Below are 288,358 nucleotides of genomic sequence, written 5' to 3'. Positions count from 1 at the left end.
ATTTGCTGAAAGAGGACTTTGGCCAAAAGTACAAAATTAAAGGTGGCTTTCTGAAAACCTGGCTTTAAATTCACATTACTACATTTCTTAGGGTTTCCACAAGGCTCAGTAAGTTGTTTATAAATGAATACTTCAAAAAATTATAATTGGACGGCATATTATAAAACAACATGCGAATATGTATTTTTTCCTAATTTTTAGGACAGTTTTACACTATCAGTTCAAAATTTCCAGTTTAATTGCTTAATGTGCCGAAGACTAATATTTCTCCGAACAAGACAAACACTAACAGACGTCCTGTACTTAGAGTGCTTTCTGTTATTCCCCTATTCCAGGGGATGACTGGAATTCATGTTCTCAAATCTAGGAAAAAGTATCTTTGAGACCATAATGGATTTTATGTAGGTTTTCCCTTTTGGCGCTCCTTTTAAAAGGCACTGCGCTTCATCTTCAAAATTTAAAGGCCACTGACATGCAGAATGATAAAATAGATGTCTCATTGTTAGTGTGGAAAGTTTTACAGCTGGGTTTTAATTAAGTTATTTTAAATGGATATTTCAAAACCTGAGTGGGTGTTTTAATAATGTGTTAATGTATGCAGCTGATAATGTCTTTTCTCCCATTGGATTATCAGTGAATTTAGACTTTTATAGGGATTTGTCACTGTCATTTCTTCCTCGACACCCTCTTTTTGTTCCCTGGATAGACATTCTGGTGGCAACCTTGAAAATATGAATAACCAGGAAACAAGACTGCGAAGCCATATTATATGGCCTCACCTCAAATCCACTGTACGTCTGTACCTCTTGTGTCCGCGTGGCTGAAGACGCCAAACAACGTTTCTGGTTCATAAAGAAGTATGTCATCTGAAGATCAAGCACAAGGGAAATTGTTCCGAACCCGGATCCTGTTGTTTAAGATACACTGGGGCCTGCTTGACATATTGGAGGAGAATGAGCGGGTGGACCCAGAGCAGTCTGTGGTCTAGCAACAAGTCCAGTCTCTCAATCATTTCATTTTTTATTACCCGGAACTCTGAGTTCTAACTGGTGCTGGAATCCACTCGAGATCTCTGAAGATGAGATTTAGACTGACAAGACTCCCTGGGCCCTGCTGCAAGCCCAGAGCTGGTAACACCACTCTCTCCTGAGAGTATCCCACAGCTGGCCCACCGACCAGAACTTCTGACTCCAGACTATGTTTGCAGTTCGTGTGATAGGCACAACAGACTTCCATTCGAAGAGTTGCCTTCTTACAATCTCTGGTAGCTAAAGCAAGCTTCCACCCAGATGTCTACTATGACCCTGGGCTTCTCGTTCTTGGTGTACATCTCACATACATGTCTGCTTTCCCACACTTCCAGCCCTCTCCTAATGGTGGCCCAGTAGCGTCATTTTGCTTATATGCATTCTAGCCAATGTTGAGGCATTAAAGAGTCTTCAAGAAAAGTTAAGACAATCTGTGAGTTGGACCTATGCCAACACTGACATCATCTTATACCATAAAGTACTGTGCTAGAGTGTCAAAAGAGAAAGGAGAGGGGCACCTGGGTGGCTCAGTCAATTAAGTGTCCGACTCTTGATTTCAGCTCAGGTCATGATCTCACCATGCATGAGATCGAGCCCCATGTTGGGCTCTGCCCTGACAGTGTGAAACCTACTTGGGATTCTCTCTCTACTTCTCTCTCTGCTCCTCCCCACCCTCATTCTCTGTCAAATAAATAAATATTTTAAAAAAAGAAAAGAAAAGAAAAAGGCGAAATAGCTGTACTACTGTTCTACTCACTAGCCAAATTTGAGTGGTTCAAGGTAGTACATTCAGTTTTCATGCCTCGATGCTGCAATGACATTATTTATTGTAGGAACGCACTGATGTATAGAAATGATTAGATGGCTAAAAATTCAGAATATAAGAAAAAATAAATGTGGCATCCTGAATGGAAGTTGCAAATTCTAGGATACCCTGCACAGTTTCAATGGGCAATGCTAGTTGTTTTGATAAAGTAGCGAAGAGGAAGCAATCTGGACTTGGGCTATCCACATTCACATCCTGGTTCTACTACTCTTACTACTTGTGTCTGACGTTGGGCAAGTTCCTTAACTTCTCCAAGCTTCAGTGTCCCTGACTGTGAAACAGTAATGCAGACCTTCTGTGATTATTGTAAGGATTTCAGGAATTAGTATACAATTAGAAAAGCACTCAAGCAATCCTACGTATTAACCGTTACTGGATCCAACAGTAAAAACCGAGTGGATCAGTTTGAATCAGTGCTAGAAAAATAACTCAGTTAAAGGCAAGTAAAAATGCATGCTTGAAGAAAAGCACGTTCACTCTACAGCAGATAAGAATCTGGCAAATATTTTCAGTATACAAATCACAAATAGATGCAAATTGAGTCATCCCAAATCAATTTTTTCAGTAAGTTGTGTTCTACTCAGTTTCTAGGGGCAGAATGTTTTAAACATTCCCTTTTAAGCTCTTTGATTGCTAACATCCCGAAGGTAGTTTTACAAATTTGTTCATTTGTCCCTTATTCTCAAACTTCTCACATGCCCCAAGTCTACGATGCCTACCAGCCCTTCTATCATTCACCTGGGCTGTCCCCATTTTCCTCCTATGTCTTTACTAAGAGGGAGCTTTAGATATGAATACCTCCAGATTTTAATTCAAAACAAATATTTCACTCTTCTCCGAAAAGTGCCTATCTGTATTAACATGACGCTTGTTTGGCCCCAGCATAGAACCCAGGATGGAAAAAGGAATTGAAAGATGTATTATGTAAGGCGGCCCCAGAATTCAGTGGGAGGAAACTACCAATAAACAATTACCACAAAATTAGATTGAGTTTCTGATATATTTAGCCGAAGATGTAGACACAGTCCACAGCAGGTAGAGTCTTGTAGACCGGAGCACGTCAGTTTCTCCCTGTTTGACAGTCTTGCATATTCATTCAGGAAAAAGGAGTATGCTAAAAATTGATACATGGATGGGCAGACACGGTGCCCCTCTTGATTCCTGATGGGAACCAGCGACCAGCAAGACTCCATGTGCATCTAGAAGGAGGATGAAGGGCTGTCAGCCTGGTGCTCCTGATTTCTATCTCTAATTTCACAGTGTTCCCATTTCCCAAGCTCCAGCCTCTACTCATCTCTTACTCTGCCATGGTACGGGCAGTTTGGCTCTGACCTTTGATCAAAAATCCAATTATCCACAAAATACTATACTCGTCCAAAAAGAAAATTATAGTAGGTGATATCTTTACTGCAAATAGAAGCATTTGGTCAGGGTAATTTCATAGCCTAAAGAAAAATTAGGTAAACTTATATGTATGTGCAGTCATGATTATGGCTATATGTATCGGTCTTCTTGGGCTGGTATAACAAAATGCCATAGACTGGGTGGCTTAACCAACAGAAATTTACTTTCCCATAGTTGTAGAAGTTGAGAAGTTCCAGATCAAGGTCTTGCAGGGTTGGTGTCTGGTGGAACCCGTCTTCCTGGCTTACAAATAGCTGTGTCCTTATATGGCCTTTCTTCTGTGCATGCACATGGAAATGTCTCTCTTCTTATAAAGCCACCAATCTGCTGAGATTAGAGCTCCACCCTTATGACCTCATTTCATCTTCATTACTTCCTAAAAGCTCCATCTCCAAATATAGTCACATTGAAGGTTAGGGCTTCAGTGTAGGAATTTGGAGACAGGGGCACAATTCCATCCATATCCTATAACGGTCATATGGACATCACTCATAAAAATTTATTCAGGAAATTAATATATTGTAATCAATTGTGAAGTCATCCTATTTACTCTATAGCCCATACCAGTCGCTCCGTCTTTTCCTTCTAGGCCTCTCTCAATAATAGGATAGCTTTTCTTATCACCTTTTATTCCTGATGAGTTCAGTCAACACATCCAGCATTATTTCAGCAGTCGGTACATAAAATCAACAACGCTGCTTTTCGCACACCAGCCAATTTCTTACGTCATACCGGCCAGTTCTATCTTCTGACATTTGAACCTGTGGCACTTTTCCTCTTCGGGCTTCTCTAGTAGCTCATTGCACACTACATACCTAATGTCTCTGAGATGTGGAAGCTGTACCGGAAGTAGTGGCCGCCTCACATCCATATGAGTTGGCGTGTCGTGTCTGAAGCTCAGCTCCCCACACTTCTGAGACCTCACTCTTTGTCAAGAAAAGGAGACCTTAATTGTGGTCATTGTATTTTCACCCTGTCTCCCTGAGGTTTTTCAGAGTCCAACCCCAGTATATCACTCTTGATTTCCCTCTACTTACCATTAAAGTCTTCTGAGTATTCTTCCCGTCATGCCCGTGAACACATGCACTATGCCCACCCCCACTTTACCTCCAAGCACATAAACACTGTCCTTTCAGGGTCCATTTGTCCATTATTGCCATGCAATGACCTCTTTTCAGCAGAGAGCTTGTATCTCACAGGCCCTATAGATCACTTGCCCTGCGTATATTGAGAAAACGTCACAGAACTCAAGCCGTCAGACCAAAGCCTAGCCTGTTGTCCTAATTACAGGCAATACAGCTTGGAGTTTTCTTGAATATTTTCCAAGAAAGTAAGCATACACTCCCCTGACAGTCCCGGCAGGTGCTACTGTGATAAAAGAACACTAAAATTGACACTTTATGACATAGATCATACGTGTCTGGCAAATCTAAACCTAGAAGCTATTTTAGATGGCTCTGAGGTATTTGGGGAATCGTTTTAAAAACTTCAGTGGTTTCTCAATCAACAGCGGAAATAGTATAAAAACTTCTTATTTACTAATAATCTGCAGTTTATTATGACTTTATTCAATGCTTTTCCTGTCCAAGACCTCACTTACCTGATCTTTCTCCTGACTGTAGCTGAAGAGATTCGTGATAGAGGCTTGAACTAAACTGGACCATGAGGTTATTGTGGTTTTTGTTTTGTTTTTTATGGTAGGAATTTAGAATGGAGACTGAGAAGTTAATCACTCTCTATGGGCCCCTTGAGCTAACGGCATATGAGTCCAAGACCTGCAGGATATTCTTCCGCCATAGAGAGAGCCAGGCTACAGAGAATGATGCTTGAAGCTCAGGTACAAGGAGAAGAAGAATTAGGATCCAGGCAGCCACAGAGGGAGAGGAACAATGACTGACAGAACGAGCTTCCCAGTTGCTGTTTCCACTGGCTTCTGAGGCCTGGCAGCTGCCCCTTCACTTGAGTTCCATGACCTCCCCCACGTGGTGGGGTGAATGGCATTATGGACTGAGTGTCTCTGTCCCTTCAAAAGCCCTAGGTTGAAAGCCCAATCTGCAATGTGCTGCTATCAGGAGGTGGTAATTAAGTCATGAGAGTGGAGCCTCAGGAATGGGGCTGGTGCCTTTATAAGAGCCATTTCACAGCTTGCTTCCAGTCTCTGCTCTCTGCCACCTGAGGAGGGAACAATAAGATGGCCATCAGTAAGCCAGGAAGTGGGTTCTCACCAGACCCTGGATCTGTCGACAGCTTGATCCTGGACTTCCAGCCTCCAAAACTGTGAAAACTAAATGTTGGTTGTTGACGCCATTCAGTCTGTGGTAATTTGCTCTAAGAGCCCAAACTTACAAAGATACATGGTGCCCCCCAAAAGTTATGTCCATCTGAGATCTCAGAATGTGGCCTTATTTAAAATCAGGGCCTTTGCATATGAGTAAGGTAAAGATCTCAAGATGAGATCATTCTGGATTAGGGTGAGCTGTAAATCCAATGATGGGTGTCCTGTTAAGAGACCAGAAAAGGGAAGACAGAGACAGAGATTGTAGTAATGCTTAGACAAGCCAAGAGAGGTGAGGATTGTAGGACAAGTACTGGAAACTAGGAGAGAGTCAAGCAAGGAATCTCTCCAAACATCCTCAGAGGCAGGGCGGCTCTGCTGACAGTATCGAACTTCTGGCCTCCAGAACTGTGAGGAAATAAATTTCTCTCATTTTATATCAGCTGGTTTGTGGCAATTTGTTACGGCAGCCCTGAGAAACTAACATACCCTGTAAATCTTGTAATTCATCCTAACATGAGCACAGCTTAATTTTACTAAAAAACAGAGGTTATGCATAAATAATTTTCCAAAGGCAATAGAATTATTGTAGAACAATTAAAATGTTATTTAAAATCTTAAAATATGCAACAGGGGCGCCTGGGTGGCTCAGTCGCTTAAGCGCCCAACCTCGGCGTGGTTTGTGAGTTCGAGCCCAATGTTGGGCTCTGTGCTGACAGCTCAGAGCCTGGAGCCTGCTTCAGATTCTGTTTTTCTCTCTCTGTTCCTCCCCTGTTTGCACTCTGTGTCTCTCTCTCTCAAAAATAAATAAACACTAAAAAAAAATTAAAATATTCAACAAACTCAAATCATAACAAGGAGATCATTTATAACAGGGATAGTAACCTCCCCATAATTGTATATTCAGCCATTTGACATAAGCTCAACATCCGATATGAATATTTTCCTTCCCAAGATGTGAAGATTCTTGCATGAGTATCCTTTTTCATAGTTTTGTTTCTTAATCATCCGTGGGAATGATAATTGCTTTTCTCTATGTGCACCAACGTGCAGTGCAAATATATAGAATATGAAACTGAAAACAGGAAAGGGAAAAGGGGCAGGGGTTCTAAGGACTCTTGACTGCATTCGCCATGCACGCTCGCCTTCACACACGGATGGGAACGCTCTCTTTGCCTGTGACCCATTCTGTAGTATTTTGGGCTACAGTAAGATATTCCACCCCCTCACCAGGGGGTGGGGGGGGGTGGGCATCCAAACATCAAATCCACATAGACCCAGAAAATCGACTCAAACACTGGAACAGGAAATGATTTAATCGAACTCCCTCAGTTTACAGAGAAAAAGCTAAGGCCCAGCCAGGTGATGTGAATTCCCTATAGCTGCATAGCTACTTAATGTATCTTTGCCGCTACTAAATGCAGGAATAAGGAGGTAGTGGGGGTGGGCTACGTAGAAATTCACAAGCCTGCAAAGGAAAAGGAAAAGAAAAAAAAAAAACAACCCAAAACAGCAAAAGCAAAACACTACAAGATTTTAAAATGCTATTTTGTGGTCACTGGAGGAAACTCTGAATTCTGCCTTATCTGATTTCTCTGTCCCCGAAGTGGATACGAAAGAGAAGTTCATGTTTCTTTTGAAATCTATGTTGTCTGTTCAATAAACACTGAACGGTAAGAAAATTAGGTTCTGCCCTGCCCTTGTCTGTGTTTTTCAGCTAGGTGTGTATTCCCAAGTCGTGTCACACATCTGCAAGAAAATTAATCCAAAAGAGGAAAATAGGGTTTTTATTTAAAGTTTGAGGCATTTCTTAAAACATAAGTATTTGGTCCAATGGGTCACTGATTCCATTTTCAGTACACTGAGAACAAAATCCATATATTTAAACATCAAAAAAAAAATCATGATAATGTAAACCTTTTACTTGTTTTTTGCTTCTTCTCCATGACATTTCTTGAGGGCTTAGGCATTTGGCCCCTAATTTTATTTTCACTTCACTGCTCTGACAGCTAAGCTGCATAGCTTGACATGGAGGAAAAAAAAAATCAGTACCAGTGGTTGAAATATGTAATTTCCTTGGTTTGGGACAGCTTGCAGTGACTGGTCACTTACTTCCCAGCCATCTTGGTTGGTTTTACTGACAGGATGGGTCACACGGCTTTGCCATGAAAGATGAATTGGAAAGAAAAGGGGGAATATAATCATCTGGTCCCAGAGGCCAGTGCAGGGAAGATGCACTGGATAGCTTAGCACTAACTTGAATCCCTGCCCCCTTCCACCCACCAGGACAGGAATGTCAGCGTGGTCGATGCTCCTGATTTAATATTCTTGGCATTACTCAGGCAGGAAAGTAGTGGTGTTTTTTTGGGTTTCGTTTGTTTGTTTCAAGCAGAGTCCCTGTATTGTCCGTAATCCTTATAATCATTTGCTTCTGCTCTCAAATCCTGGCAAGTTAGTCTTCAGATTTACCAGTAAGAGCCTCATTCTTATCAGACAGGAATTCTCTCAGGCTGTCCCTCGTGACTGCTGCTATCTTGGTCGGTTGCTACCTCAGGCCTTTGGCAAATCAATTGTCACCTTGATTCCAGCCCCTTTGTAGGCAACTTTCAGGTGAGACTGTTAGATTCCAAGGAAACAGAAGCCTCCATCCAGCCTTCCTCTAGGTGTATCTATGATTTCCATTATTTCTCACTCGGAAACAGCAAATTGCACTGAAATCACTCACTTCTTGGGAATAGGCTATTGAATAGTCTCAAAATCTTCAGTTGTTGTATACTGTTTGGGGACAAAGATCCTGCTGCCTTTCAAGCCTAACCAGAAGCCACAGAGAGTCATTTTCTTAGCCAGATTTGAAAGAAGTGCCTGTATTTGCTGAGTTGATAAATTGTAAATGAACTCTGTATATTCTGCACTGTCATGGAAAAGGAAAACCTAACATTTAAATATCTACTCCTCAGAAATAAGCAAGAAAAAATAAAGAGTGAAAGTTGAAGGAATTTTTTCTTTAAGTTTATTTTGAGAGACAGAGAGAGAGAGAGCGAGAGCTCACAGGCGCGTGCAAGTGGGGGAGGGGCGGAGAGATTCCCAAGCAGGTTCCACGCCGTCAGCGAGGAGCCCAATGCTGGGCTCGAACTCACGAACCGTGAGATCATGACCTGACTGAGCCACCCAGGCGCCCCTGTCTTTTCTTTTTCTACAAGACCTAATGCAGGGCTGCACCGTAACTAGGCGGCTGTGAGCACGGGGCTGCTGCTTCTCACCCAAGTCGGTCAATGCAGTGAACTTACCTTAGGGACAGGCTTGGGGAAGAGCTGCCAGAGGTATAGTCAGGCAGGGGACAGATAACTTGTCACCTTAAGTTTGCCCGCAGCACAATTAATTTAGGGCCCTGCCGGCACACTCTGAGAGAAGCCTCAGGTCTGGGAATACCTCTCCCGCCCTAGTGAATTGAAGGGTTTGAGGCTGACATGTGTTTTTTTCTGGTCACTCTGTGTGTTCTGCTTGGAATTGGGTTTACGTAACATTGAATGCCCCCTTGCCCTTTAATGTAACAGAACATATATACGTTATTTATCTCTTTTCTCTATTCTTGTATATTCCAGCCTTTCCAGCTTATCACCGTTATTTATGGCTCTACTAAAATGTAAAACTGGCTTCAGAAATGTCAAACAGAATAATGGGAATGGAGAAATCAGAGACAGAAGTCAGCTCTAACCGGTCCCATAGCTCCTGCTCCTACATGGCACATGTGAATTATTTTCTTATATAGAGTGCTTTTGTGGCAACGTGAAAATGCCATTCTTTAAAACACACACACAGGCACAAACTTGTCTACAGAGGTAAAAAGACTATTTGCTGAGATGTCAGTTTACTGAATTAAGTATACATTTAGTCCTACCTCCATTTCATATTTTTTGGTAGGCTCTTTTTGGTAACAATGAGCTATGTAAGCTAATTTTAATGGGCTATATTTAAATCAAAAGAGAAAATTAGACAGGAAAAAGAAAGAAAGCTGAATTATTCAAAATGGAAAGAATGGAATAATTTCTTATGAAACAGCAAATACTGGTAGGTAGGGATGAAAGTCAAATGTAACTTGAGCAGGGGCACCTGGGTGGCTCAGTCGGTTAAGCTTCTGACTTCGGCTCAGGTCATGATCTCACAGTTTGTGGGTTTGAGCCCACATCTGGCTCTATGCTGACAGCTCAGAGCCTGGAGCCTGCTTCGGATTCTGCGTCTCCCTCTCTCTCTGTTCCTCCCCTGCTCGCACTCTTTCTCGCAAAAATAAACATTTAAAAAATACAAAAAGTAACGAGCAAATTTCTATCATTCTCATAAATTAAAAATTACCCATTACGCACTAAGAAAATGGGGAGCCCTAGGTACTAGTTATGGATCTTTTTCTAGGCATGCAATAGATAAACTTCTCAGCCGTACGGTACCTCCATTTCCTCATGCAGGAAAAGGAGAATTAGAACATACAGTGTCTAAAGTCTGAAGGTATGTACATTTAAGTCAATTTTGAAAATTCATATGAAAAAAATCAGAGGGGGTTAATGAGGGTATGATTTTGAAAACTTCACTGATTATTTTTAATAACGGTATTTTTCTTTTAAAAATAGGATTATGTTTATAAACGAGAACCTATTTCTAATTTACAAATTTGTTTGTATGCAGCTAATCTCATTTGGAACATCATCAGATATCTGGAGGGTAGATGCAATTAAACTGACTTTTAAGTGTAGACGCTGAGCCACAGAAAAACTCAAATACTGAAAAAAATACAAGGCCCAGACCCAAAATCCAAGTTTTCTGAGTCCTGGAGCCATACTTACTCATTTAAGCCTAGCCTAGCTACTTTTTTGAAGGTACAAGAAATATAAATAACTTCTTAAAGAAACATTGAATACATCCCTAAAATACTGAGATTAATTCCAGTAAATTTGAGGGATATCATAGAAAACAGAAACGACACGGAGTTCTGAAAGGCTTAGAACATCACACATACAAATCTCTCTCCATGCCAGAGCAAGAGTGAGGAGAGGCTATTATTAATGCCTGTTATGCATATAGGCTGTCTTAGCTTGGTTCCCTGGAAACACAGTGTAAATTGGAGATCTAAGTGCTCCCTATTTATTGGGGATTGGTCTTGGGGATTATACATGTGAGGCAGTAAACGAATCAGGGGCAAGCAGGGGGCAAGTCTGAACCACGATGTACTTGCAACGCAGACCTCAAGTGATTCTTCAGGGACCCCTAGAGCTGAGCTCCCTTACGGAGCTGCCTCTTCCTGAGACCAGGGAACAGTCCTTTGTATCCCTACATTGATCCGCATTTAGATGCAGGCTTTCCCTTGGATGGAGACATAACATTGGACGGAGTGATTTCCTTCCACACAGGGAGATTTTCACATCAGGACTCCGCTGTCAGATGTTAGCACCCAGTGTCCCAGCAGCTAAGGCAATCAGGTCTCTCCATCCTAGAGGGGCATCTGGGTGGTCACCACAGCATCTGCCCCACAGTCCATCTCTTGGTTAGGTGGCTCCCTTAATAGCTAGCCACTAGGAGCTCAGTCATAAACAAATGTATTCGGAAAATCTGAAGGGAGGAAGAAAGAGACATCTCCTGAAAGTCAACCATCCGTCTAAGATTGCCAAGTCACTAAATCCTCAAATGAGATTCTTTTTATGTATATCACACACATTAGGCAGTTCTGTTTGTAAAACACCAGGGACTGACAAAGAAATCTCTACTCGTATAAGTATTTGAGAAAAAAAAAAAAGGAATCTAGGAGGTGACTGCTGACAGCAGTGTTTTTCTTTGTGGAGGTTAGTATGGAACAATATCAAAGACATGAGTTTCTAAGGCAGATTTAATCTAATTACATTAACCTTTCTGATCATGTTTATTTATCCTTCTCATCAAAAGCATTTTGCATACGAATCATCTCATTAACCAAGAAACAATTATTGATAAACTACAGTCTCTAAAATGTTGCTTGTGTAGGCAATGCAGGGGAGACAGAGAAACATAAAACCCAATCTTGCCTTCCACTTGTATAAAAGAAGGAAACATGACACCGAGTAGAAGACACAATAAGGTAATCACAATGGAGAGTTAGAAATATACAGAACATATTTTCAGGTAGGAGTTACATGAACTACATAAATAACCATGAGTAAATTAGTCATAACATAGGGATGACGTTCCTAATATAATGGGTAGTGGGAGAAATAGATCTAAGGTTAGATATGGCAACATTGTAGAAGGCCTTGAATACTGAGCTAATAGATGAGGACTCTAGTAAATAGGTTTGGAGAAAGGGATATAAGCAAATTGGCCTTTTAAGGGGCATGTAAGAAACATGCAAATGGATTGGATTGATAGGACAACTTAAGGGTTTGAAAACAGTCTGTGGCATTTAAGGGCATGTTGGTTTTCCCATCCGTTAACCTGACCGGCATAGACAATCAGCTCATTACAGAAATGGCATAAGAGATAAAAATAATAAAAATCAAAATGTCTATACATTTTTATCTCTATATGTGAAAGGGCGGGCCTACGCCGGCCGACTCCATCTTGTTCTGTGTTCTCCACCTTGAGTGACTATGTCCCCGACATGACCCCTTTTCCGGGAAAATCACAGAAACCTCAGACTGCGCCTCCTCCCCTTGAGTAACCTCCCGCTCACCCGTTCAAACTTCCTGATCAAAACACGCCCAGCGACCTGCGTAACAGGACTCCGACCCTTCCCCAGCCAATCGGCCGAGGCCACGACCCTTCCCCAGCCAATCGGCTGAGGCCACAGCCATTACCTCACCAACTGCCCCTAGACCCCTATAAAACCTTTGTGCTTTTGAAACTCGCTCTCTCTCCCTGGTATCTCACCGCTGCCTCGGTGCAGGTAGGGGATTGAGCTCGAGCTAGCTCGAATAAAGGTTCTTTTGCTTTTGCATCGGACTCGGCTCCCTGGTGGTCTTTGGGGATCATGAATTCTGGGCATAACATTTGGGGGCTCGTCCGGGATCCCCAAGACCCCCAAGGGACCCCCGACCCGGAGAGCCTGACTGGCCACGGTTAGTGTCTGTTTGTTCTGTCTTTTCTGTGTGAGCTCACTTCTGGAGTTCTGGTAGTGCCCGACGCGGTCTAAGTGGACGCACTGGAGGACCACGGGCCGGGAGTTTCGGAAGACGTTCCGATTCTCCCTTCTGGAGGGACGTGGAATCCCCTCAAAGGTCTGAGACGAGGCGGGTCGCTCCCGCTGGTCGGCGTGAGGCCGTCGTCTTTGGAGGGACGTGGAATCCCCTCATCGGTTTTGGAGGGACGTGGAATGCCCTCATCGGTTTTGGAGGGACGTGGAATCCCCTCAAAGGTCTAAGCTAGCTTTCAGTTTTGCTTCCATGGAGTTGGAAGATTTTCTAGGGGCCCTCTGTTTGTTTTTGTGTTTCTCTGTTTTGTTCTGTGGACTTACTGGACGGACGTTATGGGACAGACTCAGACTACTCCTCTAAGTATTATGATTGATCACTTTAAGGATGTGAGGGGAAGAGCTAACAACCTCAGTGTGGAAGTCCGAAAGGGTCGGTGGCAGTTTTTTTGTTCTAGCGAGTGGCCAACTTTCAATGTCGGATGGCCACCAGAGGGGACCTTCGACCTCCCTACCATCCACCGAGTCAGGAGTATCATCTCTCAGCCTAAGACGGGCCATCTTGATCAGCTCCCTTACATTATCACTTGGCAGGACCTTGTAGAAGACCCACCCTCTTGGCTTAAGCCCTTCCTAGCCCCGCTCCCTCCGGAGCCAAAACCCATTCTTGCTTTGCAGGGGACAAAGAAGAAGAAAAGTCTTATCCAGCCTTCAGCACCCCTCTACCCTGTCCTACAGGGGGGTACTGAAGAAGAATTAATTTTTCCTCCCTCGTATAACCCCTCTAGGATGCTGGAAGAACACCATCCTCCCCCTCCGGGGGAGGCAGACGCTGTTCTGAGAGCGGGAGGCGGAAACGCTCCAGTGGGAAGCCCGCCCTTCACCAGACAAAGGGCTCAGAGGGAGCAATCCGCCTCCGCCGCCGACTCCACTATTCTGCCCCTGCGAGCCACCGGACCCCCAGACGCGGAGGCGAACCAGCCCCATCACTATTGGCCTTTCGCCACTAGTGACCTCTACAATTGGAAAGCTCAGAATCCTAAGTTTTCCGAGAAACCAGCAGGGCTTATTGATTTATTAGACTCTGTTCTTTTTACCCATCAGCCCACGTGGGACGATTGCCAGCAGCTTTTGCAGGTCCTGTTCACCACTGAAGAAAGAGAAAGAATCGTCAACGAGGCCCGAAAACTAGTTCCGGGCACAGACGGGAGTCCCAGCACCAACCAGGCTCAGATAGATGCCTCCTTCCCCTTAACTCGGCCCCAGTGGGATTTCAACACGGCAGAAGGTAAGGAGAGGCTCCGGGTCTACTGCCAGACTCTAATGGGGGGTCTCCGAATGGCTGCTAGAAAGCCAACCAATTTGGCCAAGGTAGGAAATGTACAACAGGGAAAAGATGAATCTCCGGCTGCCTTTTTAGAACGGATCATGGAGGCATTCCGTACCTATACCCCCATGGATCCAGAGGCTCCGGAAAGCAAGGCAGCTGTTATCATGGCCTTTGTAAACCAATCGGCCATAGACATTAGGAGAAAATTACAGAAAATAGATAGACTAGGAGAAAAAAGTCTGCAGGACTTACTGGTGGTAGCCGAAAAGGTATATAATAACCGGGAGCTTCCTGAGGACAAGCAGGCTCGCGCCATGGCGGCTGCCAGCAGTAAGCAGACTCGAGACCTGGCCAGAATACTACTAGCTACCACTGCTGACTCCCCTGAGGAACGAGACCGCCGTCTCCGGCAGCTGGCAGACGACGCAAGAAAAGGTAAAAGAACCACCAAGGGGGGGAAGCAGAGGCTGCAGAAGGATCAGTGCGCATACTGCAAGGAGATAGGGCATTGGGCCCGAGATTGTCTGAAAAGGGCCGGCGGGAAAGGAAGCAAGACTGATCGAGTAAAAGTCCTAGAGCTAGATGAACTAAGTGATTAGGGGAGTCGGGGTTCGGACCCTCTCCCCGAACCCAGGGTAACTCTTAAAGTGGAGGGGACCCCTGTTGACTTCCTTGTCGACACCGGAGCACAACATTCGGTCCTCCGCACCCCACAAGGAAAACTAGCCAGCAAGAAGTCCTGGGTACAAGGGGCAACTGGTATGAGCCAGTATTCATGGACTACCCGAAGAACAGTAGATTTGGGAACGGGCCGGGTATCCCACTCCTTTATGGTAATACCAGAATGCCCCTACCCGCTGTTAGGACGGGACTTACTGACCAAGATTGGAGCTCAGATAACTTTCAGACAAGGGGGGCCTCAGGTCACCGATGGCAAGGGCCACCCCATCCAGGTACTGACCATGAAACTGGAGGATGAATACCTCCTCCACCAGGAGGCGCTCCCGAGAGAGGATAATATAGACAGATGGCTACAAGAATTCCCCTCGGTTTGGGCAGAGACTGGGGGCGGGGGGGATGGGACTAGCCGCTCATAGGACCCCAGTCCTGGTAGAGCTCAAGCCAGGAGAGAGTCCGGTAAGGATCAAACAATACCCCATGTCACAGGAGGCCCGGAAGGGGATCCAGCCACACATCCGGAGACTACGAAGCCTAGGGGTACTAGTTCCTTGCCAGTCTGCCTGGAACACCCCCTTACTGCCGGTCAAAAAGCCTCACACAAATGACTACCGACCGGTACAAGACCTCCGGGAAGTAAATAAGAGGGTCGCGGGCATACACCCAACTGTTCCCAACCCATATACTCTCTTGAGCTCCTTGGCGCCCTCCAGGGTCTGGTATACTGTACTAGATTTAAAGGACGCCTTCTTCAGTCTGCCGCTGGCACCCCAGAGCCAACCCCTGTTCGCCTTCGAGTGGCATGATCCGGAGGAGGGCTACAGTGGGCAACTCACCTGGACACGGCTACCTCAGGGATTCAAAAATTCACCCACTATCTTCGACGAGGCACTACACGAGGACCTGGGTGAGTACAGAAGGGAGCACCCTGGCCTCACCCTCCTACAGTACGTAGATGACATCCTGATTGCTGCCGACACGGCCAAAGACTGTGAGCGAGGGACCCAGGACCTGCTGGCTACCCTGGGGGCTTTAGGGTACCGGGCATCCGCGAAGAAGGCTCAGATATGCAGGGAGAGGGTAAGTTACCTGGGATATATCCTGGAGGGCGGACAGCGGCGGTTATCAGATGCCAGAAAAGAAACTGTCCTAAAGATCCCTACTCCCACCTCCCGAAGAGAAGTGAGGGAATTCCTAGGATCAGCCGGCTACTGCCGCCTCTGGGTTCCAGGTTTTGCTGAGATCGCCAGGCCCCTATATGAAGCTACCAAAGAGGGGAAAACATTTAAATGGACTGAAAAAGAAGAAATTGCCTTTAATCGGTTAAAAAAGGCCCTCCTAAGTGCCCCAGCCCTGGGCCTACCAGACATTACGAAACCCTTCCACCTCTTTGTAGACGAACATAAGGGAATAGCAAAAGGGGTTCTAACTCAAGCCTTAGGCCCCTGGAACCGCCCAGTGGCTTACCTGTCTAAGAAACTAGACCCAGTGGCTGCCGGCTGGCCGCCATGCCTAAGAATTATTGCGGCGACAGCACTCCTAGTCAAGGATGCAGACAAACTGACCCTAGGACAGGAGATCTGGATCACGACCCCACACGCCATTGAAGGGGTCCTGAAACAGCCTCCTGATAGATGGATGAGCAACACACGTGTGACTCATTACCAGAGCCTCCTACTCAACCCTCCACGAGTGCGGTTCCACCCCAGTGCAGCCCTCAATCCTGCAACCCTGCTGCCCGACCCTGACCTAGGTGCTCCACTACATGACTGTGCGGGAATCCTGGAACAAGTACATGGATTCCGGATGGACCTGACCGACCAGCCCCTCCCCGATGCCGAGGCTACTTGGTTCACTGATGGCAGCAGCTTTGTGCGAGACGGACACAGGTATGCGGGTGCAGCGGTGGTCACCGAAACGGACACCGTATGGGCGGAGGCTCTACCCTCCGGAACGTCAGCCCAGCGAGCGGAGCTCATAGCCCTCACCAAGGCGCTGATGCTGGGAGCTGGAAAACGGCTTAACATCTACACAGACAGCCGTTATGCATTTGCCACAGCTCATATTCATGGGGCAATTTATCAGGAGAGGGGGTTACTGACGGCAGAAGGACGGACTATAAAAAATAAGCAGGAGATACTTAACCTGCTTACGGCCTTATGGCTTCCTGCCAAGCTAGCCATTATCCACTGCCAAGGGCACCAAAAAGCTGATAACCCAGTAGCTAGAGGTTATCGAAAGGCTGACCAGGCAGCCAAGGCAGTAGCCCTTACTCCAGTCCCCACCATGACCATACAACTACCGGACCCGGGAGACCCAGTTTTACCAGACCAGCCCAAATACTCCCAGGAGGAGTTACAGCGGATCAAGAAACTCCCCATGGCCCAGGAGATAAAGGGATGGTGGTATACACCTAACAAGGAGCTCGTGCTGCCAGACCGGCTCGGAGTCTCAATATTAGAGCACATGCATCGGTCTACTCACATGGGGGCCCGAAAATTAAAAGACTTAATCCGACATGCCGGAATCAAGATTCACCAACAGGACACCAAAATAGAGCAAGTTGTATCTGCCTGCAAGACCTGCCAACTCACCAACGCGAAAGCCACATCAAATAAAAAAGGAACCAGGCTCAGAGGCACCAGACCGGGAGCCCAATGGGAAGTCGACTTCACTGAAGTCAAACCAGGAAAGTATGGTTATAAATATCTTTTAGTATTTACAGACACCTTCTCTGGCTGGGTGGAGGCATACCCAACCAAGCATGAAACGGCTCAGACGGTGGCTAAGAAGCTACTAGAAGACATCTTACCCAGGTATGGTTTTCCTGCCATGGTAGGATCAGACAATGGACCAGCTTTTATCTCTCAGGTAACACAGGCAGTAGCCAAGGCGGTGGGGGCAAACTGGAAATTACATTGTGCTTATAGGCCCCAGAGCTCAGGACAGGTAGAAAGAATGAATAGAACCCTAAAAGAGACCCTTACCAAATTAACCATGGAGACTGGCGGGGACTGGGTGACTCTCCTACCGTACGCCCTTTACCGGGTTAGAAACACTCCTTACACTCTGGGTTTTACTCCCTACGAGATCATGTTTGGCAGGCCACCCCCTGTTATTCCCAGCCTTCGAGCTGAACTTCTTGCAGAGTTTAAAGATCAAGAACTTTTTCTTTCCTTGAGAGGGCTCCAGAGGGCGCACGAGGACATTTGGCCGCGCCTCCGTGCCATCTACGAGGCTGGCCCGACCCCGACACCTCATCAGTACAAGCCGGGAGACTGGGTCTATGTCAAGAGGCACCACCGAGAGACTCTCGAGCCGCGCTGGAAGGGACCCTACATTGTAGTGCTGACAACCCCCACCGCTCTCAAAGTAGACGGCATCGCGACCTGGGTCCATCACACCCACGTTCGGCCAGCAGACCCCTCCTTGATCCGGAAGGACTTCGTCACGCGATGGGCCATCAGTCGGGACCAACACAACCCGCTCAAGCTCAAGCTCAAGCTACAGCGCATTCGACCCACCTAATATTGGTAACTCTGTTAACTCTGCTTGTCATTGCTCATGCTACCGGGAGTCCCCACACCCCCCAAAACATCACCTGGCAGATCATAGATACCAGCTCAGGGACAATACTTAATTAGACCTCCCAGAGCCACCCCAGGGACACATGCTTCCCAGAACTTAGCATAAACCTCCAAACTCTGTTCCCCTTGTCACCATAAATGCAGCCGGTCCCATGATTGGGTCCGTAAGTTACATGACAAGGGAGGAATGAAAGGGCGGGCCTATGCCGGCCGACTCCATCTTGTTCTGTGTTCTCCACCTTGAGTGACTATGTCCCCGACATGACCCCTTTTCCGGGAAAATCACAGAAACCTCAGACTGCGCCTCCTCCCCTTGAGTAACCTCCCGCTCACCCGTTCAAACTTCCTGATCAAAACACGCCCAGCGACCTGCGTAACAGGACTCCGACCCTTCCCCAGCCAATCGGCCGAGGCCACGACCCCTCCCCAGCCAATCGGCTGAGGCCACAGCCATTACCTCACCAACTGCCCCTAGACCCCTATAAAACCTTTGTGCTTTTGAAACTCGCTCTCTCTCCCTGGTATCTCACCGCTGCGTCGGTGCAGGTAGGGGATTGAGCTCGAGCTAGCTCGAATAAAGGTTCTTTTGCTTTTGCATCGGACTCGGCTCCCTGGTGGTCTTTGGGGATCATGAATTCTGGGCATAACATATGATATGACTATTATATAACTGATCAAAATATTTGGTTAAATTTTTTTTCTAAAAAATAGAGCACCTAGCAATTATGTTTTGTCTAAGCCCACAATATTCATTAATTTTCCCAATAGCTAACCTTTCTTTCTCTAGAGTTTTGATTAACAGTAAAACACTTTGACTATATTTGCCTCGGCTATTTGAAGGCTTTCCTAATATTTTCCAAGATGTGTTACCTTTGTTTCTCTATATGTTTAACTTCTATCTTCTCTGACAATTTTATGTGTAGCTGGAAATCTAAACATGTCTTTCCTCCCAAGAAATGTATTGAACTGCAAAAACATGAAATCCAGGGTTTGAACAAGACAAAACAAACCAACCTCAAGATATTCATGAACTTCCAATCATTCAAAATTCACAAATCTGTATACGTTAAGCTGCAGGAATTTTAGCAATATGCGTAATGTGACATGCTGTCTGCTTTACATCTAGACTAAATAAAAATGGCAGTGGTTTTGTGGAAATCTCACGAACATTATAAGATACATTAGGTAGGAAGTCTGTTATGAACATTAAAACAGCATTTCCTACGTGACTTTTGCATTAAAGAACCTGACCCAAAGATCTGGTGGGGACACATGGTTACATCTCTTTTATTTTCTCAAGCATCCACAGTTAAGACGATTTCTGGAGAGAGAAAAATTTCACCGATTTGAATCCATTTTTTTCCAGTCACTGCCAGGTGGATATAGACTCTGCGTAAAGCCTTTTCCTCTACTTACCTTTTGCATACTGAGGTCTCCCCAGCTAGATTCTAAGCACTCTTTTCTTACTCATATGCACTCTTTCCTAGTTGATCTCAAGCATTCCCATGTGTAGGTGCCATCTAGAATATAAATGCTACTTCAACCCAAACTTCTCTCCTAGATCCAGGCTTACATTGAATGACTTTTACACATCTCAAATGATAGCTTAATTTTTCCCAATATGTTATTTTACCCTCCCAGACACTTTCTTGGCATAGTCAACCACATTTCAGTAAATGGTGCCATCATACACTTAGTTACCAGCCAAGAACCTAAGATTCACCTTTGATCCCTCCCTTCTCTTACCCCTCACGTCCACCAACCAGCCTGCCTTGGGGCTTCTGTATAGATCCTTACCTGCTTTTTTCTGTCTCTGCTCTCTTTACCAGGATCCAAGCCACAGTGATGTCTTGTCTGGATTATTCATTACATTGGTCTCCCAGTTTCAACTTTTACCCTTTCAACCTACTCTCCCAAGAAGCCACAAAAATGATCTGAAAATGAAACTCCTATCATAGGAGCAAGATACGCAAGACGCTTCCCACCTAAAACCTTTGGCTTTCCATGACTGACAGGGTTCTGCATGGCTTGGCCCTTGCTTTCCTTTCCAATCCTTTATTTTTCCAGCCACTGGACCATTGCACTAGTCATACACTAAATTCTCCCATATCAGGGCCTTCAAATTTACTCTTTTCCTGTCCTTTGATGTGAGTGGGTTTTCCTTTAAGTCTTCATTTAAACTTCAAATCCATAAAGAGTTCCCCACCCTAAACCATCTTAAAGTAGGTTTTCTAATCTTTTCTCTGTTTTAAAGATTCAATTATTAACACGTAAAGACCCAGAAACCCCACTTTTGTTTTTTTATAACACTTTTCACAGTCAGGATTTTATTTATCTGATTACTTAGGTCTCCCCCACAAGAATGTGAGTCGCAAGTTAGGATCTGTTGAGGTTTGATTCCTCATACTAAACACAGTGCCTGTCATCTAGAAGATAAGCCAAAAATACTCTGGGGTGAATGAGTAAATGCATGGATGAATAAAATTTGGAATTTGAATTTAAAATGTCAACAGTACTAACATTACAAATTCCTTTCTAGAAATTATTTTCTGAGAGCTTGGTGGTTAAGGGTATTGGTAGAACTGACAAACAGCCACCATCTTGGAACAAAATTCTTCTCAAAGTCATAGTATGGAAAAATATAGGAAGTAAAATATTTCCATGAGGAAAAAAAATAGACCATTTGTAATAAGATTGCCACAGATTTCTGGCTGTTTCAAAAGGAATTGGCAGTCTCCAGTTGAAATCAAGCCAAGGACAGTAAATAGGATGTGGTAATATATCTCAGGAATCATTGGCAAAGTTGGAGGAAGACAATTTTTCAACCGCTGCTTCTATATTTGGGCATGAGATAGTACCATTAGTCTTTTTCTTCTTTTTAACAGTGACACCATTTACAATTTCAGGAAAACTTCTTCTTTATTCCTAAAAATGAGTCTAATTTCATAATCTTCACATTTAATAGGGTGTGAATTCATAGTGCCTTAACATGATGTCATAATTTGGGAATTTATGAAACACTCCAGTTTTATTTAAATTTGCTACAAAATCCCTATTATAATTAAAGCACTTGGGTTTTGCTTACACTGGCATTGCAAAAGAGGCAAACCAGTAAGACATATTTCTAATGCTAAAATACATGGACAATCTTTGGTGGTTCATTTCATAATTTTGGAACCAAGACTGAGTTTCTTCTTAAAGGGAGGAATTTTTGCAGACCTCTTACATTATGTCTATTCCCCAGAGTTTCATTGTCACTGTCAAAACTCTAGTCCCCACTTGTGATTTTGATGATGATGTATCTTGCTTGCTGGGGCAGAGACAAAGCTATGTGTTCACCAGACCTGCTTTTATTTTCCTCCTGGGCTTAGGGAGACTGTTTCTCAGCCCTGCTTAAAGTTAGGGTGGGGCCATAGGACTGAATTCTGGTCAGTGTAATGTGTGTGGAAGTGATTTATATTGCTTCCATATCTGACCCCTAAAGATCTTACAAGGTCTTCTTTGATTCCTCTTTGCTTTACTATTGGGACAAAGGTAGAACCTTCTGGTGTGGAAGTTCCAAGATTTCACAATCACTGAATAGAAGGAACCGAGGTCACTGAGTAACTGTGGGATAGAGCCACAACTTCATCTTCGCCTACTGGTTAACATTGGACTACAACGTATGCCAGAATTAAACCTTTACTTTGTTAAATAACTGACATTTTTGATCATTTTTATACTAGTCAGTCTCTCCTAACTAATACATCAGTAAACCCGGATTTTCTAACTATTCAGCTAAACCTTGGGACCACATTTTGTTTTAATTAAATTATGTTAGCTATTGAGCACTTTATGAGAATTACCTTATTGAAATAAACAAGGATAATTATTTAAGTATCTTATTGGCCAGTTACATGTATCATTTTATTTTATTTATTTTTTTTTTGTAGTCAAAAGATTTCAAGAAGACTTTGAAGTCAAAAAATAAAACTCGTGATACAATTTTCTGAATGCTGAAGTCAGGTCAGCAAGTATGTAATCAGTAATTTAGCTGTGTAAGATGAAAGGTCCACTACTTTCTAAAAAATAAAATATATTTTAGTCTGAAAGTTTATTTGTAATGTATCTATTTTCCTATAAATTCCCTACATATACACTGGAGATATAAAAAAATACCTGTTTTATTTGGAAGAATACAGTTTTTGAAGTCAGGCTAACATAGTTTTACTTTTGGTTCTGTTTTGTGGAGATGCAAGTAGTCAAAATGCCTTTCTCGGATTTCATTTTTTCATCTGTAATATGGACCTATCAATACTTAATATTCTTGGTTCTTGTGAGAATCAATAAAATATTCTATGCAAAGAACATAATATAGCACCTGATGGATGGCAGGTACTGAATAGTGACTTAGAAATAGGTGGAAGTATATATGGTAAAATAATGCTTTTTCCTTTTTGTGATATTTATCAACTATGATGAGAAAATACATGAATAAGGACAAAATGTGCCAGGTGACTCTCTTAAACATGCTTTTGATCAGTTTATCACTATAAACCCAGAATCTATTCGACCCAAAGAGCCTTTCAGACCAATTAATATGGAGAGCCCCGATATGTAAACAAGTATTACAATGTTTAAATCCTGCTATTGTCTATGGTTGTGTCATGAATATACCAGACAACGAGGGATCTTCAAGAGTGGGACTTTTGATTTTAGAGAGAATTTTCTCTTGTTGATGATTATGTGGCCTAAAAGAGGATCACAATAATTAAGGACACATTAGGAGAAAACAAGCAAGGAGACTGACAAATTACATGAATGAAATAAAGTTAAATGTCAGTACACAGTAGGAAAAAATAGTTTCTCTTAAGAATCATAGATATGATTTTTGTGTTTCAGTTGATTTTCTAATGATTCAAGCAATCAAATTATACAAAATTCTAACATTTTAGAAGTACAAAAATTTCCTTAAATTTATAAAATCTATTGGTATAAAAATCAAACATTCTGGGGCACCTGGGTGGTTCAGTCAGTTAAGTGTGCAACTCTTGATTTTGGTTCAGGTCATGATTTCTCATTTGGTGAGTTCGAGCCCCATGTTGGGCTCCACTTGAAATTCTCTCTCCCCTTCTCTCTCTGTCCTTCCCCTACTTGTGCTCTGTCTCTTTCTCAAAATAAATAAATAAACTTAAAAAATCAAACATTCTTCCACAGTAAAGAAATTATTCACACTGTAAATGCATGCAGGGCACTGGATATTTGCTTCTAAGTATTGGAATATCTTTCAGAACTCTTGAGAAGTATGCTGTTGCATATATTTTATTTTACCCAATTAGTCCAGAACATTTATCTTCCATATTTTCATTGAATTCTTCTTTGAGAAATTCATCTGAAAAGCACTAAAGTTTCCCTTTCATCTTATAAAAAAGCACATGTACATTTCACAATTAAATTTTAATATTATCATTAGTTCCATAATAATCAGGGATCAGAAGTAACCTCTTTCTCCCTGTCTCTTCCCCTTCTTGTCTCCTTTTCTCTATACAATTAAGACCATCTTGGAAATGTCCTATGGATGTATCCTATTAGACCTTACCTTATTAGATACTCTCAAGATGATCTCAAATGTACCTGTAATCAAGAATAATTCTGCTTTTCATCCAGTTCTCACTAGGTACTTTAGGAACTCTGAATCTAGCAGAGTCATTATCCCTGTCATTAATTGCATTCATAAACTGGACCTGAAATTTCTCATTTTATTATAGTGGTAGGTGAAGCCTGGCAAAAAGTCTTTCAACAACACAAACAGGAGAAGCTGTTCCGTAAAGTCAGCATTAGTACCTCCCCCGGAAGCCGGGGTGCCCTCCCTCAGCCATAATTACTGTGAACAGCCACTCTGTGAATCCCGGGAAGCAATCTCAGTGCAGGATTTAGGAGTTATGTGGTGGGTAGTACGAGTTCTTCCATGTTATGTCAGAGTCTCAAAGGACCTCTTATCAACTCCTGTCTCTTCAGGGCCTTAGGGAATATCCTTTCTACTGACTGAAAAATTCTCCCAAAAGAAAACTATACCTTTAAAAAGCAGACACCTTATACGGATACCTTATGCCCTCAATTCCCCACCCAATGACATTTCCATTGAAAACTTTCCCAAGAAGCCCTACTGACTCATGTGTATCACGTAATCACTTCTTTTAAATTTGAATTTGTGAGGCACCTGAACCAAATGTAGCGACCACATGGTAAATCAATTTCAGATTATTTATTAAAAATATTCTGGGAGACAGACACCATATACACAGTTAAACAGTTATCAAAACAGCATCAACACAAAGCTCTATATGTCAAAATTATTTTGCCTATAATGACTCTCAATTAGATATTGAGAGAATAAATTTCTAGTATACCTAAGAGATTTTTACAGTCTCTTAATAGAATTGAAGATATTTGATTTGTGTTTAGAAATGGAGTGTTTCTCAAAGACTTTTATTATCCATAACACAATATTTGCCAAAACATATCGTTTTAGAGAGGATTTTAAGGATGATTCTCAAGAGAATTTCCAGCTGCCTGCCATAAAGCCACTGAGCTTTAATATAATTACTTAAATATCTGATATAATATTTGATATATAATATTTAAAATTTTTTAGATGTTCATTTTTGAGAGAGAGAGGAAGAGAGAGAGAGAGCATGAGGGGTGAGGGGCAGAGAGAGAGAGAGAGAGAGAGAGAGAACGTGTAGTAGGCTCCAGGCTCTGAGCTGTCAGCACATAGCCTGACACAGGGCTCGAACTCAGGAACTTTTTATATAATATTTAATATATATATTATACAAGTATCTTAGTTCGTTTGGACCGCTGTAACAAAAATACCACAAGCTGGGTGTGTTCTAAATAATGAACACTTGCTTCTCACCATTCTGGAAGCTGGAAAGTCCGAAATAAAGGTACTGGCAGAGTTGATCTCTTCCAGTAATGGAGCCACTTACTGGTTCATAAAGAGCCATCTTCTCACTGTACCCTCACATGGCAGAAGGATAAAAGAATTCTCTCTAGCTTTTTAATTATTTTTTTTAAGTTTTTAAAAACTTATTTTGAGAGAGCGAGAGAAAGAGGATCTCAAACAGGCTCAGCACCGTCTGCACAGAGGTCCGACTCGGGGCTTGAACTCACAGACCATGAGATCATGATCTGAGCTGAAATCAAGAGGCGCTCAATCGACTGAGCCACCACGTGCCCCTCTCTCGCTTTTTAATAAGGATACTAATCCCATTTGTGAAAGCTCTACCCTCATGACCTATTCACCTCCCAAGGCCCCACCTCTCAATATCATCGCGTTGGGGGGTTAGGATTTCAATACGTGAATTTGGGGGGGAGGGATATGAACCTGGAGTCCTTGCAACCAGGTTATAGATTGGGTCAGGTGCAACATTTGAAATTTAACCTGAATGATACACAGTTGGGATCTAAATATATCAAAATGGGAATTGAGGGGCGCCTGGGTGGCTCAGTCGGTTGGCGTCCGACTTCGGCTCAGGTGGTGATCTCGCAGTCCGTGAGTTCGAGCCCCGCGTCGGGCTCTGTGCTGACAGCTCAGAGCCTGGAGCCTGTTTCAGATTCTGTGTCTCCCTCTCTCTGACCCTCCCCCGTTCATGCTCTGTCTCTCTCTGTCTCAAAAATAAATAAAGGTTAAAAAAAAAATTTAAAAATAAATAAAAAATAAAATGGGAATTGATATAAACCGCAAGAAGAGCGGACTCAGGAAGGGAAGTTTGTTCCGGACATTAGAAGCTTCCTTGGAGCCCTAGAGGTGTCTCACCTTCCAAACCCATGGGTGTCGCATGACGTCACTTCCGCCAAGCCAGCCCTTAGCGGCTTTGAACCGTCATCGCGGACACGACTGTGACCGTCACCTGCCACTTCAAATCCCTTCTCCTGGGCAGTTGCCTGCAGGCCCAAAAGAAGACGGTGGTGCACACACACAGGGCATGAGCAAGCATGTAAGCACAGTGTGTTTAAGGAGATGGGAAGGGTTATCCATTCAACAAGGGCCTTTGAATGTCTTGCGTGTGCTGCGCTCTGTGCCGGGGGCCGGGTACAGTGGGAACCAATCAGACACAGGTTCTGTCCCCATTGAGTTTCCTCTCTGGTGGAAAAGACCCGTATTAACAAACTCAGTCGGTATGTGAAATTCGAAGTAGGAATAGTGGTATGACAAAAAGATACATGAGGGAGGAACCATCTAGTCAGGGTGGTCAGAGAAGGGTTCTTGGAGGAGAAGATATCTTAGCGGAGAGCAAACGAGTAAGCAGCAACAAACTAGGTGACAGAAGGAGAGTGGTGTCTTCCAAGCATATAAAACATTATGTGCAAAGAGCCTGTGGCAGATCTTTGTCAAAGAGAGCCCGGGTAGCTAAGTGAAGAGGGAGAGGCAGTGTGGTCTGGGATGAAGCTGCAATGGCAAATCCACAGACTACAGGGAGGGGATTTCTTTTCGTCCTGCTCTCAGTACAAATCCACGGAAGCGTGTAAACAGGGGAGTTGCACAGTCAAATGTTTTCATTTAGAAATTATCACACCGGATATTGACTAGAGAGTGCTTAGAAGCTTCGATAAATAATACCTGGCAAACGTTGATAGATACGTAATTTGAAAAGCCACATGTAATGACTAACCAATCCATTTTCTGAGACTGTAACCTCAGTTCAACCGCTTTGGCCTAGAAGAATAGGATTTCACTTTTTAATGCTAGCTTTTGCATGCCAGAAACTCTGATGGTATATTCATGTTTTTTTTATAAATATGATACTTGGTAAGATTCATTCATAACACTTAAAAATAAAAGATTACAGAAAGTGTATACATATCATTATCAGAAATGACAGTCATTATTTTAACTTACAGAATTTACACTTTGAAGAAACCAGGCATAAAATCTATATGTACAAAATTAATAGTTTATGGCTAAATTCAAGAAAAACCTATCACATTGATTACCTTCTCTCCCATAAATATATTTGTAACTCCCTGAAGAAATGGAGTTAGGCTCATATTGACAATTTCCTTAAGTGACCAACCCTGTACTTTTCAAGCTGTAGGAGCTCAATGAATACTTTCTGACTTCATGAGTTTTGTAAGTACTAACACATTCTACCTTAGAAGAACATTTTGATTTAGTGCTTAGGGTAATGGCCAGGCACTAGATGTTTTATGTTTTAGAGAATGGAAATGTCTAAACTATGATGTCCAAGTTTAGTAAGATAAGAATTTCCTTCCTAGTGAAAAACATTTTTCCCTATAAAATAAGTGACACTCACTGAAATTCATATTCAATGAACTAAGAAGCAGAGGGCCCGTCATAAGACTGGTATGGATTAAAAAGAGGCTGTTGAAAGCACAATTGATTTATAGGGCTTGGACTCAAGGTGGAAGTTTATGGACAAGGCATTTTTTGTCATGTATTTTCCCTGTGACAGGGCATTTACAGACTAGCCAAGTGTTACTGAGCGGATGAATTTATTAAACTAACCTGCTGCCATCCTAGGGAATTCTGATGGGGGGGGGGGGCAGGAGGCACTAGACGGCTTGGCCATGAGACCTTTAGTTACCTTTGCCTGCTCTCCTGGAAGCAAAAGCGCACGCCAAGACAGTCAGTGTTTTTACTTTGGCTTAGGAATATCTGGGCTGAGAGGTGAGATCTCAGACATGAGCTGACCTGGAGGACTTTTACAAGGACAGCCTGGCCCCAAAAAAGGCTTAGGGAAAGGGTCGTAGATTGATTTGGGCCATCCCACTTTGAAACTGCCCCCAGAGAATTTCTGGATTTAAGAATCCTCCAGGATATTCTAAATTCCCAACGATACACGTTGAAGCAATTCCAGACTGTCTGTTTCACAGGTAACCTTTCCAGAGTTTGCAACAGTGGAGTTCCCTTTAGAACTACTGATTTCCCCAAATTAATTTCTTATCTCTCTGAACTTCAATCATGGAAGCAAAGTATTTGAGTCTCTTATGCGAAAGCCCTGAGGGAATAGAGCTAGTACACCTTTTATTGTACTTTCTGGGCCTTTAAGATTACATACATTCATAAGAAAATGAATAAAGGAAAAATTTTAAAACATATAGAAAAATAGAAAGAACACTACAAAAAAGACATAAACTCACCATCCACATTAAACTATGGTTAATGGTTTGCATTTTAGGCCAGTGGAGATCTGTACTCTATGTAAATCTGTACTTATATCATTATTTATGTCTGTCTGGCTAATCATTTAAAATATTTTTTATAAAGATTATGACACCTTCCTCTAAATTCTCCAGTATGAAAAGAAATGTTCTCCTGTTACCCACCTCCAGGTCCTTTGACTCTTCTGTCATGGGGGAGAACAGCCTTCGTAACGGGGTACCGGGCTCCTCCCTGAACAGTGGCTAAGGAAAGGTTTTGAAGGGGCTGAGGCAGGAAAGGAGTGATGTCTAAGCAGGTAGGGGCAGAAAACACAAGAAGCTGGGCACACAGGCATTATTGACAGAACATGCTTCTTCAGACCTTGTATGTTTTATTTGCATTCGTTAAGTCTTCACCCCTGGTGTGATTTTTGGCATTACAATGATGGGGAAAATCAGTGAAAAGTCGGGGCTGGGGTCCATGTTGGCTCTCACTGGTCTGGTCTTTGCAGGAACAAACCATTTGTAAGGTGGACCCTAGAGTTTGCTTCACGCTAGTGAATATCTTTGGGTTTCCTGATTGTATCTAGCACCTGCTACGTGAGCTAGAGAAATGGGTCTATGAGAGGTCCTGAGGTTTTCTGCAAGTTCTTATTTTGTAAAAGAAATGCCTCAGAAGAGAGGACTACAAATGGACAGGTATTTAAAGAGCTTTCATTTTGAAACAGGCTGAAATTGCAAGATTAGGGAGGGCATAAAGCAACTTTATCCCAAGATATGCTTTTCCAGGCAGGCACCTCAGAATCCCTCACCATCTCACTCCCATATGATCACACGAGCGTTATCACACCTAAGAAAGTGAATAGCCATGCCTTCATAATATCAGATAGTCTATATTCAAATTTTCCCAAATGTCTAACTTTTTTTTTTTTTCTAAATCAGGGTTCAATCAAAAAGTACTCAATACATTTATGTCTCTTAAGTCTTTTTAAATCAAGTATAGCTTCCTCCTTTTTTTTCCTCCCCAAGCTATTAACTTTTTAAAGACATCACACCAGATGCCGTGTAGAATGTCTTACATTCTGCATTTGTCTGATGGTGTTTTCATGATGTAATCTGCGTGTTTCTCCATCCTCTGTATTTTTTGTAAACTAAAAGTTAAAACCAGCGTCATGATTAGATACAAGTAAAACACTTTTGGCAAGAATAGTTCATGGAGAAAATTGGTATTTCTTGTTGCATTTCATTTACAGAATGTCTGAGTGGTTCACTAGTAAGTGGTGCTAAAGGATTAGAATCCTTTCTGTTACAGTCAGAATTTCCCACCAGAAATGTACGTTTCCTCCTTTGCAATTAACAAGTGATCTGTGGAGAGATACTCAGCATTACGTGAATGCTCTGTTTCCTAACATTTCCCCAAAAAGTGTCCACATCCATTGAAGTTTCTTCTCTTAGATGTGTTGTTAAAATTAACAAAATGATGATTTTTCTAATTCTATTGCTTTTACATTAATATGCTTCTGTAAATAAATAAAAGGTTTTCTTTATCAACTAGAGTGACTTTTTTACCTTAAAATTACAGTTCTTATTAGAAAAAAAAAAAAAAACCAGGATAAATGGGGCACCTGAATGCCTCAGTCAGTTACGTGTCCAACTCTTGATCCTAGCTCAGGTCTTGATCTCAGGGTCATGAGTTCAAGCCCTGTGTTGGACTCCACACTAGGCATGAAACCTACTTTTAAAAAAATTAAATAAAAACCCTAAAAATAGGATCCTAAAAATGGGATAAATGTTTTGTTCTCATCTTTTTAAAAATTTTTAAAATGTTTGTTCATTTTTGAGAGAGAGAGAAAGAGAGAATGGCAGGGGAGGGAGACACAGAATCCAAAGCAGACTCCAGGCTCTGAGCTGTCAGCACAGAGCCTAATGTGGGGCTTGTACTCATGAACCATGAGATCATGACCTGAGCCAAAGTCTGGGGCTTAATTGACTGAGCCACGTAGGTACCCCTAGTTCACATCTTTTAATTACCAGTTATCTAAGTGAGAATATTATTCATGTCTGATGATGACAAATGAGTTTATTTGATTTATTCTCTTTGCTGTATCTTATTGTCTACTCAGTAGTATATATTTATGGATTTCAATGCTTTATAGTTACTGTTATTAACGTTTAACTGTCCCAATTTGGAGTGGGAGGAGACACTTCAGGCTGGTTACTGTGTCCTTTTGACATTGCCCCATTAGTCCTTCATACTTTGTTTCTTAGAATTTGTAAGACACATGTGCTGTAAAAGTCGCGGCTGCTCTCGCCCAACCTCCTTGCTTCCCCCTCTAGAATCAGCCACTTTGTAAGGGTCCCTGATTCCTTCAGTGTGAATGACAATTAGATTATGATATTTTGGTGTGAGAAGTGCTGATTTTGTGGGTTTTTTTTTTAAAGTAGACTTCACATCCAGTGCAGCCCAATGTAGGGCTTGAACTCTCAATGCTAAGATCAAGACCTGAGCTGAGATCAAAATTCTGATACTTAACTGACTGAGCCACCCAGGTACTCTTGAGGAGTGCTGGTTTCTACAAGGAGTATTACTGCTTTTGAAGTTTCCCAATGGAGAGAGCTAGAAATTTTACTTTTTAAAATCATAACTTCATGATTTTACTTTTTGAGAGAGAGAGAGAAGCAGAGTGTGAGCAGGGGAGGGACAGAGAGAGAGAGGGAGACACAGGATCTGAAGCAGGCTCCAGGCTCCGAGCTGTCAGCACAGAGCCCAATGCAGGGCTCAAACCCGCGAACCATGAGATCATGACCTGAGCTCAAGTCGGACGCTTAACTGACTGAGCCACCCAGACGCCCCAATAATTATATCACTTGTCTATTTCATTGCAACTCTTGGTTCTTAAACAAAACAACAGTTACCATTAGAAGTAAACAACTGAGATAATTTTAAGATTATTCTACCATGGGACTTCTGGGTGGCTCAGTTGGTTAAGTGTCTGACTTTTGATTTCAGATCTTGATTTTGGCTCAGGTCATTCTCTCCTGGTCATGAGATGGATCATGATATCGGTCATGAGATTGAGCCCCACCTGGGGCTCCACGTTGGCTGTGGAGCCTGGAGACTGCTTTGGATTCTCTCTCTGCCTCTCCCCACCCCTGCTCCCATGCACTCATCCTCTCTCTCTCTCTCTCTCTCTCTCTCTCTCTCTCTCTCAAAAAAAATTCCTCTGCATTTCATAACCTTAGAATCTGTCTCTAAGAACAGAGTAGTATGTTTTACAGTCACTCTGATATGAGTACTTATATTGTGATGGGGTTCTAAGTGCTACACATTTTTTGTCTTCTAAAAATCATTTCTTTATATCCCCCTTTCTATTGTTTTAGTATAGATCTTCTAGTAGTTTCCAGTTACCTTTAGTATGAAATCTAGTTGAATTTGGTTTTCCCAACCTTATGCTACATTTCTACAATCTCTCGTGTTACTTTTAAGCTAAAACTTCTTCCTCCAAATATAGAAAAAGTTCATTCTCCGACACTCCAACCCCAGTGCTGAGTTCCTGGATTTCTTCCTCACTTTCAGAACTAATCCAAAGTCTGTCTTCAATGTTAACAGGGCCTTCTTTAGTAATACCTGCAATTACATATTTTTAAAGACACTTGATTATATTTTTTATGCTGTTTGTCATGGTTATTGGGAATAGAAAGGAAAAAAGTCATTTTAAACCAATCACAACATGGCACTGTGATACTCAGAAGTTACACTCTTGGAATGAATCCACCGTTGAACTGGAGAGAGAAAGCCTTGGGTTGAAACAATTATTCTGACAACTGAGATGGGAAAAGAACTTAACTGAAGAATAGTACTACTGTGGAAAAAATGAGAAATTTGGCTAAAATTATCGCAATTGAGTGTCTAGTTTGATCAAATCCTCAAAATAATGGCCAGGGGTTCTAGGTTGTTGTTTTTTTTTTTTTTTTTTTTTTTTTTTTTTTTTCCTACTTGATACCATGGGCTTTTTCCCAGTCCTTGGAGTTGTGGAAAATAATCGCAAAATACATTCTTGCCCATTATCAGAGTTGTGCTGTTTTTCACTGTGGCTTTCAGTGTTTTTTGTGAGTGATGACTTTGACTCTCTCCCCAACATTTTGCATTTACTTAGTAAATGATATATTTCTCAGACAAATAATTTTGAGGGAAATTTTATGAAACAGAAAATTTGGTGCTCCATATGAAAGTCTGCCATTTCCATGAACTTCACTAATAGCCTGCCCCCATTCTTGTGGCAAATATGAGTTAGTTTTTACCTCATTCTAAGACTCCAGGACAACTAAAAGATGTTAAAAAGGATTTTAATTTATTTGAGAATGTCATCAAAGTATGCTAGCTGTCCATATAGATATCCATTCAAACAGAGTTGATTACACTTATTAGACAAGAATAGTTCATGAAATTTCTATTTGTATAGATCCATCTATATCTTGGGCAACATATTATAAAATATTAATATAGTATCTTTTATGTGATATTTTGACTGCATTCTGTTTTAATCTCAGAATGCATACTTTCGATGACAAGAACTCTCAGAATAAATAATATTAACTACAGGAAAAAACTGAACTAAAGTACTTTTAAAAGGAAATATAGGCACATAGAATCTAACTGCATCCAAAGCTTTTAATCCTATGAATTTGAAATGCGTACCATTGTGTTTTGTTCTATGCAATATTTTACTCTCTGTGTGCTTTTTAAGGACATCTAATTTTGAAGAAAATGAGCAGAACAACATAGAGAAGAACTTGTAGAAATATTTACTGCTTCATATTTTGGGAGCCTGAGAAATGACCTTGAAGACATATTAGTAATATCAAAAAGGATCAGCATTATTGGTGGGTTCACACTAGAAATACCAAAATCTAAAGAGTAAATTGCGAAGCGTAGATTCATCCCTCACAATCTGAAATTTAATTTTTCTTTTGGATAAATACTAACAGTAGACACAGAAACAACATGGAAGAGAAGGAAAGCATCTATTTTGGTATGTTTGGGAGATAATAAAACATTAGACATGAAGCAAAAGAGAAGAAATGAATTAAATCCACCAAATAATATGATAACGTTCTTCAGCCACTGAAGAACATAAACAATAATATTTCCAGCCATAGGACATCTTAAATAAGAGCATTTGGATGTGTGACAGCTGTGGCAGTCAGATAAGGGGAGCATTGTGAAACAGTAGAGAAGCAATTTTCCTGCAAATCATTTATAGTCGCCAGGGCTATAAAGGTAGTCGGAGAGGGTGTGGGTGGCGTAGAAAAATCAATCCCAGCATTCAAGAGAAAAAACTCAATACTTATTTGGTAAATGTTATACATTGGAGCAGTGATACTGTTATTCCACTTCATTTCCCACACTTTTTAGATACAAATCGGCCCAATGAAGAATACTCACCGGTGCCAAGATGCGTCTCTTGGTAGTTGTCAAATGTTGTAAGACAGCTGTAAAGCTGCTAAGAGTAATTCAATTTTAGCAGATCCTAATGACGTTTGTGTTGACAGAATAATGCTCATGGCATGTAGCGGGACGGAGCCTCATGGAGATCTAATAACCTTCTGGCCCAATGTGAATGCCCATCTCCCTAAAGAAGCCAACAAGAGTTATTTGAAACAACCTGCGGAGACACACTGTCCTCTGTTCCTGAAATTTCCACTGGGCATTGAGCCAAGATACCAGTTCAATTACACAATCTACCCCCCTTTAAATGGGGGAGGGAAGAGATCTAATTATTGATCAGCCAATTGTTAGAGTGTCTTTAAACTCTTTCCTTGGACTTCCTAGTACAGTTATAAGAACAAGAAGAAGGAGAGAAACAGAGAAACTTTTTTTTCTTCCCTTCCAAGGGGGAGAGGCTATGAAATCATAGGAAAAAAAATCTTCTGACAAAATACGGTGTGTAATCTCTTAAAAATACCCTGTATGCCTCTTTACCGAGTGCTTCTACTGTGAAAATAATATGCCTTAAAAATTGTAAAATGCATCTTTTAAGAATTAGACCTTTAAAGTAGATTACTTAGAACACTGTGGCTATTGTCTCCCTAGCATCTCCAAGAGGATTGACTTACTTTCTCCCAGAAAGAGAAATGCTGGGTATTACTCCTCGAAAGACCTGAACGGACTCTTGAAATAGCCATGCAGTATTCCAAAGATAAAAGTGTTAGGGATGTGGGAATCCCGGGGTCAAAAATCCAGCCACTAGGCACCATAGTCCCACGTCAGCTTACACCCTGTTGGGGGAAATCACAGACTTTGATGCTATTTAAATGCCAGTCTTCTTCAGAGGTGACTCAGGGGCCTTGTGGGTCAGATATGACCAAGGGGCTGTTTGTATAGGGCAGCAGGAATGGAAAGAATAGAGAATAAAATCAAAGAGAAAGTTAAAAGAAAATCTCTTCATTCTGGAGCATGCAGGATGAAATCTAGAAAAACTGAGAAAACCTATTTTCTCTATATAGCTATTGCTGTGAAATCAGAATAATTTTTTTTACTAATTCTTTTAAAGGGTCTTTTAAATCAGCTGGCCTTAGAAATCTCTCTTTATCATTTACTTTTTCCCCATGACATACAAGTGTAGTGCTTGGGATGTAACAGAAGTGAAAATAAATTCAGTAAGACTCAGTCTCTGTTGCCTGAGGCATATATTTCATTTGCCCTGTTCACATGGCTGTTGTTGCACTGCCTTACATCCTGACTTTATAGATTTATCTGTGTCTGTCTTATTTCCCTTAATAAGGTGTAAAATTCTTGAGCATGGGGACCTTGTCTTATTCAACTTGTCTCCTTCAAAGTGTGAAAGATCCTTAAGGAGGGCCAAACTTGGCAAGATAAACTGGATCCACGAAAGCACACCTAGCATAAAGCAAAACTTCGTCACACAGACGTGCCCTTTGTCTCCTTTTCCCTCAATTCTAATGACCGTAATGACAGAGCATGCATACTGTGACAGAAAAATGTAATGCAAATGCCAATAATACTGGATTCCATTTTTAGAAAAGGGCACATTGGTGTGCCTGGGTGACTCAGTTGGTTAAGTGTCTGGCTTTTAGTCAGGATCTCATGGTTCATGAGTTTGAGCCCCGCATCAGGCTCTGTGCTGGCGGGAGGGAACCTGTTTGGGATTCCTTCTCTCTCCCTCCCTCTGTCTGTCCCTCCCCGACTTGTGCTGTGTCTCTCTTTCTCAAAATAAATAAACTTAAAAAAATACTTAGGGAAAAAAAGAGCACATTTAAAAATTTTAATATAGTTTTACTCTTCTTTCCCAAATAAAATTATGTATTGAATCTAAGAGTAGCACAAGAGTAGAGTGACAGCCACAATTATATGTGTTTGGAAATAAAATGTTGGGGTTTGAAACATTTTCTGTAGTAGGTCTAATCTTTGTCTATACCATCCAGCTGAGAAGGAGAAAAACAGAAATACTTTCATTTGTCCGTTGATAGTATAGGTCATTCTTCTCGTGTTTAAACAGTAATAGTCTATTAACTTCCGCTATTTCAGATGAAAGCTATCTGTTGGATTGCAGCTAATACCACCCTCTTGCATGCATTTCCATAGCACACATGCGTGCACACACGCGTGAGCGATAAGTGTATGTGGACAACACACAACTCCTGTACAAGATGGCATCTAGGTGAATGAAGGGGAAAGCAGATACCCTGCTAGCAAGAGGGAAAGAGGGACTTAAATTAATGAGGTTTTATTTGCATCTTTGCTTGCCTTTACTCCAAAGTGTTGGGTGAAATTGTTGCCTGTTGTAATTACTGTTAAGGACTGTGGCCATTCCTTGCTCACGGTGCTGTCGATGCCCGTGGATCTCAGCTTCATCCACAGTGTGGCACCTTACAGGGCCATCCACCCAGCGCGGGATCTCTCAGCGTGGTGGTTCTAGGCAGGCTTGTTCACCCTTACCTCAAGGAACCTTTGCCTCTGGATTCGTTCCATGACACACAGAAGCTTGAAAAGAATAACCCAGGCCACTTTCTGCCTAATTGCACCATGCCACTTCTCAGAGCCCCATGGCGCAGCGGTCCTGCTATGGCTGTGCCACAGCTATTGAGCCCCGAGGTTCCGTGCTTTCCCTGACGGTGCTGGCGGTTCCCCTGCAGTCTCCCTTGTTAATATGAGACTTCCCAGTAAGCAGCCTTCTCTCAAAGTTCCAGATGGAAAAAGGAGTATTAGCCCCCTCTGATTTTAGTGTTTTTTTTCTCATGATCTAATCCGCACCCCCTCCCCCCGCCCCACCTCCATTCTCCCTGAGTTTTTATCCACAAGAGTGAACTGAATGATCATTGTGGCTGTCTACTTTTCTTACTCTTTCTCTTCTCTCCATCATCTCAGATATGTGGGGTGATATCTCATTGCATAAACGTACATGAAACTGGGGGGCATTACACTAAGTGAAGTGAGTCAAATAGAGAAAGACAAATACTGTAGGATCTCACTTATAGGTGGAATCTAAAAAAACCAAACTCATACAGTGAATAGATTCTTGGGGGTGGGGAGGATAATAATGTTGGAAGGTGGTCAAAGGATACAAACTTTTAATTATTAGGTAAATAAATCCTAGGGATGTAATGCACAGCATGGAGACTACAGTTAAACAATACTGTACCATACATAGTACTGAACTTTATATATACTGCATTTTTTCTTATATATACATACCTATGATAAAATTTAATTTATCAGTGTGGCATAGTAGAGCAGATCTTAAAATGCCTTACCAGGATAAAAAAAATTATAGTTATGTGATCATGTGTTAACTAACCTTACTGTGGTAATCATTTTGCAATTTATACATGTATAAAGTTATTAGGTTGTACACCTTAAACTTGCACAATGTTATATGCCAATCCTATAACAATAAATTTGGGAAAGAGAAACTCATCGAATTGGATACATTAAATATGTGCGGTTTATTATGCATCAATTATATCTCTATAAAGGTGTTTAAAATAAATAAAATATTAAATGGGTTGGGAAGACTGTGTTGGGAAAAAAGGAAAGAATGTACAAAGCCATGGAATCCATGGGGCACCTGAGTGGCTCAGCTGAGTATTCAACTCTTGATTTCGACTCGGGTCATGATCTCATAGTTTCTGGGTTCAAGTCCTGCATCAGGCTCTGTGCTGATGCTGTGGAGCCTGCTGGGAACTCTGTGTCTCCCTCTCTCTCTGCCTTTCTCCTGCTCGTGCTCTCTCACTCTCTCTCTCTTTCTCCCTCCCTCTCTCTCTCTCTCTCAAAAATAAATAAACTTAAAAAAAAAAAAGCCATGGAATCCTGAGAGAGGAGTTCTGAGTTTCTCAAGCAGCACAAATTTCAGTGTTACATCAGTGTAGGTTTGAACAGAGCAAGTAGATGAATCCCACATCTTTGGTTCACCTACTAGGTGAAATCCTTTATCTGTTTATTTCTATTCCACTTTGCTCTACAGAGGAATTCTGGCAAATGAATGGTTTGCAATAACATGATTCCGTGGGCCTTTCAATAAGCCTGTTGGATGAGCTTCCCGGCAGTAACTACCATACGCGGATTTCTTTGGAGTGTGTGAACCTGGGAACCAAAAAGCAAACAAAGTTATTAGATGTAATTTTAACACAATCCAGCTTGGAAAAATACACGATAAGAAACAAAACAGAGATTAAAAATAGTCATCTCCAAACTAGGGAATTCTGGACAGACGTGAGTATTAGAAGAGGAAAGTTGATGTCACATACATTACTCTTAATGTTGTGGTAAAACGAGGCCAAACGATAAGAAAAGCTGTAGACGGTAGTTTGGCGTGAGTCAGAGGAAAGTCTCGATCATTCAGGAAGATTTTTCCAGCTCTAATTTATCTAATTCTGTGAATATTGACAGATTTGTTTAAAGAAACACAACAATACAGGAAAGAAGCTACATGGAACTTGCCAATAAACAAAGTATGTCAATTTCTGTGCCAAGTTATCTTTAAAAATAAGGCCCAGAATTACTATTAAGTGATAATTAAAAGGCAAACATATGCTCAGCACTGGCTTGATGTATTGGGGGATGGCAAATTTTGAAAGCCTTGTAATTTAGAAATGTGTGAGTAATTTCTGATATATAGTGAATGTACACAGGGTAAGATATATGTTTTCAGTGATGAAAAATACCAGTATATATGTGACCAATGTACTATTTCTCTTGCCATCAGTTTAATCATTAATTCATCATGAGTTAATATAAAAAATTTTTAAACTTTATTTGATTAACTTAAATCCGTATTTTGACAGAAAACTAAATCCAGCAAAGTCCCAACAAACAAAAGAGGGAAAGGAATAAATAGACTTTTAAAAATGATCTCTTCAGGGGCGCCTGGATGGTTCAGGCAGTTCAGCATCAGACTCTTGATTTTGGCTCAGGTCATGATCTCACAGTTCATGAGTTTGAGCCCAATGTCGAGTTCTGTGCTGACAGCACAGAGCCTGCTCCTGGAGTCAGTCAGTCTCTCTCTCTCTCTCTCTCTCTCTCTCTCTCTCTCTGCCTCTCCCCCACGTGCACATGTGCTCTCTTCTCTCTCTCTCTCAAAATAAATAAACATTAAAAAATATACATCCCTCTGAAAAGTTTAAACCAGATTAGAATAATTGTAGAGCATTTTCTTGATCTAAAATTAATGGCAATCTGCACAGCAAATAAATTACGTCATAAACCAGCGTGGCTTGTTCATTTATGGTAAATCTAGAGATAATGGGAAAGCCACCAAGTTAGGCCCATTCTCTCTGGAAACTTTTGACTCCTACAATACTTTGTCTGCTTATAGACACTTATTACTAACCTATCTGCCATTTTGTCATATGCCATTTTTATGGAAGTGTTCAATACTAGGATACCTTCGTTTCATGGGTTGTGTGAGCTCTCTTTCAACTGTACCATGAGGCCAGCCCACAAGAGCAGACACAAGAAAGAGCTCTAATTTCTTGCTTTTAATTCTCAGAGCCCATTAGAGTCACTCCAGGGCCTGGTGTTCCAGAGTAAAATAAAATGTTACTTTTTGTTTCAGATGGTGGTAGAACATAATTATGGAAAATCTCCACTATGGGGGAAAAAGTCAGAATGCTATGATCTGGATGTTGCCGCAAACAGCCCGGTTCTAAGATTTATGTTTTGTTTTACAGATAAAAGCTTATTTTGTGGAAAATAATGTAGCTCTACTTAGGCTGTCTAAAGAACAGCACATTTCACAGGAGCTAAAGAAAGGTTGATGCAGAAATCAGAGCCTAGGTTATTTACCTAAAAGGATCTGGAGAAATAACAAAGCTGCTTTCATAGACGTCTTTCTAGAGATCAGACCTCTGTGATTAGGATGTGAAAATCAAGGGGTTTGCTTTCTAATATATCCCTTTCCATGATCCCTTCTGGGTCATGACAATTAATTGGCCTACTTGGGGCTAAGTGCAGCTAGCTCTGTGATATTTGCTGAAACACCCATCTTGGAGTCAAAATAACTCCTTGGGAATTTCACTTTGCAGTCAGTGAGAGACGCGGGGACAAATGCTCCCTAGTCACCTTTACCGAATGAATGAAGCCGGAACAGTTAGCTGTCGCTTTTGCAAAGCTTACCCACGAATGATCATACGCAGTTTGAAAGTTATATTGTTAAATAGTAGGCTGGAGAAATCTTTTTAGAGCTATGGTATTGAGTGTTGCTGACTTTCATCTAGTTTGCTCATGACTAAAGTGATCCACATGGATTAAGGAAATAATTCAATCTGAATGTTTGCTTTGTATTTTAAAAACAAATGAAATGTTAAACAGTTGTCAGGTGTTAGCTTGATCTTTATTGTAACTCTTTGCTAAGATTACAAGGATTACACTGAGCACTTGAAGCAAGATTTCAATAGTGACAAATACCAGGTTACTATTATCTTGTTTTAGCATCAATCAAGAAAGTATTAAATAATCAGATAATGTCTCCAAGCCCTCAAAAAATGAAATCCCTCTATGCTAGTCCACGCATGCTACTAATCATAAGGCAACCACAGGAACTACACAAGGAACAGCATATATGATTGTATTCACAGATCCTGCCTCCAATGTAAACTAAGAATTAAGGTATCCTGTTCTGACTCATCTACACGTCATAGACCTATAGACGAGGAAAAATATCTGTGGGTTTGCAGGATTTCTTCTAACCGGAGAAGCGCATCGCGGGATCTCCATGCTTCCTTCTGGTGATTCCTTCCTATATTTCACTGAACTTTGGACCCACCTTCAAAAATGGAAATCTATAGGGGCGCCTGGATGGCTCAGCCTGTTGAGCGTCCGACTTCGGCAAAGGTCCTGATCTCACGGGTCACGAGTTCGAGCCTCGCGGCAGGCTCTGTGCTGATAGCTCAGAGCCTGGAGCCTGCTTCAGGTTTTGTGTCTCCCTCTCTCTCTGCCCCTCCCCTGCTTGTACTCTGTCTCTCTCTCTCAAAAATAAATAAAAACATTAAAAAAAATTTTAATGGAAATATATATTATATGTCTTATCTATAAAGTGGATGCATTAGACCTCCACTTCGAAGGTCTAACTCAGACCTTCATAGATAAGACTTTATAGATAAGACAACTGAAACCTACAGGGTTACAGTTCATTTGTAGTACAACTCAAAACTTCTGACCCACAGCTCAATTCTGTTATTATTACATCAAATTACTCTGTTTTTGGAATTTTATTGTCTGTCTACTCTCTAAGTCATCATTCTTTATGAACAGGAACACGTGTAGAGTTTTTTAACTTAACTCTAGAGCACTTTATTTTTTAATTTTCATTTGATGATGTGGGTGCCTTCGTAAACATTTTCAATGAGAAGCAAGTATTCTAAGTATACCATAAAGCCATCATGTTTACTTTGGTAGGTTTTTGTTTGGTGATAATGATTGATTGACTGCTCCCCCTCCTTTCTACCATCTCATTTCTCTCCTACATATGGTGCCTCCATTTCTTTGAACAGATGATTTTCTCCCACTCACCATCCACTTTTCTCTGCAATTTGGTCTCCATGTTTCCTAAGTTCACTGAAACCTGTGATTTTTCCTAGATCAAAGTCAACAGCCTTTCTCCTGCCATCTGCACACTGCACTGGACAACATTGCTGACCCTCTTTCCCATTAACCCAGTCTTACTCTGCATAATTCCTCCTTTAACTTCTATGTCTGTGGGTATTTTCTAAGACTGAATCTTTGATCTCAAATTTTTAAGTGAAAATTATGGAGCTGGACAACAATTTCTGAGGCACTGAGAAGTCTCAATATAGTAGATTTTAAAAAGACTTTATACTTGTAAGGAAAAAATTAGGTCAACTCACCTCGTAGCTTTTATTGCCTTCATACATTTTCAGATTGGTACAGTTACTCTTTCTGAGGCCCTCAAACTTAAATGGTAGACCTGTTTTTTCCCTTCTTGGTCACTGTCCTATTCAAGGAGTCATTTAACATTGGATTATTTATAGCTCTCCCACCTTAAAAATAAGAGAATCCTTCTCCAAATCCTACTTCGGTTACTGCCTCATTTCTCTGCTTCCACTCAGAACAAAATACAGTAAAACCTTAGATTATGAGGAACTTGTTCTGCAAATGCTCTGCAAGATGAGGAAACATTTCTCATAAATTTTAACTCTATAAATGAGTGATGTCTTTGCAATACGAGTAGTATGTGACACCAAAAGTCACATAATCACATCTGAGCCAATAGTTCTTGAAATTCACTTTGATATACAAGGGCTTTGGATTACAAGCATGTTTCCAGGACAACTTAGGCTCGCAAACCAAGGTTTTACTGTGTACCACAATTCTTGTCTATGCCTGCTTCTGCTGTCTCTCTTCTCAGTCTCCACCTGGTTGGGGTCTGTCCTCTCCACTCCATGGAAATGGCTCATGTCAGGATCACTGATGATCTTCACGTTGCCTCTGGCAGTGGTCACTTCTCTGCCCCTATTTCACCTACTCACCAGCATTTGGCTCAAGGTGTTATTTCTTTCTTCTCAAAATCTTTTCTCCTCTCGGATTCTCAGACCTAACCCTCTTCCACTGAGAGTTCAGTTCTGGACTCTCCTTTCTTTTTATCTTTTATTCTTAGCCATAGCTAAGCCTAACTATCTTTAAATGCCCAGGTAGGTCTAGGTTAATGATTCTCTAGTTATAACCTCTCCTTTGACTTCTGGATTTATAGATCCTTTATTGAATGTCATCTCTTTTTCAGTCTAAATTCAAATTTAACAAAGCCCCTTGTCTATCATCCTTAGTTTTCACCATCTCAGGAAATTGCATGCCATCGTCCCTGGATAGCCCAAACCCAAATCCTAGAAGCATCGATTACTCTCTTTCTCTCTCCACCTACTTCCAATCCATCAGTAAGTCTGTAGTATTTCCAGAATCTGAATTTGTCTCCTTCTTTACTGCTACATCTCTATTTCGAGCTACCACTCTCTCTCACTTGTGTTAATGCCTCGACCTCCTGTTGGTCTCCCACCTTCCATTATTGCCTTGGTATCCTCCAGTGCATTCCCCACACAGCTAAATACAAATCAGATTGTCACCAACAGTTTAATACCGCCTAATGCCTTTCCAGAATAGGTAATTAAAAATCCACATTCTGGGGTAACATGTCCTATCTGATCCGGGTACTGTCTACTTCTTCAACCTCATCTTCATTCTCCAGCTCATTTAGTACTTTCCAGGCACACTGGGCTCTGTCTGTCCTTCAGATCTGAATAAAACATTACTATGTCAGGATCTATGCATTTCTCTATTTCTAATGTTGGCTTGCCTGGCTCCATCTGTCCTTTATATTGCAACCCTAATCTGGTATAAATGCTTATTTATTTTTCTCATTTATTTTCAGAATCCTTCACAAAAATGTAAGCTTCATGAAAGCAGGTAACTTTGGGACACCTGGGTGTTGCTCAGTCACTTGAGCGTCCAGCTTCGGCTCAGGTCATGATCTCACAGTTTGTGGGTTCGAGCCTGGTATCAGGCTCTGTGCTGACAGCTCAGAACCTGGAGCCTGCTTTGGATTCTGTGTCTCCCTCTTTCTCTGCTCCTCCCCTGCTCATGCTCTGTCTCTCTCTCTCCTTCAAAAATAAATAAAAACATTCAAAAAATTAAAAAAAAAAGAAAGCAGGTAACTTATGGGTGAGTTTGTTTTAATTTTGCTTTATTTTTTCTATTGTTTCTCCACTGCCTAGCAGAACGTCTAGCTTGCACAATTATTTTTCTGTGAAGTGCCTATCCAAATTCTTTGACATTTTTATACTTGGTTTACATGGATTTGTAAGGGGTTTTATATTTTAAAAATGTGTTACTGTGCTGGGGTGCCTGGCTGGCTCAGTCAGTTTAGTGTCTGACTCTTGATTTAAGCTTAAGTCACGATCTTACATGGGTTCAAGCCCTGCAACAGACTCTGGGCTGACAGTGCAGAGCCTACTTGGGATTCTCTCTCTCCCTCTCTTTCTGCCCCTCCCCAGATTGTGCTCTCTCTCAAAATAAATAAACTTCAAAAAAAAAGTATTCCTTGCCAAAGTTCTTAGCCTTAAATGAAATTTGTAATTTCCTTAATAAGACAAAGAAAAATTATTTATAAACATATAGAAACCTTAAAAAGGCTGATAATCATGATATAATTATTTAATAGAATAATCAAAATCTAAATATTATTGAGTCCAGATTATTTTATAGAAAGATTTATGTTAATCTTCAAATAATGAACAGGTTTTACACTTTAAAAACTACAAAGGGGCGCCTGGGTGGCTCAGTCGGTTAAGCGTCCGACTTCGGCTCAGGTCATGATCTCGCGATCTGTGAGTTCGAGCCCCGCGTCGGGCTCTGTGCTGACCGCTCAGAGCCTGGAGCCTGTTTCCGATTCTGTGTCTCCCTCTCTCTCTGACCCTCCCCCGTTCATGCTCTGTCTCTCTCTGTCTCAAAAATAAATAAACATTAATAAATAAATAAATAAATAAATAAATAATAAAAACTACAAAAAAAAAACCACCCAAGAAACAAACAAACAAAAAAAACACTGTTTAAGAAATGGGGGGGTGAAGTAGGTGAAGGGGATTATGAGTACACTTATCTTGATGAGCACTGAGTAAAACATAGAATTGTTGAATCACTATATTGTGCACCTAAAATTAATATTGCACTAGTATGTTAACTGTACTGGAATTAAAAATTTTTAAATAATAAAATTAAGTGAGATTCTTACGGATGGCATATAGTTAGTTGGGCCATGAGTTTTAATCCACTGTGCCACTCTGCTTTTATTTGATATATTTAGACTATTTATATTTCACATAATAATTGATAGGTTAGAGCTTCTGCCATTTTATCATTTGCTTTTGTTTATTTTTCTATATTTCTCATTCTTCTGTTTCTCATTGGGAGCCTTCCCGTAAGTTACTTGAACATTTTAAAGTTTTTATCTTGATATATTTAATTTATCATTACTCCAAAGAAAATGAAGTACTTCGCTATAAATCTAACAAAACATATACAGCATTCATATCCTGAAAAGTACAAAATGTTGATGAAAGAAACCGAAGAAGAACTAAAGAAAAGGAGTGACATATTGTGTTCATGGGTTGGAAGACTTGACATAGTAAAAACGGGCATTCTCCCTAAATTGATCTATAGATTAATACAATATTTATCAAAGTTCCAGCAGGGATTTTTACAGACATAGAGAAGCATATTCTAAGTTTATATAGAATGACACAGACCCTGGAATAACTAAATTAATCTTGGAAAGAATAAAAGTCCATAGAACTGCTCTACTCCATGCTAAGGCTTTATGATAGTCAAGACAGTGTAGTTTTGGCAGAGGAACAGATACGGGTCAATGGAACCAAACAGAGAAACCAGAGCGAGATCAACGCAAATATTCCCAACTTTATGTAATAAAGTATCTGAATAATATAATAACAAAACTATTTCTTGAAATAGAAAGGGAGAAAGTACACTTCAACTCTATTCAGGCAAGCCTAGCCTTATTATCAAAACAAGGGAATTTCCAAATTTTCACTTCTAGTTATGACTGGGTAACTCATACTATACTTGCCTTCTACTGTAAACATTGGAAAGCAGAAAAAAGAATACAAGGGAACTTTTTCCAACTTTGGACAAGAGGCAGTGTAGGATTCCTCCTTGAATAAAGGCAAATGCGTAAGCTTCATCCAATATTAATCCAAGCTTTCTCCAAGTAGACACTTTCTAAACTACAGTGCATGGAGGATGAGCAGAGAGCCCAGTGGTTTGGCAGAGCTGAAGAGGCACAAATTGAAATTCAGAGATACAGAAATGGCTGGAATTTGTTGTAAGGACTCTGGAGAGGGGCCAGCTGAATATAGAGGAGTCTTAGATGTCTGAATGAACGTTCTGCCTAGGTTCTTACTTGAGAACTATCATGTAAATCAGAGGCAAGTCTCCGGCAGGCCTACCAGGGAGCAATTGTTGTGAGACTGGGAGTTGAATGGAGATACGGTCTCTTGGAGATTGAAGTTCCAGTCTGCTCAGAATGGAGAGACCTTGCTGAGATTGTTGGCCATTCAGCGGAGACCTTGGAAAGGCCACACCTTAGGAGGGAGAGCTACAGTCCAGAATAATGGGCACATGCTATGAGTTAGGGCTAAGGAGATCAGCTCTAACAAGGAGAAAAGCTAAATCTAACAATATCAAAAGGATATAATGGTAATTAACTGTCCAAGAAAGAAAGTGTAGTGGCCTTTAAAGAACAGAATATTAGCCAGAGTCCTGATGACATATCATTCCAAGATGTTTAATACGCAAAACCCTATAATTATGAGTGAAAACTCAAATGATTAGGAAGAAGTAATAGTTACTAGAAACACAATCCAATATAATCCAGATATTGATATTAGCAGATGATATTTTTAAAACTATAGTCAATATGTTCAAGGATTTAAAGGAATAAGTGGCATAATAAGTGAGTAATCTCAGCGTGCAAATTGTCAGTGGTCACAAAAAATGTGACAGAGTAAATGGGGGTGGGGAAAATAACATAAGCCATTCCCAAAAGATTATATCACAATGCCACCTTTTTACCTTTCTGTATGGACTGTAGTCACAGGAAATACCTATACTTCCTAGCTTCTTACCTACATATTAATATTGGGAATAAATTAAGTCTGTTTTAAAATTCTTAAATATGGCCAGTACAAAAATATCTGTATAAAGACAGAAGGGGTTAGCTCTAAAATTAATCACTGGACATTTCATGATACTAATATTTATTGATTTTATTATGTACAAAACACTGTTTTAGGAGCTTTCATAAATTGATATACATCATCATCGATATTTTATTATTTCCATGTTACTCAGAAAAGTTTACTGGGCACCTGAGTGGCTCAGTCAGTGAAGTGTCTGACTCTTGGTTCTGACTCAGGTCTGGATCTCACAGTTCATGGGATTGAGCCCCACGTCAGGCTCTGCACTGACAGCATGAGCCCGCTTGGGATTCTCTTCCCTCTCTCTGTCTTTCTTTCTGCCCCTCCCCTGCTTGCATGCTCTCTCTCTGTCTCTGTCTCTCTGTGTCAAACTTAAAAAAAAAAGAAGTTAACTATATTTCTCAATGTAACAGAGCTGTAAGGGGTTGAGAACTTCTTCAAAGCCAGGGTTGTTCATTCCCCAGCCTATTCTTTAATCAATAACCTATAATGTTATTTTCAATCAATTAAAACATAGCCTGTGTTCAGTACATACATTTTTTGAGATATACACAGTGATTAAGAGTGAGATTCAAAATTCTAATGAAGCTAAGTTTAAGTTCTGAACCTAAATTGAAATGTTCATAAAATAGTTTCAATGTCTGAAATCATTTCGGTTTCAAATCTCTTTATCCTGTTTTCATACAGTCTATCTCTTTGATGAATAAAGTCATTAGCAAGTAAACATTAGTACTATTACAGAACTGTGAAACATCATAATTTAAATGCCTAGTGAACGCCTAACAAAGTTAGCTTTACTATGTTAAGGATGAGTATATAAGTTATCAAATGTTAAGTACAGACTCAAGCGCTTCAAGTAAGGCAACTACTGGGGTGCCTGGGTGGCTCAGTTGGTTAAGTGTCTGACTTTGGCTCTGTCATGATCTCATGTCACGGTTAGTGGGTTCAAGCCCCATGTCGGGCTGTCTATTGTCAGCTTGAAGCCTGCTTCAGATCCTCTGTCTCCTTCTCTCTCTGCCCCTCCCCCCCCCCCAAAAAAAAAAAAAAAGAATAAGAGAACTACGTTCTACAGGTTGGCTTCTATTCTGCCTTTCATTCTCAGGCAATCAAGTAATTAGGTGTGTATGCGTATTTGTGTGATGGTAATGTGTGTAGGTGGATGTGGATGTGCACGCACACGTGGGAGTTCCACAGGTAAAGTGGGCTAATACGACAGTGCTCCAGTAGCCAAGACACTTCTAGGGCAAAGAAACTGGAACTTTAGTATCTAGGTGCCCCTGGGTAACCACCTTGGATTATAGGAATTGATCGAGTAGGCTTTTTGGCCAGAGTCCAACTCAGTGGGATGTCACATGTTTCAGAAGTGAGTTTGTAGTTTTGTATGTTTATTTATTTATTTTGTAACACCACTGAGGCTCTTCAGAATTGAAACTCTTACTACTTTTTAAATGTATTCTGGGAAGTGTATTTAGATGTTCTTTTTCATGTATAGCTTCAAATTGGGTTCAGAAACCTAAGGCAAGGATATTCTGTGTCCTGACCCTTAAAGTTAATGACTTCTAATTAGCCCAGCAAGAAGCTAATGACTTGTAATCACTTGCCGATTGATTCTGAGTATTTGCTTTGTGAAATTAGTCTGGGTGAAACTGGGAAGGCTCTGGCTGGTAGAGAAAAGGCAGAGGGGGATCAGGGTTTAAGAAGTCATTCACAAGGTGAGTTCTGGAAGATATTCAAGGTGATGGGAACCATATATGTGGTCTTTTGCCAATTATTGTAACATCTACGAATGGTGTTATAAAACAGGGTTGCACATATTGGAAACTGTATAACCGAAACCCTGAGAAAATTGTTACCTAATGCCAGTTCTGTGACATTAGTGTTTATCATTTGCATCCATTCAGCTACAAAAAGAAAAATAAGCACACAAAATTATGTATCAGATCATTGATCTGATGAGACACTTTAGTTATGGAGACAGACTTCCTTTGCTTTATTCAAGTTCTTCTATAAGAGGAGAGATGGAACACGTGCAGTGATGAATCGTATGAACCTGTATTGAGAATCTGCTCGTGGCTCAAGCTCTGACTATGCATTGGCCATTGAAAGATGAATGATCAGCAACCCCTTTCTCTAAGAGTTTTTGTTCATGGCTGAGTTTACCCGGTCCCAGATTAGCAAATGATCTCTGAGAGTGAGAAACTCTATGACAAAGAAACACTCTACAAGGATATCGGATTTGAAAACGCACATCTAGTCTTTTCAGGTCCTTCATACAAAGCATACGTATATTTTTGTGCCTCTTAAAATTTGCCCGTTAGTAGGCACATTGACGTTCAGATGGGTGACAAAAGACAAAAGAATCTCCATATGAGGAAGATTTGAGGGAACAATGTTGGCTAGCCTCATTTGAATTGCAAGAAATGTTTTAGAGAATATTCAGGAACAGTCCCTACAGCTCCCGCTATGGAATAAGATATCAGGTTTAAGACGAACACTCTTCAAAACCATTATGCATTAAAGAGAGTGTCTTATGATTAGGGATAATTGGTTGCAGTAGGGTGATAGGTAGCAACTGGAAAAAAATGTCATTATTGGTTACTATTCTTCAAGGTAAGAAAAACAGAAAAGCATGGCATTATAGAATAATTTTTACAACCATGATGTAAAGGGCTGTAACAATAAGGAGAATTTTAAAAATAAAAGAAAGCCAAAAAATGCAGTGTTTCAAACGCTAGCCTTTTCTTTTCCCCTTAGTAAATGGTTAAAGAGCAATTGAGCTCTATAATTTTTTTTTTTCCAGCAGAGAAAAAAGAAGGTCAGAGTTATCAGCAACACTGGGTATTCATTAAGCCATGGCCCTCTCTGCCTTTGGACATTGCCAATACCTAATTTCTCCTCAGTCCCACAGCAGAATTGCCCACCAGCTCGTTTACATTTATCTGGCACTCCTCTTTCTAAATGCCTGCCAAAATATCCTACTTAACTACTGTGGCAAGAAAAAATAATCAAATTAGGAGAGTAAGAAAGAATAAGGCCATGTGCAAGTACCTTTTATGCTGGCCTGTCATATTCCCTGGGAGGAAACCCTGAACTGAATTGACAGCCCTGGTCTCAGATCAACCACTATGACTCTGTATGACCTCAGTCAAGCCTTTTGACCTCACCCCTCTCTTTAGGGGTTGAATGTGAGTGCTTGTGCTTGAGTGTGTATGTGCAAGCATCTGGATATGGCTAATCAGATGCCTGACACCTCTTAACTTTGACTTTTTGGAGGGAGTATCACTAATTTTTTTCTGTTTTATTTGGTAGTTTTAGTTGATTTTGGTAATTCTGATATAAATATGTATATACATGTACATATCTATGTGTGTATATAAAATGTATACATATTATGTTATATATAATACATTATATATATACATATATATACATATATATGTGTGTGTGTATATATGCATATATATACACACACACACATATATATGTATATATGTACAGCCTTATAGTCACATTTTTTATTGTACTTTTACCAAGTACAAAAGCCAATTTGAGAACCCTTGGAACAATAATCAGAAATGTCTATTTTTTAAGGATTCATGCATCTGTGTGCTCTTAAGGACAGAAATGAAAATAGCAATTCAGCATGGTAACACAGATATATTGGAAAATAAACTCATTGCTTTTCCTTACAAAACAAAACCTGAAATACGACAGAGTTTTACTGTTGTTTTAGACCAGAGGCTGGCACTTCTGGTTTCTCTTCTCATCCCAAAAGCTATCCATCCCCCACCCTGACCCCCCCACCCCCGACCCGCTTTCTATGTGATACTCTATATGATACTATATATGATATTATACTCTCTATATGATACTCTATGATACTCTATATGATACTCTCAGCACTGGTAATTCCAAGAGAAGATCTAGTTTCTTTTTTCTTTCTTTAAATGTTTTTATTTAAAATGACAGAGCATGAGCGGGAGAGGAACAGAGAGAGAGGGAGACACAGAATCCAAAGCAAGCTCCAGGCTCTGAGCTGTCAGCACAGAGCCCGATGCAGGGCTCAAACCCACAAACTGTGAGATCATGACCTGAGCCAAAGTCAGACAACTAACCCACTGAGCCACCCAGGCGCCCTGAGAAGGTCTAGTTTCGAGAACACAGGAGAGTTCAACCCCAACAGCTACTTGCACCAGTAAAATACAGTATGTTATCCTGGCAGATAAATATAGAGAATGATCATCAATTGATCTTTCCTCCAAACTGTACAACCCTCCAAGTAAAATGAATAAGGACAAACACTCTTATGCCCCATTAGCATGGGTAAAATGTTTATGTAAAGAATAGCTAGGTAAATGTAAATGGCGGCAAATCACAGACGTAGAATCTTTGCCTTGCTGTTTCCTCTGTCTGGAAGGAAATTTTCTAAGATCTTGGCATGGTTTCTTCTCTCTTATTATTGAGGATTCAGCTCAAATGTCACCTACTAACAATGGCCATTCTTAACTATGCCATCTCACAAAGCACCCCAAGCTCCCTTTCCGCATTACCTTGTTTAGTTTTTTGGCATTTGGATCTTTATTTATTGTTTTTTTTTTTTGTTATTGTTGTTAGTTGGCTGGCTGTCTCTCCCATTAGCCTCCAAGCTCCATGAGAGCTGAGATCTTGCCCCTGTGATTCACTACAGTATTTCCAATGCCCAGGATAATGCTTGCCATGTAGCATCTTCAGATGAATATCTGATCAGTGAATGAATTAAATAAATAAAATGTGTTTACTGTAAAAAATCAGTAAAGAAAAGGATTGCATAAAAATAAAAGGGTGACCAATTGCTAGTCAAGTTCAAGACTAGCATTACATGGAAATATTTGCGTAGTTTACCAGACAATGCTTACTGGCACACTTGAATTTTCAGACCTCAGTATATTAATCTTCCTGAAATTTCACATATAATAGCCATCACATATAAGTGTGGAGAACATGCAAAAAGAACACACAAATAGCAATGACAAATGGAAAGTAGTGAAGTAAAATCAACAAATCTGTGCTTCTCAATGTGACAATGGGCTTACAGTTGATTTCCTAAGTAATTGAACAAGAATCAAGTTGCCCTTTTTTTAACAAATTTGCATATTGAGGCACACTAACTCTATCTTCATTGTAAACTCATGCAAGATAGCAATTATAAATTAAAGTAGATTGCAGCAATAAAAATAAAAATTATAACTCAGTTCCCTCCTGGGCCACCTATGGACAACCAATCAACATAATACAAAACAACAGAAATCATTTCTTTCAATATGTGTTCTTATTGTGTTACATGCTGTTGCACAATTTGATTTTGAATTCTCATGAAAAGAAAACCCTAAAAAAGAATGCTTTTTCTTACCCATAAAATCAAAATATGGGTTGTATGTCTCGTAGAGTACTTTTTATGGCTTATCTTTTTGCTATAAAAATGTCATAAATTATATCATTCAAAAACATACTATAATTAAAGGAAATGACTGTTTGGAAAGATTTCAATCAAATCATGTTTCAAGAATATTTGTATGAAACACCTTTTCCCCCTATTTTTAAGTGTCAAATCTGCTGTAAGGCAGAGATTTCCAGAGTAGTTGTGAATGAGAAAAATTTATTTGCAGACTCACAGTGGCTATTCTCACTGTATATAGGATAGAACAAAATCATCTCAATTCATTCTGTATTGTATTAATAAAAACATAGCATATAAAATTATGTTTTTTAACTTGTACATCTTTCCTGGATCTTGCCATTTGGGAAAATTTTTGTTTTAGGTTAGACCCCAGTAGTGAAGATATATGTGATTCATTTTAATATCTGTACCCAAAATATGAAAATTAGATTAAAATATAATAAAATTTTAGGATCAGGATTTCTTTTACTCTGAAAGGTAGTCATATGTGGATAAATGTGGATTTACTAAACTAGATTTTTTTTAATGATAACTGAGTCTCTTTTTATAATGTAATTATCTTTCAAGTCAGACCATCAAGAAAAATTGATTCTGAAAATCTGACATACTTACGCTGGAAATACATATGATTGCATTGAAGATTTATCATGAAGAACATGTCCTTACATGGTTGAAGGTTGGGGAAAATATTAAACCTGTAGAAGTTAAGTGTCAATTTGTTAAAATCAGTGATACAAATTATGAACTCAATAGAAGAATTCATCGTGAAACAATGTGGAGACACGTTGGTGTACATCCAGGACAAGCCTCCTGGGGCCTCCTAATAAATATTCGGTAATCACGGTGTAACAGCATTTTGAAACATTTTTAAAATCCAAAGTTGTTAGAACAATTCCTGAGCCTCTATTTCACTGCACAAAGGAAAATTTCAATTATTTACTCCAAGATGCTTGCAAGCACTAATACCCTGGGGGGTGATCTATAACCGCTGGTGATTGATTGACTGGTGTCTCAGTTCTGGACAGAAGCGTTTCTAAGTCACGCATTTTACAGCGTTTTGATCTTTATTTATTGTTCTTTTGTTAATTGTCTGTCTGGCTGTCTCTCCCATTAGCCTCCAAGCCCCATGAGAGCTGAGATCTTGCCTCCCTGATTTGCTACAGTATTTCCAATGCCCAGGAAAATGCTTGGCATTCTTGCACAATGAAGATTTAGGTGCGGAATTGTACATATTATAAAATCACCCCTTTGAACTTGTGGGTAATTCACACCATCCGTGTAAATTCGGAAAATTTTATATAAAACAGATAGGACCATGGTGAAATTCAATGTCTGTTGTGTAACAAAATATTATTTGATTGTTTTTAGTTGAGAAATATCCCATTAGTTTTATAGTTTTATTTTTAGTTCAAATTATTTTGGGGTAAAACTAGATTTTCTAAGTTCTCTTGTGTTTTTCTCAGAATCACTGCTGAGCATAATTTTGCCCCTCTTAATGGAATTGCTGCTAAGGACATAGTTATTTGAATGATTTATACTTTAAAAAATCAAATCCAGAAATATTACAATATCACTTTCTCAGGCAACCTTGGTCAAATCCTGAGGAAATATTGACAAAATTATTATTTTTAGATATTAAGGACCAGTAATATGTGTGGAAATCATGCTAAATAATATATTAAAACCCACCCTGTTAAGAATGCTGTGAAAAATTAGTTCGTGGAAAGCCTGGAATAATTTTTATTTATCAAGCTGTTTCCTAACCTCAATCTTTCTTCTCTCCTCTAGTGTTTTGCATATTTTAGGAAAATCCTGATGAGGTAAAGATTAATGAAAACCAGCTCATACTAGAACACAGTCTTCAGTCTATTGGAAAAGACATATGTAAATGATAATTAAGATACAAGCTGTGTAGAAACTATAACCCTCATAGGTTGTTGGCAAGAATAGAAAATGGTGCAGCCAGATCAGAAAAGATTTGGGCAGTTTCTCAAAATGCTAAAGATAGAATTATCACATTATCCAGCAATTCCACTCCCAGGTATTTACCCAAGAGAAATGAAAATACACAGCCACACAAACACTTGTAGACAAACACTTATGGCAGCTTTATTCGTAATAATCAAGAAGTGAAAACAACCCAAATGTCCATCCACCAATAAGTGAATAAATAAAATGTGATATCCATGCAGTGGAATATTATTCAACAAGCTCAAGAAAATGAATTACTGACGCATGCTATAACATGGATCAACCTCTAAAATATTCCAAGTGAAAGAAGCAAGTCACAAAAGACCACATACATTTATCTATTTATACGAAACAATCCAAAATAGCCAAATCTAGAGAGAAAGAAAGTAGATGACTAGTCCCTAGAGCTGTAGGAGAGGAGTAGGTGGGGGTGGGGAAGGAAGATGGAGAATCACTGCTAATGAGTCCAAAGGTTGTGGAATAATTAATAAAAATGTTGTAAAACTAGGTGATATGGTTGCACAACTCTGTGAATATACTAAAAACAAGTGAACTACAGGTTTAAGTAAATGCTACAGCACATAGATTACACATCAATAAAACTATTAAAATACAAGGAGATGTGTCATAATAGAACAATAAAAAGTGGAGTGCTCCTGAAGGATGAAAAGTAGACTGAGTAAGTCCTTGTGAGGAAGGATGAGGGAGGAAATGAAATGTTCAAGTTTTCCTAGAAGAGTAAAGTTTTATGCTGGATCTTGAAGAATAGGTAGAAGTTCTCTGAGTTGAGAAGCTCATGTTAGAGGGACAGAAGCAGAAACCCAGGAAAGAACATAGCTTATCTGAAGGATGATTGAGTAATGAGAGGCTAGACTTATGGGATGGAAGGTAGTTGGATTGGTAGAGAATGCCAGGTAAGGAGACTAAAAAGACGGGTGGAAAACAAGACTGAGAACTCTTTAGGCCATGTTAGGGAATGATACATTTCGTTGTAGATGACAGAAAGCTACTAGAATTTTTGTTAAAGAAAATTAGCATACTTCTTTTTGTTGTATAGAAATAAAATACATCTCTTGAAGGTAAGATTTCCGTCCCTGATCAAAATTGCCTATGGAATCTAGGAATTGGCAAGACACTTCATGGTTTTTACTGCCCAGCAATGGAATCAATGGGAAGAGCAGAACTCTTCCCCTTTTTGCAAAATGACTTAAGTCTGTGGTTTAAGAGGAAACTGACGGGGGCGCCTGGGTGGCGCAGTCGGTGAAGCGTCCGACTTCAGCCAGGTCACGATCTCGCGGTCCGTGAGTTCGAGCCCCGCGTCAGGCTCTGGGCTGATGGCTCGGAGCCTGGAGCCTGTTTCCGATTCTGTGTCTCCCTCTCTCTCTGCCCCTCCCCCGTTCATGCTCTGTCTCTCTCTGTCCCAAAAATCAATAAACGTTGAAAAAAAAAATTAAAAAAAAAAAAAAAAAAAAGAGGAAACTGACATATTAGAAACATACCTCCCTGGCCACAGATATATCCAATGATAACCCTGAAGCCAAGTAAGGTCAGTAGTAGCCTATCATGATTCTGCCCAAAGTCTCTGGCCCCTTGTCATCATTTATTTTTTTCTCTAATTGAGTCTAAGAAATCAGAGTCCCTTTCTGCTTGATGCTAAATCCAAAACAGTAAGTTAACTCAAAAGCTGCTGGTATCTTTACTACCAGCATCACACAGAATATGTGTCTATCAGAACTAAGCAGAGAAACAAAAACTGGCAGCAATGAGGGACCTGGCCATCCATCAGGGCATCCTGATGGCATTCAAATTCATGGCTTTAGCAAGCTCTGAGGCCACACCCCTGCCCTTCTTGTAATTTGGTAACATGAGCTATTAATTTTCCCCTTTGGCTTAAGCTGGTTAAAGTTGAGTTTCTTTCACTTGCAGAAAAATATTTTTAACAATAGCAGAGTTAGCCAGGTTGCCCAGTCACTAGTAGATCCTTCATGACTTATTTGGTGCCAGAATTTATTAGTCATCTGATATCTGTGAACTCCTGATTGAACCTGGGCACTCAACTCAGAAGCAAGAACCAGAAGCATCAGTTCCTGGCCATAGATGTTGTGATATTCTAAATGGACACAGTTACTTTTAGAAAGCCATTTGCAACTAATAATGTAGATCAGAGATACCAAATATCCAGCATGTGTGTATCGACTTTCCCTTGGTACTTTGGCAGCCATGGCTAACTGACCCCAGAGCTATTTCACTATGCCCTAGAATTCTTCGTGAAAAGCCCACTAGGAAGCCGCTGACAATTAAGTAGAGTTTGCATGAGAAGTAAAATCTACCTGCCAGCCCCGGATTAGGTTAGTGAGAGTTATCTTAAATAACAAAATCATTGTGATGCCGTTTCCCTCTTCTGCATAAAGGTATGTCCTGCTACCCATTTAAGACTGAAGACCTGCTTTCAGGAAATCTATTATTCATATATGCCACAGAGTCAGTTTAAGCGAGGAGTCACCTTTCTCAGTGTATATGCATTTTAATCCTTTACTACAAACATTGGATGAAAGGATTTCCTTTTGGTGATAAAGAATTCCAGGCATCTGAGAGCAAATGGAAGAGTTATTTCAGGAAGACTTTTTCCCAGAGCCCCTGAAAGCCCACCATGTGTTTGGAGCTAATCCTCCTTTGTCAGAAGTCACACCGTGTATATTCCGCTCACCAGGCCCACTCTAGGCAAAGAGAGAAAGTCTGACCTGGTTCATTAACATAAAATACATAAAGGCAAAGGCTGCACACACTTCATTTTATAGATCAGTTCAGAAGTCTGTCAAACCTTATTTGAATATATTTCAATACTCTGTAGACCCAAAGTTAAACAGTGGTATATAGTTTTCTATCTGCTATATTGTCTCATTCCTCTTAGCCAAGGTAGTGGTGGGGGAAAATCAGCCAGCTGTTTCTAAAATCTAAGCTCCTGAATCCTTGCAACAACTGTTTAGGGGGCTGTTCCCTTGTAAAAACAAACACACAACACACACGTATGCATGCATAAGCCCCCCTCCCCACATATCCACAAACAAAGGAGATTATGACAAACTAAAGAAACCGTACTAATATAATACACCTACACATGTAATGCCAAGGGTAGAAATTCAGAAAGCGTGCATGGAGGGAAAACTTTGTCACCTTCCTCCCCTCTTGAAGTAGTCCCACTGTTCTTTGTTTCTTTTCAAGATGTTCAGAACAATGAGTGGTCTGAGGTTCAATCCAAACTACAAGTGAACTAGAAGTTAGAAGTTTGCTTCTAGCAAACTAGAAGCACACCACAGTTTCACAGATTCTGTCAAAAGCCATGAGACCCATAGACAGAGACAAAGGACTTTATTACTCAAGAAATATCAGTAGCCAAAATATCAGCATTGCCTTCCTCCAGTTCTATGAACAAAACTCCCAAAGGGCAACTCTAAGTGGGTCAGGTGATATTTGTACCTGCAATGGGTTGTGTTAAAGAAGATCCCTGAGCCTAGGGAACTCAAATCTTTTATAATGGATAGTAAACCTGTCTGCTCATGTGTTCTAGAGGAATTACATTATATTATATCACATATGTCCTATCATTATTATATTAGGAAATCCTGCCTCTGCTTTAGAGAGAGACACTGTATCTCCCAAGGCTGTTAGCTATAAAAAAAATTCCTTGAAAAAAATAGCACAGAAAAACAGCAGTCACTACCTCTGATCACAAGACATGTAAAAACAAGAGACACATGGAAATTGATATCCCAGCAGATGGGTACAACAAATTATTTGTTGGTCAATAAGGTTTTGTTCCTATTAAAAGTAATATAAGTGAAATTAAACTAATAGTGATCAATAGATTTCATGATAAAACTTTTCACTGAGATTTTTTTTGAGTGTAATATTAATAACTCATATAATTGGGAGAAATACTGTCAATATATACATTCAGAAAACACTCAAATTTCAAAAGGAAATAGTTGCCATTTTATCCTCATTTTATTTGAAAAGTGGTACGCACATTGAAAACAGGACAATTTTATGTCTAGAAGATCAGCTTCATCTATCTAAAATCAATCATTTGAAGATGGTGTAGTTCACATTGGACATTGGTTTGCCTTTGTAACAAATGTGCAAAACATATGAAAATTAATTGCGTGTGACCCAGGACATCAGTTTTTACTTTAGATAAAATATAAAATTGACTAAAATAAGCATCATCTATATGCCAAAAATGATCTCACTTCAGATTTTATAATCAAAATCTGTAATCAAGTAGTAGTTTAAAACTATGGTATTGCTAACTAGAAATAAGATTTGACACACACTCCCCTGTAATGTTTAATCAAGTGATTGAAGTAATTCCGATGTTTTGACTGTAAATTTGCTAGATTTGTAAAATGCCACTACCCACACACACGACTCACATAGACGCTTTGCTCACAGTTGTGGCGCAAGCCGTGATCCCATTTCCAGGCTAATTTCTGCTTATGAAGGACCTTTAGCTCTTACCCTGGGCACAAATTGAGCCTTGCCTACCCTGATGGTTGTAAGATTATATCCTTTTTAGATTGCCACTTCATGTAGGGGACCCCAAACAAGAGAGGCATTTTGAGGAGTTGCCACAGAATTAATACACATCATTTGAGTTGTATGCCAACCATTGATCCAGCATGAACTTGATCCAAGATCACACCTGATGGGCTTGAGACTGGATCGAACCTCTTGCACCACCTGAGTTCCATGCGATTATGACAGTATCCATGGTTCCAGGGCTCTAAATATACCACACTCTAGTATTTTCCTATGGTTCCAGTGCTCTTGATTTGTCTATTATTTTCTAAACATAAGTTTGAAGGACCGTATAGTTCAATTGAAGGCTTTTGCAGTAGCAAAGTTGCCTTCCTTGAGAGTGAGCCTATATAAGTAGGTGTTCAAATATTTCCTCTCTGCCATTCTCCTTGCTTGTATATTGCATGGTATGCCTGAATGTTACGCATTAATGTTTCACTTGTCATCAGGCTGGCCTGTGCCTTGTACTAACATTTCCTTCATTCTTCCATCACTGCACATAAATCTTCACCCTGTCCGTTTCAAGTTATTCTCTGGGAGCGTGGCTCCCTGATCAGCATGCCCTCCACCCTTTAGTAAGGGTTGGTTCAATGGTATCTTTAACATGTTAAAAACACTGTTACAGCATGCAGCATAATGGCCACTTGTGTTTTTTCTCTACTTATTTCATGTCTGAGCGGCAGAGTGTACAATGAAGCCTGTAAATATGATACAAGTTTGTATTTTTCTTCAGTGTAAAGCCATAATTAGCTTGTTTCTTTTATAAAGTGTAAAATGAACAAGATGGATTAGAGTGCTTGCTTCAAGTAATTATGTAATTAAGATGTGTGTGCGCTGCTAAGTGAATTCATAAGATTTAGGAAATTCTTTTCAAGTATAACTAGTGCACAGTAAGAAATGCTTTAATTTTTAAAATCGCAACAAATTTTTTTCCTTAACCTGCCAAATTAGACTTTATCACCATGTTGACCTACAAATTTTCCTGTTTATATTTAAAATTCAGGTGGCATAGAAATGAACCAGAAAGGTTCATGATCAAGTCTGAAAATCTGAATTACCTAAAGGGCACTTGTTAAAAATTACCTCAATGCACTTACTGGAACTAATAGTCAACAGCTTGGATTTTATGTACTTCTCACTTTTAAGAGCTTGCTATGAATTAAATCTGTATAACCTGACAATAACATTATCTGATCATTCAAAATTAATTACACCGCTGCACATATTCTGCAGAAAGCTAAATCAATATGAAATTCAAAAGTGCACAACAGGCTTATTTGCTTCATAATGCATCTATTTACTTTTTTAAATTATAGCATTGTGAGTTTTGAAATTAACCATCACTCCATCCTAATTTGTCTTACATTAACACCTAGACAGAATCAATCGGAAATGAACAGAGAATTTGTTCATTCAACATTTATAACCACCATTCAATAATTCATATCTAATGAACCAGACAATATTCTAACTTGTGTTATAATTATATTTGTACCTGCTTTATATTATCTCTGGACTCTATCTTATCATCATCAGCCAAAGCACCTAGTACAGTACATTGAACATGGATATACACATATTTACTGAAGGAAGGGATGGGAAGGGGGCATGAAAAGGTAAAAAATGAGTGGGAAGGGGGAAAGGAAGACAGCCTTTTGGATTTTTATTATTTTACATATATTCAGAAGTTAAATATAAGCATAATTACAATGGGCGAGGCTATTATGAAAGATCCCAATGAACACAGCATTTTGACTTTTGCAGTGAGATCATTAAAATTATTTTGACCCTTCTGGGTAAAATTTACTTTTAGAAGAAGTTGAGACTATGATGGTTAGTACTTTAATGTCGGGAATAAAATTAGTAGAATATTCTGGTTTTAACTCTGTAATAGTTTGCAAAGGTATTTTATTTTCTGTAAAATAAATATCTTTAAATATGCTTATGGTTTATAAACACTATAACTAAATCATACTTTCCACAAATATGAAACCATTCTAACACCATTTTCAAATACTTTTACCCAGATTTGACTTTTAAAAAGTAATACAAAGACCAGTATTTTTACTGATATGATCAAGGTCTTTAGTAATTATGGATTTTCACAAGATATTTTTTTTATTTTTGACTCCTAAGATTTCAGGTCATCAAAATAGGAACACGTTCTTCCTTTCTCTTAACTTCGAAGCTCTCCATCTTTCTCTTTTACTTTAACTCCAGTTTGGAAATGGTATCTTGTGGTTAGCCTCAAGGTGAGCAATGTCCTCGTAGCTTCACCTTGAATTAACCTTATGCTGACCTTATTTAATACACTGTCATCTCCTCCACACTTCAAATGTCTCCATCTGTCTCATTAACATTACAGTTCAAAAGTAGCATTAATTTCACCTAAAACTTAACTTAAACTCCCCAACCCTAGTTCCCCTTTATCTGCTGATTCCCTTGACGCAGTTTCAAGGACCCGAGATCAACCGTGGTCTGAAAGCGGAAGACCCTCCGTCTGACGAATCCTCAGAAGGTGAATAGTAACCTAACTTTACGCAGCAAAGGCCTACGTCACTCGCCTCACTTCCTCTCCTCGTGGGCGTTTTGTCGTGCTCATCCTCACAAGGGTGAGTCAATGCAATACGGTGTAATATTTTGAGAGAGGGAGGGAATATGTTCACATAACTTTTATTACAATATATTTTCATAATTCTATTTTATTGTTAGTCATTGGTTTTTGTTTTTGTTTTTGTTTTTTACCGTGCCTCATTCATAACTTAAACTTTATCATAGGTAAATATGGATGGGAAAAACCAGTATACCTAGGGTTTAGTACTGTCCACAGTTTCAGGCATCCCTGTGGCGTCCTGGAATGAAGGTGTCCCCCACGGGAAGGGGGGCCGTCTACTGTATACTTATCCCTCATCTTCCTCTTTGGGTCTATGGCACCTATACCCCTAGTAACAGATGCTTGAAAGAATCCTTGACCCTGCTTAATCCCTCTGAGCGGTGACAGCCAACTTGTTCTCTGAATTCTTGTGGCGTTAGACTTTTCTTGGAAATGAATGGGAACCACACACTGGGAGTCTTGTGATGCTTTAAGGTAAGAACATATTCACTCACGAATTGCTTCCGGTTTTAAGATTGTTAGATGGATTTTTGGCAAGAAGGAGCGATGCCAAAAGGAGAGAGATGCCAGAAGGAGAGATTTAAAAGCAAAGCCCCGGAGGGGCGCACCGGGTGGCTCAGCCAGGTAAGTCTTCGACTTCGGCTCAGGTCATGATCTCACGGTTCGTGGGTTCAGGTCCAGCCTCAGGATCTGTGTTGACAGCTCAGACCGTGGAGCCTGTTTCAGATTCTGTGTCTCCTTCTCTCAGACCCTCCCCTGCTCGCGCTTTGTCGCTGTGTCTCTCTAAATAAATAAGCAAACAAACATGAAACAAAATGTTTAATAAGTAAATAAAAGCAAAGCCCAGGAATTGTGATATGACCTGTGACCTTGTATATCAAGTGACTTCACTGGTCAGGTAAATAGAGTTTTGAGAAGTAGTATCATACTCCAGAGTCAGCGGCAGGAAGCCACAAAGCCCTCTTGCATCTCCACCAGGATTTACACATGTTCCTGACGAGAGAGAAAACTTGATACCCTTTGAGGTTCACCATAAACTAGTGAAAATGTCAGCCATAACGTTACACTTTTTTCTCGGCCGTCTTTCAGGCCTCACTCGTGAGCTGTTGATTCTTGACCAATGTGTTACAGATGATAAATATTTATCCCTAAAAGGAGTCTCTTCCAAATAGTTCGGATTTTCTGTCCTTTTCCAGCATCTTATGGGGAAACTAGATTTCTAGGATTCTGGTTGTGGCCAAATTTCATGAGGTCATCTGTAACTAGTACAGTGCACAAACCTGATGTGTGGGATGCTTATCACAAAGCAAACTTGTTTGAATTCTTATGTTCATTGAGTTTTCCAGGAATCTATTTTACCTTGCTCTTGGGTTAAGCAAAAAATAAAAATAAAAAGCAGTTCCTTTATTTTCTGAGCATTTTTAGAGTCCAGTGGTGACCTAAGACACAAAATACACAGTAATTTTTTTTAATAGAATGTTTGGTTCTATGAAGTAATCAACACTTTGATCTTCATTCAAAGATAATCCTTCTCTGTCATGCAGGTGAGGAAAAAGAAATGATCAGTTTCTTCCCTTCTCCCCTCCTTTTATTTTTAAGTTTATTTATTTATTTTGAGAGAGAAAGCATGAGCAGGGGAGGGGCAGAGAGAAGGGGAGACACAGAATCTGAAGCAGACTCCAAGATCTGAGCTGTCAGCACAGAGCCCCGACGCGGGGTTTGAACTCACAAACTACAAGATCATGACCTTAGCTGAGATTAAGAGTCAGACCTTAACTGACCGAGCCACCCGTGTGCCCCTCCCCTCCTTTCCTTTTTTTTTTTTAAACTTTTTTTTAACGCTTATTAATTTTTGAGAGACAGAAACAGAGAATGAGAGGGGGAGGGGCAGAGGGAGAGGAAGACACAGGATCTGAAACATGCTCCACGCTCTGAGAGCACAGAGCCCGAGGTGGGACTCAAAGTCAGATGCTTAACCGACTGAGCCACCCAGGTGCCCCTTCCCTCCTTTCTTAATAGCTGCTGCTTCTATGCCTCCAGGTATGGGGCAGCAGGGACTGAAGGTAGGAAGAAGGAGCAGGAAAATCCTTATTGAACAGGTCCAGTGCTAAATACGTTTCATTCTCTGAGTCTGGAAATTGTTCTAAGAGATCTCTCTCCTCTTTGCATGTTACTAGGTTATTTGAAGACTCCCAGCTTTTTTTCTTTTTTTTTTAAATTAAAAAAAAAAATTTTAATGTAACGTTTTATTTATTCTTGAGACAGGGAGAGACAGAGAATGAACGGGGGAGGGTCAGAGAGAGGGAGACACAGAATCCGAAACAGGCTCCGGGCTGTCAGCACAGAGCCCGACGTGGGGCTCAAACTCACGGACCGCGAGATCATGACCTGAGCCAAAGTCGGCCACTTAACCGACTGAGCCACCCAGGCGCCCCTCCCAGCTCTTTTTCTATTTCTCCCTCCATCTATCAGTGAGGATCTCTGACTTACAGTTCTTCTCTATTCTGGCCACTTAGTTCTTTGGTAGCTTTTTGGAAGTTTGGGGTCTAGCTCCAGCATTTCTCTCCATGAGTAGCTCCATAGGGCTGTGGGGAGTGGGGACAGAGCAGGAGGAAAGTAATTAAACCATACACAATCTAATCACTTTTTTCCCATCTTGTTCTTGTTATCAGCCAACTCAGGCTTTGGGTAGGAAGGGGACTGTAAAAACACATGCTGAGATGAGACATTGAGAAAGCAAGAAGCATAAAGGAAGGTTAGATTGTCCCTGTAGAAGAATTATTTCCACTCAGCCTATGAAAAAGAAATAATGTGGTTTAAGTTTTAGATGCACGAATTAATTAAACATCCATTGTATTTCCTAAAGACTCTGAGAATCCGAGTCTATTAAAAAAAATTCTAGAATAATTTTCCCTCTAGCAGTAGAAAGTTTCCGCCTTTTTTTTTTTTTTTCTTTTTAAGTCTGTCTTATAAAGCAGTAGCAAAGCGAAAAGCCGAAATGTTTTGGTTCTATCCATATTCGTCCATGGCTGTGTAGAACTGACCTAACTTACTTACTGGTAGAATTCAGTCTCGCCTCCATTCTGTCTGTTACATGGCATTTTAAAGCTGAAATTGCCTAAGACCTTTAATTTGACTTCCAAGCAACAGTTGGGAAAATCCCACAATGGCAAAACATTTTGGCAGCAAGAATGGAAAAGTGAGCTTTGTCAGGACAAAAGGACAGACCTCACCCCTGAAAGTAATCAGACACTTTTCAAAGAAGGTTTCATAAAGTCAAAGCATGTACTAGCTGGATAGAAACTCCACACCAACCAATTCTCTTAGAAGGTTAAAATTACACCAATTCAATATCAGAGCTTTCAGTGCAGTTTTGATATTGAAGTGTGATACTTAATTCAGTGGGAAAGAATTCTCTAGTATAATTAAATCCAAAGCTCTGGTGAATGTGAAATGTAAAAAGGACATGTGGTTACCCAAGCATTGTGACACAGAGAATATGTTTGTTCATCAAAATTGTTCAAGATATTCAGGAGTAAATTGATGATAAGTGATTTGTCCACCAAAGTAAGGGGCAGGGAAGGAGGTAGAAAGAAGACCGGGAAAGGTGAAAGGATTACAAGAAAACTAAAGCATTTAATCTCCTTCTATAATTTTTTCTTTGCTTTTAATATAAATATTCAAAAGCCTGACACTGCTTTTCCATGGTGTTCCCAGAAACAAATACTTAAAAAGAAAAACAAATCCAATTGATTTTAAATTGCTGAACAGTAAATTGTCAATTCAGAACAACTTCTAGGGGAAAAATAAGATTAGATGCTAACGTGAGCATGCATGGCCTCTGTGTCTTGTGAAGCTGCAACCAGCCAAGGCTACTGAACCCTCGTTAACCAGGGACAAGATGTAGCCCATCAAGGCCATTAAGCAGCATGACACAGGTCCAGAAGACTGCAGGCCTGGCTGGGAACTACTTATGCTCCATCTGATGGTAGATATTATTTGATTACTGCTGTGAAATTTGAATTTATATGTCCTCTCCTCTGTCTTCACATCATCGATTTCTTTATACCCATGCCTATTTCTCTGTATCATACAGTATCTATACTGTCAGCTTACAACAGCCTATACTCATGCAAAGTCAACGATATTATTAGTTAATATAATAATTGCTAATTATTTTTATCAGGCTCACAACACAACCTAAAATCTTTATGTTTTAATAGGGAAAAATAGGAGCCCTAGCATGTTCCATTAACTCGCCCAAGGCCATTGTTTATCCAGCTAGAAAGTGTCAAAGTCAGAAATTGAATATAGGTCTTAATCAGAGCCCAGGCTCAAAACACCACTGCTTTTTACCTTTCCCCCTGTAGGGTCGGCCTTCATTTGCAATGCTCCTCCAGCCTACCTGTCGAAAGTGAAGTGTTCTCTCATTTTTTTTAAAGCTTATTAGTTTATTTACTCTGAGATAGACAAGACAGCACAAGTGGGGGAGGGGCAGAGAGAGAAAGAGTGAGAGAGAATCCCAAGCAGGCTCCATGATGCCAGCACAGAGCCCAACGCAGGGCTCAAACCCAGGAACCAGTGAGATCATGACCTGGCCCGATACCAAGAGTGGATGCTTAACCAACTGAGCCACCCAGGAGCTCCCTAAAGTGCTCTCATAAATCAATACTTACTATAGTATTTATTCCTGAATCATTTGGCCAACTTTCATTGCCCACCTAATGAAAGGCATTTAAAAAAATTTTTTTTAATGTCTATTTTTGAGAGAGAGAGTGAAAGACAGAGCATGAGTGGGGAAGGGGCAGAGAGAGAGAGAGAGAGAGAGGGAGACAGAATCCAAAGCAGGCTCCAGGCTTCGAGCTGTCAGCACTGAGCCTGATGTGGGGTCGAACTCACCCACTGCAAGATCACCACCTGAGCCAAAGTCAGACGCTTAACCGACTGAGCCTCCCAGGCACACCAGAACAGCATTTTTAAAGATCTACCCAAATATCTAGAAAGGCAAGCCCTTGTTCCCTCAACTTTCCATCTGGCTGCATTGGGGGCAGCTGGACAGGTGAAATACTGAAGACTAGATTTTCTCTCATGTTACACAGTGTGAACAACTTTTAACTCCACCCAAGTGAATAGAAAGACCAGCTTCTCTTGTAGTTTCTTTCCTGTTTTGGAACTGTGACGTGCACACAAATACATACCCTGGGAAGATGGCAATGACAATGCTAAGTAACAAGACAGAATAGAAAGCTCTTGTATACAATTGATGTACATTTATTTTTTAATTTAAATTCCCTATTTGTATGCCAGATCTAACTCAAATCCCTCTTTGATAATTATATGGAGAATAACATATACTTCTGCACCGGCAGCATCTATTAACGAATTTAATTTCCAGCAATCAAATAAGCAATCTTCCTCAAAATATCATAAAAAAAAATCTAGTTGTCTTGCCTTAGGCATTTCATTAGCTGATATCCACAAATAAACTCACATTTTTTTTAATGTTTTATTTATTTTTGAGACAGAGAGAGACAGAGCATGAACAGGAGAGGGGCAGAGAGAGAGGGAGACACAGAATCCGAAACAGGCTCCAGGCTCTGAGCGGTCAGCCCAGAGCCTGATGCGGGGCTCGAACTCACAGACCACGAGATCATGACCTGAGCCGAAGTCAGACGCTCAACCGACTGAGCCACCCAGGCGCCCCTAAACTCACATCTTTAGAATTTTTATAAACTTTATTGGCAATATATGTTTGAGTCATTTTTCTTCGAGACCTAAAATAATCTTAAGTACTTGTTGTCTTTCTGCCTATAGTGCGGATTGCCCTCCTGTCAAAATCAGAAAGTCCTTTTACTCTGTGTTAGGCTGCCACCCAACTCTTGTAACCAAAATCCTGGGGTTCCTAAAACATCAGGGGAGTGGCATGAAGTTGCCCTTTGAGGTAATGCGCACACACTTTTGAGTCATCTGTCTTTGATCTTCTCTCCCCTCCGCGCCCCCACCCTCTGCTTTCCTCCCGCTGTAGTTGCAGTTAAATATCACCTGGCATTTGTATGACGTTACCAAGGTTGCAATATTGTGAATGCCATCTAAGGAGTTTCCATATTTCGCAGCTCCCCTGTGGATTAGCTCCCATCCCTGGGAAGCGTGGCCACCTGGCTCTGTTCCCCGTGTCACTAATAGGTGACCCTCATCGCAGTGGAGGAAGTCAGGGCTGCCTGGAGAAAGTGACTCTGTCTAGGATGGGATAAAATAACAATCATGACCTGTGATATTGATAATTACATGCAGTACTCGTTGAGAACTTACTGCATGTCAAACAGTGTGCTAAATTCATTGCTTCCTCACAGGAACCCTGTAAGATTATTGCCCTTAGATTTTTGAGAAGCAAGAAGCCAAAGCACAGAGAAATGCAGGCATTTGCCCAACATCGCACATGAACACATAGCATAGGGGAGATTTTACGCCCAGCAGCCCAACTACAGAGCCTGCTTTCCCGGCAGTATTGCAAATTGCCCATGGTAGTTCGGGTGGACAATACTGAGAAGGCAGAGTGGTGGGCTATGAAGCAAATGAGGACGGATGAGCTTTCTAAATGAACACCATTCAGTATGTCCCGGATTCCACCGTTGTTTGAAACGAATAAAAGTAGCGTGAAGGGGACATCAGGGATGGATGCTTTCAAGACTGTACATTCATTTTACTCAATCTAGGTGCATAAGAATACAGATGGCTGCATAATTTAAGCCAGTCTATGTAAATGACTGGCAAAATAGCTAGAGCCCTTGGCCTTTGGGAAAATTGCCAGTGTGGTTCCAGATGCTTAGAAGATGTGCTCCCTGGACTAAGCCAGGCAGGGTCCCTTAGGTGAATTAGCACCATTCTGTGAATCACGCCCCAAACATGTAGGCTGTGTACTGTATTTTTATTTATTAAGCAACCATGAAAGACAAAGCTGCAGAGAATTCCCAAAGCCCCGATAAACAATGGAAGACAGCCCAACTGTTGTTTTGTTCACGCTTCAGTTTTCCCACATGCCCCTCTTCTTCTCAAACTGCAGAATTACTATTCATCCCCAAGTTGACTTTAACGAAATGTGGTAATCTGTAGGGATCGTTTTCTTTTAGGAGCAAATAGCAATGAAGCTTGCTATTTAAATCTCCTTTCCATTGATGCACTTGAGTATTTAAATTGCACAGTTAAAAGTAATGAGCACTTAGTATCGTTTTCTGCCTGCATCAAACTGCTCTCTTCCATTATGTAAGAGAAGGTATTTCATTCTGAGCTTCTCAAATGAAATGGAGAGAATAGGAGAAAATTTTTACCTGTTTTTCTTCTGTATTCTCTTGATTCCTTGGTTCTCCCAAGTCTTAGCCCAACCTCTTTTTGATACTCGCATGCTTTCTTTAAATAATAAATAGCTCTTTGAAGCTGTCTCAGCAATAATGTCTTCTGCCTGCTTTTAAAAGAGCTGTCAAAAATTAGTAAATCCACGACATAAGTGTTTTATCTATCATACCTTCTTATTAGCTTCTTCTGCTGTGAAATTCTTTATAAAATGGTAAAGATGTAATTAGCATATTTCACTTGTAGCGCAATGTGTGACTTGATGTTTTGCCAAGGCACTGATCCCCAGTCGAAGGTGTCACAATGAAAAATAAGGCTTTAAAAATAAACTTGCTGATGTTCAGTGACCCAGGTTTTGGGGTCTAACCGTCACCCAACAGTTACTTCTCAGTGCTATCAAAGATTTATCATCAGAAATCTCCATTGACATACAATGTCTATTTTTCAATTAGATTGTGCTTTTTCCTCCCTCCTTGGGCTGTCTTAATTGAAACACAAGGCAGTCAAACGGCTCATCCAGAGTCATGCCCTGAGCCAGTGGCTCAGTTTGTAGTGAACGGTGTCCATCTGGCTGGCAGTCTGTTTTCCGTCCTGCTCCCCACCACCCGAGCCTCCCTCAGCTGGTCTTCCTCACTGTGTCAGTGACCAACGGGAGGCAACACACTTCATGTTACTTTGCCTATGAAAAATGATATCTACATTTAGAATATGCCAGATCTCTTCATACCCAAGGGAATCCAACCTTTCACCTACCACCCTCCTCGTACCTGTCTCTGGTGACTTGATGCTGCACTAGACTGTTTGTTTTTCTTATAAGAATGTACTTTTTTTCTTAAAAAAGAAAAGCCAAATATAAATCCAACAGTAACTCACTGTTTTTTGAAATAAACTCGTTTATGGAAATTGAAATGACAGCAAAAGTAAATATTTGTGAGTTATTTTTTAACAAGAAAGTATGAAATCTTGTTGAAAATGATGTTCAAGTAATTTACCAAAACTGGGTGTCTAATTTTAACATCTGAGAGGGTACTTTCAGACGCAGGGAGGAGAAAGTCTCTCAACTTTTCCTTTGTAACTTGTTAAAAAATAAATTCACGTTGTAACTTAATTATTTCATCACATTATTTTATATTATATCAAAATACATGCCAAACATGTGTACAATATATAATATTTAAAGAATGATAAGACAGATACTCATTTAGCCACCATTGTATATTATCAATAACTTTGCTTTTCCATTATGTTGAATTTATTAATAATAATGTAAACATATTAGTATTCCTAAGTGATATGTTATTTAGTTTGGCCTGATTTCCCTCTTATAATACCACATATGTATGTAGATTTGTGTGCATGTGATATTCTTTTGTTGCTCAATATTATCCTTTTGACTTGAATGCATGTTTAAATATTTGACTCTCTTTTGTTCTTAATTTTTTTTAATGTTTAATTATCTTGAGAGAAAGCACAAGCAGGGGCAGGGCACAGAGAAGGAGAGAGAGAAACCCAAGCAGGCTCCACACCCCCAGAGCAGAGCCCCACACAGGGCTCGAATTCACAAACTGAGATCGTGACCTGGGCCTGGGCCGAGATTGAGTCTGGCACTTAACCACTGAGCCACCCAGGCGCCCCCGACTCTCATTTGTTGTTACAAGACATTGATTTGCTTCCAGGTTATTGCTCTTGTGAAAACATAGCTATGAACATTTTATTGTGCATTTTCTTGCTGCATATAGGCAAGAGATTCTTTAGAGTACATTCTCAAGAGTGGAATTGCAGTGTTTTTAGGTAATGTGTGTGTTTACCTTTACTAGGTAAAGCCAAATTGTATCCCAGAGAACCACTGATTAATGAGAATCCCAATCTTTTGAACAATTCTAGTTTTAGACTTTAAAATTTCTCCTGGTAGGTTGAGTGTCAAATGGCAACTAATTGTGATAATACCTTTATACCTATGATTTTTTAATTTTTTTTAAAGTTTTTATTTTATTTCCATTTAGTTCACGTACAGTGCTACATTAGTTTCAGGTGTAAATATAGTGATTGAACAACTCCATACATCACCCAGTGCTCATCTCGGCAAGTGCACTCCTTAATCCCGTTACCTAATTAACCCATCTCCCACCCACCTCCCCTCTGCTAACCATCCATTTGTTCTCTATAGTTAAGAGTCTGTTTTTTGGTTTGTCTCTCTCTCTCTCTCTCTCTCTTTCTTTTGTCCCTTTACTTGTTTCTTAAATTCCACATATGGGTGAAATCATATGTATTTGTCATTCTCTGACTGACTTATTTTATTTAGCATTATACTCTCCAGCTCCATCCATGCTGTTGCAAATGGCAAAATCTCATTCTTTTTTATGGCTGAATAATATTCCATTATATATGTATATATACCACTTCTTTTTCCATTTCCTAATTGATGGACACTTGGGCTGCTTCCGTATCTTGGCTATTGTAAATAATGCTGCTATAAGCATAGGGGTGCAGGTATCCCTTTGAATTAATGTTTTTGTATTATTTGGATATATACCCAGTAGTGTAATTGCTGGATCATAGGGTAGTTCTAATTTTAATTTCTGAGGAACCTCCATACTGTTTTCCACAGTGGCTGAACCAGTTTACATTTCCACCAACAGTGGAAGAAGGTTCCTTTTTCTCTACACACTTGCCAATACTTGTTGTGTCTTGGGTTGATTGTAACCATTCTGACAGGTGTGAGGTGATATCTCATTATAGTTTTTATTTGCATCTCCCTAATGGTAAGTGGTGATGAATCATGGTCTGTTGGCCATCTATGGGTCTTCTTTGGAGAGATGTCTATTCATGTCTCCTGTCCACTTTTTAATTGGATTATTTGTATTTTGGGTGTTGAGTTTTATAAGTTCTTTATATACTTTGGATACTAATCCTTTATTGGATATGTCATTTGTGAATATCTTCTCCCATTCCATTGGTTGCCTTTTAGTTTTCTTGATTATTTCCTTCACCATGTAGAAGCTTTTTATTTTGATGTATTCCCAATAGTTTATTTCTGCTTTTGTTTCCTTTGCTTCAAGAGACCTATGTAGAAAAATGTTACTATGGTCAATGTCAAAGAACTTACTGCCTGTGTTCTCTTCCAGCATTTGTATGGTTTCAGGTCTTACATTTAGGTCTTTAATCCCTTTTGAGTTTATTTTTTCTATGATGCAAGAAAATGGTCCAGTTTTATTCTTTTGCATGTAGCTGCCCAGTTTTCCCAACACCAGTGGTCAAAGAGACTTTTACCCATTGCATGTTCTTGCCTTCTTTGTCATTTAATTGACATATAATCATGTATTTATTTCTGCACTCTTTGTTCTGTTCCACTGATTTATGTGTCTATTTTTGTGTCATTGCCATACTATTTAGATTACTACAGCTCTGTAGTATATCTTGAAATCTGGGATTGTGATACTTTCAGTTTTGTTTTTCTTTTTCAGGATTGCTTTGGCTCTTCAGGGTCTTTTGTGGTTCCGTATAAATTGTAGGATAGTTTGTTCTAGTTCTGTGAAAAATGCTGTTGGTATTTTGATAAGGATCAAATCTGTAGGTTGCTTTGGCTAGTATGGATATTTAGGCTCATCCATGAGCCTGAAATACCTTTCTATTTGTTTGTGTCATCTTCAATTTGTTTCATTGATGTTTCATAGTACAGGTTTTTCATGTCTTTGGTTTATTCCTTTATACTTTACTATTTTGGTGCAATTGTAAATGGGATTTTTCTTAATTTCTCTTTCTGCTGCTTCATTATTAGCACATAGAAATGCAGCAAATTTCTGTACATTGATTTTGTATCATGCAACCTTACTGAATCCATTTGTCAGTTCTGGTAGTTTTTAGGTGGAGTCTTCAGGGTTCTCTATATATTGTATCATGTCATCTGCAAATAGTGAAAGTTTTACTTCTTCTTTGCCAGTTTGGATGCCATTTATGTATGTATGTATGTATGTATGTATGTATGTATGTATGTTGTCTGATTGCTGTGGCTAGGACTTCCAGTACTATGTTGAATAAAAGTGGTGAGAATGGACATCCCTGTTTTGTTCCTCATCTTAGGGGGAAAGCTCTGTTTCTCACCATTGAGAATGATGTTTGCTGTGTTTATTTTTCATAGAAGACCTTTATTATGTTGTAGTATGTTTCCTCTAATTGTCCTTTGTGGATGATTTTTATCATGAATGGGTGTTTTACTTTGTTAAGTGGTTTTCCTGCATTGATTGAAATGATCATGTTTTTCATCCAATCCTTTGTTGATATGATGTAAACATTGATTGATTTGCAAATATTGAACCACATTTGCAATCCAGGAATAAATCCCACTTGATTGTGGTGAATAATTTGTTAATGTACTGTTGGAATTGGTTGCCTAATATTTTGCTGAGGATTTTTGCATCTATGTTCATCAGCATTATTAGCCTCTAGTTTTTTGTTTTGTTTTGTTTTTGTAGTGTCTTTATCTGGTTTTGATATCAAGATAATGCTGGTCTCACAGAATTAATGTGGAAGCATTCCTTTCTTCCTCTTCTATTTTTTGGAATAGTTTGGGAAGAATGGATGTTATGTTTTCTTCAAATGTTTGGTAGAATTCACCTGTGAAGCTGTCTGGTCTTGGGACTTTTGTTTGTTGGGAGTTTTTTTATTATTGATTCAATTTCATTGCTGTTAATCAGTCTGTTCAAATTTTCTTCCTGCTTTAGTTTTGGGAGGTTATATTATTCAAGGAATTTATCCATTCCTGTAATTTGTCCAATTTGTGGGCATATAATCTTTCATAATATTCTCTTATAATCCTTTGTATTTCTGTAGTGTTGGTTGTTATTTCTCCTCTTTCATTTCTGATTTTGAGTCTTCTCTTTATATTCTTTTATAATTTTTTTATGATTCTGGCTAATGATATATCAATTTTAATCATTTCAAAGAACCAGCTTCTGGCTTCTATTGTGAGTTTTTTTTTTTTTTTTTTAGTTTCTATTTCATTTATTTCTTCCTGAATCCTTATTTTATCCTTCCTTCTGCTGGTTTTCAGTTTTGTTTGTTCTTCTCTTTCTAGCTCCTTTAGGTGTAAATATAGGTTGTTTATTTGACATTTTTGCTTGTTTGTTGAGGTAGCCCTGTATTGCTATAAACTTCCTTCTTAGAACAACTTTGCTGCATCCCAAAGATTTTGGACAATGTGTTTTCATTTTCATTTTTCTTCATGTAGTTTTTAATTTGTGTTCTTTCTAGATTTTTTTCTTGAGGTTGATACCTAGTTTTATAGTGTTGAGATCAGAAAAGATGCATGGTATGATTTCAATCTTTTTAAAATTGTCAAGACTTATTGTGTGACATAACATGTAATCTGTTCTGCAGGATGTTCCATGTGACCTTGAAAAGAATGTGTATTCTGGTGTTTTAGGACAGAATGTTCTGATATATCATTCGATCCATCTGGTCCATTGTGTCATACAACGCCACTGTTTTTTTCTTGATTTTCTCTTTGGGTGATCTATCCATTGATGTAAGTGGGATGTTAAAGTCCATTACTATTGTTGTATCACTGCCAGTACCTCTTTTATATTTATTTTTTATTTTTTTAATTTTTTTTTAACGTTTATTTATTTTTGAGACAGAGAGAGACAGAGCATGAACGGGGGAGGGTCAGAGAGAGAGGGAGACACAGAATCTGAAACAGGCTCCAGGCTCTGAGCAGTCAGCACAGAGCCTGACGCGGGGCTCGAACTCACGGACTGCGAGATCATGACCTGAGCCGAAGTCGGATGCTCAACCGACTGAGCCACCCAGGCGCCCCCCTCTTTTATATTTTTTAATAAATGCTTTGTATATTTGTGTGTGCTCATGTTAGGTGCACAAATATTTACAATTGTTATATTTTTTTGTTGGATTTTTCCCTTCATGGTCATATTATGTCCATTTTTGGCTTTTGTTACAGTCTTTGTTTTAAAGTCTATTTTGTCCAATGTAAGTATTGCTACCCCAGCTTTCTTTCACATCTATTTGAATGATAAATTCTGTCCAGCTCTCCACTTTCAATTTGTATGTCTTTAGGTCTGAAATGAGTCTTTTGTAGGAAGCACATAAATGGGTCTTGGGTTTTTTAATTTGTTTTTTAAAGATAAATTCAGATTTATTTATTTATTTATTGCTGCTTGCTTGCTTGCCTGCCTGCCTGCCTGCCTGTCTGAGTCGGGGAGAGGAACAGAGAGGGATTCTCTATGTTTAGCTGTGGAGAGTCTGTTCTGCCAGTCCTCAGGTTAATTTCTGGGTTATTTACACTGATCTGGGTGTTATCTGGGTGTATCCATGGGACAACGTGGCCTAGGATCTTCCTATTCCACCATCTTCCCCAGAAGTCTACTAATTTCTTTATATATTCAACTTTATATGTTCTGGCTAACTTTTATCAGTTGGAAGTGTTAAATGTGGCTGATATTGTGTCCTAAGTTTGCTTATTTTCTCATTCTGTTGTCTTTTATTAAGAACAGAAGTTCTTAATTTTAATGTGGTACAATTTAGCCATTTTTACTTACTCAGCTATAATTGTTTTTATTAGACAACTATGTTGCTACCACTAAGAAATAGATTTATTTTCCTATTTTATCTTCAACATTTTAAGACATTTTTTATCATAGAATTTTTTGATCAATCTGGAAATTATCTTAAATTAACCCAAAACAAATCCACTGATCTATAATTTTATTTCTATCATATTTCCATCTACATATGATTCTGTTTCTGGATTCTTTATTCATTGTATTCATTTATCTGTTTTTTTTTTCTGTAATATTGACTATCTTAACTACTATAGCTATTTGCTAAGAATTCCATATATTAGAGCACCTTATCCTGACCTAATTTTTTTCTTCAGGAATAACTGGCCATTTATGGTGCTTTGTTCTGCATATATGATTTTAAATCTGCTTGTCTAGTTCCATGAAAAAAAAATTTTTTTTTTGGAAATCTGATTGGAAATACCAAGAAACTCTGGATCAGTTTGGGGGAAAACTGACACATTTATGATACTGACTTCCCCCAATCACTATACATGATCATGTGACTTCACTTTTCATTTATTTAGGTCATCTTGGATATTTTTCCATTATTATGTGAGTCTTCATAGGAGACTTGTGTATTGCTTCTGGACTAATTCCTATGCCACATTTTTGCTGTCATTGTCCATAGTATCCTTTATTTAACAATTTCTAAGCACTATTTGCTTAGAGGTACTAAAGTACTAAAAGTGACTTTAGTACCTTAAGTTTTTTATTCAGCAACCTTGTTAAACCACTTTATTAATCCCCACTTTGTAGATTTCTCTGGGTTTTCTGTTTACTTTAAGATAAAGATGGTGTAGTAGCACACCCTGGAAAGGGTTGGGAGAAATGTACAACCAGTTTAGATCTGAGATGTATGTGATAAGCAGTATAACAATAATATAGAAAAGTATGAGAACAGTGCACAGGCCACCCAGGCCTCCTCAAACTGGGGTGTCTCTGAAGGTGCTTGTGTAGAACACATCTCAGTGATTTCTTTCAAGTTGTCCATTTCATTGCTCAGTTTTGAACAAATGATCCAAGAGCTTTTTCCATAGGTTTGTTACTCTCTGCTATTTTCTGGTTCAGATATTAATGTTGAATAATTAATTAAAAACATATTTTTACCTTATAAAGAGTAAATTAAATATAATAGAACATTAAAAAAAAACATTATACAATAGATATATGATGGCATTTTACATGAATACAAAATGTTTTGGAACCATCCCTACATTAAATTCATTTTTCTGCCACAAATATTTATTGAGGGCCTTGTATATGCAAGACACTGACCCATTAAGAAAAGTATTTGTTTGGTCATCCCTGTCCTAGGAAAATTAAGAAGATAGTAAGTTCAACTAATTTAAGCCATCAATCTTAGAAACAGAAACAACCCCCACCCCTATCTTTATTCTGTAATAGGTTTTTCACCCTGATTTATTGGATAATTGCCTAATCCATCTTGAATATGTAGACAAGAATTCATCAACCTGAAGTACTTAAATGTATTCATCTTTGAAGGAAAATTCCAACTAGCTAACCATTATGTCCTAATTCATTAGTTATGGTCATCACTCAACACTTTCTAAGGAAAAGCCATACAAAGAAAATACTCATGAGAATTCTTTTTCTTACTCAGTGAGCATTCTCTATTTTTCAGTTCATATATAAAACATGAAAATACTATAGTAATGTGTAGTCAACCCAGAACCAGAGAGTTCTTGGGATATAATTTCTGACTCTACCTCTTACAGTATGTGAATTCTGTAAGCCTAAGAAACCCCTGTATGTAGTATGGATCTTCAATAATTGTTATCTTCTCACTTTCCCTCTCCTTTCTTCCTTTTAGTTGAGGGTGCAGGTGGGGAAATAGTTTTCAGAGGAGGTAATACTTTGAAGACTCAATTAGATGTTAGGTATTAAAAGATTTGAAATGTTAAATATCCTTCCATTTAGTTCCATATTTATTTGAGTTATTCAAGTCTTTTATACTTGTTACCTTTACTAGTAACACAGGAATATGCTTATATATAATAAATGCAAACAGGGGGTGCCTGGGTGGCTTGGTCGGTTAAGCGTCTGACTTCAGCTCAGGTCATGATCTCATGGTCTGTGAGTTCAAGCCCCACATCGGGCTCTGTGCTGACAGCTCAGAGCCTGGAGCTGCTTCAGATTCTGTGTCTCCCTCTCTCTCTGCCCCTCCCCTGTTCATGCTCTGTCTCTCTCTGTCTCAAAAATAAATAAACGTTAAAAAAATAAAAAAAAATAAATGCAAACAGTATTATTTGTGGAAAGTTTGAATTATTTTGCCATGTTAGAATTTTGTAGATATCTTTCTCTAATATTTCAGTGCCAGTTATCAAGAAATTATTCCTATATTGCTTGTTACTTTCCCTATTTTTACCTACATTTTAAACTCATTCTTAGGCAATTATGCCCACTCTTTCATTTTTGATAGAGAAATATTAGAGTAACTCAAATGTCAAACTAAAGTGGTGAGAGAAAGAAAGAAAGAAAAAGAAAGAAAGAAAGAAAGAAAGAAAGAAAGAAAGAAAGAAAAAGAAAGAAAGAAGAGGGAGGACAGGGAGGGAAGGAGGGAAAGAAAGGAAGACAGGAAGAAAATGAAGGAAGGAAGAAAGGAAGAGAGAGAGAGAGGAAAGAAAAGAAAGAAAGAATTAAGCATACGACTCTTGATCTTGGCTCAGGTCATGAACTTGTGGTTTGTGAGACTGAGCCTAGAGTCAGGCTTTGTGCTTACAGCACAGGGCCTGCTTAGGATTCTCTCTCTCCCTCTCTCTCTTCCCCTCCCCTGTTAATTCACATGTGTACTCTCTCTCTCTGTCAAATAAATGAACTTTAAAAAAAGAAATAAAAAAGAAAGCAAGCCATGTTCCATTTTACCCTTGCACAAAAAGGAAATATACCCAGATAAGCAGAATAGGCATAATAGTTTTTGAATTGACATTTTTAAAGTAGAAAAATCCCATCCTTCAAAGTTTCAGTTCTTTTTTAAATTAATGATTATTTGCTTCTCTTTCTACTTTTCCATGTTGGAAGAGATATTTGTTTTATTTTAAACATAAAAAATATGATTAATAAAATAGGAGCAGGAAAAAAACTAGAATTATACCTTTCTAAACTTTCCATTAACTTTTTTATTATCTCAACTTATACTTTCTAAAGTGTAAAGTATGGTTAGTATATGTTATATAAATCTATGTATCTTACTTGTCAGCAGAAGTGAGATCACATCATTATTTTGTAACTTAAGATAATTTATTTAGGCACCTTATTAAATGTTAGGTATTTATTTTATTCCAACGTCTTTATGAGTGTGCAGGAATAATTTCTATATCAATTATAAATGTAAAAACAACCAGGTAAGAATAAAAGAAATAATTGGTGAAACATGAAAAGAACATGACTGAACATTCTATTAGGTATTAAATGGCAAAAGTAGAAAAATACCTCTATATTGGAAAAGAATAAGTAATGATGTATGAAGGTCTTCAAAGTGCCCCATGGTCTACCAAAGATGACTAATACTAGAAAAACCAGTGTCTAGGAATTTTCATTTAAACCCCATCATCACTTCAGCCAAAATGACCTGTTGACCAACTTGCTTTCAACTAAATTGCTTTCAGCAAATTATGTTCTATGAAATTGCATTTGTTCAAATTGTTTTTCTAAGGTTATTTTTAAGTGGTTATCAAATCATATGCTGCTATCAAGGACAGAACTAGAAATCTAGAAGCAGTTTTTGTCTCATGCTTAGTTCCTTTTTCTAGCTCAGTCTCTGTTGGTATTTCTCTCTCTCTCTCTCTCTTTCCCTTTCTCTGGTCATCTTTATCCTTATATTTCATGATGAATCAATCCCTATACAGGGCCATGTGGTTATTTTTGTGAATGTGGAGACCCTTTGGAAGATGACCTTCTTCACACCATATCTTCAGAAATACTGTAGAGTATTTTGGCTTTTTGACCATACTATGTCTAAGTCCAACCTTCACTTTATCTTCTAGTTTGGAGGCATTCCTTTCAGTAATATCAAACTAAATTTCATGTATCATATTTTTGCCTCTCCTTATCAGATAAAGACTAAAATTTCCAGTAAACTCTCGAATACAACTTCTGGTGCTATATAACCAGTGAACAAAATCAATGGACTATTCCATTGTGCATTGCAAAATTTTATGATAGCACGCTCTTTCCACATGTACCCAGATTTCTCCATTGTTACAGCTTCATCCTCTCGTTCCCAAAGCTATCTGCACAATGTGATTCTCATGATAGCAACGTAATAGAAAAAAAACAAGTCATTCACAGCTTTTCTCCCCTGAATTCCAGGGATTCGTGTTTGAAAGGTCATTTATTGGCTTCTTCACTGTGATCCCAGATCCAAATAGCAGGCCCCCAATCTCAGTAGTGTCTGAGACTGCACTGTCCAGTGGTTGCACAGGGCAAGGCAGTGGTGTAGTACGATAGTCTGGAAGAGATGTATTGGACATCGTTCATGAGAATGTGTTGAGTGAGGGTTAAGAAAGAAGTAGGAACAGGGGCGCCTGGGTGGCTCAGTCGGTTGAGCATCTGACTTTGGCTCAGGTCATGATCTCACGGTCTGTGGGTTCGAGCCCCACATCGGGCCCTGTGCTGACAGCTCGGAGCCTGGAGCCTGCTTCCGATCCAGTGTCTCCCTCTCTCTCTGCCCCTCCCCTGCTCTCACTTTGTCTCACTCTGTCTCCCAAAAATAAATAAATGTAAAAAAAAAAGAAAGAAGTAGGAACAAGTGAAAAAGTATTGAATGGCATGAAGGAATAGGAAAATATTTTATTATATGTGTGCATGATGTTCTTGAATGTATGATACAAAAAGAGGACATTTTGTCTAGAAAGCAGGTAATGTGAAACTTCCTGTGTCATACACAGAGCAAAATGCCTGGGCTAGAATTCTTCAGAAGGTGGAAAGCAAAGATGATGCCTCACAGCTTCTGGAGTCAGACCTGTGTTTCCTTTTAATGTGACTCTGCAGAGACTGGGTGTCTGTGGGGACATAGCTTGTATATACGATCACCTGGTCAAGAGCTGAATAACATGTCCTGACCACTTTCACACAAGTGAAATTAGAATAAAAACCACCCTCAGGGCATCTGGGTATCTCAGTTGGTTAAGTGTCCAACTTCAGCTCAGGTCATGATCTTATGGTCGGTGAGTTTGAGCCCCGCATCAGGCTCTGTGCTGACAGCCCAGAGCCTCGAGCCTGCTTCAGATTCTGTGTCTCCTCTCTCTTTGCCCCTCCCCAACTCACACTTTGTCTCTCTCCAAAATCAAGTTAAATAATAAAATAAAATAAAATAAAATAAAATAAAAATCAACGACTCTGACCTGATGACAAGCTCCCAGGGAACACTCCAGTACTAAGGGGCAAGTCTGGCTCCCTTGCCATAAGTTTTGCTCCATCCATCTAACTAAAATTTGCATAGCAAACACCAACTATATTCTATCTCAAATTCCTCTTAACTCTAATGTAATCCCATATCATATTTTGCATTAATCCATTTTAGCCTGACCACAGCACCCTCAGCATCTCATTTGACTATGGTACATAAGTCTGTCATCTGAGCAATATTAAAGTCTTGTCACAACAATGCTGGTTACAGTATTTATGAAATTGCATGGTTCTTAAGAGAAAGCCTGAGAAAACATGATCCATCTATAAACTCCTCTATATCTCGTGGCATCCTTTTACCACCACCATGCCAAGAGCACCAGAACTCACCCTGGCAGGAGAATGAAGGGGGTAACCCTGGAAATACGGCAGATGTTTAATTCAAATGCTATGACAGTGGCAGCAAGATTTGCACATATTTTCAAAAGAAACCCAGGGGTAATGGGTTATATAGGTGATTGAGGGGATTGAGGAGGGCACTGGTGATGAGCACCAGGTGATGTGTGGAAATGTTGAATCACTAAAATGTACACCCGAAACATATTACACTGTATGTTAGCTAACTGGGATTTAAATAAAAACTTCGAGAAAGAAGGCTATTTTCAAGAATTCCCCTGGACCTGCTATGTAATCTCCTTGTGTTTCTCACTTTCCTTGACAGCCTTGTCTGCTTTTATCCCTCAGAAGGATATCCTCATGTTGACACTTATTTCATTTGCTGTTTCCTATCTTGTGAAGATTGGACTGGTCCCTAACTTTGTGCTTCCCCTAAGTGTGCCTGTTTTGTTCACTGTTGCATTCCTGGCACCTAGAACAATGTTTGGTATATAGCAGGTGTCCACATGTGGCCTTCTGTATCTTTCTGACTTCTGTCTCTGTCCCAATAGCTCAAACTGTGCATCTTAAGGAGGCATAAAGAATCTGCACTGACTTGAATCATCAGAGGAGAAAAATGTGTTCATAGTAGTCGAGTTAAAGATAGGAAAGATAACATCTTTGGAAAGAGCAGAGAATCGTTTTACGAAAAATGGCTAAGACCAAAGGATGTTTTGTAATTGTTTGCAGTGTTCTAGGAGCCAGAGTTTAGGAAGAACCCAAAATTGTGTGTTTTTTGAAAATACAAGTATTTTATTTATTTGTTTGACAGTTCTGATTATGTACCTGGCCATGTTCTAAGCACTGGATACAGTGGTGAAATGAAGAGATTGAGTGTCTTTCGTACAGCACATTATTTAAAAAGCAGAAGACAGAAAATAGATACGTAACAAATAAATAAGACCATTTCTCATGGTAGTAATTGCTATGAAGTGATGAAAAGAGTAACTTTCTAAGAAGGGAGGTTGCCTGTGTGTGGTCAGGAAAGGCCTGTCTGAGGGTATTTTGGTTGAGAACCAGATAGTGAGAAGCAGAGAGCCATGTGCAAACCTGAGAGATCATTCCAGGCACAGGAAAGGGAGTGAGTTCAGAGGCCCTGAGGCAGGAAGGAGCCCAGCATGTTCTAGGGGTAGGCCCAGGAGATGAAGTGACAGTAGAAGGTAAGGGCACCAAGTAGGCAAAAGTCTGACAGATAATGTAGGGAAGTGTATGTTGTAGAAAGCAACGTTTTCATCCTAACTTCAAAAAGAAGTCGTTAGAAGGTTTTTAAGCAAAGAACGTTATGCTCTGATTTACACTTTTAAAGATCAGCAAAGTCAGTTTTGAAAAGACTCAGTGGGCCCTGTCTGTCTGCAACCCAAAGTCTATGCCCAATAGTGTGGGATTCCCGAATAGATATCCAGCTGTACGGGAGAGTTACGATGAATGAGAGAGACTCTCATTTTAGATAGCTAACATTTTAAAAACTCATACAGAAATGTAAGGAAAAGGCAGACAACTCAACAGAAAAATTTGATAGCACATTTCCAATAAATGGATGGCACTTCACAGAAATGGATATCCGCATGACCAATAAATTTATGGAAAAATGCTGTACATATCTGTTGTCGGATAAATCCAAATTATAACCGTAATAAGTATCACTATATACTCACCAGAATTGCTAAAACAAACAGAACAACAAAAACAACAGTAAAAGCCCTTGTCAAGTGTGGAAGTAATCAAAATTTTCATACAGTGCTGTGCACTTCTTTGAAAAATTTGGCGGTATCTGTAAGGTATGCTGAAGCAGACTTAACTGGCTTGTGAGACCCACCACTGATTGACTGAAACTGACAAAGGTGATAATATTTGCACCACAGAAGTTGAAAAATGCCACAAATCAGAGTTTGCTTGTTTCCCTCACCCCAGAGACCTAGTTGTTTAATATTCAGCACATCATTGACTGAAGTTAAGCATACCTATTACTGGCTGGGAAACTCATACTCCTATTCTTGGTCCAGGAATTTCTATCTATGATAAAGTGTGGAATATTCATAAAATGGTATGCTATATAGTGATAAGAATAGCACGAGGCAATGACATGGATGGATCTTACAAAGATAAGACTGAAGAAGCTAAGCCAGAAAAAGAAGAGCATATAATGTATGATCAATGTATATAAAATTCAAATTTAGCCTGAACTATTCTGTGGTATTCTGTCTATAGTAGTCAGAAAGGGAGATGGCAGTGACTGATAGCGGGAGAAAGTGTTCCAACTACATTTTCTTTTTGATATGTGTGCTGATTACATGGATATGCTCACTTTTGAAAATGTATTGAGCTTATTCTTGGGCCTTGGGTACTGCTGTATATGTATGCTCTCCTTCAGTGTGTGTTTTAAAATATCAAATTAAAGAAACTCACATATCGAGTCATGCTCACTTATATATTATTATAGGTAAAGGAACTGAGTTTCTTTATTTCAAATCTCGGGGCAGAATATTTAACAACCTTCATTATTGGTGTAGAAAAATAATTTCTAATTCATCCTTAAATATTTCTTATTTTAAAAATATCCTCTAATTTGGGTAATACAACTCTTACTATATATTTGGTGTTATTGAGATTAGAGAAGGAAAATATCTAGAATCTTGGTTTTCACTTTTTATTATATATGAGAGTCCCCAGGGGGACTTGTTATGAATTCAGATACCTGAGGCTCCACCACAGAAACGAATTCACGAGGTTTGTTGGACCCACATATCTGCATTTTAATAACCATCTCATGTGATCTGAAGCAGGTAGATGCATGGGGAGAAACTTCGAAAAAACTGATCTAGATGGTTAATGTTTACCCCAGGACTATCTAGAGAGGGAGAGATGGAGAGAAAAAGAGAGAGATGGAGAATACTCTATTTTGTTCTGGTGGGTAGTTGCCAGTGAAATGGAGTCCCAATATTAAGATAAATGATCAAAAAATTATAAGTTCTCACACTTGAAAAGTTGTACACTTAAGTGTTTATGCAGTTGAAATTACCCTGGTATAAAAATAATTTTTAAAATATATTTTCATGTAAATTTTGAAAGATACATTATAATGGAAGGAATAGTACAGGAATTGCCAAGTATAAATACAAACAGAAACATATAAATTAGTAGGGATATTTATTTATAAATTTCCGATTAAAAAAAAACTTGCTTTAACTCATTTTCATTGGACAAAATACACCCTAGAAAATGGCAAATTAAGCCTAGAGACGTCAGGATTATTTGTAACCATGGTGGGAAAATACGTTACTTCAGTTTATTTTTCTCTGTAGATGACTTTCTCATGTTACATGGAGTTGCCCACACTTCTGTTTTGATAAAGGCCTGTGTGAATGAGGAAATAAGTGCAGTATTATTAAGAAAAGTATCATCAAAGGAAATATAGCCAATGAATGTTTACATATATAAAAATGGAACTAATTCTGATAAATTATAATAGGGTAATGACACCTGTAAATGACAGGATATATGTGAAATAGAGCTGATAAAAGCTTGATCTCAAACACATACGCACACACACAAATATATAAAGTTACCAGGCACAATCTGTTGAATAAGTAGTCGTGATAGTTAAAAACAAAACAAAACAAAACTTACCCATAAGGAAATAGAAATCACAAGCACTACCAAATAAAATGGACAAAAACATAAAAACAATTTTATTACCATTTCAAATTGCAGTAAGAGTTTAAAAATAAATTGCAGTGCTGCCTAACCCTATAGTGCTCTGTACTGGCTCATTCCTCCCTCAGAAAAACCTGTTTACATGTAATAATACTGTTGAGGATCAGGCTACATGAATAATATAATATTTATATTAAAATGCTTTATAGAATTATGCTAGTATTTGGAAGCATAAATATTTTGTGAATTGCAGAAGTCACAATGAGATAAGAAATAACAAGGAAACAAAATAATTTTAACAAATTATAAGTGTGTAAAATGAATATTAGCAAGAATTGAAATAGAAATTAATATTTTTGCTTTTCATGTTCATAAGTGTTTTGTTTTTTTAAAGTTTCTTAAGCATCTTAGGCAATAGATATTTTAAATTCCCTGACACACTTTTATCAATAGTAAAAGGAGGCTTATCTTAGGTAAGGAAGGGTTATTTTTGTTTCTCTCTGTTGATGAGCCCAGAATCAGCTTCTTATGACAGTTTATTTCTCTGTGAATGATACAGTCTCTCAGAATAACTTTTACTTCTTGTCTTCCTGGCATCTCAACCTAAAATCTAAGGTGATAAGATCACATTTCAGCATTTCTCTTACTAAGGATTGTATTTAAATATTTATTTTGAGGGAGAGAGAGAAGAGAGGAGGGGAGGGGAGGGCAGGGCAGGGCAGAGAGAGAGAGGGAGAGAAAGAATGCCAGGCAGGCTCCGTGCTGTCAGCACAGAGCCCAACACGGGGCCTGAGCCCACAAACTGTGAGATCGTGACCTGAGCCGAAATCAAGAGTCAGATGCTTAACCAACAGAGCCACCCAGGCGCACCAGGATTTTTTATTAGTCAAGGCGCTTGCTGTTTTCAGAACAACTAATGACACTCAGCATGGAATGCTGTCCACCATTTTCCGGATTTGGGAGTCCCATTCTGCTAGCTCCACCAGAAGCTGTGCTCTTGCCTTCACTGGCCTTACAGACGTATCCCCTTACCTGTTGATTACTCTTAAGTTCCCAAAGGAGAGGATAAAGAATATGCCCCTACAAATACAACTATTTGTTCCTGGCTGGGCTCCTGCCACAATCCTGTTTGCCAAATGTTCGTTCAGCTGGCCAGCTGTGGAAGCCTTAAGAACTGCACCTGTTCTTTTCCTTAAAGCCTAAAGCAGAGCTAACAAATCTAGGCTTTTCCTTCACAGTCCTTCTACTCCAACCTGACTTTTCTAAATTTTCCGTAAGGAAAGAGGCCTCAAAAGCAAAGGAAAAAAAATTTTTTAATGTATGATCTCAGGGATGCCTGGTTGGCTCAGTTGGTTAATGGTCCAACTCTTGTTTTTGGCTCAGGTCATGATCCCATGGTTCTTGAGTTTGAGTCACGCATCAGGCTCTGCATTGACAGCTTGCACCCTGCTTGTGATTCTGTCTCTGTCTCTGTCTCTCTCTCTCTCAACCCCTTGCTTCCTCTCTTTCTCTCTCTCTCTCTCTCAAAAATAAGTAAAATAAACTTTTAAAAATTAAAAAAAAAAAACAAATAAAATGTATGATGTCAGATAATCTTTCGAATTCTTTCATTGTTGCCTGATGACCTGGGGCTCTCCAAGGGCAGGGTCGAAATAGGACATTGTTCAATGACCAGACTACCTAATATTAGCATTTTAACTCACCCTGAAGATATACATGTGGGAGAAAGTATGGTCAACATTTGAAGTCTGAAAAATATTTTCTGAACATATGTGTGAAAATGCCTGTTAACTAACTGAGCCACATCTCTAAGTTTTTGTCCAGTATTTTGCTTTCCCCCTTTTCTTGAAAAAACAATTAAAGATATTCAAATAGTTTCTTTTTTTTAATGTTTATTTTTGAGAGAGAGAGAGAAAGAGAGCGAGCGAGCACACAAGCTGGGGAGAGAGAGGGGGCAACACAGAATCTGAAGCAGGCTCCAGGCTCTGAATGGTCAGCACAGAGGCCGATGTGGGGCTTGAACCCACGAACCATGAGATCATGACCTGAGCCAAAGTTGGACTCCCAACCGACTGAACCACCCTGGTGCCCCAACATTTAAATAGTTTCTTAGTGTGCTCTAGTTTATTAAGAAACATTTAGACTTGAGTAAGGGGAAAGGAGGTAAAACACAATATTGTAAAATACCTGATTGGGAAAGTCACCTAGAGAAAAAAATTTAAAGTACATGTGCAGATAACATTTATTTGAAAATTTAAAAAGACTTTCATCATTTTTCCAGACCATTTTATTGCTCAGATACATAATTTCTATTGGAACATAAGGAAGTGGACAAGCAGAGCAAAAACTTGAAACTTGAAAGGTAACTTATAACTTTGCACTGATAGTTTTCAAGAGGAAATTAATTATGTCTCTCTTAACAGAGGGATAATAAGGGGAAATAGAAGTCTACAGAAGATAGAGAAAAAGGCTATAAAATTTTTGATACTTGAATAAGGTATTTTAACTCCCACATGAGGAGCCAGTGATAAGTACCATAAAATCAGTATGACCGAGTAAAGACTAGGGATGAGCTAATTTTCCTCAAGAATGAGAGAAAACCTGCATGAATAATAATTGAAGATTAGGGAAAAATGTATTTAATCACACTTAACGTAAAAAAAAATCTGACCTAAATTATATATTATTCATTTAAATGCACATTATTTAAATGCACTAGATAATAATTCTAGTAGACACTAAGTATAGCTCTTTAAGCACTCTTGGTGTTTTAAAAGACTAGAAAAGGAGCATTGCTTTAAATCTCTCAGTTAATCATTCTTACAGGAAGTCTAGAGGTTAATATGAGGTCTTAGCCCAGCTATCTCCATACACCTGGTAGACAAATGTAGACATTTGAAATATACTTCCCATAAGATAGTTTTTTTTTTAAATTCTTGAGTTGCAGCCTACAAAATACATAAAGATATAGCTTTTTAAAAATATTAGTAAAGGGAAGCCTGGGTGGCTCAGTCAGTTAAGTGTCCAACTCTCAATTGCAGCTCAGGTCATGATCCACGAGCCCACATCAAGCTCTGTGCTGGGCAAGGAGCTTGCTTAAGATTCTCTCCCTCCCTCTGCCTCCCCCCCGTTTGCGCTCTCTCTCTCTCTCTCTCTCTCTCTCTCTCTCTCAAAATAAATAAATAAAAAATATATAAAATAAAATATCAGTGTAAGTATATCCAAGCTGTTCTTTTCAGTTTTTAGCTAGGTCAGTTTTGCCAACTGGTAACTTTGGAAAACTTAGAGAAGGCTACCTAATATTTGCTATTATTATGTGTCTACATCTTTGAAGCATATTTTTCAGTGAATAATACACTAAGCTTTATGTCAGATTGGGAGAAGAAAGATGATTGCATTCTTGAACCTTCCTACATAGATTCAGATGTTACAATCTTTTTGATTTTCTTCATTGTTGGGACCAGAGAAAATCAGAAATATGTTCTCTGTGAGCAATTTATATCTTTCCAATTTCTATTTTTAATAATGTTATTAATACTAAATAATAATTGGCCTTCCAGTATGCTCCCACATACGTATATGCAATTTTTCTCCACTTTGCAGCCATTTTTCATCTAGAGTGTACCCCATGCTTCGCTCTGCAAATGATGTTTCTATGCACTACAGCTGGAGTTCTAGTCATAGAGCAGAGGCCTTGTTTTCAGAGAAAGGACAACCAGCAGTGAGTTTATTTGCCGTGTGGTGTGATTTTTTTTTTATAGAAGAATCTATCTTCCCTTAGAGAATATATCCTATGCATACAACACTAAACATTTGCTACTTTCAGAGGATAAAATCTTCTTAGATAATCCACATACTCTCCCCTACATCTTGTGTCCATTCTTCTACTCGAAAACCTGTGCTTTCATATTTACTGTTAACTGTTCGGTTATAAATTGTAATTTCTGCCATGAAAATACCAAAGACAGAATTTCTCCTGCACTTTGGACTCCATTTAGGGTGTTACTACTCTCCTTTTAGCTGAATCGTGAAAGTGTTATTAGCAGGTTTATATTGAACTTTGAGTACTCTGGGATCTTAGTAATCAAAATTATGTACCCCCGTGGCCTGACCAGAGAATTTGGTTTCGTTCTTTTATTTTTTTTTTTTTAATTTTAAATCCACGTAATAAAAAATGTGCATTTATTAGTTTCCGTTAATAACAGTGATTGAGTATATTTGGAATGTTTCTTTTAGATTTTTTTTTTTTTAGCAAGATTTTCTTCCAACTGTAAAACCAGACAAAATTCTAATCCAATTCCATTTCTTCTATTTACTAACGGTTGACTCTTAAGCAGTATTTGAACTCTCTCACTTTATTTTCTTTTTTAAAGTTTTTATTTAAATTCCTCACTTCTCTCTGTCTTAAAAATAAATAAAACATTTAAAAAAATTTAAAAACGGGGGGGCATCCAGGTAGCTCAGTCGGTTAACCATCAGACTTCAGCTCAGGTCATGATCTCACAGTTCGTGAGTTCGAGCCCTGCGTCGGGCTCTGTGCTGACAGCTCAGAGCCTGGAAGCTGCTTCAGATTCTGTGTCTCCCTCTCTCTCTGCCCCATCCCCACTCATGCTCTGTCTCTCTCTGTCTTACAAATAAACAAAACATTAAAAAAATGAAAATAAATAAATTCCTCACTTTATTTTCTTAATCTGTGTAATGAATACAATACCAATGTCATGGCTGTTACAAACATTGAACGAGAGGCTATGCTCAGTAAATACTACTTCCCCTTAATCTAATTTTCTCATAATTAAAAATTTTGAGATAATTGTAGATTCCCATGGGGTTGTTAAAAAAAAAAGGATAAGAAATTTCCACATAACCTTTAACCAATTTCCCTCAGTGGAAACATTTTGCTAAACTATAGTACAATATTACAGCCGGTTTATAATGTTGATACAATTTATTGCTCTTCTTCAGATTTCCCCAATTTTATCCATACTTCTGTGGGTATATTTAAATTTTTATTTAAAAATAATTCAAAACTTACAAAAAGTTGACAGAAAAGTACCAAGAGCTTTTTTATTTTTCTTTTTCCTAAATCATTTTATGTTAAGATTCTGACTTGATGCCCTGTCACCTCCTACATATGAATTTCTCACAACGACATCATTCTACCTAACTAAAATATAGCCATCAAAATTAGGAATTTAAAATAGATACATTTCTACCACTTAATCCATAGACTTCATTAAACTTTCACCGTTTTCCAATGATATCCCTTATAGAAAAGGATCCAGTTCTATTTAGTTGACGCGTAGTCTCTTTAGTCCGGTTCACCTTGGATCCATTCCTTCATCTTTACTTGGCTTGCATGACTTAACTTTTAAAAATTACAGGCCAGTTGTTTTGTAGTATGCTTCTCAATTTAGGTTTGTCTGATTTTTCTTCATGTCTAGATTTAATTTAAATATTGTCAGGAATATCAGAAAACAAAGATATAGCAATATTCTCATTGTACCTCAGCAAATTATAAGCAAGTTGTAAGCAAATTCAGTTTGTGACATTCCTGGTGATATTAAACATAACTACTTGATTAAGGTAGTTTCCTCCAGGTTTCCCCATTGTAAAGATTCTCTCTTTTATCTTTCTAATTAAGTGTTTTGTGCAGACGTTCACCAAATCTATGTAAAATTCCTGTATATCATCTAACTTTCACCCGAATGTTTGACATGCATTGATATTTTTGCCAAGGTTACTATTACTGTGATGGTAGTTCTTTCTGTATTTATTAATTGGCATTTGACTATTAAAATCTTTCACTTCTCATTCATTCATTCATATTTGCATGTACTTGTGGATTTCTTTTATTCAATTGGTTATAATCAGTTACTATTTATTTTGATGTTTAAATATCCCAGATTAGACTAGAAGGAGTCTCACGCTGGTTCGTGTATCCTTTTGACATTTGGTTTCATCATTTATGGAACATTTCCTTATTTTATGGTACAACAAAATATTCCTTCTCTTTCTTCTCTTCCCCAGCCGAAGAATCAGAAATTTCTCCAAGGTACCCTGGTTTCTTTCAGTGGAGAATGGTATTTATAAAGCAAGAGCTGAGTGAAAGATATGCTTATTGCGAGTGGGGTATTTCTGCTTTCAGACTGTCTCAGGACAGAGCTAAGATATATATATAATTAAATTACATATAATTATATTATCTGTCTGTATATCTATATCCATATCTATCTATGATCTATCAGTTGAAAACTGTGAACTCACATTAATATTTCCATTTCCAGTCCAACACTGCAGAGTCTATTCTAGTTTTCCCTTTTTCCACATTTGTAACTTCCTTCTCCCCCAGCAAAAATCTGACTCAGTTATTCTCAGTGTATATAATTGATTATTTCCTTTCATAATGTACCCAACTCTTATTATAGCCATCATCATTCTCCTATCCACCCTCCTCATCCTCCATGACTGCTGTAGACAAACTCCTCAATCTGCTAGGTTCCTCAGTACCTTGTAACAGCAACTAATTTTGTCATTCTCTCACATGGAAGACATCCTCACCCAACCCGGTCTCTAATATTCCACACCAGATTGCCACTACCCATTTCCCCTGTCAGATATCTTCCCCAAATTGGGCATGCTCCACTGCTCAGTGCCAGGCTGCCACCAGTGCACCAACTTTCCCAGACATACTCCTTACCTCACTCAAATTCTGGAAGCCCCTGCCAGGTTGCTGTTCCTATAACTGTGAGGATGATAGTTTTTCATATCTTTATCTAATGGTTTGTCTACTAAATTAGGAAGAAAGGAAAGAAGGAATGGAGGGAAGAAAGAAATGGAGGAAAGGTTGGAGGGAAGGATGGAAATGAAGGAAAGAAGAAGCAAAGAAAGGAGGAAAGGAAGGATTTTGTTGTTTTAAATCAAGGAATTTATGGACCCTTCTTTTACACTACACACAAAAATCAACTCAAATGGATTAAAGACTTAAAGATAGGACCTTAAGCCATAAAAATATAATGAAAAAAAACGTAGGGAAAAGCCTCCCTGCGATTGAGCTTGGCAATGATTTTTTGGACGTGACACCAAAAGCTCAGGCAAGCAAAGCATAAATAAACAAGTGGGATTATGTCAAATTAAAAATTATCTGCAAAGCAGAGGAAACTATCACAAAATGAAAAGGCATTCTATGGCATGGCAACCTATGGGATGGAAGAAAATATTTGAAAACCATATATTTGATAAGGTGTTAATATCTAAAATAAATCAGGAACTCATACAACTCAATAGTAAAACAGACAACCCATTTAAAAATGGACAAAGAATCTGAATAGGTATTTTTCCAAAGAAGGTATACAAAGGGCCAACAGGTATATAAAAAAGTTGTCAACATCACTAATCATCAGAGAAATGCAAACCAAAACTTAATGAGATATCACCTCATACCTGTTAAAATGACTATTATCAAAAAGACAAAAGATAACAAATGTTGGTGAGGATGTAGAGAAAAGGGAACATTTATACACTATTGAGAAGTTTGTAAATTGGAAAACAGTATTCAGCTTCCTCAAAACATTAGAAATAGATCTGCCGGGGTGCTGTGGTGGCTCAGCCAGTTAAGTGTCCAACTCTTGGTTTCAACTCAAGTCATGATCTCACAGTTCATGAGGTCAAGCTCCTCATTGGGCTATACCCCGAGCCTGCTTGGGATTCTCTTTCCGCCCCTCCCCTACTCATGCACGGTCTCTCTGTCTCTCTCTCTCTGTATGTGTGTGTATGTCTCTCAAAATAAATAAATAAACATTAAAAAAATAGAACTATCATATGATCTAGCAGTCTGTCTTCAGGTTATATACCTGAAGGAAATAAAATCAGTACTTTGAAAAGATACCTTTACTCCAATATTCATTATAGCAGCCTTCACAGAAACAGTCTGTCCATTGGCAGATGAATAAATGAATAAGAAATTTGGGTATATACATACAGTGGGATATTACTCAGCTTTTAAAAAGAAGGCACTGCTGCCATTTGTGACAACATGGATGAAAATGGAGAACATTATGTTGAGTGAAATAAGCCAGGCACAGAAAGAAGAATACTGCATGATCTCGTTTTTTTTTTTTTTAATGTGGAAATCTAAAAAAAAAATTGTTTGAATACCTAGAAGCAGAGAGCAGAATACTGTTTACCAAGGGCAATAAGGTGGAAGAATGGGGACACGTTGGTCAAACCTGACTGTAGTAACCATTTTACTGTATATGGGTATCAAAACATCATGTCACACACCTTACGTATATACAATCTTTGTGGAAAAAATGAAATAAAAATAAAACTACCATGTGAAGTAGTAATCCTGCTTTTGAATATTTACCCAAAAGAATCAAAATCAAGCTCTTGAAGAGATATTAGTGCCCCTGTGTTCACTGCAGCACTAATCACAACGGCTGTGGGAACAACTTAAAAATCCATCAGCAGATGAAAGGACAAAGAAACTATGGTATATACATATAGTGGAATACTACTCAGCCTTAAAAAGTCAGAAATTCTGCAATATGTGACAGTATTGATGGACTGAGGACGTTATGCTAAGTCAAATAAGCCAGTCACAGAAAGACAGATCCTGAGTGATGTCACTTGTGTGAGATATCTAAAATTGTCAAATTCGTAGAATCAGACTGGAATGGTGGTTGCCAGAGGCTGGGCAATGAGGTGGAAATTGGGAGATAACTAAGCAATGGGTATAAAGTTTCAGTTAAGCAAGATGAATACGCTCTAGAGATCAGCTGTACAACATCATGTTTATAGTCAGCAATAATATATTGTACATTTAATAAAATTTTTAAGAGGTAGATCTCATGTTGTTTCCACAGTAAAATTTAAAAATTAAATTTTAAGAGTAAGTCAATTCTAAGCTTAGTGTCTTGCACAGGCCTGCATGAATTGAAGACAAGTTTACAAATATTTGATGAATAAGAAAAAATTAAAAATAAACCAAGGGATTTATTTATCACCCCTCCCAGTAGAGATATGACAGAGAAATTGTTCTCCATTTAACTGGCAGTGTGCCTGTATCAAGAAGAAAATGTGGTAAAGGAAAATGCCAATTTGGGATATTTAAAATAGGCCACAAGTCATTCCCTGAAAAGTTTACAGAATGGTTAAAATTTGGCTTTCATGCCCATGTCCTCCTCATTTTGTGTTTTTCTTCTTTTCTCACATATTGTGGGCACCCAGTACTGTCATAGACTCTCGTCACCTCACATCCAGCAAGGATCTGGAACTCATTCACATACTGTAAACAAACAAAAGACAGTTTCTTCTTTGGTAATCAATCCCCAGAGACTAGGTGCTAAGTATTCTTCATTTACTTCAGATCCTTTTCTAAACAAATGGCTTCCCTAGGCACTCAATAATTCAGCCTTGTCGTGCTGGCTTCCTCATTGTGCTTAAAGCCCAGGTCATGACTCAGCTCTTGACCTATTTAATCCCATATCTAATTCCTCCTTGTCTTGACCAGACCATGGGCTTGCTCTAGATAGTTTCCATAACTAGTTCTTGCTTCTCTGTAAATAAGAAGATAGAAAGAAATGGCTTCTCACTTGCTGATTGGAAAACCTGATTGATTGTAGATGAGATGAGAGATGTATGGAAAACCGAATCAACCACAGGGCCATTTGTACTCCTTCTTTCTGACATTGAAGAGGTGGGCAGACTATAGAAGCCGAATGCAAGTAAGACGGTTTGTGTGACAAGGAATCAGAGTTGCAAAAGGCAGCCGAGTTTTTGCACAGAGACTAAGGGGAGACCCTAGAGAAGTGTTTTTCAGAAACCTGAGTATATGCGCCTGCCTGCCTTCGCTGATCATTGTGGTGAGCAGACGCTCAGAACTTCTGTCAGACTTTCTTTAGATTTTCCTTCCCTCATGCTTCCTACGTGGTGAGGTGTTTTATTGAATGTCTGGAGTAGCAGCATAGGAAAGTGTCATAAAAACGGAGGAAATTAAACGAAACATGCCCAGTAGGAGCCGAGCACGAAAGCGCCAGCTCCTGTTCTTCATTGCTGTTCTTTCCAGATGTGCAGAATTTTCTTGAAATGGAAGAAAAGAAAAAAAAAAAAAAAGAATGGTTAGTAGTGTCTAAAAATATATAATTGGATTCGATGACTATTGTGCTGGAAAGGTGTTTTTCACAAGAACTTCCTGGAGGGAAAAGTCAGAGGAGAAATTATATTTTGGCTTGCCCAGCGACATTATTTTCCATCTGAGGGTTGTGACTGTTTTATCTGGCCATCATCCGCTTTGCTTCACTGAGTATTAACCCTCGGAACACATATTAAGAACTCGGTTCCAAGGTAGCTGTTCAGCATCTCCACCTCCACTTCTAGGTGGCTGGCAATGGGCTACATGTTAAAAAAAAAAAAAAAAGATATATTGCTGTGGAATAAGGGAGAATATTTCCCTTATGGATAGAGCTTAAGTGGAAATGTGGAAAAGAGTCACTAATGTTTTCAAAAGCTTTTTCTTTGTGTTTGAGTTGCTTGAAATCTTCTTACCTTCCCCACACTTGGTGTGTTGACTGAGGTTTACCTCATGCTGTTGACAGGGTTTGCCGTTCTGAAGGAAAGTCACTTTCCCAGTACCTTTCTCAGTGGTCTTGTTTTATTGCCTTTTGTGGTGAGTGACTGAACTTCACTTGGCCTTTTCCCTCTTTCCAATGCCACTCACACACTGTGCTCCTTATCTGAAAGGGGAAAAAATTGTAAGTTGATCTTTGAAACTGGTATTTCATGAAGTTACGTATGCCCCTGACAAACTTCCCAGCTCTGTACCCCTCGTATTTTCTCAATTCTGTTGTTTTCCAGCACAAAGTCTGAAATAAAAGAGCATGTAGGGGAGATCTTAGGAATGGGGTGGAGGTGTCTGCAGCAAGAAGTCAACTTTGCCATTTTCCCTCTATACAGAACATCCTGTTCATTAACCCATTCGTTTAATATCTCTTGAGATTTACTAGGTTTAAGGTAGGGAATTACACACATTAGGTGATATAAGGATCGATTAGACACAGTCTTTGTCCTCAAAAATTTAGATTCTAGTAGGTGAGGGAAGATATTTTTAGAATAATAGTAATAAGTACCTGCTAAGCGCTAAAACCAAATAGAGGAAAAGACATATGGGAAGCATGTAAGAGGAGATTGTGGTGTTTATTTTATTTTATGAATCAGTAAATTACTCTATGGGGGAAGTCCCATGTGGCTTAGGACAGGAAGACATGGATTTTCATGGGTAGAGAGCGGGTGGGAGGAAAAGAATTCAAACGAGGAAGAACGATAAACACAATCCCTGACGAAGTCCTTATGGGGACTGTTGTTTGTGCCACGTGTTTTTCTCATGCAGGGAAGACTGCAAGAGTTTCCCACACCAGTGATGCTCACTGAAACATTTATGCCTTTTATTTTTCCTCCTTGTTCCAACCCTGACTCCTTGAGAATGCTCTGTGGAGTCAAAGAGCATACGAGAGCCTCCACTTGTCCCCCTCAACTTGTCTGCGTCAAGTGAAGTGTAAAACCAATTCATTGACCCTTGAGGCCGGAGAATCCCATGCATGACAAGGATGTATACAACTTTAGCCCCCAAATGAATTTTCAGAAATATAGACTCTTAGTACTGGAAAGTCACCGAGGCCTTATGAATGCTTCTACAATGTTTGTTTGTTTGTTTGTTTGTTTACAACCACCCAACCCCTGCCTGAATACCTCTAGTGACATGGAACTCACTATTTCTGAAGAGTCCACACTTCCTTCTGAAAATCCTCACTACTAGAATTTTATTTTCACACGTTAAGTAGAAATGTTATCTTCTGCTGTCTTCTGACTTTTGTATCCAAGAGGACTGCTCCCCATAGCAGTGAGGCAAGGTGAAAATCCTCTTCTGCTACAGTGGCAAACTCTATTCTCCTTATATAAATTGGCTTCAGGTTTCTCTCTATAGGGTGACACACGTACAAAATGCTTCCTACCCTCCAGCCCATTATTTAGAATATTGGATGGATTATTTTCTGTATTTGCTACTAAATTCCAGTAATCTCAAAAATATTTTCTGGAAATAAAACTCTTACCATTTAGAATGACTCATGAGGAAAGAAAAGAATACATTCAATTATCTTGGCCAAAAAAAAATAATGCCTTTATAAACCTTTTCTTTTTTAATGACATGTTCCCTTATGGAAGCCAATAGCTTGGGTTTATAGAGTCTTCATTTCAGAATGTTTACAACATGAGCTGGGAAGATGGCAAAGCAGTAATTGAGGAGGCAAGAGTGGCAGTGGTTATTACGCTTTCAGGAATTGTTTACCACAGGCTGGCTGCAGGACCCTGGTTTGCAAAGGGAGATAATGTTAGCTAGGACTTGGGGGAAAACCACTGATTGTCAAAAGTACTGTTGACTCTTTTATTAAACACAAAAGTAAACCTAAGCTCAGAGACCAAAATCCAGAATGGTTCCAAGTTTTGCTTTGGCTACAGGAACATGTCTGCATCTCCAAATAAAATTAAAATAAACAGCATTTTTGTTTTTCTCAATGGCTTGACGAGAAAAGCTTGTTTGTTGCCAAATGTTTGGTGAAGGTGAGTCCACACCTATACTGTGTCCAAACTGCTCTGGGTGCTTTTAAGAGTATGCCCCCAGCTGGCTATTGAAATTCCTTTCTCTAAACTTACAAACAAGTTACTGGATACCAAATCTAATGGCCTCTTCGAAACCTATTCTCTTTACTTTTATAGGTTTGGACACTCTCTCTTTGAAGACCTAGCCTCTTCTTGAATGTAAACATGCTAAACAGAGCTAGAATAATACAATTCAGAGTTTGAGGATTTATGACACTATTGGATAATGATATTTTTAGAAATCTTTTTATAAAAATTGGTAGATATAAAGGCATATCGCTCATTAGCATTATAGATTTGTTTGTAATATATATCTCAACAGACCATCAGGACTTTATTTTGTAATATGATGTGAGGTAGGCTCATTATTCTCTACATAATGAAACCATTTCTTCTATTATGATTTAACAAAGATTCTATTTTTTATGAATGATTTTTTTTAATGCCAGCTCAATTCTATATCAAAGTCTCATATATAAAGCACTGGCTGCATACACTCCTTTTTTTTCTTCTTCTTCTTTTCAAAATTTTAAATTTTAAATTCTAGTTACTTAATATACAGTGCAATATTGGTTTCAGGAGTAGAATTCAAGGATTCATCACTCACATAAAATACCCAGGGCTCATCATAACAAGTACCCTCCTTTTTTTAAATTATTTTTTTTATTGAGAGAGAGAGAGACAGAGAGAGAGACAGAGAGAGAGACAGAGAGAGACAGAGAGAGAGAGAGAGACAGAGAGAGAGAGGGGAAAGGACAGAGGGAGAGGGAGACACAGAATCCAAAGCAGGCTCCAGGCTCTGAGCTGTCAGCACAGACCCCAATGTGGGGCTCAAACTCACAAACTGTGAGATCATGACCTGAGCCTAAGTCAGACACTTAACTGACTGAACCACCCAGGTCCCCCAAGTGCCATCCTTTTAAAAAAAAATTATTTTTGAGATAGATAAAGTGTGTGTGGAGGAGGGACAGAAAGAGAGAGAGAGAGGGAGACAGAAGATCCAAAGCAGGCTCTGTACCGTCAGTACACAGCCCACCACAGGGCTTGAACTCATGAACCATGAGACTGTGACCTGAACCAAAGTCTGACGCTTCACTGACAGAGCCATCCAGGCTCCCCAACAAGTGCCCTCCTAATACCCATCACCATCTAGCCCATCCCCCGACCACCTCCCCTCCAACAACCCTCAGTTTGTTCTCTATCTTTAAGAGTCTCTTATGGTTTGTTTCCCTGTCTCTTTTTTCTTTTTTCCCCCCTCCCATAACTTTGACTGCTTTGTTTCTTAAATTCCACTTATGAGTGAAATCATATGGTATTTTTCTTTCTTTGACTGACTTATTTTGCTTAGCATAATATACCCTAGCTCCCTCCACATCTTTGCCAATAGCAAAATTTCATTCTTACTCTTGGCTGAGTAATATTCCAGTGTGTGTGTGTGTGTGTGTGTGTGTGTGTGTGTATTCCATTATATATATACACACACACACACATATATATGTGTATATACGATATATATGTGTATATATGATATATATGTATATATCATATATATCACCTCTTCTCTATCCATTCAACAGTCGATGGGCATTAGGAGTCTTTCCATAGTTTGGCTATTGTTAATAATGCTGCTCTAAACTTTGGGGTCATGTGCCCCTTCAAATCTGTATTTTTGTATCCTTTGTGTAAATACCAAGTGCAATTGCTAGATCGTAGGATTGTTCTATTTGCAACTTTTTGAGAAACCTCCTTACTGTTTTCCAGAGTGGCTGCACCAGTTGGCATTCCCACCAGCACTACAACACGGTTCCGCTTTCTCCACATCCTCAACCAACACCTGTTGTTTCCTGTATTGTTCATTTTAGGCATTCTGACAGGTGTGAGGTGGTATCTTATGGTGGTTTTGATTTGTATTTCCCTATTGATGAGTGATGTTGAGCATCTTTTCGTGTGTCTGTTAGCCTCTGGATGTCTTCTTTGGAAAAAAGTGTCTGTTCATGTCTTCTGTCCATTTCTTAACTGGATTGTTTGTTTATTGGGTGTTGAGTTTGATTAGTTCTTTATAGATTTTGGATGCTAACCCTTTATAAGATATGCTGTTTGCAAATATCTTCTCCCAGTCCATAGGCTGATTTTCATTTTGTTGATTGTTTTCTTTGCTGTGCAAACGTTTTTATCTTGATGAAATCCCAATAGTTCATATTTGCTTTCACTTCCCTTGCCTTCAGTGACATGTCTAGTAAGAAGCTGCTCTGGCCAAGGTCAAAGAGGTAGTTTCCTGTTTTCTCCTCTAGGATTTTGATGGTTTTCTGTCTCACAGTTAGGTCTTTCATTCATTTTGAATTTATTTTTGTGTATGGTGTAAGGAAGTGTTCTTCTGCATGTTGCTGTCCAGTTTTCCTAACATCACTTGTTGAAGAGACTGTCTTTTTTTTCCATTAGGTATTCTTTCCTGCTTTGTCAAAGATGAGTTGACCATACAGTTGTGGGTCCATTTCTGGGTTTTCTATTCTGTTCTGTTGATCTATGTATCCACTTTTTTGTGGCATACCATACTGTCTTGATAACCACAGATTTGCAATCTAGCTTGAAATCCAGAATTGTGATGCCTCCAGTTTTGTTGTTCTTTTTCAGAACTCCTTTGACTACTTGGGGTCTTTTGTGGTTCCATACAAACTTTAGGATTCTTTGATCTACCTCTGTGAAGGATGCTGGGTGTATTTTGATAGGAATGGTATTAAATGTATAGGTTGCTTTGGGTAGTATAGACATTTTAACAATGCTTGTTTTTCTGATCCATGAGCATGGAATGCTTTTCCATTTCTTTGTGTCCTCTTTAATTCTTTTCATAAGTTTTCTATAGTTTTCAGAGTACAGTTCTTTTACATCTTTGGTTAGGTTTATTCCCAGGTGTCTTATGGGTTTTGGTGCAGTTGTAAATGGGGTTGATTTGCTTATTTATTCTTCTGCTGTTTCATTATTGGTGTATAGAAGTGCAACAGATTTACGTACATTGACTGTATATCCTGCAACTTTGCTGAATTCATGTGTTAGTTCTAGCAATTTTTTTGGCAGAATCTTTTGGATTTCCTAATTGGAATAGCCTGTCATCCACAAATAGTGAGAGTTTGACTTCTTCCGTGCCAATTTGGATGTCTTTTATTTCTTTTTGTTGTCTGATTGTTGAGGCTAGGACTTCCAGTAGTATGTTAAATAGCAATGGTAAGAGGGGACATTCCTGTCTTGTTCCTGACCATAGGAGAAGCTCTCAATTTTCCCCATTGTGGATGATCTCAGCTGTGGGTCTTTCATATATGGCCTTTATGATGTTGAGTTAGGTTCCATCCATGCCCACTTTCTTGAGGGTTTTTATCAAGAAATGATGCGTTTTGTCAAATGTTTTTTCTGCATCTATTGAAAGGATCATGTGATTCTTATCCTTTCTTTTATTAATGTGATGTAGCATGTTGATTGATTTGTGGATATTGAACCAGCCCTGCACCCGAGGATAAATCCCACTTGATCCGTGGTGAATAATTCTTCTAATGTATTGTTGGATCTGGTTTGCTAGTATCTTGTTGAGAATTTTTGCATTCATGTTCATCAGGGAAATTGGCGTGTAGTTCTCCTTTTTAGTGGGGTCTTTGGTTTTGGAATCAAGGTAATGCTGGCCTTGTAGAATGAGTTTGGAAGCTTTCCTTCCATTTCTATTTTTTGGAGCAGCTTCAAAAGAATAGGTATTAACTCTTCTTTAAATGTCTGGTAGAATTCCCCTGGGAAGCTGTCCGGCCCTGGACTTTTGTTTATTGGAAGATTTTTGATTACAGATTCAATTTCTTTACTGGTTATGGGCCTGTTCAAATTTTCTGTCTCTTCCTGTTTTAGTTTTGGTAGTTTATATGTTTCTAGCATTTTTTCCATTTCTTCCAGATTTCCCAGTTTGTTGGCATATAATTTTTCACAATATTCTCTTATGATTGTGTTTCTGTTGTGTTGGTTGTGACCTAACCTCTTTTGTTCAGGACTTTGAGTCCATTTTCTTTTCTTCTTGATCAGTCTGGCTATGAGTATATCAATTTTATTAATTATTTCCGGGGCACCTGGGTGGCTCAGTTGGTTAAGCAGCCGACTTCGGCTCAGGTCACGATCTCGCGGTCCGTGAGTTCGAGCCCCGCGTTGGGCTCTGTGCTGACTGCTCAGAGCCTGGAGCCTGTTTCAGATTCTGTGTCTCCCTCTCTCTCTGACCCTCCCCCATTCATGCTCTGTCTCTCTCTGTCTCAAAAATAAATAAACGTTAAAAAAAATTTAAAAAAAATTTTATTAATTATTTCAAAGAACCATCTCTTGGTTTCATTGGTATGTTCTACTGTTTTGCTGTCATTGTTTCTCTATCATTTATTTCTGCTCTAGTCCTTATTATTTTCCTTCTTCTTCTGGCTTTAGGCTTTATTTGCTGTTCCTTTTCTGTCTCATTTAGGTTTAATGTTAAGGTTGTATATTTGAGACTTTTCTTGCTTCTTCAGTTAGGACTGTATTGCAATATATTTCCCTCTTAGGACTGCCTTTACTGAATCCCAAAAGATTTAGACTGTCATGTTTTCATTTTCAATTGCTTCCATGTACTTTTTAATTTCTTTTTTAATTTCCTGGTTAACCCATTCATTCTTTTGTAGGATGTTATTTAACCTCCATGTATTTGTGGTCTTTCCAAATTTTTTCTTGTGGCTCAGTTCAAGTTTCATAAGCTTGTGGTCTGAACAAATGTATGGAATTATCTCATTCTTTTTGTACTTGTTGAGAGCTGATTTGTTACCCCATATGTGATCTGTTTTGGAGAATGTTCCTTGTGCACTTGAAAAGAATGTGTATTCTGTTGCTCTAAGATGAAGTGTTTTGAATATATCTGTTATGTCCATCTTGTTCAGTGTGTCGTTCAAAGCTATTGTTTTCCTTGTTGATTTTCTGCTTAGATGATCTGCGCATTGCTGTAAATGGGGTGTGAAAGTACCCTATGATTATTTTATTATTATCAATGGGTGGGTTTCTTTATGTTTGTTATTAGTTGATATATATATATTTGGGTTCTTTCAAGTTGGGGACATAAATATTTAAAATTGTTACATCTTGATGGGTAGACCCCTTAATTATGATATAATGTTCTTCTTCATTTCTTACAGTCTTTGTTTTAAAAATCTAGTTTTTCTGATATAAGTATGGCTATTTTGGCTTTCTTTTGATGTCCATTAACATGATAAATGAATCTCTATTCCCTCACTTTCAATCTGCAGGTGTCTTTAGGTCTTAAAATGAGTTTCTTGTAGGCAACATATAGATGGTTCTTAGTTTTTAAACATTCTATTACCCTATGTCTTTTGATTGGGGCATTTAGTCCATTTACATTCACAGTAATTATTGAAAGATACAAATTTACTGCCCCTGTATTACCTAAAAAAGCTGTTGTTTCTGATGATGTTCTCTGTTACTTTCTAGCCTTTGTTGCTTTTGGTCTTTTTTCACCACTCACATAATCCCCTTTAATATTTCTTGTAGTGCTCATTTAGTGGTCATGAACTCCTTTAATTTTTGTTTTAGGAAATCTTTCTCTCTCCTTATATTCTGAATGATAGCTTTGCTGGAATGAGTGTTCTTGGCTACAGATTCTTTTCCTTTTAGCACTTTGAATATATGCTGCCACTCCCCTCTGCCTTTCAGAATTTCTGCTGAAATATCAGTTGATAGCCTTATGGGGTTTCCCTATAACTGTTTTTTTTTCTTGCTGCTTTTTTTCCTTAAGTTTATTTATCTTTGAGGAGAGAAAGAGAGAGAGAGAGAGAGAGAGAGAGAGAGAGAGAGAGAGAAAAGAGAGAGGGAGGGAGGGAAGGAGAGAATGAATGAGAATGAGCTGGGGAGGGGCAGAGACAGAGGGAGAAAGGGAGAATCCCAACACACTCCACATGGCCAGCACAGAGCCCAATGCAGGGCTCAAACCCATGAACGTGAGATCATGACCTGAGCTGAAATCAAGAGCTGGATGCAGAACTGACTGGGCCATTCAGGTGCCCTTTCTTGTTACTTTTAAAATTCTCTCCTTATCACTACTTTTATCCATTTTAATTACTGTGTGTCTTGGTGTGGACCTCCTTGGGTTGATTTTGTTAGGGGCTCTCTGTGCCTCCTAGATCTGAATTTCTGTTTCCTTCCCCAGATTCAGGAAGTTCTCAGTTATTATTTCTTCAAGTAAGTTTTCATTTCCCCCTTTTCTCTCAATCTTCTCCTTCTGAGATCTCTGTAATGTGACTGTTATTATTCTTAATGGAGTCACTGAGTTCCCTATGTCTATTCTCATTTTGTGTATTGTTTTTCTCCCACCTGCTCAGCTGTTTACTTTTCATTACTGTCTTCTCCAGGTCACTGATTTGTTCTTCTGCTTCCTCTAGTTTGCTATTTATTCTGTCTAGTCTATTTTTTATTTCAATCGTGTTCTTCATCTCTGATTGGTTCTTTTTTTATCTCTTTGGTAAGGGTCTCACTGCCTCCACTCTCTTCTCAAGTCAAATGAGTAGCTTTATGATCATTAGTTTTTTAAAAAAAGGAGGTTAGAGTGAGAGAGAGCAAAAGCATAAGAGACTCTTAAAAACTGAGAACAAACTGAGGGTTGATGGGGGGTGGGAGGGAGGGGAGGATGGGTGATGGGTATTGAGGAGGGCACCTTTTGGGATGAGCACTGGGTGTTGTATGGAAACCAATTTGACAATAAACTTCATATATTGAAAAAAAATTCTCTATTGGATATATTACTTGTCTCTGTTTTGCTTAGGTCTCTTGCTGTAATTTTGTCCTGTTCTTTCATCTGGGACACATTCCTCTGTCTCCTCACTGTGTCTAGCTAGCTGTTAGGAAAGTCAACCATGTCTCCTGTTTTTGAAATAGTGGGGTACACACTTTTAACAAGGTGGTACTGTTCGTCTGCCCAAGAGGAGGCAGAGGCCACTACACAAAGTGTGGGAGGGTAAGGCATGTGGTTTTGAAAAGGTATGCATGTCCTCCAGCAGGTGACCAGCCACTATCATCACCAAGGAGACCAAGGCACTGCAAGTGCACAGTTGGGGGATGCAGTGTTGGTAAGGTTCATGCCAGTCTTCTGGGGAAAGGGACCTGCATTGCTGGGGCTGAGACAGGTCAGACTGGAGGGTGCAGAGTGCAGCATAAGCAAGTTAAGTACTGAATGCCTGAACTACACTGGATCCCACAGATGGTCAGATGTTTATGTTGGAGACAGGGGAGGGTATTGGCACTTGCCATCTCCTTTGTTTTTGGAAGAGTTTCCCAGGGATCTGTGTCCCGGTGGGACATGCTCTGTGATTAGTATATAACTCTCCCTCCAGTATGCTCCAGGCATCTTTCAAACTGCTGCCTTTATGCTGTGGGCTGATTTTTGTGCTGTCTTTTTGGAGATGGGGATTCCATTTCCTATCACCCTCCCAGCTGTCCCAGGGCCAAGTCCACTGATTTTTAAAGTTCCAGGCTATAAGTTCCGTTGGTTATAAGAACTTACAAAATTCAGCCCCTCTGTTTTTCAAAGCCAAATATTATGGGATTTGTCTTCTCTGTGTAGGCTTCCTGGCATGATAGGCTGTTTCTCTCACCTCCCTTGGTCTCTGGGTCTCTCCTTCCAATAGACAGACTCGCAGGTCCATTTAGCTTCCCCCACCTCCACCCTTTCTACCCTCTTTGATATGATTTCTTTTCTATATTTAATTGTTGGAGTTGGTTCTGCCAGTCTTTGGGTTTTTTTTTCCCCTTGGGTCATTTATACTGATATGAATGTTATCTAGTTGTATCCATGGGAAGATATGACCTTAGGGTCCTCCCATTCCACCATCTTTCTCCAGAAGTTCACAACATTCTACAATTTGAGATCACTAGTAAGCACATCCAGTCTTCAAGAAATTTAAATAGGCCAGCAATTTAAAAAGTTAGCTTATAAAATTGAAACAATGCAGAGAGGATTAATGTGGCCCCTGACAAGGATGACACAGAAATTCGTGAAGCATTAAAAAAAAAGTTTAATATAGTACTAAGAATTTAAAAAATCTAAGACATTCCTTACTTTTAGTAAACTTCATATAACTTTTCTGAATATGCAAAGATGACATGACTGGGAACTAACCCATTTTATGTAACCTTGGATTTCATTTTCCAGAGTCACATATTTTTGTTTTTGATGGAGGGGAATTGTAGCAATCAGCTCCTCACATAACCCCTAATGGTTTCTACCCACTGATATTCATACCTTCATGTAATCTCTTTCATTGAGTCTGGGTAGGATATGACTTGCTTCTAATGAATAAAATATGGCAAAGGTGATGGATATCACTTCCAAAGTTATGTTGTATTATATGAGATTCTGTCTTTGCAGACTGGACTGAAGTCCATCTTTGTGGGCTTGATGAATTAGTGACTATTTAGGAGAAGCCACATGGCAAGGAACTGTAAGCAACATCTAGGACTTGAGGGTACCCTTCACCTGACAACCAGTGAAAAGCCAAGGAATGCCATCCAGTCATAGAGCCTCAAGAAAATTATGCCAATAATCTGAATGACCCTGGAAGCAAATCTTCCCCAGCCAAGCCTCCAGATGACAATAAAGCCCAGCCAAGTCCTTGGACCTCTGAGCAGGGGACTCAGATAATCTCTGCCCAGACTTCTGACCCACAAAAACAGATAATAAATGTGTGCTCTTCTAAGTTGCTAATTTTGTGATGACTTCTTATGCAATGATAGAAATTGCATATATACAGATGTGATAAATGAATGAGACAAAAGTTGAGGTATTTATTTAATTTTTTTAGCATAGAGAGTCCTAAACACAGAAGACAGTCTTATGATCTGTTGAAATGAATATGATAATAGGGACTGTAGAGGATTATGCAATTTGCTGATCCAAAATGAAAGTGAATTGCTTGACTTCGATGGACTTCAAAATTGGAATGCATTGAAAGCTGTTCACACATAAAGATGACTCTTGATCACTGGTATTTGATAAAAGCCCTTTAAAGTACATCCATATAAAAGAGACAGATAGTACAATAAATATTGGAGGGTGGGGTAGGCCAAGGCTTTACTGAAATTTCCTCCATAAAAGTCAGTGAATTGTAGGGGAGCTTGGGTCACTCAGTCAGTTAAGCGTCCGACTTGGGCTCAGGTCATTGTCTCATGGTTTGTGGATTCAAGCCCCATGTCGGGCTCTCTGCTCACAGCTCAGAACCTGGAGCCTGCTTCGGATTCTGTGTCTCCCTCTCTCTCTGCAAAATGATAAAATAAGTTTGTTTCATTTTTAATAAAAATTAAGTTAAATTGTGTTCTAAGAATAAAAATTAATCAAATAATAGTTAACAGATTGGACTTTTATTTTTCCTCATAATATTTATTATATTCTAGAGGTATCGGATTTCCTACTTCCCATTTGAGTTTTTTTGTTTTGTTTTGTGTTTTTTTTTTAAATATGAAATTTCTTGTCAAATTGGTTTCCATACAACACCCAGTGCTCATCCCAAAAGGTGCCCTCCTCAGTACCTATCACCCACCCTCCCCTCCTTTCCACCCCCTATCAACCCTCAGTTTGTTCTCAGTTTTTAAGAGTCTCTTATGGTTTGCCTCCCTCCCTTTTTTTTCCCCCCTTCCTCTCCCCCATGGTCTTCTGTTAAGTTTCTCAGGATCCACATGAGAGCGAAAATATATGGTATCTGTCTTTCTCTGTATGACTTGTTTCACTTAGCATCACACTCTCCAGCTCCATCCATGTTGCGACAAAGGGCCATATTTCATTCTTTCTCATTGCCACGTAGTATTCCATTGTGTGTATAAACCACAATTTCTTTATCCATTCATCAGTTGATGGACATTTAGGCTCTCTCCATCATTTGGCTATTGTTGAGAGTGCTGCTATAAACATTGGGGTGCAAGTGCCCTTATGCATCAGCACTCCTGTATTCCTGAGGTAAATTCCTAGCAGTGCTATTGCTGGGTCATAGGGTAGGTCTATTTTTAACTTTTTGAGGAACCTCCACCCTGTTTTCCAGAGCAGCTGCACCAGTTTGCATTCCCACCAACAGTGCAAGAGGGTTCCCGTTTCTCCACATCCTCGCCAGCATCTATAGTCTTCTGATTTGTTCATTTTGGCCACTCTGACTGGCGTGAGGTGATATCTGAGTGTGGTTTTGATTTGTATTTCCCTGATGAGGAGCGACGTTGAGCATCTTTTCATGTGCCTGTTGGCCATCCGGATGTCTTCTTTAGAGAAGTGTCTATTCATGTTTTCTGCCCATTTATTCACTGGATTCTTTGTTTTTCAGGTGTGGAGTTTGGTAAGCTCTTTATAGATTTTGGATACTAGCCCTTTGTCTGATATGTCATTTGCAAATATCTTTTCTCATTCCGTTGGTTGCCTTTTAGTTTTGTTGTTTCCTTTGCTGTGCAGAAGCTTTTTATCTTCATGAGGTCCCAGTAATTCATTGTTGCTTTTAATTCCCTTGCCATTGGGGATGTGTCAAGTAAGAAATTGCTGCGGCTGAGGTCAGAGAGGTTTTTTTCCTGCTTTCTCCTCTAAGGTTTTGATGGTTTCCTGTCTCACATTCAGGTCCTTTATCCATTTTGAGTTTGTTTTTGTGAATGGTGTGAGAAAGTGGTCTCGTTTCATCCTTCTGCATGTTGTTGTCCAGTTCTCCCAGCACCATTTGTTGAAGAGACTGTCTTTTTTCCATTGGATATTTTTTCCTGCTCTGTCAAAGATTAGTTGGCCATACTTTTGTGGGTCTAATTCTGGGGTTTCTATTCTATTCCATTGGTCTATGTGTCTGTTTTTGTGCCAATACCATACTGTCTTGATGATTACAGCTTTGTAATAGAGGCTAAAGTCTGGGATTGTGATGCCTCCTGCTTTGGTCTTCTTCAAAATTACTTTGGCTATTTGGGGCCTTTTATGGTTCCATACAAATTTTAGGATTACTTGTTCTAGCTTCGAGAACAATGCTGGTGCAATTTTGATTGGGATTGCATTGAATGTGTAGATAGCTTTGGGTAGTATTGACATTTTAACAGTATTCTTCCAAACTATGAGCATGGAGTGTTTTTCCATTTCTTTATATTTTCTTCCATTTCCTTCATAAGCTTTCTATAGTTTTCAGCATACAGCTCTTTTACATCTTTGGTTAGGTTTATTCCTAGGTATTTTATGCTTCTTGGTGCAGTTGTGAATGGGATCAGTTTATTTGTCTTTCTGTTGTTTCATTATTAGTGTATAAGAATGCAACTGATTTCTGTACATTGATTTTGTATCCTGCGACTTTGCTGAATTCATGTATCAGTTCTAGCAGACTTTTGGTGGAGTCTATCGGATTTTCCATGTATAATATCATGTCATGTGCAAAAAGTGAAAGCTTGACTTCATCTTTGCCAATTTTGATGCCTTTGATTCCCTTTTGTTGTCTGATTGCGGATGCTAGAACTTCCAACACTGTGTTAAACAACAGCGGTGAGAGTGGACATCTCTGTCATGTTCCTGATCTCAGGGGAAAGCTCTCAGTTTTTCCCCATTGAGGATGATATTAGCTGTGGGCTTTTCATAAATGGCTTTTATGGTGTTTAAGTATGTTCCTCCTATCCCGACTTTCTCAAGGGTTTTTATTAAGAAAGGATGCTGAATTTTGTCAAATGCTTTTTCTGCATCAATAGACAGGATCATATGGTTCTTATCTTTTCTTTTATTAATGTGCTGTATCACATTGATTGATTTGCAAATGTTGAACCAACCCTGCAGCCCAGGAATGAATCCCACTTGATCATGGTGAATAATTCTTTTTATATACTGTTGAATTCGATTTGCTAGTATCTTATTGAGAATTTTTACATCCATATTCATCAAGGATATTGGCCTTTAGTTCTCTTTTTTTTTACTGGGTCTCTGTCTGGTTTAGGAATCAAAGTAATACTTGCTTCATAGAATGAATCTGGAAGTTTTCCTTCCCTTTCTATTTTTTGGACTAGCTTGAGAAAGATAGGTATGATCTCTGCTTTAAATGTCTGGTAGAATTCCCCAGGGAAGCCACCTGGTCCTGGACTCTTCATTTGTTGGGAGATTTTTGATAACTGATTGAATTTCTTTGCTGGTTATGGGTCTGTTCAAGTTTTCTGTTTCTTCCTATTTGAGTTTTGGAAGTGTGTGGGTGCTTAGGAATTTGTCCATTTCTTCCAGGTTGTCCAGTTTTGGCATATAATTTTTCATAGTATTTCCTGATAATTGCTTGTATTTCTGAGGGATTGGTTGTAATAATTCCATTTTCATTCATGATTTTATCTATTTGGGTCATCTCCCTTTTATCCCAGGCTTCTTGAGAAGCCTGGCTAGAGGTTTATCAATATTGTTTATTTTTTCAAAAAACCAACTCTTGGTTTCATTGATTTGCTCTACAGTTTTTTTATATTCTATATTGTTTATTTCTGCTCTGATCTTTATTATTTGTCTTATGATGGGTTTGGGGTGTCTTTGCTGTTCTGCTTCTATTTCCTTTAGGTGTGCTGTTAGATTTTGTATTTGGAATTTTTCTTGTTTCTTGAGATAGGCCTGGATTGCAGTGTATTTTCCTCTCAGGACTGCCTTCGCTGCATCCCAAAGCATTTGGATTGTTGTATTTTTATTTTCATTTGTTTCCATATATTTTTAAATTTCTTCTCTAATTGCCTGGTTGACCCATTCATTCTTTAGTAAGGTGTTCTTTAACCTCCATGCTTTTGGAGGTTTTCCAGACTTTTTCCTGTGGTTGATTTCAAGCTTCATAGCATTGTGGTCTGAAAGTATGCATGGTATGATCTCAATTCTTGTATACTTATGAAGGGCTGTTTTGTGACCCAGTATATGATCTATCTTGGAGAATGTTCCATGTGCACTCGAGAAGAAAGTATATTCTGTTGTTTTGGGATGCAGAGTTCTAAATATATCTGTCAAGTCCATCTGATCCAATGTATCATTCAGGGCCCTTGTTTCATTATTGATCCTGTGTCTAGATGATCTATCCATTGTTGTAAGTGGAGTATTAAAGTCTCCTGCAATTACTACATTCTTATCAATAAGGTTGCTTATATTTGTAATTAATTGTTTTATATATTTGGGAGCTCCCATGTTCGGCGCATAGACATTTATAATTGTTAGCTCTTCCTGATGGATAGACCCTGTGATTATTATATAATGCCCTTCTTCATCTCTTGTTACAGCCTTTAATTTAAAGTCTAGTTTGTCTGGTATAAGTATGGCTACTCCAGCTTTCTTTTGACTTCCAGTAGCATGATAAATAGTTCTCCATCCCCTCACTTTCAATCTGAAGGTGTCCTCAGGTCTAAAATGAGTCTCTTGTAGACAGCAAATAGATGGGTCTTGTTTTTTTATCCATTCTGATACCCTATGTCTTTTGGTTGGAGCATTTAGTCCATTTACATTCAGTGTTATTATAGAAAGATACGGGTTTAGAGTCATTGTGATGTCTGTAGTTTTCATGCTTGTAGTGATGTCTGTGGTACTTTGTGGTCCTTGCAACATTTCACATACAGAATCCCCCTTAGGATCTCTTGTAGGGCTGGTTTAGTGGTGACGAATTCCTTCAGTTTTTGCTTGTTTGGGAAGACCTTTATCTCTCCTTCTATTCTGAATGACAGACTTGCTGGGTAAAGGATTCTCAGCTGCATATTTTTTTCTGTTCATCACATTGAAGAGTTCCTACCATTCCTTTCTGGCCTGCCAAGTTTCAGTAGATAGATCCATCACTAGTCTTATCAATCTCCCTTTATATGTTAGAGCGTGTTTATCCCTAGCTGCTTTCAGAATGTTCTCTTTATCCTTGTATTTTGCCACTTTCACTATGATATGTCGTGCAGAAGATCGATTCAAGTTCCGTCTGAAGGGAGTTCTCTGTGCCTCTTGGATTTCAGTGCCTTTTTCCTTCCCCAGATCAGGGAAGCTCTCAGCTATGATTTGTTCAAGTATACCTTCATCCCCTTTTACTGTCTCTTCCTCCTCTGGAATCCCTATTATACGGATATTGTTCTGTTTCATTGCGTCACTTAGTTCTCTAATTCTCCCCTCATACTCCTGGATTTTTTTTATCTCTCTTTTTCTCAGCTTCCTCTTTTTCCATAATTTTATCTTCTAATTCACCTATTCTCTCCTCTGCCTCTTCAATCCGAGCTGTAGTCGCCTCCATTTTATTTTGCACCTCATTTATAGCATTTTTTAGTTCCTCTTGACTGTTTCTTAGTCCCTTGATCTCTGTAGCAATAGATTCTCTGCTGTCCTCTATACTTTTTTCAAGCACAGTGATTAATTTTATGACTATTATTTTAAATTCATGTTCCGTTATATTGCTTAAATCGTTTTTGATCAATTCGTTAGCTGTCGCTACTTCCTGGAATTTCTTTTGAGGAGAATTCTTCCGTTTCGTCATTTTGGATAGTCCCTGGAGTGGTGCGGAACTGCAGGGCTCTTCCCCTATTATGTCTGGAGTAACTTGTGTTGGTGGGCGGGGCTGCAGTCAGACCTGCCCCCAGCCCACTGCTGGGGCCAAAGTCAGACTGGTGTGTATCTTATCTTCCCCCCTCCCAGGGGCAGGAGTCACTGTGGAGTGGTGTGGCCCCTGTCTGGGCTACTTGCACACTGCCAGGCTTGTGGTACTGCTTCTATGGGATCTGGCGTATTAGCCGGGGTGGATCTGCAAGGTGCACAGGGCAAGAGGGGCAGGCTTAGCTCACTTTGCCTTTGGTGGTCCACTGCGGGAGGCGCCCTGCAGCACTAGGAGGGAGGCAGGCAGACCCGTCAGAGGGATGGATCCACAGGAGCACAGCGTTGGGTGTTTGCACGGTGCAAGCAAGTTCCATGATGGGAACTGGTTTCCTTTGGGATTTTGGCTGGGGGATGGGCAAGGGGGATGGTGCTTCCCAGCACCTTTGTTCCCCAGCCCAGCTGAGCTCTATCTTCCGGGGCTCAACAACTCTCCCTCCCATTGTCCTCTAGCTCTCCCGCTTTTGGAGCAGAGCTGTTGACTTATAACATTCCAGATGTTAATTCCCACTGGCTGTCAGAACTCATGGAGTCTGGAGCTTCCGCCTTTGCAAGTCAGACTCGTGGGCTCTGCCTTGCTGGATGGGCTGCCTGCCCCTCCACCACCCCGGCTCCCTCCTGCCAGTCCGTGAAGCGCCCACCACCTCTCCGCACTTCCTACCCTCTTCCTTGGGCCTCTCATCTACGCTTGGCTCCAGAGAGTCTGTTCTGCTAGTCTTCTGGCGGTTTTCTGGGTTATTTAGGCAGATGTGGGTGGAATCTAAGTGATTAGCAGGATGTGGAGAGCCCAGCATCCTCCTACGCAGCCCTCTTCTCTCTTTAGTCCCCATTTGAGTTTAAAGCAAAATTTAAATATTTATAATTTTTAAAATAATTTTTAGGTTTTATCTACTTTCCCCATAATCTTTCTTAATTTTTTAGTGGTTAAGTCATTCTATTTTATTTATTATTATTTGTTAACTTTGTTTCCTTTCCTTTTCTTTCATTGTTAGCTCATCTAGACTGCTAGTTTTTCATTTGTCATTGAGTTTGTCGTGACCTGAGCAATCCTTTCACTGTTATTGGCCACATGAAATATTGCATCTTTTATAATATTCACCTTTTCATTTTACAGAAGTTTTATATTATTTTTCCATTGTATTGTTGAATATTGAACAATTTTCAAAACGACTCCCTGTCTCATGGCAAAGACAGATTGTAATATTAAATCTTAAATGTGAAATCTGCAAGTGCAAAGATTTGTCTGCTTTGTCTATAATAGTCTCTTCCGAGGTCTTAATGCAAAAACTTTGATTTTTACTGCGAAATCTGATTTGCCTTCTATTTCTAGCCTCATTTGGCCCACAGTTTCCTCTTTTTATCTCTAAGATAACTCTAGTCTAAATGCACAGATAAAAGTCCATGAACTAGACTTTCTTTTTTTTTTTTTTTTAATTTTTTTTTTTAATTTATTTTTGAGACAGAGAGAGACAGAGCATGAATGGGGGAGTGTCAGAGATAGAGGGAGACACAGAATCGGAAACAGGCTCCAAGCTCTGAGCCATCAGCCCAGAGCCCGATGCGGGGCTCGAGCTCACAGACCGCGAGATCGTGACCTGAGCTGAAGTCGGACATTCAACCGACTGAGCCACCCAGGCGCCCCGAACTAGACTTTCTTGTAGGAACTCATAATTGGGGGAGATTACTTGGTACCTTCTTGTACTTTCAACCCATCTTATGGAGTGGCTTCTGTGAACCAAGAGAGAAGGAAAAGCTTCAATACTTTATTTTCAAGTGCTAACTAATTAAAACCAACAAATGTGCATATGTATCTATTTGTTGTCTCTTGATGTTATAGTTCAGATGTATTATACCTGTAAATCCATCAAGGTAAATTAATACATGGTGAATACAAGTTATTCATCTTTCCTTTGCAGTCTTTCCCTTTGTCTCATTTCCACATGTACTGTCTTATCTACTCTTATCTGCACAGTGTCTGGTACAGAATAGCTTCATAATAAATGGCCATTGAGTAGAAGAGTCACATCCCCAAGCAAGAAACCTAGTAATACTTTTTTAAGTTTTAAAATACAAAATTATGTGTAAATGTGGGTAGTACTAAACTTCATGCTATCTTGATCAAATGCAAATGTAAGTATAAGAAAGACAAGGACTTTAGGGAAAATTTTCACTTTACACTGTGTTGAAGCAGGTCAATGTGGCATAACTGTGGGATCCATTAGCATTTAGCAGGCAAATGACTGGCATACACATGGAATCAAAGACCCTTTGTTTTCCTGACATAGACATGATTTTCTGATGATCAAGTATGAGCAATGACAAGGCAAAGTTGGTTGCCATTTGAAATATTTGGCTGTAGCTCTGGGAGAAATCCAAGGCTTTCTAATAGATAAACTTACAGTATATACAGTTGATTAGTTTCCCTGATTAGAACACTGATTAGTGAGGCTCAAATTAGAATCTGAATTCCTGTGGAGATCAAATTATCTTCACTCTATACCATGGCCAACTCTTAACTCCAAACAGCAGTTCAGAGTTGTTGGTCTCACAGTAATCTGAGTGAGAAGGAGCAGTTTTAAATTAAACCTGTCATTACGACTGGAGCAACAATTACAGTTGTAACAGTTGTCATTCTGGACTATGAAGACTTCTTTTCTGCAATTACAGCTAATCCAAAAGAACAAAGCAAAACATTAAATAATCTTTTAAGCAGGTAAGGTATTGAGATAGGATTTTTCTTTGTTGTAGTTGAACTGAAAATTCATCCACCAAGGCAGACTGACGTCTTTGTTAGAATCTAATTCTAACCCATGAGATTTGCTGCTATGGTAAATAAAATAGATTCTGGTGTCATATGCAAAATGAAAGTGGTGACTATCAGACAGAATAAATTGCAGAATTGGATCCTAAGCCCAATCTATATAGAAAATTTCAGTGTAAAAAGAGAGTTATAATATAATGACTCTTTTTCTTTTTTTGCTTCTATGTAACAATATAATTATGGCCAAATATGTTTCCTTTGTTTTTGTGTTGTTTCTTTGCTTTGTTTTTAGTTCAACTACAAATGAAGTTTTCTCTTCAAATAATCTGAAATCATTAAATTCCAGTTTTAAATTTTTTAATGTTTTATTCGTTTTTGAGAGAGAGCAAATGGGGGAGGGGCAGAGAGAGAGGGAGACACAGAATCCGAAGCAGGCTCCAGGCTCTGAGCTGTCAGCACAGAGCCTGACGTGGGGCTTGAACCCACAAACTATGAGATCATGACCTGAGCTGAAGGCAGATGCTTAACCTAGACTGAGCCACCAAGGCACCCCAAATTTTAGTTTTTAAGAACAAAGAATATCCCTTGATTTCTAAGGGCTAATTTTTATTAAGAAAAAAGAATATCCCTTTTTGTCATTGTAAGTTTAATTATTAAAAATTTAGTTTCACTAAGCCAAGAAAAAAAGCAATATAATGACCAAGTACTTGTCCTTGTTAGACTACTGATAATTTGTCTTTTCCTGGAATATTGACAGGGATATCAAAGATAATTAAACTTTCTAAAAAATATAAGCAACATAGAAAAGCAACTTCAAGAAATTTTTATTATAAAATATTGGAAAGGCAAATGAAAAATATAAGACTTTTAAAGAAAATTCAAATTTTTATAATAAAAAGTCAATAAAATACTCACTGAAATTTAAAGCTTTACTTTTTTATCACTGATATTTACATATTGTATTTAAATATTGAATTTTTACTGTAAAATAAGTATGTGATTATTTATTGAATTATTTTCCTCATGAATGTTTTGTGGTAAGTGGCCGTAGGCTAAAATTGCAATCATTTTTATTAAGAATGAGTTTTCTTTGAAGTTAGCAAATGTATACCAGTCCTAATAGGATCTATTATAAATTTTTTTCTAGCCCAGGATCACACATTGCTTTTAGTTTTAAATGTCTCTTTAGTTTCTTTAATCCAGAATGGGGCATCATTTTGTGTGTGTGTGTGTGTGTGTGTGTGTGTGTGTGTGTGTGTGTCTTTCATGGGTTTGAAAGTTTTGAAGAGTAGAGGCCAGTTATTTTAGAGACTGGCCCTCATCTTGGCTTTGTCAGATGTTTCCTCATGATCAGATCTACTTCATGCGTTTTTCACAGGGGTATTTGTATAACTGATGCTGTATTCTCAGAGCATCATATCAGGAGACACACAAACAAAGAAATAATATAACCATTCTGCTATCTTAATGACTAGTTTCTTTTTTCAATAAATGTACATTTTCCTAAATTTTAATACTTATAAACAAAAGTATATGATTTTTATCTGCTTCCTTTTCCATTTCCAATATTATAGCATTTTTATATCTCTTTATAACTCATAATTTACTTAACCAGTCTCTCATTGGGGATTCAGGTTGTTTCAAATGCTTCACTACACTTCTTATTAAATAAATAAAAACATTATATGCTACATACTGTTGATGGAGTCATTAGGTTCAACTGGACAAAACATTATGGTAATGTAAGTCAAGTTCTTTTCTATTCTCAGATATTTGGCAACCGCTCCCCTATTCTCAACCAATAGACTTACAGAGGGAAGCTTTGCAGCAAACGGGATCTGGCAGGGAATGAAGGTGGGACCAACATACATTCATTCCCAATCCTAGAAGATAATTTTAAATGTAAGCCTGTTGACAGTGACCCAGCCATGTCATTTTTGTTCATGGGCCATAGAATGCTTTTGTATATAAATCTGCTTGAGTGAAAATAGAATGTACGTTACCTTAACTATGCTTAAAATCATCACTTAAAAATCATTTATTATAGAAAGCTTAAGTATGTATATCCAGAAGTTTTACTCATGCCTTCTCCAACTTTTGCACTAGAAAACACCTAAAGGGAACTTTTTGCACACTTACACAAATGGAGAGAGAACAGTGTTTTATATAAGGAAGCTGTGGTGAATGTAACCAAAATACTGTCAAGTGACGAGAAATAGTGTTTTGATGTCCTGCAGTGAAGCCTGACAGGTGCTCCATACAATATGAGATTTTTCTATTTGCGCCAGCAGTGGATCATTTGGAATATCTCAGAAATTAGAACTTGAATCAGAATGCCAGGTATCTTAACATGATGCCAAACTCTCCAGACAAAAAGATAGAGGGAAAGAAGAAGAAGAAGAAAGAAAGAGGGGAGGATATCCGTGATCTCTACAGAGGCTAAGTTGTTGCCTAGGTTCACGGCCATTAATTGTGACTGCGTTTCTAAAACTTTCCAACCATCAGCCTGGTAAAGAGCCTATCTGAGAATCACCTGCTGTGTGGGATGGAAAGGATTAGCGTGGCTCTCACTGGTTACATCACCGCTTAATTTGGCTCTTCCCTATATCAAGTCAACTCATAATTATCTGCTCTAATGGGCCTCAGAGGGAGGGGTGGGAATGGGGAGCTGTGACACAGATAATACTGAATAGCAAAGCCAGCAAAATATTTTCGATTAGGCTTATGCATATATCATATGCTTAAGAAGGAAGTATGTTTATCTTTCTAATTATGTTTTGCTTAGAGTAATTTTTTTAATTCCCATGCCAGTGAAAAAGCTATTTCATATTACACAGATAGAAGAGAAAGCAGCCTAGGTTTTAAAATCTTCAAGATAAAATTCATGAAATTTGTAAACTACAAATCTGAAACATATTTTTCTGAAAATATGGCCTCTCTGGTGTCCCTGTGTTCTGGTTCAGGCCTCCATTACATCTTAACCAGACTCTCCATGGCTTTCCCCCTCTCCAGTCTTCCTCCTTTTCAACCCTGTAGCCCAAAAAGAGCCCAGTGGCCGTGGAGGGAGTGGGCGCTGGGTTCCTTCCACTGTCCCGACTTCCCATAGTGAGTCAGGTGCTAGGGCAGCAAGAGCGTTCCCTTCCATATCACCAATAGTCCCTCAAAAATTCCACACTTTGTGTCAAAAGGCCTTTGAATATTTCACCTCATTGGAAGAATAGTTTCAGGTAGTCAGTGAAAATGGCAATGGAAGGGTGGGTGAGCTTCAAAAAACTATGTTGCAGAAAAAGAAACATCTACTTGTTTTTTTTGTTGTTGTTGTTGTTTTCTTTCCTTCCCCCTCTCCCCCACTCTGCCTTTCTGATGTAGTAATCTGAACTCTCCTGTGGCAGGCAATTGACTAGCTCTGTTCATCCAGGAGATAGGGAGTCACTGACAACAAACTTTAAAAAAGCATGGATATAAATACTAAATCCGTTACTTTAGTGGAGGGATTGCTCTACAACACGGCTACGCACATGTTTAAACCTAGCATCCCTGGCATATAGACTGCATGTCTCATAGCCCCGAAATTACCACTGGCCTTTCCAGTTTAGTCTGTGCCTCTCCCTAACTGCACCAAACACAACAAACTATTTTCCATTCACCAAAGATGGCATGCTTTCTAGTTAATATATTTTAAGTGTTAAAAGAATATGGACTTGTAAGCCTGAATATAGGCTCCAGGCCCATGTCAACCAATGCAATACCTTGGTCAAGGAATCAAAACTTTATTACCCTTGGAAATAGGCAGAACTGCTTGTCACCACTCACCCTGACCTTTCAGTCTGTTTCACTGTGAATTAAGGACAGTGCTGTCCCTGGAAATTGCGTAATAATGAAGTACTCCCCCTAAGTTTTTTTTTGTATGCACAGTTTACTGGGTCTGTGGTCATAGCTAACATGGAGGAAAAAGATGACTACATTTCTCTCCCCGTGCCCCTTCCCTAGGACGAAGAAAAGAAATGTTTTATTACTAGACCAATTCATATTTTTTCTTTTGTTTTCATTCTAATTCAACAAAACCACTGAATCATCTACAATGTGCTGTGCTCTGAGAGGCATACTGGGTCAGGTGCTTTCAAATTTTTTGACCTAAATCCATAGTAAGAATTACTTTTAATCCTGATCTATTATATGCAAACACTGCTTCCTTTATATAGATATAGATATAGATATAGATATAGATATATAGATATTTAAGTGCATACAAGTATATAAATATGCATATTTTCTTTATTATATGTGATGTTCTCTGATACCTTATATTCTGTTTCCATTCTATTCTTTTTGTTTTTGATGCTTGTTGCAAACCATTACATATCATGCCCCAGGCTCTCTGCCTCCACATGATCACTGGGTATAATTTCCTAAAAGGTGCCTGACTGTAGCTACTCTGGCTGGTTCTACACGGCTAGTTTGCCTGGTACAGACGAAGAGATCCTGTTCCCAAAATTACCACGGTGCCAGTTAGGGCAAAACTAAGTTGGACTTCTTTTTACCTGTCACCCCTCACATATTAGAACATCCTATTGGCTTCTCTCCAAATTATTTTCCAGCTGACCACCCCTCACCATCTCCCTGACCATCGCCCCAGTCCAAGCCACAATTGGCTCAAAGCCCCGAAGTCCTCCCTTTTACTCCATTGCCCCCTTAGAGTCTTCCTCACAAAGAAGCCAAAGTTCTCCAGTGAAAATGTCAGTTACATTCCATCACTTTCCAGCGGGCACCCTCCAGTAGCTGTCTCCCACGGCACTCTACATAAACCAAACCAGATCCTGGCCCATATCTCACCCTGCACTGTGTGGCTTGATCCATCCTGCCACCTCTTCAGTCCCATCTTGTATTTCATTTCCTGCTACTTGCACCTGCCCAAGCACTCCACCCTTAGACCAGTCACTTTATTTTTCCTCAAAACACCAAGTCCTGCCATGGGGCATTTTCAGTTGTCTGGAGTCTCCCTCCAAACTTATACAATGATTTACTTATTTGTCCTGCTTGTTGTTTATTATTCATTTTCCATCTGTTAGAAGTGAGCTTCCCAAGGGCACAGATCTTTGTTTTACTCACTGGTGGTATATCCAAAGTATCTAGAAGAGTGCTTGACACATTTTGGGTGCTTCTTTTTTTCTTTTTTTTCTTTGAGAGAGAGAGAAACTCTTAAGCAGGCTCCACTCTCAGTGCGGAACCCCACCCGACATGGGCTCCTTCTTGGGACTGTGGGATCAGGACCTGAGCCGAAATCAAGAATCATATGCTTAACCGACTGAGCCATCCAGGCACTCTAGATTTTGGGTGCTTCTTAAATATTGATGGTTGAATGCAAAAAGTGCTAACTATCATATTAATACTGTCAATAACATAAGCTACTCTTGCCTGAACACATATACAACAATCACACCGCTCCACTTTTTTTTAGCAGCAAACAAACCACACCAGTCATAGATTTAACATTTTGAATACCAACCATATAAAGTAAGAGTGAGAGAAAAAAAATGACAATCAACTTTAGTATCTTTGTATTGGGTTAGTTACTAATCTTTTGTAATAAATGTTTCTCAAAAAAATGCTTAGTAAGTTATGAAGTCTACTATCTATGTTTCAGGCTGTTTCCACCATAATCCAACTGAATATTTATAAGAGGTATTCAGTGCATGTTTCCTAGAAAAGAAATTTTTAAAAATGCCTACTTCAACATTTCAGAAAGTCATTTCTATACCTCTGAAGGTACAGGATGGAATAAATTTGATTCATCTAACACTGGTGCCAGAGAACCGGTTTGCAATGTGGGGTCTTTTTGTGCCCTCCTGGATTGTCATTTTTCATTCAGAATATTCAGATGAGCCCCTTCAAAATCATGTAGGTTATGTATTTGATTATTAAACTTGCAGACTGGGTAAGCGCAAGAGTTGACAACCTTTAATGATAATTCTCTGCCCATATTAGCCATTGTTTTCCTATTCCTGCAACAGTCTTCAATTGTGGAATCAGTTAGGAGTTAATTCAGTTCAGGATTAACCTCTAAACCCAGCCTGAGCATTTCTCTAGTGTAACACCACTGGGGATTAGCCAGTGCTGGATTCTGAGTTCAGAGATCAGGAGCAACGAGGAAAGAAAGAGGGTAAAAGAAGATTGCCAAAATAAAGGTTGGGTTGCTTGGGTATGTCTGCTTCATCCCCTTCACATCTATAAAATCTGGAAGACTAGTTTATTTTGGAAATTAATCTTTCCTTTAGTATACATTTCATTTTGCACAAAAAAATGGTTTATATAAAAGTGTCTATACAAAAGTTGCCATGGTGTACGTTGTAGGTACATATATGTTATATAAGGCATAAGGGGTAAAATACAGTCTGGTTCACATTTCTTCCCTTGGGCAGATGCCAGCATCCACCCTGCCAAGCAATAGGCCATCAATCTCTTCTTTGTTTAGCTCCTTTTGGAAGCAGTAAAATTTGTATGATTGACACTTAGAGAAGTCTTCAGGTGGTCATGTGTGAAAGCATTTCAAGTCCCATTATTATATGCTAGTTAGCTCTTCCTATGAGTGCTATTTAATTAAGTGGGAAGCCATCTTTACCGTAAACCAGAGAAGAATGTCACTGTAACCTGGTTAAGAGCATGACCCTGAGTTAGTTTGCCTGGGTTCAAACCCCAACTCTGCCACAACAGAATACTACAGATTCAGTGGTTTCAACAGCAGACTTTACCCCAGGAGTGTAAAATCGATGTGCCGGCAGTGTTGGTTCCTGGTGAGGGCTTTCTTCCTGGCTGGCAGACAAGCAGGCTTCTTGTGACCTCTGTTCTGGGCACACACACTCCTGGTGTGCATTTTTCTTAGAAGGACACAAGTCCTATTGAGTTAGGGCTCCACCCTTATGACCTTATTTAACCTTAACTACTTTACGGGTCCTGTTTCCAAATACAGTCACACCAGGGATTAGGGCTTCAACACATGAATTTGGCAGGGGCCGGGGGCACGCACAATTCAGTCCATAACAAGTCACATATATGTTGCCCGGAGCACATTTGCAATAAACGCCAGCTCTTATTTGTGATACAGTTTTACTTTTCTCCCCGATGTGTATAGGAGTCCTAGTTTTGCCATTTATTGTTTGGGTTGGTTAAAATTCCCATTTATAAGCAGAGGCATATTAACATGAGTAAACCCCAATTAGTGCATTTATTTAAAATGATAGTAAATGAAGTTTCGATTCTAGTGAGGTGACTTAAATGCAGACGTCAACACTTCACCCATTATTTTATGTAATGGGTTTTAAAAGGCGCTTAACTTGAATCCTGTACAGGACATCACTGTCAGCAAAGTATGGCCTGTGGGCTAAATCCAATCTGTGGTTTGCTCCTGTACAGCATGTAAATTAAGAATTTTTTTTTTCTTTACAATTTTAAAGTGTGGCAAAACAAACATACACACGTGAAAGAAATATCTGTAACTGAGGCCTTCTGTGGCTCACAAAGCTGAAAATACTTACTATTTGGCCCTTTACTGAAAGACTGCTAACCTCTGCTCCATGGATAGAGTTAACCCAAGCTCTTCGGGTATATCCATTTCTTGTAAGGTGGCACCTCCCCTTTCCTCTACCCTGAGCAAAGTTTCCCAGCCCCAACATTTTCTACCTTATTTATTTTGGAGAGAAGTAGTCTACAGTCCCTGTCCTGTCTCACCAACTTCTGAGAAAGATACTGAATATAATTTCACCTTTTCTTGGTTACTGTGACCCAGTGATGGCCTTGGAAGTGAAGAAGGATCCTGGTGGTTTTGAGTTATTTTTCCACATAATATCCTTTCTGGTCAGGTTAGGCCTGTTATTTCTTGTTACTGTTATCTGTCCATCTTTGAAACCTCCTCGACTTCTGCTTCCAGTCTGCCTTGGTCTTGGAAAAGGAGAAAAAAGAAGTCACTATTAAATACATTTTTATCTATAAGATTTCATTAGATTCTTTTCATATGTTAGCTCCTTTAATTCTCATAGTATGACTTTGTGGTTAAATGTCATTATTTCTACCTTGCAGATTAAGAAAAGGGTTAAATTTATTTGAATCCGAGCCCAAGTCCTTCTGGCTCCAAAATTCAAGGCCTTTCACCAAAGAAACCCAAAAACCTGGCTGACTTGAACTGTAAGTAACATATAAACAGACTAAAATGATGCCTTTGTTGATAGTGCCCAGTTGTAAAGTGTTCTAAGACATCTGTTTTGTTTTCTTCTCAGTTCTTAGCTATGTTCTATGGTTCCGTTGTGTGATAGACAACTTCCAAATTAGCGAGGTGCTGTGATGACACTTTGTTTGTTCAAATATATCCTTGGCCACCATTCATTCAATGAATATTGAGTGTTTTTCAATAGCAGCTCACATCTGAAAGTATGTGAAAGGATATTTATTGAGATGGAGATTTACTTAAGCTCGCTTTGTGTATTTCTTCCCCAGTGAGGAGCAAGTGGGCCTCATTGTTCCCTCTTGTCATACTTAGGGAAGGATGGGATTCCAGGAGGAAAGCAGAGCTCTTTTAGTGTCCTTTGCTAGGATAAACCAGTGGGATGGGAGGGGGGGGTGGGGGGACAGTCCCAGCAGCTAAGAGGAAAGAGAGAAGATTCCCTACTGTGTTGCGGGAAAGGGAATTAGTAGTTTTTGTTTGCACATGTTATTTAAAAGATCTGGACGGGGTGCCCGGGTGGCTCAGTCAGTTATGTGTCTGACTCTTGATTTTAGCTCAGGTCATGATCTCCTGGTTCATGAGTTGAAGCACCGTGTCAGACTCTGCGCTGGGAGTGCAGAGACTGCTTCCACTTCTCTCTCTCCCTCTCTCTCTGCCCCTTCTCCACTTGTTTTCTCTCATGCTCTCTCAAAATGAATAAATATTAAAAAAAAAAAAAAAAGATCAGGAAAAGCCAGACATTCATTCGTGTGTGTGTGTGTGTGTGTGTGAATTTAGAGTGAAGGGCTGAAGGCCACACCAAAGGATCCTCTTGGTAGACACATTGAAGCTATAATGGGAATTAGAAAGCTCACAGAGATGGTGGTGCTTTGTTTCGCTGGGCAGAAGAGATGGCTGCAGATTGGGGGCCACCCTGAGAAGTGAACCGCATCATTCAGGCAGTGGTGACCTTCTCTGGCATAAATCATGGCAGCGTTGGTCCACAGCAGCACTGGCCCCATCAGAGGTTGGAAGTGTCGTTTGATTTGAGCATGGGCGGGCACTCTCCCCAGCAATGTGTTTGTGTGGAATTTTGGCCCAGAAACCCAGAGTGACAAGACAGAACATAGTCCTTTATTACTTTTAAATCAACATATTTTGTCTTTAAAACTCCATCTCACTTATTACTGGGAGCCTTTCTCCTTCCCTGGGTTCCACAAGATTATGAGAATTTTTTGTGGTATCTAGCAATTGGGAAAAGGACTCTTATCTTTCGGTCACCATGCTGATATACAGTCTCCTCTTCATCCCAACCAGTGGGTCCTTTCAAGGAGCCAGTTTAGGAGCCTTCTGTTACTTTGAAGGCCAAAGATACTTTCGTAAATATCAGGATTTAAGAATTCAGATTCAACCATAATCACAAGATCAATTCTAAAAAGTATTATGTATTGGTCTTTATTTTTCCTATTTATAAACATATACTTGATCAAAGCGGATGAGTAGAAAAATCCAGAAAAGTACAAAGCGAATAAATATTAACATCTGCAATATATATTCTTCCAAAAATTCTTCCCTACTGAGATTTTTTTTTAATATGCAGAGGTAATATTCAAAACATTGAACTACCTGCACAGCTTAGACACCAACCAATCAGAATAAAGCCCTGGCTGGCAGTGGAGAAGGATCTTGAACCTTCCTTCCAAACTCCCCTTTCAGGCTTTACTTAATAGCTGCTTTATCTTGAGGAAGTCCAGATTTGCCATATTTGGGAGAAGCCATGGGTGGCAGTGGCAGTGGCATTGGTGGGCTTGTCAGTGCATGGGCTATTTACCAGCAGATACAGAATTCCTTTAATGGTTTGACAACTGGTATGGGTTTATGGCTACCTGTACCAATATGTACTGATGGAGTTATTAGCCTGGAATGTATTACGATTCCTTATAGTTGGCATTGTCTTCATTTAGCAAAATCTAGTGAACGTTTGCCTGTAGCATAATATGTTCCTACAAATGAGTACTTTGTAACTAATCTTTGGGGATGCACTACAGACATGTCAAGATAATGATTCCATCACCTCTTGCAGTGGCTGGCTGGACATGTGCCACCAGCTTCCAGAACCAGTATTCTCCAGCCCCCTTGACTGTTTGCCCTCGTGTGATATAAAAATACTGTCATTTTCTTCACCTGTCATGATGTGAAAAGGGTTGGAAAGAATCGCTTTACAACAAGGTTTTTAATGGGAACATATCATCCCATCATATGATTATAACATGGTTAACTTAACCAACCCCCTATTAGTGGACTTTCATCTTGTTTCCCATTTTTTCAATATTTTATTTTACTCCTAATGGACATAAGTAAACATATATCTGATCATTTTCTTAAGACAAGTTCCCAAAAGAGGAATTTTGATATTCTGGGTCCTCTTTAAGACCTGGACACACAATATCAAGTTTCCCTACCTTGCTGTGAGTACCAAAGGACACAGGCTCTAGATCTAGAATACTGGTATGTGCATCCCTGTACCATTTCTTTATTAGTTGTGTGATTCAATGCCTCTGTGCCTTAGTCTCTTTGCTGGAAATGGGGATAATCACAATATTTATCTCACTTAACTGTCATGAGGATCAAATGAGTTAGGAGTACTTAGAACAGTTCCTGTCTCATCGTTACCACTCATTAAATGTTAGGTATTTTCTTTAGTAGTTGTAGTTTTTGTTATTTTAAAGTTTGCCAATTTTCACTCCTCCGGGAATATATGAGAATGTCTTCCCTCTCATAATCCCAAGGGCACCGGGAATTAAGTTCTTTGCAATCATTGCTATAATATAATAGGTACTTACAGATTTTTCTTTTAGAAAAATGCATTTCAGTTACTTATGAGATTGCATATGAGGTTACAATCTTTGATAGACATACATGTTTTGTCTTGTGCTCACTTTCTGTTAGGCTGTTTGTCCACTTCAGGGATATTTTTACAAATGGAGAATGTTCTGGGAGTCCTAGGCAGCCTCTTACCCCATTCTGTATAAAATAAAAAGTAGAAATGCTAAGGTAATCAGAACCTCATGGATGTATCTAGATAGGGAGCTGCGGTTTTATAACCTTGGCTGCCCATTGTAATCACCTGGGAAACTTTAAAAGCTGCTCACGACTGGACCACACCCCCAGAGATGGTAATTTAATTGGTCTGATTTAATTACCTGGCATAGGGATTGTTAAAAGCTCCCCAGGTGATTCTAATGTGCAGCCAAGACTGGTGTAGGTGGGTACTGATTAATTCAGGGTCAGCTGGGCGTGTCTGTGAGGCGGGTGCTGGAGAGAATGACGTTCATAATCAGTCAGCTCTCCACCCCAACGGAGTCAATTGCCGCCATGTAAATTGGCTAAGACTGAAAACAAAACATCCAATTCTGCTAGACTTTGCAGTATCTTAAAATTTTTGCTCTGGATAGTTACTTTCACTTTCAAATTTTTCTTTTTCTTAAAAATCAACCCAAATGTCACACTTACATTTTGGTGGTGGAAATGATCACTACATAGCAGATAACCTCACGCTCTTGACTCTTCCTACTATGTTGTGTTTGCTGTTGATGAAGCAAACAATCACGAAAGGACTACATACAAAACAGACTGGATAATATGCACCCTGTGTACAACAGCTTTGATCTTTTGTCTTACTTGGGGGTATAAGCGACTTGAGATTCGGCATTTTAAGAAGACTTCCTTTAGACTAAAAACTACAAACTGAAATTGTCCTTGAACTGGGAATATTCGGTTACAATGTGTTTTTAAGGGAAAGCTTTAAGAGTAGCTTCAAAGAAGTCAGAAACTTAAGAGAAGGACAAGAAGATGCTGATGTGTTAGTAAAGTCTGCATTATTTGCTTCTGTGGTTTGGAGATGTAAATAGAAACAGCTACGGCAAAGAAGTTCTATAATTAGCTTGCATCCTGATTCCAAAAGTTGCTTATTTTAGAGCTATTAATAGTATATAACAACCACTGTTTAAAACTCTGGGTTTGAATTTTCTGGCACTTTAATGAAAAAATTAGTATTTTCAAGCGTTGTGGTTTCTCTAAAGTCATGTGCTAAACAAGTCAAAGTCCTCTGTTACTGAAAGGTTTTTGGGAATGGTGAATGCTCTGGTAATTTTCTTCTTCCTGGGCATAGTTTTCTCTGAGAGTCAGAGCATGAGTTTAAATCAGAAATTAAATAAATTACTGATCTAAACTGTGGGTCTAGTTATAGACAGACACTGGAATTTAGACACAACAAATATGCTCTTTAAACACAGTGACCTTACCCAGTTGTTCTTCCAAAACCACAACAGAGAACAATCTTGCTCAGTTAATCATGTCTCCTTAAAGAAACCACCACCTAGAAGGGTGTCTTTCAGAATATATTTGGCAGCAGGATGAGGCAACCACATCCTACCCTGAAAAGCGAATCCTCAATATTTCCCTTCAATCCAAACCGCCAGTCAGCATCAAATCCCTTCCCTGAGCTCACCAAATGTGTTGTTTCATTATTTGTTTTTATACTTGGGTGAATTTCTTGTAGTTCTAAATCCTATAGGATACAAATTGAATCTGGAGAAAGACTTCGAATAACCGCCAACCATCCGCAACCAAATTTTACCCAGATGCAAATAGAACAAGTGGGCATAAGAGACACTAAGCCGCATCTATAGAAGAAGGAATAGAGTATTAATAGAGTCACAGACCATTTATGGAATCCTTGAATTCCCATTTAACATGTTGCTAAGTTTCAGGAAAGAAATGTTGAGCAGTGGTGACTGATAAAAGCAAGTCAGGTTACAGTTATGTTACTCTTTACATACCAGGAAAAAAAAAAGTTCTGGATTAGCCTCCTGGACACTATAGGGGAAATCTAGCCTGGTATACCCTCTAATAGGCAGAGATGGCAGTGAGCTTTGGATAATATCTTATAGAAATCAGTCAAATAAAATTAGTTCTGGGTTCCTCTAAGAATTCAGGATGCTGTTTGATGATCACTGTGTGATCCCCCTGGATTCACTAGAACCCACCCAATAGAGACTGAAAACTTCCCAGTGGTGGTTCTCAATCTTTATTTCTCAGAATTATATGTAGGGAATTAAAAAAAAATACCCATTCCTATAGTCTATCACAGAATGTCTAAATCATAATCCCTGGTGGTATATATTTTAAAGAAATGTCCATAAGTGTTCCTGATGCACAGCAAAGATGAACACCTCTGAACACAGGCAAATAGATGGGGTCAGGTTTCCCACAAGAAAATTGCTTTTCTGAGGACTAGAGATTTTTGAAGATTGGTTTAGATCATCTCAGCATCCTCTTCAGGGGATCTTCGAGATAGTCTAATGAACAAGATGATCACAGAAAGGACACTCTTTAATTGTAAGGGGTCTTTGAACATCAAAGTGCTGTGCACTTGAAAGCATTGTTACAACCAACTTTTTATGTAAGAATTAATTTAGGAAGTGACTTGTTTGTACTGTTTGCAATTCTACTTTTAAAAAAGTATGATAACTCCTGTAGTTAACCTAGACAAGCTTCTATTTTCTATAAATATACATTTCATGTAAATATTTTCATATTTTTACATTCTATTATAGGCATTCCCAAGAATGTTTCCATTAGGAATTAATTGCCAACATAGCATACAGTTCATAAATAAATTTCATACAATTTATTTGATGAAAAGGAGTGTATATAGGAAGAGAAAGTTAGATCAGTATTTGTTAAGCTTCTCATATGCACTCTTTTAATAACAGATTGGTTATCATGCTTCTTTTTGCTGTTGAAAAAACTGAAGTTCAGATTAAGAGATATCTCCAACACCATACAGTTAGTAAGTAATAGCATCAGGATTTAAAATCAAGTCTGCTGATATATTTTCTAAATTGCATTATACTAGGACAATCAGTAGAGAAGCAAATGTCCTTACTTGGTCCTTGAAAACATTTCATTTAATAAGTTATATCCTGGAGGACTATTCTGTATTCACAGTATGGCCATAAAGATTACACAATTGGGTATCTAAGAAGACTTTTTTCCTCTCTCCTATTTTCCATGAAGGAGGATGTAGACATTTTAATGAATCTTTAAGGGGGTCCAATATTTTAAAATATCTACTATCTTCTTAAGCAACTAAGAAATAAGGTCAAAGGGTGAGGTAGATGAGAACCTAATTATTGCTTTTATTATGGATGAACTTTAGACCGATGTGTTAGGCTTAAATCTGAAGCAAAGTAGGCATCCTAAATTTAAATCCCAGTTTTAAACAGACTTACCTATCCAGGCTACAGGCAGTTCCTGTAACACCTGAAGCTTGAAGGACTAGAGATATGTGTTCCTTCTCTACCCAAGCTTCCTGTGAAGAGAAAATAAAGAGAAAAAGTCTAGATCTCTCCAGACTCACCTATCAGATGGGTCACCCCACCAGCAGTGGAGAAAGTCCAGCATTGCTGCAACTCAGGATCTACCTGCACCTGGGAAAAAAACATCAGAAGTAAAAAAAAAATGTGCTTCTCCTGGACAGAAAACTATGCCAGGAAGTTTTTCATATACCTAACAAAAACGTGTAAGGACAGACACAGCTAAAGTTAGAGTTTGTTCGCTGAGTGTAAGGAAGAAACAAAAGGGTACCATTTAATGTCATTGTTTCTAGGATACACAGATAAAACAAATATTGAAATTGAGGGTTTGAAACAATAGTGTTCAGTGTCAGAGAAGTTAATAATTAGGACATTGTTACTTAAAAAAAAATCCCATGCTTGCTTTTTATTTCCTTCGTCTCTTCTGTAAACTTTGCTTTAAATAAGTATCTTTGAAGAAACATACTTCACAACAGAAACTGAAATTCCTTTTCACCCCAAACCCTCAGTTCTGTGTGAAGACTGAGACCCTGCAGAACCGACAGCATTGTCTGCTTACCTTTAGATGTTTTTTTGATTCTTCCTTCCGTGGTGTGTTTGAAGGCATTAGTTCCATTTAATATTTATAAGCATGTGGAGTGTTTCTTCGGCTGATAGTCCACAAAAATAATTCATCATTAATATGCACTTAATTTGTTTCTCAAATTTAATTTCTAACAACATCTTACTCTTCATGAGTTTTTAGCTTACACTTTAAAAATGATGTATAATATTAAGGCAGATTTCTTTTTTTAATGTTTATTTTTATTTTTGATAGCACACACAGAGGAACAGGGAGGGGGGAGGGGAGAGGAGAAGATGGAGGGGGGAGGCGGGAAAGAGGATCTCAAGCAGGCTCTGCACTGACAGCAGCAAGCCCGATGCAGGGCTCCATCTCACAAACCTAAGCCTCAAGTCGGATGCTCAACCAACTGAGTCATCCAGGTGCCCCAAAGCAGATTTCTAAATTATTTAGGTCAACCTCTGTGCTGCCTCCTCCTAAAACATTTTTGTATCAGTTTGCCTAAATTTGAGCCAACGTTTTTGTCTGATTTAACATTTCAAAAATTATAGCAAAAACTAGAGCTGGAACACAGTAGATCCAGGGCCCTCATTTCATAGGTAAAAAACAAAGAAACAAAAACTTGGACTTAAAAAGATTAAGTAATATGACAAAGACTGTGAAATAACTTACTTAGTAGAGCTGGAAGTAGAAATACATTCTTCTCACCCCTGAAAGGGTTTTTCAACGGGAGTTGCCTTGTTTTCCAGTTTACTTCTGTATTACTAATTTCCAGTTTAAAAACTCCAACTCCCAGGACAATATTTCTCAATCCTGGTGGCTTTGTTTAGTTTGATAGTACAGCTTTTATTTTTTAAAAAAATCTAGTGAGATTCTACAGAAGGAAAGGAATGGATTTGTGTTGTCATTATTGCTGTCTTTATAGCCACACACACACACACACACACACACACACACACACACAGAAATCACATGGTATCAAAAATCTCGCAAAGCACTGGGTGTGGCTCCACTGGCTCTGATTTCAATACGCATTCTAACTTTCCTGAAAGATGTGCGCAAGCACTTTCCACTCACTGAATGTCTCGGTGCTTGGGTTTCTTTTCCCAGACTTGCTGCTTTGTTCGGGTTTGACTCTCATTACCCACATTTTGCAGGGGTCCCTTTGCCATTTCCAAAGGTACACTTCCGACTGGGAGAATCAGCTCAGCTTACAGAGTTGGGTATGGTTATGTTTATTTACTGTTCTTTGGTAAAAAGCTAAAGTGTCCCTGCCTGTTTATTACATTAGAAGATGTTTAAGTGCATTTCCTAAATAAGAAGCCCTTGTTTTCCACTTGGCTTCAGGTAACTTCGAAATCCCCGGGGGTGATCATGTCTATTCTTGGAGGTTCTCCTTGCAGTCCGATGATGTAAAACAAATGTGCTTCTTCTCCAGCCCCATTTGGGTGTCTCTCCCTTCTCTCTTGTTCCCACTTGATTAAAAAAAATTCCCACTAAGCTGCTCCAGATCAGAAGCAAAACATGACTTTCCTAGCCAGAGATTTTTGCATTGACCAAGGCTATTTAGATAGTCAAATTTATCTTTCCAGATTTGAAATCAGGTTTCCTCCATCTCAGCAACGATGTCCATCAGTATGATGCAGCCATTATTCTTTTCCAATAGATAAACCCGTGAATAAGGGTACCCGTGTTCAAAACTATCTTGATGCAAAATGCAACATAACATAGCATATGTCAACGCAGTGGGAAACCACTGCCTCTGAGAGAAATAAATGAGCCTGATTTTCTGAACCACTGGCGTGAGAGTAAGTGGACTTGGATGAAGTGCAAAAGAAGCCATTAGAGGAAAGGGATGTTCTAATAATCCTACCCTCCCCAAGAGCACATCTGCTTCGATATGAGAGCACAGAGGAGTGCTGGAAACGGACTGTCACTTTCCCACCACTCCTTAAATGGCTGGAGCACCAGAGCCCTGTGTACAGAGCAAGTGGAGGCTCAGTCCACAACCTCCAGGCTCTCAGGGCAAGGAAAAGTTGGAGTCATCATCTGTGAGCCTGCTCTGGCTAAAATAATCATGTAATTGAAGTGAGATTACATTGTTAACATGGAATTACTGATTCATGGCTCCCTTCCTTCCACATGTATGGTCCCAGCCTAGCCATCTGAATTGGCAATCTAGATGCAGTTTCTAAATGTCCTCCCCAACCTTTCTTTCTTTTGTATTTTTTTATTTTTGGCTTTTCACGACCTTCAGCCAAAAAAAATAGAGTGGAATTTTTCAGGAACTGTTAGGGAGCCAAAATGTGTGCTAGATGCATTAGGTTTATGCCGGATCTAGGATCTAAGGGAAACAAGAAATCCAGGAAAAGTTTAAAAATCAGACTGCGTCTAAGAGGAAGCAGTCTTTGGCTTCGTGCCTTAATGGACAGCAGGAATGATGCAGAGAGGATTATAAGTCACTCATTCCCCAATTAGATCTCATTTTCCCTGACGGCACAATAAAACCATGTCTCCACACAGCAGTAAAATTCATATTCCACTGATCAGTCAGGTTCTTTATTGCTGAATAGGTTTCCCGAGTAAAGAAGGTTCAGTAGTGGCCCTAATGAAAAAGCTTCAAGTGTGATAGATGGAGAGAGTTGAGCCTCGCTTAATAGTACTATTTCAGTTAAGGTCTTTAAGACTTTTGCCAAATTGAACTTGAAATAGAGTTTCAGCATATGCAACCTGGCCATTTTCGCAGCACACCAGCTCTTGCTCCTGAAGCTCCACGCACGGAGCAGAGTCATACGCAGAAGGTCACTGGCAGCCTGGCGTGCGAGAACAGTCGACAGGTCTGGACCATGGCCCTGATCTGTCCAGAACCATTCACGTCATTCCGTGGTGGGGAGTTTCCCTCTCTGTCCAGTGGGAAGGTGAACTCACGTTCTTTTCCAGGTGAAAACTGCTATGCCTGTATGAACGCGACAAACCAGATACTCTAATCACACAGAATCTGGCTTCTCTCCTGGGGGCACTTGAGCCAAAGCGACAACAAATGAGCATTTTGGGTGCCGCCTCTCATCACGCATCCCTCCTCTCCTCACTGCCAGCAGGTCCCGAGGTTTCGCTGTTCCCATGGCTGCAGTGTCATAGAGGCCAGGTGAGGAAGACACTGGACCAGTTACCTTCTGCTTAGACCCATAATAGCACTCTCCTGAGAACAAGAGAAGGGATAAAGAGTTTTTCAGGAGAGCAAAGGTAAAAGAGCCACAAGAATTTAATGTCAGATTTCTTCAAGTTCCTCTGCCTATTTTCCTGGAAAAAGCTGTGTTTCCAGTAGAAGAGATTGAGATTCCAAAGCTTCAGATACTTGTTTCCCGTGTGTGTGTATTGGGAAAAGGTGAGATAACCCTGTTCCTCCTAACGGATGTGTGTGGTGGGGAGGAGAGGACCCTCAGTGGTTCTGCACATAAGCATCAAGGAAGCGGGGATTCTCGTCAGTCTTAGAAAAATGACTTGGAGTCAAGTTCCTAGAATCCAGGCCAACTGCAGGATGACCACTACCCACATATAAAGTCTGCCGGGCCAAAAAAGACCCACCAGCCATTCCAGCCAGGCGCTGGCTGCGGTGCGGAGAGGGGGACCCAAGGGCGGCCTGCACAGGTGTGAGTGGTGCTGGTGGCACCCCAGCCTCGGACACGCGCAGTGGGGCAGAGCTCCTTCCTGGTCCCTCCAGCTTCCATAGGAAATCTACCCTCTCGCTCACTCAGTGCAAAACACCCAGATGCCAGTTCCAAGAAAATCTGCTTCCCCTGTCACCAGGACCTCAGGCTGCCAGCTACCACCCCCCTCCTTTTTCATTATAAAACATTCCATTTGGAGATCCTATGCCAGTTATGGGTTCATGTCATAAAAATAATTTGCCCATGGGAATGTGAAAAATAACCTTCTAGTCAGCGGATGTTTGTATCCTACAGGACATCTGGTGTTCAACTCAGGAGGAATTCTCATTTGTAGTTTGAGGGGGTGGTACCATGGAGCGTTGGATTTTATGGCACCAGAGTCTCCCGTTCCCCCAAACTCTGGTAGGGAATGAAACATAATAAAATAAACCGGCTTTATTTATCTCATTTCATCTTTGCAAAGTGATGAGGTAGACTTCGTTCTATTTTTATAATAAACTAAAATTCAGAGACGCTAACTGACTTGCCCAGACCTCAGTAACTCTAGGTTCCAAATGCTCTATATGTTTTTTTACTTCATCACACCATAATCTTTTTTTTCCTTTTCTTTTCTTTTCTTTTCTTTTCTTTTCTTTTCTTTCTTTTTTCTTTTTCTTTTTTTTTTTTTTTTTGAGAGAGAGAGAGAGAGAGAGAGAGAGAGAGAGATGAGTAAGGGAGGTACAGAGAGGGAGAGAGAGACAGAATCCTAAGCAGGATCCACACACAGCACAGAGCCCAATGCAGGGCTCAATCTCATAACCATGAGACCACGACCTGAGCCAAAATCAGGAGTCGGACACCCAACTGACTGAGCCATTCAGGTGCCCCAAGGATGTAAGACCCATACCTAAAATACCAGGTGCTTTTAAGCTAAAAAGAGAGGAGTTTGAATCCCACCTACCCAGTTCTGAGACTAAGGGAAAAGGCCTTCAAAGATCCTGAGAATCGTTCTCACCTGTCCAGTGAAGGGTAATGGACATTTAAATGAATTGCTGTATTTAAAAGCCTGGCAAAAGTAGACATAATCCTTATTTAATGTTTCATACTTTTGAGAAGTGGAAAAATATCCCATCTTTGAAAAATAATCCAGGTATCAAAAAGTGATAAAAAGGTGTTCACAACTATTATTATAAGGACCTGCTTATCACATCTTCATTTTAAGAATATGTACCACTTGCATCAGAGTAATTTTTATAATTCCTTTTGGAAACCTACAACACATAAGAATAGTGTGAAAAAAAATAAATGTCTTGCTCTATAATTGAGAATGCCCTCCTAAATAAGAATAGTATTGTTATCAGGATTCAAATACAGTTCAAACCCAGAGGCAACGTGAAGGAAGTGTTGAGCCCTTTGGGTTGACAGGGTCTTACCTTTCAGTCACTGAAACTGTGCCTAAAATTTTACTTCCTTCCTACGGTTCCCCACAAATGGCATCAATTGTCTGATACATAGAACTTCTGAACAATAAAGTTCACTACCTAATGGGTTTAACTATTTAATGAAAGATCATAATTCCAGGGCACCTGTTGGCTCAGTCAGGTAAGCATCCAGCTTCAGCTCAAGTCGTGAACTCCCAAGTTCGTGAGTTGAAGCCCCGCATCGGGCTCTGTGCTGACAGCTCAGAGCTGGAGCCTGCTTCAAATTCTCTCTCTCTGCCCCTCCCCTGCTCACACTCTGTCTCTCTTTCTCTCTCAAAAATAAACAAAAAATAAAAAAAAAATTAAGATCATAATTCCCTCCCAGATAATTCATAAATTTGGAAATCCACCCCACTAAGCACATACTCCTCAGCTCCTTCTGTGCTTACAATCTTTGCTAGATATCAGAGAAGATGCAAGAATGATTACGTTAAGGTAACATCAGGGAATTAAAGTGTGATGGGAAAGTTAGCCTAGCAATAGCAAGCCGTCAACCTGGAATGGATGGTGAAAGTCAAGTGGTGTAGGAGGATAGAGGAAGAAGCTTTGGTCCTGCCTGGGCACTTGAAACAGGCTTTGGGGAAAATAACAGTTGAGTTGAGACTTTAAGGATATATAGAGAAGGGGAGGAAAGTGTCGTTCAGACATAGAGACAGCGTGAGCAGCATGGAAGTGTAAATGTGAATGATTCTTCCAGTAACAGCAAGTTCTCTGGTTTGACTGGAGCATAAAGCAGGTGGTAGCAAGAGGCACCATCGTGGTAGGCAGAGTATTGCCCCGCAGTGACGTCAACGGCCGAATACCGGAACCTGTGAATATGGTACATTTCATGGCAAAGAATTAAAGTAGCTAATCCACTGACCATAATGGAGAGAGACTATCGTGCATTATCTGGGCGGGCCTCATATAATCAGAAGGACCCTTACAAGCGGAAGGGGAAGAAGACGTCAGTGATACGATGTAAGAAGCACGTGACCAGCATGGCTGCCTTTGAAGACAGAGGAAGGTACCACAAGCCAAGCAATGCAGGAAGCCTCCAGAAGCTGAACGAGACTGGGAAGTGGACTCTTTCTCCAGCCTTGAGAATGTGATGCAGTTCTGATGACACCTCAATTTTAGCTGAGTGTGATCCATAGCACGCTTTCAACCTACCTGACTGCGAGATAGGAAATTTGTGTGGAAGCCTCTGAGTCTATGGTAGTTTGTTACAGCAGCAATAGGAAACTGATGCAGAGGTGAGGAGTGGACAGCTGAGTTTGGAGGCAGTGTAGACGGTACAATGGAGGAGAGTGAGGTCAGGGGAAGGGGACCATTTAGGGGGTGTTGCAATAACAGAATGGTGAGTTAGGGCCATAAATCTGGAGATGGAGATAGATCAGAGGGGGTCCGAAGAACCAGGACACTGAATGAGTGCCACAGACCTAGGGTGCCATACATCTAGAGAGGGAAGTAAAATCTTGGTAGCCAGTTTGATGGCTGGTTTAAGCCAATTTCTCAAAGTTCAGGAATTGAATTCAGGGAATCAATTAGAGTCTCCTCTCTCAGGTTTTATCAATGATCGCTTTCACATGACGTTTGTCATTGATTTGTTAACATTTTGTTTTATTTCTCCCAAGGGGAAAAATCATGCTGAAGGGCAGGTTAAGAAAAGATTGGTTTGTAACAGGCAGTTTGGTGTGACTGAGCCCCTGGGTAGAAAACTCACAGCAGAGGACTGGATTCCGAAACCTCGTGGTCCAGTGGTTGTGTCGAGAACTCAGAAGGTATTAGAGATCTTCCCAGTGTGATGACTTCCTCAGGCACTGCCCACCTGGATTTGTGTCAGTGCAGTGATTCATCTAATCTCTCTGAATAAGTGATAAACTCGGTTCCTTCAAGAAATTTTGGAGTAAGTAGATGACATACTTCCATTTATTCCCGCCTCCAAAATAAAATAACAGTAAGATCCACTAACGTCAGGTCTTCGCTGTGGCTTTGGAGATAGCATGTCCCTACCCTGGAGTTGCTTAGAGTCCTCAAGGAGGGCAGTCAGAGTTCATGACTGCAGAATGACATAACAGGGGCATGCACCGAGTGCAGTGGGAACACAAAACCAAATTACGACTAGCAAATCAGCAAAGGCTTCTTAGAGAATTTTTGAGAGTCGTATAGGCACTACCAAGATAAAAGGGGAGGCAGTAGAGATAGAACATGGGCAAAGAAAGGAAGAGTGAGACAATGTGGCATTTGAAAAAAAAATAGCAGTGTTCCCTGGGGAATATGAGAACTATCTGTATGTATCTCTCTCATATGTATATGTTCCTCCACTCTGGACTCTATCTGGAGGAAACAAAACCAATGGGATATATATATATAGAGAGAGAGAGAGGAAAAAAACATTCTTCTTTTTTCAACTTTATTGAGCTATATATAATTAACATACAAAATTGTAAGATATTTAAAGTATACATCATGGTGATTTGATATATGTATACGTTGTAAAATAATTCCTCCCATGTCAAACACATCCGTGACTTCTCATATTTACCTTTTTTTTTTTTTTTTTGGTGAGAACATTTAAGTTCTACTTTCTTACCAAATTTCAATGATACAATACAGTGTTATCAACTCTATTTAGCACATTTTATATTAGATCCTCAGACCTTATTCATCTTGTAGCTGAAAGTTTGTACCCTTTTATCAGCCTCTCCCTATCTCTCTCGCCATCCCCCTCCTGAAAACCACTTTTCTACAATTTATATGATTTTGACTTTTTTTTTTTTAGATTCTTTGTATAAGTGATACCACGAAGTGTTTGTCTTTCTCGTTTTGGCTTATTTCACTTAGCATAATGCTGTCAAGCTCTATTTATGTTGACACAAATGTCAAGATTTCTTTCTAGTGGCTGAATGATACTCCATTGTATATATTTATGAGATTGTCTTTATCCATTCACCAACACTAAGGTTGTTTCCATATCTTAGCTATTGTTAATAATGCTGAAATTAACACAGAAGTGCAGATATCTCTTTGATATCCTGTTCATATTTCCTTTGGATATATACCCAGAAGAGAGATTACTAGATTACAAGGTAATTCTATTTTTGCAGGAGCTTCCATACTGTGTTCCATAGTGGCTGCACGACTAACTGCACAGTTTCCCTGAACAAACAGCACCCTTAATAATATTCCATCAGAGATCATACTGTGTCTGAAACTAGTCACCTCTTGAATGACCCACTTGAAGAGCCAATACATTTCTTTTTTAAGAAAAGCAACATTAGTTTTATTTCTGCTACTTGCAGTTGAGGGATTCTTGATTGACACATCTGTAACCCAAGCAAAAAAAAATTGCCAACGGTTTATTCTTTCATAAAATTCTTTAAAAGCACTGAAGGTGTTAAAGTCAGAAAACCATGCATAAGGGCAGAAACAATACTCATACACACATACACCTATATAAACACTACTTCTAGATTAGAAGCTGCCCAAAATTCTAACCAAATAGGACAGGTACCCCTAGGCCTTATGCACCAGAATTGTTTCAATTTGTTGCTTTTCATAAGAAAGGTTTTATTTCCCCAGTTGATCAGAGAGCACACTTGGTTAAAAAAAAAAAAAAAAAAAAAAAAAAAAAAAAAAAAAAGTCTGTTGATATTCCCCTCGCTGAGTTTTAAATAGCCTGAGTATGTGTGATATATCTTTTGTAGTGAGTACTTTAGAGAAAAAGCATTGCTTTTAAATCTCATGCATGCCCCAAATGTAATGTGAAATAAATTCCACCCTGAATGAGCTCCTGCCATGTCTGAAAACTGAATTGTAATATGCAAGGTTTCTCCGAGACAGGCCATTTTTTTTTTTTGTGGTCTTAAAAGCAGCAAAGCTAAGAGGATTGATAAATTTTAAATCTCTCTAGCAGATTTCATGTAAAACAGGAAGTTTATATCTCATGCAACTCTAGTAGCAAAAGCACGAGTAATTCATTCCAAGGTTTCCCAGGAATTAAATTCTGTTCAATTAACAGGGTGCACTGTATTCAACGTGGTAAAGTTGTGAATAATAATAGTTATTAATAACAATAAAACCAACAACCTTGGGTCTGGCCTCCAGGAACTTGTACTTAATCTCTGAGATAAACATAGTTTCAGAAAGTGGTGTCTGAATTTTTCCATTGTTTTCAGCCTGCTTCTGAAACTATCAGGTTAAAATTAAAAGCTCCAAATTAATCAAATCCCTGTTCAGCTACTCACTTCTATAGGGAGTAAAGATGCAACATTTTCTTTGTGATTCTCTCTTCTCTCAAGGGTGAGGAGTCCTTTCTGAATTCTGAAAGAATATCTTACCTTCCCGAGACATCCTTCTCAAAATTAGTAGGAATAGAATTAAAATGGCAATACCAGCCATCATTTATTGAACACATACTACATGCCAGGCATTTCAGTAGCTTTTAATACATCATCTTCTTTAATTCATGCCATAATCTCATAAGCAGAAGTCTTATTATTTCCAACTTAAAGATAAAGAGCCTGAACATCAGCGAGGTTAATTAACTGAACTAAAGGTCATAAAGTTCTTAAACTAGGAGCCAAATTCAAAACTCATGGTGTCATTCACCAAAGCCTCTATTCTTTCCACTGTGCTATGCTTGCCTGAAAAAAGTGCCTCCAGGGTCTCATACTGAAGCTGTGAAGCGGCACATTAGAATAAATACAGTTATAGAGGCTCTGGCTTGCTTTCTTCTTACACACCTCAGATCATTTCACAAAATACTAAAGCTTGCTCTGTAACCTGAGAAAAAACTTCCCAGAGGCACTTCACCTGCCATCACTGAAGATAAGAAAGCATTCCATACACCACACCAGTCTTAACTAAACCCACAGAGCCTACCCCCTTCACTGTTACCAGCGTTTCCTAGCTGAGCAGAATGGTAACCAGTGGGCCACGGGGACATTCATGTTAATAGATCAGACTTGCAAATGTCAGCACCTGAGTAACGGTTACATGCCATGAACCTCTGCTGTGCATGCCCAGTCTGAACTGAAATATGCAAAACAAATAGTTGAACAGTTTTTTTTTTTTTTGTTTCTTTTTTTTTTTTAGAAAAAGTCATTTGCAAATGCAAATCAAGGCTGAGCAGGCTTGAACTGTGCAAAGAAAGTGTTAGGACACTCATGTCATCTTTTCAAGTTCCAAGAATTTTACAGCTGCTCTTAACGTGTGTGTGAATATTTTATGCATGTGTTTTGAAGGAAGTAGTGTATTACCTTTCTTAAAATTCCCTATGAATGGCAGATTTTCGTAGGAATTTTTTCTCAAACACTTGTTTTCCTGAATCATTGAATCTTATTCTCAGAATCCATTGTGGTAGTAATGAGGTAACTCAGTGTCATTTAAGTTTTTGTTTTTCCTTTAATGTAATTTATTGGCTTCTGAAAAACATTTATGTCAGACATTAGATTTTATAGTTTTTATTCTAGTTTTCTTTTCATGCTCTTATTGGTTACATGCTGTTAAAACTGACCAGGAGGTTTTATAGGTTAAAATGACACAGGAGAAGAATGTTATCATAATGTTAAATTCCACTGTGGTAAGCCACGTATTTTTTTTTAATTATGGCAAAATACACATAACAAAATCTGTCATCTCAACCATTATTAACTGTACAGTTAAGTTGTATCTAATACATTCACATTGTATTTAGTACATTGTGAATGTATCTAGTACATTCACATTGTACTTAGTCACTCCTATCCATCTCCAAAACACTTTTCCTCCTTCAAAACTGAAACTGTATCCATTAAACCATGACTCCCCGTCTCCCCCGCCCCCCACCATGACTCCTCATTCCTCAACCCCTGGAAGCCACCAGGCTACTTTCTGTCCCTGTGACTACTGTAGGCACTCAGTGTAATGTTGGGTTTTTGTGATGGTTTATTTCACCTAGCATAGTGTCCTTAAGGTGCATCCATTTTGGAACATGTCAGACTTTCTTTTTAAGGCTGAACAACAATCCGTGGCATGTATTTATCACCTTTGATTAATTCATTCATTCCTGGATACTTGGTTTGCTTCCTCACTTTGGCTGTTGTGTATAATGCTGCTGTAAACATGGGTGTACAAATACCTCTTTGAGATCCTGCTTTCAGTTCTTTTCGGCATATATCCAGAAGTAGAACTGCTGGGTCATACGGTAATTCTGTGCTTAATTTTTGGAGGAACTGCCATACTGGTTTCCATTTTACATTCCCATCAACAGTAAACAAGTATTCAGATATCTCTGTATCTTCATAAGCACTTACTGTTTTCTGTTATTTATAATTATTAGCATAAGCATCCTAACGGGCATGTGGTGGTGTGTTATTGAGCTTTTGGTTGCATTTCCCTTATGGTTGGGAATGTTGGACATCTCTTCATGTGCCAATTGGTCATCTGTATATCTGTTTTCTAAGAAATGTCTATTCAAGTGTTTTGCCCATTTTTCGGGTATTTTACTTTTAGTTGTTGAGTTGTAGGAATTCCTCCTATCTTCTGGATATGAAGCCTTTATCAAATATGTGACTTGCATCTGTTTCTTCCATCCTATGCGTTGCCTTTTCATTCTCTTGATTCTGTTCTTTGTTACACAAAAGTTTTTAAATTTAAAATTTTAATTGTCCGATTATCAGCTTTTTTCTTTTGTTGCCTGTACATTTGGCATCTTATCCAAGAAATCATTGCCAAATCCAGTGTCATGAAGCTTTTTTCCTAAGTTTTCTTTGAAGAGTTTTATAGTTTTAGCTAATCCATTCATGTTTTTGATCCATTTTGAATTAAATTTTGTGTATGGTATGAGGTAAGGGTCCAACTTCATTGTTTCATATGTGGATATATATAGAATATGTATATACAGGGAACATATATAAGGTATATATATAAGGTATATATATATATATATATTTAAGGTATATTTAAAATACATATATATATACATACACACACACGCACATATATATATATATATATATATATATATATATATACACACACACACACACACACACACACACACCACTGATTCTCATTATTCATGGTAGTTGTGTTCTATACAGCCATTGTGAACACAGAATTAGGGAATACTGAATCATTGCTCTAGAAGGAATATAGTCTGTTGCAAACCTCTGGTCCATTTATGTCAACCATTCAATACATAACCTTATTTTATGCGTGTTTGTGTTTAAAGAAATCCTATTCAAGGTGCATTATTGATTTATTAACATTGAGCTCACAGTCAACAGCACTATAAGTCATGCCAGAGCAAAGCTTATCGAGCATACTTACTTTCTCTGTAAGATAGCACAACCTTACACTTAGGAACACTGGACAGTCCTCGGCATCCCCTGTTTAGGGGCCATTTTAAACAGCAAAATCACCAACCAGAAGCATAAAAGTGGCACTAAGTACACCATCTAAAGGACACATGTTTATAGTATGAGAGGAGAAACAGGAAGGCAGAGAATCTCCTTGTTCCACTTCAGGTGGGACCATGTGCAGAGATCAGCTCACATGTTTGGCTGTTCTGCACAGGTCTCCACAGACGGCCATGAAAACTGCACAGGTATTGATTTGGGGAGTACAAGTACATTTTAGTGAGTAGGCAGATTCACAAATGTTGAACCTATGAGTAATTAGAATTGATTGTTCAAATGTATAAATACATACATACATACATACATAAATATTCTACTTGCTTCAGGGATCCTTGTCCCTCTGGCATCCACGGAAGGAACAATGCGTGAGCGTAATAAGCTGCAGAGAATAAAGATGCATGTGTTTGGTCTTAGTCCCCTGTCAGGGCCTTCAAAATAATTTATTTATCCCTGCCCTCCAAACTAACCTACTCTCTCTCACCCATAGATATAATTTCAGAAATCACTTAGAAAAATGTTTATTCTAATTCTGAAATTACATTCTCCATGGTTAGTTTGGTCCAAATCATTGAATTTTCCAAAGATAGGTCAGGCTGACTCAAGTATCTAGACCACTTAACACATACCTACTTATTGCGTAGACGCATCTGATGAGCAAACCCCAGTGTCCTTAAATATTTGCAACACGTGTAGCTGGCTGCTGCGTAACTTGCTGTAGGGTGAGACTGCCTGAACAATGACAGTGAGTTCTGGTCAGCCTGGCTGTGAGATGTGTTGCTGGAAATTAACAGAGATGCTATACTGCTATGTTCACTTCTTCCGAACTGTGCTAATCTGAGAGCGCACAGGGAGGGAGGCTGGCAATTCTGCAGTACTAGTAAGATCCCAGTCTTGGAGAATTCAAGGCTGGGTGCAGAGATGAGTCTATGGTCAGTCCAAGTTTAAGATAATTTTGTGAAGGCTCTTGGGTTCTCCCAAGTTCATTTCTCCTGTTGAGACTTTCTTCACACCTTCAAACAAATGAGTTGATTTTATTTAAAACTAAAACAGAGTTATCTCTTTGTTTTACTTCATATTTATTGCATTCATAACAAATGCTAGTTTATGTCTGTGTCTACGTGCAGACTTTTGTGTCAAAAAATATACAAAATATTGGGGCACCCGGGGTGGCTCAGTCACCTAAGTGTCCAACTTTGGCTCAGGTCATAAACTCACGGTTTGTGGGTTTTGAGCCCCACAGTGGGCTCTGTGCTGACCGCTTGAAGCCTGGAACCTGCTTCGGATTCTGTGTCTCCCTCTCTCTCTGCCCCTCTACCACTTGTTCTCTCTCTCCCTCCCTCCTTTCCTCCCTCCCTCCCTCCCTCTTCCTCTCCCTCTCCCTCTCCCTCTCTCTCTCTCTCTCTCTCTCTCTCTCTCTCTCTCTCAAAAATAAACATTGAAAAACATATATATATATATATACAAGATATATTAAGACTGTGTGTCTGTTTTGCATTCTTCTATGTCTATAGATGGACTATATCAATAATATCTTGGAGACTTGTGGCTCCTTCAACAGAAATAGACTGTGCCTTCAGGTGTCCTTGTGGGTTGAATTGTGTCTCATTTGCAAATAGGATTCTTGTAGATGTGATCAGTTTAAAGTGAGGTCATAATGGATTAGGGTGTTATCCTTATAAGAAGAGGGAGATTCGGACGTAGAGGAACTGATACACAGGGGAAGAGATCACATGAAGACAGAAACGGGTTGGAGGGATGTATTGATAAGCCAAAAAAACAGTGAGGATTTCTGCCAGCCATCAGGGGTTAGGGAGCAGCAAGAAAGGATCTTTTCCCAAAACCTTCGGAAAAGGCATGGCCCTGCCTGTACCTTTATTTCCAACTTTCAGCCTTTGGAACTATGTGAGAGGATGAATTTTTGTTGTTGTAAGCCACCCAGTTTGTGGTAATTTGTTACAGCAGCCCTACAAAGCTAATACAGATGCCTTTTCCGAAAACGTCACTACTTGTACAATGTTTTGTCTTTTCTATTCCAGAGAATGTTTTCTTTTAATTGAATGTGTCATAGAGAACATCTATATTATTTGCTCATTTTATGGATATAGAAACAGAGATCCAATGACGTTATCTGTTTTAGATCACAGAGATGTAAAGAAGAGTCAGAAAAATAATACAGTCTCCTAACTACTTGTTTTGTGCTACTTTTTCAATGCACACACTTGCAAAGGAATTTAAAATTAATGGTTGAAAGAACACATAATTCTTTATCATCCTTTTAAACTCTAGTTATAGACTTAGCTGCAGTCACAAAATCTATTCCAAGCTACAGGAGCTAGTGTCTTCACTATTCCAAATGTAGATGCTGCCTGGTCTAATAAATATTTTCTAAGACAGCCTGTTATGTTGTTTTGGGTTTTGCTCATTATTATAAGACTGCCTGTAACTAGATTCAGGCCTGCATCATTTAACTCCTGACTCTACCAAATTAAAAATTTTCTATCTCCCTTTCCCCAAATGTACCCCTTACACACACACACATTTAAAACCACAGTAATACTTGGACCTTGATTGGTGTATCAGGTATGTGTGAAAAATCCATACATTGATATATTGGTCAGTGAATAAGGTCTGTTTTCTCCCAAAATTAATATGTGTCCAAGGAGAAAATATTAATATTGGAAATCTCAGCATCAAAGAAGAAAAGTGGGGGGGGGGGGCGGAGGCAGGTGATGGCAAGAAATGCCACCTGCGATCACAGCAAAGACAGGAACTTCAGAGCTTATTAGTCATTTTGTTTTCTTAACACCAAACAATAAATCTTATTTCACAAGGCTAATTGAAGATGAAATTTGAGTTATTGTATTAATATCTGAGATTAAAATATACAGCTACTGTTATTAAAAGTCCTAGAGTTATTACTCTTGTTTACCTGCTTATAGTTATGTAATAACAATCAATGATATGTTCACTTTGCTGAGTGCAAGACCACGGCATTTAATGTTCTTCAAAATCACTACTTTATGTATACTTACTGTTGCTTTTTGATGGATTGTATTCATGAATTATGGTTGTCTTAAGAAGAATTTAATCAAATTTATTTTACATGGCCTTTTTAGTTAGGGAGATTCATTGAAACGTAGTCCCACCTGTACTTTTTTGGTATTGCATGGGACTTATTTGAAAGTAAATCTGTTGTGTTTTATTGCTACATATGTACCAATATTCACTGACCACATGTTTTTTAGCCATGTTACTTTATAGCACCATTTTTAGTTTTTATATAATATTACTATAGAACCAAGTCTCGTGAACTTTTTCCAAGTGCGCGCGCGTGCACACACACACACACACACACACACACATATTTTTTTCAAAAAATTATTTTTTTTGTAATTAAGAAATATCTTACACTTTAAGTAGTCTTAAACACTGGCAAATTGATACTTTGAATAGTCTCTTACTACACTAATGGGGTAGCTGTTAACCACATGTGGCTATTAAATGTAAATGAATTAAAACTCAATAGAATTGAAAATTCACTTCCTCAGTCACACTAGCCGCATTTCTAATGTTTAATAACCACATGTGGCTAGTGGTTACCTTATTAGTGCAGACATAAAAGATGTCTGTCATTACAGGAAGTTCTGTTGGACAGTGCTATCTATAGCATTAAATGTTAGAATTTAAATTTGAGAAAAAAAATAGATTCTTTAAGCAGAAAATGAATGTGGCCCACTCACATATTCCAAAGATGATATTTTAGGACTCTGTACAACAAAGGCCAAAATACTAAATATCCAGGTGTCCTACACTAAATTCCTTATGTTTCTTCAGTTCTAATTAACTAAATTCTCGATCAAGTTTGTTTGCACCCCGTAGCTGTACTTTCCATTGCCTTTTCCACTTACTTAATAATTGGCTTGCTTTCTATCACATGCCCTGTCTATGTGCCATAGAGTGATAGTCTTTAGTTACATTGTTAATAGAGTGTTCATTTCAGTTCAGATTTAGCTAGCCTGCAAATATCCAGATCTAATTTTAAATTGCCTGGTACATAACATAGTGACATGTGAATATTACATATAGTCTCTTTTCACTCATGTTATAGGTGAATGCTAGGTAGATGGATAGAAGGATAAAATATATGTAATTCTGGGGTGCCTGGGTGGCTCAGTCGGTTAAGCGTCCAACTTCAACTCAGATTATGATCTCATGGTGGTGGGTTCAAGCCCCGCAGCAGGCTCTGTGCAGACAGCTCAGAGCCTGGAGCCTGCTTCAGATTCTGTGTGTGTCTCTCTCTCTGACCCTCCCTCGCTCTGCTCTCTCTGTCTCTCAAAAATAAATAAAAGTGTTAAAAAATTTTAAAAATATATATACATAATTATGTATAAAAATTAATTAATATTTATCTTCATTGCATGTTAATTTAAGGTATGCATTCATTTTTATACAAAATTTGAATTTGTACTCTGGAAAAAGGAAGACTATGAAAATTAATGCAAAATAATCTCTGCTAATGGAAAATAAAGTATTGAAACAGTTGGAAAAGGGTAAATTTTGACCCTAATTTGAATTCCCCCTTGCTGTCATTCATAATTTCTAGCTTTTACTTTCCAAATGGGTGTTAGATAAGAAACATGACCAAAGCAGGCCTTTAACGATTCTTAAATAATATGTCACAAAAACTGCTCAGGGCCAGGGTTCCAGCACCAGAGGGGAAAGCTACTGGCTCTCCAGGAAGCTTCTGACTAACAAACAAAATACTAGTTTCAAGGATGCAGTGGTGCCTCCAGCCAAAACAAGAAGAAGGGTTTCCCTACAGAGATTATTGCCATAATAGTATGTGCTACCAGGAGAGAGCTCGACTTTAATAATGCAACAGTCTGTCAGAAACCTACGGCCATGTCCTGTGGTGCCCGGCCAGAGAGATATACTCTGTCTAACCAAGGAGATAACTACTCCCTCCCTTCTCTTTTCCTAGTCCTCATGATGGAAAAAGTTTTACTTCACTTTGTCAGCAGAGTCTTCTTGTTTATAAAAGTAAATTAAAAAAAAACCAGTACCTAGAACATGTTCAAATTGTAGACCTCATTTAAGTTATGTTAATTTAACAGGATACACTATGAAATTGTCTAAATATCATAAGAATGCTCATTCAACTATCACATACCAATCGACCGTTGAATGCTAATGTTCACTGTTGTACAAATAAAGATAAACACAATTCATGAACATAATAAGGAAGAGGAGAGGGACCAACTGGGAATCAAATTTAAACCTTTTTAAATTCTGTTCCCACTTTGTTTTAAATCTCTTCTGATTTGTTTGACTTCTTTACCCATTTCCTCTGGAAGATTCGGAAAAGGAAAAAAAAAAAAAAAAAGATGAGCAAGATAATTACAAAGAAAGTGTGTGTGGGAAAGAGACAGAGGACTCAGTTGTAGGATAAATTCTATGTAATCAGTAAATTGTACATCCTTGTACTGATATTTTGCTGTATTTCCAGCACCATGCTGTAATCTGAAAGAGGCACTGATTTTAGCAAATTAATTCGAATTACAGTGAAGATATATGTGGCATGCCTTAAACAACTTCTAGAATAAGGTAGGGCGTTAATTAGTTAGACCATACAAATAATTACACAATAAAAGTATCTTTAGTGTGACATTGTCTTTTATAGAAACATGTCTTTTCCATGTGATAATAGTTAATTACAGTTCAAAGAAGGGGAAGCCACAATTAGCTAGATCACCTTGATGAAGGAAATAGGAATTCACTTGGCCTTGATGGGTTATTCGTAAACATAGAGGAACAAAGGGGGAAGAAGGGTCCTCCAGAGCCCCAAAGAAACTGAGTCAAAGATGGGCACTTCCGAAAGCAGTTCAGGCTTGATTAGAGAAACATGAGTTTGCACACGTGCAGTGTAACACATTGCATCAAGTTATGAGGGTCAGATAGAGGCCTTCTGTTGCGGTAGGACTCAATGAAATAAAGGCCCATAAGTACACTGAGGAATAAAATTAAATTATGAAAGACAATGATGCAGGTGAAGTTTCAACACCAGTGTGTGACCTTGACAGATTTCTGAAAGGCATTGAGGGATAGGGGTGCGCACAGCCTTCTCTACTGCTATGCTGTGGAGATGCTCTAGACCAGGTCTGTTGAGGCTGTGGGGGGCACCAGGCTCCAGTCAGCAGGTGCTGCTGAGGGCTGAGGTTGTGGCATGCAGCCAGACAGAGATTATTTGAATCAGCACTTACATCCCTCAATCCCTATCCCGGGTGAAAACCAAATATGGCTGATGCTACCCAGCTGCCAAACCCCAGAAGTTCTTCTCCAACAAAATTGAAGCAAACATTTGGGGAAATCTGATGCTCCCAACATGGATGTTGATACTCCAGAATAAATCTTCCTTTGTTCTACTCTCTGGGGAATCTGTGGTCTGAGAGCTTGCTCTTTGTCCACTCACTGAAAAGAGGATCTACTAATTAGCACAGCATGCCTCTCTTCATGTACCTCCACGTCATTTTTTTTTTTTTTTTTTTAGCCAGGTTGGAGACCTAGCCAGAAACAAGTCATACTTATAAAGGCAGTAAATGATAACATTAACATGAGATTCCTACTCTTCTCTTTGAGTATGAGTTACTCAGCTGTTGCACAGAATTGCCTGTTAGCATCTCAGCAACATTTCTGCTTCTCTTTATGCATACACGAGAATCCCAGAAACTACATCGACCTGGAATGGGTAGTGTAAGCCAAGTGGTGTAGGAGGATAGAGGAAGAAGCTTTGGTTCTGCCTGGGCACTTGAAACAGGCTTTGGGGAAAATAACAGTTGAGTTGAGACTTTAAGGATATATAGAGAAGGGGAGGAAAGTGTTCAGACGTAGAGACAGCATGAGCAGCGTGGAGGTGTAAATGTGAATGATTCTTCCAGTAACAGCAAGTTCTCTGGTTTGGAGCATAAAGCAGGTGGTAGCAAGAGGCACCATCGTGGTAGGCAGAGTATTGCCCCGCAGTGACGTCAACGGCCGAATACCGGAACCTGTGAATATGGTACATTTCATGGCAAAGAATTAAAGTAGCTAATCCACTGACCATAATGGAGAGAGACTATCGTGCATTATCTGGGCGGGCCTCATATAATCAGAAGGACCCTTACAAGCGGAAGGGGAAGAAGACGTCAGTGATACGATGTAAGAAGCACGTGACCAGCATGGCTGCCTTTGAAGACAGAGGAAGGTACCACAAGCCAAGCAATGCAGGAAGCCTCCAGAAGCTGAACGAGACTGGGAAGTGGACTCTTTCTCCAGCCTTGAGAATGTGATGCAGTTCTGATGACACCTCAATTTTAGCTGAGTGTGATCCATAGCACGCTTTCAACCTACCTGACTGCGAGATAGGAAATTTGTGTGGAAGCCTCTGAGTCTATGGTAGTTTGTTACAGCAGCAATAGGAAACTGATGCAGAGGTGAGGAGTGGACAGCTGAATTTGGAGGCAGTGTAGACGGTACAATGGAGGAGAGTGAGGTCAGGGGAAGGGGACCATTTAGGGGGTGTTGCAATAACAGAATGGTGAGTTAGGGCCATAAATCTGGAGATGGAGATAGATCAGAGGGGGTCCGAAGAACCAGGACACTGAATGAGTGCCACAGACCTAGGGTGCCATACATCTAGAGAGGGAAGTAAAATCTTGGTAGCCAGTTTGATGGCTGGTTTAAGCCAATTTCTCAAAGTTCAGGAATTGAATTCAGGGAACCAATTAGAGTCTCCTCTTTCAGGTTTTATCAATGACTCAATGTGTCATTGATATCAATGAGTTCAAGTGACCCAACCCCTCTGTGCCTCAGTTTCTTCACCTGGAAAAGGGGAAATATAGTCCTACTTATCTTGGCTGCAGAGTTGATGCAGCTAAAGGGCTGGACAGGTGGCATGCACATAGCAAACGGCAAGTATTAGCTCCCCACTCTGAACTTTACTTCTCGTCACCTCGCTGCCTCACTCATTCAGGCCATCTGAGATCCTCACGTTTCTGAATCTAGTGCATAAGCTTCAGTCTTTATGTTGTCATACTTTCCTGGAGCATGTGACACTCTCTACCAGCCGCCCCACAACCTTGGAATGACCCCTGTCTTTGGCTTCTATGCCCGGCCATCCTCATTTTCTCCCCACTCGTGTAGTATCTGTTCCTTTTTCTGAACTGCCGATGTATCTGATTAGGCTGTGTTCTTCCTTTACTCCGGGTTCCTTGAAAATGTTGTAAGTCAGGGTGCCTGGGGTGGCTCAGTCAGTTGAGCATCTGACTCTTGGTTCCGGCTCGGGTCATGATCTCATGGTTTGTGGGATCGAGTCCCATGTCAGGCTCTGTGTTGACACACATAGACTGGGATTCTCTCTCACGCTCTGTCTCTGCCCTTCCCCTGCGCATGCACTCTCTCTCTCTCTCTCTTTCAATCAATCAATTAATCAATAAACAAACAAACTAACTAACTAAAAAAAAAAAAAGTGTTCTGGGACGCCTGGGTGGCTCAGTCCATTGAGTGGCAGACTTTTCGCTTAGGTCATGATCTTGCAGTTCATGAGTTCGAGACCTGCATCGGACTCTGTGTTGACAACTCAGAGCCTGGAGCCTGCCTCAGATTTTGTGTCTTCTCTCTCTCTGCCCCTCCCCTGCTCATTTCTCTCTCTCTCTCTGTCTGTCTCTCTCAAAAAATAAACATTAAAAAAAAGTTTAAAAAAATGTTCCAGGTCGATTGGTTCACAAAATATGTTGGAGCTTTATTGTTATTATTATTATTATTGCTGTTATTAATAATAGGTATTGCCAGTAGAGATTGGTGAGTGAGACAACAGGCTGAGAGCACCCTCACTGTGCATCGGTGTCAGCTAAGCTTCAGCCCCAGCTCCCCATCCTGCCTGCTGTTATCATATCTCTTAGGAGAGGTTCACTCAAGGCAAAGAAACCACATGTTACAGCTAAGATCCAGCCCATATTATAGTTGGCATCCTCTTAAATAATAATTGGACTCAGAATCATTAATAGGTCAGGCCTCAGGCACCATCCTGGAGGGATGAGGTCATGTGGATTGTGTCATATTTTCGCCATGTTCTTACAAGGATGGGAATGTCTCCAAAGGTTTTTGCCAATCCACATGTTCTTTTTTTTTAAACCTCAATAATTATCTTTTCAAAAATTTATTTATTTTAATTTTGTTCTTTTAATTTACATCTAAATTAGCAGATAGTACAACAATGATTTCAGGAACAGATTCCTTAATGTTCCTTACCCATTTAGCCCATCCCCCCTCCCACAACCCCTCCAGTAACCCTCTGTTTGTTCTCCATATTGAAGAGTCTCTCATGTTTTGTCCCCCTCCCTGTGTTTATATTATTTTTGGTTCCCTTCTCTTGTGTTCATCTGTTCTGTGTCTTATAGTCCTCATATGAGTGAAGTCATATGATATTTGTCTTTCTCTGACTAATTTCACTTAGCATAATACCCTCCAGTTCCATCCACGTAGCTGCAAAGGGCAAGATTTCATTCTTTTTGATTGCTGAGTGCCACATCTTCCTTATCCATTCATCCATCAATGGACATTTGGGCTGTTTCCATACTTTGGCTATTGTTGATAGAGTTGCTATAAACATTGGGGTGCATGTGTCCCTTCAAAACAGCATACCTGTATCCCTTGGATAAATACCTAGTAGTACAATTGCTGGGTCGTAGGGTAGTTCTATTTTTTATTTTTTGAGGAGCCTCCATCCTGCTTTCCAGAGCGGCTGCACCAGTTTGCATTCCCACCAGCAACACAAAAGAGATCCTCTTTCTCTGCATCCTCTCCTGTATCTGTTGTTGCCTGAGTTGTTAACGTTAGCCATTCTGACCGGTGTGAGGTGGTATCTCAGTGTGGTTTTGATTTGTATTTCCCTGATGATGAGTGATGTTGAGCAGTTTTTCATGTGTCTGTTGGCCATCTGGATGTCTTCTTTGGAGAAGTATCTATTCACATATTCACGTCTTTTGCCCATTTCTTCACTGGATTTTTTTTTGTTTGGGTGTTAAGTTTGTTAAGTTCTTTATAGATTTTGGATACTAACCCTTTATCTGATATGTCATTTGCAAATATCTTCTCCCATTCTGTCTGTTGCCTTTTAGTTTTGCTGATTGTTTCCTTTGCTGTGCAGAAACTTTTTATTTTAAAGAGGTCCCAGTAGTTCATTTTTGCTTTTGTTTCCCTTGCCTCCAGAGACGTGTTGAGTAAGAAGTTGCAGCGGCCAAGATCAAAGAGGTTTTTGCCTGCTTTCTCCTGGAGGATTTTGATGTCTTCCTGTCTTACACTGAGGTCTTTCATCCACTTTGAGTTTATTTTTGTGTATGTGTAAGAAAGTGGTCCGGGTTCCTTCTTCTGCATGTCGCTGTCCAGTTTTCCCAGCGCCACTTGCTGAAGAGACTGCCTTTATTCCATTGGATTTTCTTTCCTGCTTTGTCAAAGATGAGTTGGCCATATGTCTGTGGGTCCATTTCTGGGTTCTCTGTTCTGTACCATTGGCCAATCCACATGTTTTGAACACCATTGTCTCACCAGTGCAAAGCCTATTTCTAACATCCATCATGTTAACCTGCAAACCCCTAATGTCACCAATGCAAACACATTTCTAAGGTTAACTATGCTAAGTAACAAACCCCTCTGGTGTTGATAGAAGATAATAAAGGTGAAACACTTTTAGGAGCTGACTCTGTAGAATTATGTTCCTCATTATACATGAACTGAATACCCCAAAGGTGTGTGTTCCTGATTAGAGCAATGGACACTGGAATTCAACCCCAGCTGCCTAGATCCAGGGCTGCCGCAGGACACACAATGAATAGAGAGGTGTCTTTCAGAATGATTGGCTTGGCCCTAAAGAAAAGAAAGAGTATAATGGAAGGATACAGAGATGTGTGTTCCTGACCACCCCCATGGAACATACATAAAATCACACTGTATCCAGTGATACTGTGTGAAGTAAATTGGGGACATCATAACATGTCTTATCATAGCCATCTCCAAAGCGAACCATTCTTTTTCCTGCCCCTGCCCATGTGCCGCCTCTCATTGTGAACTTCCACAAGTGTTCCAGATCTCTACTTAGGTGTGACTTCCTCTCGAATGCCTCCTCATCTCCAAGAAAAGTCTAGCAAGTGCCTCACTACAGCTCTGCTGTAGTGTTGTTGCATTTTTTTGAAATTATTTATATACTCGTCTTAGTCTCTCTTCTAAGACTATAAATTCGTTAAGAGCAGCGACTGGATCATTGTTCACCTGTTTATTCCCAGGCATCACATACACTCTAAATGAGTGACATTAGAATCCATGAGATGGAACATGCCTAATAGCAGCTTATATCAGAAAACTCCTTTTTGGTTCATATTGAACAAAATTTTGAGTGGCTGTGATATGAAAGGAAATGTGCTGTGATCTGGAAATATGAAGGGAAATAAGTCAGAGGCCTTGATCTTAGGAATTTACATGATAGATAGATAGATAGATACACAAAACTGGCAGTTGTAACAGAACATGGGGAAGGATGTACACTCCCACTTTCAGGGGTAAAAATTGACTGCTCAAACCAAATCAGGATAATGCCACCCTCTTGTTCTAAAAACGGATTCCATTTTCCAGGCCTAAGTCAGTCAGTTTAGGCATTATCCTGGTCAGACCTTGTTTTAGAAAATGGCACATGACATTTAAGGGCCAGTGAGATGCATGGGCAATTTTTCAGTGATTTCTGGAAAAGAAACTTTCAGTTTCTTTTAGATACACCAAAAGAAACACTTTCTCTTCTAGTCTGTGTGATGTGCTAATCAAACCCCGGAACAATAGCGTTTTGCTATCATGGATAGGCAGCCAATCTTAGGAAAACACATATACTGTGGATGGGAACATGAGAAGGACCAGTTCTTTCACGCACAAGGATGAGTTGTCAAATCAAACCAACCCTGAAGCTGTGCCTTCTACAGGCTTTCCATTATAGTCGACCTTTCCCTGATCTTGGCCTCCTCCCTTTTTCCCGTCATTTATATATAAAGCAATTAAGTGTGAAAATAGGACCCTGAGTCCAGAGTCCGAGATTTGTATTTCGTTTATTCCTCTGAATGCACTGGCTAAAAGCTGCCATTTTGACCACTATGACCAGTCACTTAAATTAAATTCATTATAGTAAGTACACTCAGATGTTAGAGTTATCTAGTGGAATTAACCAAGCCACCAGTAATCTGAGCATCAGGTAAACACTCAATCTGGTTGGAACTACCAGGCATTCCTTTGAAGGATATTTAGTTGTAGAAGAAAGAATCAAGGGGGAAGGAAAATATCACACGAGTCTTGAGAAGAAAACTGAAATGGAATGACCAACCTCACAGGTAGAATGTAAAAAAGAATTTCTATACAATTTATAGAATTTAGCAGAAAAAATCAATACAAACTATAAAATCACTATAAAATGATTAGGAGCCAAATCTTTTTAAGGCCGGATTTAAACATATCTACTATAGGTTGACCTATCCTCAAGTGCATGAGGTTTTGCTGAACTCCTTAAACGACTTGAAGTCAAGCAAAATATATTTTTCAAGTGCTTTGAGAAGTTTGAGCACAAATCCTCATACTTGTTTGGAAAATTGAGCATAGCAGCAGCATTCAGAAGTAAATCCCAGCCCTACAACCTGCATAGAAAGAGGGGATAAACTGAATCTCATTACTTCTGCTGCTTCTCTGTTTTCCACATAATCCAAGGTAACTGAAAAGAATTAGCGTAACTCTTACAGATAATCAATTTATTTCAACAAATTTCCAGAACATTTTGTATGTGGTTATCTTAGAATACTAATGCTTGGCAATTATTCCATACCTAGTGAATGCCTGATTGTACAGTCTCAGTTCCAAGTTCTGAAAGGATTATTCTTATGCCTTAAATCCCATTGCCAACCACACTTCACCTGTTACCCTAGCAAGTAGAATAGGCACAGTGTGAAATAAGCACAGTGTATACCGTAAAAAGCCAGTGAGTTACAGTGAAGAAGAAATGATGGGCTCACATAAAAAAGACTGAGAATAGTCTTAAAGCAGGGTTCTTCAGTCTCCACCCTATTAACATTTTGGGTTAGATAATTTTGGTTGTGGTTGTGGCGAGTGTTCTGTGCCTTGTAGAATGTTTTGCAACATCCTTGGCCTTCATCCACTAGATGCCAGTAGGCCCGTTATGACAAGTCTCCAGGCATTGCTAAATGGCTCGTGTCCTGGTTGAGAAACACTGGTCTAAAGTAAAATAATTTCCAAATGAAACAATGATAAATTGGTGCTGAGTGAACATTAATTTTTAGAGTACCTTGCAAAATAGATACCATTAGTTGATCTTAGTAGTAGTGAGCAGGAGCCAACAATGGCCAAAGGCCCAGCAACAGGTCTGGATTCAAATGCTTAAGTGTATCTAGCACTGTGCTAGGCTCCAGACATTCAGCCGTGTCCAAGGCATCATTTCTATCCTGAGGAATCTTCCTTCTTTGGTATCTGGCTGAGGGGTGGTACAAAGAAAGACAGACAGTGTCATGACTCTTCATGCAGACCATCTGGGAGGCACAGTGGTCAGAGGAGACTTTATAGAGAAAGACTGAGGGTGAATTGGAATTAATGAGACTAATGGGGTGTCAGGGGGAGACGGAGTTTGGAGGTGACAGAAGAGATGAAGAGCGTTCCAAGAAACAGGGAGAGGATTTATAAATGCCAAGAGTTATGACAGAACATGGGACAGCTCAGCATGGCTGGAGAAGAGAATGGACAAGAACTGACTGCACCCCTGAATGTGTCTTAGAGCAAAATGATGAGCTGGAAATAAGATCAGTATTTTTCTAAGCCCCTCATTACATGTTGGAAAAGGCCATAGCCTGTCTCCAAAAAGTTGGTTATGGTCTACATTCCTTGTGCTTCCAAGGAAATCCAGGTCTCCGTACGTGTACCAGCCAAGGTATTCATTTGGTAAGAGGATTAATGCTGTGTCAAGAGACTGTGCATTAAAAATGGACTAATAGTAAAACACTAAGTTGAGATGGTCTTAACCTGTTGAAAATAGAAAATAGTAGGTACTCAATAAGTATTAACAGTATTTATTTAATTGTATTCATGTTATTACTTACCTCTGTATAGCTCAGCTTTATTTTTCCAGAATATTCCTACATACACACAAATGTAGTGAAAAAATATCCAATGTCCCCCAACTGCAAAGGCTCTCTCCACTCTTTGTTGCTTTTATTATTAAACAAGAGACACAGGGTTCTCAGAACAAGAAGCACAGGGTTCTGAGAGGTTTTTCAGAGCTTAAGGAACTCGGTTCTCTGAGAGCTTCTGTCCCCAGGGTTGGTTCAGGTGAACTGTACTGAGAAGGCAGACCTTTGAAAAAGTACAAAGGCAGGCACTTATTGACTATGTACTGCAATTCACGTGGAAGACATCGTGGGTTTCATGAGCATACTTTATGTTTGGTGTTTGAAGTAGTTCCCTTCAGATAAGAGTAAAGAAAACCGCTCACTGGATCTCAAGATGTAAATGAGCCAGACCTTCTCTTTGGTGTTGTCTTCACTGTCTTCAACTTATATCTTGAAGCTATGAATTTCGTGATTGTACTTAATGGATTTTGAAGCCAGGGGGGATGGAGTGTACTTTTTAAAAAATGCACTGGCATGACAGTCAAGAGATCTGGGGCACTTGATACTTTATAAATAGCAAGATTGACATTGGGTTGCTATAGATAAGTCACATGAATTGATTGGCGTGTGTCCTGACAACCTCACCGGTTGTCGTGGGGATAAAAATAATGAATTCATATAAAAGTGCTTTAAAAAGTGAAATGAGTAAGGAAAAATATCTTTGGGCATGATGTTTGCATTTCATGGCTCCCCAATTCTAAGCATCTACACTTTTTAAACATTTTAAAGGTTCCCTTTGTTTGCGTGAAAGAGAGGGATGGACTGCAGGAATAGGACTTTCAACAGGTCTTAAAGGAGACTCCTTCTTTTCTAAACTTGTGTGGGTTCTTTCCCCATCCTCCTCAGGCAACGCCCACTGTCAGCCAACCTCCTTTCTCTCTACAAAATCACAGTCATTGTATGTCAATAATTATAGTCTCTTCCATATTTAAAAAAGAAAGGAAATCCAAAACCCTTTCTTGGCTTTACTTTTCAGCTACCAACTTACTCCTTTTTTTTTCTTCTTTATAATCGCGTATCTTTTGTCTTTCTAAAAAATATTTTCTTTTTGAGAGAGCGTCAGCCGGGGAGGAGCAGAGAGACAGGGTCGGAGGATCCAAAATGGGTTCTGCACTGACAGCAGAGAGCCCAAGGTGGGGCTCAAACTCATGAACCATGAGATCAGGACCTGAGTCGAAGTCAGACACTCAACCAACTGAGCCACCCAGGCACCCCTTTTCTTTTTTTTTAAATGTTTATTTATTTCAAATATCTTTTCTTTCTTTTTTCTTTTTTATTTTTTTTTAACGTTTATTTATTTTTGAGACAGAGAGAGACAGAGCATGAACGGGGGAGGAGCAGAGAGAGAGGGAGACACAGAATCGGAAGCAGGCTCCAGGCTCTGGGCCATCAGCCCAGAGCCCGATGCGGGGCTCGAACTCACGGACCGTGAGATCGTGACCTGAGCTGAAGTCCGACACTCAACCGACTGAGCCACCCAGGCGCCCCTCAAATATCTTTTAAAAGTTATTTACACATGTGGTCTCTGTTTCCTTTTCTTCCATTAATTTGTCAGTCCCCTCCAATCTACAAAGGCTGTCCTTAGGCTTACTAATACCCAGGTCACTAAATACTGAGGTATTTTTCATTCTTAGTCCACCTGACCTTTCACCTCATTCAACACTATTGCCCACTGCCCTCCCCTTCATCTGGAAAAGCCTTCTTCCATTGATGTGTACTTGACCTTCCTTCTACCTAGCTGCTCCCCTCAGGGAACCTTGCAGCTCATTCCCTGTACTTGACCGTTAATTTTTTGAAATTTGTCAAGGTGCTTACCTTAACCTGATTCTCTGTTTTGTTATATAATCTTTCCCACATGGATGGCATTTGTGACTGCAATTTTAGTAACCTCCGTGGCAGACTGCACGGCCGACCACCCATAGATGTTTTCTTCTCTCAAAGCAGCCCATGCATTTTCCTCCTAGGACTTGTCACAGTTCACAATTCTGTATCTCAGTCATCCTCTGATTAACACTGTGTTCCCCATTCTGTTCTAAAACTAATGGTAGAAGACACAGTATCTAGTTTTCTCACTCTTAAATTCCCAGTGCCTAGCAAAGTGCTTGCCACATAGTAGACACTCAATAAAATTAGATTAACTGGATGACTAAAGAACTGGATGTAGAAAGGAAAGAATAGTAAAATTTTCATGGATCGTAGGCTCCATGGGACACCCAAGTTCTAGTTTTTGTCTGTGTTTCTCTGATTATAAAAACAGCACATGCTTCCTCGACTTTTTTAAGTTTGTTTATTTATTTTGAGAGACAGAGGGAGAGAAAGAGCACAAGCGTGAAAGGGCAGAGAGAAGGAGAGACAGAAATCCCAAGCAGGCTCTGTGCTGTTGGCCTGGAATGCGGCCCTGATGAGGGCCTGGAACTCTCTCAAACTGTGAGATCATGACCTGGGCTGAGATCAAGAGTTGGACACTTAACTGGCTGCACCACCCAGGCACCTCATAAGAGACTGCTTCCTCAGTTTATTCAGCTCTTCATTTATATGTCATTGCCCTAGTTAAAAAGTACTCCTTCCCATCATGTACTATCTCCTAGACTCTGCTTTTTTTTTTTTGTAGAATTTAGTACTAACATAGTTTTATTTATATACAAATAAATAATTTTTTATATATTTTATGCATATATAGACATGCATATAAACGTGTGTATGTATGCACGTGTGTGCATGTGCACGTGCATATGTCTGTGTTTCTATCTCCCCAGGCTAATCAAATGGTGAAGGGGAAGAATGCTGGGAACAGTATGCTCCAGGAGGAAAGACTGTTTTACCCCTGAATTTGTCTAAAATTGAGTAATATTTAAAAGATGACTGACATTTGGCGGGTTTATTATTTTCTTTTGGTTCTGTACAGACAATATGCCCTTTATCGTCTGCATTAAGGGTGGACCACTCCGTTTGCCACACCCTTGGTGCACGAGTATATGCTCCACGAGAACAGGATATCTTCTGTTTGGCTCATGGCTTCTTCCCATAGTAGATAAAGGAAAAGTCAGTTTATTTTGGAAAATAAATGTGAACATACAAAGAAATAGAAAAAGGTATCCATCCATAATCTTTCCACACGAAGATTTAAATGTTTTTAACATTTTAACATATTTTCTTCCACCTTTTTCTGTGTATTTTTTAACACGACTAGGGTCCTGAAATGCGTTCACATATCTACACTTCACTTTTCCCTTATTTTCCAAGTGGTTAAGTGGACACAATCTGAGAGCAGATGGCCACAGTTCCAATACCTGATCAACCACTTATTATCCTGTGAGCTCTTAAGCCAGATGCTTAACATCTTTGAGTCTCAGCTTCATGATTTTAAAAATAGGATAATCACATAACTGTCTCACTGGGCAGTTACAAAGATTAAATGTGATAATGTATGTGTATGCCTTGTGGTAAATGTTAGTTTGGGGGATGTGCAGCCTCTAAAATGCTCCCCAGAGATCCTAGCCTTCTTACATTCACACCCTTATGCTAACTCCTCCCTCTGAGAGTGGACTGGACTTGGTGACTCATTTCTAGAGAATAGAATATGCCAAACTAATAAGGATGCCACTTCTGAGAACTGCTTACAAACAGACCATGTGTGCCTTCTGTCTTGCACAATATCTCTTGTTCCCTTACTCACTGTGGGGGAGCTACCATGTTGTCAGCTGTCCTGTGAAAGGGCTCACATGGCAAGGAGCTGAGGGATGCCTCATGCCAACAGCCAGCAAGAAAATGAATTCTGACGACATGAATGGGCTTGGAAAGAAATTCTCCCCATTCAAGCCATCAGATGAGACCACAGCCCCCACCCAAATGCTCTTGCAACCATGTGAGAGAACTTGAGGCAGCAGCACCCAGCCAAGCCATGCCTAGATTTCTGATCCACAGAAACTGTGAAATAAAATATACTTATTGATTTAAAATCGCTTCCACATTTTGGAGGAAGTTGTTATGGAGATTTTATTAATGGGCAGTTTCAAATATTGGCACGTCTGGAGAGACTTCTAGAATATAACACTTTTCTTTCCCACCAGGTTTTTGAAAAAGAGATGGGAAATCAATATACCACTTTTATCAATAAAGGCTAAGCTTGCCTAATTGGCTCAATGTGATAGTCACACAAGCTCTCTAACTGAATCTCAGAAGTAGGTAGACATAGAGCGCTATCTTGGGCAACACCAGATAGAACAACAGGCTTTCTTATGTGGGTAGAAAGAATATGGCTCTGGAGAAAGATTCTGTTGCTGAGGAGAAACAGAGAGCAAAAGGTTTCCCAAAGGAAAAAAAAAGTGTATAGCAGTTCATGTCCAGTTTTCTATCCCGAATTTACCAGTCATGTCGGGGGATGAGTGATGGGGCAGCATAAGACTAGGAGAACATGCTCACGGAGTTCCCCGCACATAGAAGAAACTAAATCAGCAGTAATCCAGTAGCACTCCCTGTCCAATATAAGTCATTAGAAATTACTTATGAGTATCACTATTATCCTTCTTTTTTGCAATATCCATCTGTGAAGTTGTATTCTAGTTTATTAAACTAATCACCTCTTGTTGGAAGTTAGATTATTTCAAAATTTTAGTGCTATAAATATTGCTGCCATGAACATTTCTTTATTTCCTTAGCATAACTCCCCCAAAAGAGAGTTAGTAATTTACATGTTTTCTCTGTATGTAGCTAAATTGCTTTCAAAAGGGTTGACTAATTTCCATTCCCATCTGCAGTGTGTAAAAATGTGCTTCTGACCCTGGAAGCCTTAGGTTTTCACCTTTATTTGATAATCTTTGCTAATTTGGTAAGTGAACCACATCTTATACTTAATTTACAATTCCTTGATTATTAGTAAGGTTGGAAAATTTTCACTGCTAATTAGTCATTTGTATTTTCTTTTCTATAAATTATCTGTGTGTCCAGTGCTCACAGATCTGCTGGCATCATTCACCTCTGTCTTTTTAAGCCAAACATTCAATTTCCCTCTTATCTAGAGAGTAATTCCAGGGAGAAAAGGGCCTGGGGGAAATACTAGTGGATATTTTGGTTTTTTTTTTTTTAAATATTTTTTTTACTTTCTGTCTTTTAACTTATTTTTTCTACAATGTTTCACATTCTATTAATGGCTCATAATACACCTAATATAGCATTATAAGAGTGCTGACTATGTGTCAGGTATCATGCTAAAAGCTCTGTGTATGTAGATTAACACGTTGGATGCACACGACAACCCTATAAGCTAGCTACTATTTTTACAGCCATTTCCATAAGAGGAGGCTGAAGAAAAAAGACATTATCTATTTTGCCCAAGGTAAACAGATAACAAACAAGGGAGCTGGAATCTCAACTCTACCCCTTCCATGCCAGCATTTATGAGCTTATCCACTAATCCACTCAATACAATATTGTAGTTAACCCTAGAGGATCATGGACTTAATTTTTTTAACAAATCATCCTTAGTGAATAATGTGTCTACAACATTAAAAATGGCAAGGATTCTCCCTTATTCTGATAAGGTTTTGATAATAAAATGATTATTTAAAAAATAAAACAGCCTTATTTTTTTCTGATTATAAAGTATGTATTTTGATGTTTAAAAAATTCATGGAGTGCAAATAAAATAAAGTAAAACAAAATAAAAATTAGATAATTTCATCCTCCAGAGGTAGAAAAAACACAGTGTAAAAATATGAGAGTAATTTAAAATTCTGTTTTTACATTGTTAGAAATAAATCTGATGGGACGCGGGAGGGGACTAAAAGCATACAGTTCTACTTCTTTTAGAAGACTTAACACCATCCTTTGACTGTACATGTTACACTATAACATTTACATGTTACCAAAGAAACATGTATGGGGGAAATTTAATTATTTAGATACAACCATTTTAATTCAATTATAGACTGGAGATATAACCTAATTAAAGAGAAGAAACAAAGCATTTAAAAACAGCCCAGATAATCTAGAATATTTGTGTTGTTTCTTCTACTCTATTTCCTCTTCTGTTGAAAACACTAATGTTCCATTTACATTAACAAGAAAGAACTTACCGCACACTTAAATTAATCAAACTTATGTAGTAAGTTACGGGTGAATATAATTTAGGTGTATACTGTATCCCCAAAACTATGCTATTAAAACCTGATGACTTCCATTTTTTTTCAGAGTTCTTAAAATTATGGCAAATATTTACTATCAGTTAAGATTGATTTTTAGTTAATGGGGCCGTTCAAAGAATACAGTCCAAAAACTAAAGGGAAAACAGCCCTCTTTTTAAATGTCACATTTATTTAATTTTTAAAAGTTTAAAATTTTAAAACCTAAAATAATCTTTATTTCAAAACTTTTTAAAACTAAACATTGATCATTCCTCAGAAGTCATTAATTATCTCATGCTTTAATTGTCAGTGGTACAAAGTAAGAATTGATCCTAATAATTTTTTCTGGTCTTAAATTAATACCTATTTTAGCAGCTTCAAACTACTATGAACAATTATACCTCACAATGTAAGGGCATAATATATTCAAGTAAAGACAAGCACCATATCTTTATCTTCATGTGTAAGGATGCACCTTGCTTCTAGTAGACGTGCAACCAAGAATTTTTGTGTTTTCTATTTAATGGTAAATATATTAGGTAAGGGACATTTTCTGTTTTCATCTCAGTGTGTCACTAATTTCTCTTTCACTGAGTGTTTAAAATGCACAGCCTTAAAAAAAACAAACAAAAAGATCAATTACTCTGACAACAAATGATTCCTCTGTACTTGATCAATGTAGACTCACTTGATTAAAAAATCAAAAATTTGATTGAATTTAAACTGTAGTCTTTTTTCTTTCTTTCTCTGTTTCTAATTTCTCTACCCCCTACCCAGTGTGGTAAGCACTGAGCTACAGTAGAGATGAATGAACAGAGGGAAGAACTAAGTTATATCTTAATTTCACCACTCACTAGCATGTAACTCTGAGCAAACTACCAACTTGCAAAATTAATGCCTCGTAACACCACCTAACAAAATCATAACATTGTCTAACATAATAATATTTAATAACTGTCAGTCCTTGTCTATTCATAGGTCTCTGTAATTTTTTCAATATTATTTTTATTTTTAATTATTCAAGGTAATCAAAGATGTGTCTTTCAAAAATAAACTTCTACCAAAAATAGGAAAATTCTAAAAATGTCAGTTGGAGAAACCCAAAAAGATAAAAATTTTGGAAAAGGTTGAAGACGGGTTGAAATGCTTCAAAATAGATGACATGATGATGAGATACTATGTGACAGTGAGCAAATCCCACCTTTTCTATTTCTGGTTTTGTTCCAGCCCAGCCAGGGAATATAAGGGAATCAATAGCTAATGTGATCTCATACTCCCTAGCTCTGTTTCTGGACCTGAGGTTTCTTTGTTATGCCTTTTGTTTCTGAGAGAAACTAAGTGGGCCCTAGCCAGTTTTAGGCTAGCCCATAACATGGTGTGGGGAGAGGCTCATCCCAGCCCTGAGTATTCTGGATCAGCCGTGGGAGCACTCTCTATGCCAGAGCCTGAGCCATGATGATAGCAACCATGCCCAGCCTATACTATAGAATAATCAAAGATGGGGTTGTGCATACTTTATTCTTTCTCTGCCCATTTGTTCTCTGTTACATGTATACTGTGTGTTGCTTAGTGGTGATATTGGAATCAAGTAGCACAAATCCTACGAATCGTTGTGTGTGTGTGTGTGTGTGTGTGTGTGTGTGTATGTGTGTGTGTGTGTGTTTTACTAATTGACAAACTAAATTAATGAATTTTTCTTTAAAAATAATAAAACCAGAAAATGTAAGCAGAAGCATATGTTCTGAAACGATTAAAGCCAGTTACCAAACTAAATCTATGCTTCATTTGGTCTAAGTCCTAAATAACCCACAGATGATATGCTTGGAGAGCTTTGGGAGAGAAGGGAAACCTGGAGTCTTGAGTAAAAACTCCAGATATTCACATATCTCATTTGCTCTCCTCCTAGTTACACTGAAGCTTGAACCGTTACTATCACCATGGGAAAGCATTTGGTCCCTCAAAATGGAATTCTGTCACATGCCCTTTCCAGCCTTTCCATGCTCAAAGACTGAAAACCCATCAAAGTCCAATGGGATTGATCTCTCCTCCATGAAGTCTTCCATAATTTTCTCAACTGGAATTTTCTCTTCCATCTGGGAACTTATCAAAACATATTACCAATATCTGTTGTGGAATACTTTATACTCTACTAAAGTAACATTAACCTTTCCTGGTGCATTAACAGTCTCTCAATCCCTACTAGGTATGGAGTTCAGCTGAAAATATGAGAATACTCTACCAACAGTTCTGAAACAAGAAGGGTTTCTTCCCACCAAATAGTAATTTCAGAAGTAGGTGGTTGCTGGGATCTCTCCTGATCTTCCTTGCTTTCTCAGCCACTAGATGGGGGAGCAACCCTAAAGCACCACGTTCTCTTGCAATTGTGTGCATAAGTGAAAAGCAGGCGACAGCATGAAGAGAGTCTCCTTGACTCCTTCGCTCCTTCTTATATCTCATTGGCCAGTGGAGGTCATATCTACCTCTAGAACAGGTTCTGGGTCTTCTTACCTTCAGATCAAACTATCTGAACCAAATCAGGGTTCTGGTGGGAAAGAAGAGGGTCAGGGGTAGGATACTTTGGGGTAGGCAATATACTGTGTTTAATTTAAATGAACATATATAGTACTTAGATGATAATTTTGACCATTTGACCAAAACTGAGATTCAAATATAATAAGTAACTTGCCTTAGACCATACAACTGGGTACGAGTAGAGAAAGATTAAATCCAAGTCTCTCTTTACATAGTTTAACTCTTAATACTAAGTACTAAGAGTTTATTATTTCCCCTTTTGAGTGTTAAATAATTTAACCGAAGTGGGTATGTTTGCTTCAGCTTTGTATGTGTGCATATTTATTGTATAAATTAACAATACCTCCCTGAACTCTAGTCAGTAAGGTATTAATTTCCATAAATATGTTGAAAGACTTAAGCAGAATTTACAATAGAAAGAGGAATGGAACATCAGGAAATAGAATTGTTTATGAGGTAGATAAGGAGGAGTGGGACTTAACTGTATTTTAAAATACAAGGCCAGCTACTAGTTCCATGGCAAGAAAATTATTACTATTAATAATGAATGACAATACACTAGCAATTCCTGCAATTCACACAAATAGTATTCTCTATTAGCCTAATGATGTAGGAAATGGGATATTATTTATTTTAATTTTGCCGTTGTTGACTTCTACATTTTACTAGAAATGTATTTCACAGGTTTTATGATCACTCATGATAACTAAAAGATAGCAATGTATATGTAAAGCAGAGGGTGACAGAGACCTTTCACAGTAGAATATTTTTGAGGTGCACTTGTTTTGCTTATGCTAATGTTAAAATGAGTTTGCTCTCCCTAAGCACATTCCAGTTGGTCTAAATACAGTAGAGTCCCTGAAGGGGACTAGTAGTAGTCCCTGAAGGAAAATAGTATTTTTTTTTAATGTTTATTTATTTTTGAGGGAGTGTGAGCCGGGCAGGGGCAGAGAGGGACAGAGGATCCAACGTGGAATCTGTGCCTATAGCACCAAGCGGGGCTCAGATTCACGAAACCATGAGATTACAACCTGACCCGAAGTTGATCTCTCAACCTACTGAGCCAACCTGGTGCCCCAGGAAGCCAGTATTAAACGGACTATCCTTTGTATAGTTTTAGACTTCTTGCATCGACTGTTGAATTTTGCAAGTTTTAGGAGAGGACAAGCAATTCTGCGCATTAAAATATTATGTTCAAAACTGGCACTTTTTTAATAACTGCAGGCATTCACCCAATAATTATTTGTGCAGTCTTTATATTTTCTAAATAAGATGTCTCTCTGTTGAATGTACGCTTACGACATAGACTACCATCATTAGAATTAATTAAATATCAAGAAAAAACACTGTGTATTCACAAAGAACCACTGTTATTTTGGACTGCCATAAGGTCTCATGTTGAAAGCTAGGATTTATGTAGAATTTCATTTAGAAATATATCTATAATCACTGTTATCCTACCTTCAGACTGAGCATAAGGCTTCAGACTGCAATATCTTACACCCGCACATTACAGCTGCCGTAGTTCTCCCATCTCTTTTTTATTCTCTTCTTACCTTTAATTAAAATGCATTAAAGAAAGAAAAAAGAAACAAATGGTTGTAGAAAGTAGCATTTAAATGGAAACGATTGCTCTAAATGTTGCTGTTTAGGAAATATATGGCGTGGTGTGCAGTTTTGCAAGGCGTCAAAGAGTATACATGAGATAACATAAGTATTATTTATGAGGATGTTGGATGGAGCAAAAACACCATTCCTGTGCTCTGACTTCCAGATGGAACTCCTCAGACTAAGTACTGAAGCATCTCCTGAATTTTTCACTTTTCAACATCAGTTGTGTTTTCATAAAATTTAAAGACGCATGTAACTATGTTAGTTTTCTGTTGCTGCTGTAAGCAGTTGCCACCCGTTTAGTAGTTTGAACAATATGGATTTGTTATCTTACGCTTCTAGACATCCAAAGTCTGAGCTGGGTCCCTGTGAGCTAAAGTCAAGGTGTCAGAGAATTTCATTCCTTTCTGGAGACTCCAGGGAAGAAAACATTCCCTTGACTTTTCCAGCTTCTAGAAGCTTTCCTTATTCCTTGGCTCATAGGTTCCTGACGTCTTCAAAGCCAGCAATGGCCAATCGTGTCTTTCTCATATCCTGTCACTCACATTGACTCTTCTGCCTTCCTCCTCTGCATTTAAGGAAAGACCTTGGGGGTTAACAACAGGCCCACCTGGATAATCCGGGGTGCTCTATTTTAAAATCAGCAGATTAATTTAATTTCATCTGCTACCTTAATTCCCATTACCATGTAATTTAATATATTCAAAGTTTGTAAGGATTAGGGATTCAAAGTTTGTAGGGACATATTTAAAAACATTTTTTTAATGTTTATTTTTGAGAGAGAGAAAGAGACAAAGCACCAGCAGGGGAGGGGCAGAGAGAGAGGGAGACACAGAATTCGAAGCAGGCTCCAGGTTCTGAGCTGTCAGCACAGAGCCCGACACAGGGCTCAAACTCACAAACCATGAGATCGTGACCTGAGCCGAAGTCGGGCACTTAACCGACCGAGCCATTCAGGTGCCCCTAGGACAGGGACATATTTTAGAGGTGATTGTTCTGCCAACTACAAACACATACAGATAAACCCCACTCTGATACATTTAGAAATGGAAGTATTCAGTAATCAAACATTTTTACTCCTAGATTGGAAGTATTCCGTAATCCTAGATGTAGACATATTTACAGATCTATAGATGATGAATTTTTGAGCATATATGTGACCTATGGTATACAAAGGAATCTCACTTTGTATTATAGATGTATCGTGATACTATAGATATCCCTAAATAAAACAAATCACATGCTACATGCACAAGAATAAATGTAAGCTCTTCGGCCTCACTGCCCTAGATCTTGCCTTATTCCAACCTACTTTTTATAACGAGAGGTTGATCAGAAACCTGTGTTCCAAAAAGCACAGGCGTACTACCACATTGGCACACACGCAAACCCACTTGCAGATACACATCCACACGCCTCATCAGGTTTCTGAACCAATCCTGTCCAAGGGAGGGAAAGCATTTTCATCCTGATTTCCAGGGGTTAAAGCTTTGAGTTGCTATGGCTAAATCCACTCCCATGTTGTTTCCCAGATTGAAGCCATTTTAATCCCAGCGATGCCTGATTCTGATAAGGTTATGGTTATACCGACACATCAAAGTCTAAGAACCCTATCTCCTTTCCCTGTAGGCAGACACCATGGATCCTGGTTCAGATTCAAGTGCAGGCTCACAATCTGAGGATCTCGTACTTGTGTCAAACTCTGTACCATGGGATCCGACGGACTCTTCTGGACTTGAAGATTTCTTGCCTCTCTGAGAGCTAGACTCATGTGCTCCTGCCCCTAAGCTCAGAAACTGGGTCTCTGTTCCCTGTGAATATAATTCTCTAATGTTAATGCCCAGTTTAAACTATAAAATATCACCAAGGGGACACCCAGTCACTTTTCCTGATCTTCCTTCAGAGGACAATTGGTGAGAATTTCTACTTAAAGGAGCTTGGAAATGGCAGGCTCAGAAAAGGGGGCTTAGGGACCTGCTTTAATGCTGAATTTGTCTTAACAAGCACATTTTTTTTCCATTTCCATTATTTGAGTTGACTTGGGAATGAGGCTAAAGCCAAAGGAACCTCCTTCCCTGTTACTGTCTCTGCCTGCTTACACCAGGTGCCAGCCATTGGACTACACTGCTTCTTGCCTCTTTTGATTCATGGGGAGCATCTTATCTCTTAGACTTCAGGGCATTCTAAAAATATTGAGAATCTACTTACTATTATTCAGATATAATTGACATGTAACATGTTTGTTTCAGGTGTACAACATAATGACTCAATATTTGTATATATTGTGAAATGATCATCACATGTCTACTTAACACCTATATTGTTCATCCTATCCATATTGAGAATCTTGATTATAACAACAACAGTGTTTCAAATAGAACTGGTTCTGTGTGTGCTAAGAAGCTACCCTAGCAGTTGACCTATGAGGTCGCCTTTAATCCTCACAAACCCCATGAGATATGTATTGTTTTTACTTCAACGTTATAAGAGATTTAGAAAGATTAATCTCAGTGTGGTTTTGATTTGTATTTCCCTGATGAGGAGTGACATTGAGCATCTTTTCATGTTCCTGTTGGCCATCTGGATGTCTTCTTTAGAGAAGTGTCTATTCATGTCTTCTGCCCATTTCTTCACTGGATTATTTGTTTTTCGGGTGTGGGGTTTTGTGAGTTCTTTATAGATTTTGGATACTAGCCCTTTGTCCGATAGGTCATTTGCAAATATCTTTTCCCATTCTGCCTTTTAGTTTTATTGATTGTTTCCTGTCTCACATTCAGGTCCTTTATCCATTTTGAGTTTATTCTTGTGAATGGTGTAAGAAAGTGGTCTAGTTTCATTCTTTTGCATGTTGCTGTCCAGTATCACCCCACGCCAGTCGGAGTGGGTAAAATGAACAAATCAGGAGACTATAGATGCTGGAGAGGATGTGGAGAAACGGGAACCCACTTGCACTGTTGGTGGGAATGTAAACTGGTGCAGCCTCTTTGGAAAACAGTGTGGAGGTTCCTCAAAAAATTAAAAATAGATCTACCTTATGACCCAGCAGTAGCACTGCTAGGAATTTACCCAAGGGATATAGGAGTGCTGATACGTAGGGGCACTTGTACCCCAATGTTTATAGCAGCACTTTCAACGATAGCCAAATTATGGAAAGAACCTAAATGTCCATCAACTGATGAATGGATAAAGAAATTGTGGTTTATATACGCAATGGAAATACTATGTGGCAATGAGAAAGAATGAAATATGGCCTTTTGTAGCAACGCGGATGGAACTGGAGAGTGTTATGCTAAGTGAAGTAAGTCATACAGAGAAAGACAGATACCATATGTTTTCACTCTTAATGTGGATCCTGAGAAACTTAACAGAAGATCATGGGGGAGGGAAAGAAAAAAAAAGAGTTTAGAGAGGGAGGGAGCCAAAGCATAAGAGACTCTTAAAACCTGAGAATAAACTGAGGGTTGATGGGGGGTGGGAGGGAGGGGGAGTGGGTGATGGGCATTGAGGAGGGCACCTGTTGGGATGAGCACTGGGTATTGTATGGAAACCAGTTTGACAATAAATTTCATATTAAAAAAAAGATTAAGTAATTCTTTTCAAATTGCCCAATTAACTTTGCTCAGCAAATGATAGATTTGGTGTTTGAGATAGGATCATAAGATTCTAAAACCAAGTTCTAAATTGGTTACAATACTGTCATATGTGCCAGCTCAGTGACAGTCCCTTGGGAATTAACCAGCCAACTCCTGGGAATCAACATGGGACAGTATCTGAATTATTTGAAGAAACACAATGTGTATAAGAATCCTTAAAAGGATTCATCTAAAACTCAGGCATGGGTACTAGCTTAGTCATTTCATTTCTCTGGACTTTTCTTTGGGGGCAGGAGGATTGAACCTCTTGATATTTGAAGTTTTCTTGAGTATTAATATTTTATAATGTAATCTTTTTGATCAACACATAGTGCTAAATTTTTCCCTTCTATAAAGGTAGTACTTATATTTTTAGAGCGTAAGGTTTAAAAGAGACACTCCTGTGCCCCCAGGGTAGCTGTGACCATGAAGCATTAAGCCTCTAGCCGTCCCTGTATTGTGTTGGAGGTACGTTATGTGTAGCTCCCACAGATCCTTGTAGAACTAAGCAGACCAAGGAAATCTGTATTTATGTGAGACTGATTTCTTCTTTGGCCCATGGATGTCTGCTTTAGTATCTTGTAACCATGTCTCGTATTTTGTTTCTAGGAGGATTCTAGAATCTTCACTGAATGTTTCATATATTCCATTTAGAGTGTAAGATCTCACATACTCAACTTAAAGTCAGGTCTGGCTACTGAGAAGAAAGTCACATTTATTACACAATGAGTTTTGTTCTCCTCGATAATGGAAAAGGAGTTACACTGGCAGAATTCACTCTGGTTTAACACGCTCGCCTTAAAATAGCTGAAGAATGTTTAACCGCTAAGGCAGCTAACTTCGTGAAAGTTTTATTCTTCTGAGAATCTAAGTCACTGCAGTAAATATTTACTAAACACATATTATATGCCAGGCGAAACTCTTATCAAATGGGATACATGATGTATTACAAAAGAGAAAAAGGCCCCCGCCTAACAGGCTTCAAGTCCGAGGGCAGTGCTGTGCACCGAGGCAGGCTCAGCTAAAGGTTGTTACAAGGTTTAGTGATGGGTGACTGATGATAAAAACACACAAAAAGGTGAGTTAGGAAATCCAGTAGAACTTGAAGGAGAAGCAGGTAGAAAGAAGAGAAAAGACCTTGGAATTGATTCCTTCCTGTATATGCAACCCTGTAACAACCTTTAGCTGAGCCTGCCTCGGTGCACAGCACTGCCCTCGGACTTGAAGCCTGTTAGGTGGGGACCTTTTTCTCTTTTAAGCTCCAAGAAGGAAGGGAATTTTTATGTGTTGGTCACTGCTACATCTTCATAACCCAGGACAGCCCCTGGCACTTAGTAGACACTCCAGAACTATTTGTTGAATGGATGAGCAGATGAACTCTGCCTCTTCATCCACTCCTGGCTGCTTTCCTCCTTGGCTCCTGTGTCATGCTTTGGTCAGTTCCTATGGCCCAGGCCTTACTGGTCGGTGCTCAGTAAAGTTTAGGATTTTGTAACTTTAGCTCTCATACGTTTTATTTCTTCATCTGTAAAGCAAAGACAATAAAAGCTTTATTATTTGTCTACTGCTGTGTAATACATGACCTCACAATTTAGTGGCTTAAATGAACAAACAATAAAACAACAAAAACCTATGATTTTGCATAAATTTTATGGGTCATGAAACGTGAGGGGGGTTGCTTAGCTGGTTACTAGAACCATGGTGTAGCAGTCAAGGTCTCTCACGAGGTTGCAGTCAAGAAATCGGTTAGAGCTGCAGTCATCTGGAGGCTGGCCTGACATGCAGGTTGTGGACGGGAAGCCTCAGTTCCTCCATATGTGTTCCTCTTCATAGAACTGCCTGAGTGTTCTAATGACATGGCAGCCAGCTTCTGTCTGGAAGTGATCCAGGAGTAGGCAAGACAGAAGCCGTGTGGCTTGTATGATCTAGCCTGGGAAGTCATACACCATCATTTCTATATCCTACTGGTTACACAGGTTGCACAAAGACACAGAGACCAGGGGGTGAGGATCAATGGGTATCATCTTCTAGTTTGGCTCTCAGAGATAATTAGTAGGAAGATTGCCTGTATTTATATAAATCATAAATGTAAAGTACCTGGCATGGTGCGGAGCACACAGTAGGCAATTAGAAGATCATTAGCTCCACTTAGACACTCATGCGTTGTGGAACTGTCTTTCATAGTTCTGGAAGATTATCTCTCAGTGCTATCTCTAAAAGTCTGAATTCATCTATAGAATTCATATTGCTTTCTCATTCACTCATTCGTTCGTTCATTCATTCATTCATTCATTCATTCAAGTTTGCTGTCTTCACATCCTGTGGAATTATCCTGACATCTGCCTAAAGTATAAATTCTTGGCACCAACCACGTAGTGAAATAATGACCCCCAAGTTGCTGGCCTATTACCGGGGTGTCAGAATGCTCTATTTCTTGGTGCTGTGTGCAATGATATTATCTTCTAGATTTCCAGAGTAGCCCAGGGTCCAGACAGGGTCTGTCCATGGGCTACTGTCCATGGAGAAGTTGGCCGCCTTCTCCAACCTACTCTGACAGCTGTGACTCTTGCATCATTGCCTTCCATGCCTCCAACATTCTGACATACAGAAAGACATCGTGCCCTCAGCTGGGATGTAGGAGAAGCAGTGTGCTAAAGACCACACAGGTCTAGGCATGACTAATCTAAAGCTATGCAAAATAAAAGCGATAAGGAAGCCAATGACAAGAAATCTTTAACAGAGGACTGAAGACCAACGTGGGAACTTAGAAAAAGAATATCCTTCTAAAACAAACTTCCATCAAACCTGAGATCAATTCGTAGGAAAAGAAGGAACTTTGTAAACCTCACTCCTCTTGACTCTTTACATATTATAAGCTGTTTATGAGACACTTTCCTGTAAGCATTCTTTTGCACATCTGAAGAAACAAATCCTAAGCTTCCCTTGAAGCCAGCACCTGTTCAATTCTGTGTTGCCAGCATGGGTGCCACAGGAGTAAAGGCCTCACTCCAGGGAGTTAGCAGAAGATTAAACTTCAGCCAGAATGTTGGGAGAAGCTGGTATGCTGAGTCAATACCAAGTACTGGCTTTAATTTGATGTTTTCCACGCACGATCAAAATTGTGGTTTTTTTCTAACTGGAGAGCCATTGCCTCCTCTGCCATCTTTCATGGGTTCCCTGTGGAGTGTGTGTTATGCTCTGATATTTGAAACTGATCACGCGGTTTCTATTTCAAGGGTGATAATAAACCCGGTTCAAAAGCTGGGGTTAGCGAAGGTGGCTATTAGCCTTTCTTCTAATATGGTCGATTTATTTTGCCTTGTGGCACAAACTGATTCCCGGTATGATCTGCTGGTAACTTCACTTTAAATATCACCTATCGATGAAGCATGCAGAAGCGAAAGAAAAATTCTTGTCTGAATTTTTTTGTAGGAGGAACTGAAAGAAGTCATCACTCGTTCTTCCCTGATTATTATTACAAATTTTGCCATTAAGGAATTTCAGTAAGTAAATACAGACCTTTTATTATTAGCCACGTAGGGACTAACATGTAAAACTATCTCATTTCTCATTTACTTGCGAAAGTGAAGATCAAGATGCTAAAAAACCTGAAGCCATTTTAATATCTAAATGATTCTTGCCTTTGTGTGATGAAAATAACCTAAGTTTTGGAATTAGATGAGCCAGATTTACTGTCCTGTCTTGGGCAAGTAACTTAATTTCATCCTCAGTTTCTCCATCTGCAAAAAGAACTAAGAATCCCTGCCCTTTCATTCTGTAAAGTGTCAATTAATATCTCCAGCAGCTAGAAGAATCCTAGGTAGATGTGGAATAAAATACAAAACGCCTTCTCTCTCTGAGTGGTCCTTACTAACATACTTAAAGTTTTTAAAAATTCTTCTCGCTTTTGGGTCTAAAGAACCTCAAGTTTTATTCTCTACAACGGATTTGCTTCAAATACTGCATTGGCAAGATGACAGATGAGTACCTACTATCTAGTTGGGAAATCTCTGAACTTCTTATTGTCATCCAAAACTGTAGGTGTAACTTAGATTACATTTTGGCATTAATAAAAATATATACAACCATTGCCCTTTATCTGGCAGTTTTACCAGATGCTTTGTGACCAGTCGACTTATCTGAAGTGGAAGTCCAAATCAATTTCATGTTGCAGTGAAAAAGGTTTGATTTTCAGAGTGATTAGTCAGCTGGAAAAATTATGAAACACAAGACTTGGGTGAGAAAGAGATTGGATCCTTCTCATAAATTCCCTGTTGCCAACAAAATCGACATGTATGTGATATTAGAACTATGTTTTGATACACGTTACCTGTTATCAGTCATTATATACATGGTTCTCTGTCTCCAAAATTAGGATTGCAAATGTATCAAACTGGGACCCGATGGGAACATGACACCCTAGGTTAGCTTGTCCTTAGAGTTAACTAAGGGGAATTTTGGTTTTCAGGGGGTGAGAATAAGTATGCACTGAGGTAACTTAGAGCAACATTGCAGAAGTGGGCATATGCTGGATCAGTACAGTTTTGTCCAAGTAGAAGCCCAAACCTCTTATGTCTTGCTATTGTGCTCTTTTGGGGTTGGGAGGAAGAGACATGATTCTTTTAAGAATTTTAAAAATAATGTTGAAAACAACTCGAAGCTCCAGGAGACTCAGGGATGTGGTAATGGTCCCTCCAGGATGAAGCAGTGAAAGCTGAATCTTTAATGAAAACAACTGAGATGAGTAACAGTGGTAAAAAGATTCAAGCTTCTGAATGCTTAGTTAAGTTGAAAACATGCAAGACAGACCCTGATGAGGTTTTTATTGGAAAATCTCTCTTGTGATACAGAAAATAATACATATTCAGGGCTATGGCAGATGTATGTGTATTTGGAAATATCCTGATGTGTTTAATGCAAATTCCTAAAATAATATATTCCAAGCATTATATGCATCTCGTCCATGGTAGGTATTTGGATCGAGCAGTGAAACAGAAGTCCTGCTTTGTTCATTATACGAAATCTAATTTTAACAGTAAATGAGCAAAAACAGCTAATGGACATAACTCAGTAAATTGTCATTTTACGCTAATCCTTTGTCATCAGTCTCCTGAGTTTGGTGTGCTTATGGGTGGTTAGAAGGGAGTGGAAAACCATGACCCTCCTTGTGGACCTGCCTGAGGGTCCTGGCCCAGAACTGGTGCAGGTTTGACTTTCCACCATATTCACTTGCTCAGCTGAATCCATGATATTCCCTTCTCCCTAGGCTGTCTGTCTTTCAGAAAGAGTCTGAAGCACTTTTTCTTTCTACATATAAAATTTTATGACTCAGAAATAACTTTAAAGTATAGAGACAGTATGTGTGTTAAAGGGATGGCTTTAGGTGGGGGCGCTACAGGCAGATTTAGCAAAATGTTTATATATCCTAAAATATGATTTTTTTATTAGAAATTGGTTTGACACCTTAAAAGTCTGGGTATGTGGGGCACCAGCAGTGGCTCAGTTTATTAAGCGTCCGACTTTGGACTTTGGCTCAGGTCGTGATCTCACGGTTCCTGAGATTGAGCCCCGCGTTGGGCTCTGTGCTGACAGTGTAGAGCCTGCTTGGGATTGTCTCTCTCTCTCCCTCTCTCTCTGCCCCTTCCCCACTTGTGTACATGTTCACTTTCTCCCTCTCTCTCTCTCTCTCTCTCTCTCTCAAAATAAACATTAAAAAAAGTCTGGGTGTTATGAACTCGTGGTTGGGACTGCTAGAGATAGGCCAATTTTGTTACCTTGGCGTTGGTTCCAGTCAGAACATAGGTAGGATTTTTTTATTGCTTAAACATTTCACCATTCTGTACAAGTTAAGAGCAGAGACTCATCAATTTTATATAAACCAGACACAACTCTGACTCTGGTTCTGCCACTTACTCCGTGACCTCTGACACCTTCCCTCTGTAAGCCTTTGGTCCCTTACCTGGCATATGAGGTTATATGAAGTTATAATAGCACCTATTCCTCAAGTTTTGGGGATTAGGTTAGACGTGTTGCTCGTGCGGTGCGGAGCACAGGGATGTGTGCATATTAAGTTTGCAAAACATATTAGCTTTTCTACTATCATCCTCGGTAGATGTTGGTTTTATTCCTTTCTTTCCTGTGTTAAAGGGATGGCTTTAGGTGGGGGCGCTACAGGCAGATTTAGCAAAATGTTTATATATCCTAAAATATGATTTTTTTTATTAGAAATTGGTTTGACACCTTAAAAGCAGTATTCTGAGTATTCTGAGCAGTATTCTTGCCTTCTTGTCAATACTTTACTCTGTGCAAACTGCTCTTGCAGGTGCTTGTGGGAACCCGAGACCTGAGATCTATGATTCCTGGAGCTTCCTCTCTAGTGGAGGTAGAGATGCATTAAATAATTGCGAAAAGCAATGTGGATGCTAACTGTTAGAACGGAGACGTGAAACTCTTAACTTCGGGAGTATGGGAGGAAGGCCCAGGTGTGTTATTTGCAGGTCCAGTGCAAAACAAAAATGTTAAGCCCTTTGTTCAAACTTTAAGATGGCAGCAGCAGGGCGTTAAAGCAGGTGCAGGCCATTTCTGAGCACAGAGCCCCATGTGGCTGCTGGAGGTCACGCACACATTGGCTCGTCCGGACTGGATGGCCGTACTCACTGCACACAGGAAAATTAGAGAAGGTTTGCCGTTGGGAGATCTAGGAGCTGACGGTACCTTGAAGGATGGAAAGAACTTTGAAATAATGAGAACAGTCCAGACAAAAGAGAAAACTTGTATCAAGTACCAGTAGGATTGTTGTTTTTGTTTTTAAGTGAGACTTATTAGGGCAAAGTGATTTGGCAATCAGGGAGTGAGGGGAGATGGGGAGACAGTAGGCCTAAGTCTGAAGCGTCCACTAAAACGAAGCAAGCCAAGGGCTTTGAGAATAGAAACAAGATCAGATCAAGGTGGAAACATGGCTCTGGTGGCAGAGAGACAAAAGGACTGGATTTCATGAAGGAAGCATGGGCAGCAGGAACTTTCCTGGTGAAAGCAATGTATTCTTTGCAGGGGAGCTGCAATGCTTTTTTTCTATTTCTCTGCCATCCGATGTCTGCTTTCCTCTCCCCCCACCCCACAAGAAGCTACACTCTGTTTCTGTTTTGAAGATGTCTTCAATTATACGATGCCAGACAAAGAGAAACATAATGGAATTTTAACCAGTTGGCTTTTTTTCTCTGAGGACAGCATTTCAGCAACATCTCCATTCTGGTTATAGAAAGAGAGCTTGAAGACACCCAAATGTGCATTAAAAACCTATCACCTTTTCTTGGCCTTTCAAGCAGAATTGTATTCCAGAAACACCATGTCATCTTGTATTCCAGACAGTGCTTTTAAAGACAACATGGGTGAAACCCTTGCCCTATTCATCACCGAATGGAAGTGAAAGTCTGTGCACGTTCTGTGTGTCTGTCTCTCGTCCTGACAAACTGTCTTCAACGGTCGGAAAGTAAAACCTTCTTCCTTCCTTTTCTGTTTTTCTTATAATAACTCAGCCTTGAATCAGAGGTATATGTTCAGCCTCCCAAAAGTGCTTCTGTCATGGAAAGGAGTTCCTTTTGTTCGCTAATTTATCATGTCTTAAAGAAAGCTAAAATGTTCAGGATGACAAGGATAGAATCAGCCATTGTCTGAAAGTGGAGAAGGTACAGAGGGAACTGTATGTCAGTATCTGTAAGAGGCAGGGAATAGCATTTTATCAGTATTGCGGATTCCAACAAGGTGGGAGAAAAGGATGAATATATTTTAATACCAATAGAAAGCATTAAAACTAAACAAAAATTTTAAGGAACTCTCCTTAAGGTAAAATTTCAAAAATATTTTTCTTTTGCTCCTCCACTAAATTTTATTATCTCTGTTACATGAGGCAAATGACTTGAGTCTCTCCAAGCCTCAGATTCCTTACCTGTGAAAAGAATGGATGCTTGCTAAGATCGCTTCACGACTACAACATCAGCATTAACATTCTCTGGCTGGGTGAATCTATTCCTCAGGTGCTTACCTGAGTTGGTAAGATGGGAGGGTCCACATTCCTGCCCAAATACGTGCCCACGAAATTCCCATACCTTTGAGTATGGCATTTACATTTCTATTATCTTTCTCCATCAAGGGTAGTTACCCTTGTTATTTTCTCCAGAATACTGTGCAGATTACAGGTGGTAATTAACATTCCTCTAACCATGTGTAACCAGTGTAGGCCTGAGTCAGAAGCTGCTGGTCAAGCTCAATCAGACAGGAAGAGGGGCACATTCAGAGACGACAAGAAACACGTGCATTTCCAGATCTCTAAGAATGGGGCTGGGCGGCCTTTTAAATTGTAGAGTTTCCTCTGTAGACCTTTTAGAGTTCTAACCAAGATTTTAATAGTTTTCTCATTTTAGTTGCTTTTTAAAAAATATGACCATTCACTTCTTGCATTTCTTATGTCACACACATGCGCGTGCGCGTGCGCGCACACACACACACACACACACACACACAGAATGTCTCATATTTGCAGTGAAATGATTTTGCCATTCGAAACACACATGGCAATAGTAGCTAAGCAGAGTGGCCCCTGGGAAATCTCTACTATCTGGAGTCTGGATTGTGAAAGGGAGCTACATCAAAACCTTATATTGTGCCAGGTAGTGAAATGAATAATGTGGCAGGGAATTTCAAATGGTCCAGGAAGCAAAACCTTCTCTGGGGACCACAGGTGGGGTAGGTGTGAGCTGTGAGAACGTGCATGAATGTGAGAGAGCTGTAGGCATTTGGTGCTTTTCTGGAGAAAGGTCATGGGGTAAGAAGTGAGTGTCTCTTTAGAGCACTTTCCATCCAGCAGTTTTTAGGAAATACCTCCAAGAAGGTATTTCCTAAACTCCCAACTCCTGTCATGGAGCTATGGGAAAGGAGCAGTGAATTCATCGTTAAAGGGCAAGAATGCTATAACTAGTTGTTTAAAAATGCTAATAACCATGATGTCAATGATTCCTTTTCTTTAGATATTCTGATCATTGTAAGATGGGAGTTCAGATAGCTACTGATAAACAATAATAATAGAAGCACGTATCAGTAATGCGCTTTGCAGTCCACACTCACGTGAATTACTTCCCCTCACTTAATGTATATTCCAAGAGGTTTAGTGATTTTCCTTAAGTCAATTAGATAGAGGCAGAGCTAATAGATCCTGCGGGTTGGACTAGAAGAGTCTTACTTTTTGCAGTGTGGTGCTTTACATTTCAGATAAGTGTGGTTTTCCTAGGGGACTCGTCTTTCCATTTTCTTTAAACCCTTGCTTCGTTGTTTCTGTATTATCCTTCTTAAAAATAGTGCACGTCTCAGGGTGCCTGGGTGGCTCAGTCAGTTAAACATCTGCCTCTTAATTTCAGCTCTGGTCCTGATCTCGCAGTTCATGAGGTTGAACCCCGCATCAGGCTCTGCACTGATAGTGCGGAGCCTGCTTGAGATTCTTTCTCTCTCTCTCTCTCTCTCTCTCTCAAAACAAATGAATAAACATTAAAAAATAGCACATGTCTCTTTTAATACATTTTAATAAGAAATTATGCACAAATCTGAATACAATGAAGAGAAATTTGTCTTTGGAATTTCCCTTAAAGATAATAATACATTTGAATTTGCAGTTTTTTTAATTTTGTCTCTTACTGTTTCTACTATGGCTATGTAGTATCTGCACCCCCAACAAAAAAAGAAAAAAAGAAAAAAGAAATGCAAGAATCTTTTCACTTCAAGAATTTGCAGCAGAAGGGATAAAATGGTTCAATCCAAAGAATCACTGATGTTTAATGAACTAAGGTAAATGCACAAAACATGAGTCATGAGTTTTACTTCTAACTCCATTATCGTTTCAACATGGGAATCGTATTTTCACTAGAGTCATTGGATAAATGTGAATTAAAGAAACATCAAAGTGTTTAAAGTTTGTGTTGTGTTTTTTTCTATTTTTTTTTTATTTGAGTATAGTCAGTACACAATGTTACATTAGCTTCAGGTGTGCAACTGAGTGATTTGACAAGTTTGCACTCCTGAGTTTTAAGAATCTACTATAATCTGCATCTTCCTTCCTATTTAAAATTTGTATTCATTTGAAAAGCATGAGCTACCTAGGCTACTTCTCTCCTTTTACCTTTACCATCTTGCTATAAAAGGGTCACTTTCTCACAGTTTATCTCTCTCTTTTGCAATTTGTTTGCAAGACTGAGGCGAGTTCAGTGTGCTAACGAACCTCTGTGGGCATGCGAGGCTGCAGGCGCTGGCCAAGCCAGAAAAGTGCCGGCTCCCTCTTTATTGGCATGTTGCAGCTAATAGATGCTCCTCGGATTTCTTGCTCCTTTTCCAATACAGCACTTTATAATCCTTTCAATTTTCTTGAACTGTTGGGGCTCATTCATTCTTGGAGTGGAGAGAGCTCAGACACAGGCGCATATTATGTCAGTGGTCAAGTCCAAGGAGGAAGTCTTAGAAGAAACCATTTTGAATCGATCTCTTTCTTTTGCGGTCACTATGGCAGTGTTACACCAAAGAGAAAAAAAAAAAGAACAATTTAATCTATTAATAAATTTCAAACATGCAAAAGAACTTCGGTGATAGGAAAAGAACTCAGTCCTGGGTCTACTGTTTACGAACCCTGTGACCAGGACCAGATGTTAAAACCTCTCTGAACCACAGCTTTCTTTTGTATGAAATGGAAAGCAACAAGAATTCCTCAGCAAGATTATATAATAATTACTTAAAATAACACATGTAAAATGTGAGGGACATATTAAAGTCTTGGGATCTTATTGAAGTATCAGATTATTATTAGACTTTTTGAAAAATGGCCATTAAGGGGCACCTGGGTGGCTCAGTCGGTTGTGTCTGACTTCAGCTTAGGTCATGATCTCATAGTCTGTGAGTTCGAGCCCCACGTCGGGCTTTGTGCTGACACCTCTGAGCCTGGAGCCTGCTTCGGATTCTGTGTCTCCCTCTCTCTCTGTTCCTCCCCCACTCATGCTCTCTGTCTCTTAAAATAAAAGTTAAAAATTTTTTTAAGGAAAAAAGTGGCCATTGAGAAATTTTTTTATTATTTTACTATTATTATTTTGTTATTTTCATCTTACTGCTGTTTTAAAATATGCAGCTTTGACATCATCTAAACAGTTTCAAAACAAAGCTATAAGAAGATACACATTCTGCAAAAATAACGTTAATGGTAGGTTGTCTTTATAAATGTCATTTCTTTCTGTCTCAGGTAGTTTCTTTTTTTATGTTGCTTAAATGATTGTTTTACTCTTTTAGTAACATACATGGAAACAAGGTCAATTTTTTTTTTTTTTGGTCAGTCAGGTGTGTTTAGCAGTCTTAGTTTTTGGATCCCTGCTCCTACCAGAACATAAATATAGCCCCAGGGATAGATACTCAAATTGATATGTTTGCATAGCTCCCTTTAGTGATCTGAGGCATATAGAATACACATACAAGGTTTCCCTATGATCCACTCACCTCTTCATGACCCTTGCTCAACAGTGTGCAAGAAAGAGCTGGCTGCCAGGAGGGCCCAGCAATTAAGCCCCAGAGCGCATTTTGTTGAGAAGGGTAAAACGAGGTGTGGAAGTCAGGCTCTTGGTAATTTGCGACCTTGCTCCAAGACCTTAGTACTCAGGAGGCAGACAAAACACCATCCTCTCGCTCTTCTCTTAGCTTTGCAGGCACTGAGGGTAAGAAGCTAGTAAGAACTGCCTTTTTATCTCAAGAAGATTAGCTAGAGTGGATCCAGAGAAGTCAGAGGTCAGAAGGATCAGACAGGGCACTGGAATGCCTCCCTCTGTTACAGGAACTACTGGGCATGTTGTGAGCCAGCCAGTGTTGGCTGTGTTTGTTCCTCATGTTGGCAGGATCTGAGGAGGGCAAATGAGGCAGAGTCAGATGAGGCAAACAAAAGGCTTGTGTCACCATTGTGGCCTGTTACTGATTGGTGCAAAAGAGCTATTGAAAAACACCACCGTGATGTGCAAGAAAAAAAAACAAACAAAAGCCCAGCAAATAGGCTTGTATTGGTTTTTCACGCACAGACATCTGAAGAGAATTAATTTTCACACACTTTAAGTGCTCAAACTGAACTTTGTTTAACCCATAGAAGTCCAGCTTAGTTCCCAAGCACATTTGATCATTTGAATTGTATATACAGATTAGAGCATTTGTTTCCCACTCCTGTGAACATTAAAATAAAGAAAAAGGGGAGAGAGAGAGGGAGAGGGAGAGAGAGAGAGAGAGAGAGAGAGAAAGAGAAAGAGAGAAAGAGAGAGAGAGGTGGATGGAGAGGGGAAGAAAGGCATTCTTGGAACCAAATAAAATCGTTAATGTTAATTTACCCTGGACAGGTCTCAGGTCGGGGGAGAGTGGAAGATAGAAGGAAACAAGAGGAAAAGCAGAGGCCATAAGTTAGATTGTCATTTTTCAATCAGCATAAAACACAGTATTTGAACGCTAAAATGTGCTATCATGTGACACCACAGTCAAAGCCTTTGTGGAGCTCTCCTTACAGCCATGAAGTGTTAATGTATAGAGAAAAGTAATGTAGAAAAAGGAAGGTGCTACCCAAAACCTATCTTCCTTATAAAAACATCACTTTTAGGGAAGTCTACATGACAACCAATATATAAACATCCAGAGGCAGGGGGTTAAATGAACATTTCTTATTCTAGTCCAAATACATGGCATCCTGCAGTCATCTAAAAGTATACATTGGTGAAAATTTTGCAGTATAGAAAGGATATTTCCTCTTTAGAAGGAAGCATATTCTTTATTTTTAGACGCCCAGGCTGCAGAACTGGTTTATGATCAGGGTTTGGAAAAACTCATCAGGAGACGGTCTCATCAGGTTACTACGCCTCGGTCTGGCACAAAGCAGTGTCAAGGCTATATCCTAAGATTAATAAGATTCTCCCAGAATTGCAGGACTGAAAACTGGAGAGACCACGTTAATTGGGTGTACCCTATCCATGAGGCATGACATCCTCACAGCTCTTCAAGTTTGGGGGATCCATCTTGGATGTCAGGGGAGGGCCGAGAGCACACGCTGAGCAGAGCAGAGGGGGACTTTCAGGGGTTCGTGTCGAATATCTGCCATGCGAGAGCATAGCCCTGCACAGGGTGTGGGATTCTTTCAGGGATTTTAAACAATGTGCAAGACTTCCTAAATGCCCAATTTACTACTGAAGAACGATTTGGCTTCTGGAAGTAATTTAGTTGGTAAATAGGGGATGATCCTCGGGATATAGGTAGTCTGTAATTTGGGGCTAGACTCCATGGCCCAACATAGCAATTCCTCCGTAGTTTATAATTTTTGCTTCCAGTCTTGAACTGGATAGAGTACAAATGTAAGAAAGCAAATGACTGCTTTTTCTTTCTAACCTTCTAAATACTTCATCTGGATTTGGGTAACTTTTTGAATTTTCATTGTTTTAGGAAAGATACTATTAATCTTAAGTTATTTTTTCTTCTGTATGTCACTCATCAGATTGGCACAAAGAATTTCCATATTTTTCATATCATTTTATAAATTTATCATATGTGTGCATGTATATGCATTCACGTGAATTATTTATATTTGTTTATTAGTCACTGATTGTTGTAATATAATATTTGCACTTTAAAAAGAAACTTTCTATGTGGGCAGAATCATATTAAGTCTGAAAAAGTCATATACCCTCCATGAACAATGTTTCAATTTTTGCTAAAGAGAATATGGAAAAAAGTCAAGTGAATCTTCAATAGGTACAATAGTGTTGTACTTATGAACACAAAAAGACTTCATAAAATCAACACTGGCTCAGAGGGCGGAAGGTTGTGTTAATACTATTCATATTCTTATGCAACTTACTGAAAACTTTTTATCATGATGTTAAGTACCCATACAGTTGTAAAGTATCAAATCCTTAGAAAATGCTAAATTACAGAAAAATAATAACCCACAAAAAATTATGTATTATTTGAGGTTTGGAACTGAAATGAAATGTAAAATTTTTAACAACCACCTACAAATTTTCAAAGCTGCCACACAATTGTAAAGTGAGATGAACTGTCTGAAAAGAAATAAAAAATTAAAGACAAAACTAAGGCAGGTATGTTCTCCAAGAAAACAATTAAAGGTAAAACTGGTATTTTTTATACAAAAACTGACCTCTTATTTTCGGTACAGCATAAATGGCTTGTGGAATATAGTGACTGTCGCTCTCCTGCACCACACGCGCGCGCGCACACACACACACACACACACACACACACATTTCCTCCAGAAATGCATGGGGCTGTGAAGATTTTTCTTAATTGATGTGAAGAAGCTAAAACAACTAGAATCCACAGCCTGTCTCCATTTATGTATAAACCTTACATTTGGTGAAGTTAGCAGTTTTGTTGATCACGTCATCAGCATAATGAAACAGTTGGTTTATTGAGCACTTCAAGTAATGGAGCCATCATTAACTGTAGCAGGGAGGGTATATATAGATTACAGATTCCATTACTATTTGTATTTGAGAACAACAAGTTTTTGTAAGTTATAGTTCTCATGGTAAATGTTAAACCAAGTGTAGTCTTAAAAATATTAATATGGCATAGTATTATGGTATCGAAGGGAAACACAGAATTTCATCAAAGTAATGCTTTTGATTTCAAGAATTCTGTCTCACCAAGATAACTTCTTCAAGTCTTTAATGAAGGAAGCTTAGCATTTCCCTTGATAATTATCCATAGAGTCTAACAATAGCTCTGTTCAAGAGCTTTTGTTACATGTAATAAAAGAGTTACTCGAATTTTTACCAGTTTTGCCCAGAAGAGAAAGCATTGATTCCCATTCTTCAAATGCCTTAAAAGGCCTTCAGGTAAATATTTCTCTTCTGACAAGTGTGAGGATAGTCTATGAACTTGATCTGGTGTTCACACAGGGATTCAATTCAAATGGGTTATGTTAGGTTATCGCAGTGGGGAAGGGAGGAGAATCCCACATAAATTACAAATCATGATCAAATTAGTCACATGTAACATGAAACAATTTGCCAGATGAAAAATGGACTGCCATCAGTATAGTTGTCTGGGTTATATAATTATATCAGTGTAAATAGAATTAAAACCAAGCATCTCTGTATTACTCCCCACTAACAGGGGAGCATTTACAGCTGTAGGGGGTGGTTCCAAAGGCATTAAGATGTGATTTTGTCCAGAGTTCCCAGGGACACCTGAGTGTTGCCAGGGGTTCATGTCTTCTCTGATGGGATACCTAAGTGGTACAAATGGAAGCAAAGTTAAAATGCCATTCAATTATTAACTACACTAAAGCACAAAACCTAGATGTTCGGTAAACTGAACTGAGCAGGTGGGTGGCTTAAATTAGACCCAAGTAAAATCTGTTCTTCCCCCAGGAATGAATCGTACCACCAGATGGCCACAAGAAACTAAGGCAAGCACTGCTCACATGTGAAGGAAAAAAGAGGACAAAAGTAGATATCTGTTGGCTTTCTTGTCTAGCCAGCTTTATGGAGTAGGAAACCAATGAGACACGCTTATTTAATAAGTAAATGTGGCCAATCAAGCATTCCCTAACTCTGAGCCAATGAGGTTAGTAATCCATCTACTTGTCGGAGAACAGAGAAAGTAGTGGATAGAGGGGCAGGAACCTTACCTCATCCCTTGAAGAACCATGGAGTGTTGGAGAATTCAGGTCCATTCTCTGTCACTAACTGTATGACACTCTGCAAAGACAGATGAAAGGGCCAGCCCCCCTGCGAGAGACCCAGGCACAGCCCAAATGTTACATGTCTTTTCTGCAACAGCTAAAGGCAGTAACAGGAAACTCCAGACAAGGACTCCCAGCCATCTCAGGAGACTCCCCAACAATGAAACACCAGGGCAATGATCTAGAGTTGGAATTCTTTGCTCTGTGTGTAGAAGTTCTACTAAATATAACAACTTCAACAGCATTTCCTGGTGCCATCTGCTAGATTGCATGTTCTTTGAAAGGAGGTTTTATTCCCTTTTTTTTCACATTTTTTCCAGCTTTATTAAGGTATAACGGACACAATTACAAGATATTTAAAGTGCGCACTGAGATGATTTGATGTACGAGTACTTTGTGAAAGGATTTCCTCCTTCTAGGAATTATCTATCACTTCCTATATTTATCTCTTTTTTAAATTATTTTTTGAGAGGAGAACATTTAAGTTCTATTCTTTTAGCACGTTTCAAGTCTACAATACAATGTTACCACCTCTAGTTACTTAAGGTTTACTCTGCGTCTTCAGCAAGTGCCTGATTGCAGCTTTCAGTAAACAATCAGTAGTTGTTGAATGATTGTGTCGTGCATGCGATCTTCATAATACCTCATTTCTACTTTCTTCTCCACGCGTCTGAACCTCTACCTCCTACCTCACATGTCGTGTTTTCATAACACTAAATTGCTTGCCGTTATTGAGAAATGCTATGCTGTGTCCTTTGATATGGTTTCTTCTGATCCTAGATCTACCTGGATAACCTTTTATGCTCCCCTTCCTTCTGAGCCTGGATGATTTATTAGACCTTAACTCTGGCATCCTCCTTCCAGGAAACCCTCCTGAAAATCTAGGCTATGCTAAATCTGCCTGCACTGAGCTCCATTACACTCTGGGTTCCCTCTGTAGTAATGCCTTCAATGTTATATTGAAATGATCTGGTGTGGGCCGACTCCACAGCCCCCTATGTTCACACACCTATGTTCACATTCCTTTAGGGGAAGACCCATATTTTATTCCACATTGAATCCCATCTCCAGGTAAGGTGACTAACAAATAAATGCTTCTTGGATGAACCTATTTTTAAACTTTATCCTTCAAATAACAGAGATTTCAAGGGTATTAAACATTAAAGTGACATGGTCAATTCTGTGCTTCTAAATAACCACTTAGCAGCTTTATGGAGGTTGGATTGTAATAGAGCCTACTAAAGCCTAATAAGAAGATGAGACTCTACTGTCAAGCAAGCAAGAGATGCTGAACAAGGGCAGTGGCCAGTCTTTAAGAATCAGTAGGGGGTGGGGGAAATCAGGAGAAGCTGGTAAAATGGCACAAACTTTCAGCTCTAGGATGAATATGTTAGATCTGAGGATATAATATATCACCTGATTACTACAGTTGGTACCACTGCATTGTACAATTGAAATTCACTAAGACACCAGAGCTTCAATATTCTCACCAAAACCAAAAGGGCATGGGATAAATATGTGGGGTGACGAATGCATTAAATAACTCATGGGGGGATTATCCTTTCACAGTGTAAATCAGATCATCACACTGTCGTTTAAAACATCTTACAATTTTGTTTGTTAATTATGTCTCATTAAAGCTGAAAAAAAAGATCAGTAAGACAGGAAGGCCAAGCTGAAATGGTTCTAACAGGGAAGTTGAACCCAAATCAGAGAGGAATCTTAAGATGGCAAAGTTTTCTGATTGATGAACTGAGTGGGCAGTAGAACCACCTACAACAAGCAAAATGATGTATGATGAGGCCATTAGTGTGGTGCAATTCAGTATGCATAAACTTTGAGTTCTGTCAACCTCCCCTCTAAGTGAAAGAATGTTCTAGTTTGTTCGTTCCTATTCCTGCATTAGCTAATGTTGATTTTACTTATTTGTGCGTTCTGGAATACTTACCAATAGTATGAAATGAGAATTTAAGTATTTTTTATTTTTTCTACCTGTATTCCTTTAGTCTTTCATATTCATTCTGTGTAATTTGGAAAGCAACCAATATAGGAGAGAATATTTTTTTATATATTTTACTGTCTTAAAAGATACTACGCTCTCTTAGTAATCAATTTTGCACATTTACTTCAATTGTGGGTATTGATTTATAAATTTTATGAACCCTTATCTCAATATCTACATAATTCCACATAATTTTTAATTGCTTCAGATGCCATCATTTAATTGAGCTTCATTCCGTGACTAGATAATGGTTATTGAGAAAATCAGAATAAAAAACAAATATAAAATTCAAAACATTATGCTAATGTAATATGTTTTTTCCTGTGCAGAAACTTGGATATACACCAAAGGGAAAAAAATCTAATAAAACATTTTATTTAAAGTGGAAGAAAAACTCTTAAATATTATCAGGATGATTGAAATTCTGGTCCATATTAGACCTATTCTATTTACCATTAGAATCAAATTTTGAAAGGGGTAGTTTATGAATATGAAATTTCAAGCTATAATCCATGAAGATTTCCTGAGTCTGCTGATATATGGAAATATAGTAATGAATAAGAGCATAGGACTTGAATTCAGAAATGCTTGCTCAAATATTTCCATTCTGGGGGCACCTGGTTAAGCATCCAACTCTTGATTTTGGCTCAGGTCATGATCTCACAGTTCATGAGTTCAAGCCCCATGTTAGGCTCTGTGCTGATAGCAAGGAGCCTGCTTGGGATTTTCATTCTCTCTCTCCCTCTCTCTCTCTCTCTCTCTCTCTCTCAAAATAAACAAACATTAAGTTTCTTAACCTTTCTGATCTTCATTTTCTCCAACTGTAAAATGAGAAGAAAAGTTGAATTAGTTAAGACTTCATAGGATGAGGGTTTTAGAAATGCAATTCAAATTAGTGTTAGGTGCAAAAAAGGAATTTACGCTCATGAGTTATTGAAAAGTGCTAAAGATGGTAAGTGCTAACCGACTCAAATGGCATCCATGTGCTCAAACAATAGCTCTTCCTCTGTTTCTTTGCACCATTCATGACTATTTTCCCTAGGTTAGCTTCATTCCCAGTCAGTAGCCAGGTCTTATGAACATGGTTACAAAGTGGCTAGCTCATTTTTTTTTTTTTTTTTTTTTTTTTTGGTACTATGAGCTATAACATCCCATAAAATTCCAGAACTGTCAGAGAAAAATATAGCAACTTCCTACTCTTAAATTCCTAGAAACAATTAGTCATGCTTTGATCATGCTTTTGATTAATTAGCCTGAGCTAATTGTGGTTTCCAGGGAGGAGGACTTTGTCCAGGTCATGGGTCCAAAGGGTCCAGCCTTTGGTCCAGGAAAGCAAGATCAATTCCACCCAATCACAGGGTTCCAGCAGAATTACTGCAGAATAAGGAAGGGATGCTCTCTCAAGGAGGGGATAATTGGAAAAAAAAACAAAAAACAAAACACTTTCCATTATAATACATAAGGTAAATTAGATGATATTAAGAGAAATAAAAGACATAAGAAAACTCAATAGATGTGGATTTTTATTAATTATTGGAATAAAATGTTAATATAATCATGGACTAGCCTTAGTTTCTGCCTACAGACAAGAAGTCTATTTATTCCTGACCAATTCTTGGGCCTTTACTTTACAGGTTAAAGATAAAGATGAAAGATGTATTGTTGGAGAATTAAGGAGAAGAAATAGGGCTCATGTATTATACAGATATTTATTGAGTTCCTACGTTGTGTGAGACAGTTCTAGGTCCTGGTGAAACTAAACATATGAGGCCCCACTCTTGTGTACTTGTGCAAACAAAATCATTTCAGACATGATCAGAAGTTCCTAGGAAAGTAATACAGAATAATGATGTTAAAAATTACCTGGGAATGAATTCTATTAGATTGGGTGATCTGAAGAGGCCTTGGCAAAAAGGAGATAAAACAATGATGTGAAACAGTCAGTACCTATTAGCTGGAATGTAGTGGATGAGAGACAGAAAAATTGAGGTGAGTGGAGAGAGAATAGGGTGCGTGTAGGTTATGATGAAGGATTTCAACTTTATTAATTTGAATCTAAAGGCAATTGAAGCCCCGGGAAGATGTTGAATAGGAACAAAATGTGATCTGCTTCAGGTTGCTAAGAAATCATGCTTTTGTTTTTTTAATGATTACTTATGGCAAATTTTTGCATCCCATGCTGTGATGAAAGTGACATGGAATATGAAGATCACAGTAGAGGTTAAAAGAAAAATGGATCAATACCAGGTATATTTTGGAGATAAAGTTGACAAAACTCAGCATGGGGTTAGATATGGAAACTGAAGCTAATTGAAGTGCCAACATTAGCTTCTAGGTTTTAGTCTTGAGCAACAGGGTGGATGGAAAGGTAAGAGCAGAAATAAATTAGGTGATAAAACCAACAAGAGTTTTCTTTGGGCTCTGCTAAATTTGGGTTCCCTGTTAGAGAAGGAGGTGGTGATGTCAAATAGGTGATCACATGATTCTGGAGAGGTTGGGCTGAAAATATAGATGTGAAAGTCATGAACATATAGACGGTATTAAAACCTTAATGATATGTACAGGGCATAGCACCAAACTCTGAGATCCACATATTAAGGTGCTGAGCACAGAAGGAAAAGACAGTGTAGACACTGAAATACATAGGTATCAGTGAAGTAAGAAAAAGAAAGCCATGGAATTGTGATGCTTTGGAGAACTTTTTAAAGAAAGGAGTGATGAATGATGTCACATATTTCTGAGAGAGAAAATTCAGCAGTGTTAGAGAATTGACCATTGGCTTGCATATCATGAAGGTCACTGGTGACCTGAACAAGAGTAGTTTCGGCAGATTGGTGGTAATGGAAGCCCAAACGGAGTGGGGTGTGAAGACAGTGTGGATGGAGACGAGGGGAACTAGGACAGTAGTTGTAGGGAGATATGGGTCTGTATGCCCAGAGCAGGGTTTTCTTAAGCCAGGAAATACTAAAGCAAGTGGATGGTAATAATCCAGAAGAGAATGTAACACTGAAATGCAAAACACAAAACAAAACAAAGACAAGGAGAATTATTTGCAGGATAAAATCCTCAAAGTGGAAAAAGATGAGATTCAGGACACTGGTGAAGGACCTGCCTTTGATGGGAGCTGGAGTCCTTCATCCACCATCACAGGAGAGAAGGGAAGGTGGGACATGTGGATAAAGATAGAAATGTTTCGACGGATTTAATGGTGGGAAAAAAAGTTGCCTTCCGAGAACTTCTGTTTTCTCAACTAATATGTGAAAATGTCATTCACTGAAATCTTAATGAGGGGATATTAGAGGTAGCAGAGAAAGAGGAAAAGTCATAAAACTGTTCTTTCAAAGAGTGAACAAGGAAGCTATACAAGGGAAGGTGCTGGGATTAGCGGCAGGTGGACTGTCAGGTGGCATCATGGTCATGGATCTAGACAGAGCTCAGGAAGTCAGTGTAAGATAGTTGGGTTTAACCCAAGTCTGGGATTTTGCTGGTAAAAACAATGTTGCCAAGGAGTAACAAGGAAGTCAAGGCTGTTTTCAAGGGATTAATTAGATTTATAGTCCATGTAAATTAAAACATGAAAGGAGAAAAGGTAGACACGGTGAGGATTATGGATGATTTACAAAGTGGTGGAGTCAATGAAAACCGAAAACTGTTGGCATGAAAGGAAATAGTAGGTTCTGAAGAACTAAGGAGGAGAAGATTAGAGTCGATGTGGGCTGGATTTGGTGAGTTTGGAGAGAGGAAGAAAAGTCTAGGTGACAGCACTGTATGTGAGATTGGGGAAAACAATGATAAATAAGGATTTTAGGAGGGCTTGTCTATCATGAGGAAGGAAAGGAAATCTTCCTTGACATTTTTTTTGAGGCACCTCTTCAAAGATTTACAACTGCTTTACAGGTGTGTTTTGGAGTGGGATTGGCTTTTCTTTGAACATGACCCTGCTCTGAGAGTATGCCTGTCTGAACTACACAGGGGATTCTCACTCTTTATAATTGTCAGATCTTCATCCTATCTCCATAGCAGCGCAGGTGATCTTTTAGAAGAGAGGTCAGCAAACTATTCTGTACATGAAGTTTTACTGGAACACAGCCATGTTCATTCATTTATGTGTCACCCATGGCTACTTTCACACCACAGCTGCAGAACTGAGCAGAGACAGTGGTGCCCACGTGAGAGAGTCCACTAAACCTGAAATATCTACTGTCTAGTTCTCACAGAAAATATGAGCCTATCTCTGAGAATAGATATGCATAGATCAAATCATGTGGCTCCCTCCAGTGACTTCCAATAAAACCCAAATTTGTTGGCCGAGCTGTCTCTCCATACTCACCCCCCTCCTCCAACTCTCCCTCCCAGCCAGCTTATGAATCCACAGTTCCATAGCTGCCTTCTGTGCCTCAACCACAACAAGTGCCTTTCTGCCACTGTGCCTCTGCCATAACTGGTTTCTGGGGCCAAGAACTCTCCCATCCTGGATGCTGGTGTGGCTGTCTCTTCTCACCATTCAAACTTCAACCTCTCTGTCCCCTCCCAACAGAGAGAGATCTCTGGCACTGCATGTGATACTTTCCTTCAGAGTACTTACAACTATTGCGTACTTATTTGTTTGTTTGTGTATTTTCTGCTTCTCTCCATGAGAATGTAGGTTCTGTTAGGATGGAGCCCATGTTTGTTTTGTTTTTTCACTGCTTTGTAAGCCCCCATAGAACGTAGAGCCTGGCACAGAGGAGGTGGTCATCAATACTGGTTAAATGAAAGAAAGCAAGAATAAAAATAATAAAGTGCTAAGCACTTCAGAATACTGTAGTATGTATCTTTTTTTCATAATACTGCTTCATCTTCTAAGGAGTTTGTCCTGACTGCCTTAACTTGGGGCTTCATATGTTGTACACAGGCTTTGGAACCACCCTGAATTATAGCTCTGCCCATTCCCAGATGTCTGATCTTTGATAAAGTACTGAACCTATTTCAGTCTCTCCATTTGGAAAATATAAATAATATAGTAGCAATCCCAGAGCACTGTGAGAATTAAACAAATTTATGCATCCTAGGGCTTCAAAGTAAACCCTTTAACTAAGGGCTTATGGTGACCCCTGAACAAGTAAGTCATGGCTGTTTTCATCACTTTCTTCTCTTTCTTCTCCTTCTCCTTTTCCTTCTTCTCCTTCTCTTTCTCCCTCTTCTCCTCCCCCTCCCCATCCTCCTCTCCCTTTTCCTCCTCCCCTCCCCCTCCTTCCCCTCTCCTTTTCCTACTCCCTTCCCCCTCCCCCTCCCCCTCCTCCATCTTCTTTCTTTCTTTCTTTCTTTCTTTCTTTCTTTCTTTCTTTCTTTCATTCTTTTTCCCCGCCTCCTCCTCCTCCTCCTTCATCACCATCATCATCATCATCATCATCAACAATATCCCCAGACCGACCATCTACTGCCAGGAAGTCATTGTCACATAAGAATGTGGAAGCATCTTCCATGTCAAACTTCACATCATAAGGCTGAAGTGGGGTTTGCTCCGAGAAGGCACAGTGGTGCGTGATTATGATTTTCAGTCTTACCTGAGTGCTAAGAAGGATAACTTCAGCAGGATTCGGGCATGCCATTTTACTTATTTTGATCTTGAGTTCTTCATTTGTAAAATAGATTATTTCTGAGGTTTTTCCAGTTTTAAAAGTTTATGATTCTTTTGTAACCACAAATCCCCAATGTAATACAAACAGAGGAAAAAGCTAAAAATTAATTTCTTACATAATTTTCGACAACTTCTAACTTTTTAAAAGGTGTAAAACATGACACAGTTTTTATTTTCATCCCGATTTATATTATCAACATTTTTGAGTGTCACAGATTTTTTTTCCTGTAAATGAAGTGCAATCCTCCTCTGTTTCATGAATTGGGAAAAGGATGTTAAATTACTTTTCCAAGGTTGTTATAAAATTTCTTTAAGAAGACCTGGGATTTAAAAAAAAAAGGCTGCTTATTCCAAGTTTCTTGTCAGTTCCCTGAGTTAGCTTTCATTCTCTCTGGCACCCACAGAACAGTTAACTTGGTAACACGCTCCTTTCAAAAAGTGTAATCCTGGATGAAATAACAATACATGACTCCGAAGAGGTTTCAAAGTACCAAGTATACTTTCTGGATTATAAACTCCTGGAAGAATTTACTTCGTATAGACCACAAAATATATTCAAGTTAGCTAATAAAGAGCCAAAAGTTTTTTTTTTTTCACACCAGGAATTAAGTATCAAGGGGGAATTATAAAATGTAACCATTGCAGAAACCTCTTACTTTGCATTCAATGGCTGTGGCTCCTTCCTGTGCAATTCATCATGTAGATAACGGTTTAAAGGGCTGTAAACACTTGTCCTAAGATAATTATTCTAGATTTTTTGGTTTTATTTTCCCATTTAGATTTCAATTAGCATCAAGAGAACAGACATTTGAAAACAGCTAGCAAGAGATCATTTTCATATGCCATAAATCACATATATAAAAGTAGCATTTATCAAACATATTTGTGCTGTTAAAAGAAACTGCATCTAAAGAACAAAAAACTTAACTTTTGTCAGTTTCTTTTCAATCGCTAAAGAAAGGACTAAGAATAACAGATTAGATACAAATAGAGAGGTAGGTAGCCGATAGATGAATTTGCCTCACAGCATAACTATGTGATCATGATGATAAGGTGGATTATTTTTATGAGCTTTACTCTCTTTTAATGAATATGAAAATATTAATGTTACAAATCCAGTGAGGTGTATTAATACCATTTCCTGGCTCTTGGTAATTTTTGTCCCTTTGAAACTTGGAGGAGGAGTGGAGAAAATAGTAAATCCTCCTTGAAATGTACATATCACTCATGTGCCTGAGATGCCAATAGTCTTAAGGCCCAGGTAACTTATAGGAGTGTCATACTTGGTGTGACAACTGTCCACCTGAATGGAATCTCTATATCATTTATTTTTTTGGAAAATCAAATGAAATCAATTTAAAACAAAACAAAACAAAAGCTATACTTTCCAATCTTGCAGCCATAATGTATCAAAGGGACATTTTCTTAGAAGAAAAGAAAAATCAATAGGCATATATTCTGCAGTATGTGAATCACAAAGCCCTGTATTTCCACAGTTTAACGCCATCTCTCAATGTCCTACAATGGGTGTTTGTCATTGTCACAGTCAGGAGGCTCTTCAAATAGAGACATATTCCAGAATCCTCCAGGAGATAGATTTCAATAGCACTTTGAGCAATTTATGCAACCAGTTTCCCCACTTAGCTGGGAAAGAAGCCATCAACAGAGGGTCGCTAAAGGGGCTTCTGGGTCTTTGGTGGCCTAATTGACTTTCACTTTGCCCTACTGGAGAGTAAATAACGTCCTCACAAATGTCCTACCTGTTTTCATTCCTCTCTCCTCTCTTCTTTGTCTGTTCTTTTCCTCCCTATCTTTGTAGTTCCCTTGCTTCTTACACTTACTCCTCGACCTCCCCAACCCACCTTTCTTGTTTGCAGTAGAAGATAAGAGGATATGATTTAGAAGTGGAAAATATGAATAGGCAGGCATACCACTCAGATACTTTTCTTTTCTCCAACTTCTGACTGGATCATCTCTTTGAGGGTGTAATACATTCAGCAGAAGTTGTATGGTGATGCACAGTGTTAATAGGAACATTTTTGCTCCAATCAAGTTCCGATCACGGTTTGGGGAATTTGTAAAATAAGGCTTATCTCCTGTTTGTTACTTTCCTAGAGAAAATCCACAGTTTACCTAACATGGTAAGATCAGAACTAAAAACACCAAATTATAGCTTTTGTATATAAGCTCTGTGAGCTAATACGTGAAGGCAAAAATTTGAGTTAGGCTCCATATTGGAATATAAAAATCCAAGGGAAGAGAGATCACAAGACAATACATTAGGAGCATAGGAAGAATATATTTTATTTGATAAATTTTACTTTCTGTTTTTGTATATGTTTAATGCACTTATTACACATGGAGGAATAAAATGTATAAATATATGTATAAATTGACATTGTGCAATTGAAGCTTTGGAAGACCACAGAATAAGAGTGGTCTTCTGCACCTACAAGTTATTTTTAGCCATATTAAATAAATCCTCTGATAATTTTCTCTTTTTAAGACTTTTGAACAGTAAATGGGAATTTGGGGTAAGCTTAGGCTCTTTACAGTCTTGTTAGCATTAATACTTGTCCTTAATCAGTCTCCCTTCCAAAGCTATAGCTAGATCCCTATGTGTGATCATTGGTCATAGTGAGGTTAATAATAACTGAGCGCAAATGGCATTTTCATTTGTTTTAATCTAAGTTTATATCATTCTTCTCAGAGCTGGTTACCCCTGTGAGTGGCCACAACCTACTCGTCCTTACTACCTGAATTTCTGAATAATACTCATCTGGGAATCCAGGGATGACCCTCTCAAGGTATGAAGCAAGAACTGTATGGGGAAAATAGACTAAAGCATAAGGGTCTGTTTTACCTTTGTGTCAACAGGAAGACTGATACATATTTTTGTCTTAATTTCTTAATAAGATGAAAGATTTGGATTTTCAAAATTCTCTTCATATAAAGAATTACCACTGATTTCAAAACAATTTCTGCAGTCACCATTATAATTCTTGGTAGAGCAGACAAAAAAATCTTAGCACAATAAATGCAATACCAAAGGTCAGTATTAGGAGAGAATATTACATATAACTAATACCAGGAAAATAGAAACTGTCAGCCAATGATGGGCAAGTTGAAAATATTAGTTTAACACCGCCACTTACTAGCTATGAGACCTGGGGTGAACTTCTTAACCACATTTTTCTCATTTGAAAAACTTGGATAATTATTACCTATTAGCAGGAGGTGGATAAAAGCCTAAAATATATGTCACAATCGATAAAGTGTCGCTGCATTATTATTATGTTGGCAATGTAGGATTTGACCAAAATGACAAGTCTTTATCTAGCTTGTTTGATTGGAGTGTAGATATATACTCCAATGTGGGCCCAGTTTTAACTCAAATATTTCACATACTCTACTTGGGCAGAAAGTGTCCATTGATACTAATATCAAGAGAATTTTTGGTGCGTACAGAAATAGTTTCCATGGAATCTGCCAAGTCTAGGGGAGATAGAGGTATATGAACTTGAATATCTCTTATTTCCTGACCACCTAAAGGTATGAAGGCTATGCAGCCTCACATGACAAGGGTAACTGAGAAGGAATGCTTAAGAGATGACCAAATTTAAGCCAATTCAGGATGTGCACCAGAATGTGCTGTTTTGTCACAATGATTGTGGGCTTCAGAATTAGACCTAAGTGTGAATACCAGCTTACCCACCTGGAATGCCAGGAAAGTACTCATGTCAACAGGCCCCACACCATTTCAAAGCGATAACGGGAAGACCCCAGGAGATGATATCATTGAAGAAGGCTTAACACCTTCTTCAGTGCTGTTTAACACTGGTTAGTTTTTCCTTCTTTCCTATAGAAATGTTTGGGTACTACCGTGCAAGTTCATAAATAGCACACTTCAGAAGAGTGAGGTGAAAATACGGATTGTGAAAATAAGCAAGTGTGCCTGGGGGATATGCCCATTTAGCAAAAAAACTCCTCGATAATTAGGGAGGAAATGAAAATTCCATATTTAGCTCACAGACATTAAAGAAAGATAAAGGTAGTATTGAGCAACCCTCAAAATGTGTCGCCTTTTCCTCATTTCCTACTCAAACTAATTACCAAGGACAACAGAACCATTTTGTTAATTCACACTAATGATGAGGAGCCTCACTGTAAATTACCAAATATCCTAGATTAGTTACTAAATAAGTAAGTCCCATAAAAAATAAAACACAGCAGTGCCGAGATAGAGAAGGCAATATGTTCATTCTGTAATTGCGGCTGAATGTTAATTATTTTGGGTAATACTTTATTCCACATATGTGAATGTTCTTCAGTACATTTGAGGTAATATCAGTTGGTCTCACCATTTCCATATCTAACTGGGATCATTATCTAAATACTGAACAAGTCAACTAAGAAATTTGGATAATGAGTGATTCAATTCACATATGCCACATTCATATTCTAAAATGGTTTTCATTATAGTTTTATTTTTCTTGTAAGTTTTGATTATTCCTTGAACACTAGAGTGCCACAATTACCAGTGGGTAAGGCCACGTGAGTTCAACAAGCTACAAAGCAGCCATGACATTATTAATTGGTTCTTGTAGACTGTGTTTTCAATCAATAATGGTTACAATAGCTGAGGCAGTCATGCGCTAATCTGCTGTGTCTATTAAAATGGCTGCAGTGAGTAGTTTAGCTGTCCTCAGACTGTTCAGGTTTATGTGAAAAGACATTTACTCTCCAGCAGTCCAAGGGTGGTTCAGAGAGGGTAGTCGGAAATGGAAGTCAAGTGTGTGCAAGAGAGCAAACCATTATTCTAGAACTCAGAGCACTCTAACACACCTAACAAGGTTATAATAGAAACACTTTATCCGTGTCTGATCCACTAACATGAACTTATTTGATAACAAATAACTTGTTCTTGAAGAGAGGGTCCAAAAGTTAACTTATATCTCACAGTACAACTAAATAAGAAAAGACTTACAAATCTCCCTCCATAAATCCCCATGATTTCATGTTCCCTTTGGTCATATTGAGGAAAAGACAGAGCAGAAAAGATTTGCTCTTCTAATAGGCTACATAAACAGAAAGCCTATCAATTATATCAAGGAGATAGGTATGACAGAAAAAGTAATAGTTGCAGAAAATTATAGGGGTATAAGGAAAAGAGAAGTAGATTTAATAAAATCTTCTAATTGAAAAAATTATTACCTAGTTTTGTATAGCACATGAAATATGCTGTTCCTGTTATAAGGTTCCTGTTTTAAGGTCATCTGGTTTTGAAGAAAGTAAAACTTGACCTTCTGAGGGAAGCAGATACTATCCATTTCTGAACACCTTATGTAGTTATTTCCCACTTCAAGATGAAATGGGCAGTTCCAGGAGAGAAATGCATAACATCTGAAACTATGGGGCCTGGAAAGCTTTGGTAGCCCTCCATAGGCCTATTGTATTTCACAGACAAGATAACATGCCATAACTAGTTGGCATTGACCACAAGAGCTAAAAAAGGGTGGACTGCTCTTGCTTTTTCCTACATGAACAACTTCCTATTGCAGTGACTTGTCTATATTGGGTACTGGAAAAGCGTCAGATGTTGTACTTACTTTTTGTAGAAGGACCTTGATCCTACCCTCTGCCCTATTGATTTATTTTTAATGTATGGACCTCTTTCAAAACTGCATCACAAATTATCTTTACTTTTGGTTCTTGGCTCCGATTACAACCCTGAAGTTTATGCTCTCCAATTCTTATTAAGAATAGAGCTAGGGGGCGCCTGGGTGGCTCAGGCAGTTAAGTGTCTGACTTCGGCCCAGGTGATGATCTTACGGTTCATGGGTTCCAGCCCCGTGTCAGGCTCTGTGCTGACAGCTCGGAGCCTGGAGCCTGCTTCGGATTCTGTGTCTCCCTCTCTCTCTGCCCCTCCCCCACTCGTGCTCTGTCTCTCTTGCACAAGAATAAATAAACATTAAAAAATTTAAAAATATATAGAGAGCCTTAATTCATCCATACATCTGGATGTTCTCATTTTATTCTAAGGTCAAGCCTGACCATCAGAATCATGTGTTAATACTCTTTTTGTAGCCTCTCATAAAAGCACTCATAAAGCTTCAGTATTCTGTCATTGACAAATATTGAGAGATGGTAGCTATTGAGAGTGGACCTGTGGATCATTATTTATTCAGTGTAGTGATAATGTTAAAGACATAACCTAGTCTATTACCAGAGATCACCTTAAAAAGAAGAGATATTTCCTACTGGTCCTTTTAGCTTCTGCCTCCCAAATGAAGAAACGCTATGATTCTCCTAAGCAATTAAAGTTTATTTATGATCTGAACAGTGTGTTACATGTAAACCATGTCCCTCTTTGCTTTGACTCTCCATTAACTTAGAGACAGGATCTTGGCTTCTAGCAATTGTGTATCCACCAGCTAATACAAATATATACATTTTGATGTATTTATTTTATTCCCAACTGTATTGGTTAGCTATTGCTGCATAACAAATTACCCAAATGTTAGTGTTTAAAAGCAACAAACATTTATTTTCTCACAATTTCTGTGGATACAGCTTTGCTGGGTGCCTCTGCCCCAGGACCTCATAGTTTGTGATCAGATTTTGGCCTGGGCTGTATTCTCATCTGCAAGCTTGTCAAAAGGAAGATCTTCTTCCAAACTCACTCACAGGATTGCTGACAGGATTCAGCGCATCACAGTTTGCTGGATTGTATTCCATAGTTGCTGGATTGTGTTCCATAGTTTCTGACTGTTGGTCAGAGGCCCCCCCCCCCCACTTAGTACCTTGCCAAAGGGCCCTTTTCATAGGACGGCTCACTGCATGGCAGTTTGAGCAAGCAACTGAGAAAGCAATAGAGAGGGAATAGAATGTAAGTCAATGTCTTTTTGTAACCTGATCTTGGAAGTGATGTTCCATCACTGCTGGGGTATTCTTTTTTTTTTTTTGTCTTATCAATAGTTACCTTTCTTTTTTTTTTTTTTAATATATGAAATTTATTGTCAAATTGGTTTCCATACAACACCCAGTGCTCATCCCAAAAGGTGCCCTCCTCAATACCCATCACCCACCCTCCCCTCCCTCCCACCCCCCATCAACCCTCAGTTTGTTCTCAGTTTTTAACAGTCTCTTATGCTTTGGCTCTCTCCCACTCTAACCTCTTTTTTTTTTTTTCCTTCCCCTCCCCCATGGGTTTCTGTTAAGTTTCTCAGGATCCACATAAGAGTGAAACCATATGGTATTCTGTTTATTTGATGGAGGTCGCTAGGTCTAGCTTATATTCTAGGGAAGAGAACTGTACAGAAGCATGAATACCAAAAGGTGAGGGATTTGGGACCATTTTAGAAGCTATCTTTTTACTTTCTTATACATAGTTCACCTTTGCCTAAGTCTTCAGTTACTTTTATTCTTTGTGTTACACATACTTCCATTACTTTACTTAAAATGCATACATATCATATGATAACATATGGTGTGTGTTTTATCAATGTATATTGTATGAGATTGTACACCCTTTGTCATTCACTTTAACAACCACAATAATTAGTTTATTAATCTATCTGCTATGGGTATAGATCTGTTTTGAGGACTAGGAATACAATAATTTACCAAAAAAAAAGAAGAAAAAAGTCTTGCCTTTAAGAGCAGTTATGGGGATCCAGCTTAGTATACAATATTCTAACCGAAGAACATTTTTTTAAAGATAATTCCTCTTTATATATTTAGGGTAAACCCAATCTTGTCTTGGTATATTCTCTTTCCAAATATATATTGGATTTGATTTTCTAGTTTTTTAAATCTCTATTATTTTTAGGATTTTTACATATATTTTAAAGAGTAAAATTGATGTGTAGTATCCTTTTACATGCCTTATTTGGCTTTTGATATAAGGATTATACTTCTCTTGTGGAGTAAGTTAGATATTCCCTCTTTTCTGACCATTAGAAAGAGTTTGTTAAATTAAAAAAAAAAAAGGATAGTCTGCATTTTGAACATTTGGTAAAATTCATCTGTAAAACTCCTGGCTCTGCTATTTTATTTCAGTATTTTTATTTTTATTTTTATTTAGCTGTTTTATTTGAAGATTTACAGACTAACTTCTCTAATACCTACAGGATTACTTGAGCTTTTAACCATCTTGAAATAATGTCTGCATGTATATATATTCTCCCTTACATTTTTTGGTTCATCTCAGATTCCAAAATTATAGGAACGTAGTTATTGGTAGTGTTCTCATTATCTTTTTAGTTTCTATTTGTAGTGTGGGCCCCTTTTCATTCATAATATTATGTATTTGTATCTTCTTTTGATGAAAATTGTCAGATTCATCTATTTTGTGGGATTTTTATTTTCATGTATTCCAATTCTGGAATTCTTGGATCCCTCATCTGACTTCCATGTCTCCACAATTCTAGTCTCTGGGCTGTGAATCCCAGGGCCCTGCAAGGCTCCAAATCTCCCTTTCTCCCTGGGTTTTGATTCCCTGATTAGTTTTGAATGAGATACTCCCTGCTATTATAGTATGGTTCCCTACATAGAATATACCAGCCTCTCTTTATATGAGAAGAAGATTTGGATATCATGTGATTTAAAATGGGGGAATCTTGGGGTTCCTGGGTGGCTCAGTTAGCTAAGTGTCCAGCTCTTGGTTCGGGCTCAGGTCATAGTCTCACAGTTTGTGAGGTCGAGTCATTTGTTGGTCTCCAGGCTGACAGTGTGGAGCCTGCTCAGGATTTTCTCTCTCTCTCTCTCTCTCTCTCTCTCTCTCTCTCTCTCCCTCCCTCCCTTTCCCCCACCCTCAATAAATAAATATTTAGAAAAAATAAAGTAGCTGAATCTTTAGTGTATCCTAGTTATGGTTTCTTAAGCCAATTCTGTCTCAGTCAGAAAATCTACTCTCAGAATGGAACAAAGCACGTCTCTGTGTGCTGGGAGGTATTCCCCATCTCTTCTTGATTCCTCTGCACCTTGGGCCCTAACCCTGCCTCTGGTGCTTTAGATTCTGGGTGGTACCATCCCCTGTACCTAGTAGTGGTCAGACGTTCGGTGCGTCTCCCTTGCCTTTATCCACTTAGCCAGTATCCAGGCCTGGCCATCCCTGACATTGTCCACCTTAAAAATAATCCACCTTATTTGCTTTTCTGCCCTTAACTATTTGGGTCTTCAAGAGAAAGGGAAAATGTCTAGCCACTGCAAATGGATGCCTGGAAAGAGTTCTTCTGACCAAAAATAAAAACCTGAGGCTGAAGCTTAGGGATTGATTATACTTTATCCCTTTGTGTCAATTAGCTTTGAAAGATTTAGCAGCTATGATGTCTCCACTTAAAACTCAGTTGAATCTCTATACGAAAAGAAAAAAAAGACCTCTTAAATTAAACTATCTTTTGAACTTTTATTAAATATTTTTTAAAGTTTATTTATTTATTTTGAGAGAGAGAGAGAGAGAGAAAGAGGGAGAACAAGTGGGGTAGGGGCAGAGAGAGAGAATCCCAAGCAGGCTCTGCACGGCCAGCACAGAGTCCGATGGGGACTCGAAATCTGGGCTCGAACTCACGAACCGTGAGGTCATGGCCTGAGCCAAAATCAAGAGTTGGATGTTTTACTGAGCCACCCAGGTACCCCTTTATTAAATATATTTTAAACTGATTTTTCTTTCTGCATTATCTACTTTCTGTGTAATCCATAACAACGTCTCTCACTCACATCAAAGAAATACGTGCCTAGTAGTGGATAAGCTGCTCTGGGTCTCTGTTTGCCCAGTATTCACTTACAATTTTCTAATGCCTGCACTTCATCTTGATATGGCTTGGTACCCATGTGACAACAAAAGTCAGGCTGTTTATTTCCTTGCCCTTGATGTTATTTTGCCCAATGCTGAAAATGAACCTAAAAATAAAAATTCACTAACAAAAGTGACTATGATGGTTTATTCTGTAATTTTTCCATTTTTCTTATTTTATAAATTGGCAGAGAATCTCATCAGTCAAAGCTTAGGGAAGAAAATTCTTCACTTCTTTTAAACTGTTTAATAAGGGCTGTGTAATTTTTAATCTTATAGATGGGGATCAGTGCTATAAGGAATAAGCAGATACTCTCCCTGAAGGAAATTGATATCAAATGAACCTCAAGAGTCATCTTTGGTTTGGTATTAATCATTGCTTAATTATCCCCTTCTTTGGTGCTCTTGGAATTTTTCAGAGACGGGACCACAATGCCAGAAAACATAGAAAGTGTCCTTTGTTCCTTGAATTAAGGGCTCTTCCGCTGTCTGTCTCTCCCGCTCATTTGTTACATCTAACAATCTGGAAGTGAATGTGCTTAATAGGCTTTGTCTGAGAAGAGCTTCATTTCTTTTTTGTGAAGGAAGCTATAGCCTTGGAATTGTCTCCTCATGCACTCCACATTTTGACAGCACTGAGCCTTTATTTATGAAAGAAGTTTAATTAATGCCCTTGGATAAACTGTTAACCTTTGAAATGGTTTCCTGATGCATGGAGGCCCTTTCTCTTCTGCCAGGAATTGATTTTGGAAATGGCCCTGCCTCCTCGTGACTTATGATTCAGAGAGAGGAAGAGACCATGCAAAGTGCAACAAGGCGGGGATGAGAGCCCCGTGAGGTGTAGTGATGAAGGGTTTGCATCAGTATGTGTAAAATATAGATCATTGAAAATGTGTGGAATCAACTTCAAAGAAAGATGATGGTTTTACAAAGAGACTGTAATATCGTGCCATTGAAACAAACTGTAACACTGAAAATATAAGGCAGTTTTCTGCCTTGTAAAGCAAGGTTCTCAAATTTCGAGTAAAATCATAAGAATTTTTTTTTTTAAGATTGGCATAGATGATGGATAGACAGAAAGGGAAAGGAAAGACACAACTTTCAGCCTAGTAAATTTTATTGTATTTTCCTGGCACGTCGCCCAGAGACATTTGCAAAGAAAAAGATGCCAGAGTTATTCTTTAGAGGGTTAACTCATATTAATGTAGTTATTGTTCACTGTACACACAGATGTTTTTTAATTAAGTGCTATTTTAGGAAAGTAATTTCTCCAAAGCAGAAGCAATATTTGGGGGCAAAGTGTGTGAGAAGTGTTGCAGAAGTTTCCTCGTGTTTGTGGTAATCTAGCCGAATAGTAACTCCTGGTAAAATTAAATTACTGTGGCCCCGCGTCCATTTCCCCGGTAGTACAGTCAGTGGAGACTTCACAGTTTTGTCATTCCAATTATGCCCTTCAGAAGAATACCATATTGGTTTGTTTGCACAGAAATTACAGAAAATACAATCTGCCACTGAGGAAAATAAATAAAACTATGTTCTCAGTTATGTTATTGCCACTTCAGTTTTAGACCCTCTCTTATAAAACCTATTTGTTTTCTGTACTAGGGATACAGATTGCTTATTAAATTAACAAGGGCCAAGCAATAAAGATCTGAGTAGAATAACAATTCGGACCCCACTGGACTATAAAATAATTCCATTTTTCTCAATCAAATTGTGAGTGTTAAGCTGCCTGTCGCCTGATTGCGCAACACCACCACCTCACCTTTCCCCTACAGTCCTGGAATTTTCCAATTAGGAGATAGGCTTGTGCTTGAGGCTATGTTATCTACACTCTTAGTCTTAGCCAGCATAGTACATTCTGTGGAGCGTGCTGAGAACAGGCTAGAAGTGAAAGAACATTCTTTTGACCAGGCCAGTACCTCCCAGCCATGTCACTGCTCACTGATCAGGAGCCACAGCAGAGCCCCCTGCTAATCCTGCCCCTCCTCCATGGCAAGGACCACTCTACCTGCTGCTTTCCTGGCACGTGTTCTCGGGGCAGGTGTGTGCAGCTGAGTGCCACCTGAGAGATGTAGGCTGGCCTTGGGTAGGTTGTAGAAGAAGAAAGAAAAGGCAGGATAAGTCATGAGTCATGAGGTCCTCCAAAGTGAGATGAGATAAAGAATGTCCAGGCTCTGGAGTTTTTCTGACTTGGTGACGGGAACCAATTTCCTGGAGGCATCTTCTCGTTTTAAAGTTCCTTCTGCCTTGTATCACCAGTGTTCAGGATCTTGGGATGACAGAGTGTCATACAGTCCAATTTCTGTTTTGCTCATGGGAAAAATTAAGGACCAGCGAGCAAAAGTAATTTTCCCAATGGTGCACAGCTTCTTAAGAAACAGCCCAGTCCCTGCAAGCATCTGATTCTCCAAATTCTTAACCTGAAGTTTTTACTAGTGTGTAAAGGGAAATACAGTTTTGATGTGTAACTAAACTGAAAGAGCCAGAAATGTAATCTTATTCTCTGCTTGGTAAGAGATGGTGATAGAAAGCGTTTGCTTCTGTCCAGCTTTTATTAAGCATTGAAAAAGGGTGTCACCATTGCCGTCATCTCTAATAACCCTGCTGCTTCCCTAGAGTTTTTAGGAGAGTGGGAGGGCCGGGGGAATCGAAGTATTTTCTCTTCCCTGAATTCAACAATAAGACCAGGATTAAGTTCTCTATGATCTAAATTCCATTATCATTATTCATTGACCTACCATGAAAAGTATTCATGAAAAGTATTCGAAGAGACAGGAAACATCATGTTCTGCCATCTCTGAACATTGTCTAACACTGGACTTCTGGACCAATTTTCATAATCTGTCTTCCCCATCGTCACTGTGAATTCTCAAGATCCGTGGTTCTTGAACTTGAGAGCACGTCAGATTGCTAATCCCCATTGCCAGAGCTTCTGATTCAGTCGTAGGTCTGGAGTAGAGCCCATGAATGTGCATTTGTTTTTTTTATTATTTAAATTCCAGTTAGTTAACATATAGTATAGTATTGGTTTCAGAAGTAGCATTTAGTGGTTCATCACTTACATATAACACCCAGTGCTCATCCCAACAAGTGCCCTCCTTAATGCCCATCACCCATTTAGCCCATCCCCCCACATACCTCCTCTCCAGCAACCCTCAGTTTGTTCTCTGTATTTAAGAGTCTCTTATGGTTTGCCTCCCTTTCTGTTCTAATTTTATTTTTCCTTCCCTTTCCCTATGTTCAACTGTTGCGTTTCTTAAGTTCCACAGAAGAGTGAAATCATATGATATTTGTCTTTCTCTGTCTGACTTATTTCGATTAGCCTAATACACTCTAGTTCCATCCACATTATTGCAAATGGCAAGATTGCATTCTTTTGGATTACCAAGTAATATTCCGTTGTATACAAATACCACTTCCTCTTTATCCATTCATCCGTCGATGGACATTTGGGCTCTTCCAATACTTTGGCTATTGTTGACAGGGCTGCTATAAACACTGGGGTGCATGTGCCCCTTCGAATCAGCATTTTTATGTCCTTTGGATAAATACCTATTAGTTCGGTTGCTGGGCCGTAGGATATCTCTATTTTTAATTTTTTGATGAACTTCCTTACTGTTCTCCAGAGTGGCTGCACCAGTTTGCATTCCCACCAACAGTGTAACAACCTCTCTGCATCCTCACCAACATCTGTTGTTTCCCGAGTTGTTAATTTTAGCCCCATGAATGTGCGTGTGTAGCAGCCTCACATACGATGCTGCTGCTGCTGATCAGGGCACACCACTTGAAGAACCACCACAATAAAGAAACGTGAACGTAAATTATAATAAAAATATTGAGAATCAGTTTTCGTACACAGACTATAGGTCACTGAAGCACATGTATCAAATTAATAATACTTTATTATTAAGAAGAGAGAAGGAGATTGAAGTTGATTGTAGCGGAAAAAGATTTTATTTGTATTGGTCAAATGTGGTCAAAAGAGAATAGATTAATATAATTGTGCAATTGAAAATAAATTATGTTTTTAAAATAGAAATAATATTTACTTTATGGTAAACAGATTATTAAATTTTTCCAATTTTGTGAGATCAATATCCTAATTTCTGTTTTTCTAGAAAATCATCCACCCTCACCCCCTCAGGAGGCTGGGTGCTCTTTTGTGGATCATTTGAACAGAATCTCTGGATGTGGGGGACACAAAACACAGTAGAGAATTGGGGTGAACAGAATAAAGTAGGGGAAAGAAGGAAACGCAAATGGAGGATTATGGAATTCTCACCTCTTTTCTCTGGACCTACTTCAGAATGCTTGCACACAAGTTGGTCCTCCTGCACCCTGTTCGCCCTGTGTTGCCTGTCATAGGAGATGGATAAGGACTTCTCAGCAGATTCCTCTCCGAAAGGCCTCTAGATACTGATGTTCGGACATACCTAGTGAAAAGCTAAATTGACCTGTGCTCTAGTGGTGCCAATAACTGACAAGTCCTCTCCTCCTAAACAGAGCTTCTTGGGGTGCCCGCGTGGCTCATTCGGTAAAGCGTCCAACTCTTGGTTTCAGCTCAGGTCATGATCTCACAGTTCATGGATTCAAGCCCCTCACTGACACTGCAGAGCCTGCTTGGGATTCTCTCTCTCTCTCTCTCTCTCTCTCTCTCTCTTTCTCTTTCTGCCCCTCCCCTGCTCTCTCTTTCTCAAAATAAATTAATTAATTAAAAAAAAACAGAGCTAATCAACAATTTTTTCAAGACTTGCTCTTAGAAAATAAGTTTAGGGGAGCCTCGGTGGCTCAGTCGGTTGAGCGTCTGACTTCAGCTCAGTCATGATCTCGCAGTTCACGGGTTCGAGCCCCGCATCGGGCTGTGTGCTGACAGCTCAGAACCTGAGCCTGCTTCAGATTCTGTGTCTCCCTCTCTCTCTGCCCCTCCCCTGCTGGCACTGTTTCTCTCTCAAAAATAAATAAACATTAAAAAATTAAAAAAATAAGTTTATGAACAAAAATCACAAGACATTGAAAGAAAATGCAGAATTTGAGAGATATAAAAGCAAAAGAAATAACAAATATACAGACACAGAGACACATGTACACACACAAAAGGGAAATAAATCCTATAATCCGTATCCTCAAAGAGAGTAGAGAAGACAGTGCTTCCACTAACTTATAAAATCCACTACTTTTAAAGAGGCATAATTAGAGATCAAAAAATAGTGCTTGAAAGTTGATGCATAAAAATTAATAAGTAGAAAAGCTCAGAAGCTAAAGAACAGAATAGTTCTAAGAATATGTAAAACAGTGATAAAAAAATTGAGAAAGAATATAGGATATTAGAGATTTAATCTGAAAAACAGTCATTCCAGAGAAAACAGAATGGAGAAAACTATATATTAAAAAAAATTACAAAAGTATGTGCTAATTTTCTGGGACATTATTTAGTTCATCAGTGACTGATAGTACATTCTGTTGACTTAGCCAAAGTTGTGAAATACTTCATATCGTGCTTCTTATAATAGGATGAAAGTAATATCAGCAGTTAAAAAGTCAAGTACCAATCTACTAAGCATATTCTTTAGAGATGTGGAGGTTTACCACCAGTGGACTGAGCTAAACGAATTGAATGTCACTCTGGACAGTGAAACTAGAAAGTGGGAGAGGTGAAACAGAGAGAATACAGACTTTTCCTGTTACACGCCTTTTAGGTGTCTTTTTTTTTCCTATTTAAGTTTTTATTATATGTATGTACCACTTAAAAATTAAAATGTATCGGAAAAGAAAATCAGTAAGCACACTTTTGAGAAACACACAAAAGAACATCTGACCGATGTTGAGGCATTCATAGTGGTTAAGAAGAAATTTTGACAGGTTGTGTCTCTCATTTCAATCCCTTTTCTCACGTAATCGATGACTGCATCTTTCCCATGCCTTCTTCCTGCCATAGTAGCAGACTAGGGAATTCTGCAGAGATTAGAAACATAGAGGCTACGGTTTTGGGGAATCAGGCACAAGAGGAGACCTACGCAAACAAGCCACTCTCCTGCTCACGTAGAAGAGGAGAGGTTTATTTTATTCATCAGGCTATAAAATGTACAGACTACACTGGCAATTGTTATTGCATCGACAGTCTATTTTATGGGATTATTGTAACCCTAAATCAGCGAAAACATATTCACATGAGAAGTCTTTAACCAGTAGTGCATCATGCTATTTAACAGAGCATTGCATGGTCATCAGGAGAGGGCACAGATAGTTTTGAAGGTAGACGAACCTGAGTCTCAGTGCTCTTTCAGCCAGTTACTGGGATGGGACCTTGTAAATGCTTCTTAACCTCTTAACACCTCATCTATAAAATGAGGGCAGTAACAGTGGCCACCTGCTTATGCCTGTCAAGTGAAATTCAAGTTCGGCAGGTGAAATTCTTAGTTTAGTGCTTAATGCTACATGGGAAATAGTAAACACACTTTAAATCATAGACTTAAACAGCGATGGCCATAGTATTCCTCATTATTACTGAAAGAAGTAGGCTGGTAATAATGTGAAGAAAATTTACAATTATAATGGAAACAGTCCCCAAATCTAATTTTAGTGTTTGTGATAGTTTTGCCTCCCTAAAAACTGTTAGCTCCAAAATGGTAATTAGAATTAAGTACTTTAGCTTTAAGATCTTTAGTTTTTAGCTTAGTTTTAGTTTAAGGCACCTGGGATGGCTCATTAGATTAAGTATCCTACTCTTGATTTTTGCTCAGTTTTGATCAAGCAGTTCATGAATTTGAGCCCCATGTCGGGCTCTGCACTGACAGCCTGGAGCCTGCTTGGGATTCTCTGTCTCCCTCTTTGTCCCTTCTCCGTGCTCTCTCTCTCTCTCAAAAGAAAGAAATAAACATAAAAAAGAAAGATCTTTAGTGTTAGTATTCTTCATTGGAGTGACAACACCAGATGAGAGATAAGAAAAAGAATAAAATGGGAAGATATTTTCAAAATTTGGACTCCATCAGTCCAATGAGTCAGGAGTTTATGTGTATTCCCTCATTCTAAATGAACAAACAACTGCAGGAGAAAGCTTCCTTGAGTTGTGCACAGTGGTGAAGACTGTGGTTCTAAGAACCTTTGAGAGCTGGGTGAGCTACACCTGAACTCTTATTTCTCTGGTGCAGCTACCAGAATAATAGAGTCCCAGAAGACAGACATTATGGACAAAACTTTGGGGTCTCAGCAAAAATAAAATTTTGGTCTTCCCTAAGTGTTCCCAGGTTTTATTTCTACAAAGAAGAAGAGATTAGGTATTTTAGGTAGGGAGATGGAAACTCTAGGGTTTTATCCTTCCTGCTGAATCAGCAGATCCTTTGCTTTCTGACCTTTAGGCAGTGGCGCAAGGCTCATCCATTTGCAAAGGTGTACAGCTGAAAAATAGGAAAGGGAGCTGTCCCTTGGGCTCTCTGCATAGGAAGGGAGTTTTTCATTGTGACTGTATCATTTGTTAATAATATGGGCTTGCTTCAATACGAACAAAGAGTTCATTATAAAAAATCAAAAAACTGAAAGACTTGCAAGACATGATGAACATAAATATTATGCCCTTTTTAACTGACAGGTGAAATGAAGTAAAGAAAGACGAAGTGCAATCCCGTAGGTGACACGGGAAGTGGCAGAAACATACTTTGAAAGTTTTGATCTTGAAATCTCTGTCCGCAGTCACCTTCCACATCCAGAACCCCGTTTTCCTGTCTGGGTGCAACGTTGTGCTATTTGCCTCTTTCAAGAAGGAATTTCTCTAAAGATGGGGGAATGGGAGTCCTCAGAGGATGCTGTCTTCCAAAACTCATGTCATGTAAGAGAAACTTCTGTGAAAGCCAGAAAGGAAATGAAACATGACTAATTAAGCATGTAACCTAACCAAGGAGATGTATAGCAGTTGTTGATGTCATAATCATCAGAGCCAATTTGTGAAGCGTCAGAATTTACATCACGGAGTTACAAGTGAGGCAACAGAAATGCCTCTTGTGAGGTAATTGTGATGTATTAAAGGCAGGTATATTCCCACCAAACTAGAATATAATTTAGATTTCTACCTAACATCCTGTACATGCAGAAAGCCTATGAAATGCTTCTCAAAAGAATAATTTAAATAGATATAGAAAATGAACACTTTCTCCAAAAAGCATGATGTTTATAGGTTCCAAAGGTATTCCCATAGTCTTACCATTAGAACATTTTTTAGATGACAAATTTATTTGTATGTGTGTATATATATATATATATATATGTTTATAATGACTATATATAATATGATTACATAAATATAGGATTATATATTATATATGCATACATATATACACATATGTGTGTGTGTTTCTCTGTCTAGATGCACTAAAATTAGAGACAACTGCATCTTCACAAAAAATTAGCTACTTTTCTAAATAAAGCTGGAATATTTCTAGGGGTAATTTCTTATATGTGAGATATTTGATCCCATGTGTCAGAATTCTACCTGTAGAATTTGCCCAGGACACCCACTTTTCAACACACTAAGATCTATAGTAATGGTCATTATCTCTACAACTAATTCTACATTTCCTTCCCATGGTCCTTCACCTAAATATTGTATAGAATAAAATGTTGTTTGCAACAACAGGCTAAGAGAAGGCATTTTAAAGTCAAGTAAGAAGAGTATTATTGAACTGTTGTGATATACTTTGCCTAAAAACTATTTAGGAGCTACTCAATAATGGGTATGCAGCTTCAGATTTAATAAACTATATTAGGGAACATCTCACAGAAAGCAGATGCAAGAAGGTTGAAATGACAAGGCATCAAATGGCATCATGTCTTCCTCCATCATTGGGGAAGCAACAATAATGACTGAGATTCTCAGATGGTCAACCAACTACTGACTTTAGAAATCTCTGTATAAGAATAAAAATGCTCCCCCCCCCCCCAAATCTATACATAGAAACTCTTTCAAAACATTTGCCCTTTTGCCCCAGGGACCAAATTATGGTCAGATTCAACAAATACCACAGGAGTTCCTAAAAAATAAAACTCAGGAACAACCTTGAAATGTAACATCTAAAAAGAGCGTGATTGCATCTTGCTGTGGTTTATCCTGGGCTCCTGTTCTTTCTTGTACCCACTCGACGTTTCACTTCCTGCTCTGTCTGTGCCCTCAACTCCCTGCACACATCACACTACTCTTTCAGATTCCCTGATTCTATCTTACTTCCCTGGGGCGAGCTGGGAGTGGGGGAGAAATGGCAAATGGATTGCGAGCAGGACAAAAATGGCAATATGTACAAGAATAGCCACATCTAATTTGATGTTATTTATACTGAAATGCTCACCCATACACGCAACTGCAAATTTTATTTTATTTAATTTATTCATTCTATGGACAGAGAATCATTTTGACCGTCAGAGGTCTGCAGGTGATGTTGATTTCCACCGCTGTGGGCTCATCCCATCTAAAAACTTCTTAACTTTATTCATAAAACTAATAATATGTATTTTTGTATTTTATAAAATGTTAATGTTTAGATGAAGCCACGTCTGTGGCTATTGTAATGTTCCTAAATCTTCTGGTCCCATAACATAGTTTCTACTTCCCTGAACCCTTAAGCTTTGAGTGTGTGGACTCTGTTCACTATGTATCTTCTATCACGGCCTGTCGACATACTTGCTCTTCCTTAAATATGTACTTGAAGTGTACAATTCTCAGAATTCTAGCTCCAGCTGGCAGGCAAAGGGAATTTTGTATGAATACGTACTTTGAAACTAGGCACTGTACTATCACAGTGTCTCCAGAGATTTACTTGGGAGTAACACTTAACTATGACGTAAGGTTAGAAAGGTAAGATGAATTGTTGGATGATTTATTATTTTGCTAATTTATCCCCAGTTATGTATTTTTAAGTGTCCAACTAGCATTACTCTTGTGACTTCAAAAACCAGTGAGTGGTAAATAATATATTAGGAGCATTTGATAAATTAAAAAGATTCAAGTAGATGATAATTCTCTGAAAGCTCAATTTAATGGCTCTAGAGCACTTACTGTTGGATTAATCAGACAGCTTTAATCAGTATATTCAATATACGTTGTTTATTAACACATACTTCTTCAGGATTAACAGCACCCTTCACAGTTCATGCGTGCAACAACAGCATTTGCAGTCTTTCTGATCAATTTTATGTGTAACCTTTCCTTATAACCTATTGTCTCGTGTCAGAGTGCCAGTCCTGTCATTAATAGGAGTTAGTCAGGAATTAGAAATTAGAAAGAAATAGGTAACAATCTGCACATATTTTTACCTCGCCTTTTAACACATTTTATTAAAATTAAAAATTTACATCCTATGCACTATAAAAGTATAAATGACAATCTACATTTCTCTTTCGTCCCAACACATTGGATGATATGCTCCTCAAAGGCAAGTACTATTTTTTAGCAGACGCAGAAACCAATGCCGTGTCCGCACAGCAAGAAAGCAATAATGGTTTTGTTGAACAAACTTGACGGTAAAATGTTATTTATCCATATCACAAGTAGAAGTGGCCCAGTATATAATAAACACTGTTCATCCAAACCGGTTGTTCAAAAAGGCTAAATTACATTGACAAAAACATTGAAGGGCTCTTACTATACATATGAGAACTAAAACTTAAAAAAAAAAATTCACATGACAGTTTAAGGAACATCAATATGGCATTTAAAGAAGCCTATGGGCCCGAAACTAGGCAACAGGTACCCCTGTTATGAGAAGAAACTGGGCATGATATTTTCAAAAAGGTTTTTTTACATTATTTTTTTAGGTAAGCTCCATGACCCGTGTGGGGCTCGAACTCACAATCCCGAGATCAAGAGTCACATTCTCTACCAACCGAGCCAGCCAGGTATGCCCAAAAAGTTTTTAAGCAAATGTCTATCAGGAGAATTTAAAATTTTATGTGTTTTATAAATTTTTCATTTTAAATATAGATCAATAATTATTTTAATGTTTTAATTAAAAGAGGACTTCATTTTCCTTCTGCTAAATGATCAAAATGTTTCAACTGTAAAATTTGGACTTCATTGGTTTTAAGTTAGGTCCACCACACATAAGTGAAGATGAAAGAATTATTGAGCAAATTTTTCAGAAAGACAGCTGCACACTACATTTAAGATATTTTACACCACAACAGAGCATTCAGCATAAACGTTTTTCTCTTCCCATTGTGAGTCAAAGCGATCTTTTTGTCCAGCCCTTCACCAGTAGGAACTGCTGGGCAAGCTATGTCTCCGTGTGCATTTGGGAGTCAGAGGGGGAAGAGAGAGGAGTGGTCAAAGCAAATGACGAGCCAGATCCTGATTAAATTGCATTATACAAATCCTGCTCATTCATCCCTGCCTGGAAACGCATGCAGAAATTGTCAGCACAGTCCAGATTTCTTCTCAATGGTCTTGTGTACTGAGGAGCAGGACAGTGGCCCATTTTTATGCCCCAGAAACAATTTTAAGCATAAACCTGAAGTGTTATAACAAAATATCCAAAGCCAAATTAAGCTGAGTTATATACATAGTTGGGGAAAAAAGCAGTACTTTAAGGTTGAACTTTGCAGACTAGGAGAGCTGGATAATTAACTTAGCAACCATGATGCAGGAATACGGCAATATGAATGAACACGATCCTAGAACTCATTCAAGGACAGCCTCACATATAATCGTGTCAACAGAGAAGACCAGAATCATGAGATTTCCTTATCTATACTACCTTTGGGTTTCACCAAAACTTTGAAGAAAAGGTAGAAAATAAATAGAATGTCTGGGCAACTCACTCGTACACCTGTTCATCATTGTGTGCTTATATGTATATGTCTCCTTGACATTAAACATACACTCCCTAAGTGTGAAACTCTGTGAAGCAGGGGCGCCTGGGTGGCTCAGTTGGTTAAGTGTCTGATTTCAGCTCAGGTCATGATCTCGCGGTTTGTGAGTTTGAGCCTTGCGTCTGGGAGCCTGCTTCAGATTCTGTGCTCCCTCCTTCTCTGCCCCTCCCCCATGCACACTTGGTCTCTCTCTCTCAAAAATAAATAAAACATTAAAAAAAATTAAAAACAAAACTCTGTGGAGCAGAAGATTTTTATTTTTTTTAGTATTTTTTTTTCACTCGCATGTATCTAGCACTGAAAACAGTGCCTGGCACATAGAAGGTGTTTAATAAATATTCACTGGATGAATGGATAAATGAATGAGTGAATTATATAAGCAGTTTTATTTTTGCTTCCCTCCATCCCTTTAAGCCCATTCAGTATTTGCAGCCCATCTCCTGCCCTTGAGTGACAATGAAGACCTTTAGAAACCTTTTGGCCACTCTGAGATAATAGAAAGGGCTATGATAACTTTACTAAATTTGCTCAAGCAATGTAAATTTCCTTTCCCAGATATTGCAAAGTTCTAACTTGATTTAAACTTAAATCTCAGTTCTGCCTTCAGCTGAAGCCTGTAGCAAGCAGTGGGGAAGAAGAAGCCTCCTTTCTGCTTCCACCAGCTAATGTTTGGGGAGCTTAGATATAAAATTGATGGAAATACCTGTACTTCCTACATGACCACCACTGTCATAGGCAGGTGTCATGCTCTCTAGACCTTGCAGGTGTTTTAAAGCTGACTTTCCTGTGTAGGTGCTTATGTGAGTTCTTTGAAGTTCCCTCTGCAGGCCCCATCAACTGCCACTCCTGTGACATGGCAGTGTCTCTCCTTGAGCCTGTGGCTTTCAGTCCCACTTCAGCTTCTGTCCCCGATGGGACGGCTAGTTACCACCTGGATCCTCTTATCTGGGAGGGAAAAGCCCGTGGGCAGGACTCATTTTTAAATGTCCTCAGTGTGATGCCCTCTGATGCTGGAGTCATACCCTATTGACGTGTGTTGGTGAGGAATGCATTTTCTTCCCAACCGTAGCATTCTTCTCTTCCACGCAAGCCAATGCAGCTTTCTCGAGTCTGACTGGGGCACCAGTGCCCTGTGGTCCTTTAACTGCAAACTTGCCAAGTCGTCCGTAGCCTTAGGTGAAAGGGCTATACCCCTTAAGGGCACTGTGGCTCTTAATACCATTTCTACAGAGAAACTGTTCTCACAAAATCGTTTCCCAATCTCAGTCAACCCTTACTTTTGATCTTCTTGAAGGGCTCCTGGAAAGAGACCCCAAATCATGTAACCAGTCCCCAAATAAAAAGTTCAAACTTGAATTAATAATTTTCATCATGGTGGTCTAGGGCAAATTTTATTTTGGTTCTTGTTATCTATTGTGCCTGGGTCTCTAGATGGAAACATCTAATTTAACAGCCTGCTACGTATACATGTAAATATACAGTCAGGAATGGCAAATAGGTTTTGATTCCCATGCCATTCTTGGTCCAGTCAAAGAGCCCTGCCAAAGAGCCCCGACCTGAGGAGATCCAGGCTCAGGGGCATGGACGTCTTTGTGCCATGCCTGCCGAGGGAGAAGTTAGGGGCGCTCTTGTGCCTGACAGGATCTAAGAGAATGGATGCCAGGTTTGTCTTGTTCATGCTGTATTTCCTGTCTTAGCCACGTGCCTGGAATCAAGTAAGTGCTCAATTAATAGGTACTGACTATATGGGCAGGAGTATGTATACATAAATGAGTGGCCATATACATATAGAGTTATATTAAACACACATATAATGTTTATACATTAATTTTATATACATGAGTTAACTAATAAGCCAAACATTGTTTAGTATTCTATAAGTTCAATTCTCTTCAAGTAACTCCTTTTTATTTTTATAGGAGTAATTTATAAAATCCTGAGGCAATATAATTGCATGAGGCATTATTCAGGATATAAACTTGAATCTAATGCAAATGAGAATTAATGACAATTTCAATATCCTTTTTTTTTTTTTTTTTTTTTTGAGAAAGAGCACATTTGGTGAGCAAGGGAGGGGCAGAGGAAGAGGGAGAGAGGAAATCTTAAGCAGGCTCCATACCCAGCTTGGAGCCCAACACAGGGTTCAATTTTACTACCCTGGGGTCATGACCTGAGCCAAAATCCAAACCAACTGAGCCAACCAGGCACCCTTCTATATCCCTTTCAAAGAAGTGCCTGAACAAGGCCAATTGCTGCCTGTATTGCCATGCAAAATATGATTTTAAATACAGTTAACCTGAGCTTTCAGAATATTTGAGTATGTTTATGCAACATCATCTATAAAGAAAAAAAAGGCAGATACAGAGAGATACATAAATTCGTGACCCAGAGTACATATTAATTGATAATGCTTGGCAAATATTTACTTTCTATTTGCTGGTATTACATTAATTATGGGCTTAATGTTCACGTTGATGATGATACAGATCAGAAGGTACCATCAAGAACACAATACCCATATAAACGTAAATGTAGTTACATTGTAATAGATGAGGTAATATGAAAGATGGATTTAAAAACATTAAGTTGGTATTTCTGCAGAGGCAACATTAGTCTTTCAGTTTCTTACACAGAACAACATGGATAGACTTTAGGAAATATCCACATGGAAGACATTTTTGTTTGAAGGTTAAGGTTTATAGATATTTATCTGGAGACTTTCTCCACAGAATGCCATAAATATGGGAATTCGTTTTATTATTTTTATTTTTTTAATGCTTATTTTTGAGAGAGCACAAGCAGAAGAGGGGCGGGGGGGGGGGTGGGGGAAGGATCCAAAGTGGGCTCTGTGCTGATAGCAGCGAGCCTGATGTAAGGTTCAAAGTCACAAACCGCAAGATCACGACCTGAGCCCAGTAAGTCGGGTGTTCAACCAACCTGAGCGACCCAGGTGTCCCTAAACATGGGAATTTAGAAAACATTTGGATATTTGGCTACTTTAAAAAATGTTTTCCTGGTTTTTTTTTTCTTTTTAAAAAATTTTAAAAAAATATTTATTTTTGAGAGAAAGAGGGAGAGAGAGAGAGACAGTATGAGCAGGGAAGGGTCAGAGAGAGAGAGACAAAGAAACTAAAGCAGGCTCCAGGATCCCAGCTGTCAGCACAGAGCCTGATGCAGGACGCGGAGCTCGAACCCACAAACCGTGAGATCATGACCTGAGCTGAAGTTGGACCCTCAACTGACTGAGCCACCCGGGTGCCCTAAAAATTTTTTTTTCATTTGAGTATTGCCCTTCATGAGAACACAAAGACTTGTTACAGAGTATTTCAGATATCTAGATGTTGTCATGTGGCTTGACAATGGAGTTAATTAGAGAACAGTAGACGGTACTCAAAAAGGGGGGAAGCCTGCAATAGGGATCATACAAATCCACTGGTTATAGATGGTGATAAAAAATAATCAAATAAGTACTTCATCAGTGGTTTTCAAATTTGATATAGATGATATTTAAAAATGAATAGTTTGGAAAATAGGATATCTGGATGTAGGCATTAGCAACTGTTGGGCCACAGGCAAAAAGTTATGTGAACTCTCTGAGTTTTGGTCTCGTATATGGAAAAAAGAGCATGTTGAACTTAGTAATTACCAAGGAAATTTCAGCAAGCACAATTTTATAAGGAAACAGAGCCCCTAGGCGGGAAAAATAATGGAATACAATGGAAAATATACATGCTTTGTTACACTGGATTGTGAATTGCTGTATGGGGGCAGGGGGAGGAAATATACTACCCCTGAGGACAAAATGTATGAGAGATGTAAGTCTGTGCAACATTCCTAAGGCAAATAAATTGAGGGAATGTGAATGACATAGGACAAATCCCCCCTGTTAATGTTCAAGTGGCACTTCCTCTAATTGTTTTCAGAAGCGTCATTTATATATATGAAAAATATCCTGCTTTAATAATGACAGCAATGTCTTAACTCTGAAGTTGGCAGAAATATCATCTCCGTAATGTTAATTTTTCAATGTGGCAAGCCTCACCACGATTGCATTCTTAATAACTGATCTAGAGGTATAAAGAAATGAGTATGAGGTTTAATTCCATTTTTAAAAAGGCTAATATTTTAACTTAGTTTAGTAAGTGAAACACTAAAAGGAAATATTTTTAAATATCATTCTCATAAATAGGAAAATAAACTAGATCTTTCATCTGAATATATCCTAGAATCATTCTAAGCAGATCTAGACATGCAAATCTTGACATGGATGTAACTATTTACTTAATATCCTTTGGGAACCAGACCGCACAACTCACAAATATCAACTCAGCACCTACTCTGAGCATCCGCCTTGTGCCAGGCTTTGGGAGCTGAGATAGAAACAGACATAAGCATCTTCAAAAATTTTATAATCTATTGGTTCCTGACCGCTGAAATCTTCCCTAATACTGTTGATCCTGTATCTGAAAAATTTAGCCTCACTAAGCACCTGAACAAATCCTAACTGGCAATGAACCCCAGGACTACCAACAAAGAAAAATGGAATTTATTTTTCTGACCCAACCCAGTATCCGTAATCCAGTCACCAGCTTAGACTAAGGCCTGGTCACAGTCTGAATTTATCTTGAAGACCCTTTGCATTCCGGAGAGAGCCTACTATTTCTGCCACCGGGGCTGGGGTTCTGCCCTGAAATTTAGCCCTTTTGGTTAGGCCTCAAATGCATTAAGACTTTACCAACAAACTTCTAACCTCAGGGACTAGGCATACTCCCTCCACCCTTAAATTTCTGGCTGTGACCTTCCTTAAAGCTAGAACTCCCTGAAACTAAGGTGATCACATCTTTGTAACTGCATCTTTACCCCTGTCTGGTGACTTCCTGTGTCCATGTCCTGTTCAACTGATTAGATCCCTGGGACAGCAACCCTACCTGGATTGTCACCAAGGTCACCACTGTTCCCTGGGCACTGTTATATAAAACACCAGCCTTCCCCGTGTACAGACCACCAGCTCTCCACAGGAGAATTCCTTTAGCCTGATCCTGTGTATATCTTTAATTCCCCCCCTCTCTGTTGAGGCCCCAGCATGTCTCCCAAACTGAACAGAAACAGTACTTATATACATGAACCAACCAGAAAGTAAAGCAAGCATTATATAATAAACCAATTAAATGCAACCAACGGTTAATTCATATTATGGCCTGTATTTGTCACAGGATAACAGCAAAAGGAAAATATCTATTCAACCATAAAAAAAAAGAAGGAAATTTTGTCATTTTTAACAACATGGATGGACCTTGAGGGCATTATGCTAAGTGACATAAGATAAAGACAAATACTTCATGATCTCACTCACATCTAGAATCTGGAAAAAAAAAAAAGCAGATTTGTGGTTACCAGAGGCAAGGAGTGGGGGAGATGGGGGAAGGTGGTCAAAGGGTAGAAACATCTAGTTATAATATAAGCAAGGCCTGGGAATGGAATGTATAACATGGTGACTATAGTTAACACAACTATACAGCATATTTGAAAGTTTCTGGGAGAGGAAGTCCTCAAAGTTCTTATCACAAGGAAAAAAAGCCTTTTTTTTTTTTTGTATTTATATGAGATATTGGATGTTAACTAAACCTACTGTGGGAATCATTTCACAACATGTGTAAGTCAAGTCATTATGCTATACACCTTAACCTTATAGAGTGCTGTATATCAATTACATCTCAGTGAAACTGAAAAAAAGAAAGTAAAATGAGGAAAAGGTATAAATTTCAGACAAAATGAATAAAAATTTCTCCAATGTAGACAACTTGTTATCTCAAGAGAATTGACAGAAATACTATTAAAAATAATATCAGATACAAAGAAAGGAATGCATTACATATCAAGAATTAATGGCGTAACTCTCTTCACGATATATATACACTAGTCCCTGTTCAAGAGTTCTGGGGGGATAGCACTCAAGGGTTCCTCTTCTCTAGCATGTACAAAATAATATTGCTTCTGACAAGGAACTTCTTTGGATTACTGCTTAAATAATTTGGATTCTGAGACATTTTCACATTACAATTCCTCCTCTCAGAATGCAAAATAGGCTTTCATTAGGCTTCGTGATGAACAGGATAAAACTTTTCTAAAAACCTAAAAGTAACATTATTCAAAACTCCCAGTTGAAGATGTTTGTGGCACGCACTTCTGTATGGCTCATTTAAGGCCTCTGCTGCCACTCGGTTGAGATGAACGAGCACCAAGAACAGGAGTGAACTCCCAGATTTGCTGCTATAATTCACCTGAAGACAGATGCCCAGAAGGCTGGATGAGCAGAGCACAACCTGTCAGGTTCTGCTTTGAAGGTTGAATCTTCACAGTGAAAAGAAACAAACATCAGAGGAATAAAATGCAAGACTAGTTTGCTCCAAATTGCAGGATCCAAAGATTACCATATTCCTTTAAGTTTAAAGTGTAACCTCTCTCCTCCCATGCCAGCTCCTCTTCTAAGCACCCTTGTAGATAATTTTTCTAAAGGCTCTTGAGCATTCACCATTTTCACCCCAAAGTGTCTTTGTCTAAGTGACCATGCCTTATATTTTTATGAACGTGAAAAGAAAATTTCATAACTTTATTCCTGAGTATCTTCCAAAATACTTACAGCTCCCTAAACTCAAAATGAAGTCTTATCCTGCCTCAAGCTGATCTAGCATCTTTCCTGAGACACCATTCCTAGAAGAGTCGCGCTCAGAAAAGCTCGGAGAAGGTGTGCTCAATATCAGTCTTCCGATTTTTTTTTTTTCAACGTTTTTTTTTTTGGTTTTTTTTGTTTTGTTTTTTTTTTAATTTTTGGGACAGAGACAGAGCATGAACGGGGGAGGGGCAGAGAGAGAGGGAGACACAGAATCGGAAACAGGCTCCAGGCTCCGAGCCATCAGCCCAGAGACTGACGCGGGGCTCGAACTCACAGACCGCGAGATCGTGACCTGGCTGAAGTCGGACGCTTAACCGATTGCGCCACCCAGGCACCCCTCAGTTTTCCGATTTTAATCTCAGTTCTCCTCATGATGGATTGGATGTTATTTCCTATAAGATATACAGATTTTATATGCATTAAAAAATATATTTAAAGACCCGATTTGCTACATATACTCGATCTTATTGCTCTAAAAGTCTTCAAAATCAATGACCAGATAAATCAGGATAACCATTTACAATCATTATGACAGGCCAAATCACAACGATCAGGGTTCTGGAAGTAATCCGATCAGCAAAGTTTCAATTTGTCTAATTCACTAATAATAATCCAACCATGGTTTGAGCTCCTTTGGACATTTTTGTTCCAAACTAAACTTGCAAAAGTAGACAGAAAGAAGAAAAAGAAAACATGAAACATCCAAACTGAGTTCACATAGGATTATTTGAGGCACTATAGAGTGGTAAAGGTAGGAGACCACTTGGCAAAGCCTGATTTTGACTCCTTGGTCTGTTACCTACTGTGTGACCTCGGGCAAGTTACTTAACCATTCTTGTGCCTCAGAATAATCTTCTTGCCTATGAGCTGGAAGAAACCAATGAGCTGGACATGATCTGGGCCACATCTTACCTCGTCCAGTGGAGGCGGGGGGGGGGGGGGGGGGGGATGAGAATGGAGCTACTCTTCACAATCAATCACTGGACACTTGTCACCAATATGTTTCATCTGTGGGGCCGCAGACTTATAAAATGAGATGGTTTAACATCCTGTTTTATTAGACTAGCTATTATAATTATCTTGCATGCAATTATCCTTGCATTCCTGTAACATTTTATCACACATTACTTTTTCTAGCTATTATGTTCAGAAAAGATTTAAGAATCATAAAGCAATACCCAGAGTACCTGGGTGGCTCAGTCCATTGAGCATCTGGCTCTTGATTTCGGCTCAAGTCATGATCCCAGGGTCATGGGATCAAGCTCCGCGTCAGGCTTCACACTGAGCGTGGAGCCTGCTTGAGGTTCTCTCTCTCTCCCTCTGCCCCTCTGCTCCCCTCTTGCTGTCTCTCTCTCAAAAAAAAGAGGGGGTGGGGAATATCCATATGCTACTTTCACCGATTGTAAACATTCTGCTGTGTTTGCTTTCAGCCTCTCTCATACATATGTATAAGCGTGTGTGTATAAACATACATTTTACTGAATCATTTGGGACTGGGTTGCAGATATCATGACCCCAAATATGTCAGCATGTCTCTCCTAAGAACCAGGATATTCTCTCAAATAACCACAATACAATTATCTCCCTCAGGAAATTTGATATTAATTCAGTATAATTTTTCCAACAAATGTTCATTATAGCAATATTTATTTTCTGTTTGAGCACCAAATCTGGGATCGTGCATTACATTTAGTTATATTATGGGACTTGTTATAATATCACCACCCTAAATTTATCATTAGTCTGCCAGTATTAGGCTAAATTATACACTCCTGATAACACATGCCGCATGTATTAATCCTACACTTTTGGTATAGACACTGTTCTCAGAACATAAAAGGGACTTGGTATCTATCTGATGAAAAATTACTTGGAAGTTATTTGTCAGTTTTTCCCATATTAAGTGCCGTAACAAGCGAGAAATTTAACATAATGATATTTCATATTAAAAGCACTGGAAGGGACTCAGAAAATATTTTGTCCTAACCCTCTCTCCTTAGATAAGATCCCAAAGACTAACGTGCCAATATCACAGTCAGAGAGAGCCAGAGCAGGACCAGAACCACGTTCCCAACTCCCAGTACATCCTGCACTCAACCATGCTGCGTTGGCTTTCTCAGCCACCCTCAGAATCCATTATAAATATGTAACATGCAGCTTCCTTGCTCCCCGTCTATTCATCTGAGCGACTTCACTGATGAAAGGAATAAGCATAATTTAGTATCTTGTGTTACCGTTCTCTTGTCTGAGCCATTCACATTTAGAAAAACAAGGCCCTGAAACAACCTTTCACAACTGAGATAGACGTGGACATGCCAAGCACTGTGCATCAAACAGCAAGCTCTTCTCCATCATCACATGGGGCATTGTGCAGTGTTCAACTGGAGTGCCAGAACATGAATATCACAATCAATTTAACAATTAGCATTTTCCAAAACAATAGACACATTATGGGTTGGAACCGTAGTGTTCGCTTTAAACAGAGAGCCATTGAACCTCCACTTAATGGTTGCTTTGGTCCCTTTTATGTGGGCTTAATGAACAAGGATGAACATTAGGGGAAATTTTATTTGGAAAATTCATTTTAAAAACGTATTTCATTCAAGCACTATAATTTTCTGTCTTTTCCAAAACGACTGATAAAGAAAATAATATGGATTTTGTGGATTAAGTCCCTTACTGATTTTCAGTGGCATACATACAAATTCCCTGACGTTACAATATAATGCACAGTACAGTGTTATAACAATATTATATAAATTAATACATATTATTATTTTACCAGCTTAAAAAATGGCTTATATTAAGAGGAACCCAATTCACACTGTATTTTATTTCACAATTTTACCCTAATAAAATTAATCATTTCATGTATCAATTGTTAAATTGCAGTTTTTCCTGTGGTAGGAAAAGGGAAGCAGAGTTTCTCTGAGGTTTAAAAATCAAAGAGATAAATTCCATTTTATTCCTAGAGGCATTAAGCAGATAGTCTGTAGAGTACTGCTCACTTGACCAAGGCTTATTTTTTTCCTGATAAAACATACAGCTATCAATGCCACATGTCACCTAGTCTATAAAACAGTCAAATAAGGGGAAAGAATGCTTTGGGGGAGGGGAGGGAGAATGATTATTGAACAAGAAAGAGGCTAATTCAATTCTGAACCTCAGAGTGGCAAACTTGGTGTAGTTTAAGCAGAGTTGGGGGGGGATTTTGGTGTTGTGGTTGCTGCTGCTTTATCCGTGTGTTTCCTCTTCTACCAGACTGAAGACAATTTGAGAGCAGAAACTATCCTTTCTGCCTCTACCCTCCACAGTATTTCACCCAGTGCCTTGAATGTGGGAACTGCTTAATAACTGCTAGAGGGAGGAAGGAAGGTGGGATGAAGAGAAGGAGGGGAATCAAGAAGCCTTTCAGCAAAAAGATAAGATCTTGTCTCTTCCTGTTGTGTAACTTCTGCTCAGACTGTTTGCTTGAGCACTTTCCTTGCCTGCACAATCCCTCTTCCTCTTTCTGGCACACAGCGAATCTCCACTCTCACAAAATGCAACCAGGATGATTCCTCTTCTAGAGCTTTTTACCACTTACCCCTTCTTGCCTAACCCCTAAGTACAATGTTCCTGATTGACACCTGAGAACCTGATGGTATTAGATCTCTAAAGAGATTTGAGGTGCTTTAGTCCAGCTCCCTTATTTAAGAGGTGAAGAAATAGAAACATAAAGAGTTGAAGTGATTTGTGCTCCTCCCTCAAACAGCCAGGTCATAACACAGGCAGCTCTGGAAAACAGACTGTTTTAGACTCCTGATGTATTTTTTTTCAATGAAATGATTTGAAATGATTTCAAACATTCAGAATAGTTTTGCTGCCTCTGTGTCCTGTTACCTTCAGTTATTTTAGAATGTACTTCCTACAAGTAATATCTTCTCCTGCAAAGTCCCAATATAATAATCAAAATAAAGAACCTAGGGGATGTCTGGGTGGCTCGGTCAGTTAAGCGTCCAGCTTCAGCTCAGGTCATGATCTCACAGCTCATGCGTTCGAGGCCAGAGACGGGCTCTGTGCAAGAACTCGGAGCCTGGAGCCTGCTTTAGATTCTGTGTCTTCCTCTCTCTCTGCCCCTTCCTTGCTCACACTCTGTCTCTTTCCCTCTCTCTCTCTCTCTTTCTCTCAAAAATAAACATCAAATTTTTTTAAATAAATAAACAAAATAAAGAACTTAATATTAATTTATTACCACCATTTAATCCACATACAAGCTTCCCCAACTGGGCAAGAGTATGTGTTTTAGCAAAAGGTTCCAATTGAGGACCCTATCTGGTGACCATGTTTCTTGAATCTGCTGCAATCTCAAATGGTTCCTTGGGGTTTCCTTGGCTTTCATGATGTTGGTAACTTCGAAAATTACGTGCCAGTTGTTCAGATAAATATCTTCCACTCTGGCTGTCTGATGTTTCCTCATGATTATGTTTGGGTTATCTGTTTTTGGCAGAGATATCGCGAATGTGATGCTATGGTCTCATTGCACCCTATCAAGTGCTATGTAATTTTGCTTTGTCCTGTGTGTTAATGTTCACCTTGATCACTTGGTTAAGTTTTGTGTGGCAGATTTCTTTACCGAAGAAATTACTCTTCATCCCTTTGTGAAGGTAATTTAAGAGCCTATTCTACTCTTCATCAAATTTTCTACCACTTCATTGCATCCATTGATGTTTCTTGCCTGAATTATTATTACGATGGTTGTCACATGGTTTTCCTCTTACTTTTTATACCTTAAGCAGTTGGTAGTCTACTGTAAGGAACATGTTTACTACTATTATTTGTTTTGATGCTAAACCTGTCTCTTGTTTGGCCATCTGGATTTCTATGTCTTTTTGAAATGTCCTCTTCTTTCTTTTGAGTACTTCCTTATCTTCCATCATACTGAGATACCTCACATTTATTATGTAATTATCCTGATCCGTCCTAGAATCCGCCATTTCTCCAAGGCATCCCAGTTCTTGTACTGGAGCATGGATTTTAGGTTTCAGCATCTGGGTGACACAAGAATATCATTGCTCTTAAGCTCTCTCTTTGGATACAGGTAGTAAATATATGTGTGTGTGTGTGTGCATGCACATATGATATAGATACACACACACACGTACATCCTGATCAATATTTATTTATATAGGTATATATCTATCTATACTTACATACTGAAAACCATGAGTTCAAACCAATACCATAATTCCAAATTAACCCCATGGGTTTGTTCCCTTTTTTTTTTTTTTTTTTTTTTATCTTTCTCAGTTTCTTACGATGAGAAACTTGTCTCCCTTTATCTTCATTATACTCTCTTATTCACTCAGTCACCGCAGGGTAACCAGTGCCCCCAGCAAACCACCGCACCACTAATCCCATGTGGATGCTCCCTTACCACCCCCTCCACAGTCGCCTCGCCCCTGCACAGGTGCCGTCTGCATGCAGGGCTCCAATCCGCACACAGATGCTGCTGCCATCACCTTTGTCTCCCACCAGGGTGCCCTCCTCACCTTGTTCTCAGCCCTCATATCCCGTGGTGGCTCGCACCACCGGTGCCCGCACACAGGGAGCCTCCTCCTCCCTCTTGGGCTCTGTATTCCTTGGCAGGCTATGCACATGCCCTTTGCACCCTCCACAGCCCCAACGCCACAGGCCAGGCCATAATCATCCCACAGGTGGACTCTTCACCCAGTCGGTCTTCTCCACCCATTTCTGGGGCTTCCGTAAGCATTCCACCTGTTCTTCCCTGTGCAGGAAAACTGCTTATCCCAACCCCTCTCAGTGGGGCTTCAACTCCCCACCCCAGTCAGTGCAGACACCATCCTCGACCTGCTCAAGCAACACCTGTCCTGTGTCACTGCCTTTGCCACTTACAGCTGCCTGCTTTGCTCAGCCCCACCTAAGAGCTTTCAGACTGAGAAGAGAGGGAGGAAGGGAGAACAGACTCTGAACTTAAAGAATCAATGTCCTACCTAGCTATTATTTGTATCTCTAAATATCTGTATTGAATACACATTAGCAGTGTGTCTCTATTAAAAATCTAAGAAAGATAAGTATCCTATCTATTCACCAGATCACATATATTCTTTGAAAAAGATACCAACGCACAGGACAGAATACTGCATCTTCTGGGGTTCTCAACAAACATTCATTGGCTGAGACAAAAACATTTCTGTTATCAAATGCATAGCAGTGCAATTGAAATTGAACTTCATATCATCTTTTGTGATAGCCATCAATTATATATTGTGAATTATAATTGATGAATTAGATACAGATAACAAAGTGAATTAATAAACTTAATCCAAGTATATTTTGGCAGTCGTTCGCTCCACCTTTTTGTATTCTAGCCATAAGCACCAAAGAAAATTCTCTTCTTTTAGTAGATATTTTTAATGAAAAGTCTATAGTGAAGAATGTTGGTTTATTTTGAACTAAATCATCTCAGTAGACCACGGTGACACAATTGTGGCTGAAATCTATGCCATCAAATTAACAATAAAAATGTCTATTTTTTTTTAATGATTTGATTTGAAATGGCCATAACCTTCTGTCATAAGACGAGCCACTTAAAATGAATTTCTTCTTATGTCTCAGCATTTGCAACACCGAAGGAAAATCTATTCTTATAATAAACCCATACTGAAGGAATAAACATTTAAAATAGTTGATACCAAATATTAGAAGCCTAAGTCAATATAAACCAGGCCATTTTATTTAATATATAATTGAATATCTTCTAAAAACTTTGGTTATGATTTGTTTGAAAAGTGAAGTTCTGTCACGGTTTCTGTTGGTGCATGACTATCTAAATATTACGAGAGCCTCATGCACGATGCCGCATATGCACATAGAAAATAATGGAGACACGTGACCTGTTTTAGCATTCGGCTTTGAGGTGATTGGAAGCTTTACAAACCAGAAAATAGGGGGAGAACTGGGAATTGCTGGAAGGGAAATGGACAGTTTCCATCTACCTACACTCATAAACTAAAATTAATTTGATAGAAGTTAGATCAAGAAACTGAACATTGGAGAGGATTTACATGGTAATGTTGTGATTTGTACTGCATTGAATTTAACATTTCTCTCAACACGCAGGATACTTGGATATTCTTTGTCTAAATGTCTCAAATGGACACTGCTTTCATTGTGTGGGTGTGAACTAAGAAAGTATGGACAACTTAACCACCTTCTGACTCTCCAGACTTTTCATAAGTTTGAAGTTTTGAGAGGCTGGGTGAAATCTTGCTCAGCTAGTGAGGGTTCTGAAGTTTAATTTTAGCTCCCTTCACTGCAGGTGGTCATGGATTTTATAGGCTTTCTCCCAGAAAGAAGGCTTTTATCAATTCACCAGTGCCTACGCTTCTCACAGTGTTTTTCCAGCATAATCCACCCCCCCCCCCGCCCCCCAAATGATTTAGCGATCCAACAGGCAGCTCCAGGCTTGGGTGCAAAGTACCCTTTTCCTCCAAGTGGGTTCCTGCATCTGGCCAGACTCCGCTGGGGAGTCTCTACCATCAACTAGCCTGTAACAACGCACATTGTGATTCTAATCAGATTAGTCTGCTTTAATCACTATCTTTATTTCTGTGGCTTATTTTATACTAATTAAAGCTTGTAAATTTTCCACTGCAAATTTAATTAACAAAGCCACTCGTCTTTGTCAGGCATCATCTTTCTTGTTTCATCCACGTATTTAAACAGAGTCTGAAGCCCGCAGGTGATTCAATTAAACCTCCATTCTACAAGGCAGCAACTACACCTATCTCTGACGAAGGACAAGCCTTCACTTCCTCAGAAGCTTCTTTATACAATGACAGCCAGGACAACCAACATTAAGAAACTAGTCCTGGGGTGCCTGGGTGGCTCAGTTAGTTAAGCATCCAACTCTTGGTTTCGGCTGAGGTCATATCTCACAGTCTGTGGGTTTGAGCCCTGTATCAGAGCTTGCTTGGGATTCTCTTTCTCCCTCTTTCTCTGCTCCTCCCCAACTCATGCTGTCTCTCTCTCAGAATGAATAAATAAACCTTAAAAAACAAACAAACAAACAAACAAACAAACGAAAACAGCAACTAGTCTTACTAGGCACCTGAAGTGATCTGGACTGGCAATGACTTAAATTTGTAGGGTCCAGTTCCACATCTGCAATCCCACCATAAAATACTAAAATAATCATTTTAATCAACAAACTTGCCTGAGGAGGAGAAAATCAACTTTACTTATATTGCCTGGATGGAATTGATTTAATTGGTTAGGTTAGCCAGAAAAGTCTTTCCAAATTCTCATATTGATCCAGCTTTTATCTATAATGTTCTGAAATAAAGACAACTCAGATTTACCCCAGTTTTCAAAGAGATTATATTTGCAAAGCTATTTGCTAAATTATTGTTTTCAATATAATGTCACAGGTGGTGAGTTTTCCTGGTTGACCCAAAGAATATATTTAGGGGCGTCTAGATAGCTCAGTTGTTAAGCATCCAACTTCGGCTCAGGTCCTGATCTCACGGTTTGTGGGTTTGAGCCCCATGTTGGGCTCTGCTATCAGCTCAGAGCCTGGAGACTGTTTTGGATTCTCTGTCTTTCTCTTTCTCTGTCCCTCCCCCACTCATTCTCTCTCTCTCTCTCTCTCCCTCTCTCTCTCTCTCTCTCTCAAAAATAAATAAACATAGGGGCGCCTGGGTGGCGCAGTCGGTTAAGCGTCCGACTTCAGCCAGGTCACGATCTCGCGGTCCGTGAGTTCGAGCCCCGCGTCAGGCTCTGGGCTGATGGCTCGGAGCCTGGAGCCTGTTTCCGATTCTGTGTCTCCCTCTCTCTCTGCCCGTCCCCCGTTCATGCTCTGTCTGTCTCTCTCTGTCCCAAAAATAAATAAAAAACGTTGAAAAAAAAATTAAAAAAAAAAATAAATAAATAAACATTAAAAAATTTTTTCAAGAATATATTTAATCCATAGCTACTGTTCTAACATACTGAAACTATTCACCAAATACTTACAGCTTGAAGCAGGTAATCTTAACTCCCCAATCTGAGCCCAGACCGTGCAGCTTCCTGCCTCTCATCTACTTCCAAGCCCACGCATTTGCTAAAATATTCCAAATGTTTTCATAACAGTGATGGCAGCAGAGAGTCTAACATAGATAGTGAGAAAAAAGATAAAAATGAATTAATTTTGACTATTATGAATTAGGAATTAAAGCTTCATCTCCTACCAAAACGCTGATAGCTGCTTGTGATGTTTTTTCCAGAAAAAAATACAGGAAAACACTTGTGTGGTTTGATTATTTATACAGGAGTGGTGAATCCTAATGTCAGGATGCCCTGGTGCTTAGACTTAGGTAAAGAGCACTACCCTTTCAATGAAGCTCTAAGGTACAACCTTCAGGTTTGGTCTTTATGATCCTGAAGATCTCTAAGATTATTCTGTTCTAAAAGTAAATCATGTTAAGATAGGAAGGGTTGGAATTGAAGGTCCCTAAATGTTCTAATTGAGGAAATATTTTGGACTCTTTTAGTCTCCCCAATCTAAAAGTTTTGTGATCCTAAGGAAAATTATAAGGAACCATTTTCTTTCCCTATGTCCTTAGTCTTTGGTGTTAGCTACTGGATGAGATGTGGGCTCTATGGATTGGAAATCTGTGGAAGAATAAGTCCCAGTGACCCCAAACTGTTACTCTGAAATAACTGGTTTGCTAAATTTTGATTGGTTCATACTCAGAAATTTGGTTCTCTTCATATTTGAAGCAGGTAATTTCACCATGTTGCCAAAACCTGTGGTAGATTGACCCCAGCAGTACCTTCGATTAGTTCATACATCCTTGTATTCACTTTTGGCAAAACTCTTCCAAATTATTGTTAGTCTTGGCTTTGTTACTGGTTTTGGCCAATGGGACAGAGGATACGCTAGCAGAGAATTGACAAGTTTGCCTTCTAGAGTTGTTGGTACTCTGCCACCATGGAAACAAGCTCAGGCTACCCTGGTGGATGGTGAGAAACACATGACCCAGTTACCCACCACTGCCCCAGCTGCCATCCAGTCAACCTCCGGAAGGAGAACTACCAAAGGGGCTGGCAGCTGACCACAGACACATGAAAAAGAGCCAGAGAAAAACAAATTGCTCAGCTGAGCACATCCCAAATTGCTGACTCCTGGGGTTGTGGGCTAAATAAATGTGTGTTCTATTAAGCCACTAGTTCTGAGGTGGTATGTTATGTTGCAAAAACTGATTTACATAAGAGCCAGTAAGAAGATCCTAACACATGAGAGAAGTGTAAAGGAAAAGATGATCTCTTCTTTCATAATCTTCTAGGATTAGAAATTAAACCATTGCCTACAGTGGAAGAAGTAGTACAGGGATAATGACTTACAAAAGAACAAAGGGGAACTTCAGAACTTATTATAAACTTCAGAACTTATTATAAAGCTACAATAATCAAGGCAGTATGATCAGCATAAAAATTGACATATAGGTCAATGGAACAGTATAGAAAGTTCAGAAATAAACCTAATATTTATGGTCATTGATTTTTGACAGAGCCAAAGAAATTCAATGGGGAACGGACATTTTTTTCAACAAATGGCAATGGAATTATTGGATATTCATATGCAAAGAAAGCAATAATAATAATCTTAAATCTTTACAGGACACCATACACAGAAATCAACGAAAAACGGATCATAAACCTAAATGTAAGAGATAAATCTGTAAAAATTCTAGTGGAAATGTGAGCTAAAATATTTTTGAAATTGTGTTAGGCAATGATTTCTTAGATGTAACATTAAAATCATGATCTATAAAAGAAGAATTGATAAATTGGACTGCATCAAAATGTTAAAACTTTTGTTTTTCAGTAGATACCATTAAAGTTAAAAGACAAGCCCTAGCCTGATAGAAAATATTTTCAAATCATGTATCTTACAAAGGATTTGTATCCATAATCTATGAAGAACATTGTACACTAAAACTGTAGTAGGTGACTGATGTCAGCCTTTTGTGACCTTTCCATGCCCGTGCCTTCTGTGACTCCTTGATACCTGAAGGAGATACCAATAACAGGAAGGACTGGCTTATAGGAGAGGGGAGATGATGGTGGAGTAGAAGGACCTGAGGCTTGTCTCATCCCGTGAATACAACTAGATAATTATTAAATCATCCTAAATACCCCAGAAATAGACCTGAAGCCTGGCAGAACAACCTCCTTGACTAATGGGAGAGAAGAGGCCACATCAAGGATGATAGGAAGTGCAGAGATGTAGTTTAGGGGAGAAATGGATCGTGGCTACTGTGGAGAGGAGGGAGCCATGGGCACAGAGAAGAGTGAGAGAGAGAGGAGCATGCAGGGGAATGCACAAGGAGAAAGTTTCCCCAAAGCCATTGGCTTGGAAATGAGAGGGGCTAAATTTCGTGAGTTCTTGCAACTAGTGGGGCTTAAAGTCTAGAGTTTTAAAAGTCAGCAGTTTGACTGAGATAGAGCACGGAGGGCACTGTGCTGCTCCTGGAAAGTAGGCAGGCAAAAAACCCCGGAAGCAGACAGCATGGAAACAATGATCTGAAAAACGCCTGGGGTACACAGCTGGGAAATTATTTGATTTCTTGGAGCATGTCTCTGAGAGGCAGTGTTCATGGAGACACCTCTTAAGGGAAAAAAGGAGCTGACTGGAGCCATTTCCCTCTCCTACCCCTCAGCATAAAGATAGAGCCACCTGCAGGAAGCAGGCCGGCACCTACACTGGCTGCCTAACTTGCTTATACCAAGCCCCAACCCCATGTGCTGTGGTGAAACTACCCCTCTCTGCCAAGTTTGCCTTTATCCCAATGGGGCGGGCCCTTCCCCCAGAAAACCAGCACAAACCCCTGCCCACACTACATCTCCCAACCAGAGAGTTCTGCAGGGCCTTAGTTCTCCTGAAAGTAGTATCAGATATCACTTCACAAGCAGACCAGAGCACACCTAGTTAAAGCTCACCACACTCAGGCCAAGGACCAAACACTGCCCACAACAGGCGAGGAGAGCCTCTGCAGACGACCAGCCTGAAGGACAGAGAAGCCACAACACAACAGCAGAGTGCAGGCAGCACACACCAGAGACACTCCCTGAAGTGCCAGGCTGTGGACACTACATGAGCTCTTCTTCATAAAGACATTATGTTGAACAGCAGAAAACATAACTGTCTTTTCTAATACACAGATGAAGGCAGAGACCTAGACAAAATGCCAAGATGGAGGAATTTATCCCAAATGAGAGGATAAGATTAGGCCATGGCCAGAGATCTAAGCAAAATAGATATGGTAACATGCCTGATGGAGAATTTAAAGCAACAATCATAAGGATACTCACTGGGCTTGAGAAAGGATAGAAATCAGGGATACCCTTACCACAGAGATAAAAGAGTTTAAAAAATGAGATTGGAAACAGTCTTGATACAATGAAGAGCAGGCTGGAAGAAGCAGAGGAACAAATTAGTGACCTAGCAGACAAAATAATGGAGAATAATGAAGTTGAACAAAGGAGAGAAAGAATTATGGAACATGAGAATAGACTTAGGGAAGTCAGTGACTCTATCAAATGTAATGACAATCCCAGAAGAAGAAGAGAGAATAAAAGGGGGCAGAAAATTACTTAAGGATGTAATAGCTGAACACTTCTCTAATGTGGGGAAGGAAACAGATATCCAGATCCAGGAGGCACAGAGAACTCCCATCAAAATCAACAAAAGCAGGTCAACACCAAGACATGTTATAAGTAAATTTGCAAAATATAGTGAAAAAGAAAAAAATCTTAAAAGCACCAAGGCAAAAGCCATCCTTAACTTACAAGGGAAGACCCATAAGGCTTACTGGAGATTTCTCAACAGAAACATGGCAAGCCAGAAGGGGATGGCTTGATATATTTACAGTGCTGAATAGGAAAAATCTGAATCTGCTGAATAGAAAAAAACCAAGCATACTCTGTCCAGCAAAGCCATCATTCAGAATAGAAGGAGAGATAAAGAGTTTCCTAGATAAACAAAAACTAAAGGAGTTCATGACCACTAAACCAGCCCCGCGAGAAATATTAAAGGGAACTCACTGAGTGCAAAGGAGAGACTAAAACTAACAAAGACAAGAAAGGATTACAGAAAATGTTCAGAAACAACAAGTAATAAAATGACAGTAAATATAAATCAGTAATTACTAAATTACTAAATGTTCTAATCAGAAGTGGACTAAATGCTCTAATCAAAAGACATAGGGTGTCAGAATGGACAAAAAAGAAGACACATCTATATGCTGCCTACAAGAGGCTCATTTTGGACTGAAAGACACCTGCAGACTGAAAGTGAGGGGATGGGGAAACGTCTGTCACACTAATGAATGCAAAAGAAAGCAATACTGATATTGGACAAACTAGACTTTAAAACAAAGGTTGTAACAAGAGATAAAGGAGGGCATTACACCATAATAAAAGGGACAATCCAACAAGAAGATCTAACAACTGTAAATATTTTTTCACCCAACATGGCAGCCCCCAAATATATAAAACAATAATAAACATAAAGTAACAAATTGATACTGATACAATAATAGTAGAGGGCTTTAACACTCCACTTGCATCAATGCACAGATCATCTAAACAGAAAACAAAGAAGGAAACAATGGCTTTTAATGACACACTGGACCTGATATATTCAAAACATTCCATCCTAAAACAACAGAATACACATTTTTCCCAAGTACTCATGGGACATTCTCCAGAATAGATCATATATTAGGTCACAAATCAGGCCTCAAAAAGAAAAGGAAGGAAAACTTCCAAATTCATTCTATGAGGCCAGCATTACCCTGATACCAAAAACTTGAAATTATACCATTCAAATTTTTCTGATCACAATGCTATAAATGAGAAGTCACCCACAAGAAAAAATTTGGAAAGACCACAAATACATGGAGGTTAAACAACATGCTAGTAAACAATGAATAGATCAACAGGAAATCAAAGAAGAAAATTTTAAAAAATACAATGGCCCAAACCTTTGGGATGCAGAAAAAAAGTGGTCCTAAGAGGAAAGTATATAGCAACACAGAACTACCTAAAGAAGAAAGAAAAATCTCAAATAAACGCCCTAACCTTATACCTAAAGAAGCAAGAAAAGAACAATAAACGAAGCCTAAAGCCAGCAGAAGGAAGGAAATAATAAATATTAGAGCAGAAATAAATCATATTGGAACTAAAACAAAAAAACAAACAAAAAATAGAACAGATCAATGAAACCAGGAGATGGTTCTTTGAAAAAAATAATAAATTTGATAAACCTCTAGCCATACTTGTCGAAAAAGAGACAATACCCAAATAAATAAAATTACAAATGAAAGAGGAAAAATAACAACCAACACTCACAGAAATACAAACAATTATAAGTGAATACTTTGAAAAACTAGATACCAACAAATTGGACAACTTGGAAGAAATGTATAAATTCCTAGAAACATATGAATTATGAAAGTTAAACAGGAAGAAATAGAAAACCTGAACAGACCATAAACCAGCAGATAAATTGAATGAGTAATCAAAAAACCTCCAAACAAAATTCCAGGGCCAGATGGCTTAAGAGGCGAATTCTACCAAACATTTAAAGAAGAGTTAATACCTATTTTTCTCAAACTATTCCAAAAAGAAAAGGAAGAAAAACTTCCAAATTCATTCTATGAGGCCAGCATTACCCTGATACCAAAACCAGGTAAAGACTACTAAAAAAGAGAACTACAGGCTATATCCCTGATGAACACAGATGCAAAAATTGTCAATAAAATTGTAGCAAACTGGATCCAACAATACATTAAAAAATCATTCACCATGATCAAGTGGGATTTCTTTCTGAGTTGCAAGAGTGGTTCAATATTCACAAATCAATCAACATAATACACTACATTAATACAAGAAAGGATAAGAACCATATGACCATTTCAATAGATGCAGAAAAAGCATTTGACAAAGTACAACATCGATTTGTGATTAAAAAAAAAAAAAACCCTCATCCAAGTAAGTTTAGAGGGAACATACCTCAACATATAAAGCCCATGTATGAAAAACCCATGGCTAATATCATCCTCAGTGGGGAAAAACTGAGAGCTTTCCTCTACAGTGGGGAACAAGACAAGGATGTTCCCTCTCACCATTATTATTCAACACAGTACTGGAAGTCCTAGCAACAGCAACCAGATAACACAAAGAAATAAAAAGCATCCAGATCTGTATGGAAGAAGTAAAACTTCCACTATTTGCCGATGACATGATACTCTATATAGAAAACTTGAAATATTCCACCAAAAACCTACTAGCACTGATAAAGGAATTCAATAAAGTTGCAGGATACAAAATCCACATACAGAAATCTGTTGCATTTCTATACACCAATAATGAAGCAGCAGAAAGAGAAATTAAGGAATCAAACTCATTTTTAGTTGCACCAAAAACAAATCAGATACCAAGGAATAAACCTAACCAAAGAGATGAAAGTCCTGTACTCTGACAACTATAAAACACTGATGAAAGAAATTTAAGAGAACACGAAGAAATGGAAAGACATTCCATGCTCGTGGATTGGAAGAACAAATATTGTTCAAATATCTATATTTCCCAAAGAGATCTACACATTTAATGCAGTACCTATCAAAATACCAACAGCATTTTTCACAGAGCTAGAACAAACAATCCTAAAATTTGTATGGAACCCAAAAGACCCCAAATAGCCAAAGCCATCTTGAAAAAGAAAAGAAAGCAAAGCTAGAGGCATCACAATTCCCAACTTCAAGTTATATTACATAGCTGTAGTTATCAAAACAGTATGGTATTGGGGGGAAAAGGCAGCTAGATCAATAGAACAGAATAGAAAACGCAGAAATGAACCTATAGCAATAACTCTTTGACAAAGAAGGAAAGAATATCCAATGGGAAAAAGTCTCCTCAAAAAATGATGTCGGGAAAATTGGACAGTTACATGCAAAAGAATGAAACTGGGCCACTTTTTTACACCAGACGCAAAAATAAATTCAAAATGGATTAAATACCTAAATGTGAGACATGAAAACATAAAAATCCTATAGGAGAACACAGGCAGCAACCTGTTTGACATCAGCCTTACTGACTTCTTTCTAGGTATGTCTCCAGAGGCAAGGGAAACAAAAACGAAATAAATTATTAGGACATAATCAAGATAAAAAGCTTCTGCACAGGGAAGGAAACATCAACAAAATTAAAAGGCAGCCTACAGAATTGGAGAAGATATTTGCAAATGGCATATTCAATAAAGGATTACTATCCAAAATATGTAAAGAGCTTATAAAACTCAACACCCAAAAACAAATAATCCAATTAAAAAATGTGCAGAAGTCATGAATAGACATTTTTCCAAAGAATACAGCCAAATGGCTAACAGATACATGAAAAGATGCTCAATGTCACTCATCATCTGAGAAATACAAGTCAAAACCACAATAAGATACCACCCCAACCTGTTAGAATGGCTAAAATCAACAACACAAGAAACAACAGATGTTGGTGAGGATGTGGAGAAAGGGGAACCCTATTGCACTGTTCATGGGAATGCAAACTGGTGCAGCCATTCTGGAAAACAGTGTGGAGGTTCCTCAAAAAGTTAAAAATAGAACTTCCTTGTGATACAGCCATTGCATTACCAGGTATTTACCTAAAGAATACAAAAATGCAAATTCAAAGGGATAGATGTACATGTTTATAGTAGCATTATCTGCAATAGCCAAATGATGGAAACAGCCATACTTTCCATCACCTGATGAATAGGTAAAGAAGAAGTGGTGGCAATGAGATATACCACCTCATATCTGACAGAATGGCTAACACTAACGACTCAGGCAGCAACAGATGTTGGCAAGGATGCAGAGAAATATCTGTTTTGCACAGCTGGTGGGAATGCAAACTGGTTCAGCCACTCTGGAAAGCAGTATGAAGGTTCCTCAAAAAATTAAAAATAGAACTACCCTACAACTCCGCAATTGCACTACTAGGTATTTATCCAAGGGATACAGGTGTGCTGTTTCGAAGGGGCACATGCACCCCAATGTTTATAGCAGCACTATCGACAATAGCCAAAGTATGGGAAGAGCCCAAATGTCCATCGATGGATGAATGGATAAAGAAGAAGTGGTATATATATACAATGGAGTATTACTTGGGAGTCAAAAAGAATGAAATCTTGCCATTTGCAACCACGTGGATGGAACTAGAATGTATTATGCTAAGTGAAATTAGTCAGAGAAAGACAAAAATCATATGACTTCACTCATATGAGGACTTTAAGATCCAATACAGGTAAACATAAGGGAAGGGAACCAAAAATAATATAAAAACAGGGAGGGGGACAAAACATAAGAGACCCTTAAATATGGAGAACAAACAGAGGGTTGCTAGAGGGGTTGTGGGAGGGGGGATGGGCTAAATGGGTAAGGAGCATTAAGGAATCTACTCCTGAAATCATTGTTGCACTATATGCTAACTAACTTGGATGTAAATTAAAAAATAAATAAATTATTAAGAAAAAGGAAACTTCAACAACAACAACAAAAGAAGAATGCCTATCAATGCATTATATAATGCAATATAATTCAGCCATAAAGAATGAAATATTGTCATTTATAATGACACAGAGCTGGAGATTATATTGCTAAACAAAATAAGTCAGTCAGAGAAAGACAGATACCATATCATTTCACTCATATGTGGAATTTAAAAAACAAAACAAACAAGGAAAGGGGAAACAAAAGAGAGAGGCAAACCAAGAGACTCTTAACTGTAGAGAACAAAGGTTGACAGAAGGGAGGGAGGTGGGTGGGGGGCATGGGTGAACTAGGTGATAGGGATTAAGTAGTGCACCTGTGATGAATGCAGGGTGATGTATGGAAGTGTTAAATTAGTGTATTATACACCTGAAGCTAATATAATACTGTGTGTTAACTAACTGGAATTAAAAATAAAAACTTAAAAACATAACAGGAAGAACTGGAAAATCAGTTAAGCAGAGGCATGCAAATGATATTTTTGAATAATCAATTATGATAGAAACATAATTTATTAAGCTCACCTAGGGGTCTTACACATGTCTCTGTGGAAATCAGTAAACCTTAATTTTATCAACCAAACCGTATGCCTTGTGACACACAAATATTTGGAGAAGTGTTTGCAGGCGTGTAAACCCCATTCCCCTGTTGACATATAATCCCCTATAACTCCAGAGCTATTCTTCAGAGCAATGCGAAGGACTGTTTCCTGGGCTGTGTTCTTACTAAGGCAATGAATAAAGCATTTACTAACCTACCCTGAGTGCCTTCCTTTCAGTTGACGACATCTACAACTCATAATAAAAAAACCAAACAACCCTGTGGTGGCTGGGTGGCTCAGTCTGTCAAGCATCCAACTCGGTCTTGGCTCAGGTCATGATCTCACGGTTCCATGGGTTCAAGCCCCACATCAAGCTCTGAGTCAGCAGCACAGAGCCTGCTTGGGATTCCCTTTCTCCCTCTCTCTCTGCCCCTCCCCGCTCATACTGCTTCTGTCCCTCTCAAATAAAAAATAAAACTTTAAAACAAACAACCCAATTTAAAAATGGGTAAAGGATATGAATAGACATTTGCCCAAAGAAAATATAAAAAATATCCAGTAAGCATTTGGAAAGATGCTTAACATCATAAATCTTTAGGTAAATGCAAAGCAAAATCATAGTAAGACATAACTTCACGCACTCTAGAATGGCTCTAATCAAAATTCAGATAATAACAAGTGTTGACAAGGAACAATTGGAATCCTCATACATTGCGGAAGGGAATGTAAAATGATGCAATCACTTTGGAAAGCAATGTTTCTTTTAAAAAGTTAAATATAAACTTAGCATCTGGAATAAAAATTCCACTCTTGGCTATCTACCCAAGAACAGTGTAAACTTAAATCCGCACAAAGGCTTGCAACTGAATGTTCGCAGCAGCGTATTCATGGTAATCCAAAATCAGAAACCCAAATGTCTACCAACTAGTGAACTGATAACAAAAGCAATGCTGTATATCTATACATTGGCATACTGTTCGTACTGTTCAGCAATAAAAAGGCATCGGCTACTGACACATATACAACACAGGTGAACATCAAAATCATCTAAGTGAAAGAAGCATTCAAAAAAAGACCCCCTGTTGTATTATTTGATTTGTGTAAAATTTTTACACATGATCTTAGCCGAAAGGCCAAGAAACAATTTTTGTATAAAATTTTTAGAACAAGCATATCTGTAGAGCTGAAAGCAGTCAGTGCTTGGCCTGGGGCTGGGGATCGGAGAGGCGATTGACTACAAATGGACATGAGGAACTTATTGAAGTGCAGGAAAACATTTTAAAACTGGGGTGTAGTGATGATTACACAGTTTTATAAATTCACTAAAAAACATTGATCTCCACACATACAACGGGTGTATTTTCAGATAAGGAAATAATACCTAAATAAAGCTTGATGGTTAAAAACAAACTTTGGCTTCTCTCTTGAAAGAGAAAGAAAAAGGGGTGCCTGGGTGGCTCAGTTGGTTAAGCGTCTGACTGTTGATCTCTGCCAGGTCATGATCTCACCCTTCTTGAGATCAAACCCTGAGGACAGAGCCTGCTTGGGATTCTGTCTCCCTGTCTCTCTGCCTCTCTCTCTCTCTCTCTCTCTCTCTCTCTCTCTCAAAATAAAGTTTAAAAGAGAGAGAGAGAGAGAAGGAATTGGTGAACATTTGAATACATTTGACTTAGAATTTGACTATAAATAATAGTTTTAAAAAACTGACCCACTCTTAGGCCTCCGTGTGTGTATATGTGTTAATGAGCAACGTACTGACATAATAACACTATTTTTTTCCCTTGGTGTTTCTGAGGAAAGTGGAAACTTTCATTATATAATGATTCCAGGTGCAAGGGTTTGGGGGGGGGGGGTGCAGTTGGCCTTCTGGGGAATTTGTGGCTGTCCACAGAGTGTCTGGGCGGTCAACAGGAGGGCACATGACGCACATATAACAAGGGCCTGGGCTGACACTGGTGGTTCCGTATCTGTGAAAGCACTTTCCCCAGCCCTCTCCCACTCCCCATTCTGTCAGTGCCCATCAGCACCCCTTGGCATGGTCAGTGCCTCCCCCCACCTCTGTCCAGATGCCCAGCTTCAGGTTCCTGTGAGGAATATGAAGGTGGTCTTCATGAAGCATATGGTTCCGTTTTGTTGATTTGGTCCAGTTGTTTGAAAACATCTTGTCTTAAATAGCATGCTATTTATCATATTTCACTATCTTTCAGTAGAAGTTTGAAGAGGGGGAAACAAATCAGACATTTTCTTGATTTAATCTTAGTTTCTCAAATTTGAGAAATTGTTTTATTACTTTACAGTGGAAAAGAAGATTGCACCCCCTTTTTTGTTTTACTACATCTGTAAGAGCATGCATTGTTGTGATAAATTAAATCTGGCAAGGATTAAAGGAAAATTCTCCCCCTAAGTGATCATGCAGCTTAAAGCAACATCAGTAGGTCAACTAAACCATCCCTCTGCCAAAGACAGACGGTGCTTAAACCACACCCAGACAAATGAAAGTTTATTCTATTTTTAAAGATTTCCAGGGGAGAGGATCATTGGAATTTTTGCCCCTTAAGGCATTTAGTCTGTCTGAGAAATTCATTTTACATAGGAACATGATAGAAACAAAGAGAACACAATTGTCTGGCTGCCAAATCCTAGGATTTTTATTATTATTATTATCATCATTCTGAAATACAAAGGACAGAGTGGAAGATAAAATTCATGCACTGTGTCTGGTATGTTTCCGATTAATGAAACAGACTCTTATATTTTATTAAGGTTAAGTAACCGAGCCCAGCCAAGAAGCGGAGTTTTGCATTTTAATTTGGGGAGTTTTGACAATAATAAGGCTGCTGAACATAAAGAAGTTAAAGCCAAGAACTGTTTTCTCTAGAATTCTATGCTTTTCTTCAGCTGTTACACTAAAGGAATTGTAGTTTAGCCAGTGAGAACCTCATAAATTTAAAGTATTTATGGGGGCATTTTCAATTATTATTCTGAGATATAGAACATCCTCTTGCATAAATGGAAAAGTCAGTTCACAAGTGGTTTAAAATGAGAAAGACTGAATAACAAAAAAGTTATCTGAATATACACACACACACACACACACACACACACACACACACATATATATATATATATATAGCTTCTGGGCATATTTTAATTTAGAAGAAATCAATGCTTTTCTAAAATAATTTTAATTACTCAAATTGCCCATTGTCATTATGAGCTAAGCCTCATTCTTTTTCTAATTAAATGTGATCATTTGCTCAAATTATTCTCTTCTCAGTGGGTAATAGGCACAAACTGACCTTGTGAGAAGATCTAACTTCCCAACAATGAGTATTTCCCCTCACTCCAGTTTGTGATTAAAAAAAATAGGCGGGGTTGTTGGGGGCGGGGTGGGGAGTGTGGAGAACGAGCCAGTTTCGTAAATGCCCGCCCCCCCCCCCCCCCCCCCCGGCAGTGAGAGAAAATGCTTACTCCACACTCTCTGATGTAAGGGCCAGAGCTGAGAAGGAGGGAGTGGAGGAGACTGTCTGTCTGAAGGAGGAGCTAGCTGGCCGCCCAGCCTCGCCCAGATCCCAGGCCTCTGAGCTGCTGCAGAAAGCAACTCTGCAGGATTCGCTCCCTCTGTTCCCCTGGCCACCAGCCCCTCCCTTCCTCTCCCTTACCTTCACCCATGTAGACAGGAGCTAATATATAAACAAATGTATGAAAATTCCAAAGTTGAGTTTTGTCCAAGGTAAATCTTTAACCCTTCTCTCTCCCATATTTGCCATCTCACTCAAAAGATATTATAGCGTACATGTTAGTCATTTGACTTCCTTGGGAGTCATAACCATTGGGCTCTTTAAAGACCAGGAGCATGTTGGGAAACTGAGGCAGAAGGGAAAGAAGGGGCCAGGAAGCGAGGAGACCTGGGGACATAGTCCGGAGGGGGAAAGGTGACCCCAGTGAGGATGACTGTGTGACTGTGACCACAACCAACTCATGCCCAGGAGCAAAAAGAAAGCAAGGCTCCCATTTGCTCACTTGGAACCCCAGGGGCTGTGACGTGGGCCCAGTGTGGGGGGCAGAAGTTGCCACGGGAAGACAGGCGTGTGGACTTTGGTTTCTGGTCTTGGCGCTCATGCTTTTTGCATGCGCACAGAAACTCTATGCCCAGGTCAGTCTTCAGATACCACAAAAGAAACTATAGAGTTCTAAGAAAAGTCAAGGTATAAACTGGCTTAGAAATCTTTGAATGCCTTAAAAGTCACACAACATTTAGAGCAGAGGAAAGCCAGAGATAAATACTGGTTTTCTTTTTTTAAGTTTGTTTATTTGATTTGATTTGATTTTTATTTTTATTTTTATTTTTTGACAGAGAGGGAGAGAGAGAGAGGGAGTGAGGCAGAGACAGAAGGAGACAGAGAATCCCAAGCAGGCTCCATGCTGTCAGTTCAGAGCCCGATGGGGGGCTTGAACTCACAAACCACGATATCATGACTTGCGCCAAAATCAAGAGTCGGTTGCTTAACAAGCTGAGCCGCTCAGACGCCCCATGTATTAGTTTTCATGAGTTCCATCATAAAGCATATTTTTTCTAGATCAGAGAAAACCCATTGAACAGAGATTAAAATATTCTTTTTGCAGTTTGGTTAATTCACTGATGATTTAAATAAAACATGGTTAATTCTAGGTTAAAGAAGATGTGCAATGGGCTAGAAGTAAGCAAACACCACTGCTGTTTGTGATATCCCGGCAGGGGCACAATTCTTATTCTGATTCTAATTCTAATTCTAATACCCGGCAGCGTAATTCTAATGGTAATAGAAAAGCAAAGCAGGAGAAAGACTCAGGTAAGGTAGGTCTTTGGAAATTATTTTCAACAAAAGACCTAAACAGAACTTGGCGTTTTCCTTCAAAGTACACAGTTGTAAAAAAGAATGGAAGCACAATTAAGCCCCCAAATGCTCTACATTCTTTTCCTGTTGTAGTATTATCAGCCTTTCTGATTTATACATATTTATTATCAAAGAAAATTGACCTTGATTTCACATCACAATTTAGCAACCCACCCACCCCCACCCCCAAAAAACTGCTATCTCTTTGAAAGAAGTTATTCCATGCTAAGGCTCGGTTGCATGTATCAACAGTTTAATTTTTGTCTGGAGTTTTTAAGTGGCAGTTAGGAAACAAGAGAGGACTCACTCTTTGAAAAGCAGAGCAGTGTCTGGCCATGTGCGTCTTCGGCTCCCTGGGAAAGTGATTTCAGATGGTCGGTTGTGGATGGCTCAGACTTCCTCAGCTCCCTCCCACACAGGCAAAGCATGCCTTTCCTGGGGCAGTAGGTTGAGAGAGGAGAGCTGTGATGTGCAAGGGTAGAGTCAGTAGTCACCTGTCCTCTCCAGGCTTCCAGTGCATTCCATCTAATCCCTAGCAGCCTAGAAGCAGGAGTTTAGAGTCACCCTTTTTTCCATCAGCGAGGAGGACAAATTTGGGAATTTTAAAATGGAAAAAGTGGTATTATGGATATTTAGACCTGAGATAAACACCTGGCATGGAGGGGAAAGGAGGAAGGGGAGACGGGAAAATGGTTTTTTTTGTTTTTGTTTTTGTTTTTTTTACTAGTTTAGAACTTTGCACGAGGTTTTGACTTAATAACTTAATAACTTTAGAACTTCTAATAGCGTTCTAAATAAATTGTTAGTGTCAGAAGGAATTAAGTAAGTGTTATTTACCTAAGAAAAGCCTTGTTTTCACTCTGTATTATTTTCTTATTTGATTTCTATGAAACAAGTTTCTCAAGAAAGTGAAGATTTGCCAAGAGAACGAGTAACAAATACATGACAGTGCTGTCACATGGGGTGCCCTCTGTGTACGGTCACAGCTGGCCTGGTCCTTCTCTCCCACAGCAGTTACGCTCTGTTTCCCACAAGGACCCCAAAGTCTTCCCGCTGCCCCACCGAGGTTGGAATGGCCTTGGCTATAGTGCAAAGGTAGAAAGGAGACCATCTCATATACAGAAACAAAAATTGAACGAGACAAACCTGAATTGCAAAGCAGTCAGGCAGGCCCAGCCGAAGGGCCCAGGGTGCCATCTTGCCACAGGATGTACTGCAGCCGGCAGCCTCCAGCTGAAGCCAACCTCAGTAGCCTCTTAATTCCAGACACACGTTGCTGTAGTGCAGCCACACCCACAGCAAACACTCTCCCATGGGAGTTGGGCGACACCCCCACCTCCAAGAAAAGAACTGTTGGCAAATAAGTTGATTTAAATCCTGTGAGGACAATAGTAAATATTAATGTTTCCATTTGCTGGGATTCTGAAACATGTCGGCCATCGGGAAGGGAGACGCTGTCCTCGATCACAATTCTGTAAGATAAGTAACCCATTCCTTAGGAAACTACATGCCAAAAAATTAAATGACTGGACTGTATCCACATAATCACCAAGTTGCAGAGGTTGTATTTGAACCTAATATTTCTGACTCTCCCAAGTTTTCACAACATCACTATGGATCTTTTAAATAATAATGCTACAGGATACCATTTATTGAGCACCTATTGTGAACCTGGTACTCTACTACACACTTTCTGTACATCGTCATATTTAATCCCCAACAGAATCTTTACTATTAGATAATGTTACTTTCTATGTTTGACCTCATAAAGGTAAAATGTTTGATGACCTAGGTAGGTAAGGTTTGGGGACGGTTATTATCAGTGTTATAGTAACCATGATGGATCTTTGTCTCCTCATTTTGTTCAGGGAATAGATTGCATTTAATGTTGTCTATGTCTTGACAATTGTATAAGGCTTTCTTGAAATACTAGCTAACACTGTGCTCTTTGTGCATCTTTGACCCACAGGGAATAATGACTGCATTAAACTGGTGATATTGATTGAGAAAATAAGTTTTGGAATCATCCCAATCTGGTTTAGAATCTAGGCTCTGTCACATAAGCTACATGGCCTTGTAGATACTCTTTAATATTTCTAAGCTCCCATTTCCCCATTTGTAAATTATAGATAATAATACCTAACTCATAAGTATTCTCGTTGTGCAAATCAAATCAAGCAATGTCCATAAAACACTTAGCACTGTGTCTGGCATCTACTAAGTGCAAAATAATTGGTAGTTGTAGTTATTTTACAACAACGAGTAATCACATTTTATTGACTGCATCAATTAGAATTCAATATAGCTGCCTTTAACAGAAAAAAAAAAAATGTCATTGCCTAAAGAAGAGAGATGTGAACTTCTCTCTCATGTAAAAGCAGCACAGAACAGGCCACCAGGACATATATGGTGACTCTGTGGTATCATTAGGGAGACCCAGGATGTTGCCCTTGTTCTGTCATCTAGGCAATGGCTTCCATTCTCAACGTCAGTTCATGTCCAAGGTGATTCTCTGGCTTAAGCCAGCACATCTGAGTCTTGGACCTAAAGGAGGAAAAAGCTTCAGTTAGCTTCCCAAAGTCCCATGCCAACTCATTTGCTTCTTTTTTGTTTGTTTGTTTGTTTTTGTTTTAGTTCCATGACCTTAGTTCCATGATGTGATCTGTTACATGACCACACCATGCTACAAGAAAACTGAGAAATGTTCTCTTTTATTCCAGGACAAATTATGCCCTGTTAAAAGTATCAAGATTTGTTTCTAAGGAGGAAGGGAAAAAATGGATGTTGGAGGAAGCAGGTGACAGTCTCTGCGACACTGGTAAGAATGATAGCACCCTGATCAGAGCATGTCAGGGCTGATGGAATATTCGTGAGCCCTTAGTTCCATCATTTCATTTTAAAGATAAGTGAACTCTCATCCAGGGAGATAATGGGATATATGAGGGATTGCGTGGTGAATCCATGGCGGTGGCCAAATAAAACTCAGATCTCTGACTTCCAGGTGGGCCAGTGTACTTCCTGCCAAATTCATTTTCATTCTAATAAATGACTTTGGGTTTTTGAAAATCCCCTTTTAGAGAGATACTACCTAAGTCTTTATATCAAGGCTTCTAGTTCTCATTTTGTCTCTTGCATTGGTTAATAGCTGGTCACTAGTCAACGTAGAACATATTTGCCATTATAAGTAGTGTTTATAATCACTAATAGCCATTTTACCAAAGGCAATAAGTATAATCCTGTCAGCTGCTCCATAAATATAATTTTAATACGCTTAATTATTTTTTTAAAATTCTCTTTGGAGTCCCTTCCATTATTCTTTCAGTCTGAAATTTATCTTCTGAAGATGTGGTTTGCCCTTCCCGAGGTTACAGCTTGTGGAAATGTTATAGGTCTGCGTTTGCAAGCTTGTATTTTTATTAAAGGAAACTTAGTTAACATGGTTCTATCTCATTTAAACTAAAATCTGTGTAATACTAGAGTGCTATTTGATATCAATAGGGCCCTTTTAATAGGCTTTTAAAGAAGCTTTTATTTCTAGAAATAGGAAGCTATGTATTGCCTGAAAACACCCTAGTAGAGGAACATAAGTAGTGAAAGATTAGAATTGTTAAGTCCAGGCCACTGATTTTTATATGAACCCTAAATTAGAGTGAATTCTCTAGCTCCTAATTAAAAAGGTTTTAATCACAGACAAAGAATAAAAAGCACAAAAGAACATGTAGCATAAGGAAAGAAATTATAATTATTTAGTTGGGAGGAAGCTGTGTTGGGAAAAAAATCTGTGCAGTCACATTAACTTGTCATACCTTCCAAGCATGATTTCAAAGTGAAACATAAGAATTGTCTTGTCCCTAGAAACCGGAATTTACCTCAATCACAGATTTATTTGAAAATTATTTAGTAGGGGGGGGGGGCGCCTGGGTGGCTCAGTCGGTTGAGAGCCTGACTTCGGCTCAGGTCATGATCTCAGGGTTTGTGGGCTCGAGCTCCACGTGGGGCTCTGTGCTGACAGCTCAGAGCCTGGAGCCTGCTTCTGATTCTCTGTCTCCCTCTCTTTCTGCCCCTCCCCTGCCCGTGCTCTGTCTCTCTCTCTCAAAAATAAATAAACATTACAAAAAATTTTTTTTTAAAGAAAATTATTTAGTAGGGAATTCCGGATTTTAACAGCATGTCTTCTCATGGAAGATGTTGATCCTAAGTTGGTAAATGAAGGAAAAAATACAACAGGCTATAAATACAACCTAGAAAAACATTTTTTTGTTTTAATAACATACATAAGCATGTATATTTAAAAGGTTCTAGAAGGATATATACCTAGATATTAATATATTAATAGTAAATATCTAGGGTGGTGTAATTGTGAGAAATTGCCCCCTTTTTCTTATCTGTATCTATATTTTAAATATCTACTATTTTTCTAAGAGGAAAAAAAGAAATGTTTATGTTTTCATTTTAAATGATGCACCTGATGACAACTGGTTTTGAAAGAAAGAAACTAGTTTAATTCCCTAATGCATTCATTTTCATGAATGAACAAAATTCATCCAATGGCAGGTTTATATTGTGTGGACAGAATATCTATATGTACTTGAAAAAAATATGGCTCCATTTATCCAAAAAGCATTTAATCCTTCAAGGTGTCATAATTTGTCTATTCCTGTTTTTCCAGAATCTGAAGGGTAAAACAAACAAACAAACAAAAAAAAAACCAAAAAACCTCTTTATTTTACAGATGTCCAGATGATGGTACTATTACTTTTATGTGGTAGGTTGAGGAACAAATGAAAAGTAGAAAAGTATTAAGTTCATTTGAATTTACTAGTGTTTAAAAATGAATTTATATTTTGTTATATTTGAAAATTAGTAGCACAATTGACGTATAGTATTTATTCAATCTATAAACAATGGTAATATTCTTGGCACGTATTTGATGATCACTGATACTAATTCCAAACACTCAGAGTCCTGAGATCCACAATGGTACATCCACTCAGGTCCTCACCCTCTCCACCATGTGTTCAACCTGAATTATCTGCCTCTTAATTAAGAAAAATAATTTTTCCCAGAAACCGGTCTCATCCTTATACCGATAGTCCCCTTCTGCCCATGCTTTCTCTCACCTGAATGCCTCTTCTCTCTGCCAAGAAGCAGGAGATAATGATCAGAGGTAGAGATCCAGAAAGAGCCAAAAATCAGGGCATTGAATGAAAGAACAGAGAGTATTAGGTGATGTCTCATGTAGTACAGATCAAATGGACGTGCTGACATCGTGCTTCAAAGCCCTTCTCCCAGGTGTTCCACAGTGCCCCGCGTGCCCTTGAGCTGCCTCCATCATAGGCTACACAAAGTCTTCATTACAGGCACTGCACTTCAAACCCTTTTGTGCTTTGTCCTTCTTACATGTGTAATAGCAATCTGGCTTGAGCACGGACTATGTTCCCTCTGTGTCCATTTCCGGTCAAACACTACAGACTGATAGCAGAGTCCAATAGACGTCTATACTCATTGGGCTGAAAATCTTCTTGGAAAATGACTTGGTTTTTTAGGACTCAAACACGTTGTCAGGTATAGAAGATGCACAAAACTGCCTCTGTGAGGTTTATTTGAATCTGTGGTCAAGGATCCTTCTAAGAACTTATCCTACAGCTTTATAAGCTGACTGGCCACACTTCTTAGGAGATTCAAAAATGAGTAATGATTGAGTGCCATATCAGTTAAATTTATCCTCAGCCCATTTTCATAGGAAAAAGACAGCTGCGAGTCAAAGGTGAAAACCTTGAATCCTGAAGTCTCTCTAAATCGTTGGGCTACAATAGAGTTACTTCAGAAGCATCTCAAGTAGATTATGACTCAGAGGGAAACAAGGCAAAGCAGCGGGTGTGTCAAACAAAGTCAGAGTGCCCAGGGGTAAACCGATTATCACATAGAAATGTAGACTCTGTGCTTGCAGTTTAGGTTTATTGGTTTACGAAACAGCTTACCGAGTCTTAAGCCACCAAAAAAGAAGTGAGAGTTGATAAATCCACCCTAAAATGATCGAGCTCCTTTGTGGTCAGCCTGCTTGCCGAGAGAGTAGCCGGCTGATGGTCACCATTCTCTTGCCATTTCTGACTTGGCAAAAGCTAAGGATGCTGTACAGGGCAAATAAAGCATGTGTTCCCAAACCTCAGGTGTTATACTTTTTTTTTTTTTTTTCTTTTGGTATTTCTTGTATTTCTTCTCTGTTAAAATTGTACCCAAAAAACTCTCTCTTAAATTATGCTGAATTCCTTCTCCGGGCAATTCTTGGGTTTCATTATTCTGCATGTCTGTCTCCTTTGATCAGATGAGTCCAGCAAGTGATCGTACTTTATAGGGATATTTTACCAGAGAATGTGACTTCTTCTCTTGGTTTATCCATCCGTGATCTGCTTGTGTGTACTGATATGTAAGTGGGCAGCACCCAGGCTGGACAATTCTCTCCCAAGGACTGGCTGTTGAACACTGGTTCAGCAAGGCAGGCTTGCCTAGAGCCCAACCAGACCCATAGATCCACAGTTACCTTCCCCTGGAATGTTTCCAGCTTTGAGTGAGACTTTCATCAAGCCCTGGGTCTATGCCTGGGCCTCTCCATATGCCTTCCTCCGTGTTATGGGATGAAAATGTCCAGGAGCAAATGTACCATGTATAATGTCTAAAAGACAGAATATAGGGATTTTATCAGGAGAGTACAAAATCCAGACTCGGCTCCACCACTGTGTCAGTTTTCTACTGCTACTATAACAAATTGTCACAAACTTAGTAGCTTAAAACAATGTAGTTACAGTATCTTACAGTTTTGAAAGTCAAGTCCGAAAGCAGTCTCATGGGACTGAGGGCAAACTGTCAGCAGACTTGGTTCCTTCTAGAGGATCTAGGGGTCAATCCGTTTCCTTACCTTTTCCCACTTCTATAAGCCAAGTACATCCCTTGGCAGGTGGCCCCTCTTCTGTCTTCAAAGCCAGTAGCATAGCATCTTGCTTCCAGCATCATAGTACCTTCCTCTTCTGCAATCAAATCCCCCTTTCCCTCTTGCTTGTAAAGACCCTGTAATTACATTGAGGGCCCACCAGAATAATCTCTCCATGGGGAGATCCTTAACTTTATCATATTGGCAAAGTCCCTTTTGCTCTATGAGGTCATTCTCGAGTTTCTGGGATTAAAACATAGACGTTTTTGGAGGCATTATTATTCAGTCCAGCACAGCCAGCAAATAAGGATGTTTATGGTTGCGTTAGGCAGCATTCTTCAAGAAACATAACCAATAAGATATATATATAATATATATTATGCATTAATTAATGCCATATTAAATACCTTTAAATCTTATATGAAATCTCTTTCTAGACATATAATTATATATAACACATATAATTACATCTCTTACATTAATTCTCTTTTTAGATATATAATTTATAAGTATAATGATATATTATTATGATCTATATGTAGAAAGAGATTTAATGTAGGGTATTGGTTCACCCGATTATGGAGGCTTAGAAGTCTCAACAAGCTACCATCTGCGAGGTGAAGACTCAGGAGAGCCAGTAGTGTGGTTTGGGAGCCCGGAAACTGGAGGGGTGATTGCGGGTCATGTAGACTCCAGTCCGAGTGTGGAAGCCTGAGAACCAGGACAGCTGAAGGCAGAAGATCTAATTCTCAGTTTAATCGGGCAGGCAGAGAGCAAATCCAAATTTCCTCTACCTTTTTGTCCTGTTCCAACCTTCAGTGAGCTGGATGACACCCACTCACGGGCCGGGGGGGGGGGGGGGGGGCGGGGGTGGATATCTGCTCTACTCAGTCTCCCTGTTCAAATGCCGACCTCTTTTGGAAATACCCTCACAGAACCAAATTAGTGTTTAACCAGCTATTTGGGCTTCCCTTGGCCCAATCAAGTTGACACATAAAATTAGCCATCACAATAGTACAAGATATTTTATATTCTAATAGACATTTCATATTCCATAGATATATAGCATATGATTCTTTGGCTGCAAAAGTGCCTATATTTTACTGTTAATGGAAAGAAAATAGACAAATCCTTGTCATCTGCACATGATTTTTCCCTTGGACATATAGTGCTTACACTGATGAATGGAATCAGTAGACTTTAATTTCAGTCTTTATTTAAAATACTCCTGAGTTAACCAAATTAATTGTTTGTCTACCTTTTTCTCATTTTGCCACGTAAGATGGAACTGTCCCACTCTAATTGTACTAAATTTGTTCTGAATTATTAAAATCCAAATGGACTTGTGGCCATTGACTTCTGTTATGCAAAAATCTAGAATTCATCAGGCAGGCATCAGCTTCTGTAGGTTAGAGGGTGGTGACAGTTGTGGGATATATAGCACAAACCCCAATGGACTATCAAATACATAGAGGAATTCATACCACATCGCATATTTTAGGTTTGTTAATGAAAATGGGATGTGAAAGAAGGGAATGAGAGTGCACTGATACATTTTTGTCAATGGAGGCTATTATTCAATATTATGAAACCAACTAATCAACATTTATGTGATTGAGAATTTTTATTACATCCTGAAAGGAAAAGGGTTTTAGTCCATTAAAAATTGATAAATCCTTTAAAACATCTTTGAAAGCCAAACTAAGTATAACTGTTACTTGTAGTCAATGCTAAAAATGAAAAAAAAAAAAAAAAAAAAAAAGAGCAAACTCATAAGATAGTGGAATGCTGTAGAAAGAACATTAGATTTGTAGAAAAAAGTCACAGATTTTCAGCTGTAATTATGCAACTTATAAGTCATGTACATTTAGGCAAATAGTTTGATTTCTCTGAGCCTCAGTTTCCTTATTTATAAAATATGAATAATATTATCTACTTCAAATGATTGTTACAATAAATAAATGAAATATTATATACCAAGTGTCTTGTGAAATGCTATAGAAAAATTAAGATGTTATTGTGAAGGGCCCACCAAGAACTATATTTACAAATAAATACATTGTTAACTAACATAGTTTGAAACATTTTAGCTGTTCTTAAAGTAAAAAGTTACAATAGCAAAACTCACTAGTAGCCCCGAGGACATCTCTAAACTCCCCATGTTTGTAAAGTCATTATTATAAAGAAATACCAACTTCTAGAAACCGTGCCAAAGTAGCTAAGGTGAATGACATCCAAGTAGGCCATTTTATTCAGGGTAAAAGTGGTCCAAAGAGTAGTTACAAAGATATTTACATGACTGGGAGTTAAAGAGGCAGAGAAATCCGAGGAGAAAACCACAATTTAAGCCATTGGAATCTACAAGTATTTTCATTTAATGCATATGTAGTGTCTTAATGTAACACATATTTCATGAGCAGACCATCTAATAACAAATTCTAGAATATGAAAAACTAGTAAGGGTAAGCATTACAAACCCTGAAAAATAGGATTGTTATAAGGACATAGCCCCATGGCTCACTGAGTACCGCCCAGACCTATGCCATGTGATCCCCTAGCTGATCTCTGTCCAGCAACTAAAAGGTTAATACTGCCATAAATGGGCTTCTAGGACTCTCCCCCAGTGTGACAGCCTGTGTCCCTTCTGATTGGCCTACACCTGTGCTGCCCCACGTGTTCCATGTTCAGAATATCTGCTCACGTGTAGACCAACTGTTGTCCCTGGGCTGTGTCCAGAGGTCTGCCTTCCAGATCATGGACAGATCCCGATTCCTAATTACACACACCTTTTCCAAGTTTCCATGAGTCTGGGATTTCTGTTCATTGCCATCCCAGTGGGGGCATTATGTGTAGTAACCACTCACAAAATGGTTATTGTGAAATCACTCCCATATGTCCTACTTTCAAATAAGTAATCTTAGCTCCTTTACTTTGTCACCCACATATTATGTTTTACATGTTGTTAATAGTTTAGCTGTAGCATCCCCTACCCCCTGGAACCTTTACATTTATTCACCATTCTCTTCAAGTGAGCAAATTAAATCTGTAAATAATTTTTATTTATTCAATAATATTTATTCAACCTGAATATACTGTAGATTGTTGTGTTCTAAGTATAAGCTACAATTGTTTGCTTATTCATAATAAAACTAATATTGGTTGTAAAAAATGCACATGTTCCATTTATCAACTTCCTCAGAGGTAAACACTATTCGTGCTTTTATCATATGCTTTCTAACAATGTTCAACATACATAATCAAATCTTATTGTATATGTTGTTCTACAGCTTGCGTTTTTCCCTGACAACTTCATGTGGCCCTCTTTTCATGCCAGTACAACTAAAGTCCTGTTGATAGTCATTTAGATAATCCAATTACAAAAACGTTTTTAAAATGTTCTTCAATAATCATCTTTAGAGGGATTGATACACATATTTAAATTTTTCTCTAACCATGTTTTACTAGTTAGACTAGGTAATGTTTATTTTTATGCCTTACTAAAGACTCTTGCTCTTAAGCGTCATTGTACAGAAAACATTTAATTTATTAAATTTATTTAAGTTTATTGGAAATCTAGTGATAGGCTGTACAAATTTCAAGAACTTTTCTGGAAATAAATTGCAGATATTCTTGAGTGCTAGACTGAAAACCCTAATCTACATGGTGACTTAAAAAAAATTACATAATGCACAAGGGAGTCAGCAAACATTCACCGAAAGCCTAGTTTGTGCTGAGTACTTTTCTATCCCATTCAGATAAAATTCTGTGTCCTTGGGTATTTCACCATCTCACAAAGAACACAATCAGTTGGACAGGCATTTGATTTCTGAGAGAGGGGGAGGATGCTATATTAGAGGTGTCACCCAGTGTTTAAGAACCCAGAAAAGAGGTACCTAGCCCACCCCAAGGAGGACACAGAGGATGCCTCAGACAATGAGTAGGATGAAATGTGGCCAAGGAGGAGGCCAGGAGAAAATGGGCCAGAAGAATGCAGAAATATTCAGAAGCCCAGAGATAACAAAAATTATGGCGTATTCAGGACCCTGAAAGCAGTTAGCATGAAGAGCAGAGGAAATTAAAAAAAAAAAAAAAAAAGTCAAAGGGTGAGAACTAGAAAGGGAAGAAGGAACTACCACAATTCCCTATAAACTATAAATACAAATACTTCTTTTGGAAAGTAAACCTTATTAAAATAATATTTATGCAGTATAACATCAGTAACAATATCTTTCTCTCCTACAAATACCTGGATTTTAAATGATATATTACCATAAAATTTATTAAGGAGCAGGAAACAGGTTCTCCTAAACTGATAATGTCATCCAAAAAACTAGATCAAATTTTATGGAGAACAATCTGACTCTGTCAAGAGTGTTTAACGGTTCTCCCACCCCTTTATACAAATGTTTATTTCTAGCAGTTTGACACAAGGTATAATCATATTCTGGTATGCTTAAATTTTATGTAATTAAAAAGGAGCTAATAATATTTAAATACACAAATGTTCATCAAAGAATTACTCATAATAACAAACCCCTCATCAAAGAATTACTCATAATAACAACAAGGAAACTATATAAATGATGAAATATAGAAAGTCAGAGAAATTAATTATGTTGCTTAACATAATTAAAACTTCCATTAAATGCATTATATTTAAAAGTATTAAATTATACAATAGTATGTACTGTTCAATTTTAATTTGATAATAATAAATATAAAAATCTTTAATGAAATTAAAGAACTAAATATAAAAGCCAGTATGAAAATATTATATATATATATATATATATATATATATATAGACTCAGACACTCAACCGACTGAGCCATCCAGGTGCCCTGATGGCTCAGTCGGTTCAGTGTCCGACTTGGCCTCAGGTCATGATCTCTTGGTTCGTGGGTTTGAGCCCCACATGGGGCTCTGTGCTGACAGCTCAGAGCCTGGAGCCTGCTTCAGATTCTGTGTCTCCTTCTCTCTCTGCCTCTCCCCTGCTTGTGCTCTGTCTCTCTCTGTCTCTCAAAAATGAATAAATGTTAGAAAAATTATATACATATATATGTGTATTTTTTATTTAAAAGGATTTATGCAACAGTAAGTAATTATTTTTTAGAACTGAGTTAATTATTATCTTTCCCTTTTTTTCTGTATTTTCCTAATTTTCTACAGTGAGCATGTATTAATCTCACAATTAGAAAAAAAAAAAACTCCTCTAAAATTGAAATAAATAACACACAGATAGATTAAATATCCAGTGTACCAAAAATGAATTCCATCTTACTATAATAAATTCTTTGTTAGCCAGTGCTTTTATTGTGTATCAGCTCTGTGGATTGAAGAAGGTCATTACCTACGTGCCCTTCATCAAAATGAATGTTTAAAACATCTTTCTATTTAATACTGTCTCAAAGGGATTTGGCAAAATGCCTGCTTGAATGCATTATTAAATATGTCTATGAGGATGCTGGTTGATTTTATAAGTCGACTTCAGAAGACAATGCAGGCATCACAACATTCTAAAGTGAATTATAACCAAATTGCTTCCAGTCAATGGTACCTTGATGGCCCTTATATAAACTGTGTCAACGCAGTCATTCTAGTGGATCTCCATCATCAGAATTTGGCTCATGGGGAAAATATTGTCTAAATATTTTCCATTCCTATGACCATTTTATTTGTTTAAGTAGAGATTTTTCAACCCCTGAGAAAAGAGCTCTTATGGTCTAGGGCTGTCAGTGACCACCAATGAATGCTTTGATCACCACTTCAAACATTTTAATTAATTATATAAAATTAGTGTGCTGGCCTCAGCTAAATTGGCCCTGTAACGTAACCTTTGTTAGAGAAGATACCTTGAGAAAAATAAACTTAGCAACTATGTATTGGTTGGTACCAAGTTCCAAGGACTTAGTAGGCACAATCCCTCCTCAAGAGGAACTCACACGTAAATGTTTATGTCAGATCCAGTGCGAACTCGAATACAACAGATGGCTCTTATGAAGGGCAAGGAATTGGAAATTCACTGGGGAGCCATGAAGATCCAAGGCTGGTATAACATGATACAAGGGAAACTAGGCAATCAGATGAGTTGGAAATGAATTTTAACATAGTGATAGAATTTTCAGAAACTGAAATATTATTGCATTTACCCATGAAAACGTAAAGTAAATTCCTTATCTTTGCTCTCCTCCTCACACATCGAGATATTCATTCGGCCTTCAACTAATTTTATCAGTGCTCCAAGAATCCCATTATTTTAGGAGCTGCTTTATCTATCTCATCTTATTTTATTGTGAAATTTTCCCTTACTATGAAAGAATTTTGTGGAATTCTTTACTAAAATGTGAATTATTTTTCAGGTGTTTCAATAATTTCATGGATGGAGTCTAACGTGCACCCAAAGTTGTTATAAATCAAGGATGGGAGTTACCACTGTATACACCACTGCAATCGTTAAATGGAGTGAAAATGTGATGCTTGAGTCAAGTATGTCTGCAAGGAATTGTGCCGTATTTGATTGTATGTTTTCATTTTATAGAAGAATATTGCAAGCTTCCAAATTGGGTATAAAATGACAAATTGTTACATGACTACTTTTATCTATAAGACAAGGGAGTTGAACAAAATTATTTCTAAGTTCCCTTCCATTTTTAAAATACCATGATTCTACCCTTTTTACTCACAACATGACAGTAATGGCTGCCCAACGCCACGGCAGCACAGCAAGAATGGTTTTTAATGGCCACTGACTGTCAACTATCATTTTCCATGTCAGTGGCCCAGAAAAAGTCTTGAGGTCCATTTGGAACTTCTAGAAAGTAAGGCACTAGAAGCATAGACTAAAGTAAAGTTTTCCTTTTCGAGGTTGCTTCAGAGATGGTTTTTATTCAAGTAACTCAAGAAAGTATATCTTAATGGAGCCTGGATATTTTGGACAAACCACAAAAAATTTCATCATCCCTGCAAATAGAAGTGAATAATTAGAGTAATGATGACCAATCTTTTGTGCCGTCTCTCAGAAAGTAAAATGCGTCTCCAGATTTTCCCCAAAAGTTGTCTTGGCAGGGTGAGGCTGGAACCTGAATGTTTCTTCAGTGTGGGCAGGTAAACAGCATTCTCCTCTTCTGCCAGGATTCATTTACCTTATAATGTTTTCTGGAAGATGGAGAAGGTTTTCGGGGCTAGAAGGGAGTGAAGGGAGAAAGGAGAAAATGGGGGGCATTGGAATCTGAACACTCCATCTGAAGAACGCAGTAAAAGTGTCCTGAAGATGTTGTGAGACTCTGAGCACAGGAAGCGTTGTACTGAGGCCCAAGTAACCTCACAGGGACTGGTCACACACAGTCTCCCTACTTGCTTGCAGAGAAACAAGACAAGTAGCATCTTAAGCAGAGGCTTGGGACTTAGGGACAGCAAACCTCCAGGAAGAATCTGCAAATAAAGAACACCAAGAGCTGTGTTCCTGAGTAAATCATTGCCACTTTGGGGATTCTTTTTTTTTTTTTTTTTAATGTTTATTTATTTTTGGGAGAGACAGAGACAGAGTGTGAGCGGGGGGAGGGGCACGAGAAAGGGAGACAGAATCCGAAGCAGGCTCCAGGCTATAAGCAAGCGGTCAGCGCAGAGCCTGACACGGGGCTCGAACTCACAAACTACAAGATGATGACCTGAGCTGGAGTCAGACGCTTCACCAACCGAGCCACCCAAGTGCCCCACTTTGGGGATTCTTGAGATCACTTGAGAAAAGACTGGTCCTGAGGTTCTGTCTGGCCAGGTGGGCACTTGTAGCTCATTAGAGTCGGAAGTCTATGTGAATATGATCACATTTGACTCTCAAGATAACAGAGGTCAGAATATTGATACTAAGCACTAAATGAATTTCAAAAGCAACTTAAATTAACTTTTTATTTTACATGAGGCTGCAGATGCTCTTTATATTGGTAAACGTGGAGATTAAGTTTGAGGCCAAACTAAAATTATTTTTTTAGAGTGAGTTAAGCTGAAATTTTAAAGTAGAGACATAGATTATTAGTTGTGTGCAAATAGTGTTACACACTAAGGAAGTGCTATCCCTGGCCATTAACTGTGGGAACTGGACATGTCAGTTCAACTCTCTGTCCTCATCTTTTTATTACAAAAAATAGAGAAATACTGTGATAATGTGATGCTCAAAACTTCCTGTAAGTTCTGTATTTCAAATATTCCATGATTCCATTAACTGCTTCTAAAAAACAAATATATATACATATATATATATATTTATATATATATGTATATATATACAGTATATATGTGTGTGTATATATACTTTATTTATATATTTATACACACAGATGCATAAATATTTCAATACACATGATTACATAAATATATGTCATCAAAAAGGGGGTTGGTGATTTGGGAGTTAAGTCCTTTGATTGCTTGGTTACTTTTACTTTTGATGTTTTGCATCAACAGTTATATTTATCAATATCCTGAGAGAACTAGTAAATTCCTATTATAGTTTGTCTGACCCCTGACTCCTCAAAAAGGATATTAATCGACATACCTTGCTGCAGACATGTTAAAAAACAATACCTTAGCATTCTGATTTTAGTCTTTAATTTTAAGTATCACCTCCATATAGACCCATGGAAGTATGCGAGGTATCCTTTTTCTAACCTGTCTTAATTTCTCAGTCTCATCCTCCATACCATAGTCACAAATTAGGACTTGAGAAAGACTTTGTCTTCTCTATACAATCTTCCAGCGAAAAGAGAAAAGGAACCCAAATGCCACTCTCCTCCAGGAGGGATGGCTCCTGAATGGACTCAGCAGATCTTTTTTTCTTTTTTTTGCTTATTCACACATTCAGCACAAATCACTTCAGTAAAATTATTGTTTCTGGTCTGTGCTAGTATTGAATTGAAGCATGTAGCATTGAAGCATACGAGTCTCACTGAAAATGAAATCTTAATTTGCTTCACTAATGGAACTCATTTTATTTCCTTTAGGCCCTGCCTTTGATTATTACCTTGCGACACAGAAAAAGCAGTGATAAAACACTTTAATTGATGACACCTCCATGGTATTTGTTACACCTGCTATAAAATAATTAGTTATTCAACTATAATAACTGCTTATTAAAGTGAAATGCAATAAATACTAGAAAATCTGTAAGACAATTTAGCTACTTAGGAAAGCTATGGTCTGTTAAGCTACCAAGAGCAAAGATCTGTCTCTGTTTGTGATCTGCAGTGTAGTCCCGTGTCAGTTTTTAATACCCTGTGTTGTGATACCCTCAGTTCAGTTATTAGCAAACAGGTGTCCTCATTATACCAAAAGTGTAAATGGCCATAAACAACTCCCCTGACAGCAGAGAAGCCAAAGACTCCATTCTCATGGAGAATCACTCTGTCGTGGAGATGATCACTCAGCCCCAGCCTGAGTGGGAAAGGTCTGCTTTCCTGTACGTAATGCCTGCCTGGGGAACAGATCTCACTTTGGAGACTTCCGTAAGCATTAAGATAAATTCTGTGTACAATGAATAATTCTAAGGCTCCCACCAGCGGCATCGTCTGGCTGCCGCTGCTGATGGTACTTAGCCGGCTGTGGGCAAGAAGTGCGTGCAGGCAGAAGGTGCTGCTAGCCTTCCCTACCAGTAGCTGAGGTATAAGTGGAGGGAAGACCATACATTTTAATAAACAAACAAGGTAGCCAGCAGACATTTTGTCTCTGTGTTTCCAAGGAAATTGGCTTCTGAAAGGGGGAAAGGAAAGACTACTTTTGAACTTTTGGGGGGCCCATCTAGAAGGAGATTACATAATCACAAGAGAAAGCACAAAAGAGCGCCAAGAAAATTGTTTTCCCCCTGCCTCCGTCTTCTGAAGTCATGTCACCTGCCCAGCTCACCTACTCTCTGGATCCCATACTTTCTGGTTTCTTTTATGTTCACAATTTTATTTACTTTTAATTTTTTTAATGTTTAGTTTTGACAGAGAGAGACAGAGAGAGAGACAGAACATGAGTGGGGGATGGGCAGAGAGAGAAGGAGACACAGAATCTGAAACAGGCTCCAGGCTCTGAGCGGTCAGCACAGAGCCCGACGCGGGGCTTGAACTCACGGACTGCGAGATCATGACCTGAGCCAAAGTTGGATACTCAACCAACTGAGCCACCCAGCTGACCCTGTTAACAATTTTAATGATAATAATTGCTTCATAAGTGCTGCTGTAAGTTCCGCTAGGAGAGTTTGATGACTTTGGAAGAGAGTTTTCTCACACACACACACACACACACACACACACCACTTATTCATCTTGTTAGCCCAAATGCCAATTACTTATATTTTAACAAAATTTATACAGTGTTTGTGTCTAGCTGGTCACTGAGATATGCAGTAGGGTGACTATATGTTAACTTAGACATTCAACAGCAGGCCATCTCTCGCTCTGTAAACATTCTGAAGTTGATTTTTATAACTTGTCTTTGTAGAATATATCAGGGAGACTAACTCACATGGTAAAACTTCCTGAAATTCTTTATGAAAAGACTTGTGTGGGAGAAGTGTTGACTCACGTGTCTGTGAGTCTACTGATAACCCATATGTAAGTGCTTGTGCTGTCTCTCACTAATAAAACCTCTTCCTCTACAGAAGAATTAATGAAGGACCTTTCTTGATTAACTTTGTTCAGTGAGCAGAGATTTGCCCTGTTCCTCAGCTCAAAATGAACAAGAACTAAGATTTAAAGTACATAATTGGGAAGAAAAGTATATACTTCCTAAATAAATTTGACTTTCTAGAATTGATATTCATAAGCTCGTGACTTTTCTTCTTATGTTAATGCACTGAGAAACTTTCAGACCCCTAATTTTTTTTTAAAAAAATAAACTGGATGCACTTTAGAGCAGACATCCTTAACCAGCCCTTCCTGCTACTCCCCCATTTCCACAGCCCCTCAAAATCACCAACACCATTAGACTGAGAGGGGGAGGCAGAATCCGTGGATGGGCTTACGGGGGCCCGTTAAAACACTGAAATTATAGGCTGGATTTTTTCTTACCTTTATGTGTATTGGGGCTCTTGTTTGCAAACGACAGATATCAGTTCTGGTGAATTTACCTAGAAAAGGAATTTACTGGGGGTGTGGGAATGCCTGGGTTGCTCAGTTTGTTAAGCATCAGACTTTTGGTTTCAGCTCAGGTCATGATCTTCTGGTTTTGTGAGTTCAAGCCACGTGTTGGGCTCTGCGCTGGCAGCACGGAGCCTGCTTGGGATTCTCTGTCTCTCCCACCCCCACTCACACTGTCTCTGTCTGAAAATAAATAAATTAACTTTGCTTTTTTTTTAAAAAAAGGAATTTACTTGAAGGATATTGGATATTTCACTGAATTTATTAGAAAGATATTTTAGAGTCTATAAATCATTTACAAAAACAAAGGAAGCTAAACATCCAAAGCAATAGTGAAAATCACACCACAGGAGGCACTGATTAGGACCCCACTGCCAACAGACAGGATACTTCACCACTGGTCTAGAACACTGAATGTTCAGAATAAATGCAAAGTGATCCCTGTCTCTTTGTGACACTAGCTTTACCTACAAACTCCCAGGGCTAGGTGAGATGATTCAAGTGGCAGAGCTTAGGGTAAGTGCCAGCGTACTATCTATGCAGGCTGAGAGACTACAACGGGCCTTTGCACATTCTGAGTTCCAGGTTGGTGATGGGGCTTGATTGCCACGAATTCTTGCACGATGGCTGCTTATCCAGCAGAAGATATGAGCATCATAAAAAAAAAAAAAAAAAAACAACAAAAAACGAAGTAGTATATATATTGAGAAGGCAGGTCATGCCTTTTATCAGGTTTTTTATAAGTATTGATTATCCAACCAGGCTAAGAATGCCTATTATATAGAATTTATAAAAGGAATGATTTACCTCCAGAATGACTAGAGACCCAAAGAGATTAAGAGACCACACACTGCCACCCATTAGCAAGATCAACACAAGGGCTAGAGTTTAGGGACTCAGAAAAGTGAAGCTGTTTTTGCTCAAACAAACTGAATCATATTTAGAGGTTTTCAAATTGAAATTAATATCCCCCCATAACTTTTCAGTTTATGAAAACTGTCAGGTACCTTCACTGGTCACCAGATAAAGAAAACTTGTTGGCAGACACAGAAAAGGTCTTCATCTTGGGGAAAAATATAAGCATTTTATAAACTGGATATTGTTATTTGCCTGCAGGTTACTCTTTCTTTCAAGACCGAGTTAAAACAGACAGAACCACAGTATAAATGGCCCCCCTTATTCATGGGGGGAATACATTCCAAGACCCCCAGGGGATGCCTGAAACTGCCGATAGTTCCAAACCATATATATATACCATGCTTTTTTCCTGTACATATATTTTTTTAAATTTTTCTTTATTTTTGTTTTTTTTAATATGAAATTTATTGTCAAATTGGTTTCCGTACAACACCCAGTGCTCATCCCAACAGGTGCCCTCCTCAATACCCACCTCCCACCCTCCCCTCCCTCCCACCCCCTATCAACCTCAGTTTGTTCTCCGTTTTTAAGAGTCTTTTATGATTTGGCTCCCTCCGTCTCTAACTTTTTTTTTCCCCCTTCCCCTCCCTCCTGGTCTTCTGTTAAGTTTCTCAGGATCCACCTAAGAGTGAAACCATATGGTATCTGTCTTTCTCTGTATGACTTATTTCACTTAGCATAACACTCTCCAGTTCCATCCATGTTGCTACAAAGGGCCATATTTCATTCTTTCTCATTGCCACGTAGTATTCCATTGTGTATATAAACCACAATTTCTTTATCCATTCATCAGTTGATGGGCATTTAGGCTCTTTCCATAATTTGGCTATTGTTGAAAGTGCTGCTATAAACATTGGGGTACAAGTGCTGTACATGTATATCTATGATAAAGTTTAACTTCCAAATTAGGCACAGTAAAAGATTAAGAATAATAACTACAATAAAATAAAGCAATTATAACAACATATACTATAACAAAAGTCATGCGAATGTAGTGTCTCTCTCCCTTAAGATATCTTAAGGTGAATGATGTAAGCGTTGTGATGTAGCATTAGGCAACTATTGAACTTCTGATGATACATCAGGAGGGTCATCTGTCTCTGGGCTGGGACTGACCTCTGGTAACTGAAACTGTGAAAGCAAGACCATGGATGAAGGGGGATTTCTGTATCCACTTGCTTCCAGGAGTAAAGATGCAATTAGGTTTCTGGATCATATATGCTTCTATTATAAAATATTCTATCTTTAAATCAGAGTTTAAGTAAATGAGCTCAGTGAAAACTTGCTAGCAAATTCTCAGTCATTTGCCTTAGGGAATTTCTTTTTGTTTCCCTTCCTTTTCTTATTTTCTTTATTTTTCCCTGTTTTCTTTCCTTCTTCCTTTCTTCCTTCCTTTCTTTCTTCTTTAGTATATTTAACAAATACACATAAACTTACATGTGTTTGTTTTACTCCATCTACACCACAATGGCAACTGGCCACAGTTTGACCTTTCATTTATGAATTGATGTTTAAAAGCTGAGAAAAAATAAATTTCTCACCAATAGTTGGATATAAATGACACTAATAAACAGGGAAATAAACTGACAGGCAAATGTAAAAATACGGTAAAACCTGGGATTGTGAGTAACTTGTTCTGCGAGTGTTCCACAAGATGAGCAAACATTTCTCATAAACTTTAACTTGATAAATGAGCGATGTTTTGTAATACTAGTGACACTGAATGTCACATGATCACAACTGAGCCAATGGTTTCTCCCCCCTCCCCGATGGATTGTGGGTGATCATCTCCCTCGCTTGGATGCCTGGTCTCTGGCCATGGTGTTTGGCAGAAATCAGCAATTTTTCAGAACATTGGAAAGTGCCCATAACTGGCATTAGTGCACTTTTTGTCATTTCAGAGCCCTTATGGACAGTCTTTTGCTTTTCCATACAAGAATAAGCTTAGGAATGCTTTGCTTCATTCTAACCTGCAGATATGGACCCATTCCTCTGCTGTCTTATTGCTAGTTACATTAAATACAGTAAAGGACAAGAGGTTATTAGTATTGTACTGTAGTCAACCTCCATGCAAGCATATACAAAGGCCCCCAAGCAGAGAAAGATTCCATTGAGCCAATGGATAGCAGTGATTCTGTTAGTGATAAGGAAAGTCATCCTACACAATAATCCTCCTCTCACTTGTCTCCCTCACACCAGCCATGAAGGTTCTCAAAGGTTAGTGCAGGTTAATTTGTTTATTTTTCTTTTATTTTTTATTTTATTTATTATTCTATATTATATTAAAGTATTGTAATCATTTTTATATGAATATTTTTGGGTGGAATGAATTGAGTTTCCGTCATTTCTTGTGGGGAAATTTGCTTCGATATACAAGTGCTTTGGATTACAAGGATGCTTCTGGAATGAATTATGCTTGCAAACCAAGGTTTTACTGTATTTATCTTTATTAATCTTTATTCAAGAAGCTCATCAGAATGCTTTAGTTAAGATCAGAAAATCAGGACAAAGAAAATAAAGTCTTTCTTTGGCATAAATTGTTAAGCAAGGGGCTATAAAATAATTAACGTAATAATAATGCAATTCGGGACTCTAGACAAGGCCTCTAGACAAGGAATAAAGCACAATCCTAGCTAGTGTGATTTTTTTCAACTAGATATTAAATGAAATTAATAGGTTGATATATGGAACATCATAGTCAGATTGGGCTTGAATAATTAGAGTAAGCAAGGCAAAGAGAAGGAGAGTGGTATGTAATTGGGAAGTAATCGTAGTCCATTATTGGTTTCAAGAGATAGCAGATCTGGGAAGCAGAGAATTTTGAAGGAAAAATGATGATGTGAAAGCATATCTTTGGGTAAATATGAGGTAGTTCTTAGGCATGACACCAAGGAGTTTGACTCTGGGCAAGGAGTTTATCAAAGCAGTGTTTCACAAAGCCATGTCTGGGATTTCCGTGAATAGACGATTTAGACACTGATGGGAAAATAAAAAGGAAGAGGCAAAAATATTACAACACATGTAATACTAGTAATGCTGGTCACATTTCAAGTTGGTCACCTAAATTTACAAGAAGTTGAACCGGGTCCCAAACTCAAGTGTTTCAACTTCAAATTATGGGCTCCTCTATCTTTAGATTGTGTTTACATGGAAGACAGACTTGAATTTGCACGTGAGTTTGAGTTTGAGGTTAATAAGAGACAATCACTTATTCAGTTATAGGGAGAACACTCCGAATAAATGTAAAACCTAGTGATAAAGATTTCAGGGCAAATTAGGAAAACAGACTTGCCAGAGATGACGTGGGTCTTTGCAGTGAAATAGGAATACAAATTACTTACTGAGGGAGGGAGACAGAGCTACTGGGTCCAATAGGTCTGGAACTTTCTCAAACCTTTTAAGCTTGGTATAAGAACAAAGGGCATTGATGGGGGAGGTGAAGTGGATATTCCAGAATTGGCTCAATGATCAACATTGAAGGTTAAGGGAAAAAGAAGTCTATGGTGTTGGTATGAGGTCTTCCATAAATTGCTTGGCCAAATGCCGAAGAGGTTGAAATGGACTGCATACTACTGGACCTGTGTCTATAGCATCATTTGGCCCTAGACAAGGAATTCTTAGCAGGTCGCTGAGCTTCAGGACAACACTGTCCAACTCTCAGCCACCTAGTGCACCCAGGGTCGATGCCAACTCTGAAAGCTGGGCTTCCAGCTCTGAGTCACCTAAAGATGGGTCTGTATGCACCAGGGAATCCAGAGTTCAAAGCCTCAGATAATTTTAAATCAAAAGTTTAGCCTCAGGGAGCATAAGGTTAACTGAAAGTCAGCTTTGCAAAATCCATAAAATAGAATGAATAAAATAAAATGAGAAGCATGAACATAGCAGTCACTGGAAAGGGAATTTATGTTCTCTATTATACACGATCTAGACTCTTAAAAAGGAAAAATAACATAAGACTTCACCAAAAATATATATATTTTTTGAAGAAAGAGTTTCAAGAGATTATTCTAAGTGCATATAACTCTTTATCTCTAAAGGACATTATCAGATATGTCAGGAAAAATGGCTATTAATTTGGTCAGAATTATCCTCTTCTATTTTATTGATGACTGATACACTGATAAAAGATACTAAGAAAATATAAGCCTGCTTTGAAGCAAACATATAAAAGAAGACTTGGAATTTAGTGGCCATAATCCTTAGTCCTGGTTCTAAGCGCTGCAACCTTGCAAAAAAGCAAACATTTTTCAGTGAGGCCATAGGAAAAATTGTGGGGAGGCTCAAAATATCATTTTTAATGTAATTGTCAAGGCCCAGTAGAGCGGTGAACTTAAAAAAAAAAAAAGGAAAGAAATAAAGATGGGGGCTCCTGGGTGGCTCAGTCAGTTAAGTGTCCAACTTCTGCTCAGGTCATGATCTCACAGTGCATGATATCGAGCCTCGTGTTAGGCTCTGTGCTGACAGCCTGGAGCCTGGAGCCTGCTTCAGGTTCTGTGTCTCCCTCTCTCTCTGCTTCCCCCCCAACTTTTGCTCTGTCTCTCTCTCAAAAAAAAAAATAATTTTAATTTTAAAAAAAGGAAAGAAAAGAAAGAAAGAAAGAAAGAAAGAAAGAAAGAAAGAAAGAAAAGAAAAAAGAAAAGAAAAGAAGAGAAAAGAAAAGAAAAAAGAAATCATATTGGCCAAGAATATATTTGGGAGTTCTCTCAGCAATAGTCATTTGAAATACAATCTGAGAGTTAAAGCAATGCACTTAGCCACAGTCAGTTACTGTTGAGACCTTACATCGGTGTCTGTCCAATTAATTTAATATTTCCTTTAATTATGCCCACACCATGAATTGGTGTTCATTTTATGGACTGTGGGATGATAAAAAGGATTATTTTGCCCGTATCTGTAATGGCAACTGAAGGACAGGAGCACTTAAGTTTCTCACCGGGCACAGTTCATAAATTCAAGAACAAATTCGGTGTCCCAGGCCTAGCCTTCCGGTCCTGAGGTACTCAGTAAAGGAAGTCCCTAGATCAGGAGAAAAGAGCAGCTCGCCAGCTGGAAGGGCAGCAAGAGCTCTAGGAGACTCTGTGTGAGGAGGAGCAGCATCTTCAGAGGAGAAGACCGGCAGGGGTGCCGCGACAGCCCTACTTGCCCTTCCGCTTCCACTTCCGCTTCCGGAAACAGAGGTCAGTGGAGCTGCTGTCAGGGACTGTGTGGAACTCAGCATGATCAGGGAAGGGGCGTTTCTCCTCCCTGATAAACCGCGTGTACACACAACACACACACACACACACACACACACACACACCCCTTTCCTTTTTAGTCAATATAAAATGAGAAATATATTGAAAGGAAAGTGAACCCCATCCATGGGGAAATGCTCACAAGCTTGAATGGAAATAAGTCAGCAAAAGGCTAAAAATTGTGTGTTTTTTTAAGTAAATTAAATTTAATTTAAGTTCTGAGAGACAGAGCAGGGAAGAGGGGAAGAGAGGAAGAGGGAGAGAGAGAGAAAGAGAGAGAAAATATCTTAAACAGGCTTCATGTTCAGCACAGTGCCTGATGCAAGGCTCGATCCTAATGACCCTGGGATCATGAACTGAACTGAAATCAAGAGGCAGATGCTCAACCCACTGAGCCACCCAGGGACCCCCTAAAAATTGGGGTTTTTTTAGTGGAAAAATTGATGCATTTTATATCATGAAGGAAGATACATGGTAAAAGTTTGTGGTTTTTTATTTCTTCTTTATTTAGTTAACAAACATTCACTGATTCTTAATGGACATACATTTGCCTGGAGATACAATCACAAACATAGTTTCTTTCCCTTAGCTTACACTGTAGAAAAAAAAAAAAACTATACTCAAGTTAAATTTCTGGTTCTCATAAACCCAGTAAAAGTTATTTTATTCTATGTTCTCTGCATAAATGAGAAGCAGAATAGTGTTGAAGAGTTTAGCATGCATGCCTACTACTGACTTTCTAAAGAGTTTGCTAATCATCAAAGACAAGGTTCAGTCCCACAAATAACTCACAGGATGGTCCAGAAACAGACATAGAAAAGTTGCAGTATGATACATGCATAATAGAAATGTGGAAACCAGCAAATGACAAGTTCTGTTTGCAGGGACATCAGGTTGGGTTTGCCAGACTAAGATAGAGTAAGATACTGGAGCTGGTTATGCAGTGGTGGAAAGGAAGGGGGAATTTCAGGCCGGGAAGGATGGTTTCACAGGGTGGCAGGATAGGGGTCTAGGTATAATAGTTACCAGAGTGGGCATTGACAAGATACATATATTCTCTGTTTTCATACCAGAGAAGAAAGAAAACTTAAGAATGTATAAAGTTACAGACACCCGAGAGAAATCATTACCATTTACTTTAGCTCCGGACAATATCAGCCCTCATTTTGATGTATAGTAGAAGAAAAATCTTTCATTTCTATTAAAGTCCCATTTTCGATAGAAAAATGCAGCTGAATTCCCTTCAAAAAGAAGGACATGTTGGGGCATCTGGGTGGCTCAGTCGGTTAAGCATCCAACTCTTGATTTTGGCTCAGGTCATGGTCTTACAGTTTATGAGATCAAACCCCACATGGGGCTCCTTGCTGACAGCAAGGAGCCTGCTTGGGATTCTCTCTCTCCCTCTCTCTCTGCCCCACTCCTGCGCTCTCTCTCTCTCTCTCTCTCTCAGTAAATATACATAAACATTTAAAAAAGAGGACATGAGAAGTTACATCTGCATTTGCTAACTGAAAAACAATAGTGCTATGAACAGAAAGCCGTGTGAATTTTTTTCTACAATAACAATATAATGAAAACTAGACTAAAACCATGCTCCAATTCATTAGGTTCAAAATAAGAAATATATTATGTATGTAATACTCATGTAAATCTATATATAATTAAATGGGCATCCAGTGAAAAATTTGAGATTTTCAGTTGAGTAGTATCAGAAAGTCTTCTTTGTATAGAACATAACAAACCTAATTACCTTGTATATAATATCCTATCAGACCAACAGACTGTATCATCTCTTCTAGATTTTTGGCAAACTCCAGAATTCTTTAAATCTGTCTGGAATGCTTAAGGGTAGCCCTATTTTTCTAAATCTTTTGCAGACCAATGGATAAATGAAGAATATCCCCATAATCACATTGTGTAGAATTCTTTTGACCATGTGTTCAGTATCTCCATATCAAAATTATATAGTATAGATGTATTGCAGATGTTTGTATTTGGGGAGAGAGATTAATTTCCCTTTCTTCACAACTACCCAACAGCTTCTTTGACTCAAGTTGTTTTCTCATACAAGTATTTACTTTTCCTGAATTCAGCTGAACCATGAAACATGGGTGTATTCAAAGTGCTTTTAAAATTGGAAATAAATAGAACATGAGACCCTGTGACTATGGTTTTTATCAAAAACCTTAATGTAGTTTCAAAAACCATGCCTGAATTACACTCTTTTGAACAATAAATGTTTGTTTTTCTTCCCCAGTCCCACAATGGGGATAAATTTTCTGATTATCTTGCAAATAAGTAGTGCAGCAGTACCTGAAAGCCATTGGGTGCACAACAAATATCATTAATCCACTGGCCAAGTAGTATGAGTTTTGTGTTGAAGGTGGTATCAGATAGTCAGTGGTGAAGTAATAAATTTGCTAAAAGTATAGTAGAGGGACTATTTATAAGGTGAAGGCAAGATTATAGGAAACTGTAAGAGAGCAATATTCTGGAGACAGGAATGGCAGGGTACAGTTACCACACTAGACCTTTAGGGATAACAAAAGGGAGCAAAACCATGAGAGAGAGACCAACAAAGAGAGGACATGAAACAAACACCAGGAAGAGACAGATCTTTGTAGAAGAGATGAAGTGAGCTTACTGCGTTCCTTCCAGTGTCCCTAGAGGTTGTGCCCAACACATAGCCTGAAGACAAGAAAGACCCATTGATGGGAAACCTATAGGTCAACCTCCAGAGCCCAGAGCAGGGTGGAGAAGGGTGGAGAGTGAAGAGATGAAAAGAAGATACACGACACAGCAATGAAACTTACTATTTAGGACTTGAACTTTCAACCCCTACCCCTAACTACGCCAAAGATAGATGTTGAACACAAACTTTGTAAATCTCTGTCTGGTCATATGCTAATTATTTTCAGGAATTCATTTTTTTTTTTCTTACTCTTGGAAAGCATTGCTTTAGTAAAGTAGAAAATGAACTAGATACAAATATTCAAGCAGCTAAATCACATCTAGGGAGTGATTTAGGCAGTAGGAAGAAAATATGGCCAGTCAATGTGCTTGAATATGTACCATAAAGAGAAAGAAAATTTACTGATTCATATATTCCATAGTCAAACCTCTATAGAGAACATATCAGGCTCAATGAGCAAATGCAAGAAGCATTACATAAGCAAAATTTTTGCTTTGAGTAACACTATGTGATTCTATATTTAATTATCATATTTCTTCTAAAACTAACTGTTACCTATCTGCAAAAAGTGAGATCCAATATGCAACAGAGTTTTTTATGCCTGTTCTCTATATAGTAAAAATATCTTAATAATAAAAAAAAAATAGTTCCATGAATAATCAAGTTTGTTTAGATACAGCCTATGTGTGAGAGAAGCTGAGCTGTTTCTCATTTTTTCCTCACTAAACTGAAATCTTTCAACAATTAGTTGAACCATGAACTTTTTTTTTACCTCATTTTCAAAATATTTTTTTGTTAGCCTTGGTTCTGTTTTTGAAATTACCTTCTTTATTACTTTAAGTCAATCATGTATCTATTTCCCACCACAACAGTGAATTTTAACTGGCTCCTTGTCTAACTATGTGCCCAGCAGGGACGTCTCAAATTCAGAGTCTCTGTGGGCTAGGAAGGAGTATAGACCAGAAGCAATGGAATTGGATGCAGTGTGGTATTTTTCAAAACACAGTATCATCCACAAACCACCAAATTGCCATATCACTTGTCTTTGGAATAAGTTTCACCAGTAAGTATCTACCTAGCATTAGTAACTCGTGAGACTCAGTGCTCATCACAGAAAGTAGGTACCTTTTACAGGACTGGCTACTTAAAAGGAAGCTGAATCCAGCTGGAATCAACTATTTATATCTAAACATTTGTCTGTGTTCTCACCTGAGGTTGGACTTGAGATCATAACCAGTTCTATAGTTTAGTGAAAATAAAGCACATTATCCTAAGAACTTAAACGACATTACCAAAAGTTTCTTAAAGTTCTGAGTTTTTGTTCCCAAGTCCACTGATGTATTTATAAACATAGCTTTTGAATTTCATGGAAATAGTTAAGGTGGTAGATTTTCATAATTAAATCAGGTTCTTACATACTGCAGCTCTCAGAACCTTTGTTAAATCTTGACATATACCTCCATTGGAATTTTTATCATGTCTTTTATGATTCAATGGCCTCTCATTTGCATGTATCATAAGTTAATTTGTAACATGATTAGCTACCTTTATTCATCTCTAGATTATCTGCTTTTACCAGCAGGTGCATTTTTATATCCTCCAATGATCTAGCTCTGCCCTGTACCTAACAGGAACTCATTAAGCTTTTGTCCAAGGAATCAGCATCTTTAGTGTGAATTATTTGGCCATAGTCTCTCATTTTATGAAATACCTATAACTTGCAAAGCTTGTTTTTATAAAACGATATTTTTCCCCATTGAAAATGGTCTTTCTTCTGATATAAAATCTAAAATTGGTATTGTTGAAAATTTTCAGGCACATCGATTCATGGCATCCTGGGTGCTGCTATATTCCCAATGCTTCCGTATCATTTTTATAACTTGTGTCATGAACACTACTACCATCATCCCCAAGAAGCTTTTCTTTGAATATATCTTTCTATGAAATCTTATGCCACTTAGAGTAAATAGGTTGGAATAATGTCTTATAATGATTGCCTATTCTAAAATAAGGTGTTTTAATATTTAATAATTATTTTATGTATGTAATTATTTTCTTGTCAGTGAAATCATAAACCCCTACAAGGTCAGTAGCATGCCAGTTTCTTCTAGGAAGTATATCCTTATCAAGGAAAATTCAGAGCAAACAGATGTGACTTCTTTTTTTCAACAAAATTATTTTAAATCTTGGGCTGGGCCATGGAATAATGTCAGCAGAAATAGTTTTGGTCCATTGTTTTTGAAAAAAAAAAAAAATAGCCTACATCTCAGTTAAATGGTTGCACTGGGCATTTGGGCATTTATTATTTTACCCTTTGAAGCCTCTGCTATATCTCTTACATGAAAGATGTTTCTTTTTTTTCTTGTTCCATTTTAAATTTTTTAATTGAAATATATTGGAGATACAACGTTGTACAAATCTGAGGTGAACAACATATTAATCTGATATATATTGTGATATGATTGCCACTGTAGTCATAATTAGCCCCTCTGCCTATCACATTACATAATGATCTTTTTTCTTTTTAGTGGTTAGAAGCAGTAAGTTCTAGTCTCTTAGAAAGTTTGATGATTATGATACAATTTTGTTATCTATATTCACTATACTGGGTATTAGATGCCTAGTGCTAGTTTAGTATTCCATGCAAGTGTGTACTCTTAAACATCTGTCCTACCCCCCACCCCCCATCTCTCATCCTCTGGTAACCACCATGGTGCTTTCTAACAATTTGACATGTTTAGATTTCACATATAATATACAGTACCTCTCCTTCTCTGTCTGACTTATCTCACTTAGCATAATATGTTCAAGGTCCATTGAGTGAATCAGGGTGACTATTTAATATATCTTTAAGAGACAAGAAAAAATGAGTTTTCCCAACTCCAAAGGTTAAAGCCTTTAAAAGATGAAATGTACATAATTTTCTAAAGCTATCTTTTGGTTTTCTGTGTGTTTGGTATTTTTTTTTATCCTTTTCTATCATAAGCTAGATACATGAAGAAAACATGGAGTGTTGGAGACACAATAGAATAGAACAATCCCATACTATTGGAATTCTCATTTCAGAATTAGAATAAGTTCAATGTTAAAGAACATCTCCTCTTAGATTCAGTTAGGGAAATGGCCAAAAAGATGCTCTATAGAATCATAGAATAAGCAACAGGATTAGATATTTACTTTACTTCTCCTTCCAAAGTATGAAATACATTCAAAACTTAACTAGGCATTATGTGCATGTATAATTAACATTTAAAATCTTACATATTTTGGGGGCACCTGGGTGGCTCGGTTGGTTAAGCATCCGACTTCAGCTCAGGTCATGATCTCATGGTTCGTGAGTTTAAGCCCCACATTGGGCTCTGTGCTGACGGCTCAGAGCCTGTTTTGGATTCTGTGTCTCCCTCTCTGTCTGTCCCTCCCCTGCTCGCACTCTGTCTCTCACTGTCTCTCAAAAACAAATAAATGTTAAAAAATATTTTTAAAAAAATCTTACATATTTCAAAATATTCTCATCACCTCACAACTGAGAAGAACACGTGTCATGTAACCACACCTGCTGTGTGGGAGGCAGGAAGGATTGAAACTTGAAAACACCTAAGCAGTTTGTTTACTATAACACCACTGTAATAGTAAAAAAAAACTCTTAGTACTTTCATCTAAGGATGCCAAAGAATTTGAAAACATCAATTCAGTAATCTTCACAAAAGCCCTTCAATTTAAGTTAAGATAAATCTATGCCAAAGTGAACCTCCTTTCCACATTGCACATTTATTCTCATAATAGAAAAGAGGCTGACATTTGCCTCCAAATTGAAAATAATGACAGTCCAGACCTTTCAGTTCTTATTGGGGTAACAAGCCAAAAGTCTTAAGAAAAGATGTTTGTGATTTTGAGATGCACCAGAGAATAGGAACAAAAAAAATGACAGTAAGTAGTTTTTTTTTTTAAGCCACCATTTGTTTTATTCTTTAAGAGAGCACTGCCTCCGATGTTCTGATAAAAGAGGCTGACAACACACACACACAAAGTGGCCATATGTCACAGTTCTAGCAGGTTTCCTCCCTGGACTAGTGGTATCCCTGAGAAATGGGAGCTTTGCTTTAATAGGCAAGCATGTACTTTCAGAGGAACAGCTGTTACTGACATCGAAGTGGCCGTTTTCTCACTTGTTTGTGCATAGCAGGTTTCACAATGAAATCTACAGCAGATCCAACATCAGAGGATTAAACCCAGAAGCTGGCGAGTCAGAGGTCCGCATTAACTTAAGGGTCCTCTGACATCATATGCCATGAAAACAAGTTCAAGAGAATATGGCAGCTCAACTGGGTTTACTCTGTGGGGCTGGGATTCACGAAGGCCAACACCAGTCCACTGTGAGGCACATCCAAAGTGATCATTTTACTCTCAGCCATTTGCTCTTCACTTGGTCTTTCCAAAATGAGAGCCTGGTTCAGATTAAACATTTCTGAAACTGGTGACTTTAACAAAAACAAATTGACCTAATTTCAAACAGTATTACAAAGCCGTAATGATCAGAATAGTATGGTACTGGCATAAAGATAGGCACATAGACCAATGGAACAGAATCAAGAACCCAGAAATAAATCCATGCATATATGGTCAACTAATGTGTGGCAAGGGAGCCCAGAGCACACAGTGGGGAAAGGATAGTCTCTCCAATAAATGATGTTGGGAAAACCGGACAGCCACATGCAAAATATGAAAATGGACTCTATCTTACTTACATCATTCACAAAAATTAACTCCAAACAGACTAAGGACTTAAATAGAAGAGCTTCTGAAACTATAGTACTTCTAGAAGAAAACAGGAAAAAAGCTCCTTGACCTCAATCTTGGCAATGATTTTGCAGATATACCAAAAGCACAGGCAACAAAAACAAAAATCAACAATTGACCCTGAGGATAATGGAATAGTACCTTAAGATACTGCTGCAGCCTTGGACCTTGGCAGACACTGGATCGGGCCCTAGGATTCTGCACCAGAAGCCTGAATGCTTTGCTACCAGGTCCTTCTGGCTCCTGGAAGGCTATGGACTTGTGCCTGCTCCCGTGTGTTTTCCTCCTTGTTCTGGACTCTAGCAGTCTCTCTCACCTATGTAACATTTTGGCCAGAACTCGTTTCTTCACACCCATCCTGGCCTCTGGGGCAAGATGACTGAGGCAGGGAAGAGGTGAGGCATCCACAGTCATTGATGTTTGTGTGACAAGTGGTGGGAGTCCCATTCCTTATGGATGAGTCTGGGATAAGGGGCCTCTGGCTCCCAGGGCATCCAGGTGTTTCTAATCCCAGAACACCCCCATCCACCTGTAGAACTCCCAAGTGATGAAGCTTAGTCTAGGAAAAGTGATCACAGCTGCAGCACCTGGGGGCCCTGATTCAGCAATTCTCTGAGTCCGCCCCTAATGCTAAGTGCATCCCAGCCCATCCTCTCCCTGCCCCTCCATCAGGACTGGCCCTTATTAACGCAATACCTCCCAAAGGCTTCATGTCCAAGGGGGTTAGAATTTCAACATATAAATTTTGGAGGAACACAAACATTCAACGCAAAACACGAGTTGAATATACTTTCATGGGAGAATAGCTCTTTCATGGACTTTCCCCACTCTGTTGTGGCCCTTCCGTCTTAATCTTCCATAGCACAACAGCCAAGGGGCTGTGATGTGTAAGGCGATCTGCTGAAGTTTCCAAAGTAATGGGGGAAGGTAACCCAAAGGATGACTTCTGGAGAACACACAGTCCCATTTCACCATTCCCTTCCTGCCCAGCTCCTAGACTATCAATAAATACCTTATCTAGACAGATAACCCACACACAGGCCTTCCAAGAATAAGCAATGATGAAAATTCATAGGACAGTCTACATCTAGACTTTAAAAACAGTTCCCAAAAGGAAGAAAAGCTGTAGAGATGACCTTTAACCAGAGAATTCAGAGCAGTTTAGTTTTCTGGAGACATAGCTTCAGACCTCTCCAATCCAGACCAGAATTTTCTCTAGCTATAGCTATAAAATGGTTTTCTAGGTTAAGAGGAAAATATCCCTCAAAGATAGATTCCTTCTTGTGATGGTTAATTTTATGTGTCAATTTGGTTAGGCCACAGTATCCAGATATTTGGTCAAACGTTATTCCGAATTTTTCTGTGAGGGTGTTTTTGAAGGAGATTTACATTTAAATCAGAGGGACTCTGAGTAAAATAGATTGTCCTCCATAAGGCAGGTGGGTGTCTTCAAATCATTTGAAGGCCTGAATAAAACAAAAGTTTGACCTCCTCTGAGCAAGAGAGAATTCTCCAGCAGACTGCCTTTGCATGCAAACTTCAACTCTTTTCTGGGCCTCCAGCCTGCCAGTCACCTCTATCAGATTTTGGACTTGCCAAACTTTTATAGTCACATGAGCCAGTTCCTTAAGATAAATTGTATATGTACACACACACACACACACACACACACACCCTATTGGTTCTGTTTCTCTGGAGAACCCTGAATAATATACTCCTCTTAGAAAGCAAAACCACTTTTTATCATTTTTAATGAGAAGTCTTACAGTCTCTCCTCATCTCGGGTTGAAAATATTCTGAGTCCAGACCAAACCAGGGTCACCTTGTCCATTAGTAGAAACAGCTACTAACTAAATCTGGTGTTCCAATGAGCATTCATGGTTTGAGGCCACAGACAATGAAGAAAAGAAACAAGCTTATTTATAAAAGAGTCTGAGGATAAGGAAGAAGGATGGGGAAGGAAAAGTAACCAGAGGGATTTCTGTAAATGGCTTTAAGTCACCCACTTTAAACTAGGCAAGGGGATTAGTTGCCTTCTCTAGAGAGAAGACTCTCACATCGATCTTGCAACAAAAATACAATGTACTGAGGGAAGTAATGCCAAGCAAGTAATATTATAGAACATATTTGATAAATGTATGTCTCTTAGCAATTTCACATTGTGAAATGAGATTGAAATACCCAAGAAATGGGATTATTAATAGCTCTGCTTGAAATGTGGCATTTTGAAAAATGGCTGATGACCATATCAAGCATGACTGCAATTCTTAATAAGCTGCTTTCTTTGGAAAACACTTGTAATTTGTTATTAACAATGGTTATTAAATGGCCCTGGGTTCTTTTATTGTTGTTGTTGCTGTTGTCATTTACATTTTATTGCCAAACATTATAGATTGGAAGAAGTGCTTAGGCATCTCATCTGGGAGATGTTCTATGACTTCGCATGTAACTACATAACATTTATGAACCCACTCTTTCTCAAAGATACCTGCGTAATAAAGTAAGTGTCTATTACTAGACTGATATAAATTGTTTCTTCTTAACTTCAAGCCTTTTAAGAAGCTCTGTTTTCTTGACTGTAAAAATAAAGATAGCATCTATGTCACAGAATTACAGTAAAAATTAAACCATATAATATATGTGAAGTACCTAGTATCATGCCTGGTACTTGATGTACCTTCAACAAATAGTAATTGTTATCATTATGACTACCTATCTAAGAGTTCTGCCAGTGGTGATGAAGGAAGGGCCATGTGGCTTTTCTAATACTGGAGCCATCATTTGGGTCTGTCCTTGACATCACACCCACATTGAATCTTGTGATTGGCTGTGTTCTGTGTTAGTCATGAATCTGTTTTATTTCACGTTGTCCCAGCTTGTTCTTCTAATTTGCACTTTCCCTGTTCCACTACATTCCAGTAAACCTAGACTTCTCACTAACCACCAAACACATCTCAAGCTTTCCCACTGCTATTGCAGTTTGTGTCCCTGTCACTGATACCTACTAAATGCCCTGCAGTTTGCCTCACTCTCTGTCAAAAGCCTGTTCTTTCTTCATGGTCCACATCAGATGCTACCTTCTTCATAAAACCACCTAATGTATCAATGTGCTCCTCTCTTATTTTATATCCCCACAACATGACTTTGCCCCTCATTGTGCTGTCCTTCCTTGCTACAGTTTATTACAGTTGTAGATCATAAGCTCCTAGAAGACAGGAATTGTGCCCCACACATCTTTTAATCCCCATTGTCATTTGACATAATATTTTGTTTGTACACAATACTCAAATATTGGCTAAATTGAAAGGTAAACCCCAGAAATTGGATAATATTTTAATATATTCTGTAACGAGGATGATACTGATTACATCATTGAACTTGGACTTGAATTCAAGTACACAGTTGGGGATTCTTAGTGTTGAACAAGAATAACCACTGCCTCTAACCAAAGAGTCTCACTCATCAGGGGCTAGTATGTGTACTTGAAATATTTTAGTTATGACCTGCCTGTGTGTATATTTTTTCCTTCAAAAATTAAGAATATTTTAAATTATATTTTTTTAAATCCCAAGTTTCTATCACTGCTATCAGTGAAGTCCAATTATTGTAAATCACATTCAATTCCCAGTTTTCCTATATTTATTTCCCGACCTCTCTGTCATAAAGGAAAGCCAATTGATTTTATCATTGGAAAATTCACCACAGGTGACAAGAGGAAAAAGGAAAAGAATTTAAATGGTACATTTTCCTGTTTTACTCATCTTCAAGTAGAGAATCCACTGTAATTATATTTAACAACTTAGAAGATCTGACTGCTGGTTGTCTTAATCCCTATTTTCAGTCTGTGAATCCCTAAACCCACAGAATATCTCTTCAAGTTTAACATCTGACAGAAGTTATGGAAACATTATTAACATTTCCTCCAGCCTCCCAACAGATAAGCACAATATCTTCCTTTTAGAAGAAATATGCATAAACAAAGCCACCAGATCGTAAGACTGTGGCCATAGAGTTATCCTCTTTCCATTTTTTTCAACTTTGCTCAGCACTTCTGAATTCTTTGAAAAGGAAGTCTCCATTTGGGGACAATACATTTTTACCAAATGCTTTAACTTTGTGCTAAGTTTCCATTTAAAAAAAAAAAGAAGAAGAAAGCCTTAAAGATAGAATATATAAAAATATTACCATCTTACAAATATCAATGTTTTATTTGCATAATGGTTTTATTTATTCAACAATCTTGTATTGAATATTCAAGGACTTTTATAAAGTATATGGCACTTTACAGGAAGAAATTTGACAAGTTGCTCAGGTCATGAATGACTGTGAAGAGGATAGAATTAGGGAAGATGATGTTAATGCATCCAATATAATGTAGTAAAGGATAAGAGATATGGAGAATCCATGGGGGCTTTAAACAAAACTATTTTCAGGAGAAAATCAATCAGTTGAGCTGGGGAAAAAAAAAGAGAGGGAATAACAAGATTCAAGTAGTCACAGAAACTTTAAGAAGGCAACGGTACCCAGAAAGAACTTAATAATATATTATTTTCATTGGAGCTGATTTTATAATTGTCATCTATATATAATGATGTGGGATTCTATAAAACTACTAGCATTCATTTGCTTAAGTAAAAATAATAAGTCAATTGAAGAAAAAACCTTAAGTACATAGAAAAGTACACAGGAAAACATTACATACATAGGGGGAGAAAAGGTAAAAGACAAAAACCATCAATATACTTCAGTATAACCAAACTGTGACCAAAATCTGAAAAAAACTGCCCTAGAGGGTGTCACATATTTTATCTGCAGGAAGCTTACAGCAGAAAAACCAAAGGTTAGATTGGATTCAGAGACTAGTGCTATGCTCTTTAAAATACAGGCTTTTCTTATTCCTTTGCAAATGGGTTTCTTTTTTTTCTAGCTTCTGCTATTTCCTTCTTCATCATTTCAAGTTTCAACTAAATCTCGATCCCTAGCAAAGTCATTTTAAAGCCTTGCTCATCTCACCCTAAGTTTCCTTGTGTTAGTTACACCATTTGGTACATATTTGTTTTCTACACCAGATTCTAAGCTCCTTGAGGGTAGAGGCCATGTATTATACTTAGAAAAATGTCTGCGTATAGGCCCTGCATTTGTAGGTGCTGATTAATTCCAACTACATTTACTGCAATTCAGGTAAAGAAAAAAAAAGTGGTATCGCAAGACTACTCAATGACTTACTTCTTACAAGGTTTAATGTAAGACATTGAAAACTGAGATCAGTTGAAAAGATACTCACAAATCTAGTCTTGGACCCATGTCATGATACTCAGGAGGTAGAAGGGATTTAAGAAATGTGCTAGCCCAACTCCTTAATTCAGGGAAACCAAAGTCTGGATAAGTTAAGATTGCAGATCTAAATAGGCAGACTTTGTAGCATGTTCTTAAGCTTTTAGAACTAGAAGACAATGTGCTTCCCAGTTCATGCTGCTTCTTCACAATAGGATCATTCATTCAATAAGTATTTGTCAAACACTTGCTGTACATGTGCCAGCCATTCAAAATAATATGTGAACTCGGCCTATGAGCAGCTTAAAGTCCAGGGCCTGACGTATGGTACTATTAAGTAACACCCTGAAAAGAATGCGCAAAAAACCTTTAGAGTTGTTTAATAATAGAAAACCACATAAAATGTCATGAGTCAGGATTTCTGATACTAATCCTTCATCTTGAGAAAAGCTGGTATGATTCACCCAGAAGTTACCTATAAACTTCTTCTTCTAAAAGGTTTGCTAATACCCCAAACATTATGCCAGTTCAAAGTATTTACATTTCTGAAATTTCAAGCAGGCAAATAGTGCTTTTTGTATGGTATACTCATTTCAAGAGGGAGCAAAATTACCAACTTCCTGCCCCTGAAGTTTGGTCTTTGCTTATCTATCTCTTTAATGCTGACAGGAACCAGCTAAACATTAACATCATTACCACTCACTCAAAAACAAATTGATACTCAGTTTCATTATTCTCATGGCTGTTCATCATCATCACTCAAAAATTTGAAAGACATTACTTCCCATGTGTCTTTCCAAGCACATTCTCTGAGCTACACTTTCTGGAACTAATACTGATGACGATGATGATGATGATGATGATGATGTCAATTCAAGTATCTAGGAGATTTATAGGTGATGTATAAACCATAACTTAAAATTTTCAAATACAGTTAGTTATATATCTGAATGACCCACTATTATGTATATTGCTAACATCTATATATATGTAAGCTTTTAAAAGTTTTTTTTAAAGATTAACTTGACATTTCAGAAAAATAATGGACCTAGGAAAGAAAATAAAATTATAAAATTATTTGGAGATATTCTTCTCTTACTAGTTTAAACAAATTCCCAACTAAGAGTAATTCTGATTATTTGTATATGGATAAGTGAAATAGAAAATCAAAGTGCAGGTCTGAATACGTTATAACACTCAATTCTCAGTTATATTCCTATTTATTTAGATAATTGCCTTCCAACATATTTTATACATGTAGAGTTTACCTCATGGAAGTTAAGTTTTATCTGTATCTTGGGTATGGTATTAAAAATGATTTTATCCCCCCCTTTTTAATCTTCCTAAATATATAATTTTGGAAGTAGTATGAGTCATTATTTTGGCAGAAATATTTTATGTTTATAAATTCTGCATTGTCAAATCCAAAACATTTCCATCTAATTTTGAGCCTTAGGTTTGTCAATATTTACACACTTTTGTTATTATTATTATCATTATCATTATTTAAAGAGGGGATAGGGCCAGAGGGAGAAGGGGAGAGAGAGAGAATCCCAAGGAGGCTCCATGCCCAGTGCAGACCCCAACGTGGGACTTGATCTCATGACCATGAGACCATGACCTAAGCCAAAATTGAGTCAGACACTAAACCAACTGAGCCACGCAGGTGCCCCAATATTTGCTCATTTTTAAAAATAAAATTCTAAAGATGACTTCACGCTCGTGAATGCTACCAAACATTTAAAGAACTAGCACCAATTTTTCTCAAATTCTTTGAAAAAATAGAAAAGGAAGACCACATCCTAAATCAGTCTATGAGGTCAAAATTACTCTGATACCAAAGCCAGACAAAGGCATCCCAAAGAAAGAAAACAACAGACCAATATACCTCATGAATACAGATGCAAAATCCACAACAGACTACTAGCAAACTGAATCCAGCAGCATATTTAAAAGGACTGTATATCATGACCAAGTAGGAATTTATCCCTTGAATGTGAGGGTGGTTCTGTATACAAAGAGCAATCAAGGTAATATACTACATTAATCAAATAAGGGGGGAAAGTCACATGATTACTTCAATTGTTGAAGAAACAGCATTTTAAACAATCCAGTACCCCTTCATGATAAAACACATTCAACAAACAAAAAATAGGAAATCTTGCTCTACCTGATAAAGGGCATTTATGAAGAACTCACAGCTAGCATCATACTCAGTAGTAGTAAAGACTGAAAACTTTCCTCTAAGATCAGTAACAAGGTGCTGCTCAATATGTAGAAAATCCAAAAAAATTAACCACAAAATGCTTTTAGAACTAGGAAATTCAACAAAGTCACAGGATTCAAAATCAACTCACAAACAGTTGTGTTTCTTTTTTTTTCTTTTTTTTTTTTAATGTTTATGTTTGAGACAGAGACAGAGTGTGAGTGGGGGAGGAACAGAGAGGGAGACACAGAATCTGAAGCAGGCTCCAGGCTCTGAGCTGTCAGCACAGAGCCCGATGTGGGGCTTGAACCCACGAACTGCGAGATCATGACCTGAACTGAAATTGGACGCTTAGCAACTGAGCCACCCAGGCACTCCCAAAGAGTTGTGTTTCTACAGACTAGCAATGAATAAATCAAAAATGAAACTTAAAAAAAAGTCTTCTTGACATCAGCATAAAAATAATAAAATACTTAGGAATAAATTTAACCAAGAAGGTACAAGACTTGTACAGTGAAAACCACAAAACAATGTTGAAAGAAATTCTAAGAAGACGTAAATCAATGGAAGGACATCCTGTGCTTGTGGATTAGAAGCCTTGACATTATTAAGATGGCAACACTTCCAAAATGATCTATAGATTCAATACAATTCTGTCAAAATCTCAATAGCCTTCTTTGCAGAACTAGAAAAACAGATCCTAAAATCCATATGGTATTTCGAGGGAACCCGAATGGGGAAGGTAATCTTGCTGAAACAAAACAAACTAGTACCACTCACATGTTCTGGCTTCAAAACTTACTACAAAGTTATAGTAATCAAAACAGTGTGGCATTGATATAAGAATAGACATATAAAGCAATGGGATAAAAGAGAGAGCTCAGAAATAAACCCTTGTATTTACAGTCAAGTGATTTTTGACAAGGGTATGAAGATCATTCAAGTATGAGGTTGAAGACCAAGTATGAGGTTGGACCCTTACATTATGCTGTATGCATAAGTTGACTCAAATGGATGAAAGACCTAAATGTAAGATTGTTAGAAGAAAACATAAGGATGTTGATGACCTTAAATTTGGTAATGGATTCTTATTTGTGATACCAAAAGCAAAAGCAACTACAGAAAAAAATAGGTAAATTGGACTTCATCAAAATTAAAACTTCTGTGCATTAAAGAATATTATCAAGAAAGGAAAAAGACTATGTATAGAACAGAAGAAAATATTTGCAATTCATCTGACAAAGGTCTAATATCCAGAATATATATTTCAAAAGAAAAAAGTACCTGTTACAACTCAACAATGAAAAAACAACAACACACACAAACCAATTTAAAAGCGGAACAGGGACAGGAGTAGGCATTTTTCCAAAAAAGGTAACACAAATGGTCAACAAGCACATGAAAAGATGGTCAAAATCATTAGTCATCAGGGAACTACAAATCAAAATCACAGTAAGATACCACTTCATATCCACCCACTATAATTTAAAAAAACAACAACACTGAAATAACCAGTACTGGTGAGAATTTTGAAAAATTGGAGCCTCATACAATACTGGTATGTAAAATGGTGCAGCCGCTGTAAAAAATAGCTTGACTTTTCCCTCAAAAATTAAACCTATATAAACCAGATAACCTAGAAATTCCCCTCCTAAGTATGTATCCTAAAGACTTGAACATAGACATCCAAACAAACATTTGTACATGAATCTTCATAGCATCACTATTAACAATAACTAAAAGGTGGGGAAAACCCAAATGTCATCAAGGGACAAATGGGTAAACAAAATGTGGTTTATCCGTACAATGGAATTATTCAGCCATAAAAAGAAAGGAAATACTGATACATGCTATTACATGGATGAACCTTGAAAGCATTATACTGAGTGTAAGTAGCCAGACACAAAAGGTCACACAACGTATGATTCCAATTATATGAAGTATCTGGACTATGTAAATCCATAGAGAGAGACAACAGATGAGTGGCTGTCAGGATTATGAAAAGGGTAGCGTGGAAAGGGACTGTGTAATAAGTACAGGGTCTCCTTTGGGGCCAATGTAAATATTTTAGAACAGGATAGAAGGGGCAGTTGCACAACACTGTGAATGAACTAAATGCCACTGAATTGCACACATTAAAATGGTTCATTTTATGTTATGTGAACTTCACCTAATTTTTTTAAATCTACACATTGAGATTACTTTTTAAGTATATTTTTAAAAATTAAGTTAAAATAATTACATGTCCAGAAACTCAACTTCAAAAAATGTTCCATGATCATTTGAGTACTTTGTTTTTTGTTGTTATTGCTGTGGGCTTTTTTGTTTGTTTGTTTTGTTTTTTGTTTTTTTTTTTTTAACAGTGGGTGAAGGTGGGTGGCAGGAGACTGGTCCTTGTTGGGTCTTTTAAAATTTTTTTATTTTATTTGTTTTTGCTTATTTTTTTAAGTCAGGCCAAAGATTCAATAGGGTAGTGAATCAGCCAAACATAAGGTTTGAGGTTCCTAGAGGACATGCAACAAAATAGAATACCTGACATTTAGTCTTCAAAAACTTAACTACCATTTGACTATTTATGGATTCATTTTTCTAATGGTTTTGTATACTGATCAATTTTACCAATTAAATTACAAGTTATTTAAGTGAAATTGAAGATACCTTTCACTTCTGTTCAGTTCACTTATGTCATGTTGGAAAGAGTTTTTTGTTTTGTTTTAAGATTTCATTTGTAAGTAATCTCTACGCCCAAGGTGCAGCTATAACTCACAAACCCACGATCAAGAATCGCGTACTCCGCCCACTGAGCCAGCCAGGTGCCTTTCGTCTTGATGTTTTGGTTGATAACCGGATTTTCTTCTATTTTGAATATAACTCACTTAAACTGGAACCTCTTACATCAATGGAAAAATTTTGGAATGTTTTTAGACTTTTGTTCATAGAATTAAAGAATAAGGATTGATCTACAGTACTGTGTCCTGAATTGATGAGAATTCTTAGGCAAAGGAACATTTTAAGGTCACTTTATATATACATTATAACTAAAGGAAAATTACTGACCTAGAGATTCACTTTAAAACCATACCCCTTCAGAAGCTCTACAATCACTTGAGCAAAACTAGAAACCATTTTTACGCAATCAGCACATTTATTTACACACCCACTGTCTTAATTCTTCAGCATGTCTTTGAAGCACTGAACTTGATAGTTTTGAAAAGGTGCCTTGTTTCAACATAAAACTATGAGAACACCCATAATGCGGCTGTTTCTTTTCAAAAAGAAAGAATGCAGGGGATTTTTTTTTTCTGTTTAAACAAATGCTATTGTTTTATTGCCAATTTTTCTTTAAAGGAACCCATTAATGAATCCAGCAGCCTTATTAGGTATTTTTAATCAGTTAACAATGTTGTCAGAACTTGTTACGAATTCTTATCCGCTATATGAGAGTTTCTCAGTCTTTAGTCATCCTTTGAACCTGTAACATACCTGATGATTTATTTCCAAAATGCTGCTTTAGTGTTGTATCATTTAATAATGATAGGATTTCCTTAAAACAGAACAAAAACTAGTTTCTTCAGTTTCATTTTGTGAAATTGATGATAAATTCACATTACACTGTGTTAGTACTTTTTTCCACCTTCATAATCTGTATATGTTAAGTGGCACATTAACTATTAATTCCACTGAGTTGGAACCATTTGGAAATGCCAGCAAATGCCCACTCGTAATGATAGAAAAGGGTCTTCTCCCCAAAAACAAATCAATCTCAAGTTTGCTTAAAAGTCAACAAATGATATTTCAAGATTATATGTCAAGATTATAGAAATTCTGGTTTACTTGTGCTGCTTTGCTTTCAAAAATCTAAGATGGATTACTTGAAGTCCTATATTATCCAAAAGGGTTCAATGTTTTTTGATGCTTAATTAATTTGTTCTTGTAAGAAACATAAAATGAAAACATGACCTGAAAATGAATTGTAAAGAAATTTAAAGTGCTAGATTAGCAAACTAGTGCCCAGTGGAGCTGCTATTCACATTCATTGCATCAAACTATCC

General features: G+C 38.8%; 1 long non-coding RNA gene and 1 other non-coding gene across 4 annotated transcripts; both read left to right on the top strand.

Moving 5' to 3' along the window:
* The first annotated feature begins 61,063 nt into the window (after positions 1-61,063).
* Positions 61,064-261,151, top strand: LOC122237848. 3 transcript variants are annotated; one of them, XR_006216524.1, is made up of 7 exons: positions 61,064-61,259; positions 122,733-122,837; positions 173,875-173,945; positions 196,526-196,622; positions 247,867-247,964; positions 258,434-258,560; positions 261,068-261,151. It is a non-coding gene; the product is annotated as an uncharacterized LOC122237848 (long non-coding RNA). The 3 variants fall into 3 exon arrangements; XR_006216523.1 differs by lacking the exon at positions 173,875-173,945; XR_006216525.1 differs by lacking the exons at positions 61,064-61,259; positions 173,875-173,945 and adding an exon at positions 116,428-116,513.
* On the top strand, positions 105,256-105,361 carry LOC122238253. Its single transcript, XR_006217201.1, has one exon. It is a non-coding gene; the product is annotated as a U6 spliceosomal RNA (small nuclear RNA).
* Positions 261,152-288,358: the final 27,207 nt, after the last annotated feature.

This window comes from Panthera tigris, chromosome B1 (assembly GCF_018350195.1).
Source record: "Panthera tigris isolate Pti1 chromosome B1, P.tigris_Pti1_mat1.1, whole genome shotgun sequence".
NCBI classification, from domain to species: domain Eukaryota; kingdom Metazoa; phylum Chordata; class Mammalia; order Carnivora; family Felidae; genus Panthera; species Panthera tigris.
Note: the sequence above shows the minus strand (reverse complement) of the source record. Positions and strands in the feature narration are given on the sequence as shown.